At 43.8% G+C, this 288,358-nt stretch overlaps 3 protein-coding genes across 7 annotated transcripts; 1 reads left to right on the forward strand and 2 right to left on the reverse strand.

Annotated features, from left to right (window-relative positions):
• The first annotated feature begins 37,985 nt into the window (after positions 1 to 37,985).
• On the forward strand, positions 37,986 to 49,145 carry LOC142490783 (uncharacterized). The gene is made up of 6 exons (XM_075593203.1): positions 37,986 to 38,175; positions 40,871 to 41,116; positions 41,203 to 41,351; positions 42,189 to 42,339; positions 42,609 to 42,831; positions 49,101 to 49,145. Exons 2-6 carry the CDS (start codon positions 40,965 to 40,967, stop codon positions 49,143 to 49,145), a joined length of 720 nt encoding a protein of 239 aa, XP_075449318.1. The 5' UTR covers positions 37,986 to 38,175; positions 40,871 to 40,964.
• Positions 49,146 to 60,370: 11,225 nt separating this feature from the next.
• On the reverse strand, positions 60,371 to 168,897 carry LOC142490304 (matrix metalloproteinase-18-like). 3 transcript variants are annotated; one of them, XR_012800026.1, is made up of 11 exons: positions 168,686 to 168,897; positions 166,924 to 167,168; positions 135,959 to 136,107; positions 128,585 to 128,710; positions 124,722 to 124,886; positions 77,957 to 78,074; positions 76,713 to 76,846; positions 65,418 to 65,577; positions 64,959 to 65,062; positions 63,385 to 63,641; positions 60,371 to 60,746 (listed from the first exon to the last, which is right to left on the reverse strand). XR_012800026.1 is itself a non-coding variant. In XM_075592413.1 (10 exons), the coding sequence occupies exons 1-10, from the start codon at positions 168,788 to 168,790 to the stop codon at positions 60,646 to 60,648; spliced, it is 1,407 nt and encodes a 468-aa protein (XP_075448528.1). In that variant the 5' UTR covers positions 168,791 to 168,897; the 3' UTR covers positions 60,371 to 60,645. The 3 variants fall into 3 exon arrangements, 2 of the variants coding, with proteins under 2 accessions (XP_075448528.1, XP_075448529.1); XM_075592413.1 differs by lacking the exon at positions 63,385 to 63,641; XM_075592414.1 differs by lacking the exons at positions 63,385 to 63,641; positions 124,722 to 124,886.
• A 12,285-nt stretch (positions 168,898 to 181,182) lies between these two features.
• LOC142490303 (matrix metalloproteinase-18-like) lies at positions 181,183 to 255,365 on the reverse strand. Of its 3 annotated transcripts, none has more exons than XM_075592411.1 (12): positions 255,133 to 255,359; positions 253,338 to 253,582; positions 237,810 to 237,958; positions 230,712 to 230,837; positions 225,832 to 225,996; positions 219,297 to 219,343; positions 218,000 to 218,027; positions 193,369 to 193,486; positions 192,046 to 192,179; positions 186,282 to 186,441; positions 185,822 to 185,925; positions 181,183 to 181,560 (listed from the first exon to the last, which is right to left on the reverse strand). In XM_075592411.1, exons 1-12 carry the CDS (start codon positions 255,235 to 255,237, stop codon positions 181,460 to 181,462), a joined length of 1,482 nt encoding a protein of 493 aa, XP_075448526.1. In that variant the 5' UTR covers positions 255,238 to 255,359; the 3' UTR covers positions 181,183 to 181,459. The 3 variants fall into 3 exon arrangements, 2 of the variants coding, with proteins under 2 accessions (XP_075448526.1, XP_075448527.1); XR_012800025.1 differs by lacking the exon at positions 181,183 to 181,560 and adding an exon at positions 191,569 to 191,807 and having other exon boundaries at positions 255,133 to 255,365; XM_075592412.1 differs by lacking the exons at positions 218,000 to 218,027; positions 219,297 to 219,343 and having other exon boundaries at positions 255,133 to 255,356.
• Positions 255,366 to 288,358: the final 32,993 nt, after the last annotated feature.

Here is a 288,358-nt window from a genome sequence, read left to right on the forward strand (position 1 = left end):
AATGAGATTGATGGTTGACATTATGTAACCGATCAACTGGTTTATTCAGAAGTATTCTGTCGCTTGTAATGAATGCAGTTTTCTGTGGGAGAATCCATTTATTATGTGCAGGGTTTTATAGCATCGTGACCGTCAGCCCTGAGTACCTGTCTGATCAAAAACAGGTCTTTTAACTAATTATTAGTGCTGGACTTGGGGGTTTTCTGATTACACCTCTGTGAGATTACTCACTACTATTAAGTGTTCATTTGTGGACTCTTCCTTTTTTCCCCCTAGTTCCAGTTTTTGTTTCAATACTTGTTGGTTTGTTTTATATGTTAAGTTTGTGCTGTTCATTATTGATATTTGTGTATCACCATTTATTTTAATTAACGTAATTAAATAATAAGTATTAACTTTTATTCATCATATCATTTCAGACAATGAGTGCATGTTAAAGGGTGTTTCTTTCCTCTTACATCATAAAAGTACTATTAGTTGCAGTGCTGGGACCGTGTTACTACATTGTATACTTTATTTCATAAAGTTTCCCAGGATCAGATTGTGAACACCTTGGATGTCATTAAATTTACACCTGAATTATATCAAATGGACATTTTTAGAGGTAATATTACTGTGGGATCCATTTAATAAAGAAATTAGTAAGAATGTAGCTGCTCGGTGGATGTCAAGTCATACCTACCCAATTTACTTTTATACAAATTGCCAGGCTTTCTTTTCTTTATCATACATATACATTTTAATATTATATCTTCCATCAGTTTTCTATTACTCCATAAAACAGTGTCTATCATTGTGACACAAAGAAAAGTGGTTCATAACTGAGCTTACTGTGGGTCACAACTTTACAATGGCTGAAGAATTTCTCAGCGGAGCCCTATGCAGCCGTGAACAAAAACAGTATAGGTTGTACATCATGTATTTCATGACTGCGGTGCTTTCAATACAACATGTTAGAAACATATACACATAGAATTCAAGAGCAGATTAGAACCGCTTTACCCACTTAGTCCTGAGACTATTTGAGCCTTGACTTTCATTAGCATTTATGTTTTTCCCAATCATTTTTAAATTCCCTTGATTTATTAGCACATACCACTACATCTGCTTGTAGGTTATTCCATAAATCTACTACCCTTTTCTCACATTGCCTCCTAGCCGGCCACCCTCCAGCTTCATAGCATGACTTCTTCTAGCTCTTCTCGTTCTGTGAAATATGCTTCCCACTTGTTCATAGTGAAACCCTTTATGTATTCGAAAGTTTCAATAATTTCCCTCTTCTCCCTTCTATTTTCTAAACTGTACATATTATTAATCCCTCAACCAAATTGTTTATAAGTGTAACGGGTATTCCCCCACCCAATCGCAGATTATAGTGTGGGTGCGGAGAACATACAGGGGCTTATGCAGAGAGGATAGAGAAGGGAAATAGCGCCATCTTTTGGCGAAAATACGCACCAGAGAAGCTTGTCCTGCAGAGAACATGGAGAGATTTCTTTACGTTAAAAATTGCCAAACACGTGGCGAGATTGGTAAATTCGCCATGTTAAAATAGGGTGGTATGCAGGTAGCATAGATGCACTGCAACTCGCCATTCTGCCCTATATTATAGCGAGTTCAATGTAGCCAGAAAAACTTGGCAATTTTGAATCTCATCAGAAAAAAGAGGTAACGCAGCTTTCAGCATACGCCCATAACTTACTCCAATTCTGTGGCTATTTTCCTGCCGTTTTCACATTAAATAACATTCCTCTCTGCATAAGCCCCACAGTGTTACCTGCGTGTGGTGCTTTACCTGTTGGCTCACAGGAGGGCTGAGCTTCCGCCAAGGGAAACATGGGGCAATTATGATACTATGAGTAACCACTTACTCGGTGCAGCGCCTCCACCTGCGATGGTTCCTAGCAGAGCAGGAATTGTTCCTCGCAGGACATCATACAATAACCATATACACGTATGTGAGATAACGAAATACCTTTTACTTTGGAGCATAAGAAACACATATATCATCACACTGAATATAACAGGTGTCCCTCTCTAGAGGAGACACTAACCACTGCGTCTCACACAACGCTAACGCTATCTTGCGCCACGGCGGACCCTAACACTTTATGCGCCATGGCGGACGCCAACACTTTATGTGCCACGGCGGACGCTAACACATCCACAGAATGATCCCACCCCGTGTCCAGTAAACCCAACCCAATGTCTCGCACTCCCAAGTCATATACAAGTGTGTGTGTGTGACTGCGCAGCCACTATGTCTGGTGATAGGCCTTGTTGGTGCACGTGAGGTTATGGGTTACCTGCCGAGCACTCCAGTGCTCGAACCTGCAGCGGACTTCACAAAGGATCAAGGCGAACTCCTGCACGATATCCGTGATCCACCGCAGGATGATCCATCAGAGGCGATCTCTCTCTGATAATAGTCCAGCTCTCTCCCAACCAGACACACAATGTTCGTTGCACTCTCTAACAAATAGCTAATGGGGCAGAGTCCCTAACCTAGGGCCTGTCCCTACAACACTCAACTAGGGTGACTCAGGGCTATCTGGGGCCTAGGGGAATTGCTGGCCTAGTGCAGGGAGTCACTGACCCCTGCACCCTACCTCCTTCTCCTAGCTGCTCCGGTCACCAACTGCCAACGTGCAGACAACCCACGAAAAGTATCTATTTTCTCCTGCAGAGAGTCACTTTGCAGTATTGGCTCCCTGGCATCACGTGGGCACGCAGAGGCTCATGGGACTCGTAATCCCTGCCTAGAGCCTTCCCTGGTAGGCAAGGGTTTCGCGGGCTCCTATCTGCGCATGCGCGAGCTGTCTGGAGTTCTCCCGGCGCCTGCTCAAACTGCGCATGCGCGAGCTATCCCTCAATGGTGGCGCCCTGCTCCGCTAGCCGCCGGGACCCTAACGACGTGACCGCGGCCTTAGCGACGGCCCAATCGTGTCCCCGGCAACCGGCCGCGTGCACAAGAGCCCCCGCAGCTCCCCACGAGCGGCTCTAACCTCCCTGCCGCCGCGGTGAGTGTCTTGAGGGGGGGGTCCAGTAACGGCTCGGGGGACATGGCTACATCCTCCCCCTTGTAAAATCCCCAACGTCCTCGCTTGGGACACAACCTACTACAACTATGTACAGAAGTTATATAATAAAAAATTGCAACAACCACATACGATCTTAAATATCTCTAGATCAGATTGCACATTTCAGTGAACATCACAATGACAGACTGCACTCTGCTGCGAGCCCACTGCTGAGCCTCATAATGGGGTGCCCCAATTTGATCATAGGTTACCCAGTTTGGAGGGTACCTTACTCTTTGACTCCGGCGAAGCTGTTCTTCTGCAACTCCCTCGGGGGAGTAATAAACACAGTCCTGAGGCTCAGCCTCTTCCCTTGAGGGGAGAAATGTCTCTGAACAGTCTCTGTTAGGCACAAAGCATGGGCTCTGTACATTCAAAGGCTGGCCTGTTGGTGCCACCTTAGTAGGCATTGGCCTACGGGGCCCTTTACCCGTAGCTCCTCCGGGAGATGCCCCATCCACAGGGTAGTCCCTTTGAGAGGGTCCTTCCATAGGGTTTTCAGGCGTTTCAGAGTGGGTCTCGTTATTGACAGTCTCTTGACCCATCTCTGGTACGTCGGACTCACCGTTGAGCGGTGTGGCCATTATCTCTGCGTCTTCATCTCCCACTTGTGGGATGGGAAGAAGATGATTTCGGTGCCATACCTTTACCCGGCCTTCAGTGTCTTTGATGCGATAGACCGGGAGGCCAGGCATCTAAGACTCTATTTCATACACCCATCCCTCCATCGGTCAGCTAACTTGTGTTTTCCCGGGACTCACAGATTTCTAAGCAACACAGCGTCCCCAGGACGAAGTTCCCGATATTTGACCTTATGATCATATCGTCTTTTATTGCCAGCGTTCAACTTAGCTGTAGCCTTCTCAGCTTGTTGATAGGCCTGCTGTAAACTGTCTTTAAGTCTTTGCACGTATTTAAAATGGGTAGCATTATGTATCCCATCCGTCGAAACTCTAAGCCGTACGTCCACTGGCAGTCTCGCCTCTCGCCCAAACATGAGGAAGTATGGGGAGAATCCCGTTGACTCGTGCCTGGTGCAATTGTACGCATGCACCAGGGCCTCCACGTGTCGACTCCTTTCAGTTTTCTGAGCACTCTGTAGTGTTCCGAGCATGTCCAGTAAGATTCGATTAAAACGCTCGGGCAGTGCATCTCCTTCGGGGTGATATGGGGTCGTTCGCAACTTGGTGATGTTCAGCAGTTTGAGTAGTTCTCTGATCAAGGTGCTTTCAAAGTCCTGCCCTTGGTCGGAGTGAAGGCGGTTGGGGAGACCATAGTGCACGAAGTACTTCTCCCATAATATTTTTGCAACTGTGATGGCTTTCTGATCTTTCGTGGGGAAGGCCTGGGCATATCGGGTGTAGTGGTCCGTGATGACAAGCACGTTGCATATTCCCCGGCTATCAGGCTCAATGCACAGAAAGTCCATACACACAAGATCCATGGGGCCAGAACTTTTTAGATGGCCCATGGGGGCTGCTCGGGTAGGCAGGGTCTTGCGCTGTATACACCTAGTACCACGGCGACAGTGACGCTCAACGGGCTCTCGTAATTCTGAAAAGGCCACTTGGTTGTTGACGATGGCGGCCATGCTACACATAGCTCGCACTGCGGGTCCTGGGAGTTCCTCCCATTCCTCATCATCCGGAAGAGCACTTAACCCGGGTCGTCTGGATAGAGCATCAGCCCCTATATTCAAAGGTCCCGGCTTATACTTCATGGAGAATCTGTAATTGCTTAGGGCGGCCAGCCAGCGGTGTCCGGCGGCGTCCAATTTGGCCGAGGTATTGACGTATGTGAGGGTATTGTTATCCGTCCTTACCTCGAAGGTAACACCGTACAGGTAATCGTGGAGCTTCTCGGTGATAGCCCACTTGAGAGCCAGGAACTCCAACTTGTGGACGGGGTATCTCTGTTCACTTGGCGTCAAGCTGCGGATGATGTAGGCTACAGGCCGAAGACCCTCGGGGTGCTTCTGGTGCAGGATGGCACCCAGTCCATTGAGACTGGCATCCACATGCAGAACGTATGGCTGTTGGGGATCAGCATACGCAAGCACCGGCGCTTCGGTCAGACACTTCTTCAATTTCAGGAAGGCCTGCTCACACTCAGACGTCCATTTATCACCAAACGGTTGGCGTGCCGATACAGCCTTCCTTCCGGTCTCTGAGGGGTATATCTTCAACAGATTGTTCAGGGGTTTAGCTCTACTAGAGTACCCTTCCACGAACCGACAGTAATACCCACAGAATCCCAGGAAGGATCGCAGCTCCGTGACATTCTCGGGACGAGGCCAGTTCACTACTGCTTCTACCTTGGCGGGGTCGGTGGTGATCCCTTGGGCGGACACGATGTGTCCCACGTAGGTCACTGAGGTATGGCAAAACCGGCACTTGTCTAGGGACAATTTCAACCCTTCGTTCCCCAGACGGTCTATCACTTTAAGTAACCGCTCTTCGTGCTCTTCTAGAGTTCTTCCGAAGACGATGATGTCATCCAGGTATACAAGACACTCCCGCGGGCTCATGTCCCCGATAGTCTTCTCCATCAGCCGTTGCAAGGTAGCAGGCGCCCCACATATACCTTGGGGCATACGTGTAGATTGGTAGAATCCCAATCTGCAGACGAAAGCTGTTTTCTCCTGATCTTCCGTATTCATAGGCCTGATAGTACCCGGATCGGAGGTCGAGCACGCTGAACCATTGACTTCCATTCAGCGCATTCAGTATCTCTTCAATGCGCGGAAGGTTGTACTGATCCGGTATCTTATGATTGTTCAGAGTTCGATAGTCGAAACACAGTCGTACGGATCCGTTCTTTTTACGCACCACCACTATGGGTGACGCGTAGGGGCCTCGAGACTCCGTCAAAATCCCGGCATTTTCCATATTGTGAATGACGTTCCTCACATCGTCCACATCCCGCGGGGCGATGCGACGAGAGCGTTCTCGGAACGGGGTGGCATCACTCAGTCGAATGGTATGTCGGGCGCTGCGACTGCACCCCACATCCATCTCACTCATTGAGAACACCTGTCGTCGTTGATTCAACTGGGTTGCCAGTCGCTCCTTCCACTGGGTGGACAGCGTCGACTCACCGAAGTTGAAGTCCAGCTCGACTAACCGCTCATCCACGGCCGCCGCCTTCACTTGAGGCGTGGTTTCTACAGGGCTGACCGGATATATGCAACATAACTTCTGGTTGGCATCAAATTCCATCGGAAAGGGGGAGAGATTCTGTACATACACATGGGTTCGTAGAGGGATCTTAGTCGCCAACTCCCTCACTTCGGGTAGTACCCTATACCCTCTCCGAACTTCTTCTTCTTCCGGTGTACTCTCCAGAGAGAACAGCTGATCGCTCTCATCTCGCTCGGGATAATGACACCAGACGGCCATTCTTTGCACTCCCCCTGGTAATATGGTCGTCAGTCCGCGTTGACGGTTGTAGAGATCCCCGTGACGCTCCAGGGCATATACCCGTTTGCACTCCTCTCGTAGGACCGGATCTAGAAGGGAGGTGGCTAGCGGCAATTCGTTAGTCTCTTTCAGATACGCTCGGACCACCGCTTGCACTATGTCGGTGTTGGTACCCAGGATGATTGGATACTTGTACTGATCCTGGGGCTCCGAACATACCAGCGCTGCTACAAGCATGGAGTGGGTCTTGCCGGTGTTCAGTTGGGGTATTTCCATTTGAACCCTTACAATCCCATCGATGGGATAGTCTTCATTACTTAACCCCCGTACTTTCACATGATCGGCCGCTCCCAGGGGGCAGTGTCTGAGGTTCTGGTCATAGAACGGGCGGTATATGATGGTCACTTGTGACCCCGTGTCTAGTAGAGCCGACGCATAGATCCTTTCTATTAACACCCACATGATAGCTGTGGGGCCTACTTGGCTGTAAGCTTCCCGGTTGGAGGCGTCATCCCCGGCGTCGACCTCCGCAGGGGCATCGGTGTTTCCCGGAGGGGTCTCCACATCAGACCCGGCGGTTTGTACTCGGCATACCATCGACCGGGCTGGGTTTCTTCGGCCGGGAGTTTTGTCCTCGGTGAGGTCCTCCCTTTCTGGGCAATCACGGAAGAAATGGCCCTTCTTACCGCAGGTATAGCAAAGGAGGTCTCTTTGTTCAGAGCGGCCCCTGTACGGAGATGATTTACGGGCGGGTCTAGCTTTGGAGGCCGAGCCCTTAGTTGCGACCTCCTCTTCCTGGGTCGGGGTGTTCTTGGCCTTGGCCCCAGCGACCTTAGCAGGGTCACTGGTGGAAGGCTCCTTAACCTTGGCGGGAGTATGCAACCGGGTGTAGGCTTCATGTTTCTTTATCTCATCCATTAGCTCCTCCCAGGAAGGGGGGTCACTTTGCATCCGGGAACACTTAATCATGAGGACGATAGAATGGTTGGGTAGTGCTCCTCTCAGAATTTGGTTCCAGCAATACACATTCACCTCGGTGGCCTTAATCTGGTCCCTTTTCCGCATCTCTCATATGACCGCTCTAATTCGCTGAAGGTAATCAGATAGCTCCTCTCCGAGTTTCTGGCGAAGATTGAAATACCGCGTCATCAATTGTCCTTCGTCCTCAGTTCGCCCGTAAGCCCGTTCCAAAGTCTCTAACATTTGCTGTGCGGTGACATCCGCATGCTGATCCTTAACCAGCCGTATCGTGGTGGAAGCGGGCGGCCTCAGGCACTCCATTATGCGTTGTCGTTTTGCCAACTCAGGGCACGTCCACTCTTCTACAACCTGGGAAGTGTACTCCTTCCACACGTCAAACGGTTCTTCGCCAGCTGGGGTCGGCTTAGTTCCTGAAAAGATTTTTAGTTTGCGATACTGCTGTTGGATCGACGCCTCGGCTTTGGTCGCTCCCAGCTCGGCGATAGTCTGAACTAGCATTCGGAATTCATTTCCCAAGATAGCAGATGGCTGGGCAATACTTAGCGGGGGACTGCCATCGGTGGGTGCACCCAAATTAGGCTCGCAATAACTCTCAGGGGGGGAAGGCGATGTATGCATAGTACTCTCCTCCAAGTTCGTGCGAGGGCTGAGGGGTTCGGGTTTTATGGGCCGTTCCGGGTACACCACCGCACAACCTGTACCGGCCGAGCCCTCGAACCACAAGCTGGACGGACCCTGGCCTTCATTTATATCTTGCCCTATACTCACTAACACGGAGCAATACTCCTTGTCCTCCAAACGTTGATCTAACAAGGCTATGGTGGCAGCACCCCGGAGAGTAGGGTTTTGCCGCAAGGCCGCTCATATAGCCGATGACGGAGTATCTACCGGGACGCGGCACACCGCAAGCGTGTGGGGCGGCGGCACTTCCAGCTCCATGGCCCATTCATACACTTCTGAGCGTGACGGGTACGGTAATGGTGGTGACATTTTAGGAGAGAACAAAAAAAATGGACAGGGCACCCTGCAGCGCCTCCAAAATGTAACTGGTATTCCCCCACCCAATCGCAGATTATAGTGTGGGTGCGGAGAACATACAGTGTTACCTGCGTGTGGTGCTTTACCTGTTGGCTCACAGGAGGGCTGAGCTTCCGCCAAGGGAAACCTGGGGCAATTATGATACTATGAGTAACCACTTACTCGGTGCAGCGCCTCCACCTGTGATGGTTCCTAGCAGAGCAGGAATTGTTCCTCGTAGGACATCATACAATAACCATATACACGTATGTGAGATAACCAAATACCTTTTACTTTGGAGAATAAGAAACACATATATCATCACACTGAATATAACAGGTGTCCCTCTCTAGAGGAGACACTAACCACTGCGCCTCACACAACACAAACGCTATCTTGCGCCACGGCAGACGCCAACACTTTATGCGCCACGGTGGACGCTAACACTTCCACAGAATGATCCCACCCCGTGTCCAGTAAACCCAACCCAATGTCTCGCACTCCCAAGTCATATACAAGTGTGTGTGTGACTGCGCAGCCACTATGTCTGGTGATAGGCCTTTTTGGTGCACGTGAGGTTATGGGTTACTTGCCGAGCACTCCAGTGCTCGGACCTGCAGCGGACTTCACAAAGGATCAAGGCGAACTCCCACATGATATCCGTGATCCACTGCAGGATGATCCATCAGATGTGATCTCTCTCTGATAATAGTCCAGCTCTCTCCCAACCAGACACACAATGTTCGTTGCACTCTCTAACAAATAGCTAATGGGGCAGAGTCCCTAACCTAGGGCCTGTCCCTACAACACTCCACTAGGGTGACTCAGGGCTATCTGGGGCCTAGGGGAATTGCTGGCCTAGTGCAGGGAGTCACTGACCCCTGCACCCTACCTCCTTCCCCTAGCTGCTCCGGTCACCAACTGCCAACGTGCAGACAACCCGTGAAAAGTATCTATTTTCTCCTGCAGAGAGTCACTGTGCCCTATTGGCTTCCTGGCATCACGTGGGTGTGCAGAGGCTCATGGGACTCGTAGTCCCTGCCTAGAGCCTTCCCTGGTAGGCTAGGGTTTCGCGGGTTCCTATCTGCGCATGCGCGAGCTGTCTGGAGTTCTCCCGGCTCCTGCTCTAACTGCGCATGCGCGAGCTATCCCTCAATGGCGGCGCCCTGCTCCGCTAGCCGCCGGGACCCTAACGATGCGACCGCGGCCTTAGCGACGGCCCGCACAAGAGCCCCCGTACCTCCCCACGTGCACCTGTAACCTCCCGCCCCCCCCATGAGTGTCTCGAGGGGGGTTGTCCAGTAACGGCTCGGGGGACTACATAAGACTTATCTCTAATGATATCCATCCTGCTGTCAAATCACAGTATAGCAGCAAAGAGATTGGTGGGACAGCAAGCCCTTAGAACACCGGGATTGTTGACAAAAAAATAAAAAAGATTTATTGCTACGTACTAAAAAACAGGTAACAAAATACAAAAAAGACAAAAAACTCCTCCCGGGCGTTACACGCCCGTAAGGTGCTTTTCTCAAGGAGTATAAAGTGGTAAGTAGTAAACATAGTATTGGGTGTTGCAATGGCCCAGTCCTCAACCCGATTGAAATGCTGTGGCTGGACCTTAAGAGAGTTGTGCATAAGCAAATGCCCACAAACCTCAATGAAGCGACGTTGTAAAGAAGAGTGGGCCAAAATTCCTCTACAACGATGTGAGAGACTGATAAAGTCATACAGAAAACAATTACTTCAAGTTATTGCTGCTAAAAGTGGTCCTACAAGCTATTGAATCATAATGTATACTTAGTTTTTCACACATGGCTTCTCCATTTTGGCTTTATTTTTGTTAAATAAATCATGACACGGTATAATATGTCATGTGTTGTTGTTAATCTGAGGTTGTATTTTCCTAATTTTAAGACCTACTAAGGAACAGATGATTGTTATTATGTCCTGATATATAAAACCATAGAATTCAAAGAGGGTGTACTTTCTTTTTCACACAACTGTAGATGAATATACACTGTAAAACGTAACGATTTTAATCTAACCTGGGCTCGGGACTGCAACTGTTACAATAAGCATTGCGGGCTGAAAATACTATTTTCTAAGGGGAAGATATAAGGGGGACAATAGGCAGACGCGTACCTGCAGACTAGACGCGGTTTGCGTGTAATATGGGTGGACAACCAGTAACTTTGCCTGACCTTGTACATATGTTTAATCACATTTCCACCCAAATATCCACCCTTAAACTCCCACTCACGAAATCCTAGATTTATTACCTTACAGGAAAGGTTATATCACAAAAGGGCAGTTTTATTACACATACACAGTGTCCCCGGCTTATGGTGCTTCTAAGCTACCGGGGAACCAGGGTATACAGGGGAAATAAGTCGGGCTTCACCTTTATTATGAAGACTGGCTACCCCTATGTCACAACACCATATAGATAAAGGGGGTGGCTTAGCAGTTCAGAACTATTCTGAATACAGGAGGGAGATTTTGATGCGGCTTTCTTGCACTACGGCTTATAGGGTACTGAGCCATGATCCTACTATTGAATTTAAAAAGCAGACTAATGCACATAATGGGGAATATATATAAGTGTAAAAATCTATAAGATAAAGGAGACTTTTGGTTTACATCCTTTGATTAAATAATGCCAAGCCTGCTAACCACATCAAGGTAAGTCTCTTTAGCAGGTCCCTGCACTAAATGAATACTAATGTTATGTGAAATAAACCCAGAAAGGGTTAATATATCAAAGCATATGCTTATATAACCTAGTGCAGATAAAAACTGGTATATACCAGTGAAGATACTCGCATGCAAAAAAGAGAAAACACAGCGCACGACTCTGATAGTGTAGTTAAGTAATTATATTGTGACAATATTAAAATGTAAATGATTGCACGTACAAGATAAATTAATCATAAACACAGGACATGTTTAGGGTACATGTTACCACTCTGGAGATTGATGACTTGCTTCGTGAGGATCCCTCAGCATACACTCCTTCTGGTCTGGGCAGGAAACTTAACCCCAGTTGCAGCAAGAGTATCCAATCATGTTAGTGTAGCAAAGTCCGTTACATAGTACCCACAGTGTTACAATGATGACAACAATGAAGCAAACCTCTCCTACACCAGTAGACCCACTTCAGCTTTGACCCGTCAGTCAGCCACAGGCCTCCACCCGGTTGCAATCGTGGATCAGGGTCATGACTTCACCTCAGTGCGTCGCAAGTCCGCAGCAGCCAATTCAATATTCAGCAAAACAAACAGGGTCCCATAAGCAGAGTTGAAAAAATTGGTGGAACAGCAGGAACCCAGAGAAAGCACCGATCAACTCACCAGAAGTAGCAAAAAATAAAAAAGGTTTATTGAATTACATTGTTAAAAACAAAAAACAAACTAACATAAAAAACAAAATCTTCTACATGTTTCAGGCTCTCCAGCCCTTTCTCAAGGAAAATACTCTTTGAGAAAGGGCTGGAGAGCCTGAAACATGTAGGAGATTTTGTTTTTTATGTTAGTTTGTTTTTTGTTTTTAACAATGTAATTCAATAAACCTTTTTTATTTTTTGCTACCTCTGGTGAGTTGATCGGTGCTTTCTCTGGGTTCCTGCTGTTCCACCAATTTTTTCAACTCTACTGCCCCACGATTGGAGTGACGCACTTCCGCAGCGCAGGTTCTGGCAATTCGCTACGCCTCATGGGAGAACGCCGAAAGGAGACGGGCACCTCTATGTGAACAGCCTGAAGTTTTTCCCGGACGGTCTGAGGCTTCGGTATTACCATAGCTTAAGCACGCGGGATCCTACAAGGCTTTATTATAAGGACACAGGTATTTACCTCAATATCTTTTTACATTAAGGGAAGCAGAAGCTAGGACCGAGATATTTATGCTAATGAGTTACTAAGGGTTCGGTTCAAGGCTGGCTCTAGTTTCTCTAGCTACTCTCTTATTGGGTCCATCTTTCCCTGATAGTTCAGTCCTTCATTGTACACAATTGGCGATGTTATTTGCCCAAGAACTTTTAACCTGATTTGCTGCGGATTTAGAACCATCTTTTGGACTTCATATATGTCATATACTTTTCATTTTTGGGTCTCTCAGATCATTTCTCAGAGTCTCTGCACTGTATCGCTATTTTTAGAGCTGGGAGTAGTTATCTATACAAGGGTCCCATAAGCAGCATGTGCAAGGTCAAAATTGCAGCAGAGTGTCCAGTATACAGCAAAACAATCCTATGCACGTTTCGTAGCGAACTACTTCTTCAGGAATATTAGGAATGACTAGGCTAACAAAATATATACCCATTACTGACACAGCAATTGGTGGAAAAAAAGAAACCAATAAACCTATCATTGCTTAGGGCATGTGGCTGGCACAGGTGCAGTCCTAACTAGCAAACATTTGCACAATGTGCAAACCTAATTAAAACATACATAGACATTCTTTATTACACAGAATAAGTTTAAAAAGAAATAAAAATGTTTAATAAGCATTATGGCCTTTGTAAAGTGGACACTGCAATGAGAAAAACAATATTAGCCCATGTTTGTAATAACATAATAACAGAAATGAAATAAAACCTAAATAAGATATGGGGTAAGGATATCAAATTAATTATAAAATATTAATATATAAAAAGAAGGTCATTACTAATGGAGACAAAAACATCAAAATCTTAAAATAAATAAAAATGCCTTAGGAATTGCGGTGAAGACTTTTAACTAAGTCCTATTCAAGTTAATAAAGTGACCATACATCAAGCTCTTCATTCAAACCCCTAGGGGCCAATGTTTTAAGTTGGTAAATCCAAAAAGTTTCTTGTTTAGAAAGAGCCTTTAATCTGTCACCCCCACGTCTGATGGGGTGCAATACCTGAAGTACCTTTGTACTTCATTAGATTAGAGTCTCTCTGATGATGCAATTTAAAATGGCAGGGAGCACTATGCTTATCAATACCCAATCTTATATTTCTTGCATGTTCCAAAATTCTAGTTGTCAAAAACCGCTTCGTGCGGCCCACATATTGGAGTCCACAGGGACATTCCAACCTGTAAACAACGTACCAAGTTTTGCAATATGTTTATCTTTAGCGACACTTGATGTTACAAATTTCCTGTCACTATGTTAAAGACTGCACGCTCTACAATTGCCACAGCTTAAATTGCCCACAAGATTGGAGGTTAGCCAGAAGAAGTTTATTTCACATAACATTAGTAAGCATTTAGTGTAGGGACCTGCTTTAGAGGAGACTTACCTTAACGTGGTTAGCAGGCTTGACATTATTTAATCAAAGTATGTAAACCAAAAGTCTCCTTTACCTTATAGATGTTCACACACTATATACAGTATATATATATATTCCCCATTTATTGCTACTGTATCCCAAAGGGATTCACTTTCTGTTTTTCACATTTGTATGGCCAATCCCTTCACCAGCTGCATGCTCCTTACATGGAGAAGCGCGGCGATTATATATTTGTAATGGACATAATGAAAGTAATAGATACATTTGCTTCTATATCTGCTATATAGATAACCTGTTCCTTTTATGGACTAATACAGTGAATGAACTCAATGTCTTTGCAGCCAGACTCGATTCCCTTGAAAGTTCTGTTTAAGTTTACAATGAAGTATTCATTTATTGCATGACCTGGTAATTAAGACTGACAATACATTTAAAACTAGAATCTACTCTAAGCAAATGGATCATCATACATTGTTGCATGATTCAAGTTTCCACCCATCACCACTTAAGAAGGGTCTTCCCTATTCTAAATTTTTGCAAGGCATTAGCGATGATGATAATGAACGTCAGTTCACGACAGTGGGTAAGATGGCAGACAGATTTAGAGAGGCAGGTTAATCAATAAGGAATATTGACCAGTCCTTAAGTAGAGCCCTAGGGATTGACAGACAAACACTACTGCAACAGAATTACAGTTATTACTAAGTTCTCGACATTGACTAAAAATGTCAGAAGATACATCCTTAATATGAATGATAAGTTGTACAGTAAATTAACCTGTTTTTAACCTTCTGTAAGATGTACAGTAAATTAACCTGTTTTTAACCTTCAGAGGACCAAGGAAAATTATGAGACTATCTTTCCAACAAATGTTTTCCACCATTAAGAAATGGTTGCTATAAATGCCACGGGTGTGCTACATGCAGGAATGGCCAGATTCATGGTTTGACATCTAAACATCCACATTCAGAAGAAAGGATCCCTATTAAGTAATATCTGCATGCACTTCTACATCAGTGATTTACATTATCATACTGTATGTCAATGAAGTCTATATTATATATTCAAGACCAATTGAACTTTTAGGGAATGCATTAATGAGTATTGTTCAAGTGTTAGGGTTGCTTTGTTGAGTGGCGAGTTAACTAAATCAGTTGCAAGACATTTTGTTGAAAAGGGGCATCAGTTACAGTATCAATATATACATGCTGGTTGACCAAGTCAAAAACCCAGAAAGAGGAATAGACTTTGAAAAATTGCTCCTTAGTAGAGGAGCAAAGTGAATGCACCAGTTTGACACAGTTTCCCCAAAAGGTCGAAATGAAGAACTTATATACAGTTGTTTTATCTGCCGGTATTCCTCGTTATATAATTATTGATACAACATACCATATGACAGTGTCATATCCCTCTCTGTATGTTGATGACAAAGTATCGTGGAGAGTTGATGACCAGGGCATAATGAATTCTTATATAAAGATAAGAAAATGAGGGATGTATGCTTCTATACTATCTATGTGACACCTATTGATGGTGAGTTTTACTCATCTTGAGCCAATACAACCTGACACCTGTGCTCCTTCCACCAACTCATTGGTACAAGTTGATTGCTGTCCAGACTGCTATGTATCCTACATCGGCAGTTTCTGTGACTAAAGGTTATGTTCCCTAATTTCTATTTACAATCATGACTCCCCTTCACCTGCTTAATAGATTATATCTGCACTGAATCCTGCTAGGTCCATCTGAGAATTTAAGGGGAGATGCCTAGCTCCACTCTACCAAAATAACTGAATTTGGTTGGATAATACAGTATATACAATATCTATTAAGATCCTAGAGAATATTTTATGTTCCCAACAGCCTGATGAGCTACATTTTCCTTTAGACATTTCTGCATCCCATATATGCCATTCACCAAACAGTGGGTATGTCCGACTGGGACTCTATACTGAGCATTAAAATACGTTTGTGGTTAACAATATATGAAGCGAGAACGATTTTCTACATGAGCAATAGCAAGATATATCTCGTAATGGTAGGTTTTACTATTTAGTCATATAGACTGTATTCAGTACACCATGTCCTTTGTTGTGACATTATGTGGTTTGGTCTATACAGTATGATAACATGTTGCGCTACTTGCGGCTTACTCTTAAGGCAGTCATTGCGAAACAAGTGTAGCAAGAGTTAGTTGTGGATTGTCACTACTTATGTTACAGAGCTGTATACCTCTCTTTAGTTGGTCTATATGAATTTATTATCTGTACTATACATCAATAAATTGCTATGATAAAATCACATATTATCTCATATGGTTTCTGTTTATGCATAGTACTGTACGCTTATATTGTTTTCTCAGTACACAACCTCAATCTAACTAGCTTGCACTGTTGCTGTTGGAATGTATATGCAATGATCTGCAGAGCGAGTAGGTTGCTTTGCTCTCGCTGGACACACTATCTTGGAGAATACAGATATTGATCAAATTGTATTTCCTATATTTTAGAACTAGTCAGGCCGTCAATGTATCCAGCTTTATGATGATAGACACTCGTTAAGTTATGTAGCTACAACTTCTTTTTAACTTGTTATGAAAAACCATTTTTTGTATATGGTTTATGTTTGTTCTTTTTTTTTAATATATACAATATTCGTCTTATTTCTCACTTATGGTTTAGGTGTAATGACATTATTTGTTAAGAAACATTTTTGAAATTGATATACACAAGATTTTTTAATGTTTTACACGGTTGGTAATCCCCCACCAGCCCCTTTGTTGTCCAGAACGACTCCTTGTTATGCTGGCAATTGGTGAGGGTACAGTATTTACAGGGCCACAGACAGCCATCCAGGGGCAAAAGACTAGAGTTTCCACAGCTCCCCCGCCCCCCAGTGTCTCTGCCTTGTGAGACCCCCTATATCTCTCACTCCACCACCTTTGCCCCTCCATCTTTCATGCCCTCAAACCTCCCCCCTCTCTCACACCACCACTTCTCCCCCTCACTCTCATACTCTCCTTCACCTCTCATACACCCTCACCTCTCTCCCTTTTTCCCTTTCCTTTCCCCAACCTATCACTCTCCCACCCCAATCTCTCTACTTCCCCCATCTCCCCATATCCCCTTCTCTCTCTCTGCCCTACACCCCCATCTATCTCACTAACTCCTGCAGACCCCAGCCTCTCTCCCAAATCCCTCTCCCCACCCCTCTCTCTCTCTCACCCATCTCTTTCTTTCTCCCTCTCACCTCAGTCTCTCTCTCATCCCACCTTTTTCTCTATCCCACCTCTCTCACTCCACCTCTATCTCTCTTCCCCACATCTCCCTCTCTTCCCCACCTCTCCCTCTCTTCCCCACCTCTCCCTCTCTTCCCCACCTCTCCCTCTCTTCCCCACCTCTCCCTCTCTTCCCCACCTCTCTCCCTCCCCACCTCTCTCTCTCACCACCTCTTCCCCACCTTTCTCTCCTGCCACCTCTCTCTCTCTCTATTCTCTCTCTCTCTATTCTCTCTCTCTCTATTCTCTCTCTCTCTCTCTCTCTCTCTCTCTCTCTCTCTCTCTCTCTCTCTCTCTCTCTCTCTCTCTCTCTCTCTCTCTCTCTCTCTCTCTCTCTCAAATCTATCTCTCCCCACACATCTCTCTCCACATCTCTCTCATTCACGCTTTTGTCACCCCCACCTTTAGCTTTTCCACTACTTACCAAAACACTCAATAATCCCCCAATACACTCAATAACCCCCTCCCCCAATAGACATAGCCTCTTCTCCCCCTCTCCTCCAATACACATAAAAACCAAACTCCCCTATACAAATAATGACCCCCTCCCACAATACACATAATTACCCCCCTGCCCAATACACATACTGTATTCAGTACACAGTATCCTTTGTTATGACATTTTGTGGTTTGGTCTATACTGTAGGATAACATGTTGCGCTACTTACGGCTTAATCCTAAAGCAGTCATTGTGAAACAACTGTTGCAAGTGTTAGTTGTGTATTGTAACTACAGTACTTATATTACAGAGCTGTACACCTCTCTTTGGTTGGTCTATTTGAATTTATTATCTGTACTATGCATCACATAAATTGGTAATAAATTCACACATTATCTCATATGGTTTCTGTTTATGCATAGTAATGCTAGTGTATGATATTGATTCGCTTCTTTGTAGGTTGTGCTTATATTTTATTCTCAGTACACAACCTCAATCTAACTAGCTTGCGCTGTTGCTGTCGGAATGATCTGCAGAACGAGTAGGTCGCTCTGGTCTCGGCGGACATTATCTTTCAGAATTAATATATTGATTATGTTTTATTTCTATTTCCTGTTTAATCTAGTCAGGCTCTCAATCTATCCAGATTTATGTTGATACACGCTTGCTAAGTAATGTAGCTGCAACTTATTTTTAACTGGTTATGAAAAAACACTATGTTTATATGGTTTATATTTGGTTATATATATATATATATATATATATATATATATATATATATATATTATATATGTGTGTAAATATATATATACACACACTACAGATATAGCGGTCCGTTCTCTCCCACTTGCCGAGATGAATTCTGCACAAAAACCCGTCCCGCATCACGTGATAGTCTGCAGGAGACTTAATGGCACATCGGATTAACTCCCGCTGTGTGAATCCTACCGGTTTCCAGCTTTCTGTAAGAGACACGCCGTAAAAGAGAGACTGAATCAGTCACTCTACCTGCGCTCATCTAACAGGCTATTGTGGGGCTTTTATTTCATTTTACTAATACAGTATTGTAGCAGGGGGTCTCGGGACCTGAACCACATTCATTTCAGATCCGGGGACCCCCTGCTTCCCGAGTTACAGGCCCTGTTATGGAGTAATATAGATGAACTGGGGCACTCCCTGAATGTAGGTGTACATGTGAAACCAACCAAAACAGTACAGTAATTAATTAAAATGTACATGAGTATTGGACCAGAAGATACACAATGTAATAAAAGATTAATACTGGCCTGTTAAGTAATATTGCATCTTGACCAGAAGAAGATCATTCCATAATCTTCATAAAGCAGCTTGGGTGTATGGTTATGGTCAGCGCAAGGATGTCCCGGATAGATCTCAATATAAGAGACAATGACATATGCAAACAAATATAATATTTGACTGGAAACAGGGGATTATCCCCTGAACATGAACGTAATCCACACCAATTGGGGGTGACGCTAAAATATATATATAAAACAGGTACTCACACAGCCATGTGTGAGCCACTACACATAGATGGGGTTTTTAGGGTCATATATGTAGACCCTCTCCTCTAATGATCAACATGGACGCTGAAGCAGACTTGTGAGTTTTTGCTTGCCACATGGTCATTATGTTCTATTAAGGGATTGGGGTATTCATTTGGGGTGAAAATTAGCATTTGAGTTCCTGGATATATTGAGTGCCGCTCACGCTGGTTTACCAATTAGGATACCACACCCTCCCCTCCCCGCATCAAGATTACATTCCAGACTTCATACAGGAATTATCATCTTTATACCATTATTACTACAGCTGCATACAGTTCTTAGCACCACGCATTAACAATGTTATTTGGAACCAAGACTACATTTTTAAAGCTTCCAGTGACTGAACTCCAGATCAGAACCAACGCTAACACCACCCTAACTCCCGTTACTAGTTTTAAATACCTGGGCATATGGTTTGACTCCCACTTAACATTCGGAATGCACATTGATGCCCTGACATCCAAAACTTATGCCAAACTAGGTGTACTTCACAGGAACAAATCCTCCCTAAGCCTGCTGGTCAGAAAACGTATTGAAGATGCTAATGCCAATTACCGACTATGGAGACATAGTATATGGCTCGGCATGCCAAACCCACCTTGGCAAACTTGACACCCTCCACAAGTCAATTTGTCATTTCGTTCTCCAATGCAACTACAACACACATCACTGCGAAATGCTCAAAGAACTAGATTGGTCATCACTCGAGTCTAGGCGCAAAGTTCACCTTTCCTGTTTTGCCTTCAAATACTTTCTGGGCAAGCTACCCACGCTATCTGAACAAGCTCCTCACCCCTACCACATGCAGCACTTATCATCTGAGATCTGACTCCAAAAGACTGTTCATGGTCCCAAGGCTCAACAAAGTAGCCGGCCGCTCCTCCTTCGCTTACCGTGCACCCCAAAACTGGAACAACCTACCGGAGACTCTCACATCCACCACCAGTTTAAGTTCTTTCAAAACTAAGGCTGTCTCACATTTTAATCTGGTCTATAACTGTTACATAAGCCTATAATATACATCTTCTCGAACTGTGCATGCAATGTATTGTATATAATGTATACCCTGTTCATTTATGTAACTGTAATTGTAACCATGTATTTTTTGTCATATTAACTATGTCTAGGACATACTTGAAAACGAGAGGTAACTCTCAATGTATTACTTCCTGGTAAAACATTTTATAAATAAATAAATAAAATACATTTGCTCTCCTCCAATGATCACCCAGTTGGACCAAGTAGGGGTATTTGTGAGTGGATGGCGTCACTCCCGTAGTCCCAAGTGAGGAAAATGGGCAAAGTCACAGTGAATTATCAATGTAGTTTAATGATAGCAGATAAACATAATAACACTCACACTTTAAAAATCACAGAACAGCTCCAGATCTCTAGGCAAGTCGTGTGCTCCACGGTGAACTCCCGCAAGCGCGTCCGACTGCGGGACCGGTCGCCGAGGTCTCGTCTGAGGTACAGTAGCTGCTCGTGTCCAAACTTACAAGCACCGGCAGGGAACTACGCATTTCGCAAAACTAATTGATTCGTCAGGTTCCCGCCGGGTGTTTGTACTCCCAATAGAATATGTAGGCTGTCTCTAATTGGCAAATTGGTGTAATTAAAAATTGATAATAAGGTAAATCGTCACCTTGCCACATCGATGGAGGTTTGCTCATGTAATGCTGTCACATAGTATTAGATTCATATAATAAATGAAGCTCACATGCTCGTTATAACATACTGTAAAAATAATAATGATAAAGCTCATATGCTCGTAGTAACACATAAACAAGTTCTTAGTCGTGTTAGATTTAATACAGCTGCCTTGAATGGCTATCATTTGTAATTAGTACTTAATTTCATTAGTCATACATACTGCGCATATGGAATCTGGAAATATATAAATATATAGTGATTTTGCCGGTACTCAGCTATATCACCTCTTAGCTATTAATACAGATGCTTGACTTTTTGTATCCATGTAATTCTCCATTATCGCAAAAAACGGAGTTGAAAACTCCATTTGCTCGGTGTTCAACATAATAGAACACATACTTCATCATATTCAGACATGGTGCTCCCTCTAGTGGTGAGCTTATATTATTACCATGCAAAAAGATCTGTTTATTAGTACAAGTTAGAAACCCTTTCTAGAGAACTACTCATTTTAAAAAACACTTATTCAAAGGTTACTTGCTAGAAAGATCTTTTTAGAGACCATTCATGACATAACAATGACCCTAAAAACACATATTAGTACATCAGTGTATCTGTAGTAGCAACATCAATAAAAAGCGTCTCAATAATATATAGAGACATCAATAGTATATAAAAACTGTCAATAATAAAATATGTCAATACTACATAAAAACTGCAGAAACCCATTAGATTTATACAACATAATATAAAATGCAACATAGTATAAAACAAGACACAGTAGAATTGTAGGTGGATCCAAGCTGAAAAAGGGGAAACATATATGATGTGTCCAATAAATGGGGAATATACTATGGAACGTTTAAATTCTAAAATGCTAAAACAGTAAAAGCAGTGTAAACCATAAAAAACAATAAATGGCAGCCCTCGTCACTCATATAAAAGCACCTATATCAATGTCTATATTTAGAGCCCGGGGTGCCAGAGTTTTAAGTTAACAAATCCAGAAAGTTTCTTTTTTGGCCAATTGTGTGAGTCTATCTCCCCCTCGCCAGTTGGCGGAGCTCAATGGCTCTATACAAAAGACAAGAGGGGTCACCATTATGCTCTACTGAAAAATGTTTGGATACACTATGTGTCACAAGTTTTTTCCTAATTTTTCCCATGTGCTCCAGTGTGCGGACCCTCAGTGGCCTACTGGTACAGTACATCCCACATACTGGAGACCACATGGACAACACAACAGGTACACAACGTAATCCGAACGCCAATTCATAAAATTATTGGTTTTAAAAGATTCGCCTGTCGTGTTTGATTTAAACTCGGTTTTGTCTTTGGAACCTTGTTTACAGGCCTTACAGGTGAAACATTTATGAAAGCCTTTAGGTTTTGTCAGCCAATTAGGGTCTTTCTGCTGGCCTTTTGATATGAACAGGCTTGGTGCCAATTTGCTCTTAACATTATCTGCCTGTTTAAAAATTACTCTTATTGGTCTGGGAGATATTCTTTTAAAACCTGGTCACTTAGAAGGAGATGTCAATGCTTTCTAAGAATAGCCTGTATTTTGCATTGGTCTTGATTATACTGTGTTATAAATGGGATATCATAGTCTCCCATTGGTTGTTTTACATTAGTTGTCTTCCCCCTTTAGTGTACTGTTTTTTTTAATTGCCACATCTAATGCTCCCTTCTCATATTTCTTTCTCACAAACCTATCTTTTAAAATCTCCGACTGTTTTTTAAAAATATGGTCATCGGTACAATTACGTTGCACTCTCCTAAATTGTCCTGGGGGTATGTTCTGTAACCATCGTCTGTGATGTCAACTATTCCTAAGCAGGTAGTTATTGAAGTCTACCTGTTTAAAAATGTTTTCGTTTTAATTTGATTTTCCTCGATGTAGATCGTAAGATCAAGGAAGTCTATGGATTCATAACTTTACTGAGAGGTAAAAACAAGATTAAAATTGTTGATGTATTCTGAAAAGAGGGCAAGGTGATCCTCGCTCCCCCTCCAAATGAAAAACACATCATCAATATATCCCGCCATAGGACCAGGTCTGGGCCAAAGTCATGAGTGGACCAAATATGGTCCTGCTCCCAAACATCCATGAACAAATTTGTGTAACTTGGCGCAAACCTGGTCCCATTGCGGTACAACACTTTTGAAGGAATTAGGTGCCATCGAAGTTAAAAACGTTGTGCTTTAAAATGAACGAAATTCTGTCCAATATAAAAGATCTCTGTTCATAATGAACTTCTACATCTGAACTTAAAATCCTGTCAATAGCCTCAATTCCATCACTGTGATTAATAGCCGTGTATAGTGATGTGACATCGCATGTACACATTATATACACAGTTTGCCATTGAACTTCCTGCAACATGTTTACAACTTGTGTCGTATCTCTGAGATAGGACCTCATCCCGTGACATAAGGCTGTAAAAAGATTTCTATATATTCAGACAGACACAAGGTGAGAGATCCTATCCCAGAGATAATGGGTCTACCTGGAGTCATCGTGAGACTTTTATGTATTTTGGGTAGGAAATAAATATGGACATGATGGGATGTTGAGTATTCAAATATTCGTATTCCTTATTGTTAAGTATCCCAACATCTTTACCTCTATTCAACAAACCGAGGAATTCAATTCTGATTTTTTTAGTAGGATCAGTAGACAAACGTTCGTAAGTGACAGTATCTGATAGTATACTATCAGCCTCTCTTTTATAGTTATCTACAGCCATCAGTACGATGCCACTGTCTTTGTCAGCCTGTTTAAAAACAATTGACTTGTCCTCCATACAGTAAGTGTCATAAGGGCAGTCTTTCTTCAAAGTCAAATTGTTTTTCACCTTACTTTTATTTGTTGTTGTTGTTAATTTATCGAAATCCTCCTGTATTTTTTGATGAAAAGTTTCAATATTGTTTCCTTTACACCAGCTAGGAAAGAATACCTGGGTTTTAATGTTGAATGTTTAAAATTCTGTTTGCAAGTTTGACGGAATGCTGCTTCTTATTACCTCCCTACTGGGTGCATCTTTATTTTAAAATAATTTTTTCAGCTTAAGCTAACGAACAAATTTGTTTGAGTCTATATACAAGATAAAACCATTGGCTAACGTAGCCGGGGCAAAATTGAGGCCTTTCTTAATTAAGCTACATTCACTTGGACTTAGTGTTTTCCCTGCTCAGATTAAAAATATTGTTTATGTCATGTGTCTTTTCTTTGCTTGTACTCGCCTTCCTCGAGGGGTCTTTTTCTGGCCCTTGTGTCTGGAGACTCCTGTTCTGCTCTCTTCCCCAAGGGAGCAAACCTGTTTTGAGTTCAAAAAACCCTGGATGTTTTTTGTGGGTTTGTCATTCTCGAGGTGGACCTAGTTCTTTGTCTATGTTCATGGCGTTCCCTATGTGGGGGATGTGTGTGCCCTATTTCTCCATTGATCATCGTGATCACGATATGATCTAGGATAGATCCTTTCCTCATCTCTCCTGTACCCCATTTTATCTTCTGGATAAATTATCCTTACCATAGTTATCTTCTATCCTAGAGTATGTCTCTCGTGGAGGGTCATAATGTTTAGAGACCCACCTTCTCGGTGACACATGCCTTTCATCAGTAATACATTTCACACTTCTATTCTCTTTGTGTGAAAAAGGTCTTACAGTGTCTTGGTGTGGTATATCTTTGGGGGAATGTCTTTCCTATCCTTATTTTCATACACCCAAGCACGTTATGGAGAGCCTGTAACCCAGCCATGTTTAAATTCTCTCGCATTACGGCCCATGTCATCGGGGGATTTAAACAAACCAGAGGGATAATGGCACCCCATAATAGGGCCTGTAACTCAGGAAGCAGGGGGTCCCCGGACCTGAAATCAATGTGAATCAGCTCCAGAGACGCCTTGCTACAATACTATGTTATCAAAATAAAAGCAGCTTCATTACCTTAGCGGCTAACTGCTAAGGCAATGAAGGGGTTAAGGCAGATTACCAGGTTTATTGGGGGCAGGTTTATTGGGGGCAGAGGGGGTGAGTGAAGGTGTAGTTGGCCCAGGATGAGTGGTTAGGTCCACTGCAAAGGTTGCGGGAGGAGTTAACCCCTTGGTAACCTCGGTGGTAACTGCTATGATAATGAAGGGGTTACCCCCCCCCGCACTACCCACCTGGTAGGTCTAACCCCCACCTTGGGCCAAGTGCCCCCTTCACCCAATCCCTCTACCCCTCAAAAAAACATTGAAATACCTACTACCTACCGATATACAACCCCCCCCACCCCCTGTACCCCAACCTCCCCACTTCACATACAGTACTGTAATGGGCAAAATTACTATTATCTGGATAATAGCTAATTTGCCCATTCAAAATAAAACATTAGCCAGCCAGCATAAAGTAAATAAAACTCCTTAATCACCATAGCGGTTATTAACCACTATAGTAATTAAGAGGTTAAACCCCCTCCCCAACTACCCACCTGGGCAGCCTAACCACTCTCCCAAGGGCAATTACACCCGCCCTCTACCCATTGATTGGCATAATGGTACACAATGTCCATATAATACGGGCATGATTAGCCACTATGTCAGTCAATGGGCAATATAACAAAAAAAAACTAATCACCAAAAATAAACAACAATTCAAAAACCATTCACCAATAATAAACCAGAATTTAAAAAAAGCAAACACGAAAAAAAACACAAGAATTAAAAAGGCAAACACATTAAAAAAAGCCAATAAACAAATTGATTTGCACAAAGCAACACCAATGCCCTCACTATGTAAGTCAATGGGTCACCTGCAAAACAAAATAACCTGTAGCTAATAAAAACCACATTGTATTGCCATAAAAAATGCCAATAAACCAATTGATTGGCACAGTGCCGCACCAATGCCCTATAGCACGCGGGAGAATTTAAACATGGCTGGGATACCGGCATCCCATAACGACGCCTGTAGCTTTGGAAGCTTCGCCTCGGGCCTTCAACTCTTCCAGCTAGGGCATTATTGTCCAGTAATGCCCTGTTCTTCAGGGATTATTACTTAAATATCCAAAAAGCCCCTTGGGAACACCGTATCTAAGGTGAAAATCCAGAAAGCTTATTTCTGTAATAAAGCCTTCTCTTTTTCAGAACCTGAAAATGTTTTGTTCACTTGGTCGATTCCCATTAATTTTAATGAGGCTACAGTATGCTTGAATTCAGTACAGTGTGATGTAATAGCAGTTTCTTCTTTTTTACCCTTAATATTTCTCCCATGTTCAATGAACCTGGTTTTCAGCATCCTATTAGTTTTTCCCACGTACACTAGCCCACATGGGCATTTAATAGTGTATACAGTGTTAACTGAGGTACACGTAATCCTATGTTTGATCTTATATTTATGACCACTCCTAGGGTGATGAAATTCATCGCCTGTGTTTAAACTGTTACAGACCGAACATCCAAAACATTTATAACAACCAGGCTTGGGGCTACTTAAAAAATGTGTTGTTGTGTAATTTTCTCTGCCATCAGCTGCAATGTCCCCGTTTACATGCAAATCTAGGCAGATCTCTACATACTGTATTCAGAGATGCTTCCATTTGAAGTACCTCCCAATGTCTCTTAATACTATTCTGAATTAATTTACTTGCAGTTGTGTACCTATTCACAAAGTTAATTCTCTCTGAAGTCTCGTTAGGTTGTACTTGTCTTGCTTTATTTTTGAAAGCTTGTTCAACAATATAATTATTGTGCCCTCGTGTTATGAATCATTGCTTTATATCACTTAATGTTTCTTGTATTGTATTGTATTGTATGTCTTTATTTATATAGCGCCATTAATGTACATAGCGCTTCACAGCAGTAATACATGTGGTTCTTCCAATTTATCAGGCCTGTCAACAATTCTAGTTGCCCTAATCCTACAGCCGACTGAGCCTCTACACGGACACAGACACCAGGAACATCAGTCTTTTTTAGGGAAAGGCTCATTGACGAGCACAAAGAGCAAAGATAAAAAGACCAGGAGGGGGAGACATCGCTCCTAGAACACCACCTGTCACAAGATCGCATGACTAAAGAATACACAGAATATAGTAATTAACCTCTCTGATTAGCCCATTTCAGATATGGAACTGAAGGTTCTCTCCATGGGTCCTTCCTTTGTACCTACCACGGTCCCCAGGAGATTTGATGTAGAAGTTGAGTTATTCAAATTCGAAAGGAAATTGAACCTAAAATCTTTTTTTTCAAACAGGGAGCATGGTTCGCAGGTTCAGCAACAGCAGCAGCAACAACAACACTCACAGGTATCTGCATCAGACAACAAGTTATGTAAGTTAAAATCCAAATTTATACCACCTATTAAAAATCCATCAGTACATGTTTTCATGAACTTGGTAAAAACAGACATCAATCATTTTTTCAGAAAACGGAACAAAACATACTTCAATCTTAATATAGAAGAAAAAAATTGCCTGAAAAAATTGGCAGAAAATCCTGACATTATAGTCAAAAGGGCCTATAAGGGGGCGCTTTAGTGCCACAGAATTATGCACATTATAAAGCAGAAGCACTGAGACAACTGGGAGATACAGTATGAGTTGTTACACTCTACTTAATCGGGATCCTACTTTTCTTATCAACAGGAGATCACTAGGATCCTTGCATTGGGGGTAGGTAACGCATGGATTACAGAGACTGAGTTAGCATTTCTAACTATGACTAATCCCAGATGCCCGTTTTTTGACTTATTACCAAAGATCCATAAAAGTCTGCATAATCCCCCCGGTAGGCCAATTATATCTGCTACCAATTCTATTAATCAGCCCTTAGTAATTTCCATTGACCAGTTCTTACAGCCTACTGCAGGCCTGCACAATACGCGACCCGCCTGCACTCACTGTGCGGCCCGTGGCAGCTTTCCACTCTCCTCCTCCCTCCCGAGTTCACTCTCCGGTTCCCCCACGAGACCCCTCTTCCGTTCCCCCACGAGACCCCTCTCCCGTTCCCCCACGAGACCCCTCTCCCGTTCCCCCATGAGACCCTTCTCCCCGATGAGCCCGCTCTCCCCCCTCCCCGATGAGCCCACTCTCCCCCCTCCCCAATGAGCCCGCTCAGAGAACTGCAGGGCAGCAGTGCGCTCTAGCATTGAGGCACTTCCGTGCCTGCTGCCTGCTAGAGCGCGCGTGTGCCTGCAGTCCTGCCTTCTCTGCCGCCTCCTCCGCAGCAAACCGAGATAGAGGGGGGGGGTGGGTCATTGAAGGTGCAGGGGGTGGGTCATTGGAGGTGCAGAGGGGGGGTCATTGGAGGTGCAGGGGGGAGGGTCATTGGAGGTGCAGGGGGTGATTGGAGGTGCAGGGGGTGATTGGAGGTGCAGGGGGGGTGATTGGAGGTGCAGGAGAGCGTGATTGGAGGTGCAGAGGGGGTGATTGGAGGTGCAGGGGGGCAATTGGAGGTGCATGCGAGGGTGATTGGAGGTGCGGGGGAAGGTAATGTGAGGTGCAGAGAAGGTGATTGGAGGTGCAGGGGGGTGATTGGAGGTGCAGGGGGGTGATTGGAGGTGCAGGGGATGGTCATTGGAGGTACAGGGGGGTGATTGGAGGTGCAGGGGAGAGAGATCTGAGGTGCAGGGGGGGAGAATGATGTGAGGTGCAGGGGGAGAATGATGTGAGGTGCAGGGGGGAGAGTGATGTGAGGTGCAGGGGGAGAGGGATTGGTGGTGCAGGGGGAGAGGGATGGGAGGTGCAGGGGGGAGACGGATGGGAGGTGCAGGGGGGAGAGGGATGTGAGGTGCAGGGGGAGAGGGATGTGAGGTGCAGGGGGAGAGAGTGATGTGAGGTGCAGGGGGGGGGGAGAGTTATGTGAGGTGCAGGGGGGAGAGTTATGTGAGGTTCAGGGGGGAGAGTGATTGGAGGTGCAGGGGGAGAGTTATGTGAGGTGCAGGGGGGGAGAATGATGGGAGGTGCAGGGGCAGAGACAGATGGGAGATGCAGGGGGGGAGAGGGATGTGAGGTGCTGTGGGGGAGAGTGATGGGAGGTGCAGGGGGGGAGAATGATGTGAGGTGCATGGGGGAGAATGATGTGAGGTGCAGGGGGGGTTGGATGTGTGTGTTTGATGTGGAGGTATTATGTGTTTGGGTGAGGGGGAGAGATGGGGGTATGAGAGATAGATGGGGAGTATCGCAAAGGTTGATAGAGAGGGGTTCTGGGGGAGATACAGTATGAGGATGAGATGATAATGATGATGATTATGATGATGATTAAGGGTGCTGCGGGAGATATGAGGATGATGATGACGAGTGCTGGGGGAGATATATGAGGATGATGATGAGATGTGCTGGAGGAGAGATGATGATGATGATGATGATGATGATGATGATGATGATGATGATGATGATGATGATGATGATGATGATGATGATGATGATGATTTTACCCGTGCGGCCCAAATCTTTTTTCCTTGGATCAGTTTGGCCCTTCTCACTTTACGAGTTGTGCAGGCCTGGCCTACTGTATAGTGACCGAAGTACGATCCTATATCAGGGACGCATTAAGTGATATAAAGCAATGATTCATAACATGAGGGCACAAGAATTATATTGTTGAACAAGCTTTCAAAAAAGAAGCAAGACAAGTACAATCTAACAAGACTTCAGAGAGAATTATTTATTTATTTATAAAATGTTTTACCAGGAAGTAATACGTTGAGAGTTACCTCTCGTTTTCAAGTATGTCCCGGGCATAGAGTTAAAATGACAAATAGTACATGGTTTAAAATACAGTTACAGTACATACATACAACAGGGTATACATTCTAAACAAGACATTAGGTGCATAGTTAAAAATAATATCTATTGTATTAGGGGCGTACTTAACAGTTACAGACAGATTAAAATGTGAGACAGCTTTGGTTTTGAAAGAACCTCTGCCTAACTCAGCCACTCCAAATACGTTCTATCATGGTATAACCGTTGTCGGAACAACACCTCTGTCTCTTCTGTCTCCTCCTCCCTCCCCTCCTCTTCCTCCCCCTCCCTCTTCTCTCTCTCTCCCCTCTCTCTCCCCTCTCTCTCTCTCTTCTCTATGCCCTCTCTCTCCCCTCTCTCTCCCCTCTCTCTCCCCTCTCTCTCCTCTCTCTCTCCTCTCTCTCTCCCTCCTCTCTCTCCTCTCTCTCCTCTCTCTCTCTCCCTCCTCTCTCTCCTCTAAAGCGAGTGTTTTTTCTAACCATAATGAACCAAAATCGCTCTCAACCTGCCCTCTCTCCCACGAAGTAAGTGTGACATTAGCTTGGTTTAAGTAGGGATCTCATTAAGTCACATGACTAGAAATAATGACAGGTGTTAATGAAACTAATTAATTAACACAAATATCCTACATGTTTCTTATTTATAAATAATCATTTAGGTACAATGACAAAGTACTTGTAGCATTAAAGTTAATTATTTTGATTGGTTTAGACATTTTGTATTATTATAGTGAATGATTTTGTGCTCACTATCAAATGCATTTAACAAGTTCCAACCCCTTCCCCTTCTGATGGGCTGTGTCTCTTGAGCCCTGCCCTCTCTCTAGCAGTGTTAAACCAGGCAGTTCATACAGTAGATATAATGTAATTGGTGCACTGCTAGAGAGGACACGCCTCAATAACCAGAACCTATGAGAATGGGAAGGGGGTGTGAGTTCACATAAACAATACACAAAAAATAATGTATGAAACAATTGTATAAAAACATAATGTTCTTTAATATGTTGGTCAAACAATGTTTTTAATGTTAAAAACATAAATATTTATTCATAGCACAGAAGTGAATTTTTATAAACAACACACAGTGATAGCCGTGTCTCCATGAGCATATGTTCGCAGCAATCGCAAGATATAAATGTACATTTTGATACTAGTGTAGATGAGATGGGGTTCTCCGGAAATGAAGCGCGTTCAATTCATGTGCTGTGCCCCCCTTGTTCCCCAGATATAGGCCCTGTTATGTTGTGCCGGTATCTCGTATGCATTTAAAAGTCCCGGATCACGTGACATTGTTAAAAAAATGCATTGGAGATACCGGCACCCCATAATGGGGCCTGTATCTAGGGAACCAGGGTGGCACTGCCCATGAAATAAACGCGCTTCATCTCCGGAGAACCCCTGCTCATCTACACCAGTATCAAAATGTATATTAAAAATGCGTCATGACTTTACCGGAAAGGTTATGAAGGGGTTAACTACACCCGCTACCCCCCCCCAAGTTGTAAACACTCACCAAGGCACAAATACTAGCTTCACATACACCCACTAGTCACAACAAAGGTTCAACTGGTACTTTACACCTTCATTTCCTTAGCGATTAGCCGCTAAGGTTGTGAACTTTCCAGTAAATGCATGTTTATTCTGTGATATTCATGACAGGGGCCTCTGGTGCTGATAATAATGGGTATGAGATCCGGACACTGCAGCCATGAATAGGATGCTGACAAAAAGCATGACATTTTCTAAGTCCTGTATCACCGCCTCACAGCAGCTTCTCACCACCTTCACGCCAACTTTTCCTGGCGTTTGGATTTGCGGAGAAAATCCCCATTCTAGAGCCGTGATAGGCATCGATAACTTATTCGTGGCTACTAGAATTGCACGAGTTTCTGAACATCCCAAAAAGCGGCGATAAGTGGCTTATCGCTGCTCACTCGCCGATTTTTTTTATTTTTAACACACTTATTTTCAGCGATTCAGTAATTTATCGCCCACTTATCGATGCTTACTGAATAGCAGTAGGCATTTTGGGCAATAAGTGCACGATAAGTGGCTTATGAACGCATTCTGCATAGGCCCCCTAGTGGGGCTTGACCCAGCGGGTGGCATTGAGATAGCCAGGGATGGAGGTGGCAAACTGTGCATGTCCCTTGGCAATTTCATATTTCCCTCTGACCAGGCTTTTCATACCAGCTGGTCTCTGATTGGCTGCTGAGAAAGTTCCCACACGATGATTGGCTGCTGAGTTCATGAATGAAACTCAGAATACTATAAGAATTGTGTGAGCCAATCAGATTTGAGATCCCCAGTAGTAAGAGCACAGGCGTGTGACAGTGAATGTGAAACAAGGCCATCAATTAATGTATTATGCCTGGCTGGTTACCTCTGAGCCCTATTTCAGGCTGTAGAGTGTCAGCGCTTCATCCTGAGTCTTGTACCTGCAATGAATGTAATTGTATGGCAATAAAGAATTTATTATAAATGTTTTACCTTTCATGGAGTGCTACCCAGTGGAGATTCTCAGGCTCTGAGTTTCAGGGGGGCGGGGGGGTTGCGGTAAAAGTGTGTCGGATTGTGCCTAGGTAGCCAGGGCCAGAGTTACTGGCCACGCCAAAAATTTAGCCGCAAATCAGGACAGATTCCTGAGGACATATAGGCACATCACCCCGGTCAAGATCCTCCCTTGAAAACAGTTACGCGACTCACCACCAGGTTCCCCTGCTTCAACACAGACCAGAAAGGTAAATGGAGCATAAGGATTTGTGTATCCCAGGTACAATCAGGGGGCCCTAAATCGGTGAGGGTTCCCCAGTATATGCCCATGTACCCCAGAATCAGTATAGAGGTTCTGGGGGGTTACTTCAACTGTATACTAAGTTGCGAGGGTTTTATGAAACCAAAGTCCTAGTTTCAGTAAAGGAATGAGCTACAGCTTTGAGATTGACGCTAAGCATCTTTTCATTTCACTGTGGTTTAGAAGAAAAAATTAGAATTTTTTTTGTGTTTCATAAAATGTTTAATAGCCAATGTGGCTGTAAGGTTATTACCATCTAAGTAAGGTTTCCAGTGTGTGAGGGATATGGCTAGTGGGCAGAGCAATATATAATCCCATTCTACCACTCATAACCAAAAGACAGAGTAAAAAGTATAAAAGTATATTTTTATTAAACTGAGTTGTTTGTAAATGTAGTATACTTATAAGCTGGGACTGTCAAAGACTGTACTCAGAGGGGGGCTAGTGGGCTGCCCTAGGTCTGAACTTCAAAGTCACAGATGCCTCCAGGGGTGTTAAGCCGTTTGGGCAGGATGGTTAGGTGGAGGTCCCTCATCCGGGAAACAATGCCAGCCATTGAGGTCAGTATTTGCCTTCCCAGACTTGAAGGCACCAAACCCAGCGTTTGGCTTCTGAATAACAAATGGCTAGGGTGACAAACTCACGCATGCCCTCGTTGTATTAAGGTCATGTTTGCATAATGGGTGATTTTAATTATCCAGACACGGGGGCCTATTCTAGTAGTTTCGATAAACAACTCATCGAGGATTTTGAGCAGCTATCACAAAAATGTGCTTGGTAGCTATTCAGAAAGCCTCGATGAGTTGTTTAAATCATGTGGGTGTAGCCAGGTGTCCCTTCCGCATCTTCCCCCCCGCAGGGAGCCACCATTGTTAGTTGCACACGCATCTGTTCCGGTTCGTGCGTGTTCAAAGCACACGCGGCGGTCATTAGGAATCGCGCATGCACAGCACACCATGCGCACGCGGCCCCAATGCACTTTAAACCCCGTGGGGACTACAAGCCCCATAGCGCTTAGCGGCTGAGTACCACCTGATGCCAGGGAGCCAATAATATGGCTGTTTCCACAGGACAGGGGAGGGAGATATACTGCATGCTGGGACAGGAAGAGGCAGTCAAGATCTGGACAGAGAGGGAGCAGGTAGGGTCCAAGGAGCTGTGCTCCATTGGGCTGGGCCAGAATTGCCCCCAAGGTCCTAGATAGTCCCCTGAGCCACAGTAGAGAAACTGATATGTGTATGCTGTAGGGAAAGGCCATATACAGGGATCTTTCCACGTTAGTATTAGTGAGAGATATGCTGCAGGACATCGCCTGAGAGAAGTGCAGCCTGTTGCCGAGGAGCCTACCCAGACTCCTTGATAGAGACTCTTAATAGGGGTACACTCCAGTTGGGAGACCCCTCCAGAGGCATCCGCCTAAGGATCCACCTGGGAGAGAAGCAGCAGATTACAGAGCGAACCACGCCATTGATCTGCGGAGTCCCATTGTTGGTCCTGGTCTGGACTGAGACTAGAGAGGTATTAACAAGTGCACCAATGGGCCACAACACACAGGGAAGCATGCTATCCCACACACACACTCGTCGGGGAGGAACTTGCTGGTGGACAATCAGGTGTTAGATGCACAGGCACTCCATTACTTTGGGGTTTCCAATCGGGAGGTGTTATTATGGGGTGATAATCTGCTAGCTATGTTATGATTATGATGCATGAATAAGGTGTGTTCAGTAAATACCGTTTATATAAAGGTGTGTATTATTCTGTATATGGGTTCCGGTGAGGGGCTCCTCCCACTACGCTGGAATCCCTTGCCGGTGGAGGCGCTGCATAAGATAATAAGTATACCCCAGGCTCCCAGTAGCAAAGGCTCAAGCCTCTTGTGAGCCGAACATGTAATAGCAGCACAGGTAGTTTCAGTACCCAGGGGTGTACAAGGGCTACACGGGGAAGGCATTTTCTCGCGATTTTTGGCTCATGGCCAAATACATTGTGCAGGAGCTGGCGAAAAGCACAAACTCGCATTTTTTATAAAAAGTAGCTACAGTATTCTAGTAGCTACAGTATTCTAGTAGCCTCGATTATCTCATCGGAGCTCTGGAATTACGATTATATCAAAGATTCTTCTCACCAGCCCTAAGGTGGCAAGAAGGGATCAGCAAGCAGGACATAGGGAAAAAAATGCTTCTTTCTGAATAGGATTGAAGTCGGGAGTCTCTGGAGCTGACCCATTAATATCATCATCGGAGACCGCCGCATCAATCCGATGCAATAAAAATACATTTACAGGCAGCTTCATTACCTTAGCGGCTAACCACTCAGACAAATTGGGTTAACTACCAATGCCAGGTTTATTGTGGGTAGCGGGGGTGGATGAAGGTGATATTTGGCCCATGCTGGGTGTTTAGGCCTTGCGGGGGGGGGGAAGGGGGAAGTTGTGGGGTTGCAGGAGGAGTTAACCCTTCATAACCTTAGCGGTTAGTACCACTAAGGTAATAAATGGGTTAATTCCTCCTGCTACCACCCGGTAGGCATAAACACCCACCACAGGCTAAATACCACCTTCACCCACCCCCGCTACCCACAATAACATTACAACAAAATACAAAAACAATACTAAACAATACACCCATTCATTGCCATTGTGGTTACCTATGCCTTAAATGGGAGCAAATATAACCCCAATGTCAAGGAATGGAAAATCACCTCTACCCTCGACACATACAGTACAGTAATGGGCAAAATTACTGTTATCCAGATCTGGATAATAGTGCATTTCCCCATTCAAAACAATACATTATCCAGCCAGCACAAAGTAAATAAAACTTCTACTTACCCCTGTCAGGATGAATGATGTCCTCATCACCGTTCTCCATGTCCATGTCCTCCAAAGGCATACCAGTACAATAAAAACACAATCTAATGGCCCTGAACACCATAAATCACCTTAGCGATATTATATGTGCACGATGTGCCAATCAATGGGTAGAAGGTGGTGATAGTTTCCCCGGGGTGGGTGGTTAGGCCGCCCAGGTGGGTAGTGGGGGACGGGGGGTTAACTCCTTAATTACTTTAGCGGTTTCTAACCGCTAAGGTGATTAAGGGGTTAGGGGCCATTAGATGGTGATGAGGACGACCTTCATCCTGGCAGGGGCAAGTGCAAGTTTTATTTACTTTATGCTGGCTGGATAATGTTTTATTTTGAATGGCAAATGAGCTATTATCCAGATCTGGATAATAGTAATTTTGCCCATTACTGTACTGTATGTGTTTGTGGGAGGTTGTTGGGGGTAGAGGAGGTGAGTATTAGGGTTGTTGTGTTTTTTTATGTTTATTGGTGGTAGAGGGATTGGTTGAAGGGGGTAATTGACTATTTTGGAAAGACTTGTCCCTCCTGTCCCTTAGGCTGACAGTTTTCCATTCGAGGATTGATTCACACACTCCTCCCAGTGGAAACTCTTTTACCATTCCGTCATAGGATTAAGTCACATTAGACACAGAGACCATCCATTGTGGGTTCCACTATAGTGTCTCACATGACAACATTTCACTAGATACTGTTGTTAGATTGGAATCACGAGTTAGGTCACAGATAGATTTTCATTAATCACACATATTAGTACACTAGGTACTCAGACCTCACAGGCAATTTATTAGGTGAAACTTTTTTGTATGGTTTATTAGTTTGTTGTTCTCATTCGGTTAATTTATGTTTGCAGGTTTTGGGTTTGGCAAAGGTAACACTGTGTTCGTGCAGGAAAGCCAGCCATCAAAACTACCAGGTAATATACTGTCCTATAAGTATTTGCTTCTCTAAAAAAAAAATCTCTTAATTGCAGTATGTACCGTGTGAACATATACGGTAACAGATACAGCAAAAAGATGTTAGCTGGCGATTGAAGATTTAGTAATAGTATTTTTCGACTGTAGTACCGTACTATATTTAAAAAAAATGCAAAAATGCATAATATTGCTATTGTATAATGCTTTTGTTAATTTAAGTTTTGCAAGTTTAGCATTGGGATGAAGCCAACACTGTGTTCATGCAGAAAAACCACGTACCTGGCTCTTGGACGTCTTGGCCTGTAAAGAGAGCATTATTCACTATTAATAATCACACACAGTAGTGTGCTACGCATGGAATGTCGCTATGGAACCCGGTTGAATTTCATACGCTTTAAGTAAATAAAAGGGTTAATTCCGCTTAAAAGCCTGCAATTCTAAACCCAGAGGATCGTGCATTTGGTATTTTTCTTTACTTTTATTCTTGTATACAAGGTCATAACCCAAAAGCATTCCAATAGAAATAAAAGGTTTGACATTACCATGTCATGGGTAAGCTTGCCAAACTGGCAATACTAGCAAGAAAAGATTTTTTTTTTCAGAACCAATTCAGTTTAGATAACTACAGCTACTTATAACTATATGAATTGGGGATCTGAAATGAAATGGGGTTGTGCCAAGAGATAGATAGATGACATAGATGACTAGTTTTAAGAGTGAGTTAGATAAGAAGGAACTAAAACTGCAATTTTTAAGGAAGCCTCGGGTCCCCACAGGTAAAAATAGTATGGTTCAGCTTCAAAAGACCACCAATTCAGATTCTGAAAAACACTCGATATTGAAAATGGCCGAGGGACCAAAGAAATTAAAAATCAGCTTCTCTGACACAATGACGGGTGCAGCACAGCTATCTTCTCTTCTGCATCTGAAAATATGGCAAACATTTACCAATGCATCAAAAGCTATTAATAGTAACATTATCAACATTAATCTATATCCTGTTGTACACATTTTACCTGTACGTGCATTGATAAATATCATCTTGTGGACCTCAATCTCAGTCCTAATTTCTGTGATGTGCATGTGTGCATTTTTATTTATACTGTAGCATCCATTCCTGTTACTATCATTGAATGATAGAAATATTACATAGCAATATGACTTTGTTTTATTTAATGTTAATTTTTATTCCAGATCTAGCTATGTGATCATTATTTAATTACCCCCCCAAAATTGTAAAGAAGTAGCAAACTGCATTCCCCCCTTTTTTAATTTTCTTTTTCCTTATTTGTATATGTAAAGCATGTGACAATGTATCACTCTTTACTCTTACCTAAGATGGCAACCGTTTGGTGCTCCTGTTATACTGTAAATCTGTAAAAAAATCCTTATGGTGTTACTAACATAATGGCTGCTTCAGTCAGTGTAACTCAACAGCTACAATGTATCCTTTTTATATTACGAAGGTAACATTATCTATTGTACTAGTTTACAGCTCAAACTGCAGGAAAAATTGGCAGCAAATGATCACAAATAGGAAAGTGCTGCAAAGACCTTGCACTGCTTGGGAGGTGGGTAAAAACCTGCTATAGAAATCAAAGGATACTTTAAATCTCATTAAAACATTAAGAGCCGAATAATAATAATAATAATAATAATAATAATAATAATAATTAATAATAAAATGCAATGTGTATTATATAATACTACAGAACTGATTTATTTAAAAAAAAAATGTAAAATGTTTTGCTGCTTTAATGGGAAATAGAAATATGTTTTCTTCCAGAAGCTCTTCTTGATCATTAATGATGTGAACGGATTGAAAATCATGAGGTTTACTGTACCTTCTGTATATTGTGTCCTGGACTGTTGGCAGTGACAATTCGCTTATTTTCCTTGGAGCTGTAAGTGGAGGAAGCTGTAAAGAATGAGTCACTCTACAGTAGACTGGTTGGAGAATCCAGGTATCATATAAATAGGCATGGTCAAGACACAGAAAAGTCAGAGATAAGGAGAAAGTACCAACGAAACTTGGTTTACTGTAGGATACAGTGAAAAACAACAGTATAGCAATGAAGAGATTACTTCTGCTGCTGTCACTATCTGTTACATGCTATTATTCTTTTCCTACAGTTTCAGAGACAGACAGTGAAGAAAGCGATGGCAAGTTGGCTGAGGTGAGTATGTTTATTTCATAGATAGAGATGTATGTGCTTACTATGTGATTTGCTTAGAGCTGTTCTGGTTCATTAAAGATTGTAGATTGAAAGTATTATGCAGTGAATATGCTGTGAAAGTATTGTGAAGTGATTTTACCTTTAAATAAGCTTTATATTCTGATAAAAACCGTAATGACATTGCAAAATTGAAATAATGTCATTAGTGTTGTTATCAGGGCCATCATAATACAAAGAAATCAATATTACACAAGACATAATACTTACTATACTGGATGACACGTATTACTAGGAAGACAGATATTTTATACAAAAAATTGGGACAATTTTTTCCTTAAAAAAACCTTAAAATACCTCTGTAGCAATACATATAGTGACTGCATGTACATTATGTTGTTAGGTCATAAAAACTGTATCTGTAAAATTGCATTTATATTATATTATTTATTTATAACGTTTTACCAGGAAGTAATCAAGTTTCAAGTATGTCCTGGGCACAGAGTTATGATGACAGATACATGGTTACAAATATACGGTTATATTAGGTGAACAGGGTTATACATTATGTATAAGGACATTGTATGAACAGTTAAAGATAAAATACGTTATAGGCGTATGTAACAGTTACAGACCAGATTAAAATGTGAGACAGCTTTAGTTTTGAAAGAATTTAACTGGTAGCAGCTTTGAGAGTCTGGGGTTAATTGTTCCAGGTGTTGGTTGCACGGTAAGGGAAGGCGGAGCGGCCGGATACTTTGTTGAGCCTTGGGACAGTGAACAGTCCCTTGGAGTCAGATATCATGTAATAAGTGCTGCATGTGGTAGGGGTGAGGAGCTTGTACAGATACGGGGGTAGCTTGCCCGAGAAGTATTTGAAGGCAAGACAGGATAGATGAACTTAGCACCCAGACTCAAGTGATGGCCAAACTAGTTATTTGAATATTTCACAGTAATGTGTGTTGTAGTTACACTGGAGGACAAAGTGGCATATTGAATTGTAGAGGATGTCTAGTTTGCTAAGGTCAGTTTGGAGTGCTGTGCCATATACTATGTCCCCATAGTCTATAGTTGGTATTAGCATCTGCACTACTATGCGCTTTCTAAGGGTTAAAGGGGACGATAGACAGCACTCTGATAGTGTTAAATTTATGCAATTGCAGGGTGCACGGAACAAAAGGGGAACCTTATTCCCCTGTATAGAACTAACAAATCTACGTAAGTACCAGCACTCACTGTCTAATAGCTAAATGATGAAAACAGTTGTAATGCAGAAAATAAATTTAATAATAAAACAAACCAGAAATAAATCAAACGTGTTTGCAGAAACCAGTATCACAAATGGGCATGTCACAAAGTGAGGGGTGGGGGGGGGGGGGGGAGGAAAAGGGGAAAAAACATGAAACACAAGGAATATACACAAAAAAACGGAGAACGGAAAGTATGCTAGGGGGGTGACGTTTCGAGGGACTACCTCTTCATCTGGCCCATTTCCCCTGGTCCAAAATGTCCCAGAGGTACTTCCCTAAGCCTCCCTTCCCCTATAACAGGTCAAATAAGACACCCCTGAAAATAGATAGCAAACATACAGTGTAGGCTAAATACAGCTAATAGCAGGGCAGCAAGAATCCACTAAAGTCAATGCCAGTAGTTCAAGTACCACAAGACACTGTTGGCAATAGTACAGTAAAGGCTGAACACAGCTTGCAAAAAAGCACCAGGAGTCCACAACAGTCAATAAAAGGTTAATGGGAATAGCAAAAGAAAACAGTAATCAAACCCTGTGGCTCTGCTCCTTGTGCTCGTGTGTATGCGCTTTCGGACCAGCGGCTTATGGAGGATTTGTTCCTATAAAGTACACCTAGTTTAGCTTAGGTTTGGATGTCAGGGTATCATTGTGCAACCCAAATGTTAAATGGGAGTCAAACCATATGCCCAGATATTTGAAACTGGTGACAGGGGCTAGGATGATATTAGAGTTGGTACTAATCTGATGTTCTGTAAATTGTAGCTTTAGAAGTTTAGCCTTGGTCCCAAATACCATAGTTACAGTCTTGTCAGTGTTTAAAAATAGTTTGGGAAATCCAGTTTTTTAATTCTCAAAAAATAAGATTGAAGTACATGCTCAAGGTCAGAGAGGCTAGGGCTGTGTGCATATAAGATTGTGTCATCCACATACATGTTTATTGAAGCTCCCTTACAAGCTGTAGGAAGATCATTGATGGAGACTGAAAAGAGTAGGGGCCCCAGACAGAGCCTTACAGGACACCGCAGGTGATGTCTAAGGGGATGGAGCTAAAACCCGAGATACTGTAGACACATGTTGGGATCTATCTGATAAATATGAGTAAAACCAGTTTATAGCATGTTTCCCTATTCCAGAGCACTGGAGTTTGTTAAGCAGGATAGCATGATCAACAGTATCAAAAGCCTTTGCAAAATCTAGGAATATTGCACCAGTGAGTTGTCCCAGTTCAATTCCACTGGATCTCATTGCAAACTTTTAGGAGGGTAGTTACTGTGGAGTGATTAAAGCAAAAGCCAGATTGGAATTGGCTAGGGAAATATGTCTTGGCATAGTAATCACTTAATTGCAAGTGAACACATTTTTCTATATATTAATTTTGTATATAATAAAATACTAAATATTGAAATTGAAAAGGAAATACCAACTTACTGTTTGTTGACATTTTTACAGGACTATCTAAAGAAATACTACAATCTTCAAACAGTTGGAAAACCTCAGTCAAAAAAGAAGAACAGTCACCCTTTTTCTGAAAAATATCCGTCAGATGCAAGATTTTTTTGGCTTGGAGGTGACTGGAAAACTGGATGCAGATACCATGAAAATCATGCAACAACCCAGATGTGGTGTTACTGATGTCGGCCAGTACAGAAGCTTCCCTGGAAACCCTGTGTGGAGGAAAAAAGACATAAAATACAGGTAATTCATATATTAGTTTCTGAAACATTCTTTTTGTCTTGGCTTCATGAGAATGATTAAATTAACTTTTATTATTTCTTTACCAGAATTTTAAACTACACACCAGACATGGCAAGAGCTGATGTGGATATAGCCATTCAGAAAGCCTTCAAGGTTTGGAGTGATGTGACACCCCTGAAATTTACCAGAATCTATAATAGAGTTTCCGATATTGAGATTTCATTTGGAACAAGAGGTATTTGACATATAAAAAATATTTGCTAGAAATCATGTTGCATGCTTAAGTTCTAAACTATCTAATTATGTGTGTGTGTGTATATATATATATATATATATATATATATATATATATATATATATATATATATATATATATGACACACAAAAGATGCCGCAGTCAAATCACCCCTGTCTGACTAAATACTCAGTAACCAAAGGTCATGGTAAAGAGTGACCCTCTGGTGGTGCTACCGACCCAAAGGGAATATATAACACAGAAAAGGGAAAAGTAGGGTCAAAAAGGTGCACTCAAACACTGTATAATGAAAAATAGAAAAAAATTGACTTTATTGGCAAAGAATATAAAAAACACATAAAACAGACCCACATAGATCATATAACAAATCGCTGTGTGACACAACGTTGAAACACCAGAGAGGTACAATAGGTCTGGTAAGAACCAAAACAAAGTAAAAATATGTTATTGCAAATATACCATAACAGAACCAGGGGAAAAAAATAGCCCTATGTAACTATCTGGATTATAAAATGATCCCAAGAGGGCTCAGAATACAGACCTTTCCATCCTTTGCCTTTAATGATCCTGGTCTCAAAGAACGCTGGGAATGTGCCCTTAACACCTGTTCTGTTGAACTTATCAATACACTCATTGTTAATGATGAGGCAACTTTAACAGAAACCACATCTGCAATTGATTCTCTACGTAAGGATATGGACTATATGGATAAAAGTGTTTTTGATAAAATTGAAGTTGAACTTGACAAATATGAAGGTAAAATTGAATTGATGAAAAAGGGTAAATTTGATCGGGATTTATCAGATTATAAATTAGGTAAAGTCTATAAATGGAGCCACTCAAAACCCGGTTACAGCAAGAAAAAGAGGAATCCCAAAGCAGGAACCTCTGTATCAGCAGGATCTACTACTTCAGAAATGGAATCCTCTGACTGTGATACAGTGTACCCAGCCTTAAAGGCAACAAGGTCAGTCCCTTTTTTATATCAGGGACCAACGGGCTCAGGAGGAGGAGGACGAGATGGGGGAGCAAGAAGCCTAAGGGACAGGGGCTTGTTCGGATACAAGTATCAGAGGGGCAAGCAGCAACGGAAGTAAAACCTCTTGCTGTTGTGAACTTATTTGAAACAATGCTTAGCCCAATTCAGATCCAAGTGTTAGAACGTGGCTTATCTTTTGCCCCCACACACCACTGTGATACTTTTGAATGGATCAAGGATGTCCAACTCTTTTGCAGGAAACTCCTGCTCCACAAGCATTTTCTCAAAACATCTATTGAGGAGGAATTATTAGATTCTGGGAATGTTACTCCCTCCCCAAGCCTTATGTCTCCCCTGCAAGACCAAGATGTGGTGATCCCTGATACCAATGAACTTGGACCTGGGATTGACTTCAAGGCAAAATCCGTCTTCTGCCCCCCTATTCAGGCAGTATCGCAGGTGGAGGTATTTTCCAACATGGTAATTCGTGATATGGAGGGTGGAAATGGCAACAAAAAATCTCCAGCGTTAGCATACAGTAGAGGCAACGTTTATTCTAACATTTGCCGTAAACTAGCCGAGTTACATTCTGGGTATGTGCTGGGTATGTGCTGGGTATGTTCTGGGCTAGTTTGAGGCACGTTTAAGGCATTTCTGCATTGACTAACGACCCATAGGATTAACACAGCAGGGATCCCTGGCAGTCCAATTCAGTTTGAATGGGACTGCCAGGGACACCCGCTGTTAATCTGATAGGCCATTAATCAATGCAGAAATGCTGGGGCTAGTTTAAGGAAAGTTTAAGGCATGTATTCAGAATGTACCTGGGTGTTTCCTGGGTTTTTTGGGGAATTGCCACTGGTTTTTGTTCGAATAAGAGTTGCCTCTACTGTACAGCCAATAAAGAACATCACTCTCTCAATTCTCCCTTTCTCCACCTTCATCTACCCCTCATCTCTGCAGAGACCTGCGCTCCATTAACCTACCAGCTTTTGAGTCCACTTTACGCTCCTCCCTCTCCTCTCTTAACTCTACTCCAAACCCGGACAACCTGGTCAGGAACTACAACTTGTGCCCAATCCTCCTCTCTTGATCTATATCCCGCTTTCTTTCTGCCATTCTCGCTCTTTAAATCCCAGACCCTGGCTAAATTCACAAATGTGCATGCTGCATTCCAGCACTCGTTCCTCTGAACGCCTATGGAGGAAATCTCACACTCTCGCAGACTTCCTTCACTACAAATTTAAGCTATCCTGTTTCAACTTTGCTCTCTCTCTCAAGCTAAACAAACCTTTCTTCACTAATCAACATGTACAAGTCAAATCCACGCAGACCCTTCTCTGTTTTTGACTCCCTACTCCGAGTACCCTCTGCTGCCCCGTCTTCTTCCTCCATCTCACCTCAGGACTTTGCTGACTATTTCAAGGAAAAGGTGGAATCTATACGTCAGGCTATCCTCTCTATATTCTCCTCCCATCCTACTGTTGCGGCCGAGTTTATTCTAATTTTTGCCCGGTCTCGGCCGCGACAGATACCGGGCGTGCGCCGAGGTATGCCATGTGCGCACCGGAGCCTCCGGAGGATCGGTCCTCCGATCGAGGTGCCCCCCTCCCCTCTCCGGGTCCCCCGGGTCCCCCCACTGCCATCCCCCACATTAGAGGAACCCAGGGCTCCCTCGGGGATCCCTGGGCACGTGCGCCATGCGCCCACGCTCCCGATGAAGCATGACCGCGCGGCACGCCTAGGGAAAAAAACGAGAAAGCCGGGAAACCTCCCGGCTTGCGGCTCTAGCCGCATGAGAATAAACAGTGTCACCACTGTATACCTCTTCCAAACTCTTCTCCTGGATTCCTTGACTCATTATCCGCTGTCACTGAGGAGGATGTGTTGTTGCTGATCTCCTCTTCTCCCTCTACCACCTGCCCTCTTGACCCCATTCCCTCCCATCTCCTAAAACCTCTTGATACTACTATAATCCCTACTCTCACACACATTTTTAACTCCTCCCTCTACTCTGTACCTTTACCTCCTCCTTCAAATATGCAACAGTTATACAGTACCATTACTCAAAAAAAGACCCCTGCTACATTAATGTAATGTTAGAATTTTAATAAAAACCCTGCGATCGCCTGTGAGAGACACAGTTAACACGGTTATGTGGCACTTATTATTTAATGTTTAATTATCTCACTGTGGGAGTTGTGGTTTAATTTTTTATACATTTTTTATCACTAAATTGATGGTATAGTCACTGTACTGTATATATTTATACATTTAAACTTTATAGGTAGTTAGGTAGTAGCGCACAGTTTTGTTTTTTGTGTACACAGTTAGAGTGACTGATTCAGCCTTTTACTGCGCGTCTATTACAGAGAGGAAGACCCCAGTAGGACTCACACAGAAGAGACTCCTGCTGTGTTACTTTGGCGGGCCATTATTCTGCAACTGACCATTTTGGGTCCACCATGCAATGCAACACGGGATGTACCCAGGTATTTGTTAAAATGATTGCCGCTGAATCTCTATACAATTACTCAAAAACAGCAAGCTTGACCCTACCTGTCTTTCTAACTATCGATCTGTCTCCCTTCTGCCTTTTGCCTCTAAACTCCTTGAACGTCTTGTATTCTCTCGCTTCATCCATTTCTCAACACCTATTCTTTCCTGGACCCTCTACAATCTGGCTTCCGCACTGCTCACTCTACTGAAACAGCCCCCACTAAAATAACTAATGACCTCCATGCTGCAAAAGACAGAGGTCATTACACTCTGCTCATATTACTCAACCTTTCTGCAGCATTTGATACTGTGGACCACCCTCTTCTCCTTCACTTTCTCCATACTCTTGGCATTGGTAACAAAGCTCTATCCTGGATCTCCTGTTACCTCTCCCATCATACTTTCAGTGTCTGTTTTGCTAACACCTCCTCCTCCTCTATCGATCTCTCTGTGGTGGTACCCCAGGGCTCTGTCCTTGGACCCCTTCTCTTTTCTCTTTACACACTCTATATAGGTGACCTAATAACATCACTTGGGTTCAAATATCACTCCATGCTGATGACACACAAATTTACCTTTCTACCCCATACTTTACACCTGCTGTACAGACTAAAGTTTCTGAATGTCTCTCGGCTATATCATCCTGGATGGCCCGCCGCCGACTTAAATTTAACATGGCAAAAACAGAGCTCCTCATACTTCCTCCCAGACCTGGCCCTATTTCCTCCTTCCACATTACTGTTGGAAATAGTATCATTCATCCAGTAGCCCAAACACGCTGACTAGGGTTCATACCCGACTCCTTTCTCACATTCTCTTCTCACATTCAAAAGGTAGAAAAAACTGTCATTTTTTCCTCCGCAATATTACCAAGATAAGCCCTTTCCTCTGTAGCTCGACTGCAAAACTCTGACATAGGCCCTAATTCTCTCCTGCCTCGACTACTGTAACATCCTGCTGTCTGGCCTTCCTACCTCTCACCTGTCTCCCCTACAATCTATAAAACAAATTGCTCCCAGAATCAGTCTACTATTTCCGAAATCTGTCTCAGCGTCTCCCCTGCTGAAATCCCTCTCCTGGCTTCCTATTAAATCCTGTATCACACACTCAATTCTCCTCCTCACTTTTAAAGCTTTACACTTTTCTGCTCCTCCTTACATCTCAGCCCTAATTTCTCACTATGCACCACCCCGACTCTTGCATTCTGCTCAAATATGTCTTTGCTCTACCCATTTTGTATCAAAAGCCATCTCCCACCTTAACCCCTTCTCACTGACTGCCCCACACCTCTGGAATGCCCTTCCCTTCAATATGCATCTAACACCATCTCTATCCACATTTAAGAGACACCTAAAAAAAACTTCAAGAAGCATATGAGTAGCTCCATGGCTGATAATTAACACCTCATACATAAACCTTGGCCCCTTGCAGACGCACTTAGCAGAACTCCCTCCTACTGTCTCTGTACGCTCTTCCTACCAACAAATTAGATTGTAAGCTCTTTGGTGCAGGGACTCCTTTTCCTAAATGTTACTTTATGTCTGAAGCACTTCTCCTCTTTATGTGTTATTGAAATTATTTGTTATTTATATGATTGTCACATATATTACTGCTGTGAAGCGCTATGTACATTAATGGCGCTACATAAATAAAGACATACATATGTACTTGCGAGATATGTCTTAGACAGGTCTGTAACCCTGCCTATCATCATTATCACCTACTGTAGCAAACAGTGCTTTCACTGCAGCATGGGATTCTGGGAGACGACATGCAAATAGGCACACAATATGTCACCTTTTGCCCTAAATCCATTTTTACATGGAACCGTTATAAGCACATGCTCTGAATATATATATATATATATATATATATATATATATATATATATTGTATATATAAAAAACAAAGAGAAGCGCAGGCTCCATAGTGTTTAATTGTATAAAAATAAAGTCCATTTAATATGACACGCAGTCCCTAGGAATCACACTTACAAGATTTAAAAAACACTGAACATTTGAGAGAAATCTCTATTGCGTAAGCTGGGTTGGAGGGGTCCAATGTTATACTCTGCCTTAGTATGGTACAGCTGTTGGAAACTCCTGTCGCACTTCTGCAATGCTACTCTCGATCAGCCAGTCTCTCAGCACATTAATGCAAGTCCTCCGGTCAGCTGAATGTTCTGGACACAGACCACGTGTGCAACGTTTGCAACTAGGTAACTGACGGATGTCAGGTACAGGGACCTCCTCTCTACCGCCGTGCGTACTGACGTCACCACCTTGTCACAACTAGTTTAGTCACTATCACCTGACTTCCTCAGGGGTAATGAATAACCACAGAGTACTACCTTATATAGTGGTGCCTATTTAAATCTAACTCCACTCTTGAGATTCAGCTGTGCTGATTCACCACTATCAGGGACAGACCTATACTAATGCCACATTACAGTGTTCTGTGAAGATAGAAGGCATAAATAACCTACATATAACCAATATTATTCATAAACATATATACATTGTAGGAACAAAATGTTATAACTCATACAATAATCATAATCAGTCAATAATATTATTAATAACTCCAAGATTATCCATTAGCTCAAAATATATGGATATTAATCATTTGAACTGGTGGTCTGCTCCCTTTCCTCCGAACAGAGTAAATACTCATGATATTCAGTCACAGGGAAATGACCTCCAGTTCAAAGAAAACATAAACTGAATTATAATAATGAGAACTATCTAATTGTACCAAATATACACAATAAAACACTCTAACATTAAAAATAATATAATATAGTGCGCCTATAGGGATATACTTGAATGTAAATATATTAAAATTGAATGATAACTCCTGAAACAGCTCAACCTCCAAATTCAGACAAAGTTACACTACATAGTTAACTAAAGAAGGTATGGGCGAGAATATGAGTGTAAGGATAATAACCACCTAAATACAACCAGAGTGAGATAGCCAACAAGTCCTGACCTTGGCTGATATAGGAACTTGAGAAGAAATAGGGAAAAGGAGGGGGAACGGAATGGCAGGGGGTGGAGGGGGGGAGGAGGGAAGGGTAGGGGGAAATGGGATTGCGAGGGGGAAGGAAGGTGGAGGAATAGGATAGTTAGGACAGGATTTATTAATATATACATATATATATATATATATATATATATATATATATATGACAGAAATCCAAAGAAGATCCGCAGCACTAACCAAATTTTAGTTGCAAAAAAGTTTAATAGAACAAAGCAAGCATCAGGGGTAGAAACAGAAAAAATGGAGTGACGTTTCGGATCTCACGGTCTTTTCTCAAGCGAAACGTCGCTCCATTTTTTCTGTTACTACCCCTGATGCTTGCTTTGTTCTATTAAACTTTTTTGCAACTAAAATGTGGTGAGTGCTGCGGATCTTCTTTGGATTTCTGTCATGTGTATATTTGTTGCTGGATGGGGATCCTGGCTGCACTGCAAGCACCACAACTGGAAAGATAAATTTGTTGCCCTTTTTTTCTTCTCCCATTTTGAGTGCCCTGAACTATTTTGTGTGTTTATACATATATATAAATACACACACACATACACACATTTAAATGCCGTTGCATTATATATATATAATATTATAAATATATATATATATACTGTATAACTGTATAAATTTAGAATTTTTTTTCCCAGGGCATGGTGATTTTTATCCTTTTGATGGCCCTCTTGGTGTACTGGCACATGCATATGCACCTGGAAAATTCATTGGGGGAGATGCACACTTTAACCAACCAGCACTTCAATCAACCACACAGATCAATCAGTACACGCAGTACTGTCATTTTGTTTACTAGAAAAAAGACTGAGGGGGACTGAATTAGCAATGGTTCTGGCCTTCTTAAACACAAATTGGGTACCTTCCGCGTGTACATGTTTCAAAAGAGAATCTCCTGAAAGTATGTCCCAGTGTTTTTTAATAATATGTTTGATTTGGCCTATTTGAGTATTGTATTGAGTAATAAATAAGGGTTGATTAATAGCCCTCATATCATGACTTGGAGGCTTATTCCTTTGTTTTAATAATAGCTCTTCCCTGGCAATTTTATTTACTTCTTCTAAAGATTTTATTAGATCTGTGGGTGAGTAACCTCTATCCTGAAACCTTAAAAGGAGTTCATTTGATTGTTTAACAAAGTCTTCATTGTTGGAGAAGATTCTTTTTAACCTTATTAATTGTCTCTTTGGAATATTTCTCAAAAGGGATTTGGGATGGCAGCTGTCAGCTCTAAGAAAAGTGTTGCATGAGTTTGGTTTTCTATAAACATCTGAACTAATAAACATATTAATATCAATAAATAATAATACGTTCAGATAATGTATGTGATGAAAATTGTATGTGTGAGTGAAGTTTAAGTTGAAATTATTATTATTAAGATAATCTATAAATAATAAAAGTGAATCTACAACCCCGTGCCAAATAAAAATAAGGTCATCTATGTAGCGCTTATAAAAGGTAAAGGGGAAGGGCAGTGGGAACAGCGCTAATGCAATAAGTATAAAAATTAGTGACCAATAGACAACTAACATATATAAATAAACCCTCAAATATAAGAGTGGAGGCAGCCAGGAAAAATAGGTAACACAAACCAATATACACAATAAAAACACATAAACCGGCGCCTCAAAGAAATAAATGTCTGACCGAATATAGTCCAAGTCAAAAAAGCTGGGGGGAGTTCCATGGAAGTGTCTTCAATGTAGTCTCAGACAAACAAACATATAGGACGACAATATAAAAGAAAAAAAGAAAAAAAGATCATAGTGCAACTAAAAACAAAAAATCACTGATAAGGTATGCAAAATAAGACAGCAGTTTAATACAATGATTAAAATATATATAAAAAACAACAAACACTTGATTGTTGGGCAAGAAACACTTAGAAAGTTATGGCATCCAGTGGGGCTAAAATTAAAACCCTACATACAGCAAGGCTGATATAGATAAGCCTGTAGCACACTGTCACTTGGCACTCTGAAGCCTGGGACAGGGGAAGCACACACGCGAGTGCTGGGAGCTCTCAGAGCCAAGGCCGATAAGCTCTCCAGAACGACTGAATAGTTACGGCAGCCTCCACTTCCGACAGCAGTAGGGATAGAGGCATGCGCGGTCTTGGACATTTAAAACCTCCTCTATTGTCTTCACCGGATGAACTAGATCAAGGGTGCTCAACTCCGGTCCTCAAGCCTCCTCCCCAACAGGTCAGGTTTTCAGGATAGCCTCCTTTGCTGAAGCAGAGTGTGTGCTTCCCCTGTCCCTGCCTCCAGCGGTGACGTCACTGACTATCGCGAGACCTCTGGTCTGCGTGGTCGTTCTCAGTGAGTCCCCCGGCAGCACTGAGCTCAGACGGCTTCCTGCTCAAGTGCTGTCTCGTGGGTGTGTGAACAGTTGTGGTGTTAGGCGGTGTGGAGCCCTAGGAGCGGCGCTTCCCAGCGATGTGGAGCTTCCTGTGGTTGAGTTGTGCCATCTCCCTCCCAGGCTTCAGAGTGCCAAGTGACAGTGTACTACAGGCTTATAAAAGGTGATACATTTTCGAAAGGGGTTTCTATCGCCAAACACGTGATCCCACTCCCACAAACCTAAAAACAGGTTTGCGTAAGAGGGGGCAAAACTTGTGCCCATAGCGGTACCACGTGTTTGGAGATAGAAAACCCCATCAAACATAAAATAATTATGTGTGAGAAGAAAGTGAATACAATCTAAAATAAAAGTGCTCTGAACAAGTGATAAAGTGCAGTGCTCAAGAAAATGTCTGACAGCTGCCATCCCCTGCTGATGGTCTATAACCGTATACAGGGATGTAATGTCCAACGTGACTCATATAAAACCTTTTTGCCAACTGATGGAATCCAACTGTTCCAAAAGGTCACTGCTATCTCTAATGTAAGAGGGAAGTTCTCTTACAAAGCTCTGTAAGTAATGATCCACATATCTGGAAACACCATCTCCCAAAGATCCAATACTAGAGACTATTGGCCTCCCAGGCGGGGAGACCAATGTCTTATGGATCTTTGGGAGATGGTGAAAGATAGGGACTATAGGGTATGGTTGGAATAAAAATTCTAATTCCTTGTGATCAAGAACTCCTAGATGAGAACCATCATCCAAGAGTGATCTAAGTTGTTTAAGAAATTGTTGTGTGGGATTGCTTTTGAGTACAGAATAAGAAACCTTATCATTCAATTGGCGTAAGGCCTCATCTCTATATTGGGTCTTACTCTGGACTACCACAGCCCCCCCCCCCCTTTGTCAGCCCCTTTAATAACCAGGGAGTCATTTGACTTAAGGGATAACAAAGCCTCCCTCTCTGATGGAGAGAGATTCCGGAATCTACTCCGCAGGGGCGACACCTCAAAGGTGTATCCCCGGGAGAGCAGAGCCAAATCCCTCTCCACCAGTTTCTCAAACGTGGTCAAAAAATGTCCCTTCATATGTAAGGGAAAAAATGAAGATTTCTTTTTAAAGCCAGAACCAATACTTCCTAGGATGTTATTAGGATCTACCTCATCCCTCATCTCATTTTCTTACAACAATGAATTTAAATCATGTGCACAACAATATTCACTAAATGTGAGTTTGGTGTTAGAAATGTCCCCCATAACATCTGTTGGATCATCCGGAATAAAATCAATATTGTTACTTTCATTAACGGGGACAGATACTTCAGAATTCTTACTCTCAAAAAAACATTTGAGGGTAAGTTTCCGCACATATTTGTGTAAATCTATTGTAGTGTCAAAAAGTTTAAACTTTGAGTCCGGTGCAAATTGAAGTCCCTTATTGAGAACTGATATTTCTGTTTGAGAAAGCGGGGTGCCCGATAGGTTAATCACCCCAGTGTCCTCTAATGAGAGTTCTTTTTCCTCTTTTGTGGGTTTTTGGGATCTTTTCTTTCTGCTTCGTCTTGTCTGTTTGAACCCCTCTGGTTTTTTGACGCTCGAAAGAAGGTCTTATTTTCATATACTCGATCTTTGTTGGAATCTGAGTGGAATTGACCGGTACCTCTGGATCCACCTCTGCTGTCATACCGATGATCTCGTTCGCCACCTTCCTCATATTTGGATGTTGTGGCCTGGGAAAGAACCTCAAAATCTGAAAGATCAGATTCCCCACTTGCTGAATGGAAAGATATATTTTTCTTCAAAATTGATTTATGTTGTTGTTGTTGTTTATGAGAAGTTGTTTTCTGTGGAGTAGAAGCATTACATTTCCTAACAGGAATAGGTCTTTGCAAGATATATACCTGGTTGCGGATATAGTCCTGCTTGTCTCTCTCAAACTTGAGTTGTTTTTTAGCCATAACATCTTTTTCCATAGATTCTATATTGCAGGAGAGAGTTTGGTCTAAGTCATTAAAGCCATCCATGGTAGTATATTGGCGTAACTCTGTTTGTAACGTTTGTATCTCTTTATCCAAATTCATCTTCTCTTTAGTTTTTATTTCAACAATTAAGTTCATTAGTTTGAAGGAACAACAATTTAAAGCCTCTTTCCAATTCTGTTCAAAGTCCGCATTAACAAAACCAAAGGTAGAAGATTTCTTTATATGCAACCCTCTGGGTATTCTCTTTGTTTGTATGTAATTTTGTATTGCAATAAATCATGCAATACAAGTGCGTATATTATTAGTAAGTAATTTTTCCAATTTGGTGAATTGAAGTTTTAAGTCAGATACATCATCACAGTTTGGTTCCAGTGTGTTATCAAAAACTTGTTCTGCTTTACGTGCTCGTTTAGAGTTGTCTGAGCAACAAAAAGCATATTGCATAGGGTTTTCACCCTCAGTGTCACTTCCAGTATTGTTGGAATCCATTACTAGAAAAATTGTGTAATGTAAAAAATGAATAATGGGAACAAAACGCTCTCTTATAAATCCGTATAAAGTTTGAACAAGGCTCAAATGAGCAACCTCATAAAGGATGATGCACAAGAGAAAAACAAATGTGTGGTGCTCAGAAAAAAAGGCCTAAATGTGGTACTTGAAAGAAACCACAATAAAAGTTTAAATACTTGATTGAAGAGTCCTGCAGCCTACTCACCGGATGTCAGTAGTAATAAAGCGACTCCAAAACTGTGGCAATACTGTGTCTTTTAACAACAATAACTAACTAAAAAACCTAAAACATGTGCTAGACCTAAAAAATGACAAAAATTAAAGAAAGTCACTAGTGTCAAGTGCTTAAGACACATGGACTATACAACAAATAAACAAATTGTGAATGAGTACCCACTGAAAACTTAATTGAAGATTACTCTACTGGGTGGAGCTGTCAAGGGGGCCTCATATACAACTCATATATAAGTTTCTCTGGGATTTTGTCAAATGATATACCGTCCGTGCAGAAAACTCAGTCTGACTCTGCATCCTGTCGCTCAACACGTGAGCTTTGATGCGCGTTTCACATAGGCTTCTTCCAGAGAGGGTAAGTACCTCCCACCAAGCAGAAGCCTCAATTTATACGGATCCGCAAGGTGGAAGGGAAAATAGGGGTGGGGTTTAGACAGACAGAACAACTAATGCTGCGAGTGTTTCAGTCTAAGTGGCACATGCACAGTGTGGGGCTATTAGAGAGAAAGCTCAAAACCGGTTTAAAACATTTAAAACAAAAACAAAAGAGAGCATATATTGGTGGGTGATGCATTGATATATTAATGACACCAAATAATGTCAAGGGGTGGTGTACAAGAATCACTATATATATTGACTGATAGTGTGTTGCTGGTTATCTAGAGGAAAGATGTAAATAAAAACCTCGTTCAAACCATAGGGGGACAGGGTGTGGAGATCATAAATCCATCTGCTCTCCCTTTGTAATAATGACGACCCGGGGACCCCGAGACACCTGTGTGGACCATCCGTGGACCCCATTGAGGTCCACGGACACCGGCGGGGACAACCTGGAGGCCCACAGAGCCTAGTGGGGACAACCTGAAGGCCCCCAGACACACGTGGGTACCTCACAGGTGCACTGTGGGGCCTGTGTACACCCGTCAGGACCATCTAAGGACCCCACCAACCTGGAGTATTAATCGTGTGTGTAAAAAATTAAATATTGGTTTTATGTGGTGGCACAGGGGGTGGGTAGGTTGTGTATTGGTGTTTATTAGTTATTGTAATTGTTTATTGGAGGCCTAGGAGGTTGGTAGTAGGGCTATTGTGTGTGTTTGTGTTTATTGTGGGTAGTGGGGGTGGGTGAAGGGGTATTAGCCCCAAGGATAGGTGTTTAGGCCTACCGGGTGGGTAGCTGGAGGGTTTAACCACTGCACTACCTTAGCGGTGTTAACTACTAAGATAATGAAGGGGCTAAATCCACCCGCAACCCCCCCGCAAGGTCTAAACACCCATCAAGTGCCAAATAACAAACTCACCCTCCCCCACTACCCACAATAAGCCTGGCACTGGTGTTTTACCCCTTCATTGCTTTAGCTGATATCCGCTAAGGTAATAAAGCTGCTTTAATGTAATTTTTATTAATAGTGTGTGGGAGCAGTGAGTCTCCTGAGCTGAACCGCTTTTATTTCAGCCTCAGGGACCCCCTGCTTCCCAAGTTACAGTTCCAAGTATTTTAATCACCTGGTTACATCATGTGGACCCTTTAAAAATGGTGGCAGTACCGGCGCCCAATGCCCCATACCAGGGTCTGTGACTCGAGAAGCAGGGGGACCCTGTGCTCAACTGCTTTGATTCCATCCTCAGGGACCCCCTGAGTCCCGAGTTATAGGCCCTGGTATGGGGCATTGGGTGCGGTACTGCCGCCATATTTAAAGCATCCGTGTGAAATAACCAGGGGATTTAAATACCAGGGCCTGTATCTCGGGAAGCAGGGGGTCCCCGAGGCTGAAATCAAAGCGGTTCAGCTCAGGAGACCCCCTGATCCCACACAATATTAATAAAAATTACATTATAGCAGCTTCATTACAATAGCAGATAGCCGCTATAGTAACAATTTTTTATTGTTTAAATTTGTGTTTTAGTACTAGTGTAGATAAGCAGGGGTTATCCGGAGCAGAACTGCATTGATTTGAGGTCTGGCGTCATTTAAATGTCCCGCGTCACGTGAACGTGCGAATCCAAAGCATAGGAGATACCGGCACCCCAAATGGGGCCTGTATCTCAGGGAGCAGGGTGTCCCCGGAACTGAAACCAAAGCGGTTAGAGAAATGCCCCCTTAATTCGGGGTCAATAAAAAAAGATACCAGCAAGCTCATTTAGTTTTACTGCATAGATACAGTATCTATCTGTTTAGAATTGTACCATTAGCTGTAGACATATAAGTTTTGGAGCTAGCAGTAAAAAACCCTAACTTGCTGTAGAGCTTATTTGACAATGTATCACCATACATTGATACATGTATCAAGTTTTTCATAATATTAAGTCTTGTTATTGGTATAGCTCAACCCCATTATAGCGCGACCCACTATAATGCGGACCTGCTTATAACGCGGTCTGAGCGTGGCTACCATTTAAAAAAAAAAATAGGAGCAGGATGTCTGCAAAGAGATCGAGGATCAAAGAGAAGAAGAGAAGTCGAGAGGTATTGAAATAGTTTTGTGATCTGGGAAGGGCAGAGTACTACAGATGTGGCCTGTTTGTTTTTCCGGCTTGCCTCAACAAAAGTGTGGAAATCTTTAGTTTTGTTTGGAAGATATAATCAATATACATATCATGTAACTCTCAGCAATTATTTGTGTTGTTATTCCCACCTGTATTTAACAGGGAGATGTCAGACGTAATTAGGATTTGTTTATTTGTATTTCTTCACCTATCCAGCAGATGGCAAAGTGAATTTTGTTGCCTATAAGTTATCCATTGTTATTGAGCCTTGAGCATTCTAATCGTTATCAAATTTGAGTTGTAGCGTTTCTGTTGCAGTATTCTTGTCCAAAATGAAAAAAATGTACACTTTTTTCCAAACTTTGCTTTTTGGGCACACAGAGACGGATAAAGTTTACAGGGGAGAGAGAGATGAACAATTTTTGCAATATGTCAGGTGCTTAAAAAAGACCAAAAATAAAGTTTTGCGTGTCTGATCTTTTTAGCAATTAATGAAAGAACAAATAAGAAAGCCACTGTATCAGAAATATATGACTATATAATTCGCAATTATGAATACTACAAAAATTCACCTGGCCATGAATGGAAGAACATGGTTGGATGTGTTTTGTCAAGTAATTATTGCTTTGTTCGCACAACACTATGCCCAGGGATGAAACAGGGTTATTGATCATTGCTACCAGCATGTGTTGGTATGCTTGATCATGCCAAAAGGTTAAGGGTAGGAGTAAGAAGTGGGACTGGGAACGTGAATAATTGTGCTTCCCAAAAACGCAATGAGTCACCATCTGAGTTTCAAGAGTTTCAAGAGCATCAACAGGAATACCCCCCCCCCCCCAACCTGAATATACCTTTTGGGATCTAACTGACTGTGATCAGCAACAATCTCAACTTGATTTTACGTCTATGGCTAATTCTGGCTGCCTGTCCCAGTATCATCTGCAAAGTTGGCGTGGTTTTTATTGAAAGTAAATATAATATACAGTATTATTAACTTTTGTTATGACACGAAAAGCCAGTCCGTAAATGCATTTTTGTGATGAGTCATAATAAGCCTCATAAGTTCATACGAGTAGTTGCCCAGAATTTTATTTCAAGCTTCCATGTAAATATGGTTTTGTAAATCAAAAGTCGCCTGTTTTAAAAATCCACAGTAAGTCCTCTGGGAATTCAGTTTGTACTGTAAGTACTTTTCTAGGATAATCAAATTCCACCATGTTCTTTATTCTGCTGACAACACTTTTTCTAATTTTAAGAAACCTTCTGCAATAAAATCTGTACTGATCTTTAATTGTCCCATGTTCTCCAGAAAATATTTTATCAATATCAATATGTTTTGTATTTCTTTCAGAAAAAACTGATGTATATTGATCTTCTATTTTGGAAACAACCGAAGAACCCGTGAGGAAGCCAACCAATAAGCGAAACACGTTAGGAAGGGACACATGGAGGACACCATCCAACAGTAACAGCAACCATGTTGGGATCTTTATTATTACATATTTTTTATTATTATAGAAATAAGTGTGAATGTTTTCAATATATAAACAATTGTGAATGTTTTTATTTAACATTGAAATATATGTCCATATCCTATCTAGACATTGAGCAGCCAATACTGTATATTAGACACAATTCTTAATCAAATGGACTCTCATAACAGTCTAAATGATACAATGAGGTGATTGGCAATTAGAAATAGCTTTTTGCTATTAAAGCTAGGCCACAACGAAAGGACCCCTGAGGAAGACAACCAATAGGTGAAATAGGAGGTTGTGCCATTTGTCATTTTGGGAATTTTATTGATCCCTTCAGGTTACATAGAACACTAATAAAAAATATTGTATTCATTATTTGACACATGTATATGTAATTCAGGAATGATTATTTATTTACAGACTTGTTCATTTGGGTTTAAATATGAGGTACCACATATAAGCAATTTAAACCCTGATTGTAATGTCACGGGTGTCTAGGCATTTACACCTTTATACCGGGCACATAACACTGAGCAAAACGAGTTGATTAAATAAATTGTGGTTTATTCACTTAAAATAGGCAAACACACAGTGAACCACATGAGAAAGACACACTTACTGGGGGTCTGGGCTTCAAAACTAGACTTTCCTAGTTGAAATAAATGAAGAACCAACGTTTATTTGACCGGGACTCAGCCCGAAATGTCCTGGAACTCAAATCGGCATGAAGTTCCTGACTCCACCGCTCTCTTTCTTCCACAGGTGCTGAAATCCCTTGATCTGAATAAGCCAAGGGCATGCGGAAGATTGCCACCTCTGCCACTTGGTATTCAGAAGCCACCCGCTGGTTTAGGCTTCTCACAGTCTGGGAAGGCAAATGGTAGTCCCGAGGACTTCCATACATCCCAGGACCTGAGTGCTCAAGCTTCAACCTCCTGCTCAAATGGTCTTCACAACTCTGGCATCCTCTGTTGCTTTCATGTCCGATGTCTGAGTAGACACGCTGACACCGAGCTGGTAGCCCAGTGACTCACTCAGAACATCGGTCCGGAAAGACCTAGTTAAAATACCATGCACACGCATATATGTACTTGAAGCAGGTGAACAAGGGGATGACCCCTAAATTGGGTGCTCTAAAGAAAACCTTGCTGGCAAGTCTGAATTGTTTCTAAGTGTTAAACACGCGGAGTACTCTGTCACCTAAGGTAAACGGTAATAAATGATAAGCAGTATGCAGTCAGTCTATAGCAGTGAGTTAAGTGACCCACACACGGACATGAAGCCTTCTAACCTGACCGGTGAGCGTGTATCCAACCGGCGGTCCCTTCTCTGGTGGGCCTCTCTGTGTTCCGTGGTCTGCGGTATCCTGCAGCACTCCATACAACTGCTTCCTGTCCGGGGATCCTGTCCTCCACTGGCGGTCCTTTCTGGCAGCCCTCGAGGTACACAGCGACCTGTGACCCCCGGATGTACCTGCTGCTGCTGCTTCCGTATCCTGTACTCTTTGATAAAGTTCCGTTGGGAACGAAACGCGTCAGAGGACGGTGTACATGTAATTTTAATGGCGCTTTAGCCACAATAAAGCCTTTTTCTATGTTTTTGCACATGCCCTAGCCAGAGTGTCTTTTTTGCAGTGCTCGTATCCCCCCCCTCTTTTTTCCAATGTACTTGAAGCACACTGTATAATAAACCATACATTTTATACTCCCCTAAGGCTTATGGTTATGGGGAATAGAGTAAGAAGTTTTCCCTTTATTCCTACTAGACATATTCCCGCACATGTTGCTGCCACTATCCGCTGACATGGATTCAATGCTGTAAAATTAGTACACCTCTGAGAATTTAAAAAAAATGAGAATTATAACTGCAAACAAAGACCAACCATTTTTATTGTCATATTTTTATTGTCATATTGTCATTAGTTTCACAGGACACAGTAGGGTTAAGTATTATTTTTTAATGTAATATGTTCACATTAGCTGTTGCTGATTCACCCTTTCCTCTTTTCTTATGTATTGGGACCTCTGATGATAATGGGCAGATCAGATGTTGCCCCTTTTTTCCGGCACCAGATGACAATCTTCCTATGTGATACCTGCTATTATGATGACTTCCAGGGACCAGGATGACGTGAGGATGCATTTCGCATGCGCAATAACTGATGCGCGACGCATGCGTCTCAGATGGATGACCGGCAAGCTAATGGAGCCAGGAAGCGTGCATCTGCAATGGCTGAAGCGCAGAGCGCGATGAAGGCGTTCCAGATGGAAGACCGGCGGATGAATGGAGCCAAGAAGCGAGGATGCGCATGCACAATGGCTGTAACGCAGAGCGCGATACGTGCGTTCCAAAGGGAATACCCGGATGAAGCACTTCATGGGATACACTGACACGCAAGACGCGACGTATGCGTTTCACAAAAGGGACCCTCAACACGAACTGTGGCAGGAGAAAAGTATCAGGAGAGATACAGCCAATGAGACATGATGGATTAATGAGATGCAGATAAGGGACTCGGATGAGACTTTATGTATGCACATTTTAAGGATGTTACCAGTGTGCTCAGCTTGATTGAAGATAAGGGTGTTCCTAGCACATATGTACAGTATACCATCAATAATGATTGAACAGAGAGCATTATGGGGTTTTGGGTGCTATATAATGGACTTCACAGGATTGTGTTATTATGCCACTATGTCACTTGATAAAGACCAATAAGGTCGAAATGTTGTGTTTGGCTCAATAAATGAGTTAATTATTTCAAATCCGTGTGTGCCCTGTGTTCCTTCAACTACTACCCCCTCACTGTCACATATAATCTGTACGGTATCAAATCAACATTTTGGGTATTGTTAAGTTACACTGCAACATAAGAGGAGGCAATTAAATGTTGCAAATGAAGATGGATTTTTATACATTTGGAACTTTGGTTTAAATGGGGAATTCAAATTAAATTTCAATTTGTTTGTAACCATTGTACCCATTTATTTATTTTTAAGGTTGTTTTGAGATATACAATGGCTGTTGTTTATTCACATAATTATCTTTAAAGGATACGCCTTAACCTCAGGAAAAATAATACCTGTTACTGTCTCAGGGAACATCCCTTTATGAGCCCTGATTTAACGAAGCTTATAGATCTAGACCTTTTATGTCTCTGGTTTTCTTAGACATTCTTTATAATTGTGCATCCCCGGTCTGCTTTTTTAATTCGTTATGTATTAACCCCTAACCATAAAATTAGTATGTTTTTCTTTTAGTTTAAACTCAAATATATACTGTTCAAAGAGACAGTACTTTAATTCTGAAAATTGCTGTTGAAAAAATCCTTAATAAATGTTATCTAAATAAATTAAATGTTATCTAGATCTAAATAAAATACCCCCACCGTGAATCTTTTGTATCAATTTTAAACTGACCTAGTAAATAAAGCACAATGTTAAATAATCCAGTTTATTGTATTTGAATTGGTTAGAAAAGAAATATAAACAGTTTTGTAACACTTTACAAATGTTTTAGTTCTTAACATGACATTGCAATACCATTTTCAGTTAATTACCAAGCTAAAAAAGAATATGCCTGATTTAAAAAATAATATTAACCATGTAGATGTACAATAAACTATAAATATAAAATTCAAACAAAATACAGATAGATAAATAACTGAACAGTCGGAGCAGAACTTGTTACGTTGCAATGTACAGTTTTGTCTTTTCAGCACCCCAGCCAGCTGTTACTCCTTAGAATACGCATGACTCTCATAGATCTAATGCTGTATTCAAACTGCCACTTTCCACTGAAGAAATAGAGGAATCCTAAAATAAAAGAGACTTACAATTAATGTGAGCACATGATTTTGGCTGAGATCATTTACAACCACTCTATTATTGACATAATTAGATCAGAGATTATAATGTGTTACCCAAACAATACTTTGACGCTTTTTCAGTACTGAAACTTAAACAGAAAATCAAACAAATTAAGATATTTATATATGCAGTGAAGAAAATTCTATCTTGACATGTAAGGCTTCGTACATAGTGAATGGCTATGGGGCGAGCTACGTTGCCCGCCCCGAAACAAACTTTAGGACAGCAATGTAGTAGTGCATAGTGTGCGCATGCACGTGCTACAGGGAGAACGGCACTTTGCAATACAAACAGGGTTGTTTTGAAGAGTGACGCTGGTGAGGAGATGGGATGGGGATGCATAATTGCGTGGAAGCTAGTGTGTCCTACTATGGGCAAAACCTAAGGGCCCTATGCTATAATCATCGATAAGTCACTTATCGAGCACTTATCAGCCAAAATGCCTACTGCTATCAGTAAGCCTTGATAAGTGGGAGATAAAGGCATGAATCGACAAAAATTTCAGCTGTCAAAAAAAAATCACCGGGTGACCGGCGATAAGCCACTTATTGGCAGGTTCTGAAACTCGTGCAATTCTAGTACTGTAGCTGTGATTAGGTTATCAAGGCCTACCAAGGCGCTAGTATGGTGAGTTTCTCCCAAAATCCTCACGCCAGGAAAAATTCGCGTGAGGCTGGTGAGAAGCTGTCAGTAAGGTGGCGAGACAGGACTTAGAAAAAAAAATGCTTTTTTCCTGCATTGGATTGATGCCGGGAGACTACGGAGCTGATATCCATTAATATCAGCACCGGAGACCCCCGGCATGAATCCCATGATATAAAAATGCATTTACAGTCTACTTCCTCACCTTAGCGGCTAATCGCTAAGACAATAAAGGTGTTAACCCCTCCCACTACCCACCAAGGGCCAAGCACTGCAAAGAATCCGGGTTAAAAATTAGCTAATTTATTCCGGCATCAAGCTTCAGGACATATAACAAAACCAGTAGTTTCCTCTGATGCGTTTCCTGCCAAAGGGCACTTTATCAATTTACTCTTTGATAAAGTGCCTTTTGGCAAGAAACGCGTCAGAGGAATCTACTGGTTTTGTTGTATGTCCTGAGGCTTGATGCATGAATAAATTAGCTCCCTTTTAACCCGCCTCCAGCCCGGATTCTTTGCAGTGCTTGTTCCTGCATTATTCGTTTGCTGTTTTCTATCTTGGGAGCGACGCACGCCAAACAGGACGGATTCATGGTGATCCAGTGAGAATTTGACTCATAGTATTTATGGTTCTTTGCTCTTTTTAATTGGCAAGTGTGTATCTGAGATATTTTGTTAGTCACATGGAGGAGGAGGATCACATAGGAGGACGGTAAGGGATTCCAGTACATAGTTACTAGGTAAGCTTATAATTGCTACCAGGGAAGATTGCCAGCCCCCCTCATCCATCCTCCGTGTATATGCCGTGTGTGAACACTATCAACTTACATATACTACAGTATATAGTGCCACGGGACATTAACCTTTGGAAGAATGATTATTTTCCGTCTTCACCTGACAATTTGATTGATTCAGTATATTACATATTTACACCATCCATAGAAGAGTTTTTGTAGCACCCCTTTGGGAATTGTTCCCATTCTATGATAAAAATCAAACATTAGCCAGCCAGCATAAATAAAGTAAATAACACTTTCTTCTTACCCCTGCCATCATGAAGGGCATCCTCATCAGCTTACTCCAGGTCCATGTCCTCCGATGTCAGAAAGAATACAAGAAAAAATACAATATAATGGCCCATAACCCCTTAATCACCTTAGTGGTTAATAACCACTATAGTAATTAAGGGCTTAACCCACCCTCCCCGTTACCCACTCGGGAGGCCTAACCACCCACCCACCCCAGGACCACTATACCCACCCTGTACCCATTGATTGGCATAGTAGTACATTATACCAATAAAATATGGGCCACTATAGCAGTCAATGGTCACCCTATTAAATAAGCAGGAAGGCCAAAAATACACAATAATAAAATATATACACAAGCACCTAAACACTACCAACAATAAAAGAACTAAAAAGCCTAATAGTAAGTCACATTAATAACAATTATCTATCTCCAAAACAGCACAATAATTAAAAATCTGTTATTCCAAAACATAAGAATACAATTAAATAAACACCAAGCCAAGCAAACTATTCAAGAAATAAAACCACTAGCCAAACAAGCAATTCAATACATAAAAGCACTAGCCAACAAAACAATTAATTAATTTAAACCACTAGCCAACATATCAATTGAAACCAGTAGCCAACAAAATAATTAATAAAAAATGTTAATAATCGGAAAATGACATAAAAACAAGCCATCCAAATTACAAACAATTTAAGCCAAACAATAAACAGAAAAAGACAAAACAACAATCAATAGAAAAAACGCATTTGCCAAAAAATGCCTTGGCTGTCATTGTATTTATCTGTACACTAAACAGGTACAGATTAATACATTATCAGTCAATGGGCAATGAAAAACATAAAAAGAATAAAATACAATTAAAAACCTGTAAAAATAAAATTACATACATTCAATATTTTTCTTACCTTTAGAAGCGTTGACCCTCAGAATTCCGGCATTTCTGAAAGCTCTCGTACTGCGATGTCATTAAAGTCAATCCAACGCCATCCACCTTGAAGATTCGGAACAGGTAACAAAAATATTTCCTCTTTTATCTTCTATCACCTTCTTCTATCTTCTTCTGTCATTATTTCTTTCTTTTCTTGAATCTTCTATCTTCTGTCTTCATCTGTCAATCTAACCCCATGGAAGTCTTAACGGATGTTGTCTCGTCATCTTCTTCCTGTTAAATGAGGTGTCCAGGCTTCAGATAGGACCTTTGACGTCAAATTTTCAGATCAGATTGTACAGCTCCAATCTGCTTGGATGCTGTATCATTTGCCTGCCTCTTTTTTTTTATGGATGTGACATCATCTTCAAGGGAGGAACATCACATCCTTAAAACCACATGGGTGTATCACATGGTATTACAGCCAATGGGACTGAAGACAATCCCATTGGTTTCTGTACCATGTGATATGTTACATTAGTTCAAAAGGATGTGACATCATCCCTTAAAGTGATGTAATTTCAAGTATCACATGGACACCTGTGGGGACCACCTGAGGACCCCTAGACACCCATGGGGACCACCCAAGGGCTCACAGACACTTGTGGGGACCACCTGAGGGCCTCCGGACACCCGCGGGACTACACGAGGGTCCACAGACATCTGTGGGGACCACCTGAGGATCCCCATACACCCACGGGCCCACAGATACCCACAAAGACCACCTGAGGACCACAGACACCCTAGGGGACCACTCGAGGGCCAACAGACACCTGTGGGACCACCAGAGTACCCCAGGACACCCGCATGGACCATCTGAGGGCCCACAGGCACCCACGGGGACAACCTGAGGACCCTCAGACACCCGTGGCCTCTGGTATCAATCCTGTGGGGGTAGAGGAAGTGGGTATTAGTGTTGTTGTGTTTTTAATGTTTATTGTGGGTGGCAGCTGTTTTAATAGACATTTTAATATTAGTGTAGCTGAGTAGGGTCTCTCCGGAGCAGAACCACACTGATTTGAGGTTTGGGGACCCCCTGCTTCCCGAGATACAGGCCCTGTTATTGGGTGCAGGTATCTCCTATGCATGTAAATGGCCTGCATCAAGTGACTGTGGGAATAAAATGCATAGGGGATACCGGCACCCCATAACAGTGCCTGTATCTCAGAAAACAGCGGGTCCCCGGATCTGAAATGAACATGGTTCTGCCCCCGAGACCCCCTGCTCATCTACACACGTATTCAATTTTTTATTAAAAAACATTCATTTCGGGTGAGATTTGCGCAGGGAGAGGCGGCGCTCTCTGAGCGTCTCTCTCGGCAGCTGAAAAAAATCGCCGGGTAAGGCAAATAATGTTGCAGTTTTTTTGTCTTGTAGAACATGTGATATTTGTAGAGCCATTTGGTTTCTTGTGGAGGGGCAGAGGCATAAGTAACTTCACTGTTATGCATTTTATGGACCGTGGGGTCAACAGAGCTGAAAAAAACAAGCAGCCAGGATTGCTGCTTTAAGGTTTGTGTGTGAATATTGCAAAAAAATAAAGTTAGTTACCTTTGAAATAAAAAGTAGCATGAATTTTCCCAGAGATTCCTTGAAAATCTTCTTCTATTAGTCTTGGAAAACCTGTGTCCATGGTTTGTCTTTTTTCATCATAACTAAAAGGGAAAGAAAGGAACTGATAACATAACTGTCCCCACAACATGTAAGCAAAAAACATGCATGTGTATCTAACAAGGCAAGCATAACGTATTGTGTTTTATTAATAACATACTAATTTAGGGGAGTCAAAATCTCATGGTTTGCCAAAGTCATGCACAACACAGCACCAGATTTATCAAAAAAGAAAAACCAATCAATAATCAATTGGATATTTCAATGCATTTGAACTAATTAAACAAATGCCGCGTTGGCTTTTCAGCCAGACGTCTTTGGTAAAATGTAGTCCTGCTCCTTGTGACTCTACTTTTTCTTTTTTAACATGTCCTGTTTACTTCTAATAGTCACTCTTACCTCCAATACTTATCAGCTACAAAGAAATATGTCTTTTCCAGGTCTTCAATATGGACGGCTGCATCAATTGCTTCTACGGTTCTGGGAATGCCCAGCATGTAGATGCTCTTTGGGTAGCCATGTACAACATCAACTCCATTGAGAGCCCAGTATATGGATCCTGTTTATAAGATAGAAAGTTCATTTCTGACATTTATTTAAAAAAAAACCTTATATAAATTGAGCCTGCATACAGTACAAATTTGTACTTTCTAAGGCTACACATTTTCCTACAAATGTCTTCTTCATTATGTAGCACACTTTCTCCCACCCCCTGGGAGATATGGCGGCTACGGTATGTGTGGTGTGTTACCTGCGGCCCACAGGAACGATAATACTAATACAGAACCACTCGGGCCTCACAGGGCTGTACCCCCTCTTTGTGCCCCCCAACACTGTGTCCACACCCCAGTGGGGTTTACCCCAAAGTACTGAGGTGCCTCTGGGCACCCAACCACCCTGGTGTCCACAGAGTCAACCCACACCAAAGTGTGAGACAGCGCTGCCCCACTAATGTGTGTACAGTTGGTGTACTTGGAGTACCTGCCCAGGTGCTCCTGTACCCGGGTATGTTCAAAAGAGGAAACAGATCCACTGATCATAGTGATGGTGGCGTAGCCTCCGCCGCTACGTTGGGTGGTATCCCGCGAGGATGGTGCCACCATGAAGAATGTTTCTTAGCTGTTGGTGGTGATCTGGTCCCAGACCACGTGATGCCAGGATACAGTTGTGTCCTGTCTCTGTTCCTCACACTGGCACTACAGGGCAGTTTACAATCTATGGGCCTGTTCCTTCAGCAACCACAAGCTGAGGGCAGTCGGAGCCTAGCTGTGGCCTAAGGGGGTCTCTGGCTTAGTGCAGGGTTCACTGACACCCTGCACATGAACACCCTACCCCTCTCCTCTCCCAGCTCCGACTGACTAGCGTGTCCCAGTGCGTGAAATGTATCAGAGCAAGGGATTCTGGCAGTCCTATTGGCCAGGTAATCTTGCAGCCCCGGGGGCTGCTGGGTATTGTAGTTCCTTATGCAGAGATTTTCCAGTGACGGCCGCTGCTGTCTCTCTTTACTGCACGTGCGCATGTGTAATGGCTGCCGCTATCTCTTTGCTCATGCACGAACGTCTGCACATTTGCGTGCATACCTAAGAGCCATGGGAGCTGCCGGGAGCCTCTGGCGACTCGATCGACGTTACATACCACCCCGCACCACCGGGCGCTGTAGGGACCTACCCCCACCCCCTTGCCTCCGCTGCCTAGCACACCCGCGCCGGGAGGAAAGGGGCTTACGTGGGACCAGGGGGCCTTAGACTACACTATCCCCCACTGAAAATCCCAACAGCCCCGCTTGGGAACATTGTAACATATAACCAAATACACAAGTTATATAATAAAAATGCAGTAAATTATGTACAACCTATCATGTCATAACTCTCCGTGAGGTTATAAATTTCTATGAACACCACAATGACGGATTTAATTTTACTGCGAGACAACTGCTGTGCCTCATAGTAGGGCGCCCCAATTGTATCATAGGTTACCCAGTTTGGAGGGTACCTAGCACGTTGGCTTCGGCGAAGCCCTTCTTCCCCTCCCTCTGGGGAGTAATGTACTATTGTCTCTGAAAAGTCTCTCTGGGGTATGAAGCAGGGACTTCTAGGGTCCAGAGGTTGGGTCATTGGAGCCAATGGAGTAGGCGTTGTTTCTTGGGCCCTTTACCTGTAGCTCCTTCGGGAGGTGCCCCTTGGTGTCAGGTGCTCTTTGAGAGGGTCCCTCCATAGGATACTCTGCGGATTCATTGACTGTTATTTCACTGTCCATAGGATTTCTGGTGATGTTGTTTATTTTGTCCTCATAGTCTTCTGATTGTCCGGCTCACCGTCCAGTGGTGTAGCCGTTATCTCTGGTTCATCATCCCCCACTTGTGGGATAGGTAGATGATTCTGGTGCCAGACCTTTACCCGTCCGTCTTGATCTTTTTTTCGGTAGACCGGGAGGTCCAGTATCACTGATTTCACTTCGAATACACCGTCGCGCCAACGGTCGGCCAATTTGTGTTTTCCAGAGAATCCAAGGTTCTGGAGGAGAACAGCATCTCCAGGATGGATTTCGTGATGACGAACCTTGTAATCGTAGCGCCTTTTATTGTTGGCATTCAGGTGAGCGGCAATTTTATCTGCTAATTGTTATGCTTGCTGCAGGTTCTCTTGGAGCCGCTGCACATATCAGAAGTGGGTTTGAATGGGTACCCCATCTGTTGATACCTCAGACGAATGTCTTCTGGGAGCCGGGCATTTCGCCCGAACATTAGGAAGTATGGCGTAGACCCTGTGGACTCATGACGGGTGCTGTTATAAGCATGCACCAGAGGCTCCACATGCTTGCTCCACTCATTCTTCTGCGCTCTTTTCAGAGTACCGAGCATGTCCAGGAGGGTCTGGTTGAACCGCTCCGGAAGTGCATCTCCCTCCAGATGGTACGGGGTTGTTCGGGACTTAGTGATGTTTAGGAACTTGAGTAATTCCCTGATGAGTTTACTCTCAAAGTCCCAGCCTTAGTCTGAATGTAGGCAGTTGGGTAGACCACAGTGCACAAAGTATCGCTCCTACAGGATCTTTGCACCGCGAGTATCGGCGACAATGTCTTTCTACCGACTCCCGTATCAGAAGACAGAAGAACCGGTCTCGTATCAACCCCAAGGTCTTCTCCAAGCCGAGATGGCCATGTTCATCATGCAGTGCTCGCAGGACCATGTGTTGTAGGTTCCTGGGGTGACCAGTTGGATTCTATCTGGATGGTTATGGTAGGGGACCACCCGATAGACTAAACCCTTGTCCATTTCGAACTTGTCTATTTCTCTCATTAGTATCGCGACCGTGTCACTAGGAGTACGATTGATCAGGATGGGCTTGCTTCTTTTGTTGGACGGCTTGGCGGACAGCACCAGCCACTGGGTCCCTTATTTGATATTGTACCAAATCCTTCCAAGCAATGATCTTATCCGGAGTGATGTTCATTCCTTCTGGAGTAAGGTAAGCTGCAGGGATAGCTTTGGAGTGGCATCCCAAGGAATCTACTATCCGTAGTTCGGTGAAGGCCACTTTATCTTCCATGATGGCGGTGGTTGCACACATGGCTCTCATGCCGGGTCCAGGGATTTCCTACCACAGGTAAGATTCTGGAGTGGCATTTAGCCCTGGTCTTCAGGACAAGGCATCAGCTCCAATGTTCAGGGGCCCTGGTTTGTACTTCAGTGTGAACTAGTAGTTCGATAGAGCCGCCGCCAGCCATCTGTGGCCTATTGAATCCAGCCTGGCGTATGTTAATATGTACATTAATGGATTGTTGTCTGTCCGTACCTCGAAGGCTACACCATACAGGTAGTCATGGAATTTGTCCACGATTGCCCACTTGAGGGCGAGGAATTCCAACTTGTGGACAGGGTCATTCTGCTCACTGGGAGTTAGATTGCGGCTGACGAAGGCCACTGGTCAGAGTCCCTTTGGATATTTCTAGTGTAGGACTGACCCTAGACCATTGAAGCTCGCGTCCACATGAAGGATGTAGGGCTGTTACGGGTCGGCATAAGTGAGCACGGGTGCCTTCGTTAGGCTTTCCTTCAGGCTAATGAAGGCTTGCTCACAGTCGGTCGTCCATTTGTCATAAAACGGTTGTCTAGCAGAGGTGGCCTTCCGCCCTGTGTCCTCGGGGTATATTTTGAGGAGATTGTTGAGGGCCTTTGCCTTACTTGAATGCCCCTCCATAAAGCAGCAATTATAACCAGAGAAGCTGAGGAAAGAGAATAGCCCCAGGAATTTCTCGGGTCGCAGCCAATTCACCATGGCTTCCACTTTGGCAGGATCAGTGGTGATCCCATCGGCAGACACAATGTGTCCTACGTAGGTCACTCAGGTGTGGCAGAACCGGCACTGGTCAAGAGACAGTTTCACTCCTTCTAGACCCAGACGGTCCAGCCCTTTTAGCATCCGTTCTTCATGTTCCTCCAGTCTTACCAAAGACGATGATATCGTCAAGGTAGACCAAGAATTCCCAGGGGTTCATGTCAGTGATGTTTTTCTCCATGAGGCGCTGAAATGTTGCGGGGGCCCCGCAGATCCCTTAGGGCATGCGAGTAAATTGGTAGAAGCCCATGGGACATACGAAGACCGTCTTCTCCTGGTCTTCTGCACTCATCAGTACCTGGTAGTACCCAGATCTCAGGTCCAGGACACTGAGCCACTGGCTTCCCATCAGCACATTGAGTATATGTCTTCTATTCTTGGAAGAGTGTACTGGTCAGGTACGATGCGGTTGTTCAGAGTCCAATAGTCGATACACAGTCTCACCGACCCATTTTTCTTTCTCACCACCATGATGGGCAAGGCATAGGGACTCCGGGATTCTGCACAATCCCCACTGTCTCCATCTCTTGTAAGATGTCTCTCACATCGTCCACATCTCGAGGAGCGATGCAACGAGAGCGCTCTCGGAAGGGTGTGGAGTCACTTAGCCGGATGGTATGTTGGGCATTTCGGCTGCAGCCCACATCCATCTCACTTGTGGAGAATACGGGCCAGTGCTCTTTCAACTTGGCCATTAGTCAGTCTTTCCATTTGGCCGGCAGGTTTGAATCTCCGAAGTTGAAGGTCAGCCCGGCTGGCTGCTCTGACGCCGCAGCGGTATTCACCAGAGGCCTCATCTCCACAGGGGTGACTTGGTATATTCACCCCAATATTTGGCCATAATCAAAGGCCATGGGATATGGAGAGATATTTTAGATGAACACTTTAATTCTTCCAGGAATCTTGGAAGTCCATTCCTTTACTTCTGATACCAGCATGTAGCCTCGCTGGGCATCTTCTTCTGTGTACTCTCCAGGGAAAAGAGGCTCATCCCGGTTGGGGTAGCAGCACTTTGCGACCATGTGCTTCACTTCCCCTGATGGAATCTCTGTTAACCCAGCTTGCAGGTTGAAGAGATCTCCATGTCTGTCTTGTGCGGATATCTTGCAACACTCTTCCAGAAGGATGGGATGAATTGCTAGAGTATAAAGAGGCAATTTGCAGGCTTCTCGCAGGTAGGCCCTGATCACTGCCCGCACTACGTCGGTGTTGGTTCACTGTATGAGCGGGGAACTTGGAGGCTCTCGGGGCTCGGGGCATATCAGCGCCTCCACATCCATGGTGTGAGATTTGCCTGGGTTTGTCTGTGTATCTCCAGCCGAATCTTCACTACCCCATCCGTGTGGTAAACCTCATTGCTGAATCCCCTCAGGTTCATGTGTTCCACTGACTGCAAAGGTCGGTGTTGGATATGTTGGTTGTAAAATTCTCTGTAGACAATGGTCACTTGTGACCCGGTGTCCATCAATACCGACGAATAGACACCGTCCACGATGACATGTATGATGGCAGTTGGTGTCCAATAGTGGGGTTCCATCATTGAAGCTTGGTTTGGGCGGGTTTCGGCAGGTTTGGAAGTTGTTTCGGCTGTCTGAGCCCTGTATATCATTAAGTTAGGGTCTCTTTGCTCTTGGGCGCAGTCAGCGCTCCCCTGGGTTCACCCTTGGGGGGTTCTCAGGTCTTCATGTATGTGATTATGTAAATGAGTATATGACTCATGTCCTTTTACCACTCCTAGTAGGTCCTCAAAGGTAGGGGGAGGTCCTTGTAGTAAAGAGCACCTTATCATGATCACGATGTGATGAGTGGTGATGGACCCTCTAAGGAATTGTTTGCTACGGTACTCATCCACTGTGAAGGCGATTGTGTCGAGAGTCTGTAGCTTCCAGAGGACCTGATGGATCAATTGAATGAAGTTGGATAGGTCTCTTCAGTCCTTTTATCTGAGGCCGTAGTATTTGGACCACAGTTCGCTTTCATCTTCATCTTTTCTGTAGATGTGCACCAGCAGCTCCACGATCTTATGGGCTGACATGTCGGCGTCCTGATCGTGTTGCATACTGGCCATGGTGGATGCTGGAGGTCAGAAGCTCTCCATTATCATCTGTCGCCTCACCCCCTCGGAGCAGGGCTGTTTGTCAAGTACCTTGACCATTTGCTAAGTGACTATCGGTTCCAAGCCCTGGACTAGGGACCGGCATAGAATTTCTCACCTGGCATCTAGGGGGAAGTGACTGTGGTGGACTCCTGACCCAGCTGGTGGCACCTTGCATGGTAATTGAAGTGAACGTTACCCGGGGTTGGGGTACATCAGGTCTAACCGGAGTATTGGGGACCATTATTTATGGTCCTCCATTCACAGAGGTTGAGAGAGGACGTGGAGACCTTGGTCAGTGTGAGAACACTTGTGGAGGGTTCAGGAGGGGAGGCAGAGTGTGGAGATGCTATCCCGGGGTATATGAGTGGGCACCCTTGTGGTAAAGTCTCTGGCAGGTGTACACTGGCGACACACTTTATTCGAGCTCGGCTAGTCCCACGAATTCGGGTATACCCGGGTGTATTGAGGTTTGTGACTGTTTTCTGCCCGAGTGCATTGAGTTATTTTCCGGCAGGGATTGAAGCATTTTATTCCAGCTGGCTGCAATACTGCACAGTATATATATATATACTGCATTACAATTCATGAATTTATGCCATCTGGTAGACACGCGAAGCATTGCAGCCTATTAAATCCTAATCATTATCATTTAACAAATCAGCCGCCCATCAGCCAGGCATGAACCCAGGCTGGGAAGGCAAATGCAACGGGGCTTGTCAGAGGTGAGGAGTGGCGCATTCCAGGTATCTGCCAGGTACATACCGGGTATTTGCTCGAATAAAGTGTGTCGGTGCAGTATAACCTTGGGGGCATTGTCTGGGCATATCTCTTGCCCGGTAACCAGTAACACAGCACAACCTTGGCGAGTGAGGTCATACTTTCTACTGAGGATCCGGACATCACTCATACTGGGAGATCTTTTCACTTGGTCGAGGACAGTAAACATGGACAAGAGGTGGGGGGCTCCTCCCACTGCATCCACATGTCGTGGAGGTTCTCAGAACTTAAAGACCCAGTCAAGGACATATTGCTGTGATGGCATAAACATGATGTCGGATACTTTACAAATTTGCCTGCTGAGTAGGGCACCCCAGGTCTGAGATCTCAGCAGCTCCTCCAAATGTAACTCACTTTCCCCCACCCCCTGGGAGATATGGCAGCTATGGTATGTGTGGTGCATTACCTGCAGCTCACAGGAATGATAATAATAATACAGAACCACTCAGGCCTCGCAGTGCCATACCCCCTCATCGTGCCCCCCAACACTGTGTCCACACCCCAGTGGGGTTTACCCCATAGTACTGATGTGCCCCTGGGCACCTAACCACCCTTTTGTCCACAGAGTCAACCCACCCCAAAGTGTGACAGCGCTGCCCCACTAATGTGTGTACAGTTGGTGCACTTGGAGTACCTGCCCAGGTGCTCCTGTACCCGGGTATGGTCAAAGGAGGAAACGGATCCACTGATCCCAGTGATGGTGGTGTAGCCTTCGCCTCTATGTTGGGTGGTATCCCGCGTGGACGGTGCCACCATGAAGAATGTCTCTTAGCTGTTGGTGGTGATCTGTTCCCAGACCACGTGATGCCAGGATACAGCAGCATCCTGTCTGTGTCCCTCACACTGCCACTACAAGGCAGTGTCCCTATCTATGGACCTGTTCCTGCAGCAACCACATGCTGAGGGGAGTCAGAGCTTAGCTGGGGCCTCTGGCCTAGTGCAGAAGTCACTGACACCCTGCACATGCACACCCTACCCTTCTCCTGTCCCAGCTCCGACTGACTAGCATGTCCTAGCGCGCAAAATGTATCTTCTTCAGAGCAGGGATTTCTTGCAGTCCTATTGGCTAAGCGTAGCCAGGTGATCTTGCAGCCCCAGGGGCTGCTGCTGAGTGTTGTAGTTCCCTATGTAGAGCTCTTCCAGTGATGGCCGCCGCTGTCTCCCTGTAGTGCGCATCTGTTATGGCCGCCGCAATCTCTTTATGCATGCGCGAACCTCTGCACATTCGTGCGCACACCTAACATGGCGGCGCCCTGCCACGGGAGCCGCTGGGAGCCTCTGGCGACTTGATCGCCACTCTACACCTCCCCGCACCGCTGGAAGCTGTCGGGGCCTACTTTTAGATACGTTTGGGTGCCGAAAAAGGAATATAATGTAGGCTAATATCAGTTTGTAGTCTCCAGGGCAGTTTTTATACTTCCAGTTGCTTTACAGTAGCAATAATAATCACCACGACAAAAAAGAAAGTGCTGGAACCGCTACTGTTCAAAAACAATGTGTGGTGACCACTAGTGACTAAATATAATCACAAAGTGTACAGAGTACTTATACATACTGTATAAGCAAGGCTGTCTGATTAAAAAACTTATCGAACAAGATCAGGGAAACATACATATAACAAATATAAACCAGCGCCTCAAAAAAGGCCAATAAATGCAAATATAAGGTAATATGCTCTTGCACTTGAGCTCTGTACACGGAGCACACAGACAGCATCGGATCGCCTATACAGACATTCCCCTGCAGCGGAGGAGCTACTAGGAGTCCTCTGCCAATGTTTGGATGGGCCTAATTAACTCCTATCTCGTTGTGAGTAGATTTGTGGTTTTTGTAAACCGGACCAGCTGCACAACGCAACTCATGTATTTTTAGACAGATATTGTCTCTTTTATATTTTAATAAATTAGCTTAACTGATTATTTCTGCAGTGTTTTGATTGTTCATTGTTTGTTAGTGTGTTAGTCTTGTCCCTTATTAGTTGTTATGTGGTTTATGCAGTAGTACGCACTATGAGTGTCCCTTGTGTTTATTCCCACATGTCCTGAGGAAACTTCTTCGTGGATTATTCAAGTTAATCTGGATGTTCCAGATTGGACTTCTGTAACAAAATTTCATATTACCTTATATTTGCATTTTGTCACCAGAGACCAGGGATTTACACCTTTATACCGGGATCATATCTCTGAGCAAAACCAAGAAGTTAAACAAATTGTGATTTATTCCTGTGAAACAGACGTACACACAATGGATTACAATTATACAGAAGAAAACACACTTAATGGGGGGGGGGGTCTGGGCTACAAAACTAACCTTTCCTAGTTCAAATAGCACAGAAAACAAAGTCTTTAGGTTGACCGGGAGTTACCCATAAAAGTCCTGGAATTCAATTCGGCATGAGTTACCAGACGCCACCACTGTATCTGTATCTATCTCTTCTTGGCGTGTAGTTCCAGTCGCAACCGCTACAGTACGTTCCTTTCTCAGAACTTGGCCCCGAAAAGTGGGACTTAAAAAATTTCTTGACTTCAAAATCTCTGAAGCCGGTTGCTGCTATTTCTCAAAGAGCATCTTTTGGTGAGTTCAAATTTGCCGCTGCTGTTTTGGCGCTTAGAATCTTAGATGAATCTGAGGACCGTATTGGCTTCTGGGTTTCTTATAGTATTTCAATCCCATTCATGAAATGCTCCAGCCAATCCGAGCGTGGGAGAATTCCTACCAGCCAATCAGCGATCTGCCAGTCTCCTGAAGCCATGCAAGGATGGATTCAAAATCTGACAGGGGCATCCGCCAACATGGCACCTCTGCCACCTGTGAGTCAGATGCCACCTGTGGAGTTAGGTGTCTCAAGGTCTGGGAAAATGGTCACCCGATGGCTTCCATTCAGCCCTGGACGAGGGTACTTGAGTATAACTCCTCAGCCCAAATGGCTTTCACACCGTGGCAATATCTGTGGCTTTAAAGTCCGGGCCCTGGCAGACTTAGTGGCACCAATTAGGTAGCCAGCTGGTCTCTCGGAACCATGGACTTGGAAATCCCCAGCTCATATACAGTGCATAAAACATATACCATTATACACAATGTTAAAATAAAAATATTTATGGATGTATGGCCTGAGAACTAGAAAAATAGAGCCTAGAAATCTGTCTCAACCAAAGGTAAAACCTAATACCGGAACCGACACTGGGGAGATAAAGGGAACAAGCTCCTTCCCTTATCTCCTTTATTACCCTTTCCTGTCCACAGCCCACCCCTCTCTCTTCTTCTATTCTTTTTCACATCTTTCAAGTAATAAAGCACTTAAAAACCTTGAAGGTAGTCGCCTCCCGATTGGAGGCCCAGAAGTATTTAAATGTTCTAAAGATAAGATGGAGTTTCTGTTGGCTTTAATTAAATGTCTTAAGATCTTATAGTCAGAATATATGTTTAAATAACAGAAAAGATAGTTCAATGGTTCAGATGAAATCTATGTACATTGTTCTTCCTGTTTAAAAGTCTTGATGTGATACCACAAAAACAATAAAAACCGTTTGAAATAAAAAAATACAAATATTTCACAATTTCTTCTAAGTCCCCCGTTAACTAGATTTGACTGAAAAGACGCGCACGTTCAGTTTCAGCGCTTCTAGACCTTCCTATAAAAAAAATGTTTTAAAAGTTAAATGAAATAATGCTTAGGTTCAATTTCACAGTTACCCTTCTAAACACAGGGTGAAAAAAATGCACAAATGCGCACCAGGGATTAATGATTGGTAATTTATTAAAAATGTACACAAATACTGAGGGGATCACCACAGCACGAGCGCTGAATATCCTGCTTTTTCTACTTTCACCCTTCTAAACACATTGGAATTTGGACTTAAACATGAAATCAACCTTATCGATGGTTGTAGCACCTCAGAACCTCTATACTTGGTTCTGGTGATCTGGGCATCTACTGGGGGACCCTCACAAACCTAGGGAATCTCGACTGTAACCAGGATAAACATATCCCTATACCCCATTTACCTTTCTGGTTTGTGCTGAAGCAGGGAAACCTGGCGGTGAGTCGCGCAACTGCTTTCCAGGGAAGACTTTGACCGGAGTGATGTGTCTATATGTCCCCGGGAATACGAACTGATTCCCGAATACATTTTTGGGGTGACCAGCAACTCTGGCCCCTTCTACCAAGACACATTCTGACAACACTTTTAACGCAAAGTCCCCCCTGAAACTCATAGCCTGAGAATCTCCACTGGTTCGCACTCCTGGCAAGGTAAAACACACAGAAAATCATTATTGTCATACAATACATTCATTGCCGATACAATACACAGGTTGAAGAGCTGACACTCTAAAACAGGGCTCAGAGGTAACCAGCCGGGCATAATACCTTTATTGATGGCCTGGTTACCCTTTCACCGTCACACATTTATTGGACATTTTTGAGGCCCCGGTTTGTATTTGTTATATATACTAATGATCACCACTACAAATTATGTTTACCTTTAAAAACAACAACTTCATCCGTAAGAGAATTTTCATAGGCAGCTTGAATATCAACTGGCAATGATGGCCAAAATGTATGTATGGCATAGAGCTCAGCTTCAGGGACTTGAGGAAATTTACGCCAGAAAAAACTGTTTAAAAAAAAAAAAATCATACAATGAATACAATACAATTGCTGGTTCAAAAATCCTATTTCCATTTACACTTTCAGAACTGTATTTACTTTTATTGCTAACACTTTTCATCATAAAATATATTCCAAAATATTGTTTACAAAGTCAAAGACTTGATTAAAATGTGGTTTTGTAAACATATGAATACTGCATGTTTTCTCTTATACAAAGGAAAGAGAAATAGAATGAGTTTTCCTTCACTTATTTATTTAGGGTTTTGTTAACATTGGGACATACATTTTCCCCTTAATTGTCCCTTCTTTCTTTCATGCCAAAACAGGTCACATAGATCAGAAAGTAATGGGTGCAAAAAAAAAGTTAAAACCACTCTGGACAGTAAAAGGTGTGAACATTGTGGGATTCATGCATATGGATTAAGTTGCTATTACAGTAGGTCACAGAGAAGTCGGATTAGTTCTCACTGATTCCAAGACCACAGCTGCCATTCACTTAGGGGCTTATTCGATATCACCCAAAGCGGCCGGTCAATTGACTTCAATTGGGAATTTTAACAGAAAAGAGCCCAATTTGGTTCTTTGGCTAGAATAAACCCTTTTGGTTTTTTTTCATGATAGTTGGCAAAATACTGAACATCCCAAAAATCCCAAAACACTGCAAAAAGAGAGTAAACATGTTCCAGTTTTTAAATGAACTGTAGTCTGAGTTATGGTTTATTTGGATAGGAATTTGAAGTACCCAGACATTCGATAGCCATATCTTATACTGGCACAAATTTGGAAAGAAAATCCTATGAGGTTTTCAAAGCACCAGGGTATTTTTCTTTGCTACATCTGTTGTATTTCTGCCCTGGATTTTGTCTTAATACATAGGCCGCTATATTTAAAAACTCAGATTGTGATGAAAATTGGTTGCACACTTGAAAACACAAATAATTGTTTAGAAAAATGTGTGGAATCATGTGATAATTCATGTTCTTGCAGGACATAACATTTATTGGAAGGGACAGGTGTAAATTATTGGTATTGTTCATCATTTAGACTGCAGCCCATCAGAAAAAGCAAAGGTTCAATTAGTCAAAGATATAAACTTCATCTATAAAACTTTTACCTTTTTACAAAGAAAATAATTTCTCCTCTGAGGGTGGTGACAGCATCAAAGATGATGTTGGAGTCACATTTGGAAGGAGTAGTAGGCCCTGTTGGTAACACGGGGTTGGATGATTTCCCTAAGAAAAACAAAGGCATTACAGATGCAGTGGCCGTTATTCGAACAAATCACAGAGCCGTTTTCGTGTGCTGTGCTGTATTCCACGCGGCATTAACACGGCCAATCGCCCCAGGCACCCCCGCTTATCGCGATTGCTTTGTTTGAATTTCATGGATTCTGTTTCTTTGTGTGCAATGAAATGCAATGAAATTAATAAATTGTAATGTGTACAGTACTGTGCTACTGTGTCAATTTCAGGTGTTTAAAAACCAGAACACTAAAATGCCATTTTCTGCACTTGCGTCTTAAGCAGCAATTCCCCATTGTTTATTATTTATATATGTAAAGAATGCGACAATGTATAATTCTATATTCTAACCGAAGATGGCAATCGTTTGGTGCTCCTGTTATAAATCTGTCAAAATCCTGATTGTGTGGCTAACATATTGGCTGCTTCAGTCAGTGTAAATCAGCAGCTATAATGTATCCTTATATTACTAAAGTAACATTATCTAGTGTTACAGTTTATTGCTCAATCTGCTGGGAATATTGGCAACAAATTATCGCAAACAGGAAAGTGTTGCAAAGATCTTGCATTGCTTGGGAGGTGTGCTAAACCCTGCTACAGAAATCCAGGGATGCTTTAAACCGCATTAAAATTTGCAAAAAGAGTTGAATAATCAAAACTAAAAAATGCAGTGCATATTATCTAATAATATAAACTAATTTAGTTTAAAAAAGACATAAGATTTCACGTTTTGCTGCTTTAAAAAAAGAAAAAAATATATTAGAAAAATAGATATTTGAATGATATTATCTGTACTGTAGCTAATTGCTAAATTACAATTTGAAAATAAAATGTGGTCACAGCGCATGCAGTTATTTTGTCCCCCCAATGATAGAACTATCGGTATATACAGTATAAAGCTGAACTTGTTTGATAAATGAGAGAAGGGGAATAGTCTTGGTAATATACTGTACAGGTAATTTGGCCTTGCTTATTGTGATACTGTATTTCCACTTTCAGTTGGATATATATATATATATATATATATATATATATATATATATATATATATATACTGTATCCATCTTGCTTCAAACATTCAGACACTTACAATCACATCACTGAAATGCATTAAACTATTAGCAATTTATAAGTTTCATATCAAACAGTGGTAGCGGACTCAATGCTAAAATGTAGGTATTTTGAAAATGTATCTTTATAGTCATTTTATCAAGCTATGTTGTCATTTTATTTCTCTCCTTGTCAAGTCTGGCACTTGGGGACTGGATACAAAATGGAACATGAGTAATTAGGGAGGATTTGTAGGTCTCAAATATTATAAAAGATGTTTCAATTTTCCATCTAATAACACTTTTTCTCCTTTAACAAAAAACAACAACAAACCTCTGACCCAGGGGCGTAGCTATAGCCCAGGAAGCCTGGGCAAAGCCCAGGAACCTGTGCCCTTGGGGGGCCTGCTCAGGGCCGACGACAGGGAGGAGTTCCGGGACATTTGGCCCAGCTATGTAGCCATCCGATCACTGAAGTCAGGGCCCCCTTCCGCCTATGGTCCCCTTAACAGCTGCAGTGACAGCTTCAGTCATTGTTCACAGCACCAAAGCTGGATCGAGAGCTGTGAGCTGCGAGTGAGGAGGGGGGTTTGCAGAGAGAGCAGGCAGCAGAGGCTGGGGGAGGAACTGAGACAGAGCTCTGCCTGCCCCTGCTCTCCATGACATCAGGGGGAGGAGTTGCTATGTGCTGCTGTGGGAAGGTATGTGTGTATTTGTGTGTCAGTTCGCTGTATGTGTTTCAGTCTGTCAGTATGCTGTGTGTGTTTGTGTGTATATGTATCAGTTACACTATGATCTCTTTAAACCATTAATTCAAATAAGTATCAAAGGCACTTTAATTAAAGTAGAACTTGGTATCTTTGTTATACTTTGGATATCAATATACCAATTAGGATAAATCACTGTTAGGGATTAAAATCTATTTACAATGAATAATTAAATGTAATGCTAAATATGTGCTTATATACAAAGTGAAAAAAGTGATGAATAAGCTCTGTGGAGGGTCCCCTGTTTGTATTGATGACAGTGGTAGTGAACTCACTGTGTTGTTGAAATACAGCACTCAGTCCACAGAGTTAATAAACTGCTGCCGAAATATCAAAAGAAAGGTAACTTTGATATCTGCAGTGTAAGTGAAAACAAATTAACAGTGTTATCCTTATTAATAAGAGAGTAAACAGAGCTGATAATCTGTGTATAGAAACTATTCAAGTTCTACCTTTCTACTAGTGGTTGTCTCATGGGCCCACATCTTTGTTAGCTAGCTCAGTTAATAAATCACTCAAAGATTGACAAATAATTACTGTGCACCATGCGGCTACATGTATATACACATTAGTAAGTGAATATTACAGAGTGTCCCCAGATAGTACAGAAGACCATGAAAATAGACTCACTGTGTTAGTCAATTGCAACAATTGGACTGCGAATGGTTAGTAAACTGCCCCAAAGTGGAAAGCTTCGAAAACAGCAGCATGAGTGAAAAACAAATGTAGCAAAATAATCACTGCTAAAGAAAGAGTAAACAGAGCTTGTGATCCTGATGTAGAGACTAATAATGTTATATCTCTCTGCTAGTGGCTGCCTTTTGGGCCCACATCTTTATTAACTTGCTCAGCTATGTAAATCATTAAAATATTGGTAATGAAGCTGTAAAATATAAGACTGCAACCTGAGCTGCAGCCGCGCTACAAAACTGATGACCGTGACATCATCACTACCACGAAGAGCATTTTATTCTTGCACAAACTTCTTCAGGAGTGAGCGGATCTCTACTACTCTCAGATATTTGTACATCAAGGTTGTCATGGCAACCTGGCTCAGCAACCTGGCTCAGCTGGAGGAGTAAGTATGAATCAATCTATAGTCTCTATATTGTATTCACAATCCTAGTCATACCAACTAATAGAGACTGCTCAAATTAAAAGTAGGAAATATATCCTGCAGTTAAAAATGGATTCAATCAAGTCTACTGTACGTCTGCAATGATATTGCAGTTACCCCGAGTGTCAATGACTTCCTTATTAACCTCTGCAATGCCAGATGATACATCAGCTTGTAGTCTAATCGCAGACATAGTGCTAAACAGACAGATAATTGGCACTAATTCCAAATTCAGTAAACAGAGATATAGTACCCTGTATTTAACCATATATTACCAAATTATAATTTTGGTATAATGCAGGGTGAGCAAACCTTTTATGCCGAGACCCCCTTTTCATCCATGTAATTTCCCCCCCCCCCCCGCGCCTGATGTAATCAAAATCACACGACGTCAGCGCATGTGAGCTGGTTCAGCCAATGACGGCGAACCAGTTTTGCGACGCGTCTACAATCTCCTGCAGCCAAGTTCACAAATCCCTTGGGCTGCAGACGTGCGCGCGGCAGTATACTAGTATTGGATCACTGTTTGTTATTGTTTGCTGGCATCTGGTAATATGTTTTTTTTCTGGTGCACAAAGGCAATCCATTTGAGGGGGCATTCATCCACCTCTTTGCTACATCCCTTCCCTCTCCCGCCCCCTTTTTTCCCTCCCTTTTTTCCTTCTCCCATTTGCTTTCCCCAGTGTCATCCACTCCTACCTACCAGTTGTATGTATTATTTATTTATTCCCATTTTAAATATTGCCCAGGGATCAGGGACCCCCATAACCAAACTCAAGGGGGGTACTGACGAATCTCCCCTGCTAATCAATACTCCCAAGTGACCCCCTGATCTAAAGAATAACCCTCAGCCCCCCAAAACTCATCCTCCCAAGCCCCTCAATTCTGCTATCTATGCCTGACCTTCATTCCTCCATTTAGTCATTGTGTCTCTCCCTCCAGCCAGTGTCTCTCTCTCACCTTCCCCCAGTGTCTCACTCACCTTCCCCCAGTGTCTCTCTCTCTCACCTTCCCCCCAGTGTCCCTCTCTCACCTTTCCCTGTGTCTCTCTCACCTTCCCCCCAGTGTCTCTCACCTTCCCCCAGTGTCTCTCTCTCTTACCTTCCCCCAGTGTCTCTCTCTCACCTTCCGCCAGTGTCTCTCTCTCACCTTCCCCCAGTGTCTCTCTCTCACCTTCCCCCAGTGTCTCTCTCACCTTCCCCCAGTGTCTCTCTCACCTTCCCCCAGTGTCTCTCTCACCTTCCCCCAGTGTCTCTTTCACCTTCCCCCAGTGTCTCTTTCACCTTCCCCCAGTGTCTCTCTCACCTTCCCCCAGTGTCTCTCTCACCTTCCCCCAGTGTCTCTCTCACCTTCCCCCAGTGTCTCTCTCACCTTCCCCCAGTGTCTCTCTCTCTCTCCCCTTCCCCCAGTGTCTCTCTCTCACCTTCCCCCCAGTGTCTCTCTCTCACCTTCCCCCGGTGTCTCTCTCACCTTCCCCCAGTGTCTCTCTCACCTTCCCCCAGTGTCTCCCTCACCTTCCCCCAGTTTCTCTCTCACCTTCCCCCCAGTGTCTCTCTCTCACCTTCCCCCCAGTGTCTATCTCTCACCTTCCCCCCAGTGTCTATCTCTCACCTTCCCCCCAGTGTCTTTCTCTCACCTTCCCCCCAGTGTCTCTCTCTCACTTTCCCCCATTGACTCTCTCTCACCTTCCCACAGAGTCTCTCTCTCTCACCTTCCTCCAGTGTCTCTCTCTCACCTCCCCCCAGTGTCTCTCTCTTACCTTCCCCCAGTGTCTCTCTCTCACCTTCCCCCAGTTTCTCTCTCTCACCTTCCCCCAGTGTCTCTCTCACCTTCCCCCAGTGTCTCTCTCACCTTCCCTTAGTGTCTCTTTCACCTTCCCCCAGTGTCTCTCTCACCTTCCCCCAGTGTCTCTCTCACCTTCCCCCAGTGTCTCTCTCACATTCCCCCAGTGTCTCTCTCACATTCCCCCAGTGACTCTATCCCCTTCCCCCAGTGTCTCTCTCTCTCACCTTCCCCCAGTGACTCTCTCTCTCACCTTCCCCCAGAGTCTCTCTCTCTCACCTTCCCCCAGTGTCTCTCTCTCACATCCCCCCAGCGTCTCTCTCTCACCTTCCCCCAGTGTCTCTCTCTCCCCCTCCACACAATATGCATCTTACCTCTCCATGTCTCTATCTACCCCTCCCCCCAATATTTCTCCCACCTCTCCATGTTTCTCTCCTCCCCCCAATATGTCTCCCACCTCTCCATGTCCCTCTCTACCCCTCCCCCCAATATGTCTCCCACCTCTCCTACCTACCAGTTGTATGTATTATTTACTTATTCCCATTTTAAATGTTGCCCAGGGATCAGGGACCCCCATAACCAAACTCAAGGGGGGTACTGACGAATCTCCCCTGCTGATAAATACTCCCAAGTGACCCCCTAATCCAAAGAATAACCATCAGCCCCCCAAAACTCATCCTCCCAAGCCCCTCAATTCTGCTATCTATGCCTGACCTTCATTCCTTCATTTAGCCAGTGTCTCTCCCTCCAGCCAGTGTCTCTCTCTCACCTTCCCCCAGTGTCTCTCTCACCTTCACCCAGTGTCTCTCTCTCTCACCTTCCCCCCAGTGTCTCTCTCTCACCTTTCCCTGTGTCTCTCTCACCTTCCCCCAGTGTCTCTCTCACCTTCACCCAGTGTCTCTCTCTCTCACCTTCCCCCCAGTGTCTCTCTCTCACCTTTCCCTGTGTCTCTCTCACCTTCCCCCAGTGTCTCTCTCACCTTCACCCAGTGTCTCTCTCTCTCACCTTCCCCCCAGTGTCTCTCTCTCACCTTCCCTGTGTCTCTCACACCTTCCCCCAGTGTCTCTCACCTTCCCCCAGTGTCTCTCTCTCTCACCTTCCCCCAGTGTCTCTCTCTCTCACCTTCCCCCAGTGTCTCTCTCTCACCTTCCCCCCAGTGTCTCTCACCTTCCCCCAGTGTCTCTCTCACCTTCCCCCAGTGTCTCTCTCTCACCTTCCCCCAGTGTCTTTCTCACCTTCCCCCAGTGTCTCTCTCTTACCTTCCCCCAGTGTCTCTCTCACCTTCCCCCAGTGTCTCTCTCACCTTCCCCCAGTGTCTCTCTCACCTTCCCCCAGTGTCTCTCTCACCTTCCCCCAGTGTCTCTCTCACCTTCCCCCAGTGTCTCTCTCACCTTCCCCCAGTGTCTCTCTCTCTCCCCTTCCCCCAGTGTCTCTCTCACCTTTCCCCAGTGTCTCTCTCTCACCTTCCCCCCAGTGTCTCTCTCTCACCTTCCCCCAGTGTCTCTCTCACCTTCCCCCAGTGTCTCTCTCACCTTCCCCCAGTGTCTCCCTCACCTTCCCCCAGTTTCTCTCTCACCTTCCCCCCAGTGTCCACCTCTCACCTTCCCCCCAGTGTCTCTCTCTCACCTTCCCTCCAGTGTCTCTCTCTCACCTTCCCCCCAGTGTCTATCTCTCACCTTCCCCCCAGTGTCTTTCTCTCACCTTCCCCCCAGTGTCTCTCTCTCACTTTCCCCCATTGACTCTCTCTCACCTTCCCACAGAGTCTCTCTCTCACCTTCCCCCAGTGTCTCTCTCTCACCTCCCCCCAGTGTCTCTCTCTTACCTTCCCCCAGTGTCTCTCTCTCACCTTCCCCCAGTGTCTCTCTCTCACCTTCCCCCAGTGTCTCTCTCACCTTCCCCCAGTGTCTCTCTCACCTTCCCTTAGTGTCTCTTTCACCTTCCCCCAGTGTCTCTCTCACCTTCCCCCAGTGTCTCTCTCACCTTCCCCCAGTGTCTCTCTCACATTCCCCCAGTGTCTCTCTCACATTCCCCCAGTGTCTCTATCCCCTTCCCCCAGTGTCTCTCTCTCTCACCTTCCCCCAGTGACTCTCTCTCTCACCTTCCCCCAGAGTCTCTCTCTCTCACCTTCCCCCAGTGTCTCTCTCTCACATCCCCCCAGCGTCTCTCTCTCACCTTCCCCCAGTGTCTCTCTCACCTTCACCCAGTGTCTCTCTCTCTCACCTTCCCCCCAGTGTCTCTCTCTCACCTTTCCCTGTGTCTCTCTCACCTTCCCCCAGTGTCTCTCTCACCTTCACCCAGTGTCTCTCTCTCTCACCTTCCCCCCAGTGTCTCTCTCTCACCTTTCCCTGTGTCTCTCTCACCTTTCCCTGTGTCTCTCTCACCTTCCCCCAGTGTCTCTCTCACCTTCACCCAGTGTCTCTCTCTCTCACCTTCCCCCCAGTGTCTCTCTCTCACCTTCCCTGTGTCTCTCTCACCTTCCCCCAGTGTCTCTCACCTTCCCCCAGTGTCTCTCTCTCTCACCTTCCCCCAGTGTCTCTCTCTCACCTTCCCCCCAGTGTCTCTCACCTTCCCCCAGTGTCTCTCTCACCTTCCCCCAGTGTCTCTCTCTCACCTTCCCCCAGTGTCTTTCTCACCTTCCCCCAGTGTCTCTCTCTTACCTTCCCCCAGTGTCTCTCTCACCTTCCCCCAGTGTCTCTCTCACCTTCCCCCAGTGTCTCTCTCACCTTCCCCCAGTGTCTCTCTCACCTTCCCCCAGTGTCTCTTTCACCTTCCCCCAGTGTCTCTTTCACCTTCCCCCAGTGTCTCTTTCACCTTCCCCCAGTGTCTCTCTCACATTCCCCCAGTGTATCTCTCTCACCTTCCCCCCAGTGTCTCTATCTCACCTTCCACACAATATGCCTCTTACCTCTCCATGTCTCTCTCTACCCCTCCCCCCAATATGTCTCCCACCTCTCCATGTCTCTCTCCTCCCCCCAATATGTCTCCCACCTCTCCATGTCTCTCTCCTCCCCCCAATATGTTTCCCACCTCTCCATGTCTCTCTCTACCTCTCCCCCCAATATGTCTCCCACCTCGCCATGTCTCTCTTTCTCTCCCCCCCCAATGTCTCCCACCTCTCCTTGTCTCTCTTGTCTCACACACACACACGACACACAAACACACTTACTTTCACCTGGGGGGGAGGGAGTATTAAACCTGCTCCTGTCCCCCATGTGTGGCTGAAAACTGGGACAGGAGGAGGAGGAGCTGGCTGTGTACGGGGAAAGCCCAGCCCCCGCTGCAGGCAGACATCACACAGAAGCAGCAGCACAGAGCTTGAGCTTGGCTGCCCGTGCACAGCTCTGCCTGCCCCTAGGCTTCCTCGCACTCAGCCGGCACCCCCCCGAAATAATCTTGCGCGCCCCCCAGTTTGTGCACCGCTGGTATAATGCATACAGAAATACTCTCATACAGGAAAGACAATATAGGTACCTATATTGCAGATCCTAATGTCCATTTAGTTAACAATATTGATGTTGCTATTCTCCAAAGTCATGGAACATATATATTTATAACACCGGGTTAATGATGAATTAAATGCCCTTTATTTTTATTTTCACAGATGTATTCATCACCAGGCGACTGGAAAGGTAAGTATCACTCCCAACCATCATAAATGTACCATTTTATTTCACGCATTCTGGTTGTAAATTAATTTCTGTGCCTTTAATTAAATAAAGTCATATCCACCTGTGGGAAACATATGTCAGGAAGATCTCCTTCCGACTTTAGAGTTATCAATATTGCAGTAAACTGCTTTTAGGTATTTCTTTGTTATTTCAAAGGAAAGCTGAATATACAAAACCTTCATTCAGACCCTGTGGGGTCCCTAGTGTATATATCCATTTAGCCTCTGATCTTAATAGGACATTGTCAAGGCCACTTTTCTTATCCCCAGGGAAATATAATGTATTCCCTGAAACGTCAGACATGAAGCATTTCCTCTATGGGATGAGTTAATGTGTCTAGCTATGGGGGTGTCATGATTGTTTTTAATTGTACTGACATGTTCTAAAATATGCCTTCTGAACTGACGTGAAGTTTATCCAACGTATTTGGGCATTGGGCTCTTTCAGGCATCCAAGCTGGCTCTTTTAAGTTTCAATTATGGCTGTTTTCGCTTGATCAGCCCCAAGGTATAAGTACACTATCTATTGACATTAAGGGCCTCATGCAGTAAAGTCCAATAGAAATTATCGGCAGTGTTTTGAAATCGCAATGTTTTTGCCATGTTGCTCTCACGGTATGCAGAAAGGCCCGACTACCAGTGAGAGCACCATTTCCAAACAGGGCGAGTTGCCGGCAGCGATAGGACCTGCCCTCCTATAATGGCTCACCCAGCGACTTGTATCTGCTGCCGAGAGATCCGCCTCTCTCTGCGAAAAAAATCGCAGAAAAGAAAAATATTTTTACATTGACATTTTATTACTGTGTATTGAAGCAGGGGGTCTCCTGAGCTGAACAGCATTCGTTTCAGGTCCGGAAACCCCCCCTTCAGGAGATACAGGCTCTGCCATGGGGTGCCGGTATCTCCTATGCATGGAGATGTCACGATCACATGACGCGGGACATTTACATGTATAGGAGATACCGGCACCCTATAACTATGCCTGTATCTTGGGAAGCTGGTGGTCCCCAGACCTCAAACCAATGCGTTTCAGCTCCGGAGACCCCCTACTGATCTACACTAGTAATAAAATGTAAATGTAAAAATATTTAGTAAGCACCAATACACAACCCACCCCATGTGCCCTCCCATAAAACCAAGATTTATTATTTTACACACACAATTAATCCCCCAGGCCGGCAGGGGTCCCCGGTGGTCCCAATGGGTGTCCGCAGGTCCCATAGTGCACCCCGGTAGTTACTCATGGGTGTCTGGGGGCCTCGGGTGGTCCCCGCTAGGCTCTGTGGGCCTCTAAGTGTTACCCTCAGGTGTCCGTCAGCCCCAATGGGGTCCACGGGTGGTTCCCGCGTGTGTTTGGGGGTCCCCGGGTCATACCCACAGGTGTCCGGGGGTCCTCAGGTGGTTCCCACGGTTGTTCTACTTATCCCTGGCATTATGAAGGGTGTCCTCATCAGCTTTCTGCAGGTGCCTGTCCTCCGGTGCCAGCAAGAATACATAATAAATACAATCTAATGGCCCTAGCCCCTTAATCACCTTAGCGGTTAATAACCGCTATAGTAAAAAATCAGGCCCAAATAAAAAACATTACATAGCCACATAAAAAACATTAAACAGCAAAATCAAACACAGCACATAGCAAGATAAAATACAGCACATAGCAAAATCAAACAGCACATAGCAAAATACACCACATCACATAGCCAATTAAATAGATAACAAATGCCAATAAAACAATTGAATGGCACAGTGAGTAAATGATGCCCATATAATCTGTGCACCATTTAACACTATGCCAGCCAATGGTCAAAATAAAAGAAACAATCACAAACAAAATCCAATGCCATCCAAACAATCAGAAATGAAAAAGAAATAAAGAAGTAAACAGAACTAATTACCACCAATCAATTAATCCACAATAAATAAATTCCACAATTCTCAATTAAAACACAAAAACAAAACCATTATGAAATAAATGAAAGCTCAAAGTAACCACATCACACAAAATCTAACTACCAAAAAGAAGCCACTATTAAAAGCAAGCACCCCACCCCCGAAATAAACTTTTGAAAACACCACTAAAAATGGCATCTTACTAAATAAAAATTGAAATTAAATTGCCCAAACACTTATAAACAAACAAGCAAACTACATTTAAAATACATACTGTAAAAACAAGCATTTTCACAAACAACCATTGATTGTATGTATGTATGTATGTATGTATGTATGTATGTATATCCATAGAAAGCAAAAATTGAAGGTACAGGGCACTGCGGATTTTCAAAGAATTTATTATCTAAATAATAAATTCTTTGAAAATCCGCAGTGCCCTGTACCTTCAATTTTTGCTTACTTTGGAGTTTTTCACTGACAGGGACTCCCCTGGACCAGGAGCACCGGTAACAGCAAGTATCTGTCATTTAGCTTGTGGTGTGCAGCATTATAAATTGTATTTTGTATATCCATAGAGACATACAAACTTACAATGCAAAGAATGGGCATCAAAAAAAATGTAATCACAATAAAAATAAAAAACATGTAAAAGAAAAATAACATACATTCCATTTTTTTACTTACCTTTAGATGTCTGCACCCTCCGAATCCCGGGGACAGCGCATGCTCTCGAACCAATCCACGAACAGGAACCAGGTAAAAAAAATCAAAAATCTTTTTCTTCTTTCTTTTTCTGTAATCCAATTTTGTCACTTTTTTGGATCTTCAGGGGTCTTCATCTGTATTTTCTTCTTCATCTATATCTACGGCAGGCACGTCCTTGTCCTCCTATTGGTAAAGGAGGTCCTTCCTCCTCTGCTTCTTGGTATAAAATGAGGCGACATAGGATTTATAGGCCTATGACGTCACATATTCTGCAAATGGTTCCCACAGGCCTGATTGGCCAGTGAAAACCATGTGCTTTTCCTTTTTTTTTTTTTTTTTGTAACGTCATGTAAAGGAAATGAAGCCAGCCAAACAGAATGGCTGTGCTTCCATTCCATTTAACATGATGTCATTAAAAGCAAAATGGCCGGTATCACATGGTACTTGATCCAATCAGATCGTGGGAACTATATCCCCAATCTAATTGACTGTAGTAGACCATGTGACTCCCATTGGAGGACATCACATCCTCTCACAAAAACCTGGTCACATGGTCTTATTAGTATATTGGTCAATCATGCCCATATTATATGGTGAAGGGTGGGTATAGTGGGTCCTGGGTGGGTGGTTAGGCCCCCAGGGTGGGTTAACCCCTTGATTACTATAGCGGTTATTAACCGCTAAGGTGATTAAGGGGCTAAGGGACATTAGATTGCATTTATTATGTATTCTTGCTGGCAATAGAGGACAGGGGCCTTTAGTAAGCTTACGAGGACGTCCTTCATAATGCCAGGGGTAGGTAGAACTGTTTTATTTACTTTATTTATGCCGCATGGATAATGTTGTGTTTAATAATGGGCAAATAATCTATTATCCATATCTGGATAATAGTTATTTTGCCCATTACTGTACTGTATGTATTTGGTGGGAGGAGAGGGCGTTTGATTTAAATGTAGACCATGTTTTATTTTTTGATATACAGGATTGGTTCCACAGGTCTGCGGGGACCCACGGGGACTACCCGAGGAACCCCGGATGCCCATGGGGCCCACCCGAGGACCCCCGGATACCACCTGAGGATCCACGGGGGACACCTGCAGGGAAGAACCGAGGGCCCGACAGATGTGTGGGCCCGCGGACCCGCAGGAACCACCCGAGGGCCCGAAACACCCGTGGGAAGCACCCGAGGGCTCCCAGACCCCAGTGAGAACCACCTGAGGACCCCCAGATGCCAATGGGGCCCACCCCCGGATGCCTACAGGGACCACCTGAGGACCAACGGGGGACACCTGCAGGAAAGAACCAGGGGCCCCACAGCTGTGGAGGCCCCGCGGACCCTCAGGGACCACCTGAGGGCCCAAGACACCCTTGGGAACCACCCAAGAGCCCTCAGACACCCATGGGGATGACCCAGGAACCTCCAGACACCCGCAAAGCCCAACCATGGACCCCATTTGGGCCCCTCGGACACCTGTGGGTACCACTTGGGGCCCATAGAGTCTAGCAGGGACCACTCGGAGGCCCCCAGACACCCGTTGGCACCCCCCGGTGTGCACTGTGGGGCCTGCGGACATCCGTTGGGTCCACCAGGGACGCCCGCTGGACTGGGGTAATAATCCTGTGTGTAAAAAAATAAATAATGGTTTTATGGGGGGGCACAGGGGGTGGGTTGTGTATGGTGGTTTATTAAATATTGTAATGGTTTATTGGGGGCCTAGGAGGTGGGTAGGAGGGCTGCTGTGTGTATTGTTTTGTATTGTGGGTAGCGGGGGTGGGTGAAGGGAGTAGTAGACCCAAGGATGGATGTTTAGGCCTACTGGGTGGTAGCGGGAGGGGTTAACCCCTTCATTACCTTAGTGGTATTAACTGCGAAGGTAAGGAAGGGGTTAAGTCCATGGGATTGTACCCTATAGATTTGGACCCACTTCCTGCGCATATCTTGCCAGTGATTGCAGACTTTTAATACATTTTTTAATACTAGTGTATGTGAGCAGAGGGTCTCCAGAGCAGAAACGCATTGATTTCAAGTCTGGGGACCCCCTAACTTCCTGAGATACAGGCCCGTTATGGGGTGCCGGTATCTCCTATGCATTTTATTCCCACCGTCATATGATTCATTTAAATGCATAGGAGATACCAGTACCGCATAACGGGGCCTGTATCTCGGGAAGCAGGGGGTCCCCAAACCTCAAATCAATGCAGTTCGGCTCCGGAGACCCCCTGCTCACGTACACGAGTATTATTATTTTTTTTATTAAAACAGCTTAATTACCTTAGTGGCTAGCCGCTAAAGGAAATGAAGGGGTTAACCACAATTGCCCAAGTTTATAGTGGGTAGCAGGGTTGGGTGAAGGGTTACATGGCCCTTGGTGGGTGTTTAGGCCTTGTGGCGGGTTGTGAGAGGAATTGACCCCTTAATAACCATAGCGGTTAATACCGCTAAGGTAATGAAGGGGTTAACCCCTCCCGCTACCACCAGGTAGGCCTAAACATCCATCCTTGGTGCTACTACCCCTTTCACACAATCCCTGTACCCACAATAAAGAAACATAGACACACCAGCCCTACTACCCACTTCCTCTACTCCCAACAACCCCCCCTCCGACCCCCCCCTCAAACACATACAGTACAGTAATTGGCAAAATAACTATTATTTACATATGGATAATGTGAGGATCCGCGATCCATGCGAATGGAGACCGTCTGCTCACTCGAATACACCTGCCGCCACGGACACTCATGATGCGCAGGTTCATGGCCCTGTTGCACACGCATGCGTAGATCTTGTGCGGCCTGTCTGCCCACCCGTGGGCTCCACCTCCGCCCACTCTGACGCGCGGCGAGAGCGCTCATCCAGCCACCCCTCTGACCACGCTACAGTCTCCGCCCCTGTCCTGATGATGGACAGGACCGGTATGGGAGTGACTTGCTCTCTGGTCTCCGCCCCCTGACCTCAGTGACACGCGCGGGCCGGCGTGCGCTCGGTCCCGCCTCCATTCCTGATCAGGCTGCATCATAGGGCACACCTGTGTGCACCAGCAGCCTATAGGATTCGGTTTCCTTGCTCCGCCCTGGTTCTCTATTGGAGGATCTCCCTTTATATATACCGTCTTGCTCCAGAAACTCATTGCTGAGCATAGTCTTGTGTGATGCTGTGCCTTGCTACATTCAGTTCCTGTATCTCCTGCCTTGCCTTGCTTGCCTTGCCGGTTGATCCAGCCACTGCATGACCCTGCTACGTACAGTACCTTGGACTCCGCACCTCTCTACTCCTGTTCCGGACATCTACCTATCTTCCTCCAGTCTCCAACTCTGAACCTGACTATGGACCCCGACGATCCGCTACTCTCCAATCCTGAACCTGGCTACGTACCCCGACGATCTGCTACTCTCCATTCCTGAACTTGGCTACGTACCCCAACGATCCGCTACTCTCCAATCCTGATCCGGCAAGTACCCTCTACTACTCTCAAGTCTATATTCCTGAACTGGCTTGCATGACCAATCTACATTCTAGGCGCGCCCGCGTGGCTGCGGGTTGGCATTACTCAATTCCCTACCTCGGCATAGCAGTCGCACTTTGTTTGTGGTGAGCTACGCGTTACAGATAATAGCTCATTTGCCCATTCAAAATCAAACATAAGCCAGCCAGCATAAATAAAGTAAATAAAACTTTCTACTTACCCCTGCCATCATGAAAGGCACCCTCATCAGCATACGCCAGGTCCATGTCCTCCATTGCTAGCAAGAGTACATGAACAAATACAATCTAATGGCCACTAACTCCTTAATCACATTAGTGATTCATAACCGCTATAGTAATTAAGGGGTTAACCCACACTCCCCTGCTACCCACCCGGGAGGCCTAACCACCCACCCTCCCAAGGGTCACTATACCCACCCTCTACCCTTTGATTGGCATAGTGGGATATCATACCCATGTAATATGGGCATGATAAGCCACTATAGTAGTCAATGACCAACCTATTAAAACAATCAAGCACAGCAATACACAACAATTAAAGAAATAAACAAGCACCTAAACACCATAACAATAGTAGAACTAAAAAGCCTCAACTACACATCAATAAAATTATTCTAACACCAAAACAGCTAAGGAATAAAAATTATAGTATACCAAAATAATAGAATTAAATCAATTAAAGAAACACCTAACCAACAAAATAAATCAAGAAATAAAACCGTTAACCAATCCACAAATGTACTAAAAACAAGCTATCCAAATTCCAAACAATTTTATCAAAACAATAAACAGAAATAGAAAAAATACCAATCAATATAAAACAAGCATTTGCCAAAAAAAGGATTGCCTGTCACTGTATTTATCTGTTGAGCACAGATTAATACATTGACAGTCAATGGGCAAAGAAAAACATTAAAAAAAAAAAAATACAATAACAAAAACTGAAAAAAGACCTTTACATACATTCAATATTTATCTTACCGTTAGAAGTCTTCACCCACTCTCGACCCGCAACGTCATCACCCGCAATCTGTCTCCATCCTCCTTGAAGAACAGCATCAGGTACAAAAATATTTTTTCTTTAATCTTCTTTCTCCTTCTATCTTCTTCTGTCATTATTTTCTTCTTTTCTTTAATCTTCTATCTTCTTTCTTTCAATCCAAAACCCCATTTTAAATCCACAACGGATGTTGTTCCGTCGTCTTCTTGAGCTAAAATTAGTCAGAACAGGCCGTATATAGGGCCTGTGACATCCCATTTTAGGGTCGGATGGTAGAGCTCCAATCCGATTGGACGCTGTATCATGTGCCCGCCTCTTTTTTTTTTTAAGGTGTGACATCACCTCGAAGGTACAGTAGGTACGTCACATCCGTATCACATGGCTATATCACATAGTATTACAGCAAATAGGATTGAATTAGAAACCAAGCTGAAACTTAAAGTGATTTGTGAATTTATCAAAGGAAATAAAAGATAGAAAACAAAAGACATTCATGAGATGTTAATGATTTTAAAAATAGAAAGATTTATAGAATAAACACTAAATGTCAATATATGGAACCCCCTGATTCATCTACAGAATGGAAGAGTTCAGATACTGAGGGTAATAACCCTCGTGAGACCATAGATCCGAAAGATTTTCACAAGAATAGATCTTTTTTTAGGTACAGTATACCAGGGGGGAAGGGGGGAAGATCACAGAGAAAGAGGGGGAAGACAAGAAGAGGCCAGGGCCAAGCTAAGAGATCGAGAGGTGTGGGGGTACAGAGGGACAGGAAGGAGCAGGAACCAGTTTTAACTATTTCATCAGAAGAAACCAAGCTCCAAGTGGTTAACTTAACCACTATCCAACTAACACCGGACCAACTTAGTATTTTAAAAAAAAAAATGTATCCTTCCCTCCAGCCTGTAACTTCAATACGTTTGAATGGATCAAAGATAGTTACATAGTTACACAGTAGATCAGGTTGAAAAAAGACATATGTCCATCAAGTTAAACCTATGCTAAATTTAGACAACAGATACTTTATCCTATATCTATACTTACTTGTTGATCCAGAGGATCCAAATAGTGGCAGTCGGATTACTCCCTGGATCAACATCCTTCCCATGTTTATATATTTGGTACTGTATATCCCTAAATACCTTTCCCTTCTAAAAAGATGTCCAACCTTTTTTGAACAAATCCATTGTATCTGCCATCACAGTCTCCATGGATAATGAATTCCACATTTTAACTGTCCTTACTGTAAAGAACCCCTTCCTTTGTTGCTGGTGAAATTTCCTTTCCTTTGTTGCTGGTGAAATTTCCTTTCCTCCAGCATAAAGGGATGCCCCTGAGCTGGGCCGCCAACAGAAATCATGGGGCCCGGGACAAATGAAAGGAGCAGCCATCTCCCCCCCCGAACCCATAGCGCAACTACCACGAAAAAATATTTTTTAGCACACAACTTTTACTTAACTGTTTTCTTCTTGTGATACAGAAAAAAACATTACAACGCAACCTGTTTATTTTTATATTTTCAACAAAAGACCTGTTGACTGCCTGCCTGGGTGGGTGAATGATGGTGGGTGGATGACAGTGGGTGGGTGAATGAATGACGGTGGGTGGGTGGGTGAATGAATGACAGTTGAATGAATGACAGTGGGTTGGGTGAATGAATGACAGTGGGTGGATGGGTGAATGAATGACAGTGTGTGGGTGGGTGAATGAATGACAGTGGGTGGGTGGGAGGATGAATGAATTACGGTGGGTGAATGAATGACATTGTGTGGGTGGGTGAATGAATGACAGTTAAATGAATGACAGTGGGTGGGTGGGTGAATGAATGACAGTGGGTGGGTGGGTGAATGAATGACAGTGGGTGGGTGGGTGGGTGCGTGGATGAACGAATGACAGTGGGTGGGTGGGTGAATGAATGACAGTGGGTGAATGGGTGGGGGAACGAATGACAGTTGAACGAATGACGGTGGGTGAATGAATGACAGTGGGCGGGTGAATGAATGACAGTGGGTGGGTGGGTGAAGGACAGTGGGTGGGTGAATGACAGTGGGTGGGTGAATGACGGTTGGGTGAATGACGATGGGTGGGTGAATGAAGGTGGGTGGGTGTTTTAATGACGGCTGGGTGGGTGAATGACAGTGGGTGGGTGGGTGAATGATGGGTGAATGGGTGGGTGGATGACAGTGACTGGGTGGGAGAGTGTGAATGGGTGACAGTGACTGGGTGGGAGACAGTGACTGGGTGTCTGGGTGACAGTGACAGGGTGGGTGACAGTGACTGGGTGGGTGACAGTGACTGGATGGGAGACAGTTACTGGGTGGGTGGGAGACAGAGACTGGGTGGGAGGGAGACAGTGACTGGGTGGGAGACAGTGACTGTGTGTCTGGGTGACAGTGACTTTGTGGGTGACAGTGACTGGGTGGGTGACAGTGACTGGATGGGAGACAGTGACTGGGTGGGTGGGAGACAGGGACTGGGTGACAGTGACTGAGTGGGAGAGAGTGACTGGGTGACAGTGACTGGGTGGGTGACAGTGACTGGGTGAGTGACAGTGACTGGGTGAGTGACAGTGACTGGGTGAGTGACAGTGACTGAGTGAGTGACTGGGTGAGTGACAGTGACTGGGTGAGTGACAGTGACTGGGTGAGTGACAATGACAGTCAGTGACTGGGTGGGTGACAGTGACAGTAGGTGACAGTGACAGTGGGTGACAGTGACATGGTGGGTGACAGTGACTGGGTGGGTGACAGTGACTGGATGGGAGACAGTGACTGGATAGGAGACAGTGACTGGATGGGAGACAGTGACTGGGTGGGAGACAGTGACTAGATGGGAGACAGTGACTGAATGAGAGACAGTGACTGGATGGGAGACAGTGACTGGGTGGGTGGGAGACAGTGACTGGGTGGGTGGGAGACAGTGACTGGGTGGGAGACAGTGACTGGGTGACAGTAACAGGGTGGGTGACAGTGACTGGGTGACAGTGACTGGGTGGGTGACAGTGACTGGGTGGGTGACAGTCAGTGACTGGGTGGGTGACAGTGACTGGGTAACTTACCTTGACCGGGTGGGTGCAGCTTGCCGCCAGACGCTTCCCCCTCCTGCCCCCGATATCCGCGCAGCAGCTGCCTGGGACGGGAGGTGGGCTTGGGGGAGGGGGCGTGGGAGGTGGGCTGGGGGGGGGCACGGGAGGTGGGCACAGGGGGCATGCGGGAAGCTGGCCATGGGGGGGGGGGGAGAAGCAGGCCGCAGGTACTTCCCCCTCCGTCCAACATTAGCAGCAGGCAGCAGGAGGATCAGGTAATTCCCCTTCCGATCCATGTTGGGAGCGGGGGGGGGGGAGCGGGCAGCAGGAGGAGCAGGTACTTCCCCCTCCATCCCATGTTGGGAGCGGGGGGGGGGGAGCGGGCAGCAGGAGGAGCAGGTAATTCCCCTTCCGATCCACGTTGGGAGTGGGGGGGGAGCGGGCAGCAGGAGGAGCTCAGGTACTTCCCCCTTCGTCCCATGTTGGGAGCTGGGGGGGAAGCGGGCAGCAGGAGGAGCAGGTACTTCTCCCTCTGTCCCACGGTGGGAGCGGGGGTGGTGCGGGCCCTGCTTGCTCTGGGCATGCGCGTTGGGTGCGGGAAGGGGGTGAGCGGGCCCTGTGCATGCGTGCCAGAATCGCGGGGAATCGCCGCCATTTTTTAAACTTTTTTTTATTTATTTATTTATTTAAATAACTGGACCACGGGGCCCAGGACGCCAGTGCCCTTTCCCCCCCCTGTTGGCGGCCCTGCCCCTGAGTCATTTGTACTGCCTTTGGGATGATTAGTTAATTTGAAAGCTCCTGTACTGTTCCCAAATATATTTGTATATAGTTATCATATCCCCTCTTAGGCGCCTCTTTTCTAATATAAATAAATCTAATTTTGCTAGTCTCTCCTCATACATTAGATTGTCCATCCCCTTTATTAATTTGGTGGCTCTTCTCTGCACTCTCTCTAGTTCCATAATGTCTTTTCTTAGGATTGGTGCCCAAAATTGTACTCCATATTCAAGGTGTGGTCTTACTAATGCTTTGTAAAGGGACATAATTATGTTTACTTCCCTTCCATCCATTGCCCGTTTAATGCAAGATCTTGTTTGCCTTTGCAGCTACTGCATGACTTTGAGCACTATTGCTATGCCTGCTGTCTACAAGCACTCCTAAATTCTTCTCCATCAAGGATTCCCCCAATTTATGCCCATTTAATGTGTAAGTCGCCAGTTTATTCTTGCATCCCAAATGCATAACCTTACATTTATCTGTATTAAATCTCATCTGCCATTTACCTGCCCACATTTCCAGTCTCTCCAAGTCCTTCTGGAGAGAAATGACATCCTGCTCGGATTCTACTACCTTACACAATTTAGTATCATCAGCATAGATGGAGACTTTGCTCTTGATGCCAACCTCAAGGTCATTAATAAACAAGTTAAAAAGCAGGGGTCCCAGTACCGATCCCTGAGGTACTCCACTCATAACACTAGCCCAACCTTAAAAGGTTCAATTTACAACAACCCTGTGTTGTCTGGCCTTCAGCCAGTTTTCAATCCAGGTGCATATATTTTTTATTGAGTCCAATTTGCTGTATTTTGTATACCAACCTCTTGTGTGGAACCGTATCAAAGCCTTTGCAAAATCTAAGTAGACCACATCAACTGCATTACTCTGGTCAAAATTCCTACTTACCTCCTCAAACAAACAAATAAGGTTAGTTTGGCATGATCTATCCTTCATAAATCCATGCTGACTATTTCTAATAACTTTGTTTTCCATTAGGTACTGTATTCCTGAATATTATCCCGTATTAAACCTTCAAGTAGTTTCCCCACTATTGAAGTCAGGCTTACAGGTTTGTAATTCCCAGGTTGTGATCTAGCTCCCTTTTTAAATATTGGCACCACATCTGCTTTACGCCAATCTTGTGGTACTGAGCCTGTGGAAATATTGAATATTAAATGTAATGGTTTGGCTATTACTGAACTTAACTCATTGAGAACTCTTGGATGTATGCCATCAGGGCCAGGTGCCGTATTTACTTAAATTTTTTCAAGCTGTCTATGAACTTTTTCCTCAGTTAACCAATTGTTCATTAATATGGAGGCTGTGGCTTCCTCCTGAAGCACTAGAATTTAAATTGATTCTTCCCTGGTAAACACAGAGGCAAAGAATTTGTTTAATACCTCTGCTTTTCCCTTAACTCCAATTATCTGCCTGCCCATCTCACACTGAAAAGGTCCTATATTTTCTTCCCTCATTTTTTTTGTTATTAAGGTACTTAAATAACTTTTTAGGTTTGATCTTACTTTCTATTGCAATCCATTTTTCATTGTCCATTTTTGCTAATTTGATTTCCCTTTTCAATTTTTGTTACATTCCTTATAATTCTGATACGATGCCTCCATCCCTTCTGACTTAAAGACTCTAAACGCCTGCCTCTTGTTTTCCCTTTAATTCCCTGTTTATTTAGCCACATTGGTTTTTATTTATTTCTGTTATACTTATTACCCAAGGGTATACACTGATGAGTGTGCTTTTCTAACAATGTTTTAAAGACTGCCCATTTATCTTCTACATTTCCCTGCAAAAACCTCATCCCAATGTATTACTTGTAGATTACTCCTCAGTTTATTAAAATCTGACTTTCTAAAGTTTAAGGTCTTTGTTGAACCCAAGTAATCTGTTTTTTGATAATTTATTTCAAATTATATCCTGTTATGATCAGTGTTACCCAAATGTTCCAGGACTTGAATATTTTCTATTACTTCTACATTGTTTGATATTACGAAATCCAGTATTGCCCCTCTCCTGGTTGGTTCCTCAATAATTTGGGTCATATAATTGTCTTTAAACACCCCCAAAAACCTGTTTCCTTTTGCTGTAATGCTAATCTCATTTCCCCAGTCTATGTCTGGATAATTAATATCACCCATTATGCAAGCATGACCTAGTTTTGATGCCTTCTCCATTTGCAAAAGTATTTTAGCTTCCTCAATCTCACTGATATTTGGTGGTTTATAGCATATCCCTACAAACATTTTCTTTGTACTTTTACCTCCACTGCTAATTTGTATCCACAAGGTCTCTACATTTTCATCTTCCCTTATTTTAGGCTTTAGATCCGGTTTAACATACAATCATACTCCACCTGAGGGACCCAGGAAAGGATCCATACACACACCTCAAACCCCAAAGTCACTTTATGACCCCCCCCCCCCAATTCTAATGCCAACATTGAAGTATTCTGGAATCTTATGACTAAAGATCTAGAACAGCAAACCAATAGGGGAGGTCAGGACAATATGTCCTCCATTAAAAGAAAAGCCTTGAAGGAATTTACAGAACTGAAGGGAATCATAATAAAGCCATCAGATAAAGGGGGCAATATTGTCCTGCTGGATGAAGGAGATTACCTACGGGAAATTCTCAAGCTTTTGAGTGACAGAATGTATTATGAGGTTTTCACAGAGGCGACCAATATGACCTATTTTAAAGATCTTCAAATAATTCTAAAGAAAGGACACTCAAACAAATTAATCACAGAACAGGAATATAAATACATCCTGGTAAAAAATCCAAAAGCAGCTACTTTATACAGTATCCCTAAACTGCAGAAAAATTCATTACATCCACCCAGTAGACCAATAGTGTCTAGACATGGTTCTGAGACCTTTTCTCACTTGTATTCCTTCCTATACAAAGGACACTACGGATGTTCTTAAAAAACTGGACGGTATACAAATTTCACAGAATACTCTATTGTATCATTGGATGTTGAGTCACTATCTAATAGTATTCAGCATCCAATATGGTTAGCATCCGTATCCCAATTTTTGAGAGCTAGGGGCTCTGAACATTTGAACCATAATGAGTTCATTGTAGATCTACTAAAATATGTATTATCTCATAACTATTTCTTATTCTACTGTAAACATTATCACCAACTGCAAGACACTGTTATGGGCACAATTTGTGCCCCAACGTATGCGAACGTCAAGAAACCCATGTCTTCTCTCAGGAAATGTCCCTCCACACAAAGCACATACGTAGAACTATGGTCACACTTTATAGATGACGTGCTGCTGTTGTGGAAGAGAACAGAGTTGAAATTCCATACATTTGTCAAAATACTAAATAAGAGCCACTCCAATTTGAGATTGACAAGTGATATAAATTCTGAAAAGATTGTTTTCCAGGATCTAGGGATCACAAAAGACAAAGAGGGGATAATGCAGACTACAGTGCGTACAAAAAAGTCTGCAACCAACAACTTACTCATGGCATCAAGCCACCATCCTAAGCCCCTTATACAGCGGATACCAGTTGGGCAATTTCTACAAGTAAAAAGAAATTGCTCAACAATAGCCTATTTCGAGGAACAATCTATGATTATGCATCAAAAATTCTCTAACAGAGGATCTAGTCATAGCTGTATAGATAGAGCATATAATAGAGCTTAAGAAGACCTAACGCAGTACCTTACTTTATGGTAAATATAGCCAAAACAGGTCAAAAATCTAATAAGGATAATCCGTTCTTATAACAAACAATGGAAAGATCAGAAATGTACTCATGACACACAGGCACATTCTTTTGGAGGACGCAGACCTTAAAAAATCTCTTCTTACAACTCCCTCAATAACATAAAGGCACCCACAGAATTTGGCTGACCAGCTAGTACATAGCCACTATCAAGGACAACAAAGTGACACATGGCTAAAATTCAAAGACAGTGGGTACATACCGTTGTGGAACTTGCAAGGCATGCCAATACATCAATCCCTCAAAGAATTTTCAAAATAAAAATAATACTAAATCTTTCCATTTTAGAACATGTCAGCACAATTAAAATCAATCATGACACCCCAATAGCTACTGTAGACACATTAACTCAGCCCATAGAGGAAATGCTTCATTTCTGATGTTTCAGGGAATAAATCAAATTTCCCTGGGGATAAGAAAAAGAGACTTTGACAATGTCCTATTAATATCAGAGGTTAAATGGATATATACACTGTCACGGGAGACCAGGCATTTACACCTTTATCATATCACTGAGCAAAACCAAATGATAAAACGAATTGTCATTTATTCCATTGAAACAGACGTACACACAGTGGATTACAAAATACAAGAGAAAGACACACTTACTGCGTTTCTGGGGGGAAAAACTAGACATTCCTAGCTGTTACAGTCCATAAAACAATGTTTGTAGTTGACCGGGACTTAGCCCGAAAAGTCCTCGAACTCAAATCGGCTTGAAGTTCCTGATGCCACTGCTGTATCTGCTCTGGAGATGCCAAAATCCCTTGACCGGGAGATAGTACCAAACGTCCTGGTACTCTTTTCGGCTTGTAGTTCCAGCCGAGACTGCTACGTTCTCTTCTGTAATGGAGTGCTCACCACAAACAAGGCGTGGCCGCGAGGCCGAATTGGGGATTTGATATTACACCAACCCAAAGCTGCGTGGGCGCATCTGGTGTGTAGATTGGTCGAGGTAGCCGGGTCAAGGTAGGTGAGGTCTGGAAGGTCAGTAATAATTGACGAGGTTGGTGTTGGAGAGTAGTGGATCATAGGAGGTACTTAGCCGTGGTCTGGATTGGAGAGAGATGGTTCATTGTGGTACTTTTCCGAGGTCAGTTTGGAGAGGAGCGGATCGTCGAGGTTGCCGAGGTCAGGAAAGCAGAGGAGCGGAGTCCGGAGGAATAGCTAAGGTCAGGAGCAAAGATCAGGAAGTACAAGACTGTGGAGGCAAGACAGTAGTGAAAACTTTGCACGTAGGAAGGTTTATGCTCAGCCGATGAATTAGTGGAACGAGTGAGCATATAAGACATACTGGGACCAATGAGGACAAGGCGAGAGGGGGCGCATCAGGAGCACCTACTGTGATTGGCTGAAGAGGTGCAGGAGACTGGTGTGGAAAGGTTTACTAACGGGGATTGATGATGCAGTACCGGCGTTTGTAGAACACGTGTCCCACGTGTACGGGGAACGCCGATGATGCCCCCGCGCGGGCACAACCCGGAGGCGGGACCAGAGGAGTCTGCATTAATTCTTGCTCGTAGACCGGCGGCTGGTAGATGGCCCAGGTGACACGCCGCAGGAGGGGGGTGAAGCAGAGCACCCGATAGTGGGCTGAGGTAAGCAGGAAGCGTGCCGAGGGTAGCAAGACTCATGGATCCTTACATCTTTTCAGAACTTGGTCCCAAAAAGTGGGACTTTTCTCGCCTTTAAATTTCTGATGCCGGCTTGCATCTATTCTCCAAGAGCATCTTTGCTACGGGCATTCTGGTCATACCGAGACTTCTGCTTGGTCTGAGCCTCCCTGAGATTAGCCTGTGCCAACCCCATAAGCATTTCTAATCGGTCCCTGAGATCTACCACATACTGAAGGACAGAAGCATCAGTATTTGTAGTCTACCCTTTCCATCCCACATGGAATAAGTCAAGAAGTCCCCGTAAATTTCTCGCCTTCAAATTTCTGAAGCCAGTTCGCGTCTATTTCTCCAAGACCATCTTTTGGTGATTTCAAATTTGCTGCTGCTGTCTTGGAGCTCAAAAAACTCAGAAAATCTCATCACCGGATTGGCAGGTGTTTCATATAGTATTTTGGAGTTCATTCACAAAATACTACAGCCAATCCCAGCGTGGGAACTTTACAACCGGCCAATCAGATAGCTGCCATTCTTTTAAAGCCATACATGCAGATTGTAGAGGGAGAGAGGGGGTGGCCCGGTATTAAAGGGGTTGCACCCCATTTGGCCACCCCTGACCGCACCAGGGAGACAAGGGGTTAACTGGGCTGAGGTCCAGAAATGTGATGTAACCCTTGTTATGACATGTAAATGTATTTTCCCCTGTTCCATTGTAATGTCTGGTTACTCAGTGTTTGCATCACCCACCCACTAGAATCCATCCGGGAGCACAAGGGTTAATAATTCTTTAATGATTATAGCTCTTTGTGTAAGTTTCCCGCCTTTTCGGACACCATTTTGCAGGTCCCCATTGGCCGCCATTAGGGCTCAATGCATTTCAATAGGAATTTGTGCTGTTTTCGTCCTGTTTCCTGTAGTGACCAGCAGGTGGCGTCCGAGAGGGAGAGCGGCGGTTTCCCATTGAAAGTCAATGGGCTCATTGACTTCAATGGAGATGCCTCGAGGTAACCTAGTTGGCTGCCGTCCAGACCGCAAACCGCAAAGCGGATACAATGTCCTTCAAAAGAGCTAAAATCACTGGGTCAAGTTCAACGTCAATTAGCGGGGAAATAAACTGTTTTAGGGCACCTAGGGATAAAATTATTTTTGCCCCTAGTTCCTAAGCGTCCCCCCACTCGACCACCACCGGGTCCCCGAATCCTGGACCTCCGATATGGGTCGAACCAGATAGAGCGGGTCGCGCCATAGGCTTTGCCGGCGGCGGCAGAAACGGCTCAGAAAAATGACTAAGTGAGAAATGCTGAATTTTAGGAATCCATATCTCCGGTTCCGGAGGGTTCAGCGGATCAGGGTTTGGGGTATCTGTAGCCACTGCTCCGGCATCGCTGCAGAACCATCCTTGACCCGCTTGGACCAACCCGACGGAGTATGGACCCCCTTGAAGTTCGGGACTTTTCCCATAGACTTCAATGGCAGAAAACCCCCATTGACTTCAATGGCGGCGATTTACCATTGAAAGTCTATGGCGGAGCTGCCCGTTGTTTTCAATGGGGATTTAGTGAAAAGCTGAGATTTCTTTTTCAATGGAGATTTTTGTATTAAAATTATTTAATGTGCATTGGTGTAACTCCGGTTTCTTAGGTCGTAGCCAGTCGCTTTTTGGACCATATGGTGTCCCAGTTCTGGCAATGCGAACTGGGAAGTTTGGACCTGCTAAACCTAACGGAACCGGATATTTTAATACGTTTATATTTTATGCTTAATAGTGTATCTTAAGGTATGGACAAAGACCCAGAAGAAATTCTTTTGGGCCATAAGGTAGCAGATGGCCCTGGGGACGCCACTATGTCTAGGATTTAAGTGCTGTTCAAAGAGTTTTATCACCCTCACTGTTTATCCGAAGCCCAAACCAGGGCAGGTCTTAAGTGTTCCAGTTAACACCTTTCAACAAAGGTTTTCCTGCCAGAACTCCAAATGGTAGACTGTCTGGCATTCCTGACGTAAATGTGGGGCTTCAGAAATGAGACCCCCAGAGTTCTACTGCGCATGTGCCAACTAGCAGGGGGGCATGGGTCAGAATGCTTTCCCACGTTAGTGAGTGGCTGGAGGTAATTGTAAACCAATCCCCTGTGCTTAAGGTTAAGAATAGAAGGAGAATGGTTTATAAACTGCTGTCCACCCATATATCCTTTGTCTTCGTTTGCTGATATGGTTACCTGATATCACCTGAATGATTTCCTCACTGCTGAAAGAAATGCTACATCATACTTCTCATTCCCCAACCCTTAAGTAAGTGTACTTCTTGTTTGTTACTGTATTATCTGTTGTGTTCACCTTTATTCTAAGGAATAAATACAATTTATTATATCTTAAGCCTCGTTCAGTTCAAACCCAATTATTTTTGTGTAATATTAATAAGCCTGTGGAAGCTATCGTCACACAGATCTTTTGAATGAAACAAGGGCATGCACAAGTTTGCCACCTTAGCCACTTGTTATGCAGAAGCCACCCGCAGGGCTAGGTGCTTCCAGGTCTGGGAAGGCGAATGCTAGCCGGAACGGCTTGCATTTATCCCAGGACGTTGGTACATCACCTAGCCATCCTGCACAACTGTTCTTCACACCTCTGGCAGCATCTGTGGCTTTCAAGTTCGGACTTCGAGTAGACACAGTGGCACCACAGTTTGGTAGCCACCTCGCTCACTCAGAATACCGGTTTTGAAAGTCCCAGCTTATTTTACAGTGCACAAGCATAATACATTTTAAACATACTCGTTTAATAAAATATACTTTACACTTTTATTCTGTCTAAGTCTTTTGGTTATGAGGGGTAGAATGGGACTCTTTACTTTTATTCCCACTAACCATATCCCTCACACACTGCAAACCTGAGTTAGACTTTAAAATCCTCATAGCCCTATTGGCTACTAAACATTTATGAAACAAAATATTTTCCCCCATATTTCTTCTACGTTTCAAAGTAGAATCAAAAGATGCTTAGGTTATTTCCCAGGGCTGTAGCTCACTCCCTTATGAAAAGCCAAACGTACAATAGTTAGAACTAAAAAACGCTTAGGTTCATTCTCAGAGCTGTATCTCATTCCTTTACTGAAAATAGGACATAGCTTTCATAAAAACCCTCGCAATCCCATATACGGTTGGAGCAACCCCGAGAACATCTATACTGGTTCTGGGGAAGCTGAGCATATACTGGGGGAACCTCACTAACTTAGGGACCCCTGACTGTACCAGGGATACACATATCCCTATGCCCCCATTTACCTCTCTGGTCTGTACTGAAGCAGGGAAACCTGGCAGTGAGTCGCGTAATTGTTTTCAAGGGAAGATTTTGACCAGGGTGATGTGTCTGTATGTCCCCGTAAATCTGACCTGATTCCCGTATACATTTTTAGGGTAGCTAGCAACTCTGGACCCCGGCTACCTAGACACAATCTGGCAACACTTTTCCCGCAAAACCGCCCTTGAAACTCATAGCCTCTCAATCTCCACTGATTAGCACTCCTGGAAAGGTAAAACACACATACATTCTTTATTGTCATACAATCATATGCATTTCATGTAAAACAACCAGGTTCAAGAGCTGACACTCTAAAACCCCAAATGTGGATCAGAGGTAAACAGACGGGCATAATACCTGGCCTAGTTACCATTGATGGCCTAGTTACCCCCTCACCATCACATACTGTACGCTAGGTACCCTGACCTCGCAGGGTCTGAATGAAGGTTTTGCATAATCAGCATTCCTTTGAAATAACAAAGAAATACCTAAAACCTCACCAGTTTAATGCAATATTGATAACTCTCAAGTCGGAAGGAGATCTGTCTGACATATGCTTCCCACAAGTGGATATGCCTTTATTTATTTAATTAAAGGCACAGAGTTTAATTTACAATCAGAATGAGTGAAATAAAATGTTACATTTATGATGGTTGGGAGTGATACTTACCTTTCCAGTCGCCTGGTGATGAATACATCTGTGAAAATAAAAAATAAAGGGCATTTAATTCATCATTAACCTAGTGTTTTACCGACTCATATGTATAACCCATATAACCCAAATGTTCCACGACTTTGGAGAATAGCAACATCAATATTGATAATTAGATGGACATTAGGATCTGTGATATAGGTTCCTATATTGTCTTTCCTGTATGAGAATATTTTTGTGTGTATTATTACCATAATTATAATTGGGTAATATATGGTTAAATACAGCGTGCAAAAAGAATAATGTGCTTAACAGCGCTAATGCTTAAAATATTATTAAGTGCTTACAAACGGAATACTTTCAATTGTGAAAGACAGGCAGTCTGAAAAAAAGATTGATACAAATCTAACCAATGACATATAAAAAAGGGAAATTCGGCACCTAATATTACTAAGTGAACATAGAAAAACTATGTGAACTAAATGTCCAGAAAATAAATAAAAGGAACTCCAACCATAAATAGTCCAATGGCAAGATGTAGCAAACCTCCAATGGGTCTCTTGAAAGTGGTCTCACAGCACTACAGGGAAAAGTTGTACTAGCGTCCTGAACACTTGGAGGATCCAATCGCACCAACTGTGGATCAATACTGACAAGCAGCTGCCATTGCCTCGTGGACACACACCTCAGGAACCGAAAACAAGTCCAGCTGTTCCGGGGCCTCCTGGTGATGTCACAAGACTATGACTGGAGACTGCAAGTGTACTTATCGTTGATTGAAACAACTAATGAAAAGTATGACTCCATGCGTATTCACCCACTCAGTCTCTTCAACGGAACAGTTAATAAAATCAGCTTGGGCAAAATAAGTACATGCAGTGTACAAAACACTACCACACCACATGTTTTGTGAGACTGCGCTCACTTCACTTTATTTTCTGGACACTTAGTTCACATAGTTTTTCTTTGTTGACTTAGTAATATTAGGCGCCGAATTTCCTTTTTGTTAATGTTAAATACAGGGTACTATATCTCTTTTTACAGAATTTGGACTTAGTGCCAACTATCTTTCCGTTTAGCACTATGTCTGCGATTATACTACAAGTTGCTGTATCATCCAGCATTGCAGAGGTTAATAAGGAAGTCATGGACACTCGGGGTAACTGCAATATCATTGCAGACGTACAGTAGACTTTATTGAATCCATTTTTAACTGCAGGACGTATTTCCTACTTTTAATTTGAGCAGTCTCTATTAGTTGGTATGACTAGGATTGTGAATACAATATATAGACTATAGATTGATTCATACTTACTACTCCAGCTGAGTCGGGTTGCCATGACATCCTTGACGTACAAATATCTGAGAGTAGTAGAGACCCGCTCACCCCCGAAGAAGTTTGTGCAAGAACGAAATGCGAATCGAGTAGTGATGACGTCACGGTCATCAGTTCAGTAGTGCGGCTGCAGTCTTATATTTTACAGCTTCATTACCAATATTTTAATGATTTACATAGCTGAGCAAGTTAATAAAGATGTGGGCCCACATTGCAGCCACTAGCAGAGAGATATAACATTATTAGCCTCTACATCAGGATCACAAGCTCTGTTTACTTTCTTTAGCAGTGATTATATTGTTACATTTGTTTTTCACTCATGCTGCAGTTTTACGAAGCTTTCCACTTTGATACAAATGGGGCCGTTTACTAACCATTTGCAGTCCAATTGTTGCAATTGAATAACACAGTGAGTCTATTTTCATGGTCTTCTGTACTATCTGGGGACACTCTGTAATATTCACTTACTAATGTGTATATACATGTAGACGCATGGTGCACAGTAATTATTTGTCAATCTTTGAGTGATTTATTAACTGAGCTAGCTAACAAAGATGTGGGCACATGAGGCAACCACTAGTAGAAAGGTAGAACTTGAATAGTTTCTATACACAGATTATCAGCTCTGTTTACTCTCTTATTAATAAGGATAACATACTATAGAGGGAAACCTCACTCTGATACCCCTTGTTGGAGAAAGCGTGCTGCCTAGGGATAGTTCAAAAATGGCTAAATATGTGTATCAAAGGAAATACACTAAAGAGTCCCTTTAGTAGGCGCACACCGCAGACCTTTATGTTATAAACGGTCAGGGGTGAAAAAAAGATAAATAGTGTTCATTTTTATTCCATTTTAATAAATCGTGATATAATTAAAACAGTTTACATTGTAATTCAATATACTGAATAAAAGATAGACGTCTAAGGTCTATTCGTTCTCTACCATACGTCTCCTTTAGCTCTTATGTACTAATCTAATTGGTATGGTGTAAATCAAAGGTTGTCTGTTTTTCTTCAGGTCCCTGTATCCCTGCCCAGAGCTCTAGTGTCCGTGGTATGGACACATAGGCAAACACATGTCCTGTGTATATAGTTATGGGGGTTCTAAGTTCAGATAGTTATACAGGATCCCTCTTGTGAGCGGGTCAGGTTCTGGGTGCATGAGATCATTACTCCATTATGACTGTTGGAGTATGTTTTAGAATTCCCTGTGTCTCTGTCCCACGTCTAGGTTTCCGTTAAATGTGTAAAAAACAGAACCTGTACTACCTACAGATGATAGATGTGGTAGTTTATCGGGGGTTATTGTAAGGAATCCGCTCCTCGGTTTAATGTTTGCCTTACCTTGCAGACAAGTGCAGTCCCGGAACACTTCCCCTGATATTTACTGCAGCCTGGATTCACTCACCAAAGCAATACTGCCACACGCCCCTTCTGCCATTGGTTCTCTGACCTTTAAGTGTTGCCTTCCCACAATGCTCCCTGCCGAGCATTATCCTTCCTGGATGTCTCTGTGTTCTGCCATAAGCCTTGTCTTGTCTGTCTCCTTGGTTCCTGAGACCGGCTGCTAGTGTCACGCAGCGGTCTGTTCCTGTGCTGAAGCGGAGTACTCTCCTTGTTGTCTTCAGCTCCCTGGTTCCTGTGACCGGCTGCTAGTCTCATGCAGCGGTCAGTTCCTGTTTCCTGTGCTGAAGCTGAGTACTCTCCTTGTTTCTTCAGCTCCTTGTTTCCTGTGACCGGCCGCTATATTCATGTAGCGGTCTGTTCCTGGTTTCCTGCACTGAAGCGGAGGTTTCCCTGTGTATCTTCAGCTTCCTGGTTCCTGGAGCCTACTCTTTCCCTAATCTAGAGAGGCCGTGTCCTGGTTCCTGCGCTGAAATGGAGGATTCCCCAGCCCGCTCAGGACTCTTGCGCTGAAGCACTGGTTTACCAGTGCAGCTAGGCGGTGTGCTACTCTGGTCTGTCTACCACCTCCTGAGACCAGTACCATGGGCCATGGTCGCCGCACACGCAGAGGCCACTCCCGCGCTCCTAAGCTGAAGCGGGGCTCTCCTGACTACCTGTTGCCGAACTCCTGCTTGAACAACGTTTACCCTGATGTCTCCAGTCCTGACCCTGGCATGTCCACCGACGATGCTGTCTTCTCCTATCCTGATCCTGCTACGTACGACTACGAACTGCGCAATCCGGACCAGCCTGCGCGGTCTAAGGTCGGTGCTTTTACAACCCCACCTCAGCCACGCGGTCCGACCCAGGTTTGTGGCGAGCACAGTCGTGACAGTTATATATATGTAAAAAGTCCCCTTCGTGAGCTGGTCATGTTATGGGAATATATGATCTCTGCTTAATAAATATTCAGTTACGTATGTTTCTGAACGGAGCTGTGTTGCCACCAGCAGCTTTGTTTATTATGATGCTTTCAATCCAGAATAGTGATAGTTGGTACAGGGTTGCATTAGGTGTTAATGCTGGATAGCAAATACACTGACAGCGTGTAGATATATGAGGGCTGAATAGTGTCGTTGGTCCACTGTTAGATATTCAGAAAATCCCTGCTGTGTGGGAATCTGATCGTTCTGCGTGTGTATCCCCCTTGTGGGTTTACTGCGCATGTATGTGGACGAAAGCGAAGCTGTAGCGCTGCTAGTGTTTTGCTAGGTAGTTCTCGTAGCCATTAGACCACCAGGTAAGGATAGTTATAGCATGACTTTATTATATTTATTTTGTAAAAACGGCGGTACACAAGTTCCAATGTATTCGTAGTTGTTAGGATGCCAGCGTGTACACCCCCTATATGAGTTTATACTGCGCATGCGTGAGAGCGGAGCTATGCCCAGTGCACTAGTCTTGATTGTCTATTCGTTTAGAGTCGGACTGCGCATGCGTCAGGAACGGGGCTATGTTGTTGCCTCTGCTTAAGAGTTTAGTGTTACGGAATTTGTCCTCTAGTACTCATAGGTAAGTAGAAGCCAAACGGCATGGTGTATTGAGGCTAAATTAAGTTTTAATAGCACATTTATAGTTTTCGCTGCATTTATTCTGAACGGAATAGTGCCCCACGTGGTATTCTCCTTCGGGGTGCGGACCGCGCATGCGTCACAAGCGGGGCTGTAATGTAGCCTATATTTTTAATTTACAACTGTGAAGTTTTATTTCTATGCTTATAGGTAAGTAAAAGTCAGATGGCAGCGTAAATTTGAAACTATAGCACTAATGGAACACTTGCTGCGTTTACTCGGGACCTTACAGTATCCCACGTGATGTACTAGATGTCTCGTTCATGGGGAGATCAGTCTAACGTGGGTAATTAGAAGCCAAATGGCATGGTGTATTGAGGCTAGCTTAAGTTTGGTAGCACATTTATAATTTTCGCTGCATTTATTCTGAACGGGATAGTGCCCCACGTGGTATTCTCCTTCAGAGTGCGGACCGCGCATGCGTCGCAAGCGGGACTGTAATGTTGTCTGTATTTTTTAATATACAACTGTAAGGTTTTATTCCGATGCTTATAAGTAAGTAAAAGTCAAATGGCAGTGTAGATTTGGTATTGTAGCACTAATGGAACACTTGCTACGTTTACTCGGCACGTAATGTACTGGATGTCTCGTTCATGGGGAGATCAATCTGAATAAGTATATTTCCCCCTTAGGGGCTGACCGTACAGAGTGTTGTCCCAAAGATGCACTGCCCTATGGCAGTACTAACACCTCTTTAAATGGGTGTAACAAATTAGATAGTAGTGTTTGAATGAGCTATGCTCTATGTGAGCTGCAGGAGGTTTAAGGTAGAGTTACTACTTGTCGGCAAAAGACCCTAAAAACGGCGGTACACAAGTTCCAATGTATTCGTAGTTGTTACCGAACTTGTGTACCGACCCCTTTTCGGGTCTTTTGCCGACAAGTAGTAACTCTACCTTAAACCTCCTGCAGCTCACATAGAGCATAGCTCATTCAAACACTACTATCTAATTTGTTACACCCATTTAAAGAGGTGTTAGTACTGCCATAGGGCAGTGCATCTTTGGGACAACACTCTGTACGGTCAGCCCCTAAGGGGTAAATATACTTATTCAGATTGATCTCCCCACGAACGAGACATCCAGTAAATTACGTGCCGAGTAAACGTAGCAAGTGTTCCATTAGTGCTACAATACCAAATCTACACTGCCATTTGACTTTTACTTACTTATAAGCATCGGAATAAAACCTTACAGTTGTAAATTAAAAAATACAGACTACATTACAGTCCCGCTTGCGACGCATGCGCGGTCCGCACTCTGAAGGAGAATACCACGTGGGGCACTATCCCGTTCAGAATAAATGCAGCGAAAATTATAAATGTGCTACCAAACTTAAGCTAGCCTCAATACACCATGCCATTTGGCTTCTAATTACCCACGTTAGACTGATCTCCCCATGAACGAGACATCTAGTACATCACGTGGGATACTGTAAGGTCCAGAGTAAACGCAGCAAGTGTTCCATTAGTACTATAGTACCAAATTTACGCTGCCATCTGACTTTTACTTACCTATAAGCATAGAAATAAAACTTCACAGTTGTAAATTAAAAATATAGGCTACATTACAGCCCCGCTTGTGACGCATGCGCGGTCCGCACCCCGAAGGAGAATACCACGTGGGGCACTATTCCGTTCAGAATAAATGCAGCGAAAACTATAAATGTGCTATTAAAACTTAATTTAGCCTCAATACACCATGCCGTTTGGCTTCTACTTACCTATGAGTACTAGAGGACAAATTCCGTAACACTAAACTCTTAAGCAGAAACAACAACATAGCCCCGTTCCTGACGCATGCGCAGTCCGACTCTAAACGAATAGACAATCAAGACTAGTGCACTGGGCATAGCTCCGCTCTCACGCATGCGCAGTATAAACTCATATAGGGGGTGTACACGCTGGCATCCTAACAACTACGAATACATTGGAACTTGTGTACCGCCGTTTTTACAAAATAAATATAATAAAGTCATGCTATAACTATCCTTACCTGGTGGTCTAATGGCTACGAGAACTACCTAGCAAAACATTAGCAGCGCTACAGCTTCGCTTTCGTCCACATACATGCGCAGTAAACCCACAAGGGGGATACACACGCAGAACGATCAGATTCCCACACAGCAGGGATTTTTTGAATATCTAACAGTGGACCAACGACACTATCCAGCCTTCATATATCTACACGCTGTCAGTGTACTTGCTATCCAGCATTAACACCTAACGAAACCCTGCACCAACTATCACTATTCTGGTTTGAAAGCATCATAATAAACAAAGCTGCTGGTGGCAACACAGCTCCGTTCAGAAATATACGTAACTGAATATTTATTAAGCAGAGATCATATATTCCCATAACCTGACCAGCTCACGAAGGGGACTTTTTACATATATATAACCCCCGATAAACTGCACATCTATCATCTGTAGGTAGTACAGGTTCTGTTTTTTACACATTTAACGGAAACCTAGACGTGGGACAGAGACACAGGGAATTCTAAAACATACTCCAACAGTCATAATGGAGTAATGATCTCATGCACCCAGAACCTGACCCGCTCACAAGAGGGATCCTGTATAACTATCTGAACTTAGAACCCCCATAACTATATACACAGGACATGTGTTTGCCTATGTGTCCATACCACGGACACTAGGGCTCTGGGCAGGGATACAGGGACCTGAAGAAAAACAGACAACCTTTGATTTACACCATACCATTTAGATTAGTACATAAGAGCTAAAGGAGACGTATGGTAGAGAACGAATAGACCTAAGACGTCTATCTTTTATTCAGTATATTGAATTACAATGTAAACTGTTTTAATTACATCACGATTTATTAAAATGGAATAAAAATGAACACTATTTATCTTTTTTTCACCCCTGACCGTTTATAACATAAAGGTCTGCGGTGCGCCTACTAAAGGGACTCTTTAGTGTATTTCCTTTGATACACATATTTAGCGAATAAGGATAACACTGTTAATTTGTTTTCACTTACACAGCAGATTTCAAAGTTACCTTTCTTTGATATTTCGGCAGCAGTTTATTAACTCTGTGGAATGAGTGCTGTATGTCAACAACACAGTGAGTTCACTACCACTGTCACCAATACAAACAGGGGACTCTCCACAGAGCTTATTTATCACTCTTTTTTACTTTGTATATAAGCACATATTTAGCATTACTCATTGTAAATATTTTTTTAGTCACTAACAGTGATTTAGCCTAATTGGTATATTGATATCCAAAATATCGCTCAGATACCAAGTTCTACTTTAATTAAAGTGCCTTTGATACTTATTTGAATTAAGGTTTGAAGAGATCTAGGGAAGAGAAGGGAATTTTCTAGCCCCCTCAGCTGTCAGTTTTCAAGTGTTAACTTGGATTTAGGTTTTGATTTTTTTTAAAAGTTTCTATCCAAATCATGAAACATTTATGACGATACATTTAGTGGAGATGGAGTTTATCCTATAGGGCATGCCATCGCATTCCAGTTAATGATTTAATTTCCTTGATACAGTGGAGGTTGAGTGCATTGCTAAGACATCATTTTCTCTTTTTGTCATATCTAATCCCAGTTTGCACCCCTCTAGTTACATTATATTAGGCTGAGCAGGGCCCACCCACACCGTTTTGTTCAGTTGCTGTGTGTGCCTCAGTGTCTGTCAGTGTGCTGGTTTGGGTGGGATGGGGGCTTGCCCCAGGTGCAAAAACACCAAGTTAATCCCCTTTGTTTATGCATATTTACATTATCAGATGCCTAAACAGCAGCTCTGTCAGACCTCCGCTCCTCAGATGCACAGTCAGAGCCCTCCGCTGCTCCCCCCTCCCTGCTCCTCATCCTCCTAGTAAAATCCCCCCACACCTAACCCTCAAGGGTCTATTGCAGTGTGCTTGTGTGGGGGTTATTTTTAGTGTGGGGGTTTATTGTAGTGTGTGTGTGGGTGGTTATCAGAGTGAGTGTGTAGATAGTTATTGTAACTTGTGTATTGTGGGTGGGGGGGACTTTATTGTAGGGGGGGAATTGTATGCGTATGTGGCCGGGGAGGAGGGAAGAAATGATTGTGAAGAGGGGAATGAGGGAGCTGGATTGAGTGTGAAGGGGGGTATACTGTTACGCCGGTGCTGCCCGCAGACCAGACCCGTTCCTTTCACTGAGGTGAGGAACGTATAGAAGCACGCACCCGCAGCAAAGGGAGCGTGTCCGGAGTGTGGTGATTTTGGCGTTGCCAGGCCAGGTGTATTTCGCTAGCAATACTTGCCGGTACCGGTGTAGAAATGCCGTTGTCGTTGCCGTTAGCCAAGGTCTGGGATTGGAGAATACTGGAAGGTCGTTTGTCCAAGCAGGGGTCTAGAGCCAGAGAGAGACGTCCGCCAAGCCAAGTCGTAACCTGAGTGAATGAGAGAGAAAACGCCAGAGTAGTAATCCAAGTGAAAACTATGTCGAGCAATGAATGATAGGAAGGACTGGCATTATAAAGTGTGGCTGACCAATCAGAAGTGAAGGCAGACCTGGAGGACTGCGTGGAGCCATCCTGGATAGGTTCCCTTGATTGGCAGGCAGGTGAGGACTCTTGTCTTGACAGGAGATCATATTTCTGTATTGGGGGCGGGTCTTCACTGCCAGAGCAGTGAATAAATTAACTTCGCCCGGCGCGCGCTGTTCAGGCGCGCGCCCGAGCAACATGGCGGCCGCGTGAGGTACTGCTGGAAACCGAGGACGCCGAGGACGACGGGGAACCCCCAGCACCGACGGAGGTGAGTGGCGCTGGCGAGAGTTGCGCGCCACGGCAGCAGGAGGGAATATATCAGCAGAGGAACCAGGGCGCAGGCGCCGCGATCCCTGATTCCTCACAGTACCCCCCTCTTCAGGATCGACCTCAGGACGATCCCTCCATGGTTTTGATGGAAACTTCTTACGAAAGCGTTTGAGGAGTCCTGGCGCATGAATATCTTTCAGGGGTACCCATGACCTCTCTTCGGGTCCAAAACCTCTCCAGTGGACCAAGAAGTGGACTTTACCTCTTGAAAGACGGGAATCCAGTAGAGCCTGTATTTCATATTCTTCGTTACCCTGTACCATCACAGGATCTGGTTTCGAAGTGTGATCCGGAAAGAGGCTACTGGAGATAAAAGGTTTGAGAAGTGAGGTGTGAAAGACATTCGGAATTCTCATGCTTTGAGGAAGTTGGAGTCGAAAAGAAACCGGATTAACCTGCTCCAAAATGGAAAAGGGACCCAGGAACCTAGGAGCCAATTTGAGGGAAGGCGTTTTGAGACGGATGTTCTTGGAAGATAGCCAAACCTTGTCCCCGGGTTTGTATTCGGGTGCCGGACGACGGTGACGATCAGCCTGATTTTTAGATGTCAAGGATGCTTTTTGTAATGCAGATTGTATTCTGGACCAAGAGTCTTGTAAGAGAGCAATATGTTCGTCCACGGCTGGTACCCCAGAGGATTCTTTAGTAATAGGTAGGCGAGCCGGATGGAATCCGTAGTTGATAAAGAAGGGAGTCTCGTGGGTGGACTCATTCCTGGAAGAATTGAATGCGTACTCAGCCCAGATAAGTAATTCTGCCCAGTCATCCTGAGAATTAGAGACGAAGCACCTTAAGTATTTCTCGAGGGATTGATTAACCCTCTCGGTCTGTCCGTTGGATTGAGGGTGATATCCCGAAGAAAAGGAAGACGAGATACCTAGTCTCTTGGTGAAATTTCTCCAGAACTTGGAGACGAACTGGGAACCTCGATCGGACACGATGGATGTAGGAATCCCATGGATCCGGAAAATCTCTTTGGCAAAAATATCCGCAAGGGCGGGTGAGGAGGGTAATCCTTTGAGAGGGATAAAGTGTGCCATCTTGGAAAACCGATCTACTACCACAAGAATGGTATTCATGCCATTCGACCTAGGCAACTCCACAATAAAATCCATCGAAATGTGGGACCAGGGACGCTCCGGAATAGGTAAAGGTAAGAGAAGACCCTGAGGTTTCTGACGAGGAATCTTGTTACGCGCACATACCGGACAGGACCGTGTAAATTCCAGAATGGTTTTAGCCATATTGGGCCACCAAAAGGTACGACGGATGAGGTCCAAGGTTTTCTTGAATCCAGGATGCCCTGCCGAACGGACGGCGTGTCCCCAGTCCAGTATTTCAGGGATAAATTTGGGTTCCACATACAAAGAGTCTTTAGGAACCACCAGACCGGACGGGAGGTACTCTTGAGATTTGATGATCCTCTCCAGATTCTTGAATGCCACAGCTGCTAAGATTCTTTTTTTAGGGAGGATGAACTCAGTAGTTTTCTCTGATCTCTCTTCAGAAGAGTATTGCCGGGAGAGAGCATCCGCCTTGACGTTCTTAGTGCCGGGAATGTATGAGAGAACAAAATTGAATCTAGAGAAAAATAACGACCAGCGAGCTTGGCGAGGACCTAAGCGACGAGCATTCTCAATGTATAATAAGTTCTTATGGTCCGTAAGGATGGTGAATGGCTCTTTTGACCCCTCCAGAAGATGTCTCCATTCTTGAAGAGCCATTTTGACGGCCAAAAGTTCCCTATTGCCCACGTCATAATTCCTTTCTGCCGATGAAAATCTTTTGGAGAAAAACCCGCAAGGATGAAGTTTATCCTGGGAAGAAAATTTCTGCGACAGAACCGCCCCAGCCCCACAGTCCGAAGCGTCAACCTCTAAGGTGAAGGGGAAATTCGTGTTAGGGTGTCGAAGGATGGGAGCAGAGACAAAAGTTTGTTTCAGTGTCTCGAATGCCGTGACAGCTTCTGGAGACCAAGATGAAGGGTCTGCACCTTTTTTGGTCAGTGCCGTGATAGGAGCGACAATGGTGGAAAAGTTGCGGATAAACTTCCGGTAATAATTAGAAAAACCCAAAAACCGTTGAACAGATTTGAGGGAATTGGGTTGTGGCCAATCCACGACGGCCTTTAGCTTCTCTGGGTCCATGGCCAAACCTTTGTTGGAGATGATGTATCCGAGAAAAGAAGTGGTAGACTGATGAAAAATGCATTTCTCCATTTTAGCAAACAACCGGTTCTCGCGGAGGCGTGAAAGCACAAACTTCGTATGGATGATATGATCCTGTAAGTTTTGAGAAAAAATAAGGATGTCATCCAGGTATACAATGACAAATATATTAAGAACGTCTCGAAAGATGTCATTGATGAAGTCCTGAAAAACTGCCGGTGCGTTGCATAACCCGAAGGGCATCACTAGATATTCGTAGTGTCCGCTACGGGTGTTGAAGGCAGTCTTCCATTCATCGCCCTCCCGGATGCGGATGAGGTTGTATGCCCCACGGAGATCCAGTTTAGTAAAGAGATTGGCCCCCTGAAGTCTATCAAAGAGTTCGGAGATGAGTGGGAGTGGATAACGATTCTTCACCGTGATATGGTTCAGACCCCGGTAATCAATACATGGTCTGAGGGTACCATCTTTCTTTTTGACAAAGAAGAATCCAGCCCCCGCAGGAGAATTGGAATGACGTATGAAACCCCGCTTAAAATTCTCACGAATATATTCGTCCATAGCTTTGGTCTCGGGCAACGAGAGAGGATAAGATTTGGCTTTCGGCAAGGTATAACCAGGTATCAGATCAATCGGACAATCGTAGGAACGATGAGGAGGTAGAAGTTCAGACTGAGCCTTGCTGAAAACGTCCAAGAATTCGGCGTATGGAGAAGGCAACTCCCTCAGAGAACTTGATGTATTGGCTAATAGAAAGGATGGTTGCTTGATAGAGGGAAAATGTTTCTCTGACCTTGACCTCCAGTTAATAGGGTTAGGAGACACCCAATCGATGAGTGGATTATGCTTCTGTAACCAGGGCAAGCCAAACGTGATAGGTGTTCCTGGGGCATGAATAACATCAAAACCCAGAGTCTCTTTGTGAGAATGAGTAGAAAGGGTGATAGGTCCGGTCTCTAAGGAGATATAAGCCGGGGTGAGAGGTCGATTATCAATCCCGACCAAGGCAACGGGAGATTCCTTCCTGGAAAGCGGAATTTGATTTTGCTCAGAAAAGGTTTGATCTATGAAATTCCCTCCTGCGCCGGAATCGATAAATGCAGCAGTGGAGGTGCGGAAAGTCGGTCCTGAAAGGAAAACGGGAATAGTCAATCTTTTGGGAAGTTCCCTTCTTGGAGGGGAACAAGGAGATTCAGTACCCAGAGAGCGCCCCTTCGTTCTCACTGGGCTTAGTCGTTTCCCGGAGATGGAGGATGGTTACGGGTACGCTGCTCAGAAGCTCCGCAATGATGGCACGATTCCCCAGTAGAGCGAAGTTGTCGTGACGGTACCCGAGGTTGCTGAACTCCAAGTTGCATCGGCTCTGGAGCCTCCAGCGCCGGTAACGGGGATACGACGGGTCTCTGGTTAGTAGAGAACCTGGAAAAGGAAGTACGGAAAGGCGTAGCCCGGGGAAGCTGACGCTGAGCGCGGCGTACCTGAAGGCGCTGATCCATACGAGTAGCCAGGGTGATGAGATCCTCCAGTAACACTGGCCTGGTGTGGGAAGCAAGTTCATCCTTCAGAGACTCCGATAGACCTTTCCAGAAGGCGGCGACTAAAGCCTCCTGACCCCAATGAGTCTCAGCTGCTACGGTTCTGAATTCCAAGGCGTATTGACCCACAGGCCGACGTCCCTGTGTAAGCTCTAGCAGGGTATCAGAAGCAGTCTCTTGACGTGCGGGGATATCAAAAACCTGTCGAAAGTCCCGTCTGAAGGCCGCGTAATCGCGGGTAATATCAGGGCGTAGTTCCCAGATCTGAGAAGCCCATGCCAGTGCATTACCTGTGAGCAGACTATATACGTAGGCTACCTTTTTCCGGCCAGTAGCATACAGCTGGGGAGCCATCTCGAACTGGATCTCGCACTGGTTGAGAAAGCCACGACAGGTGTGTGGATCCCCTGCGTAGGGCCTTGGAGCCGGAATCTTCGGAACTGAAAATGAAGTGGAAGATAAGTCAGGCTGCGCCGGGGGTGCAGCCGCAGGCGGAGCCTGTAAAGGGCGGTCCGATACCTGTTGGGAGAGGAGAGCCACTTGATCCGTTAAGGCCTGTATTTGTTGGTACATGGCCATCATCATAGAGTCCACAGTCTGGTCTGCGTCTTGTGGGCTCGACATAATGTTACGCCGGTGCTGCCCGCAGACCAGACCCGTTCCTTTCACTGAGGTGAGGAACGTATAGAAGCACGCACCCGCAGCAAAGGGAGCGTGTCCGGAGTGTGGTGATTTTGGCGTTGCCAGGCCAGGTGTATTTCGCTAGCAATACTTGCCGGTACCGGTGTAGAAATGCCGTTGTCGTTGCCGTTAGCCAAGGTCTGGGATTGGAGAATACTGGAAGGTCGTTTGTCCAAGCAGGGGTCTAGAGCCAGAGAGAGACGTCCGCCAAGCCAAGTCGTAACCTGAGTGAATGAGAGAGAAAACGCCAGAGTAGTAATCCAAGTGAAAACTATGTCGAGCAATGAATGATAGGAAGGACTGGCATTATAAAGTGTGGCTGACCAATCAGAAGTGAAGGCAGACCTGGAGGACTGCGTGGAGCCATCCTGGATAGGTTCCCTTGATTGGCAGGCAGGTGAGGACTCTTGTCTTGACAGGAGATCATATTTCTGTATTGGGGGCGGGTCTTCACTGCCAGAGCAGTGAATAAATTAACTTCGCCCGGCGCGCGCTGTTCAGGCGCGCGCCCGAGCAACATGGCGGCCGCGTGAGGTACTGCTGGAAACCGAGGACGCCGAGGACGACGGGGAACCCCCAGCACCGACGGAGGTGAGTGGCGCTGGCGAGAGTTGCGCGCCACGGCAGCAGGAGGGAATATATCAGCAGAGGAACCAGGGCGCGGGCGCCGCGATCCCTGATTCCTCACATATACTGAGTAATAGCAGAGGGTGGGAGTGTGAGAGGCAAAGGAGGTAGTGAGGGTGGGGATGTGAGATGGGGTAGAGAAATACACGAGGAGAGTGAGAGGTGTAGACGGGAAGGCTCACAAGCCAACACGCGTGAGGAACCTGAAGGAAACTCTTGAATCCTCAGAATATGTTTACTCATAATGGGGTCCTGAAAAAAATGTTGCTCGGGGGCCTGTGCATATCTAGCTAAGCCTCTGCCCTGGCCACTCAATACTGAGGTGCAGCACACTTACATTTTCTAGATCAGGAGTTCTCACCTCCAGTTCTCAAGACCCCCCAACAGGTCAGAATTTAAGGCTATCACTGCTTCAGCACAGATGGCTCAATCAGTAGCTCAGTCTTTGACGGAGCCACTGATTGAGCCACCTGTACTGAAGTTGGGTTATCCTTAAGACCTAACTTGTTGGCCAGTTTTGAGGACTGGAGTTGAAAACCCCTGATCTAGATCACTTTACCTCCCTGCGCCTCGGGCACCAAAACATTGATTTATTGATTGTAAATTGTGCCTTTAAAAATCTATGCAGAGTGCTGCATACCACAAGCTAGATTGTAATTGTGAAACTCTTTAAATCCTTTTAGGAGAAAAGTACTATAAGAAATAAAGTTATTATTATTATTAAGCTGCATATGATTTTTACATGCCAAGCGGCTGTTGTGTGCAATCAATTTCTATGTACTGTACGACTTTTCAGAAGCCTTATCCCATTATTCGTAAAATCAGACAAGGACTTTCGATTGGAATATATGGGGCCTTTTCTAGTAGCCGTCATAACCCACTTAGAGACTTTTTAGCTGTTATAGGGCAAAAATGCCTACAGCGATTCAGAAAGCCTTGATAAGTGGGCAGCGAATGCATTTTTGGCTCTCGTGAAAAACACATTGCCAGATGAGCGTCGATAAGCCCCTTATCGGCAGTTTTGAAATTTGTGCAATTCTAGTATCCTCAATTAGCTCAAGGCTAATCGTGGCTCTAGAATGGCGATTTCCACCCAAATTCCTCACGCCAGAAAAAGTTGGTTTGAAGCTAGTGAGAAGCTTCAGAGGCGGCGGTGAGAGAGGGACTTAGTAAAAAAAAAAAAATTTGTTCTGCATCGGATTGATGCCAGGTATCTCTGGAGCTGATTCACATTAATACTAGCGCCGGAGGCCCCTGGCATGAATTAGATGCATAAAAAATGCATTTACAGGCAACTTCATTACCTTGGCTGCTAACCGCTAAGGCAATGAAAGTGTTACCTACCGGTGCCATGTTTATTGTGGGTAGTGGGGGTGAGTTAAGGTGGTATTTGGCCCTTGTGCCTGTTTAGGTCTTGCTAAGGGGTTGCGGGTGGAGATAACCCTTCCGTTACCCACCCAGTAGGTATAAACAACCACCAAGGGCCAAATACAACCTTCACCCATCCTCGTTGCCCACAATAAACATTTAAAAACACAAAAACCCTACTACCCACATCCTCGACCCCCAACACATACAGTAAAGTAAGGGGCAAAATAACTATTATCCACATATGGATAATAACTAATTTGCCTATTCAAAATCAAACATTGGCCTGCCAGCATAAATAAAGTAAATAAAATTTCTACTTACCCCTGCCATGATGAAGGGCATTCTCATCACCATACTCCAGATCAATGTCCTCCATTGGCAGTAAGAGTACAAAATACAATCTAATGGTCCCTAATCCCTTAACAACCTTAGCGGTTAATAACCGCTATAGTAATAAAGGGGTTAACCCCCCTCCCCTGCTACCCACCCAGAAAGCCCAGCCACCCAACCCAAGCCCACTATACTCACCCTCTACCCATTGATTGGCACAGTGGTACACCATGCCCATATAATATGGGCATGGTAAGCCACTACAGTATAGCTTTAATAATCAAAGATATACACAAGCACCTAAACACACCAATAAACAACTCAAAAGCCAAATAGTACACATCAATAACATTTATCTATTACTAAAACAGCAAAATAATTCAAATTATGTTATTCCAAAACATAAGAATACAATTAAATAAACACCTATCCAACCAATTCAAGAAATAAAAGCACTAGCCAACAAATCAATTAAATCAATAAAAGCACTGGCCAACAAATCAATTAAATAAATAAAACTACTAGCCAACAAAATAATTAATTAATTTAAACTGCTAACCAACCCAAAATGTACTAAAAACAAGCCATCTAAAATCCAAATAATTTAATCATAACAATAAACAGAAATAGAAAAAATAGCAATCAATTCAAAACAAGAATTTGCAAAAAATGCATTGCCTTTCACTATTCTATTTTTATGTGTTTTGGAATAACATAATTTAAATTATTTTGCTGTTTTGGTAACATTTTATTGATTCAGCTATTCATACTATTCAGCTTTTTAGTTCTTTCATTGTTGGGGTGTTTAGGTGCTTGTGTTATTCTTTTATTCTTGTGTATTTTTGGCCTTAATGATTTGTCTTAGGTTGCCCATTGACTGATGTAGTGACATCATGCCTAAATTATATGGGGATGATGTACCACAGTGCCAGTCAATGGGTAGAGGGTGGGTATAGTGGTCCCGGGGTGGGTGGTTAGGCCTCCAGGATGGGTAGCAGGGGAGAGGAGTATCCCCTTAATTACTATAGTGGTTATTAACCACTAAGGTTGTTAAGGGATTAGGGACCATTGTTAAGGGGTTAGCGGCTATTAGATTGTATTTTTTCTTGTACTCTTGCTACCAACGGAGGACATGGACCTGGAGTATGGTGACAAGGATGCCCTTCATCATGGCAGGGGTAAGTAGAAGTTTTATTTACTTTATTTATGCTGGCTGGTTGTTTGATTTTGAATGGGCAAATGAGCTATTATCCATATCTGGATAATAGTCATTTTGCCCAGTGGTGGATAGTAGGGTTGTTGTGTTTATTTTTGTTTATTGGGGGTAGATGGATTAGGTGAAGGGGGTAGTAGCCACAAGGGTGGGTGTTTAGCCCTTCCAGGGGGTAGCGGTACTGGTTAACCCATTCATTACATAGCGGTTCCCACCGCTATGGTAGTGAAGGGGTTAACTCATCCTGCAACCTTCCTGGCAGGCCTAACCACCCACCCTGGGGCTACTGCCCCCTTCATCCACCCCTCAGCCCTCACTGCCTTAGCGGCTAGACGCTAAGGTAATAAAGCTGTTTTAATAAAAAATGTATTACTAGTGTACATGAGCAAGGGTTCTCCGGAGCAGAACCGCCTTGATTTCAGGTCCGGGGACACCCTGCTTCCCAAGATATAGGCCCGTTATGGGTTGCCGGTATCTCCTATGCATTTAATGTCCTGATCACGTGACGCGGGACATTTAAATGCATAGGAGATACCGGCACCCCATTACGGGGCCTGAATCTAGGGCCTGAAATCAAAGCAGTTCTGCTCTAGAGACCCCCTGCTCACATACACTAGTAATACATTTTTTATTAAAACCCTGCGATCGCTGGTTAGATATGCACAGGAAGAGGCGGCTCTCTCTGTGCAGCTCTCTATGCAGCTGGGCCAGATCGCTGCAGATCCATGGGTGTGACCTTTTGAGAGAGGCGTATATTACATCGCCGACCCTCGTTAGCTTTGGGTTGGGGAAAGTGGCCTATTCTAGAAGCCTTCATTAAGGCTTTCTAAATACCGTGATAAATACACTGAAAAAAAATGGCGGTGTAACATGCCCAGGGGGATGATTTATGACGGCTACTAGAATAGGACCCTATGTCTTTTTTGAAGTAAGATGCTTACCATAAAGATACTGTATGGCATTTATATCATCTTGAGGAAGGTGAAATTGATTGGGGTCAGTGCTTCTTGAATAAGTTGGATACATCAAGGCGCCAGGGTCCTTGGAATGAGAAAGCCCCAGGGAATGTCCAAACTCATGAGCAGCCACAAGAAACAAATTGTAAGCTAAGAGGAAACACACAAGTATGAATAGAACAGATCATTGTTTTAAATCAATTAATCCTATAAGACCCAAAAGCTTATTGCTAGATTTTTTTCTCCTATAGCCTTATACTGTATAGTGACAGGTACTGTGATTGTATCAAGAATATTTGGGAGAAAGGTAAGGGATATATATATATATATATATATATATATATATATATATATATATAGCAGAAAATAGCCGTGATAGTGCAGAATAAATGAGTTCTTCAGTATTAGGTGATACCTTTTTTATTGGACTAACAATTTATGTCATAGGACAAGCTATCGAGAGTTCTCCTCTCTTCTTCAGGTCAAGCAATACTGATATACAAAGGATTCAATGGCTAATACAGTGTAGAGAGAGGGGGGAAAAAACCCAGATATTTACTGTAGATAAGGTAGGGTGTTAAGTGTTTGAAGCCAGGGGACAGTGTCAAAGAAAGGTGGGGAGGGGAAGGGATGCTGGGGGGGGGGGGGGGGGGGGCAGAAAGTGTGGATAAGAATTGAGGCAAGCAGGATAATTACAAACAATTTTGATAGGGTGTGAGAAAACCCATGTCCACATTAAGTCCTTTGGTTTTGGTGTCAAAGAGTCTTATCATTCTGAGTTCAAATGTTTTCCGTTCTTGGGTGCTTTTAAACATTCCATTGAGGATCTTGATTTTTAAATCATTTATGGAATGATATGGTTGTGAGAAGTGATGTCCCACAGGTGAGCAGTATCTTCCTTCTTCGTGATGGAGTATAGAGTGTCTGTGCATATTCATTCTTCCTTGTAGTTTTTGGCTGGTTTCCCCAATGTAGCAGCCTTGGTCACATTTGTTGCACTGAATCATATACACTATATTTCTGGATGTGCAGCTGTATGATCCTTTAACATTGAATGTTCTATGGTTGTGACTGGCTGTGGGATCTTGGCAAATGTGTTTGCAGAGTTTGCAGCGTTTGTTGCTGCACGGTTTTGTGCCATTATCCATGTCTTTAAAATCGTTGTGACGTTTTCTGCTGACTAATTTCTGTTTGAGGTTTGGTGGTTGCCGGAATGCAAGAATGGGAGGTTTGGGAAAGATTTCTTTTAATGTCGCATCCTCTGTCAGCATGGGTTGCAGATCTTTGAGTATTTTTCGTATACCCTCAAGGGTAGGGTTGTATGTGGTCACTAGTGGTATGCGTGTGGTAGGTTCTTTCTGTCTGTATTGTAGCAGGTGTTCTCGTGGGGCTTTTAGTGCAGATGTAATAGTTTTGGCAATGGTCTTTGGTTTGTATCCCTTCTGTCTGAACGATTCGGTCAGGGGTGTGAGATGCCTGTTTCTGTCTTCAGTGTCAGAGCATATGCGGTGGTATCTTATAGCCTGGCTGTGTATGATACCTTGTTTGGTATGAGTGGGATGGAAGCTGGAGTTGTGGAGGTAACTGCATCTGTCAGTTGGTTTCTTGTATACAGATGTGTGTAGTTTGCCATCTTTCAGTGTTACTGTAGTATCTAGAAAGTTTATTAGGTTTGCCGAATAATCAATTTTGAGTTTAATTGATGGATGGAATGAGTTCAGGGACTCGTGGAATTGTTTTAGGTTTTCTTCATCCTCTGTCCATATTATAAACAGGTCATCAATGTATCTGTAATATTTGTAGGGTTTGTGGAGGCATGTAGTTAGGAATCTTTGTTCAAGATTTTCCTTGAAAAGATTGGCATATTGCGGTGCCATCTTGGTACCCATTGCAGTCCCCATTAGTTGTAGGTACATTTCCTTGTTGAAGCTGAAGTAGTTGTGTGTGAGGATGTATTCTATCAGTTTGGTAATTACATCAGCGCTGTATTTCTGATCCAGGGGAGATGTTGTAAGGAAATGCAGGCATGCCTCAATACCATCCTTGTGGGGGATGTTGCTGTAAAGGGATTCTACATCCATGGTAACTAGCAGTGTGTTTTATGGTAGTTGGTTGATGTTGTTAAGATTATTGAGAAAATCTGTGGTATCTTGTATCTTGTATGAAGCTGTTGGTGCTTCTGACTAAAGGTTTGAGGATATTCTCCACTAAGCCTGATATTTGTTCCGTGAGTGTATCCATACCTGTTATAATAGCTTGTCCTATGACATAAATTGTTAGTCCAATAAAAAAGGTATCACCTAATACGGAAGAACTAATTTATTCTGCACTATATCTATATATACATATATATATATATGTATATATATATATATATATATATATATATATATATATATATATATATATATATATATATATATATATATATATATATATATATATATATCACTATATATATATCACTATATATATATATATAGTGAGAATAAATGAGTAAGTATATATATATACTTACTCATTTATTCTGCACTATATATATATATATATATCACCACAATTATTAAGGTTATGGTGGGTAAAAAAAGTGACAAAAACCCTCCACAGTAAAGCATAAAGCAACTGTAAATATTACTGTATGCTCATTTGCATGTCTTAGACAGGTCTGCAACCCTGTCTTTCCCCATTATCGCCCAGCATACAGTGCTTCCACTGCAGCAAGGGATTCTGGGAAATGACATGCAAATGAGCACTCAGTGCCACCTTTTGTCTCAAGCTCGTATTACACAAGCAAATCCTCAAGCCAATGCATGCTGTTTTAAACACAGCTTTTAGACAGAGGCTGGGATTAGATGCAAAGCCATTAAACCCACTCACAGACATGTTTCAACCTTGATGGGCATCATCAGTGTGAGGTTGGTTGTAATGGCTAAACTGGTTTGAGACTATAGACTAGGTAATCACCACAATTATTAAGGTAATGGGGTTTTTGTCACTTTTTTTACCCACCATAACCTTAATAATTGTGGTGATTACCTAGTCTATAGTCTCAAACCAGTTTAGCTATTACAACCAACCTCACACAGATGATACCCATCAAGGTTGAAAGAAACATGTCTGTGAGTGGGTTTAATGGCTTTGCATCTCATCCCAGCCTCTGTCTAAAAGCTGTGTTTAAAACAGAATCCGTGGAGCCCTGGATCACCTTTTCTGTTGCTATATAAATAAAGACATAGGGGATTATGCACTAAGCAGTGATAAGTGCTTTTAAGTGAGATAAATGCCATTATAGCGTGATACTGCCTTCTGTGAGATTCACAAAGCAGTGATAAGTGCTTTTAAGTAGCCATTATAGCACGATACTGCACTGTTATCACTGCTTTGTAAATCTCACAGCAGGCAGTATCACGCTATAAAGGCAGTTATCTCACTTAAAAGCACTCATCACTGCTTAGTGCATAACCCCCATACAATACAATTCTTAAATTGGATTAACAGAATTAAAAGAAACGCCATGTGTTATAAGCAGTAAAATAGGAAAATTGTGAAGAAAATGGGAATAGAAGAAAAACTAAAATATTCACATAAAAAAGTATCTATAATACAATATGAACATCTTTAGTATGTGATTATGTTAAAAATCTAGACAGAAAGTTAATTTATAACTGAGTACTATATTATAATAGATTTAATCTTGTTGTAATATGAGCAAGAAGATGCACAGCAACATATAGTGTAAAGAGGGATGCTAAAGGGATCTGTATTTGAAATTGCTTTTATAAGTTATTCATGAGACATTTGAATATACTGTAGCTACAAGTGGTAGAAGAACCAGAATTGTAACTTACTCCTTTGGCTATTTGTCCAGGTTTCATCTTCATCAAAATGGGCATCTCCTCCAATACCATTGCCAGGCTGAAAGGCATGAGCCAAAATTCCATGAGGTCCATCAAAAGGGTTATTATCTCCGTGATCTTAAAAAATACAATACACATATCTTAAAAATAATAATAATAATCACCACCCAAATCTTAGAAATAAAACAAGATGCTAATCTTGGGAGAGAAATGTAATACCTAATTATGCATGTAGATTTGTTACATAGTTACATACAGGTGCACCGACGAGTATTCTAAAACTTGCCTTGGATAATCTGGGGCTATCACCAACAAGACCCATGCACATGCTGCAACATTTCAGTGACATTTCTGCAGAAAGACTAATGGCCCATCGGGTTAACACAGTAGGGGCTCCTGGCAGTCCCATTTAGGACCCCCTCTGTGTTAATCCGGTGGGCCATTAGTCTGTCTGCAGAAATGTCACTGAAATGTTGCAGCATGTACCCAGCATGTACCTGGGTCTTGTTGGTGATTGCCGCAGATTTTTCCAAGGCAAGTTTTAGAATCCTCGTCGGCACACCTGTAGTAGATGAGGTTGAAAAAAGACATGCGTCCATCAAGTTCAACCTATGCTAAATTTAGGCAACAGATACCTTATCCTATAGCTATACTTACTTTTTGATCCAGAGGAAAGCAAACAAAAAACCCCAGTGTCATATCATCCAATGATATCTCATAAGGGGAAAAATACATTCCTTCCTGACTCCAAGAATTGGCAATCGGATTACTCCCTGGATCAACATCCTTCCCATGTTTATTTATTTGGTATATCCTTGTATACCAAACCCCTTCTAAAAAGATGTCCAACCTTTTTTTTTTTAACAAATCTATTGTATCTGCTATAACAGCCTCCATGGGTAATACATTCCACATTTTAATTGCCCTTATAGTAAAGAACCCTTTCCTTTGTTGCTGGTGAAATCTCCTTTTCTCCAACCTTAAGGGATGACTCGAGTCCTCTGTACTGCTCTTGGGATGAATAGATCTTTTGAAAGCTCCTTGTACTGTCCCCGAATATAGTTGTATATAGTTATCATATCACCTCTTAGACACCTCTTTTCTAATGTGCAACCACATGTATTTGGTAACACCAAACATCGGAGACGGCTTAAAGCAACAATACTGGCGAAACCACAACTTTCTGGAATTTCAATGTCTGGAATTACGGTAAAAATGACTGAGAATAAATTAAATCAATGAGGTTGAGTGCATGTGAATTATGACAATATAAGTTCAAACACAAATAAATGAACTACTCACAGTATATCTTATATTACAAAAAGTGAACCATTTCCACTACACTGCTCTGGATTACGGATGTACTATAATACACTTTAAGCTGCAGTTAAAGCTGTCAATAAAAAAATAAAAAAATCATTATTTGCATCACCCTTAGCTGTTGCTGAATAGCTTTCTGTGTGATCAGAGATCCTGCGTTGTGCCTACGATGTGCCTGCCCGGATTCGTGCCGAGACAGTGCTTAAGGAGATCAACCCTGGAACCTGATTGATGGAGAGGCTCCGTGACATCATCTGCCACTCGAACACGGAAGTAATACACTGTGGTGAACGCCGGTCGGTCTATTATTCAGCATGACGTTCGCCAGCACCACAGGACCCAGAGTGGTCAAATCGCCAGTTTTACTTTGGGAGCATGTGAGTTTCGTGATCTCCTTGCTATACTTTTTTTTTGTAATAAATTGTGTTGCATTATATTTTTCTTTTTCTCTCCCTTATATATTACACTGACAGTACCTGCTGCATCTTACCAGATTCCTGTTTTGATCATCACTTTATTATCCGAGGGGAGTTCTTTTGCGCTATGTTTACTTTTTATGACATTATTTGCATCAATACCAGCTACTGACAAGTGATTAGCTAAGCTACTGATCGATTCGTTCTCCTGTTATCGATTGCTGAAATTCGGCTGGGGGTTCACTAAACACATCTTGACTGTTGAGGAATATCATGTGACCAGGCAGGCACTAGATTCAATTGGTTCACTGCTAGAGAGGGCAGAGCTCAAGAAGGTGATGCTGCTTCAGGAAGGGAAGGGGGTGTGACTTTGTATATGGTTGCTATAGGAACAAAAAAATTTGGGGGGGGGGAAATGCTACAGGTACATTCTCATAGTACAGAACTGATTTATTTAAAAAAAAATACACATGTAGGATATTGCTTGAACTGTAGCTTTGAACTAAACAAAATTAGAAATACAATACATTATTGACACATTATTACATTGTTGTAATGAGTAGCAATGTATCCAGTTTGAACTTGATGAAGAATATGATAACATTATGATAAAGAGAAAAGAGACTTTGGGGTCTATGATATAAGCCTCAATAAGCCACTTATCAAGGCCTTTTCGCCAAAAAGGACTACTGCTATTCAGTGAGCCTCGATAAGTTGCCAATAAAAGGCTTTTTCTGAATATTTTATTTCCAAAAATAAAATCGCCAGACGAGCCGAGAAAAGCCACTTATCTCTAGGTTATCGGGGCTAATCAAGGCTCTAGAATGGCGATTTCCTCTAAAATTCCTCCCGCCAGGAAAAGTTGTCAATAAGGTGGTGAGAACCTGCCGCTAAGGCGGTGAAAGGGGACTCAGAAAAAGAAAATCATATTTCCTGTATTGGATTGATGCCAGGAGTCTCCGGAGCTGATACCCGGCAACTTCATTAACTTAGCTGCTACCGCTAAGGCAATAACCCCTAATAACCTAATAATATTGCTAAGGCAATAACCGCTAAGCTTAACCCCTCCCACTACCCACCCACCAAGTGCCGAATACCCCCTTCATACAATACCCCCTACCCACAATATTCCTTAAAAACACAACACTAATACCCAACTCCTCTAACCCCAGGTGATTGATACCAGAGGCCGCGGGTCTGGGGGTCCTTAGGTGGTACCCGCGGGCATCTGGGGGTCCTCAGGTGGTCCCCACAGGTGTCTAGGGGCCATTGAGTGGTCCCTGTAGGTGTCTGGGGGCCGTTGCCAGAAAGAATACAAGAAAAAATATAATCTAATAACCCCTAACCACTTAATCACCTTAGCAGTTAATAACAGCTACAGTAATTAAGGGGTTAACTTACCCTCCCTCGCTACAAACCCGGGAGGCCTAACCACCCATCCCGGGACCACTATACCCACCCTGTACCCATTGATTGGCATAGTGGTACATCATACCCATATAATATGGCCATGATAAACCACTATAGTAGTCAATGGTCACCCAAATAAAGAAGCATGAAGGCCAAAAATACACAATAATAAAAGATATACACACGTACCTAAACACCCCAATTAAAAATGGTTAATAGCTTAATTAATAATTAGTGCTTTTATTTATTTTAAATGTATTTTGGTTGTTTGCTTGTATTTATTTCTGGTATTTCTTTTGTGGTTTGATTTTGAATAATGTGATTTCTTTGGTGTTTAAATGGTTAATTCTGGTTTCATTTGGTATTTGCTTTATTGATTGCTGGTAATTTTGTTGTGTTTACTTGTTTATTGTTGTTTATTTGGTGATTGTTTTGATTAAATTTCATATTGTTGATGGTTGTTTATTTTTGAGGCTGACTATTGACTGTCAAAGTCGTAAATCATGCCTATATGAGGTACCACTGTGACAATAAATTAAATTAAATGACCCTTTTTACAAGAGATATATAGGTATTGCACTGTGTATTTTTGTCACATTGGAAGTAGCTTTGTGCATTTGTGTTTTTTTGATGTATATATTTTAGCCACGCCCACTAGCACTCCTTTTGACACTTATATGCATATATATATATTATGTGGTAATGGTTGGGGTTTCTCAGAACTTGTTGGGAATCTGTGTATTTTGTTAATTGTGTGCAGCTGGTCTCAGTTGCTTATGGGAGGGTAGTCGCCCCTCCCCCCAAGGTTTAAGCTTGCCCCACCCCACTTTCCAAGTTGGCAGGTCAGTTTCAATTTGCCAGGTTATGACAGATCCAATGTGATAATTCTTCCTGTAATTATACAGGTAAATAAGAATTTTAACCCAGGTGAGTGTTAGGACCTGCTTCGGTCATGCCTTGTAAGTGGTAGCAGGCTTAAGGCGCTTTGGCCAAAGGGTTAAACTAAATGACCCTTTTTACAAGAGATATGTAGGTATTGCACTGTGTATTTTTGTCACATTGGAAGTAGCTTTGGACATTTTTGTTTTTTGTTGTATACAAGAAACAAAGTAAGCAGGTTTTCTTTTCATGTAGCTGGTTGTGGCAGGTTCAATGCCAGGACCATCCTGCCACCCTGCCTCTAATGATCGAGGTAAATAAGGATTTTAATCAGTTAGTGTTAGGACCTGCGAACTGGTCTTGCCTTGAAAGTGGCTTGCAGGCTTTTACGCTTTGGCCAAAGGGTTAACTAAATTACCCTTTTTCAAGAGATATATAGGTATTTCACTGTGAATTTTTGTTTCATTGGATGTTGCTCTGGACTTCTTTGTTTCTTGTTTTATACAATTTGCCACGCCAAGCAGCACTCCTTTTGACATATACTGTATATATATTGTAGTAATTTTGGGGGGTTTCTGGGAGCTTGCTGGGTATCTGTGTGTTTACTAACATAGGCCCCTTTGTGTTTACTGTATCCAAATACATTAAAGTAGTAAAACAATGTATCAGGTCAGCTCAACACCTCCTTACCCAACAACAATGGTATCTGCCAACAAAAATGGTACCCCCCAAAACAATGGTTCTCCCCAACTACAATGGTACTCTCCAACAACAACAACAAAAAGTAGATGTTAAAATGTCTCCCAGAATAGCTCTTAAAACCTAAAACGTGTTTACTTGTCCCCTAGAGTGTGTCCCTGTTTATATCTGAGGAATGAGGACATATTTTATAAAGGATATTCTAATCTCATTGTATATTTCTCTGGTAACATATTTCATAGATATACTGTGTACAATAAGTAATTAAAACATACTGTGTACAGTAACAGGCCACCTCTCTAGATAAACAAAGTAGATAAGTAGATAGTCTTCCAAGGAGAAATTCATTTCTCTCTGTCTCAAGCAGCAAGATAAGTGTTTGTTGGAAATAAGTTCCACAGTTTTTCCCAGTCAATCATTTAATTTTTTTTTAAAAACTAAAAATACTTAGGGACCTATGCACTAAGCTCCGGTGGTTTTTAAATCTCTATTTTTGACAGCATTGCTATCACGGTATGTAGAAAGCCCTGAATACCAGTGATAGCAACATTTGCAAAAATGGAGAGTAGCCGACGACGTGAAGATTGCTCCTCTGAAAAGGGCTCACCCGGTGAGTTCTTTCTGCTGCAGAGAGAGCCGCCTCTCCCTGCGCAAATCTCACCCAAATTTTTTTCAATTTTTTTATTACTAGTGTAATAGCAAAGGGGTCTCCGGAGCAGGACAGTGTTGATTTCAGGTCCAGGGATCTCTTACTTCCCGATGTACAGGCCACATTATGTCACGTGACATGGGACATTAAAATGCATAGGAGGGCACCCCATAACGGTGCCTGTATCTCGGGAAGTAGGGTGTACCGGGACCTCAAATCAAAGTGGGTCTGCTCTGGAGACACCCGGCTACAATACACTAGTAATAAAACCCTAATTAAAAATGTAACACATTCGTTACCGTAGCGGCTATCTGCTACAGTAATGAAGCTCCTTTAATGTAATTTTTATTAATAGTGTGCTGGAGCAGAGGGTCTCCTGAGCTGAAGCACTTTGATTTCAGCCTTAGCGACCCCCTGCTTCCCGAGTTACAGGCCCCGTTATGGGGCATCAGGTGCCAGTATTGCCGTGTCACGTGATCGGGGGATTTAAATAATGAAGGAGATACCGGCACCTTATATCTGGGCCTGTAACTTGGGTCCCCGAGGCTGAAATTAATGCGTTTCAGCTCAGGAGATCCCCTCCTCCTGCACACTATTAATAAAAATGTAATTAAAGCAGCTTCATTACCTTTGTGGATAGCTGCTCAGCCAATGAAAGGGTTAAGGCATAATACCAGTTTTATTGAGGGCAGAGGGTGTGAGTGAAGTGGGTACTTGACCCTTCTCTCACCCCCTCTGCCCCCAATAAACATTACAATATGTACAGAACACCAATACACAACCCACCCCATGTGCCCCTACATTAAACCACAATTTATTTTTCTATACACAGGATTGATACCAGTGGCCAACGGTGGTCACCACGGGTGTCTGTGGGCCTCCAGGTGGTCCCTGTGGGTGTCCGGGGACCCAACATGGTCCCCGCGGGTGTCTGGGGGTCCTCGGGTGGTCACCATGGGTGTCTGGGGGCCCTCGGTGGTCCCTATGGGTGTCCGGGGGTCCTCGGGTGGTCCCTGTGGGTGTCTGGGGTCCTCAGGTTGTCCCCATTGGTGTACAAGGGTCCTCGGGTGGTCCCCGCTTGTCCCTGCTGGCCTGCGGTACCAATACTGTATCCCAAAAAAAATAATTGGCAGACATTGCAATAAATACACCTCCCCCCAACACATACAGTACAGTAATTGGCAAAATAACTATTATCCAGATATGGATAATAGCTCATTTGCCCATTATTAAATCAAACATTAGCCAGGCAGCAGAAATAAAGTTAAAAAAAATTCTACTTACCCCTGCCATTATGAAGGGCGTCCTCATCAGCATACTGCAGGGCATGTCCTTTGTTGCCAGAAAGAATACATACAAAAATACAATCTAATGGCCCCTAACCCCTTAATCACCTTAGCGGTTAATAACCGCTATAATAATTAAGAGATTAACCCACCATCCCCCATTACCAACCCGGTAGGCTTATCACCCACCAACAGCGAAGAGAGGTGCCTGCTGCAGTGGGGGAGGAAACCTGGGGCCCAGCAACCAGACACAGAGCGGTGCCGGGACAGCTGGGGCCTGGCCAGAGGTCAGGTCCAACTGTCAGCAACGGCCGTCCGGACGGCCAGGCCCCCACAGCCTCCAGGACAACTGCCTCCCCCCCCCCTGTCGACGGTACTGATTATAATAACTAGGTACAGAGAGGATGCATTTCCAAGATTTCACTATCCTCATTAAATCACATTCACAATGATAGCACAAGATGCATCCCATTCAAATTAATGGGACTAACATTTTCCCCAACAGGAGGCAGTGGTTTTACTGCATATTTAATTATTCAATAGGGGTTTTGTGTTCTACACATCACATCATATAGAACAGTATATCTCTACTTTGTGCAGCACTTCAACCCCCGATGTAAAGCCTCATATCCAATCTTAAGTATTTGGATTGATCCACCATGTACTGTATATTGAACATATTATCAAAAACAGTTACAATTATTACCTCCCGCTGCAAAAAACATCTCAATATCAGACGTTTCATTATAGAATCTTGTGAATTTCAGGGTTGTCACATCACTCCAAACTTGTAAAGCTCTCTTGATTGATCTTTCTACATCAGCCTGGGCCATGTCAGGTGTGAAGTTCAAAATTCTTAGAGGAAACAAAGTGATAGTTATATTATTTGAGCGGTGCATTAACAGTGAGCATCAACAATATTTTTGATATTCTTCTAGTTTATTACAAAATCTTCTGGTAATACAGAGGTGTTCAGTACAGTGTAGGATGGACCTGTGATGGATTTTTAACTGTATTGTGTGGTATGTTGCAGGTTCAAGTTGCAGCAAGAGGATTAAAGAAACATATTTATCTGTGACATAATGACATTTATAACTCCCCCCCGCCCCTAAAATATTCATGACACTTAAAAACCTAGTACACAAAACCGCCATACAGTATATGTAACACAAGTGGTTATAGGAACTACATTTAATTTCCTCAGCAAACAAGCCCCCCCCCCCCTAAAAAAAACCAGGAACTATGAAATGTCCTTTAAAAATATAACAATTCCAGTAAAGTTCTACAAATGTGTGGCTTGCTTCACTGTTTAGTAATCTGCACAATGTCCAGGACTTAAGTATCTAAATATTTGTAAAAAGTCACGGGAGACCAGTTCTTATAACACCTTTAACCTTCCGGGATCAATTGATTAGGCTGGACAAGATAGTAGAATAAAATGGGTTTACTCTGGTGAGACCAGCAGACATACCTGTACAATGAAACACAAAATACAGTAAATACACACTAAACTGGGGGCCTGGGGTAAGTTTCTAGCCTCACTAGGTACAGGGTGTCTGCTTAAGAAGGCTTACATTGTCCACTCCATATCCAGGAACACCATGGTTCTCTTTTGGGGAGAGAAACCTGGCTTTCCCCACTGACCACGACTTACTGTAGATGGAATGTAGAACTTGGCACTGATCTGAGAACTTGCACTCATCTAAGCTTTGTTTCTCTGACAACTCCGTGCCTAGTCATTTGCTGTTCAGAGCAAAGCACTTTTTAAAAGCCCTCCAGCGCCTCACTGGACCAAGTCTCAAGATAGTCTGGTTCTCTGATTGGCCAGTCCTATGTTCAACATGGAGAAAGGGCTGCCGACCAGTCAGAGAACGGATCGTAACTGCAACAGCCAATCCGAGCTGGGGGCTCATCTAGCTGCACGCATCAGAGGAGGGGGTGTATCGAGTAAGCTCAGGATGCCGGCAAGTGGGAAATTCGAACTGGCCAATGGGAACCATGCCTACCAGCAACGGTTTCCCTTGCCAGCCCTATACCTCCCGCTGGGTAGGCTCCATCAAGTCTAGGAGAACAAAGAGTCTCCCCCACGGGTAGCCTTTGTCTCCAGACCCAGTCCTTCGCCCTTCCCCGCTCACCAAACGTTCTGACAGATTTCAACTTCCCTTCTCATCTTTGATCTCGTATCTCTATGCAGACATCCTGGCTGCTCCTCAGATTACCAGGACTGTCTGTATGCATACACTTACCTGCAGACCAGATGCGGTCTGCGGGTAAAATGTGGGGGACAACTGGTATTTTTGCCCCCCCCAACTTTGTACACATGTTTTGAACACATTTCCACACAAATATCCTCCTTTAAACTACCACTCCTGAAATCCCAGGTTTATTGAAAGTCATTATGCTTATTATACATACAGTGTACCCTGCGTATGGTGCTTCTAAGGAACCGGGGACCCACAGTTTTCAGGGTAACCAGTTGTGCTTCACCTTTATTATGAACTGGCTACCCCTACCGCCACAGGCAAATCTGGAGCATTTGGACACCTGGATTATACAGAAGTAGCAGACGTTATTGCAGAATAATGCGTGTTTGAACACGTTATCACTTGATTTACCAGCTCTCCTGCACAGCACACAGTCTCCTGCACTGCATGGGTAAGTGCTGCTGTGGGGCTGTCGCTTTGATGCCAGGCTCAGGGAGAGCTGGGAGAGTTATCCCAGCTATCCCCCTCCGACGGACGCGGAGTTTCTGACCGCAACGGCCATTTTGTTTTATTTTTAAATCGCGATCCGGGTTATAACGCGGTCAGTTCGGGTGGACCCCCAAGGACTGCGTTATAATGGGGTTCAGCTGTATCTCTAGAAATTGATTTGGGGGGGGGGTCTATACAGAAAGGTAAGTGAACATGGAAATTGAACGAGTCTTTACTAAAAAACAGTAATGCAGTATTAGTGATTGAGGATGCTCTTAAAAATTATTTAGCAGAAACTAATGTAGGGAATATATCGCCGGCAATACTGTGGGAAGCTCATAAAAGTGTCATAAGGGGAGTGTTCATTCAGCAAGCCTCCCCCAGGAAAAACTAAGAGAAATTATAAAATTAAGCAAGTTAATCAGCAGATAAGGAGATAGTGCCGGAACTAATTACAGATAGAGGAAAATTCAATTTGTTAGCAACTCAAAAAATAGAAAAGTAATTTACTTGGCTTAAACTTAAATATTATGAGAAAGGTAATAAGATGGATAGACTGTTAGACAATCAGTTAAAGCAGATGCAGAGCAAAATTCGGAAGCAGGATGGGGTAGTGTCACAGGATGCAAAAGTTATTAAAGAAGAGTTTAGACTATTCTATGAGAAATTATACAATATAGAAGCCATGCAAAATAGGAACCAGGAACATATAGAGGGAGATATCGAATTATTTATGAAGCATATTCAAACCAGAAAAATTTCACCTGAGGCAAGAGATTAACTTGATGCGGTTATAACGTGGGAAGAGATAGAAAAAGTGGTGAAAGATCTACCTAATGGGAAAAGTTCCGGCCCTGACGGACTACCACATACATACTATAAAACCTTTGCTAACTCTCATATAGTAAATATTTAGGGCATGTTTAACACTTTAAGAGTCTCAGGAAACCTATCCCAATATACAGTATGTCAGAAGTCAATATAACGGTTATCCCTAAGCCAGATAAGGATAAATTAATTTGTGCAAGCTATCGCCCAATATCACTTATAAATGTAGATTTATTGCCAAAATTTTAGCGAACAGACAATGAATATTTGCCGGATCTGGTGAAGGGTGATCAAACCGGATTTATACCAAAAAGGGAAGCCAAGGATAACACTAGAGGAATTATAAATATACTGACCCAGATTAATAAAACACAGACTCCAGCTATGATATTATCTATAGATACAGAAAAAGCATTCGATAGAGTGCAATGGAATTTTGTGTTTAAAATGCTGGAACATATAGGAACGGGAGACATGTTTAGGCAGTATATAAAGGGATTATATAGTAATCCGTCAGCAAAGGTCAAGGTAAATGGGCAAGTCTCAAACTTATTTAAAATATTTAATGGTACGAGACAGGAATGCCCTTTTCCCGTTGATTTTTGCATGAATAATGGAGCCATTAGCAGAATCAATAAGGAATCATCCAGATATTGCGGGAGTTAAAATAGGTGAGAAAGAACATACAGTAGAGGCTACGTTTATTCTAACATTTGCCGTAAACTAGCCGGGTTACATTCTGGGTATGTGCTGGGTATGTGCTGGGTATGTTCTGGGCTAGTTTGAGGCACGTTTAAGGCATTTCTGCATTGACTAACGACCCATAGGATTAAAACAGCAGGGATCCCTGGCATTCCAATTCCGTTTGAATGGGACTGCCAGGGACCCCCACTGTTAATCTGATAGGCCATTAATCAATGCAGAAACGCTGGGGCTAGTTTAAGGAAAGTTTAAGGCATGTATTCAGAATGTACCTGGGTGTTTCCTGTTTTTTTTGGGGAATTGCCACTGGTTTTTGTTCGAATAAGAGTTGCCTCTACTGTAAGATCGCATTATATGTGGATGGTCTTCTGATAATAACAAACCCTCTGGTTTCGTTGCCAAGTATAATGAATGTTCTGGGAAAATATAGTTTAGCATCTAATTTTTAAATCAACTTAACAAAAACAGAGGCTCTAAACATAAGTCTTCCAGCAGAGTTGGCGGCCCAATTTAAAGAAAACTTCCCTTTCGAGTGGAAGAATTAGTGTATAAAATGTCTAGGTACAAATATAACACCAAAAGTAGATCTGTTCATGGCCAATTAGACTCCATTAGCAAAAAAATAGAAAACAAAGGTGGAATAAGAATATTATCTTGTGGGTAGGTAGAATTAATTGTATTAAAATGAATATATTGCCGAGGCTTATGTATTTATTCCAGACTATCCCTGTGAAAGTTTCCAAGCAATATATTACTTCGCTTCAAAGTAAAATTACAAAATGTATTTGGGAATTTAAAAAGCCAAGGACCAATACTAAAACGTTGCAAAGACATAAATCACAAGGTGGACTTGGGCAACCAAACATCAACAAATATTATCTCGCTACACAAGTGAATGCCCTTTTTGAATGGTTTCACTGTACTAGAAATAAACTCTGGGTGGAAATGGAAAATAATTATTTCAAGAAATAGATACAAAAAAGGCTCCATGGTTTAGGAAGACAGGCCGCACTAGAGGTCTGTACAAGTACCCCTCTTTTGACACAGCACTAAGTGCTTGGGACGAAATTTCTAAAGATGAGAGAATCTCCACGTTCCCATCCCCTCTAATTCCAATATGAGGGAAGCCTGATTTCCCCACAGGGCTCAACTCTGGAATATTTAAAAAGAGGAGTCAAGCGGGTGTAATTAGGCTTGGAGACCTGATGGATATGGGTAAGACCAGATGTTTTAAACACTTTCAGGACCAGTTAGAATTTAAAGAAGGAGAGATATGGCAATATATGCAAATTTTACATTATATGAACAAAAAAAATAAAATAAAATATAAGAAGGGTGCTGAATCCTTTTGAAACAGTGCTGTTTTTCGGGTTGCAGACAGGAACAATATATCGTATATGTAAGGAGGCAGGGGACTTGCCGCCCTCGGTGCGCCCTCTCCTTACCTCTCCAGTCTACCGCTGCTCCCTCTCTCAGTGCTCCACGGCGTCGGCTGCAGCGCGTCTATGCACCGCCCCTCGCTCCCCCGCAGCTATCTCTCATGCCGCTTTCACGCTCACTGAGCGCGCCCTTGATCAACTTACAGAGTGCGTGCCTCACAAGATAATTTATTCACCCAAATCTGCGATAGGCTCTGCCCACCAGGATCCAGGACACAGGCGCATATTTCCCACTGCCCAAGCTGCAGCAAGACAGGTTATTACCCCCTGCCCTATCACAGGAGGCTCCTTGGCTCACCTCTGCTCTGCCCCCTCCTCTGATTGGTCTCCCTCGCTTTATTACTCCTGTGATTCCTGTGCAACCTCGCTCTGCATAGTTTGTTTGCATTGTGCTGTTGGATACTGAGCCCAGCTCCCTCTTACGTTACAGATCTTGTTACCGAACCGGCTTGTCTTCCTACAATCTCTGGCTCATTGACCCCGGCTTCCACTCGACCTCGCTTACCACTCGGACCCCTCGAACTCGGTTCACGGACTCCTACGACTCGGACCTCTACTTCCCTCGACCCTTGGTTTCGGACTTCACTACGGTACCTTCTCTATGCCCGGATCTGGCAAGTACTACGACTAGCTCCTTGTTCCAATGGTCTTGGCCATGCTACCAGATCCACACTCTGGGCACGCTCTCACTACTGCGGGTGTGTGGTTACTCACTCTCCACCTCAGTACTGGGGGTTAGTCTGGTCTGCGGGCAGCATAGTATGACATTATGCAGAGCCCAACCAACGCAGACCCCCCCTCGACATGAACCAAATACTAACGGCCATGGCACAACACTGCCAGACTCTCGGAAAACAAGTAGCCACCCTCACGCAACAACTTTCTAACCTAACCTTCCAGAAAAATCCCCCCAGAGTACCACACACCCCGTGCCTTTCTCCACCCTTCCGTGATGGGGCTACTGCCTTCGTTCCTAAGATTTGTGCACCTAAATCATATTCTGGAGATCCACACGCCTGTCGAGGTTTCCTGACCCAATGTGAAATTCAATTTGAGCTGGCCCCTAGCCACTTCACCTCTGACCACTCCAAGTGGGCTATATTTTCTTTCTCCTGACAGGAAGCGCCTTGGCCTGGGCCACTCCCATCTGGGACGTACGCCCAGAGCTTACCAGGGACTACCCCTGCTTCAAAAGGGAATTTCAACAGGTGTTCGACACTCCGTCCCGCACGGATACGGCGGTCTATTCTTTGATGTACCTTACCCAAGGGCATAGGTCCGTAGCGAAATACGCCAGAATTCCGGACCATCGCGGCGGAGATTCGGTGGAACGAAGAAGACCTAGTAGCGGTATTCTGGCAGGTGCTGTCTGAGTCAGTGAAGGATGAACTCACGACTCAACCTCTATCTGAAACCTTAGAGGACCTGATTTCCCAGTGTACAGTATACGGGTGGACCAGCGCTTGCAAGAGAGACGTCCCGAACGCCAGCGTCCCAGGTTTGTCACGCCTGTATCCTTCCCGGTCCCTTCTATGCCTTTCAGGAAACCCCCGGCTATCTTACCACCCCAGATACTTTTGAACCAATGCAGATTGCAGCCAACAACTTGAGGGTGCAGAGAGATCTCGCCGAAGGAACGAGGGCCTTTGCTTTTACTGTGGATCCTCGGAACATCTGGTACGCGGTTGTCCCCTGAGGCCGGGAAACGAGCACTCCAAGTGAGTAATGTGGGGCTCTCCCTGGGTACTATCTCTTCTCGCCCCTTCTCCAAGGAAGAATTTCCCAAGAGGATTATGTTACGATTCTCCAAGAGGGTCGGAATTTCCACGTAACCACCTCCGCCTTCCTCAATTCTGGATCGGAAAGAAATTTCCTAGACCAGAATCTTGCCATCCAGAACAACATTCCGATGATCGAGAAGAGGTCTCCCATAGGCCTAGAGGCCATTGACGGACGCCCTCTGCAACCGGCCTTTGTCTCGTTAAAGAACCCTCTGCTCACCTTGTCCACGAGGGATGGTCATTGCAAGCTCCTCTCGTTCGATGTATTCCACTCCCCCACAGTCCAAGTTATTCTCGGTCTTCCCTGATTACAGAGACACAATCCGCGCATCGATTGGACGGATCAGTTACCCATTCAGTTGCAGACCTCATAGGGTCATCTCAGTCCTACTACGCTCCTTGCCGGGTTGGAAATACCTCCCACTCTTCCCTCCTCCCTTCCGGAGGCATACGCGGACTTTCTGGACGTCTTCAGTAAGACTCACTCCGACCTTTTACCTCCGCATCGCCCGTACAACTGCCCCATCGATCTGGTTCCAGGTACGATCCTTCCCAAATTCAAATCATATCCACTGTCTGTACCAGAGACCACAGCCATGGCGGAGTACATTCGGGAGAATCTCCAGAAAGAATTTATACGGCACTCCACCTCCTCAGCCGGCGCAGGGTTCTTCTTCGTGAAAAAGAAGGACAGACGCTCAGACCTTGTATCGATTACAGAGGCCTCAACTGCATAACGGTTAAGAATCGCAACCCTCTTTCACTCATCTCCGAGTTATTTGACAGACTACAAGGGGCCACCATTTTTTCTGAGCTCGATCTCAGGGGGGCTTAAAACCTCACCCGCATTCGAGAGGGGGACGAGTGGAAGACCGCCTTCAACACCCTTAGTGGCAACTACGAGTATCTGGTAATGCCCTTTGACCTATGCAACGCCCCAGCCGTTTTTCAGGACTTTATAAATGAGGTCTTCCGGGACATACTAAACGTCTTCGTAATCATCTACTTGGATGACATTCTTATCTTTTCCAAGACCCTCCAAGAGCACGTATTACACACCAGGCTCATTCTCGCCCGCCTTCGTCTCAATCACCTCTACGCCAAATTAGAGAAGTGTCTCTTCCATCAGAGGTCCACAGCCTTCTTAGGCTATATTATCTCTGACAAGGGGTTCAGTATGGATCCCAAAAAACTGAAGGCCATACTGGAATGGCCCCAGCCCAAGACGCTAAAATCCATTCAACACCTTCTCGGATTTTCCAATGACTACAGAAAATGTATTCGTAATTTTCCCACCAAAGTGGCCCCCATTACGGATCTCACCAAGAAAGGAGCCGACCCTTCCCTTTGGTCTTCCGAAGCCTCAGCTGCTTTCGAAACTTTTAAAAGAATCTTCGTTTCAGCACCTTTCCTTCGACATCCGGATACCTCCCTCCCTTTCACACTCGAGGTGAACACCTCAGACTCAGGAGCTGGTGCAGTGCTCTCCCAAAGAATAGGTCCTCAAGACAAACTACATCCGTGTAGATTTTTCTCAAAGAAATGTTCTCCGGCCGAGAAAAATTATGATGTCGGTAACAGGGAGCTTTTGGCCATCAAGGTGGCCCTTCTAGAATGGCGACATCTTCTAGAGGGTACCGGGGAACCTATCTCCATCCTCACGGACCATAAAAATCTTTTATACATCGAAGGAGCACGGCGGTTAGGGTTTCCGACAGGCTCGGTGGGTACTATTTTTCTCGAGGTTCAATTACGTCTTTTCTTATATACCTGGTACCAAGAATGTTAAAGCCGATGCCCTGTCTCTGCAATTCTCCCCAGAAGAGAGGTCGGAAGAGATCCCTGAAACCATCCTACCATCCAAATTTATCATTTCGGCAACCTCATTTGATGTCCTGGACAAAATCATCAAAGCTCAATCCCACATTCTCAGAGGTCTAGAGGTTCCGGGGGGTACTCTGTACGCATAACCGCAATTCTGGCGGAAAATCCTGGAGTTGGGCCATTCCTCCAGAACTGCTGTTCATCCTGGCTTTAAGAAAACCCTGGATCTCATCGGAAGAACCTTCTGGTGGCCCAAGATGGGGAAAGAGGTTCAGGAATTCACCAGTGCCTGCTCAGTATGTGCCCAAAGTAAGACTTCCCGACAAAAGCCTTCGGGTCTTCTGCTACCGTTACCCATCCCCGAACATCCATGGACACACATATCCATGGATTTCATAGTGGAACTCCCGTCCTCCAAGGGAATGCCTACTATCCTCGTCATTGTGGAAAGATTCCCTATACAGGCGCACTTCATCCCTCTCAAGGGTCTTCCCTCTTCTCCGGTTCTGGCGGACGTTTTCTCCAGGGAGGTCTTCAGACTTCACGGCATTTCCACGTCCATAGTGTCCGACAGGGGTTCACAATTCATCTCCAAATTCTGGTGGGCCTTCTCCAAGTCACTCGGTATTTTGCTCTCATTCTCCTCCGGCTCACACCCTCAAACCAATGGGCAGACCGAGAGGATGAACCAGAATCTGGAGCAGTACTTGAGATGTTTTGCTCAGCTGTGCAATAGACACATTGGCTGAACATAGCTTGCATTACTCTGTGTTTGCCTCTGCTGATCCTGCCTTGTCCCTGTCCTGTTGCCTTGCTTCCTAGATTAACCCCTTGTATACCGACCCAGGATATTGGGCAATTCACCAAGGAATTCAGATGTGTTTTTGACACCTCAGGTCATAAAATTACTGCTGCTCATCCCTTTTTCACATAATTCAGGGTATGCCTTGGAGTTACGGAAAATCGCTTCTGAGACAGGATAGAACAGTGAGGCTCTCTCTTCATCTTTTTGGCAGGGACTCTCACAACCTTTGAAGGATGAACTCACCCCGCAGGAGCACCCAGCTGACCTGGAGGAGCTTATTGCAGTCTGCATTCGGGTGGGCCAGCGTCTGCAGGGAAGGAAATCCGAGCGTTCACGTCATCGTCAGGTTATCGTTTGTTCATTCCTCTTTTCCAGAAAACCCTGCTGCGGATGTTCCAGAACCCATGCAATTAGGCGGCAACAAACTATCGCTCTCAGAGAAGCAGCGTCGTCGAGCGTCCGGTCTATTCCTCTGTAGCCCTGCTTCCTAATGAACGCAGGCCACTATCATATGCTGTATTACCTATAGGCTCACAGGGTCTGAGCCTCTGCCACGGAGAGCCTGGGGTACACACAATACTTATAACTTGGTGCAGCGCCTCCACCTGCGACAGCTTCCACCAGAGGGGAAGTGGGTCTTCGCAGGACTTATATACATTAAACACACACACAGCAGTGTACCGTAACCAATCAACTTTACTTGCAATATTCTCACACATATATCCACAGGTGTCCCTCCCTAGAGGAGACACTCTAATCAGCGTCCCGGAGAACGCCGACCCTCCCATCTCCCTCCACCGGGTGATCCCACCCCGTGTCCAGTTCCCTTGGGAATAGTCCTCCCACCCTCAAGTGAGTCAGATATATATATATACATGAGTGTGACTGCGCAGCCACTGTGTCCCGAATGAACGATGGTACCGTTGGTGCACTTGGAGAATTACGTGCCGGGTACTCCAGTACCCCGTGCTGCTACAAATCTTCGCAAAGGGTCAGCGAGTTGCAGATGTCGTCAGCTGTGGATGTCCAGGGCGATCCAACCCGGACACGTTGCGGCTTGCTAGCGGGGTCTGAGCCCAAACCTCCCGCCACTTAGAACTGTCCTGGTGATGATAGTGCGGCAATAAAGGGAACCAGAACCTCACTATGGCAAGTCCCTAGCTCCGCTTGTCTCTACTGGGACTCAGGGCCTAACTGGGCCTGGGGCATGTGGCCTACGTAGGGGGCGGTTGGCCTCCCCACACCGAAGCTCCATCTCCAATCAGCCAGCTCTGAACAATGTGCACGCAACCACCTCCTTTTCCTCCTTAACCTCGCAGCCCATTGGCTCAGCCCTATCACGGGGACCCACGGGGGTTGATGGAACCTGTGTCTCGCTACCTCCCTCCAATCGGAACTCTCCTCCTTCGTGGCTTTTCTTACTCTTGCCTGCGCATGCGCAACCTCTGGCTAGATTAAGTCTGCACTGGTGCCAACCATAACGTGGCGTCTTGCACGACGCGGAGCCTCATATCGGAGCGCTCCCTACCGCAGCATACCCGCCACCAACAACACAAGGGTGAGAAGGGGGAGTCCCGGCTACATCCTCCCCCCTGTGGATTCCAACGGCCCCTCTTGGACAACACTTTAACTGACACAACGTTATATATAATGGAATAATGCCTAATATACATTCCTCCCTAAATCAGCTTGTACATCTCGCTAAACATCACAATCACTGATTGCACTCAATTGCGAGCCCACTGCTGAGCCTCATAGTGGGGTGCCCCAACCTGATCGTAGGCCATCCTCATTGGAGGTTGCCCATTTCATGACTCCGCCTTAACGGCTGTTCGGTCACTCCCGTGGGAGAGTGACTGTCTGCGTCTGGTACTTTGAGTTCTTCCCTTGAGGGGATTGAGCTCTCTACTTGGTCATAAATTGGTAGGAAGCATGGGCTCAGCGGATCTAATACTGAATCTGCCGGGGCCACCTCCTGAGGTGAGCACTCCCTGAGCCCTTTACCCGAAGCTCCTCCGGGAGGTGCTCTCTGTTGAGGGCCCCTTTGAGAGGTTCCCTCTTGTGGATCTTCCGGAACATCGGAGTTCCCTGACTCTTCTTCTGATGACATTTCTCCATCCAATGGGGATGCCGGCCACTCCAAATCCCCCTCCTCTACTCGGGAAATAGGGAGCAAATGATTACGATGCCAGGTTTTCACCCGGCCCTCCGAGTCTTTGATGCGGTAGACCGGAAGACCGGGCATTTGAGAGGCTACTTCGTACACTCCCTCCCGCCATCTGTCGGCCAATTTATGTTTCCCTGGTACCCCCAGGTTACGGAGAAGTACTGCATCGCCCGGTTTAATGTCTCTGTGTTTCACCTTATGATCATACCGCCTTTTATTTCCGGCATTCAGTTTTTCAGTGGATCTTTTGGCTTGTACGTAGGCCCATTGCAGGTTCTCTTGTAATCTCTGCACATAGCGGAAATGGGTACTATTATGTACTCCATCAGTGGAAACTCTCAACTGAATGTCCACAGGCAGTCTAGCTTCCCGGCCATGAGAAAGTACGGCGAGAACCCAGTAGAATCGTGTCGTGTACAATTGTAAGCGTGGACTAGGGTTTCCATTCAGTCTTTTTTTCTCCTGTTAGCGTGCCTAACATGTCTAGTAGGGTACGGTTGAACCGTTCCGGAAGTGCATCCCCTTCAGGGTGGTAGGGCGTAGTACGGGACTTTTTGATATGTAAGAGGTTCAGCAGTTCTTTTATTAATTTGCTTTCGAAATCTCATCCTTGATCGGAGTGGAGGCGTTGAGGAAGCCCATAATGCATAAAATACTTCTCCCAGAGCACCTTGGCCACCGTAATGGCTTTTTGATCTTCGGTCGGGAAGGCCTGGGCGTAACGGGTGTAATGATCCGTAATGACCAGCACATTTCCTATGCCATGGCTATCAGGTTCGATGCATAGAAAGTCCATACAGACTAAGTCCATAGGCCCCGTACTCTTTAGGTGGCCCGTTGGGGCAGCCCTAGTGGGCAAGGTCTTGCACTGAATGCACCGCACACACCATCGACAGTGATGCTCTACTGCTTCTCTCATTTTTGTCCAGAAGAACCTCTCTCACTAGTCCAAAAGTCTTGTCTACACCCAAATGACCATGTTCGTCGTGTAGAGCTTTCAGCATTAAGTACTGCAGTCGTTTTGGTAGCACTAATTGTCATCTATTCGGGTGGTTATGATATTCTACAACTCGGTATAGCAAATTGTCTTGCATTTCAAATTTGTCCGCTTCCCACATCAGTATACCTCCTACATCCCCCGGAGCCTGTCGAAGGAGGGCCGGGCGATTGTGTCTGATAGCATAATGAATGGCCCCGGCTCCCCCGGCGACCAGGTCTTGTTCTTGATATCGTACCATATCTTTCCAGGCTATGATCTTGTCTGGTGTAACATGCATGCCACTGGGGTCGCGATAGGCTTTGGGTATAGCGTTTGAGGTACACCCCAGGGAGTCGGCCACTCGTAATTCAGAGAACGCCACTTGGTCATTAACTATGGCAGCGGTGCTACATAGGGCCCTTACTCCGGGTCCCGGGATTTCTTCCCATTGATCTTCATCGGGGGTAGTGGCCAACCCTGGTCGCCTAGACAGGGCGTCCGCTCCAATGTTCAAGGGGCCAGGCTTGTATTTCAATGTGAAATTGTAATTGAATAGAGCAGCCAGCCAACGATGGCCGGCCGCATCGAGTTTGGCGGAGGTCATGATGTAGGTGAGGGGATTATTGTCGGTCCGCACCTCGAACGACACACCGTACAGGTAGTCCCGAAGTTTGTCCACAATGGCCCACTTAAGGGCCAAGAACTCGAGTTTGTGCACGGGGTAATTCTGCTTGCTGGCAGTAAGACTGCGGCTGATATACGTGACGGATCGCAATCTCTCGGGATATTTTTGATGCAACACTGCTCCTAGGCCGCTCAGACTAGCATCCACATGTAGTATATATGGTTGTTCGGGGTTGGTGTAGGCCAGCACGGGAGCCACAGTCAGACTCTGTTTCAGGTCTCTAAAAGCTTGTTCACACTCGGGTATCCATTTGTCCCCGAAGGGCTGTCGGGCAGGGGTGGCCTTTCCGGCCCGTGTTCGCCGGATATATTTTGAGTAGGCCGTTGAGGGCTTTGGCCCGTGGGAGTACCCCTCCACAAATCTGCAATAGTAGCCGCAAAACCCCAGGAACGACCGCAACTCTCGCATTGTCAGGCCGGGGCCAGTTGACAACAGCTTCTATTTTGGCGGGGTCCGTGGCTATTCCCTCACCAGACACGATGTGTCCTACGTAAGTCACTGATGTCCGGCAGAACCGGCATTTATCCAAGGAGAGTTTCAGCCCTTCCTGTGCTAATCTATCAAGTACCATCAGGAGTCGAGCCTCATGATCTTCCAGGGTTTTCCCGAAAACTATGATGTTATCTAAATACACAAGGCATTCTCAGGGGTTCAAGTCCCCTAAAGTCTTTTCCATTAGCCGCTGGAAGGTGGCAGGCGCCCCACATATGCTTTGGGGCAAACGGGTGAATTGATAGAACCCTAGTGGGCAGACGAACACCGTCTTCTCTTGATCCTCTGGGCTCATGGGGACTTGGTAATAACCCAACCGAAGGTCCAGTACACTGAACCATTTACTCCCGTGTAGGGTATCCAGGATTTCTTCTATGCGGGGAAGATTATACTGGTCCGGTATCGTTCGATTGTTCAGCGTCCGGTAATCGACACATAATCTCACTGTCCCATTCTTCTTTCGCACGACTACTACAGTGGAGGCGTAAGGGCTTCGTGACTCTGTGACAATCCCGGGTTCTTCCATTTCATTGATAGCAGCCCGGACATCCTCTACGTCCCTAGAGGCGAGCCGATGGGAACGCTCCCGAAAGGGTTTTGCATCAGTCATCCGAATGGTGTGTTGGGCATTGCGACTACACCCCACATCCATCTCGCTGGTAGAGAACACTGATCGTCTTTTTTCTAGCTGTACTCGTAATCGTTCTTTCCAGGCCTCCGACAGTTCGGATGAGCCAAAGTCAAAGTCTAATGGCGTTCTGGGATCGTCCTCTCTGGTTGTCTGTACCTGCATGGCTTCGTCCACCGAGCTGACGGGATAAATTCTCCCTATCCGTTGGCCCACATCGATGGCCGTGGGGAAGGGCAAGATTCTGTACCATTACAAACATTCGACGGGGAATGGCGGCGGGCCAACTCCGGAATTCCGGTACTAGGCGATATCCTTGGCGGACATCTACTTCTGGGGTGCTTTCTAAAGAAACCTGCTGCTCCTCGTCTAATCGTTCAGCGTAGGCAGACCAGGCGGGGATCCTCTGCGTCTCTCCTGGCAAGAGTTTGGTCAAGGCTCCCCGCCCACAGAACAGCAGTCCGTAGTCCTCCGAGGGGGATTGAGGAGGAGCTGGGTCTGCCCGAACCAGCTGCAACTGTAGGCTGGACATGGGTAGTTCGTTAGTTTCGTGTAAGTAGGCCTGGATGACGGCTTGCACAATGTCAGCATTCGTACCGAGGATGATCGGGTACTTAGGTGTATCTTTGGGTTCGGGGCACACCAAGGCGTCCACATTCATGGGGTGAGATTTTCCCATGTTGAGCTGTTGTATCTCCAGGTCCACGGTCACCAGGCCGTCGATGGGGTAGTCATCATTACTTAGGCCTCGTACTTTGATATGTTCGGCGGGTCTCAGAGGCCGCTTCTGGAGAAGGCGATCATAGAATCCCCGATATATGATGGTGACTTGGGACCCCGTGTCTAGTAGGGCGGAGGAGTAGATACCGTCCACTAACACCCGGATCAATGCTACCGGTCCCACGCGGTTACCCTCTTCTGCAAAGTCTTCTCCATCTTGGGGGGACCCCGGAGTTTCTGTTCTGGCCGCATAAACCGCGCACACCATGGCCTGTGGCGTGAACTTCTTGGGCGACGGGCTCCGGTGACGAGATTCGCCCATCCGACAGTCGTAAGAGATGTGTCCTTTCTTTCCACGTTTGTAGCAGGACATATCCCGAGGGGTGGTACGGCGGTCATACGGAGGCGATGTCCATCCAGCGTATTTCGGCCTGTCGGGGCCGGGTTTGTCCGGTGGTTCCTCCTTCTTCTCAGCACTCCCTTTAGGTTTAGTGCTGCTGCTTGCCTTAGCCTTCTGAGGGGAGTGCAGCATCAGATGCAGTTGGATAAACGAGGGGGGGGTTCCCCTAGTGAGATGATCGCGAATCATGTTGGCTATAGGGTGAGTAGAACTGGACCCTCGTACATATTGCTTGTGGAGATATTCGTCCATCTGAGAGGCAGTCACATATTTATGATGCAGCAGAGGCCCGAGGGAGATTTGCACGTGGTGTATATATACAGACAGATCTTCCCCCTCATTTTGATTTATGGTATTGTATTTGGCCCACAAGGCGCCATCATCCTCTTTCTCACTTTAGGCTTCCACTAGGAACTCGATCATCATGCGAGAGGTTAGGTCGGGGTATTATTCTCGATGAATGCTGATCAAGGTGGACGCCGGGGGTCGCAAGCACTCCATGAGTCGTTGCCGTTTCACTACATCGGTGCAAGACCATTTTTCCATTACTCCCCTGGTGTGTTCCTTCAATGGATCTATCCCATCCTCTCCCATGGGCACAGGTAGCGTCCCCAAGAAGGCCTTTAACTTCCGGTAGCTTTGGGCATGGGTGGCTAATGTAAGTGCTTCTACTAGCGGCGGTAAGCTGGTGGGGGTTGTTAACTGGTCTATCATGTCATTGAGTTTCTATAGCATATCACTACGCACCCCTGCTTCCGCGGATGCGCTCAACCTGGGATAGCTGGATTCTGTCCGACAACTAGCCGCTTCGCTCGCGGGATAGTGAGCAAATGGGAGGGTGGGGTCGTCATGATCTAGTTCCCCCACAGGAAGGTCCCGAAGGGGGTAGACAAAAGGGCTACCACCAGGTGGGGCATTGGGCAGCGGCAGATATTGGGGAACAGCGGGTTCCAGTACTACTAGGTCTCGCTGGCAGTCCACTAGCAAGGTGTTCCATTTAGCATCTTCTATGAGTACATCTACCAGGCGGGGTTTGGCAAAACCCGGGAGCTGTCGCAAGGCCGTTTGCAAAGTCTCTAAGGGTAAGGCAATGGGTACTCGGGTCACAGATACGGCATGACGGGCAGGCGTGCGCATTTGGTGTGCCCAGTCGCGTATTTCCTGCCGGGACGGAAGGGCCATGGCGGCGGTAATTTAGTCTCGAGGGGGGGCACCCAGGACTAAGCTCTCAGCAGCGCCTCCAAATGTAGCCCTGCTTCCTATTGAACGCCGGCCACTATCATATGCTGTATTACCTATAGGCTCACAGGGTCTGAGCCTCTGCCACGGAGAGCCTGGGGTACACACAATACTTAGAACTTGGTGCAGCGCCTCCACCTGCAACAGCTTCCGCCAGAGGGGAAGTGGGTCTTCGCAGGACTTATATACCTTAAACACACACACAGCAGTGTACCATAACCAATCAACTTTACTTGCAATATTCTCACACATATATCCACAAGTGTCCCTCCCTAGAGAAGACACTCTAATCAGCGTCCCGGTGAACGCCGACCCTCCTGTCTCCCTCCACCGGGTGATCCCACCCCGTGTCCAGTTCCCTTGGGAATAGTCCTCCCACCCTCAAGTGAGTCAGATATATATATATACATGAGTGTGACTGCGCAGCCACTGTGTCCCGAATGAACGATGGTACTGTTGGTGCACTTGTAGAATTACCTGCCGGGTACTCCAGTACCCGGTGCTGCTACAAATCTTCGCAAAGGGTCAGCGAGTTGCAGATGTCGTCAGCCGTGGATGTCCATTGGCTCAGCCCTATCACGGGGACCCGCGGGGGTTGATGGGAACTGTGTCTCGCTACCTCCCTCCAATCGGAACTCTCCTCCTTCGCAGACTTTTCTTACTCTTGCCTGCGCATGCGCAACCTCTGGCTAGGTTAAGTCTGCACTGGTGCCAACCATAATATGGCGTCTTGCACGACAAGGAGCCTCCGTATCGGAGCGCTCCCTACCGCAGCGTACCCCCCCCCAACAACACAAGGGCGAGAAGGGGGGGTCCCGGCTACACCTCTATTGCGGTTATTCAGGCCATCTGGCTCTTCGTTGTCCTCTCAAGTCGGGAAACGTGAAATATAGTGATGTGGATACCAAAAAGCGCTCTTACCTATAAACAATATTGGAGTGTTGACTCCCAATATATCAAGAACTTGCTAGCTCTAATAGTGCCCAAATAATTTGTATCACAAATTGTGACTACAATCCTCCAAGACAATGATGGGTATAATTAATTAATTACTAACACTGCTCATATGGAGTGCCGCCTAATTGACAAACACGCAGTGAATCTCAAATACAAAACTACTAAAAAGTGTCCTTTGAAACCTAAATTCCTAATAACAACAACAGTGCTTGGGTAATAGGTGCTGGTGATTAAAGACTAACTAAAACCGCATGTGTTAATACCCAATGAAAAGTGCACAAAATATAACAATGTGACAAATTGCAAACACAAACAGTATTAAGCATATGTTGCTAAATCCCACCATGACACATATGAACAGATGGAATGGCAGCCAAAGGACAGTAAAAGAAGTCGTTTCAAAATTACTTGTACAGATAATATAACAATGAACACAAAGTCCTTGGTGCAGATAAGAGGTATAACTACCACTCCTGAACAGGTGTAGTATGACAGTCCATGTGAAAGAGTCTTTATAGTTGTTTCATCTCCTCCAGATGCAGCAATACTGTAAGTGAAGAAAAAGAGGAGACCATTGCGCAGTAACTTCTTAAATTCAGAATGTTTGACAATCCCTTGAGAGTGCCTACTTACAGCAAATAAAAGATCATAATGCCTCAATTGGTATTTTTGGTCTTGATCGGATTATGTCCCCACACCTGGTAGTCAGAGTGATCCTCCAAATTGATCAGTGCCCATGCAATAAACAAATGCACATTGCACAATACCAAAAGGACATTAATTTATTAAAAAGCACAAGACATATAACACTCACATTGTAGCATGCCTTAGCCCGTGACACTAGAATGCTATCCACAGCTTTGAGAGTTCGGGATCCTATACAGACTGCCAAGGTAATTTCTAAAACTCTCTCTCTTTGCGGCCGCAACCAGAGTGAACAACGTCCCTGATGATGTCGGTGCTGCTCAGGGAATCCCTCCTTTCGCTACCTCACGGACGGATACTGCTAGGCTCCACCCTACCCATTTCGTGACTGCAAATGTCACTTCGTCAGGGGTGTTCTTTCATTGTTATATCAAGTCGGGAAATGCCGACTCCCATTGAGGTCCAGAGGAGCCTCCGTGGGAACACTCTCCAATTCCTCTATCACCAAAGAACCGCTACCTAGCAGAATTTTGGTTCCTGTGTCTCTTCTGGCTCCGGGTCTGGCAGTAACAGCATCAGCGTTCATCGACTCCAGATAGGGAGGTAACTTCATTGATCGGGAGTTTGCTATAAAGAATAACATCCCGCTGATATAAAAAAAAACTCAGGTGGCATTAGAGGCCATTGATGGATGTCCTCTACAACCGGCTTTCATCATCTTGCAAACCATTGAACTTTCTCTCTTGTTCTAGCAAACCCACAGGGAGGAGATTTCTCTGGACGTTATACACTCTCCCTCTGCTGAGATCATCTTGGGCCTTCCATGGCTTCAACGTCACAACCCGCAAATTGATTGGGCTAAACAAAGGCCTATTTCATGGATCTTGTCCGGGATGGGAAGGGAGTGAAGATAGCAGGGATACACCATGAAAAATAAAAAATAAATGCATACAATAGTGTAATAAGTTCTTATCAATCTGGATAAAACATGTATGTCTTGGCTCTATAGCAATGCCTACTTACAGCAGGTCAAAAGGTAAAAAGCATTGATCTACACAGCAGGTAGAAAGGTGTCAGGATCTTCAGGAACAACAGCCCAGGTTTACAGCATAAGAAATCAGCACCTCAGCTCAGACGTCAGTAGATGTGAGTGGATCAGAGACATGCAAAAGAAAGGCAGACCATAGTGTCGATCGTGCATAAAATTTATATAAACAAACAACACATTTTAGGAATTGTACTCACATTGTGTACATAATCATAGTTCACATAAGGCTTTACTTGAGGCAAATGGAGTGCTGGTTCAGTGTGGAGCAGCTCACCGGGGATCTTCTCCTTAACCTCACAACAGACCGGGTGGGAGATGGCGTCTGACGTCACATCCGCTGTTGGGGTGACGGCATCCGGTCTTGGAGGCAAACGGTGGGGGAACTCAGCAACTCTGAAGCCTTCAGTAGAAAGAGCAGCTGCAGCAATGAAAGTGGCTTTACGCGTTTCGTCGTACTAGACAACTTCCTCAGGAGCAATGAATAATTCTCAAATGAGTTGTGGGTTTATATATACTAAACAATTGAACAAATAAGCAATTAACCAATTTAATATAACAATTATATAATTGAAAATTTAAAAGATACACTGGTTCTCCAATAAATAGGTACATAACTCAGTGTTCAAAAAACGGCGCAGTGTTAATACAAATAGGCATTTAAAACAACATCTAAGTAAATAAAATATCTAAGTAAATAAAATTCAGGATCTAATCATGATAATATTCTAGGTATTTTATAGGGAGCCATAACTAATTGGTTCTTATGTACTCACAGAGCAAAAACGAGGGAGAGAGAGGGGAGAAGAATATAAGAGTGAATTAGTAACATATTAGTAACATATTAAGATTGATTAAAATATACACTTATATGTATCAAAAGTAATAAAAATATAAATATACATAAAATATATATAAATATAAAAAAACCTTTGTTCATTTAATAAGTGACCCAATATTGATAATAAAAGGCACCTGACATATAGCTAATGTCGGTGGGAGAGGTCGCAGAAATGATATATAGAGATAAGGGGCCCGAGCAGACCGTGCATTAGATAAGAAATGGGATAATCTCAAATTCTGCATTAAGCCCATTTGGCATTAATGTTTTTAATTTGTGTATCCAATACATCTCACGTCTGCTCAGATCTACATCTCTGCTGCGACCCCTCTAGTGTTGTCGCACATGCTCAATGGCAGTGAATTTTAGTCCTTTAGTATTGGAATTGTGGTACTTAGCAAAATGTTTGGACACACTATGCGTTAGTATGCTTCTCCTAATATTGCTGAGGTGTTCTACAATACGTGTTCTGATGGCTCTTTTAGTTTTTCGCACGTATTGTAGTCCACAGGGGCATTCTAATAGGTATATGACATAGTCACTATAACAATTCATATATTGCTTTATTTTAAAGTGTTCTTTGGTTACATTACACATAAAGTTCTTTTTGTCTGTCTGTTTATGTTCACATGCCTTGCACATTGTGCAACCAAAGAAGCCCTCCAGATTCTGAAGCCATCCTTTATTTGTTGTTTCTATCTTTATTTAAAAAAGCACAAAATCTGAAGAGTATTGTCGCTCCAAGTGCCCTAAAAAAGATAGAAACAACAAATAAAGGATGGCTTCAGAATCTGGAGGGCTTCTTTGGTTGCACAATGTGCAAGGCATGTGAACATAAACAGAAAGACAAAAAGAACTTTATGTGTAATGTAACCAAAGAACACTTTAAAATAAAGCAATATATGAATTGTTATAGTGACTATGTCATATACCTATTAGAATGCCCCTGTGGACTACAATACGTGGGAAAAACTAAAAGAGCCATCAGAACACGTATTGTAGAACACCTCAGCAATATTAGGAGAAGCATACTAACGCATAGTGTGTCCAAACATTTTGCTAAGTACCACAATTCCAATACTAAAGGACTAAAATTCACTGCCATTGAGCATGTGCGACAACACTGGAGGGGTCGCAGCAGAGATGTAGATCTGAGCAGACGTGAGATGTATTGGATACACAAATTAAAAACATTAATGCCAAATGGGCTTAATGCAGAATTTGAGATTATCCCATTTCTTATCTAATGCACGGTCTGCTCGGGCCCCTTATCTCTATATATCCTTTCTGCGACCTCTCCCACCGACATTAGCTATATGTCAGGTGCCTTTTATTATCAATATTGGGTCACTTATTAAATGAACAAAGGTTTTTTTATATTTATATATATTTTATGTATATTTATATTTTTATTACTTTTGATACATATAAGTGTATATTTTAATCAATCTTAATATGTTACTAATATGTTACTAATTCACTCTTATATTCTTCTCCCCTCTCTCTCCCTCGTTTTTGCTCTGTGAGTACATAAGAACCAATTAGTTATGGCTCCCTATAAATACCTAGAATATTATCATGATTAGATCCTGAATTTTATTTACTTAGATATTTTATTTACTTAGATGTTGTTTTAAATGCCTATTTGTATTAACACTGCACCGTTTTTTGAACACTGAGTTATGTACCTATTTATTGGAGAACCAGTGTATCTTTTAAATTTTCAATTATATAATTGTTATATTAAATTGGTTAATTGCTTATTTGTTCAATTATTTAGTATATATAAACCCACAACTCATTTGAGAATTATTCATTGCTCCTGAGGAAGTTGTCTAGTACGACGAAACGCGTAGAGCCACTTTCATTGCTGCAGCTGCTCTTTCTACTGAAGGCTTCAGAGTTGCTGAGTTCCCCCACCGTTTGCCTCCAAGACCGGATGCCGTCACCCCAACAGCGGATGTGACGTCAGACGCCATCTCCCACCCGGTCTGTTGTGAGTCTAAGGAGAAGATCCCCGGTGAGCTGCTCCACACTGAACCAGCACTCCATTTGCCTCAAGTAAAGCCTTATGTGAACTATGATTATGTACACAATGTGAGTACAATTCCTAAAATGTGTTGTTTGTTTATATAAATTTTATGCACGATCGACACTGGTCTGCCTTTCTTTTGCATGTCTCTGATCCACTCACATCTACTGACGTCTGAGCTGAGGTGCTGATTTCTTATGCTGTAAACCTGGGCTGTTGTTCCTGAAGATCCTGACACCTTTCTACCTGCTGTGTAGATCAATGCTTTTTACCTTTTGACCTGCTGTAAGTAGGCATTGCTATAGAGCCAAGACATACATGTTTTATCCAGATTGATAAGAACTTATTACACTATTGTATGCATTTATTTTTTATTTTTCATGGTGTATCCCTGCTATCTTCGCTCCCTTCCCATCCCGGACAAGCTACTATTGAAAGGAATCTGTACACATTCCTGGAAGGTTGAGAATTTGATCAGTGATCACCTTGACACATTTTATTTTGAATTTTAATTTTGTGCACTATTTTATCACAGATTGGGTGTGGTTAGCGCCGGTAACAAATCACTTTAAGTTCACTATTTCATGAATCAACAGTGCTCTTTTACCTGTGCTGTACCACCTCAAAAGATCTGCAGTAAGAAGGCGCCTGAGGAAGCACAGAGAACATTACCGGACTGCTATGCTGACTTCAGGGATGTTTTTGATAAAACCAAATCTGAGGTTGTAAGGAATCCGCTCCGCAGTTTACTGGTTGCCTTACCTTGCAGATGTGCAGGCCTGGAGCACCTCTCCTGATGTTTGCTGCAGCCTGGTTTCACTCACCAAAGCAATACACACTCCCTCTGGTATCTATTGCAGCTGTGCAGCCTATCACTGCAGCCTAGACTTGCATTCACTCATTGGAGCAGTACCTTCACACCCACCTCCGGGGATTGGCCCGCTGGCCTTTAAGTACTGTCTTCCCATAATGCTCCTTGCCGAGCATAGTCCTAACTGGATGTCTACTGTTTTGCCACAAGCCCTCGCTTGTTCTCCTATGCTGATACCAGGTTCCGCCCTGCGTCCTTCAGCTTCCTTCAAGCCGCTTGTTCTCCTATGCTGATACCAGGTTCCGCCCTGCGTCCTTCAGCTCCCTTCAAGCCGCTTGTTCTCCTATGCTGATACGGAGGTTCCGCCCTGCGTCCTTCAGCTTCCTTCAAGCTCCCGCTTGTTCTCCTGCGCTGAAGCAAAGGTATCCCCTATGTCTTCAGCTTCCTGCTTTCCTGCACTGAGGCAAAGGTATCCCCCGTGCCCTTCAGTCTCCTGATTCCTGCACTGTAGCGGAGGTTTCCCTGTGGATCTTCAGCTTCCTGGTTCCTGGGGCCTACTCTTTCCCTAATCTAGAGAGGCTGTGTCCTGGTTCCTGCGCTGTTACAGAGGATTCCCCAGCCGCTCAGGACTCTTGCGCTGTTGCACTGGTGCACCCGTGCAGCAAAGCGGTGTGCTACTCTGGTCTGCCTACCATCTCCTGTGACCGGTACCATGGGCCATGGTCATCGCTCGCGCAGAGGCCAACCCCGCGCTCCTAAGCTGAAGCGGGGCTCTCCTGACTACCTGTTGCCGAACTCTTGCCTGAACAATGTTTATCCTGATGTCTCCTGTCCTGACCCTGGCTTCTACAACGACGACGCTGTCTTCTCCAATCCTGATCCTGCGATGTACGACAACGAACTGCGCAATCCGGATCAGCCTGCGCGGTCTCAGGTCGGTGCTTTTACAACCCCACCTCAGCCTCGCGGTCCGACCCTGGTTTGTGGCGAGCAGAACCCTGACAGTATGCTCGGCCGCACAAACTCGGACCGCCCTGTGGTGAGGGTTGGTAAGTTTCTGTCTGAAAGCCTGTCCCAGCCTGTAAACCAGTCCCAGTGTGAATACCAGTTTTTATGTGAGATATTACCCATGCTTGAGGATCTGATTGTGTTTGTAGGTTTAACCCCTTTGCAAAACAAATGCCTTAGTGATCTCATGATGAAGGTTTACCGCCTCCGGGACTTAAAACAATCGCTGGCCGCATGTATTTGCTTTCCTGGTTACCCCTTAACTTGGGAAAATGTGTACCCTTTAGAATTGGACGACGCCCAAAAGGAACTCTCTTCCCTGGCCTTGTCTTTAGACATTTATATAGCAAAAGTGGACCCTCTCCTCATGTTGGCTGATGCCCAAAAAACACTCCATATCCTTTCCATGACATTGGACATTTGCATAAAGGAACAGGATCCTCCCCTCGCCAGCTTCGCTGCCGCTTGGCTGTATCCCTGGTCTACCACGGATCCTTGCCCTGAGTGTATGGCCGGGTTCCCTGACACCAATGATATGTTTTCGTTAACCCCTGCCGATCAGTCCTGTGAGGTCCCCCTGGAGAATACATATGTTGCTCTACCCAGCACTAATGTTCTTGTATCAGAGAATAAGTCCCTTTGTTCCCCTATTTCTAACTCCGAATCTGTCACTCCAGCTCTTGAGGGTTTTCCAGCTTTAAACTCTGCTAGGCAGTCCTGTGCGCTTTCCCCGTCAGAGAAAGAATCCCTAAGTTCTGTTCCCAGGGTCATTTCTGTATTAACCCCTGAGGGGCAGCTCTCTGAGTCTCCTTTGATAATTCCCTGTTCTCTGCCAGCCACGGTCACGCCCCTAGCTCCAGAGGAGAGATCCCTTGTCTCTCCTAATACAGAGAAAAAATTTCCTGTGTTTTACTCTCAGGCACTGTCTGCATTAACCCCTGTAAATTCTTGCTGCCTCCAAGTTAATGCCTTCGTTTTAGCCTCAGAGAATGAGTCCACAAGTCAGACAGCAGAGGTTGCATTGAGGGATTCCCATAACCGTACGGAGTCCCTAGATATTCTTTGCTATAAATCCCCTGCTTCAGCTCAAGTTTCCGCAGTTTTGTCTCCGGAGACTTCGGCTAAAGTTCTGGTTCATGATAAATGTATTCAGGAGTCAGGTTTTCCCCTAAGCTTGCTCGCAGAGTTCCTTCTCGCGGGTATTTCACTGAACCAGCCTGTCGCCCACATAGCGGTGATCCCTGCTTCAGCGCATAGTTCCCACATTATGGAGTCTGCAGTAATTTCTGGTTTCCCAGACATTCCTTACCAAATGCCTACTTCAGAGACCAGTACAGTTATGATTCACCCCCGTGTACTGTCTGAGTTCTCCTCCTCTTTAAGCTTAGGGTTAAAAGCATACAGTAGTCTGTATGCCTCTCCTGGGGTTCATATTATGTTCCCAGGAATGTTTGCTGACGCACGGTTTTCTCCCAAAAGTGACGCTTTTCCATTTAGATTAGTAAAAAGCTTGCACACTCTTTCCCTTTTCGCTGAATTGTGTCTTTCTAGTTTTGAGACTCTGAGAGGTAATGATTCTCCTTCTGATTCTGAAGCTCTTCCTACAAGGAGTATCCTGTCTGGGGGTCCCCCTGATTTCTCTCTCCAGGCTAATTCTCCAGGGATCAGCATATCTGTGGTCACTTCCTTAGTACTGTCTGAGGTCACCATGCATATATTACAAGTCCTGGGGTTTAAATCTGAGCTATTTAGCTGTCCTGCCTTTGCTGAAATCCAGCCCCTCAGTACTGTGTCTAATTATGTCCCAGCAAACATGGGTTACTCTGGGAAGAAATTAAAGCTCCTGTCTTAAAGGGTATTTTTTCTCACATGTCCAGCAAATCTAGAACCTCAGTAATTGTTTCTAAGTCACTTATCAATACATCTGATTTTTTCTCTAATCAAACCCAGACACCCTCACTATCGGTTAGGAGTCCTGTGAGCAGAGATTTTGCACTAGAAAACACACCAATTCATGTTTTTGTCAGGTTAGGTACCCCTGTGGTTAGGGCCATTGCAGTTTCGGAGAAGACTACTTGTACTCCTAAGGTGCCTGTCATTAAGAGTTTTCATAGTTCATACTTGCTGCTTGTTGATTCTCAAGGCCCTGTCACTGAGGTACAGACTTCAGATTCTGATGTTAGCTTCCCTCCCACCACTACCCTGGCTCTGCCTTTTTCTCAAGCTACTGATTTGAAGATCCCAAGGACTATTCCTGATTCACTGACAATACTATCTCCCAATGAAGATTTCCCAGTATTGGAGAGCTCTACTGTTGTTTGCTTCTCTGCCCCTGCTAAACCATGGTTTTGTCCCTCGGAATTTTCGGTTGCCCCTGTTATTTCCTCTCAGTTGGAAATACTCTGTACGTATCCCAAGATTTCGGTCCCTATGCCGGGTTTACTGCTTGCCTTGTCACCTTCCATACCAATACCGGGAGATGCTTCCAACCAGCCTATACCCTTACTAACCATTACCTGGGAGCCTTCTAGAGGAAAAATTTCTCGCAAATTTCAACATGCAGTGGTCAGCCAAGACTTTTTCTGTTACAAAGTTCCTCCTGGTGTATTCGATCAACTATCAGGGCCGCTGATCCTAGATTCAGGTTCCTTTATTAAAGACTGGGCTTCCTGTAGCTGTTCTTCTGCCGTTTCTGCTCTGGAACCCTCTGGTTCTTCACAGCCCTGGATTTCCAAGTCATTTTGCGGGGCGAGCCATGTACCAAGGATGTTTCTTCTACTACTCTTATTTCTTAGAACTGTACTCACCAAAGAACTGCTCGTTTACGGATGCCCTTTCTACCTAAAGAATTTTAGGAACAACTCAATGTCCCCAAGGCCCATGGATGGCCCTGTCTGGCCACAGTTCTCACCGGGGGGTGGGGGTACACTAAGGACTAATCATGAGTCTCTGGAGTACGACTCTAACCCCAATCCTAGACTGTTCAGCAACAATTCCCGGTCCTCCAACTCTATGAGTGCTCATGTTCGCCCGGAGGTCTCGCGTGAAGGGGGGGGTACTGTAAGGAATCCGCTCCGCAGTTTACTGGTTGCCTTACCTTGCAGATGTGCAGTCCTGGAGCACCTCTCCTGATGTTTGCTGCAGCCTGGTTTCACTCACCAAAGCAATACACACTCCCTCTGGTATCTATTGCAGCTGTGCAGCCTATCACTGCAGCCTAGACTTGCATTCACTCATTGGAGCAGTACCTTCACACCCACCTCCGGGGATTGGCCCGCTGGCCTTTAAGTACTGTCTTCCCATAATGCTCCCTGCCGAGCATAGTCCTAACTGGATGTCTACTGTTTTGCCACAAGCCCTCGCTTGTTCTCCTATGCTGATACCAGGTTCCGCCCTGCGTCCTTCAGCTTCCTTCAAGCCGCTTGTTCTCCTATACTGATACCAGGTTCCGCCCTGCGTCCTTCAGCTCCCTTCAAGCCGCTTGTTCTCCTATGCTGATACGGAGGTTCCGCCCTGCGTCCTTCAGCTTCCTTCAAGCTCCCGCTTGTTCTCCTGCGCTGAAGCAAAGGTATCCCCTATGTCTTCAGCTTCCTGCTTTCCTGCACTGAGGCAAAGGTATCCCCCGTGCCCTTCAGTCTCCTGATTCCTGCACTGTAGCGGAGGTTTCCCTGTGGATCTTCAGCTTCCTGGTTCCTGGGGCCTACTCTTTCCCTAATCTAGAGAGGCTGTGTCCTGGTTCCTGCGCTGTTACAGAGGATTCCCCAGCCGCTCAGGACTCTTGCGCTGTTGCACTGGTGCACCCGTGCAGCAAAGCGGTGTGCTACTCTGGTCTGCCTACCATCTCCTGTGACCGGTACCATGGGCCATGGTCGTCGCTCGCGCAGAGGCCAACCCCGCGCTCCTAAGCTGAAGCGGGGCTCTCCTGACTACCTGTTGCCGAACTCTTGCCTGAACAATGTTTATCCTGATGTCTCCTGTCCTGACCCTGGCTTCTACAACGACGACGCTGTCTTCTCCAATCCTGATCCTGCGATGTACGACAACGAACTGCGCAATCCGGATCAGCCTGCGCGGTCTCAGGTCGGTGCTTTTACAACCCCACCTCAGCCTCGCGGTCCGACCCTGGTTTGTGGCGAGCAGAACCCTGACAGAGGTACTTCTTCACCATCAGTCTTTCAACTGTCCCATAGATCTTCGGCCTGGTTCCGTCCTTCCCAGGAGTCGATCTTATCCGCTGTCCCTTCCAGGGTCTAAAGCCATGTCAGATTACATTCCGGAGAACCTTAAGAAAGGATTCATCAGAAAATCTTCTTCACCGGCTGGGGCAGGATTTTTCTTTGTCAAAAAGAAGGATGGTACCCTACGTCTGTGCATTGACTATCGGGGGTTAAACAAAATTACCATAACAAAACGATATTCATTACCACTAATATCTGAGTTATTCGACCGTCTCCAAAGATCTTTCATCTTCACCAAATTGGACCTTCGGGGTGCATATAATCTGGTAAGGATCCGTCAGGGCGACGAATGGAAGATGGCCTTCAACACAATGGATGGCCATTATGAATATCTAGTTATGCCATTCGGCTTGTGCAATGCTTCTGGGTCTTTCAAGATTTCGTCAATGAAATATTCAGAGATCTCCTCAATACTTTCTTATCGTATATATTTTCTCTAAATCTCTTCCAGAACACATTGAACAAGTCAAGCAGGTCCTACTACGTCTCCGTCAGAACCACCTCTACGCTAAATTGGGAAAATGTCACTTTCATCAAACTTCTACCTCATTCCTAGGATACATAATTTCTGATTCTGGGTTCTCCATGGACCCCTCTAAACTGAAAGCCGTTGTGGATTGGCTGCTCCCCACTTCTCTCAAGGGTATTCAAAGGTTTCTGGGTTTTGCCAATTATTATAGGAGATTTATTCATCATTTTTCGTCCATTGTCGCTCCGATCACTGCCCTCAACAAGAAAGGAGCTGATGTTTTGTCTTTGCCTCATGCAGCTACTCATGCCTTCAACCTCTTGAAGAAATCGTTTGTGTCTGCACCGGATCTGATCCATCCCAATCCTAAACTCCCGTTCACATTGGAGGTGGATGCATCCGACATCTGAGCCGGCGCCGTTCTGTCTCGGCCCTCGGCCAACCTACAGCCCTGTGCGTTCTTTAAAAAAAAAATCTCCCCAGCACAACAGAACTACGATGTGAGTAACAGAGAGTTATTAGCCATTAAACTCGCATTGGAGGCATCTATTGGAGAGTACAGAGAGTCCAATCATGATTTTAATGGATCACAAGAATCTCATGTATCTGGAGAGTGCTCAACGTCTGGAGGCTCGCCAGGCCCACTGGTCTCTTTTGTTTCTCGTTTTAACTACATCATTTCTTTTATACCCGGTTCCAAGAACCTAATAGCGGACGCTCTATCCCGTCAGTTCATAGTCGAGGACAGGACCGAGGCCAGATTGGAGACCATTCTTCCCTCTAAATTTATAATTTCTGCAAATACGTTTGATGTACTAGACAAACTACTTCAAGATCAGAACCATTCCGGAGGGTCTGAAGGTTCCGGACAGCCGTCTTTTTGCTGCATCACCATTCCGTTAGAAGATCCTGAAGTGGGGTTACTCTTCCAAGATTGCCGAATATCCTGGCTCCAAGAGGACTTCCAATCTGATCGCACGGATATTCTGGTGGCCCAACATGCAGGGAGACGTTAAGGAGTTCGTCAAGGCATGCACCACATACATGGAAACAAAGTTCCCCGCAGTAAACCTCAGGGACTCTTACGTCCGCTTCCCATCCCAGATCGCCCCTGGAACAATTTATTGATGGACTTCATTGTAGAGTTGCTGGTTTCCAGGATATGAACACAGTCTTGGTGGTCATTGATCACTTCTTGAGGCAGGCACATTTCATCCCACTTAAGGGTCTACCGGATTCTTCCACTTTAGCATATGTTTTCACTAATTTAATCTTCCATCTAAACAGGATCCCCTTGACCATTGTCTCCGATAGGGGTTCTCAATTTTTATCCAAGTTCTGGCGGGCGTTTTCTAAAAAGCTTGGTATATTACTGCACTTCTCCGGGTATCTTCTCCAGACAAATGGCCAGACGGAGAGAACCAATAAATCATTAGAGCAGTTTCTGTGCTGCTTCATCGCCGACACCCAAGATGATTGGACGGATCTGCTCCCCTGGGCAGAGTTCGCCCATAATTCCTTACGGAATAAGTCTACTCAGAACTCCCCCTTCTTCATAAACTAGGGATTCCACCCCGCACGGCTACCCATCTCCTCCTCCTCCTCTATGGTTCCAGCAGCAGACAACTGGATCCAAGTCCTACAGTCTTCATGGACCAAGATTCAAGGAAACCTTAGGAAGTCTTCTTCAAGACAGAAGATTCAAGCTGACCGCCACCGTCGTGAAACTCCAGGGTTGAGACCACGATTGAGACCAGGATTAACCCATGACGACACTGAACTTACTAAGGACTTGCATCACAGATACACTGTGGGGGAAAGAGAGGTACTTATGGACATACCATTTTACTCATACTTTCTCACATTTTTGCTCAGTTTACTCGTCTATCACGTAGTATATGCCAGGGTTCTCAACTCCAGTCCTCAAGACCCCTCCCAACAGGTCAGGTTTTATGGATATCCCTGCTTTATAACAGGTGTCTCAATCAGTGCCTCAGTCATAGAGTGAGCCTCTGATTGAGCCACCTATGCTGAAGTAAGGAATGATTTAGCCACTCCTGCTAAAGTCGAAGCCAGGATATCTTGAAAACCTGACCTGTTGGGGGAGTCTTTAAGACTGGAGTTGGGGACCTCTGTCATACTCTATTGTTCTGTTTTCAGCTCTCTGTTTGCTTCCCGTGCATACAGTATCTTGATGTGCTTGTGGGAGGAGAGGGTTTATGGTAATGAATATTTAATGTTACCTGTATGTTAGATCCATTTTTTGCCATGCAGAGCTTTTCGGGTTTGTACTGTAATTGTTGATATCATTTACACCACATCGGGGTTTCTCCATCATTTCCATTGTCACCTGATTCATCTTTCCAGTCACATTCAGACTAAAAAACTCCTGCATTAGCTTGAGTTTTTCAGAGAAAGAATTGCCATTGTTTTTCCTGCCCACTGGTACACCTTCCGTCTTAAGGTCGTAAAATCTTTTCAGGTATTTCTGTCAATAAATGTTATATTAGAGACTTCTACACACCTTCAACCAAAATTGCATGTTTGACATGAATTATTTTATTTGGCACAGTTCCTTATCACTTTAAAGGGGGTTTCCCAAAAGTGTACTACCACCTAACACAGGTTACAGACTATTCATTTCAGTGTGGAGCTGAAAATGAAACACTCAGTTTTGATAAAGACCAGCATGGAGTGATCTGGTCTACTTTCTCAATGTATGTAAAAAATAATAATCCTGTGTAGCATAAGCATTCTTAAAATGAATGTAAAACAAATTCAACATAAATAAATGACTTTGCAAAGTAAGAAATGAATAAAGAAAACACAGCGCCAACTTCTAAATATAAACAGTGACTAAATATCCCACTGCTGGATTGTGGGGAGGGGGGGGGGAGGGGTGATTCAAATCCTTCCAAAAAGTAATATATAAAAGAAAAATACCAGCACGTGGGTTAAAATTACGTGCCCTAATGTATAAAACCACTATGTGTTTAAGACTTATAAAACACACAACTATCCTATGTAAGTGCAAAATATATCCAATCTCTGTGAATAGTGCACTTACATAAACAAATGTCCAAGTGATAATGTCCTGCAAGGTAAGTCCACTTTGGACTTATCACTTATATAGGATAGTTGTGTGTTTTATAGGTCTTAAATACATAGTGGTTTTATAAATTAGGGCACGTAATTTTAACCCACGCGCTGGCAAAGTAAGAAATACTGAAGCACTCAGTGTCATTTCTGTGACTGTTAATTGATCTGTTTAAAGTCTGCTGCTACAGGAACAGCATAACCATGCCTATAACATTTGGTAATACGGAAATGTGCTGTTCCCAGCGCTGGGAGACTCATAGGAAGAGTTAAATCTTAACACCTTCTGTGGATCTGGGCCTCAGGGGGTTATTTAGTGAAGTCGCACAGCTGGAGCAAAACCTGTGAACAGTATGTTCTGTATATCTTTGTTTATATACCATCATCCATGTACCTTACATCGCGCTTTACAACAGTAATACACATGAGATAATAGGAATAAACGCTTCATACATAAAAGTTGACAATAGGAAAGAAGTCCCTGCTCCAAAGCGTTTACAATCTAAAGAATTGCACCAGATTAATAGAAGGAAAAACGTAATTTCCTTTTCAATGCAATCCCTTTTTTTTATAAACGTGATGCTGCTTTCTGTACTGGGTCTGCCTCAGTTTTGTGATTTTATTAAATTACCTCTAAGTTCTATTGCATCTGATGCTTTCAAAGTCATACATTAAATAACAAAACCCCGGATATGAAACTAAGTTGTATTGTAATTTTTAAGATTTCTAACTGTGTTTGCTTGTGTATTTTAAAAATGCTGTCAGATTTATAAAAGCCTTTCTTATGTTACTTATTTTATTGTGCCCTGAAATAACATACATGTTCTACCCATGTCTAAGAATTGTACAAACAAATTCCTCTGTAAATCACACATATCATTAAAGGGGTCTCAAAAATTGTATAATTACCTCAGCAAGTTGTCTATATTTCTCTTCCAATTTGCTTTCTCGTACAGCTGGAAATGCATAAGAAATGGCTGCGCACAGTAACAGCATAAATGGGATGCAATTCATTTTTCTGTTGTGTTCTAAGATTGTGTCAAGGATTCTAACATGACTCTAACTGTCTAAGGTTTGTCTTTATATATCCCTTCTATGCCTCACAAATCCATCTGTAGTATGATTCACACCATAGGATTTCCGCATTACTCTGTGGCAATGAACATGGAACTCAGCCAAAAAAGTGACACACTTTCAGTAAAGTAATACTTAGTCATTTCTGTGTGTATTTGAGATACATGAAAGACTGTGGTTTTTTTTCTTCAAAATATTTATGCAATAAAAGCAGCAACAAAGCAGATATCCTTTTAGTAAAGATACAGTAATACAAAGATGTCCAGCAACAGGAAATGCTGTGAGTCTTCATTGAGCACATTAGGGTTATTGTATATTATCTAGTAGTAATGCTGTTTTTACCTAGGCACTTATTCAATAAGTCGGACAGCTCGCATTTTGGAAATAAGGTGAATATTCTGCATATCTGCAATGTTGCAGATTTCCAATCAGTGAATGTAATTTGTATTGAGCTTTAACTCTAAAGAAGAGCTTTAACTCTAAACTCGAGAAGCAGGGGGACCCTGTGCTAAACTGCTTTGATTCCATCCTCAGGGACCCCCTGATTCCCGAGTTATAGGCCATGGTATGGGGCATTGGGTGCGGTACTGCCGCCATTTTTAAAGCGTCCGTGTGAAATAACCAGGGGATTTAAATACCAGGGCCTGTATCTCGGGAAGCAGGGGGTCCCCGAGGCTAAAATCAAAGCGGTTGAGCTCAGGAGACCCCCTGATCCCACACACTATTAATAAAATTTACATTATAGCAGCTTCATTACAATAGCAGATAGCCGCTATAGTAACACATTTTTATTGTTTAAATGTGTGTCTTAGTACTAGTCTAGATAAGCAGGGGTTATCCGGAGCAGATCTGCATTGATTTGAGGTCCAGGGTCATTTAAATGTCCCACGTCATGTGACCGTGTGAATCCAAAGCATAGGAGATACCGGCACCCCAAATGGGGCCTGTATCTCAGGAAGAAGGGTGTCCCCGGACCTGAAACCAAAGCGGTTAGAGAAATGCCCCCTTAATTCGGGGTCAATAAAAAAAGATACCAGCAAGATCATTTAGTTTTACTGCATAGATACAGTATCTATCTGTTTAGAATTGTACCATTAGCTGTAGACATATAAGTTTTGGAGCTAGCAGTAAAAAACCCTAACTTGCTGTAGAGCTTATTTGACAATGTATCACCATACATTGATACATGTATCAATTTTTTCATAATATTAAGTCGTGTTAGTGGTACAACTCAACCCCATTATAGAGCGACCCCCTACAATGCGGATCCGCTTATAACGCGGTCTGAGCGTGGCTACCATTTAAAAAAAAAAAAAAAGGAGCAGGATGTCTGCAAAGAGATCGAGGATCAAAGAGAAGAAGGGAAGTCGAGAGGTATTGAAACAGTTTGGTGAGCTGGGAAGGGCAGAGTACTACAGATGTGGCCTGTTTGTTTTTCCGGTTTGCCTCAACAAAAGTGTGGAAATCTTTAGTTTTGTTTGAAAGATATAATCAATATACATCTCATGTAACTCTCGGCAATTCTTTGTGTTGTTATTCCCACCTGTATTTAACAGGAAGATGTCAGACGTAATTAGGATTTGTTTATTTGTATTTCTTCACCTATCCAGCAGATGGCAAAGTGAATTTTGTTGCCTATAAGTTATCCATTGTTATTGAGCCTTGAGCATTCTAATCGTTATCAAATTTGAGTTGTAGCGTTTCTGTTGCAGTATTCTTGTCCAAAATGAAAAAAATGTACACTTTTTTCCCCACTTTGCTTTTTGGGCACACAGAGACGGATAAAGTTTACAGGGGAGAGAGAGAGGAACAATTTTTGCAATATGTCAGGTGCTTAAAAAAGACCAAAAATAAAGTTTTGCGTGTCTGATCTTTTTAGCAATTAATGAAAGAGCAAATAAGAAAGCCACTGTATCAGAAATATATGACTATATAATTCGCAATTATGAATACTACAAAAATTCACCTGGCCATGAATGGAAGAACATGGTTGGATGTGTTTTGTCAAGTAATTATTGCTTTGTTCGCACAACACTATGCCCAGGGATGAAACAGGGTTATTGATCATTGCTACCAGCATGTGTTGGTATGCTTGATCATGCCAAAAGGTTAAGGGTAGGAGTAAGAAGTGGGACTGGGAACGTGAATAATTGTGCTTCCCAATCTCGCAATGAGTCACCATCTGAGTTTCAAGAGTTTCAAGAGCATCAACAGGAATGCCCCCTCCTCCTCCCCCCCCCAACCTGAATATACCTTTTGGGATCTAAACTTACTGTTATCAGAAACAATCTCAACTTGATTTTACTTCTGTGGCTAATTCTGGCTGCCTGTCCCAGTATCATCTGCAAACTTGGCGTGGTTTCTAATGAAAGTAAATATAATATTTTGTTATGACATGAATAGCCAGTTCGTAAATGCATTGATACATGCACATTACAGTGTTAGTACACGCATGCGCAGTCTGTTGAGTACATCTGTTGTGCACTTAAAGCATTGTTTTTCTGTTTTAAGAAATTATCAATGACGTTTGACAAGGTTTCTAAGGAAAGTAAATATAATGTGCAATATTGTATTAACTTCTGTTCTCTCTATTGCAAACATCCAGCACGTAAATCCATAGATACATGTGCACTAGAGCGTTAGTATGTGCATGCACACCTTTGCTATACACGATCTCTATACGGTCATTAAATCAGTGTCTTTTTTTTTTTTACAGAACTGAACGTTCCAAATACACTGCAATAAGATGATAAAGCTGACGGTCGAAAATCACTATATTGCAAGCCAGCACACCCCACCGGACCTGCACATGCATACGGAGAACCAGGCACAAAGCAAGTAAGTGTATGCATATGTGTGTATATATATATGTTTGTGTGTGTGGTTATATATAATATATGTGTGTGTGTGTATATATAATGGGTATGCGTGTGTGTATATATAATATGTGTGCGTGTGTATATATAATATACGTGTGTGTGTGTGAATATATAATATGTGTGTGTGTGTGTGTGTATATATGTTTGTGTTTATATAATGTTTATATGTGTGTGTGTGTATTTGTGGCAGGACGGCCTGTAGCCGAGGTCAGGGAACAGTCCACACGTATAGTTTCAGGATAAATAAAAACGTTCAGTGGCTTTATTTCTCCACAGTAACATAACATACGGGTACACTGTCCCTTTAACAAAATAAATCCTGCTCCACTTTGGGAGAAAAACTGACTAATAACACAGCAGACCTATCTAGCAGGCTGGCTGGCTAAACCAGAACCAAACCATAAGGGTACTTTAAGCAGTCAGTAAACAAATGAATAATCCTTACTTTAGTTGAAGTAGTCTTTGGTGAAATCCCTCTGGCTAAGGGCTCACGCAGCAGTGTGCTTCTCTCTCTCTCTCTCTCTGGCAGCTACTGCCAGTCACATGATCCTTTATCTACCTTGCTGGCTCTCAGGTGTCAGCTAAAGAGTTCTGATTTCCTAACTTCCACCTGAGTTAACCCTTATGAGTGCTGGATGAAGCACTCAGACATATGTCTCCCAGGCGTAACTGATAGGAGTTGACTTCACTCTGTCACATACCTTCCCTGTTTGTGTGTGGCTAGTGTCCCACACGGCTGAAGCCCGACCCTCCACTCCTTCCCTAGACAAAAAATCAGCATTTCCATGGTCCTTTCCAGGTCTATGCTGAATATCAAAAGAGAAGGGTTGGAGGGCAATATACCACCTGGTCAACCTTGGATTTGTGTCCTTCATGGTTTTTAACCACTTCAAGGGCGCATGGTCAGTGACCAGAGTGAAGTGTACTCCGGCGACATAATGTCTCAATGCCTCAATTGCCCATTTTACAGCGAGGCACTCCTTCTCAATAACGGAATACCTCATTTCCCTTGGGAACAGCTTCCGGCTGATGAACAGTATGGGGTGTTCAACACCATCAAATTGCTGAGACAGCACTGCTCCCAGTCCTACCTCTGAGGCATCCGTCTGGATGATGAAGGGCTCTTTAAAATCTGGCCTCCGAAGAGCGGGGCCCTCTTACAGGCATTTTTTTAGCATGTCAAAGGCGTCTTGGCACACCCAAGACCATTTAACTTGGGTCGGGGCCCTCTTTTTTGTCAGATCTGTTAGGGGTGCAGATATTTCTGAAACATTGGGGATAAACCGCCGGTAATACCCTGCTAACCCCAAAAGGGAGCGGACCTGTGTCTTTGTCTGTGGGGTGGGGACTTCCTTTATGGCGGCCACCTTGCTAGCTAGTGCCCTTACTATCCCTCCCCCAATGGCATAGCCCAAGTACATTGTAGTGGATTTACCCAGGGCACATTTTTTGGGATTTGCAGTGAGCCCTGCTTCTCTTAAGGACGTTAGGACTGCCCTTAACCTTTTTATATGAGACTGCCAGTGTCTGCTATAGATGACAATGTCATCCAAGTAGGGCGCGGCATATGCCCTATGGGGTCGTAGTACCTTGTCCATTAACCTTTGGAACGTGGCTGGAGCCCCATGTAACCCAAATGGCATAGTGACGAATTGGTATAAACCGAGAGGGGTGGTGAAGGCAGTTTAGCATTTGGATTCTTCTGCTAGAGGTATCTGCCAATATCCTTTCGTGAGATCTAGGGTGGAGATATACTCTGCTTTACCAAGCGAATCAAGCAATTCATCCACCCTAGGCATTGGATATGCATCAAATCTGGATACAGCATTTACCTTTCGCAGATCCACGCAAAACCTCACCTTCCCATCTGGTTTAGGGACCAACACGATAGGGCTACACCATTCGCTGTGGGACTCCTCGATCACGCCCAATTCCAACATGTCTATTATCTCCCTCTCTACCAGGTCTTTTCGGCCCTCTGGCAATCTATAGGGACGGGACCGTACTTTTATGCCAGGTTCTGTCTCAATCCTATGGGACACTAAATCAGTCTGCCCTGGCAGCTCAGAAAAAACATCTGGGAACTGCATAATTCTAGTAGGTCTGACCTTTGTTCCGTTGTTAACTGCTCTCCCATGGGAACCTGATGGTTAGTGTACGTACTACCCTTTGGAAGCTTTGGACCCAAATCCGTCTCTCCTTCCCGAGGGTGAATGAACAGCGATCTCATCGTTTTCCAGGGTTTCAGGAGGTTCACGTGGTAGATTTGTTTACCCTTCCTGGAGAGATTGAGAGATCTCATAGTTCACCTCCCCGGTGCGGCGGAGAACTTGGAAAGGACCCTGCCACTTCGCAAGGAGTTTACTCTCTCATGTCGGTAGTAGTAGCATCACTTGGTCCCCAGGTTGGAAGACCCTCAAGCGAGCATTTTGGTTGTACTGCCTCTCTTGACATTCTTGAGCAGATTTGAGGTTTTCCTTCGCAAATCGACCTATCATGTCTAGGCGGTTTCTAAGGTCTATGACATACTGAAGGGTATTCTTGGAGGGGGAGGGCTCCTCCTCCCAGGATTCCTTCAGTAGGTCGAGAATACCCCGAGGTTGGCGTCCATATAGGAGCTCAAACAGGGAGAAGCCTGTGGATGATTGGGGAACTTCTCGTACCGCAAACAACGGAAAGGGAGAAGTTCATCCCAAGCTCGCTTTTTGGTGTCCACAAACTTTCTAAGCATGGTTTTTAAAGTACGGTTAAACCTCTCTACCAATCCATCAGTCTGAGGATGGTAGACTGAGGTCCTGACGGATTTTACCTCCAATAACTTCAGGACATCCTGCATTAACTTTGCCATGAAATTTGTTCCCTGGTCAGTTAACATTACATGGGGCAGTCCTACCCTAGAGAACAGTTCTAGAAGCCTGTGAGCAACCTGTTTAGAAGTGACTGATCTCAGAGGGAAGGCCTCAGGATACCTGGTGGCATAATCAACAACAACGAGTATAAATTTATGTCCCTTCGCAGAGGGTTCTAAAGGTCCGACCAGATCTACCCCAATTCTCTTGAATGGGACGGCTACCAAGGGCAGAGGAACCAAAGGAGCCGGCTTCTGTCCTTTTTGGCTAGTTAACTGGCATTCAGGACATGTCTCACATAGTTTCATGATGTCACCATGTATGCCTAGCCAGTAAAACCGGGACGAGATGCGGTCCGTGGTCTTATCTCTGCCCAAATGACCACCCCATGGGAGAGTATGGGCTAGGGTAAACACTGTTTTAATCAACCCTTTAGGGACTAGCATCTGTCGAATGACCTCCCCTGTTTGTGTAACCTTATTCACACGATATAGTATGTCATTCAACAGTTCAAAATGTGGAAACACTTTTACACCTTGTTCATCTATTATCTTGTTGTTGACCTGTACCACCTTCTCATATTGTCTAGCCAGAGCTGTGTCCTCCCTCTCACTCTGACGGAAGTCAGGAAGATCCAGGTCTGGCAACACTCCCGTATCTATCTGTTCCCCACTGTGGTCATCCCCGGCCATGACCTGCAGTCCTTTGGGCTGACTAATGTTACCAAAAGTCCCAGCCTTTCTTAACCAGTCCTCTTTTTCCGCACGTCTCTGTTTACGTGTCTTTGGGACATGGTGTCTATGGGGAAAAATCTCTGGGGAAAAAGGGAACAAGTCTCCGGGCTTCTCCGGTACCAGAGAAGTAGGCTCCGTAGGAGTAGGGGCCAACAATGTTTCGAGGTAGGGCCAGTCTCGGCCAAGTAGAACAGGAGCAGGTAGCCAGGGAGCAACTCCCACTGGTAGGCTAGCCTCTTGATCCTGGATACGCAGTAGAACGTTCGCCGTCGGGTATGTCTTTGTATCCCCATGGATACACTCGATATTCCAAGGAGAGTCATGAGGATAGTCTATTGCTTGGAATTAGGCCCTCTAGGATCAGGGTTTTTCCATAGCCCGAGTCCAGCATGGCGTTTACTTTTGTCCCCTCCAGAGATGCTGGGACTAACCACGGATTGTGGTCCCCTCGGAGACAAGCTGTGGTTCTGTCATATGAACAGTCCATTTCCTCATCTCCTGAGTCCGCAAACTTGGTCGTCCGTGGAAGCTCTCGACGGGGCTCGGTGTTTGAACCTCTCCGCTGTTGGATGGGGTCCTCCCTTCTGGTTGGTGGGGTTATCCTCTCCACCGGGTGGGTGACAGGAGTCCAGGTTCTCGGGGAATACTGTGGGTGGCGGCCTCCCTTGAGTGATCCAGTGGCCTCGGACCCAGAATGGGCGTCTCTGCGGGAGTTTGTACCAGGAACCCTCCGAGATGGGAAAGGGTCTTCCGATCGGGTTGACTGGATCTCCCGAGCTGGCGGGTTGTAGACCCCTCGATTGTCTGCTCTCCTGCCTCTAGTATCACCGGAAGCAACTGGTGTTTGCACCGGCCGTTCCCAGCTATCCTGTTGGGTGTCGTCACCCAGGAGGAAGTTTTCCACCAAGCGGACCGCTGAATCCAGGGAACATGCAGCGTGTCTTTTTACCCAGGAGTGGGAGGAGGGGGGCAGTATCTGTATGAACTGCTCGAGCACAAACTGTTCAAGGATCTCTGCCTTGTCATGTTTTTCCGGTTGTATCCACCTGGCACATAAGTCTACTAAGTGGTGGGCTACGACCCGGGGTCTGTCTCGGTTTGTATATTTGACTGTCCGGAACCGCTGTCGGTAGGTCTCTGGCGTCAGGCCTAGGCGATCCCAGAATAGCAGCCTTTAGTTTCTGATAGTCCATGGCCTCGTCCGCTCCCCAGCCTACTGCCTGAGCTTCCCCTATGAGGAGTGGAGCCAGAGTCGTTACCCAGCGATCAACTGTCCAGCTGTGGGCCGTGGCTACCCTTTCAAAAGTGAGGAGAAATGCCTCTGGGTCTTCGTTTGGCTTCATTTTAGGCAGCATCACCGGTGGGTTATTTGGAATCCCTGGTCTGCCTGGGGTTGGGCCTTCGACCAGCAGTTGGAATAGCATTTCCACTCGCCGGGCCTGTTGCTCATCTTGCTGGGCTTGTCGCTCAGCTTGCTTTGCTTGTCGCTCATCTTGCTGGGCTTGTCGCTCTGCTTGCTTCTCTGCTAGCTGGAGCTGTTGCTCAAGGAACTGAGAAAAAAATTTCTCCATTTTTTCCATTTTTTTTTTTTTTTGTGTGGCCCTTCAGATACAGGGGCCGTCCGACATCCCACTTCTGACACCACCTGTGGCAGGACGGCCTGTAGCCGAGATCAGGGAACAGTCCACACATATAGTTTCAGGATAAATAAAAACGTTCAGTGGCTTTATTTCTCCACAGTAACATAACATGCGGGTACACTGTCCCTTTAACAAAATAAATCCTGCTCCACTTTGGGAGAAAAACTGACTAATAACACAGCAGACCTATCTAGCAGGCTGGCTGGCTAAACCAGAACCAAACCATAAGGGTACTTTAAGCAGTCAGTAAACAAATGAATAATCCTTACTTTAGTTGAAGTAGTCTTTGGTGAAATCCCTCTGGCTAAGGGCTCACGCAGCAGTTTGCTTCTCTCTCTCTCTCTCTGGCAGCTACTGCCAGTCACATGATCCTTTATCTACCTTGCTGGCTCTCAGGTGTCAGCTAAAGAGTTCTGATTTCCTAACTTCCACCTGAGTTAACCCTTATGAGTGCTGGATGAAGCACTCAGACATATGTCTCCCAGGCGTAACTGATAGGAGTTGACTTCACTCTGTCACAGTATTATATAAATTCACACACACACACATATTATATATACATACTATATGTGTGTATCTGTATGTATATATATATATATATATATATATATATATCTTATTCTATTTTAGTGAAAGCACTGAATGCCTGTCTGGATGTCCGGTATCCCTAGGGGAAATCTCATTGGTCCCTTGGGCCACCCGCCCCCGCACACCTCTCATTGGCCTGAGGCGGAGTGACGGGCCACACACACACACACACACACACACACACACACACACACACACACACTAGGTAGGGGGCGCACGATTATGTAGGAGGGGCGCGAGCAGCTTGCAGGGAAACCTGTGGGCGGCCAGAGCTGTGCACGGGCGCTCCGTGCTGCTGCTTCTATGTCTGTGTCTTGCAGAGGGGGCGGGGCCAGAAGCTCCGTGCTGCTGCTTCTATGTCTGTGTCTTGCAAAGGGGGCTGGGCCAGAAGATCCGTGCTGCTGCTTCTATGTCTGTGTCTTGCAGAGGGGGCGGGGCCAGAAGATCCGTGCTGCTGCTTCTATGTCTGTGTCTTGCAGAGGGGGCGGGGCCAGAAGATCCGTGCTGCTGCTTCTATGTGTCTGTGTCTTGCAGAGGGGGCGGGGCTTCTTTCTGCACACAGACAGCCCCTCCTTCTCTTCCTGTCTGCTCCCCGTTTTCAGCAGCATGGGGGGTTGGGGGATCGGAGCATGTCGCCCCCCCAGGTGAAATTGTGGACTGATTGTGTGTGTGTTGGTGGTGGTGGTGGGGGGGGGGAGTGATTGAGTGTGTGTGTGTGGGTGGTGGGGGGGATTGAGTGTGTGTGTGTGGGTGGTGGGGGGGATTGAGTGTGTGTGTGGGTGGTGGGGGGGATTGAGTGTGTGTGTATGGGGTTGGGGGGATTGAGTGTGTGTGTGTGTGTGGGGGGGGGGGGAAGTGTGTGTGGGGGGATTGTGTGTGGGGGGATTGTGTGTGTGTGTGGGGGGGGGATTGAGTGTGGGGATTGTGTGATTGTGTGTGTGTGGGGGGGGGGGATTGTGTGGGGGGGGGGATTGTGTGGGGGGGGGATTGTGTGTGTGTGTGTGTGGGTGGGGGGGATTGAGTCCCCCCCCTCCCTGCCCCCCCCTTCCTGCCCTTTGCCCCCCCCCCCTCCCTGCCCTTTGCCCCCCCCTCTTCCACTCCATGCCCCCTGCCCTTCCACGACCTGGCAACGCCGGGTATATCAGCTAGTGTATGTATATATATATATATATATATATATATATATATATATATATATGTATATGTATGTGTGTGTGTGTGTATATAATGTGTGTATGTGTGTTATGTACAAACTATTTCGAATGGAAAAAAAACTAAAAATATACAAGATAAAGGGACTTACAGTATTGTGAGATGCATTTTATTCCCCCACATACTTTAATCCGAATTAGGGAAAGGTAAAAATAAGTTTGTCATATGTTAATGCTTATACAGTATATTAGTGTGTGTACAGATTATGAATGTGTTTGTAAGGGTGTGTTGCGGCTCTCTGAATATTTTGGACAAATGCATTTTTTATAGAAGTTTCTTCTTCCTTGAAAGGTTGCAGGCCCCTGGTCTAGATCGATATATGTTTGAATATTCCTCTCTTATTGAATTTTGATTTCTAGAGGATGCCTCGTGAAGAGGTCACGTGATGAGACTGGTTCTAATTTATCCTTTAGTTCATTCACCAAAGCATCTATGTTCATCAGAGACTTTTTGTGATGAGTCATAATAAGCCTCATAAGTTCATACGAGCAGTTGCCCAGAATTTTATTTCAAGCTTCCATGTAAATATGGTTTTGTAAATCAAAAGTCGCCTGTTTTAAAAATCCACAATAAGTCCTCTGGGAATTCTTTCAGTTTGTACTGTAAGTACTTTTCTAGGGTAATCAAATTCCACCATGTTCTTTATTCTGCTGACAACACTTTTTCTAATTTTAAGAAACCTTCTGCAATAAAATCTGTACCGATCTTTAATTGTCCCATGTTCTCCAGAAAATATTTTATGAATATCAATATGTTTTGTATTTCTTTCAGAAAAAAACTGATGTATATTGATCTTCTATTTTGGAAACAACCGAAGAACCCATGAGGAAGCCAACCAATAAGCGAAACACGTTAGGAAGGGACACATGGAGGACACCGTCCAACAGTAACAGCAACCATGTTGGGATCTTTATTATTACATATTTTTTATTATTATATAAATAAGTGTGAATGTTTTCAATATATAAACAATTGTGAATGTTTTTATTTAACATTGAAATATATGTCCATATCCTATCTAGACATTGAGCAGCCAATACTGTATATTAGACACAATTCTTAATCAAATGGACTCTCATCACAGTCTAAATGATTCAATGAGGTGATTGGCAATTAGAAATTGCTTTTTGCTATTAAAGCTAGGCCACAACGAAAGGACCCCTGAGAAAGACAACCAATAGGTGAATTAGGAGGTTGTGCCATTTGTCAATTTGGGAATTACCAGCTGAAGCGCAGAGCGCGATGCATGCGTTCCAGATGGAAGACCGGCGGATGAATGGAGCCAGGAAGCGAGGATGCGCATGCGCAATGGCTGTAACGCAGAGCGCGATACGTGCGTTCCAAAGGGAAGACCCGGATGAAGCACTTCATGGGATACACTGACACGCAAGACGCGACGTATGCGTTTCACGAAAGGGACCCTCAACACAAACTATGGCAGGAGAAAAGTATCAGGAGAGATACAGCCAATGAGACATGACGGATTAATGAGATGCAGATAAGGGACTCGGATGAGACTTTATGTATGCACATTTTAAGGATGTTACCAGTGTCCTCAGCTTGATTGAAGATAAGGGTGTTCCTAGCACATATGTACAGTATACCATCAATAATGATTGAACAGAGAGCATTATGGGGTTTTGGGTGCTATATAATGGACTTCACAGGATTGTGTTATTATGCCACTATGTCACTTGATAAAGACCAATAAGGTCGAAATGTTGTGTTTGGCTCAATAAATGAGTTAATTATTTCAAATCCGTTTGTGCCCTGTGTTCCTTCAACTACTACCCCCTCACTGTCACATATAATCTGTAAGGTATCAAATCAACATTTTAGGTATTGTTAAGTTACACTGCAATATAAGAGGAGGCAATTAAATGTTGCAAAGGAAGATGGATTTTTATACATTTGGAACTTTGGTTTAAATGGGGAATTCAAATTAAATTTCAATTTTTTTGTAACCATTGTACCCATTTATTTATTTTTAAGATTGTTTTGAGATATACAATGGCTGTTGTTTATTCACTTAATTATCTTTAAAGGATACACCTTAACCTCAGGGAAAATAATACCTGTTACTGTCTCAGGGAACATCCCTTTATGAGCCCTGATTTAACGAAGCTTATAGATCTAGACCTTTTATGTCTCTGGTTTTCTTAGACATTCTTTATAATTGTGCATCCCCGGTCTGCTTTTTTAAGTCGTTAATTATTAACCCCTAACCAGAAAATTAATATGTTTTTCTTTTAGTTTAAACTCAAATATATACTGTTCAAAGAGACAGTACTTTAATTCTGAAAATTGCTGTTGAAAAAATCCATAATAAATGTTATCTAAATAAATTAAATGTTATCTAAATCTAAATAAAATACCCCCACCGTGAATCTTTTGTATCCATTTTAAACTGACCTAGTAAATAAAGCACAATTTTAAATAATCCAGTTTATTGTATTTGAATTGGTTAGAAAAGAAATATAAACAGTTTTGTAACACTTTACAAATGTTTTAGTTCTTAACATGACATTGCAATACCATTTTCAGTTAATTACCAAGCTAATAAAGAATATGCCTCATTTAAAAAATAATATTAATCATGTAGATGTACAATAAACTGTAAATATATAATTCAAACAAAATACAGATAGATAAATAACTGAACAGTCGGAGTAGAACTTGTTACGTTGCAATGTACAGTTTTGTCTTTTCAGCACCCCAGCCAGCTGTTACTCCTTAGAACACGCTTGACTCTCATAGATCTCATGCTGTATTCAATCTGCCAATTTCCACTGAAGAAATAGAGGAATCCTAAAATAAAAGAGACTTACAATTAATGTGAGCACATGATTTTGGCTGAGATCATTTACAACCACTCTATTATTTACATAATTAGATCAGAGATTATAATGTGTTACCCAAACAATACTTTGACGCTTTTATAGTACTGAAACTTAAACAGAAAATCAAACAAATTAAGATATTTATATATGCAGTGAAGAAAATTCTACCTTGACATGTAAGGCTTCGTACATAGTGAATGGCTATGGGCGAGCTATGTAGCCCGCCCCGAAACAAACTTTAGGACAGCAATGTAGTAGTGCATACAGTAGTGTGCGCATGCACGTGCTACAGGGAGAACGGCGCTTTGCAATACAAACAGGGTTGTTTTGAAGAGTGATGCTGGTGAGGAGATGGGATGGGGATGCATAATTGCATGAAAGCTAGCGTGTCCTACTATGGGCAAAACCTAAGGGCCCTATGATATAATCATCGATAAGTCACTTATCGAGCACTGCACTGCTATCAGTAAGCCTCGATAAATGAGAGATAAAGGCATGAATCGCCAAAAATTTCAGCTGTCAAAAAAAAATCACCGGGTGATCGGCGATAAGCCACTTATTGGCAGGTTCTGAAACTCGTGCAATTCTAGTACTGTAGCTGCGATTAGGTTATCAAGGCCTATCAAGGCGCTAGAATGGCGAGTTTCTCCCCAAATCCTCACGCCAGGAAAAATTAGTGTGAGGCTGGTGAGAAGCTGCCAGTAAGGCGGCGAGACATGACTTAGAAAAAAAAATGCTTTTTTCCTGCATCGGATTGATGCCGGGAGACTACGGAGCTGATATCCATTAATATCAGCACCGGAGACCCCCGGCATGAATCCCATGATATAAAAATGCATTTACAGTCTACTTCCTCACCTTAGCGGCTAATCACTAAGACAATTAAGGAGTTAACCCCTCCCACTACCCACCAAAGGCCAAGCACTGCAAAGAATCCGGGATGGAGGCGGGTTAAAAATTAGCTAAATTTATTCCGACATCAAGCTTCAGGACATATAACAAAACCAGTAGGTTCCTCTGATGCATTTCCTGCCAAAAGGCACTTTATCAAATTACTCTTCGATAAAGTGCCTTTTGGCAAGAAACGCGTCAGAGGAACCTACTGGTTTTGTTGTATGTCCTGAGGCTTGATGCCTGAATAAATTAACTCCCTTTTCACCCGCCTCCAGCCCAGATTCTTTGCAGTGCTTGTTCCTGCATCTTTCGTTTGCTGTTTTCTATCTTGGGAGCGACGCACGCCAAACAGGACGGATTCATGGTTATCCAGTGAGAATTTGACTCATAGTATTTATGGTTCTTTGTTCTTTTGAAGTGGACAGTGTGTATCTGAGATATTTTGTTAGTCACATGGAGGAGGAGGATCACATAGGAGGACGGTAAGGGATTCCAGTACAGTTACTAGGTAAGCTTATAATTGCTACCAGGGAAGATTGCCAGCCCCCCTCCTCCATCCTCCGTGTATATGCCGTGTGTGAACACTATCAACTTACATATACTACAGTATATAGTGCCACGGGACATTAACCTTTGGAAGAATGATTATTTTCCATCTTCACCTGACAATTTGATTGATTCAGTATATTACATATTTACACCATCCATAGAAGAGTTTTTGTAGCACCCCTTTGGGAATTGTTCCCATTCTATGATAAAAATCAAACATTAGCCAGCCAGCATAAATAAAGTAAATAACACTTTCTACTTACCCCTGCCATCATGAAGGGCATCCTCATCAGCATACTCCAGGTCCATGTCCTCCGATGCCAGAAAGAATACAAGAAAAAATACAATATAATGGCCCCTAACCCCTTAATCACCTTAGTGGTTAATAACCACTATAGTAATTAAGGGGTTAACCCACCCTCCCCGTTACCCACCCGGGAGGCCTAACCACAGGACCACTATAACCACCCTGTACCCATTGATTGGCATAGTAGTACATCATACCAATATAATATGGGCCACTATAGCTGTCAATGGTCACCCTAATAAAAAAGCATGAAGGCCAAAAATACACAATAATAAAATATATACACAAGAATCTAAACACTCCCAACAATAAAAGAACTAAAAAGCCTAATAATAAGTCACATTAATAACAATTATCTATCTCCAAAACAGCACAATAATTAAAAATCTATTATTCCAAAACATAAGAATACAATTAAATAAACACCAAGCCATGGAAACTATTCAAGAAATAAAACCACTAGCTAAACAAGCAATTCAATACATAAAAGCACTAGCCAACAAATCAATTAATTAATTCAAACCACTAGCCAAAATATCAATTGAAACCAGTAGCCAAACAAAATAAATAATTAATTAAAAATGTTAATAATCTGAAAATGACATAAAAACAAGCCATCCAAATTACAAACAATTTAAGCCAAACAATAAACAGAAAAAGACAAAACAACAATCAATAGAAAAAACGCATTTGCCAAAAAATGCCTTGGCTGTCATTGTATTTATCTGTACCCTAAAAAGGCACAGATTAATACATTATCAGTCAATGGGCAATGAAAAACATAAAAAGAATAAAATACAATTAAAAAACCTGTAAAAATAAAATTACATACATTCAATATTTTTCTTACCTTTAGAAGCGTTGACCCTCAGAATTCCGGCGTTTCAGAAAGCTCTCGTACCGCGATGTCATAAAAGTCAATCCAACGCCATCCACCTTGAAGATTCGGAACAGGTAACAAAAATATTCTCTCTTTTATCTTCTATCACCTTCTTCTATCTTCTTCTGTCATTATTTCTTTCTTTTCTTGAATCTTCTATCTTCTGTCTTCATCTGTCAATCTAACCCCATGGGAAGTCTTAACGGATGTTGCCTCGTCATCTTCTTCCTGTTAAATGAGGCGTCCAGGCTTCATATAGGACCTGTGACGTCAAATTTTCAGGTCAGATTGTACAGCTCCAATCTGCTTGGATGCTGTATCATGTGCCTGCCTCTTTTTTTTTATGGATGTGACATCATCTTCAAGGGAGGAACATCATATCCTTAAAGCCACACGGCTATATCACATGGTATTACAGCCAATGTGACTGAAGGAATCCCATTGGTTGCAGTACCATGTGATAGGTTACATTAGTTCAAAAGGATGTGACATCATCCCTTAAAGTGATGTCCTTTCACCTATCACATGGACACCTGTGGGGACCACCTGAGGACCCCAAGACACTCACGGGGACCACCCGAGGGCCCACAGATACCCACAGGGACCACCTGAGGACCCCAGGACACCCATGGGGACCACCCAAGGGCTCACATACACTTTTGGGGACCACCTGAGGACCCCCAGACACCCGCAGGACTATACGAGGGTCCACAGACACCTGTGGGGACCACCTGAGGATCCCCATTCCCCCCCCGGCCTACAGATATCCGCAGGGACCACCTGAAGACCACAGACACCCTAGGGGACCACCCAAGGGCCCACAGACACCCATGGGGACACCTGAGTACCCCAGGACACCTGCATGGACCATCTGAGGGCCCACAGGCACCCACAGGGACAACTTGAGGACCCCCAGACACCCGCGGCCTCTGGTGTCCATCCTGTGGGGGTAGAGCAAGTGGGTATTAGTGTTGTTGTGTTTTTAATGTTTATTGTGGGTGGCAGCTGTTTAAATATACATTTTAATACTAGTGTAGATGAGTAGGGGCTTTCTGGAGCAGATTTGATTTGAGGTTTGGGAACCCCCTGCTTTCCGAGATACAGGCCCCGTTATTGGGTGCAGGTTCTCCTATGCATTTAAATGGCCTGCATCAAGTGACTGTGGGAATAAAATGCATAGGGGATACCGGCACCACATAACAGGGCCTGTATCTCAGAAAACAGGGGGTCCCCGGATCTGAAATCAACGTGGTTCTGCTCCAGAGATCCCTGCTCATCTACACTAGTATTCAATTTTTTATTAAAAAACATTCATTTCGGGTGAGATTTGCGCAGGGAGTGGCGGCTCTCTCTGAGCGGCTCTCTCGGCAGCTGAAAGAAATCGCCGGGTAAGGCAAATAATGTTGCAGCTTTTTTGTCTTGTAGAACATGTGATATTTGTAGAGCCATATGGTTTCTTGTGGAGGGGCAGAGGCATAAGTAACTTCACTGTTATGTATTTTATGGACCATGGGGTCAACAGAGCTGAAAAAAACAAGCAGCCAGGATTGCTGCTTTAAGGTTTGTGTGTGAATATTGCAAAAAAATAAAGATAGTTACCTTTGAAATAAAAAGTAGCATGAATTTTCCCAGATATTCCTGGAAAATCTTCTTCTATTAGTCTTGGAAAACCTGAGTCCATGGTTTGTCTTTTTTCATCATAACTTAAAAGGAAAGAAAGGAATTGATAACATAACTGTCTCCACAACATGTAAGCAAAAAACATGCATGTGTATCTAACAAGGCAAGCATAACGTATTGTGTTTTTATTAATAACATACTAATTTAGGGGAGTAAAAATCTCATGGTTTGCCAAAGTCATGCACAACACAGCACCACATTTATCAAAAAAGAAAAACCAATCAATAATCAATTGGATATTTCAATGCATTTGAACTAATTAAACAAATGCCGCGCTGGCTTTTCAGCCAGATGTCTTTGGTAAAATGTAGTCCTGCTCCTTGTGACTCTACTTTTTCTTTTTTAACATGTCCTGTTTACTTCTAATAGTCACTCTTACCTCCAATACTTATCAGCTACAAAGAAATATGTCTTTTCCAGGTCTTCAATATGGACGGCTGCATCAATTGCTTCTACGGTTCTGGGAAAGCCCAGCATGTAGATGCTCTTTGGGTAGCCATGTACAACATCAACTGCATTGAGAGCCCAGTATATGGATCCTGTTTATAAGATAGAAAGTTCATTTCTGACATTTATTTAAAAAAAACCTTATGTAAATTGAGCCTGCGTACAGTACAACTTTGCACTTTCTAAGGCTACACATTTTCCTACAAATGTCTTCTTCATTATGTAGCGCACTTTCTCCCACCCCCTGGGAGATATGGCGGCTACGGTATGTGTGGTGTGTTACCTGCGGCCCACAGGAATTATAATACTAATACTAATACAGAACCACTCAGGCCTTGCAGGGCCGAACCCCCTCATCGTGTACCCCAACACTGTGTCCACACCCCAGTGGGGTTTACCCCAAAGTACTGAAGTGCCGCTGGGCACCCAATCACCCTGGTGTCCACAGAGTCAACCGACCCCAAAGTTTGAGTGTAACAGAGGACTTATCCCTGTTCAGTAATGTGCCTTTAATCTAGCAGTGTGGTGGTTAACTTCTGGTAGTTAATTACTAAACACCACCTGCCTGATTGAGATGGCTTACAAAAGCCTGTATGTTCAAACAGGAAGGGACTCATATCTGGGCTGAACTTGGGAGAGAGGGAGAGATTGTCTTTGACTCTTACAACTGTCTTGAACTCTGTCAGAAAACACAACAGACCTGCTTACAAGATACAGGGAAAACTTCTGAACCTGAATGCTGACACACCCTGAGGGAAGGGAGCTGAACTAGAGAAGATTTTCCTCCAAGAAACGGATAAGACTTTCATTATTAAGAGACTGCTTATATCTGCTTATTTTCATGTAATGTGTTTGGGCTGGGAGAAGCTTAACTAATGGAGATGTGAACTGATTGCAAGGATTTCACAAGAAATACTCCCAAGTGATTAGAAGCTTTGTTCTCCCCCCCCCCCTTGTTTGGATGATTTTCCTGATGAAAAGGAAAAGGCACAATAAAGCCTTATTATAATTTCACATTATAAACGACTCCAAGTGTGTACCTCTGTAAACGTCCGTCTACAGTGAGACAGCGCTGCCCCACTAATGTGTGTATAGTTGGTGCACTTGGAGTACCTGCCCAGGTGCTCCTGTACCCAGGTATGGTCAAAAGAGGAAACGGATCCACTGATCCCAGTGATGGTGGCGTAGCCTTCGCCTCTATGTTGGGTGGTATTCCGCGTGGATGGTGCCACCATGGAGAATGTCTCTTAGCTGTTGGTGGTGATCTGGTCCCAGACGTACGTGATGCAAGGATACAGCTGCGTCCTGTCTGTGTCCCTCACACTGCTACTACAAGGCAGTGTCCCTATCTATGGACCTGTCCATGCAGCAACCACATGCTGTGGGGAGTCAGAGCTTAGCTGGGGCCTAAGGGGGTCTCTGGCCTAGTGCAGGAGTCACTGACACCCTGCACACGCACACCCTACCCTTTTCCTGTCCCAGCTCTGACTGACTAGCATGTCCCAGCGCGCAAAATGTATCTTCAGAGCAGGGAATTCTGGCAGTCCTATTGGCTAAGCATAGCCAGGCGATCTTGCAGCCCCAGGGGCTGCTGAGTGTTGTAGTTCCCTATGTAGAGCTCTTCCAGTGATGGCCACCGCAGTCTCCCTGTAGTGCGCATGTGTTATGGCCGCCGCAATCTCTTTGTGCATGCGCGAACTTCTGCACATTCGTGCGCACACCTAACATGGCGGCGCCCTGCCACGGGAGCCGCTGGGAGCCTCTGGCGACTCGATCGCTACTCTACACCTCCCCGCACTGCCGGGAGCTGTCGGGACCTACTTTTAGATACGTTTGGGTGCCGAAAAAGGAATATAATGTAGGCTGATATCAGTTTGTAGTCTCCATGGCAGCTTTTATACTTCCAGTTGCTTTACAGTAGCAATAATAATCACCACGACAAAAAAGAAAGTGCTGGAACCGCTACTGTTCAAAAACAAAATGTGTGGTGACCACTAGTGACTAAATATAATCACAAAGTGTACAGAGTACTTATACATACTGTATAAGCAAGGCTGTCTGATTAAAAAAAACTTATCGAACAAGATCAGGGAAACATACATATAACAAATATAAACCAGCGCCTCAAAAAAGGCCAATAAATGCAAATATAAGGTAATATGCTCTTGCACTTGAGCTCTGTACACGGAGCACACAGACAGCAGGGGATCGCCTATACAGATGTTCCCCTGCAGCGGAGGAGCCACTAGGAGTCCTCTGCCAATGTTTGGATGGGCCTAATTAACTCCTATATTGTTGTGAGTAGGATTGTGGTTTTTGTAAACCGGACCAGCTGCACAACGCAACTCATGTATTTTTAGACAGATATTGTCTCTTTTATATTTTAATAAATTAGCTTAACTGATTATTTCTGCAGTGTTTTGATTGTTCATTGTTTGTTAGTGTGTTAGTCTTGTCCCTTCTTAGTTGTTATGTGGTTTATGCAGCCGTACGCACTATGAGTGTCCCCTGTGTTTAATCACACATGTCCTGAGGAAACTTCTTCATGGATTATTCAAGTGAATCTGGATGATCCAGATTGGACTTCTTTAACAAAGTTTCGTATTACCTTACATTTGCATTTTGTCACCAGAGACCAGGGATTTACACCTTTATACCGGGATCATATCTCTGAGCAAAACCAAGAAGTTAAACAAATTGTGATTTATTCCTTTGAAACAGGACGTACACACAATGGATTACAATTATACAGAAGAAAACACACTTAATGGGGGTCTGGGCTACAAAACTAACCTTTCCTAGTTGAAATAGCACAGAAAACAAAGTCTTTAGGTTGACCGGGAGTTACCCGTAAAAGTCCTGGAATTCAATTCGGCATGAGTTACCACACGCCACCACTGTATCTGTATCTATCTCTTCTTGGTGTGTTCACTATGAGCTTGTAGGTGTTCTGTATGTTTTATAATTCTTGTTCAACTAGTCTTAGCTGATTGGAGGGTGGCAACCTCCTACCTAATTGAAGCTCACTCCCTCCCACATTTAAATGGTTAAAAGCTCACTCCATGGCATCTCCCACTCTCACGGGATCTTGCTTGCTTACAGTGTGATTGTGACAAATCTATTACAGAGTGCTTTTCGTGGTAATGTACAGGTTAATAAAAGCTTCAATCAGACTTAGAACTTTTGCAACTAATTTTGACAGATTTATTATAAATCATTCTTCCTGGCAATGCACAGGTTATTAAGAATCTATATTAGTGTTAGGGACCCTTGAAACATGGTCTGCCATGCAGTTGGCTCAAGGGCTTACAACAATTTGGCCAAAATGTTAAACTAAAAGACCATTTTATTTATTAGTTATTTATACTTGTATATTTAGGCACTGTACCGTGTATAAGTTTTTCTGGATGTGCACTGAGCTTTGTCTGTGTTTTATGTTATGTCTCTGGTTTTAAATATATATATTGCCATGCTCAGTAGCACTCCTCTGTGAAACTTATATGCTCATATATATGTTGTGGTTATTTTGGGGGTTCAATATGAGCTTGTAGGTGCTCTGTATGCTAGTTGAAATAGCACAGAAAACAAAGTCTTTAGGTTGACCGGGAGTTACCCGTAAAAGTCCTGGAATTCAATTCGGCATGAGTTACTAGACACCACCACAGTATCTGTATCTATCTCTTCTTGGCGTGTAGTTCCAGTCGCAACCACTACGGTCCTTTCTCAGAACTTGGCCCCGAAAAGTGGGACTTAAAAAAATTCTTGACTTCAAAATCTCTGAAGCCGGTTGCTGCTATTCCTCAAAGAGCATCTTTTGGTGAGTTCAAATTTGCCGCTGCTGTTTTGGCGCTTAGAATCTTAGATGAATCTGAGGACCGTATTGGCTTCTGGGTTTCTTATAGTATTTCAATCCCATTCATGAAATGCTCCAGCCAATCCGAGCGTGGGAGAATTCCTACCAGCCAATCAGCGATCTGCCAGTCTCCTGAAGCCATGCAAGGATGGATTCAAAATCTGACAGGGGCATCCGCCAACATGGCACCTCTGCCACCTGTGAGTCAGATGCCATCTGTGGAGTTAGGTGTCTCAAGGTCTGGGCAAATGGTCGCCCGATGGCTTCCATTCAGCCCTGGACGAGGGTACCTGAGTATAACTCCTCAGCCCAAATGGCTTTCACACCGTGGCAATATCTGTGGCTTTAAAGTCCGGGCCCTGGCAGACTTAGTGGCACCAATTAGGTAGCCAGCTGGTCTCTCGGAACCATGGACTTGGAAATCCCCAGCTCATATACAGGGCATAAAACATATACCATTATACACAATGTTAAAATAAAAATATTTATGGATGTATGGCCTGAGAACTAGAAAAATAGAGCCTAGAAATCTGTCTCAACCAAAGGTAAAACCTAATACCGGAACCGACACTGAGGAGATAAAGGGAACAAGCTCCTTCCCTTATCTCCCTTATTACCCTTTCCTCTCCTCCCCCCCTCTCTCTTCTTCTATTCTTTTTCACATCTTTCAAGTAATAAAGCACTTAAAAACTTTGAAGGTAGTAGCCTCCCGATTGGAGGCCCAGAAGTATTTAAATGTTCTAAAGATAAGATGGAGTTTCTGTTGGCTTTAATGACATGTCTTAAGACCTTATGGTCAGAATATATGTTTAAATAACAGAAAACATAGTTCTATGGTTCAGATTAAATCTATGTACATTGTTCTTCCTGTTTCAAAGTCTTGATGTGATACCACAAAAACAATAAAAAACGTTTGAAATAAAAAAATACAAATATTTCACAATTTCTTCTAAGTCCCCCGTTAACTAGGTTTGACTGAAAAGACGCGCACGTTCAGTTTCAGTGCTTCTAGACCTTCCTATAAAAAAAATGTTTTAAAAGTTAAATGAAATAATGCTTAGGTTCAATTTCACAGTTAACCTTCTAAACACATTGGAATTTGGACTTAAACATGAAATCAACCTTATCGATGGTTGTAGCACCCCAGAACCTCTATACTTGGTTCTGGTGATCTGGGCATCTACTTGGGGACCCTCACAAACCTAGGGAATCTCGACTGTAACCAGGATAAACATATCCCTTCATGTATTATTTGTTTTTCTCTGTGTCCAGGACATACTTGAAAACGAGAGGTAACTCTCAATGTATTACTTCCTGGTAAAATATTTTATAAATAAATAAATAAATAATCCCTATACCCATTTACCTTTCTGGTTTGTGCTGAAGCAGGGAAACCTGGCGGTGAGTCGCGCAACTGCTTTCCAAGGAAGACTTTGACCGGAGTGATGTGTCTATATGTCCCCGGGAATACGAACTGATTCCCGAATACATTTTTGGGGTGACCAGCAACTCTGGCCCCTTCTACCAAGACACATTCTGACAACACTTTTAACGCAAAGTCCCCCCTGAAACTCATAGCCTGAGAATCTCCACTGGTTCGCACTCCTGGAAAGGTAAAACACACAGAAAATCATTATTGTCATACAATACATTCATTGCCGGTACAATACACAGGTTGAAGAGCTGACACTCTAAAACAGGGCTCAGAGGTAACCAGCCGGGCATAATACCTTTATTGATGGCCTGGCTACCCCTTCACCGTCACACATTTATTGGACATTTTTGAGGCCCCGGTTTGTATTTGTTATATATACTAATGATCACCACTACAAATTATGTTTACCTTTAAAAACAATAACTTTATCCGTAAGAGAATTTTCATAGGCAGCTTGAATACCAACTGGCAATGATGGCCAAGCTCTATGTATGTGATGGAGCTCAGCTTTAAGGGCTCGACGAGGTTTACGCCAGAAAAAACTGTTTAAAAAAAAAAAAAAATCATAAATGAATACAATACAATTGCTGGTTCAAAAATCCTATTTCCATTTACACTTTCAGAACTGTATTTACTTTTATTGCTAACACGTTTCATCATAAAATATATTCCAAAATATTGTTTACAAAGTCAAAGAGTTGATTAAAATGTGGTTTTGTAAACATATGAATACTGCATGTTTTCTCTTATACAAAGGAAAGAGAAATAGAATGAGTTTTCCTTCACTTATTTATTTAGGGTTTTGTTAACATTGGGATATACCTTTTCCCCTTAATTGTCCCTTCTTTCTTTCATGCCAAAACAGGTCACATAGATCAGAAAGTAATGGGTGCAAAAAAAAAAGTTAAAACCACTCTGGACAGTAAAAGGTGTGAACATTGTGGGATACATGCAGATGGATTAAGGTGCTATTAGGTCACAGAGAAGTCAGATTAGTTCTCACTGATTCCCAGACCACAGCTGCCATTCACTTAGGGGCTTATTCGATATCAGCCAAAGCGGCCGATCAATTGACTTCAATTGGGAATTTCAACAGAAAAGAGCCCGATTTGGTTCTTTGGCTAGAATAAACCCTTTTGGGTTTTTTTCATGATAGTTAGCAAAATACTGTACATCCCAAAAATCCCAAAACACTGCAAAAAGAGAGTAAACATGTTACAGTATGCCCAGACATACTTGAAAACGAGAGGTAACTCTCAATGTATTACTTCCTGGTAAAATATTTTATAAATAAATAAATAAAATAAATAAATGAACTGTAGTCGGAGTTATGTTTATTTGGATAGGAATTTGAAGTACCCAGACATTCGATAGCCATATCTTATACTGGCACAAATTTGGAAAGAAAATCCTATGAGGTTTTCAAAGCACCAGGGTATTTTTCTTTGCTACATCTGTTGTATTTCTGCCCTGGATTTTGTCTTAATACATAGACCACTATATTTAAAAACTCAGATTGTGATGAAAATTGGTTGCACACTTGAAAACACAAATAATTGTTTAGAAAAATGTGTGGAATCATGTGATAATTCATGTTCTTGCAGGACATAACATTTATTGGAAGGGACAGGTGTAAATTATTGGTATTGTTCATCATTTAGACTGCAGCCCATCAGAAAAAGCAAAGGTTCAATTAGTCAAAGATATAAACTTCATCTATAAAACTTTTACCTGTTTACAAAGAAAATAATTTCTCCTCTGAGGGTGGTGACAGCATCAAAGACGGTGTTGGAGTCACATATGGAAGGAGTAGTAGGCCCTGTTGGTAACACAGGGTTGGATGATTCCCCTAAGAAAAACAAAGGCATTACAGATGCAGTGGCCGTTATTCGAACAAATCACAGAGCCGTTTTCGTGTGCTCTGCTGTATTCCACGCGGCATTAACACGGCCAATCGCCCCAGGCACCCCCACTTATCGCGATTGCTTTGTTTGAATTTCATGGATTCTGTTTCTTTGTGTGCAATGAAATGCAATGAAATTAATGAATTGTAATGTGTACAGTACTGTGCTACTGTGTCAATTTCAGGTGTTTAAAAACCAGAACACTAAAATGCCATTTTCTGCACTCGCGTCTTAAGCAGCAATTCCCCATTGTTTATTATTTATATATATAAAGAATGCGACAATGTATAATTCTATATTCTAACCGAAGATGCAATCGTTTTGTGCTCCTGTTATAAATCTGTCAAAATCCTGATTGTTTGACTAACATAATGGCTGCTTCAGTCAGTGTAAATCAGCAGCTATAATGTATCCTTATATTACTAAAGTAACATTATCTAGTGTTACAGTTTATTGCTCAATCTGCTGGGAATATTGGCAACAAATTATCGCAAACAGGAAAGTGTTGCAAAGATCTTGCATTGCTTGGGATGTGTGCTAAACCCTGCTACAGAAATCCAGGGATGCTTTAAAACGCATTAAAAATTGCAAAAAGAGTTGAATAATAAAAAATGCAGTACATATTATCTAATAATATAAACTGATTTAGTTTAAAAAAGACATAAGATTTCACGTTTTGCTGCTTTAAAAAAAGAAACAAATATATTAGAAAAAATAGATATTTGAAGGATATTATCTGTACTGTAGCTAATTACTAAATTACAATTTGAAAATAAAATGTGGTCACAGTGCATGCAGTTATTCTGTCCCCCCAATGATAGAACTATCGGTATATACAGTATAAAGCTGAACTTGTTTGATAAATGAGAGAAGGGGAATAGTCTTGGTAATATACTGTACAGGTAATTTGGCCTTGCTTATTGTGATACTGTATTTCCACTTTCAGATAGATATATATATATATATATATATATATATATCTGATATATGTATATATATATATATATATATATATATGTATCCATCTTGCTTCAAACATTCAGACACTTACAATCACATCACTGAAATGCATTAAACTATTAGCAATTTATAAGTTTCATATCAAACAGTGGTAGCGGACTCAATGCTAAAATGTAGGTATTTTGAAAATTTATCTTTATAGTCTTTTTATCAAGCTATGATGTCATTTTATTTCTCTCCTTGTCAAGTCTGGCACTTGGGGACTGGATATAAAATGGAACATGAGTAATTAGGGACGATTTGTAGGGCTCAAATATTATAATAGATGTATCAATTTTCCATCTAATAACACTTTTTTCTCCTTTTACAAAAAAAAACAACAAACCTCGGCCTGGTCTGAATGAGCATGAACCTCTGACCCAGGGGCGTAGCTATAGCCCAGGAAGCCTGGGCAAAGCCCAGGAACCTGTGCCCTTGGGGGGCCTGCTCAGGGCCGACGCCCGGGAGGAGAGCCTGGACATTTGGCCCAGCTGTGTAGCCATCCGATCACGGGAGTCAAGGCCCCCTTCCTCCTCTGGTCCCTTTAACAGCTGCAGTGACAGCTTCAGTCATTGTTCACAGCACCAAAGCTGGATCTAGAACTGCGAGCTGCGAGCGAGGAGGGGGGTTTGCAGAGAGCAGGCAGCAAAGGCTGGGGGAGGAACTGAGGCTGAGAGCTACAGAGCTCTGCCTGCTCCTGCTCTCCATGACATTAGGGGGAGGAGTTACTATGTGCTGCTGTGGGAAGGTATGTGTGTATTTGTGTGTCAGTTCGCTGTATGTGTTTCAGTCTGTCAGTGTGTCAGTATGCTGTGTGTGTTTGTGTGTATATGTATCAGTTACACTATGATCTCTTTAAACCATTAATTCAAATAAGTATCAAAGGCACTTTAATTAAAGTAGAACTTGGTATCTTTGTTATACTTTGGATATCAATATACCAATTAGGATAAATCACTGGTAGGGATTAAAATCTATTTACAATGAATAATTAAACTTAATGCTAAATATGTGCTTATATATAAAGTGAAAAAAGTGATGAATAAGCTCTGTGGAGGGTCCCCTGTTTGTATTGATGACAGTGGTAGTGAACTCACTGTGTTGTTGAAATACAGCACTCAGTCCACAGAGTTAATAAACTGCTGCCGAAATATCAAAAGAAAGGTAACTTTGATATCTGCTGTGTAAGTGAAAACAAATTAACAGTGTTATCCTTATTACTAAGAGAGTAAACAGAGCTGATAATCTGTGTATAGAAACTATTCAAGTTCTACCTTTCTACTAGTGGTTGCCTCAAGGGCCCACATCTTTGTTAGCTAGCTCAGTTAATAAATCACTCAAAGATTGACAAATAATTACTGTGCACCATGCGGCTACATGTATATACACATTAGTAAGTGAATATTACAGAGTGTCCCCAGATAGTACAGAAGACTATGAAAATAGACTCACTGTGTTATTCAATTGCAACAATTGGACTGCAAATGGTTAGTAAACTGCCCCATTTGTATCAAAGTGGAAAGCTTCGAAAACTGCAGCATGAGTGAAAAACAAATGTAGCAATATAATCACTGCTAAAGAAAGTAAACAGAGCTTGTGATCCTGATGTAGAGGCTAATAATGTTATATTTCTCTGCTAGTGGCTGCCTTTTGGGCCCACATCTTTATTAACTTGCTCAGCTATGTAAATCATTAAAATATTGGTAATGAAGCTGTAAAATATAAGACTGCAACCTGAGCTGCAGCCGCGCTACTAAACTGATGACCGTGACATCATCACTACCACGAAGAGCGTTTTATTCTTGCACGAACTTCAGGAGTGAGCGGGTCTCTACTACTCTCAGATATTAGTACATCAAGGTTGTCAAGGCAACCCGGCTCAGCTGGAGGAGTAAGTATGAATCAATCTATAGTCTCTATATTGTATTCACAATCCTAGTCATACCAACTAATAGAGACTGCTCAAATTAAAAGTAGGAAATATATCCTGCAGTTAAAAATGGATTCAATCAAGTCTACTGTACGTCTGCAATGATATTGCAGTTACCCCGAGTGTCAATGACTTCCTTATTAACCTCTGCAATGCCAGATGATACATCAGCTTGTAGTCTAATCGCAGACATAGTGCTAAACAGACAGATAATTGGCACTAATTCCAAATTCAGTAAACAGAGATATAGTACCCTGTATTTAAACATATATTACCAAATTATATATATATATTTTTTTTTTATAACTTTCATTTTATTAGGTGAAACAATACATACATGTTAACACACTCCATTGGCTTACAATGAGTCACCTTATTTCCGTACTTCTCCAATCAACATACATAACGGGACATGGCATACCGGACGGACAAAGGAACCAGGGATAGGGAGAGAAGGGGGAGGGGTGGTGGTGAGCGACTCAGGCGGCTTTTGTTCTATGCCTGTATAGACTTCCCTGATTAGGTCCGGGACCTCAGCTCTTTGTGTGGCTGTATTCCGACTTTCCTCTACTAGATTGGGATACACTTTGGCTAAATCTACCTTTTTACGTCGCTTACCCCAGGGCCTAATGTCTAGGATCCATTTCGCTACCGGAGAACGCCTTTTCTAATTATCATTGCAATATGTTGGTAAGATCAACCCCCGGGTTGTCTGTCTGTGTCAGCCAAGGTGACCAAACTTTTAGAAAATGTGTGCCGGTGTCGTTGACCAGACTTGTCAACTGTTCCATCCGGCTGACGAACCAAATTCTATTTCTGATTTTAGGTATAATTGGAATCTGCGGTTGCTTCCACAATGCTGCGATCTCGCATCTGGTGGCAGTGGCAAAGTGCGCAATTAGTCTGTGTGTTGCGTTCGAGAACCCCTGAACCCGCCGGCCCAGCAGGAACAGCCTTGGGTCCAAGGGGACCTCGATCTCTAATAGCCGCTGTAGCCACTCCTGTACCTCTTCCCAAATCGGGGCCACTTTTGCCAATATGTCTCCCACCTCCCCATGTCTCTCTCTACCCCTCCCCCCAATATGTCTCCCACCTCGCCATGTCTCTCTTGTCTCTCACACACACACGACACACAAACACACTTACTTTCACCTGGGGGGGAGGGAGTATTAAACCTGCTCCAGTCCCCCATGTGTGGCTGAAAACTGGGACAGGAGGAGCTGGCTTTGTACATGGAAGGCCCCGCCCCCGCTGCAGACAGACATCAGACAGAAGCAGCAGCACAGAGCTTGAGCTTGGCTGCCCGTGCACAGCTCTGCCTGCCCCCAGGCTTCCTCGCACTCAGCCGGCACCCCCCCCCCCCTAAATAATCTTGCGCGCCCCCCAGTTTGTGCACCGCTGGTATAATGCATACAGAAATACTCTCATACAGGAAAGACAATATAGGTACCTATATTGCAGATCCTAATGTCCATCTAGTTAACAATATTGATGTTGCTATTCTCCAAAGTCATGGAACATATATATTTATAACACTGGGTTAATGATGAATTAAATGCCCTTTATTTTTATTTTCACAGATGTATTCATCACCAGGCGACTGGAAAGTAAGTATCACTCCCAACCATCATAATTGTACCATTTTATTTCATTCATTCTGATTGTAAATTAATTTCTGTGCCTTTAATTAAATAAAGTCATATCCACCTGTGGGAAACATATGTCAGGCAGATCTCCTTCCGACTTTAGAGTTATCAATATTGCATTAAACTGCTTTTAGGTATTTCTTTGTTATTTCAAAGGAAAGCTGAATATACAAAACCTTCATTCAGACCCTGTGGGGTCCCTAGTGTATATATCCATTTAGCCTCTGATCTTAATAGGACATTGTCAAGGCCACTTTTCTTATCCCCAGGGAAATATAATGTATTCCCTGAAACGTCAGACATGAAGCATTTCCTCTATGGGATGAGTTAATGTGTCTAGCTATGGGGGTGTCATGATTGTTTTTAATTGTACTGACATGTTCTAAAATATGCCTTCTGAACTGACGTGAAGTTTATCCAACGTATTTGGGCATTGGGCTCTTTCAGGCATCCAAGCTGGCTCTTTTAAGTTTCAATTATGGCTGTTTTCGCTTGATCAGCCCCAAGGTATAAGTATAAGTAAGCCCCAATCTATTGACATTAAGGGCCTCATGCAGTAAAGTCCGATAGAAATTATCGGCAGTGCTTTGAAATCGCAATGTTTTTGCCATGTTGCTCTCACGGTATGCAGAAAGGCTCGACTACCAGTGAGAGCAACATTTCCAAACATGGCGAGTTGCCGGCAGCGATAGGACCTGCCCTCCGATAAGGGCTCACCCAGCGACTTGTATCTGCTGCCGAGAGATCCGCCTCTCTCTGCGAAAAAATCGCCGAAAAGAAAAATATTTTTACATTGACATTTTATTAATGTGTATTGAAGCAGGGGGTCTCCTGAGCTGAACAGCATTCATTTCAGGTCCGGGGACCCCCCCCCCCCTTCAGAACAAACAGGCTCTGCCATGGGGTGCCGGTATCTCCTATGCATGGAGATGTCACGATCACATGATGCGGGACATTTACATGTATAGGAGATACCAGCACCCTATAACTATGCCTGTATCTTGGGAAGCTGGTGGTCCCCGGACCTCAAACCAATGCGTTCCAGCTCCGGAGACCCCCTACTGATCTACACTAGTAATAAAATTTAAATGTAAAAATATTTAGTAAGCACCAATACACAACCATGTGCCCTCCCATATAACCAAGATTTATTATTTTATTTATTTTTATTTATTTATTTATAAAATATTTTACCAGGAAGTAATACTGTACATTGAGAGTTACCTCTCGTTTTCAAGTATATCCTGGGCACAGAGTAAAACAAAATAATACATGGTTACAAATACAGTTACATAAATGAACAAGGTATACATTATATACAAGACATTGCATGCACAGTTAAAGAAAATATATATTATGAGCGTATGAATATATATTTTCTTTAACTGTGCATGCAATGTCTTGTATATAATGTATACCTTGTTCATTTATGTAACACAATTAATTATTTACACACACAATTAATCCCCCAGGCCGGCAGGGGTCCCTGGTGGTCCTGACAGGTGTCCGCAGGTCCCACAGTGCACCCGGGGGATACTCATGGGTGTCTGGGGGCCTCCGGGTGGTCCCCGCTAGGCTCTGTTGGCCTCCAGGTGTTACCCTCAGGTGTCCGTCAGCCCCAATGGGGTCCACGGGTGGTTCCCGCGTGTGTTTGGGGGTCCCCGGGTTGTACCTACAGGTGTCCGGGGGTCCTCAGGTGGTTCCCACGGTTGTTCTACTTACCCCTGACATTATGAAGGGTGTCCTCATCAGCTTTCTGCAGGTGCCTGTCCTCCGGTGCCAGCAAGAATACATAATAAATACAATCTAATGACCCTAGCTCCTTAATCACCTTAGCGGTTAATAACCGCTATAGTAAAAAATCAGGCCCAAATAAAAAACATTACATAGCCACATAAAAAACATTAAACAGCAAAATCAAACACAGCACATAGCAAAATAAAATACAGCACATAGCAAAAACAAACAGCACATAGCAAAATACACCACAGCCAATTAAATATATAACAAATGCCAATAAAACAATTGAATGGCACAGTGAGTAAATGATGTCCATATAATCTGTGCATCATTTAACACTATGCCAGCCAATGGTCAAAATAAAAGAAACAATCACAAACAAAATCCAATGCCATCCAAACAATCAGAAATAAAGTAGTAAACAGAACTAAATTACCACCAATCAATTAATCCACAATAAATAAATTCCACAATTCTCAATTAAAACACAAAAACAAAACCATTATGAAATAAATGAAAGCTCAAAGTAAACACATCACACAAAATCTAACTACCAAAAAGAAGCCACTATTAACAGCAGGCACCCCACCCCCGAAATAAACTATTGAAAACACCACTAAAAATTGCATCTTACTAAATAAAAATTAAAATTAAATTGCCCAAACATTTATAAACAAACAAGCAAACTACATTTAAAATACATACTGTAAAAACAAGCATTTTCACAAACAACCATTGATTGTCCCATGTATGTATGTATGTACTGTATGTATGTACAGTGGCGACAAAGTTTATTCTTACACGGCCAGCACCGTGTTTTAAAAAAAACGCACGCGCCGCGCGACTGTCTCCGGATTTCGGCCGGTTTTTCATGCGCCTCGGGCGCTTTCAATAGTAAGCGCCATAGCGCTTATCTATTGAAGCGTGAGAAAGCACGGGAAACTCCGGTTTCAAACCGGAGACTAGACCCGCTGCGGTCCCGGCCAGCTCGCGTCTTTAGTTAGAATAAGCTGTGTCGGGACAGTATGTATGTATGTATGTATGTATATCCATAGAAAGCAAAAATTGAAGGTACAGGGCACTGCGGATTTTCAAAGAATTTATTATCTGAATAATAAATTCTTTGAAAATCCGCAGTGCCCTGTACCTTCAATTTTTGCTTACTTTGGAGTTTTTCACTGACAGGGACTCCCCTGGACCAGGAGCACCGGTAACAGCAAGTATCTGTCATTTAGCTTGTGGTGTGCAGCATTATAAATTGTATTTTGTATATCCCTAGAGACATACAAACTTACAATGCAAAGAATGGGCATCAAAAAAATGTAATCACAATAAAAATAAAAAACATGTAAAAGAAAAATAACACACATTCCATTTTTTTACTTACCTTTAGATGTCTTCACCCTCCGAATCCCAGGGACAGCTCATGCTCTCGAACCAATCCATGAACAGGAACCAGGTAAAAAAAATCAAAAATCTTTTTCTTCTTTCTTTTTCTGTAATCCAATTTTGTCACTTTTTTGGATCTTCAGGGGTCTTCATCTGTATTTTCTTCTTCATCTATATCTACGGCAGGCACGTCCTTGTCCTCCTATTGGTAAAGGAGGTCCTTCCTCCTCGGCTTCTTGGTATAAAATGAGTTAGTAAGGGAAATATTCCCTAATATGGTGCTCTAAAGTGACGTTGGTGAAGACTTAAACATATAATGGTAGGAGTCTTCTGGTAAGTCCAGGGTTAATTACTTCATAAGCAACGGTGTCTGCTCCCCAAATCATCCACTAGATACATATAGTGGTAGCAGCAAGTGTAAATAAGACACCAAATCGAGGACACACCACTATAAGGGAAAACAACCTCTAACCTGACCGGTGTGTGAATCCCACCCGGCGGTCCCTTCTCTGGCGGGTCACGTATTCCCAGCGGGTCCTCTCGGCAGAGGCTGTGGCTGTCTTCTTAGTGCCGGTGCGCTGCTGTGGGGAAAGCAAAACCTGTTCCACTGCTCGCTTCGTAGCGTGCATCCGTCCCAGCAGCTGAGGTAGGTGAGAGGACTCTGAGCACTGCAAAAATATCAGGCTGGCGGACACGTGCAAAAAAGAAACTTTATTGTGGCATAAAAGCCCGAATTAAAAAGACATACAAAACAATTCTCTCACGCGTTTCGTCTTTACGACTTTATCAAAGAGTTTATCAAATTGTTTTGTATGTCTTTTATGCCACAATAAAGTTTCTTTTTTGCACGTTGCCGCCAGCCTGATATTTTTGCAGTGCTCAGAGTCCTCTCACCTACCTTGGTATAAAATGAGGCGACGTAGGTTTTTATAGGCCTATGACGTCACATATTCTGCAAATGGTTCCCACAGGCCTGATTGGCCAGTGAAAACCATGTCCTTTTCCTTTTTTTTTTTTTTTTGGTAACGTCATGTAAAGGAAATGAAACCAGCCAAACAGAATGGCTGTGCTTCCATTCCATTTAACATGATGTCATTAAAAGCAAAAGCTCCGGCGTCACATGGTACTTGATCCAATCAGATCGTGGGAACTATATCCCCAATCTGATTGGCTGTAGTAGACCATGTGACTCCCATTGGATGACATCACATCCTCTCACAAAAACCTGGTCACATGGTCTTATTAGTATATTGGTCAATCATGCCCATATTATATGGGTGAAGGGTGGGTATAGTGGGTCCTGGGTGGGTGGTTAGGCCCCCAGGGTGGGTTAACCCCTTGATTACTATAGCGGTTATTAACCGCTAAGGTGATTAAGGGGCTAGGGGACATTAGATTGCATTTATTATGTATTCTTGCTGGCAACAGAGGACAGGGGCCTTTAGTAAGCTTACGAGGATGTCCTTCATAATGCCAGGGGTAGGTAGAACTGTTTTATTTACTTTATTTATGCTGCATGGATAATGTTGTGTTTAATAATGGGCAAATAATCTATTATCCATATCTGGATAATAGTTATTTTGCCCATTACTGTACTGTATGTATTTGGTGGGGGGAGGGGGCGTTTGATTTTATTTTTTGATATACAGGATTGGTACCACAGGCCTGCGGGGACCCACGGGGACTACCTGAGGAACCCCGGACGCCCATGGGGCCCACCCGAGGACCCCTGTATGCCCACGGGTACCACCTGAGGGACACCTGCAGGGAAGAACCAAGGGCCCGACAGATGTGTGGGCCCGTGGACCCGCAGGAACCACCCGAGGGCCCGAAACACCCGTGGGAAGCACCCGAGGGCTCCCAGACCCCAGTGGGAACCACCCGAGGAACCCCAGATGCCAATGGGGCCCACCCGAGGACCCCTGGATGCCTACAGGGACCACCTGAGGACCAACGGGGGACACCTGCAGGAAAGAACTAGGGGCCCCACAGTTGTGGAGGCCCAGCGGATCCTCAGGGACCACCTGAGGGCCTCAGACACCTGTGGGAACCACCCAAGGGCCCACAGACCCCCGTGGGAACCACCCAAGAGCTCTCAGACACCCATGGGGATGACCCGGGAACCTCCAGATACCCGCAAAGCCCAACCATGGACCCCATTGGAGCCCACGGACACCTGTGAGTACCACTTGGGGGCCCACAGAGTCTAGCGGGGACCACTCGGAGGCCCCCAGACACCCGTTGGCACCCCCGGGGTGCACTGTGGGGCCTGTGGACATCCGTCGGGTCCACCAGGGACACCCGATAGACTGGGGTATTAATCCTGTGTGTAAAAAAATAAATAATGGTTTTATGAGGGGCACAGGGGGTGGGTTGTGTATGGTTGTTTATTAAATATTGTAATGGTTTATTGGGGGCCTAGGAGGTGGGTATGAGGGCTGCGGTGTGTATTGTTTTGTATTGTGGGTAGCGGGGGTGGGTGAAGGGAGTAGTAGACCCAAGTATGGATGTTTAGGCCTACTGGGTGGTAGCGGGAGGGGTTAAGTCCATGGGGTTGTACCCTATAGATTTGGACCCACTTCCTGCGCATATCTTGCCAGTGATTCCAGACTTTTAAAACATTTTTTAATACTAGTGTATGAGAGCAGAGGGTCTCCGGAGCAGAAACGCATTGATTTCAAGTCTGGGGACCCCCTAACTTCCTGAGATACAGGCCCGTTATGGGGTGCTTGTATCTCCTATGCATTTTATTCCCACAGTCATATGATTCATTTAAATGCATAGGAGATACCAGCACCGCATAACAGGGCCTGTATCTTGGGAAGCAGGGGGTCCCCAAACCTCAAATCAATGCAGTTCGGCTCCGGAGACCCCCTGCTCACATGAGTATTTTTTTTTTTTGTTAAAACAGCTTAATTACCTTAGTGGCTAGCCGCTAAAGGAAATGAAGGGATTAACCACAATTGCCCAAGTTTATTGTGGGTAGCAGGGTTGGGTGAAGGGTTACATGGCCCTTGGTGGGTGTTTAGGCCTTGTGGGGGGGGGGGTTGCGAGAAGAGTTGACCCCTTAATAACAATAGCAGTTAATACCGCTAAGGTAATGAAGGGGTTAACCCCTGCCGCTACCACCAGGTAGGCCTAAACATCCATCCTTGGTGCTACTACCCCTTTCACACAATCCCTGTACCCCCAATAAAGAAACATAGACACAACAGCCCTACTACCCACTTCCTCTACTCCCAACAACCCCCCCTATGACTCCCCCCCCTCAAACACATACAGTACAGTAATTGGCAAAATAACTATTATTTATATATGGATAATGTGAGGATCCGCGATCCATGCGAATGGAGACCGTCTCCTCACCCCAATACACCTGCCGCCACGGACACTCATGATGCGCAGGTTCATGGCCCTGTTGCACACGCACGCGTAGATCTTGTGCGGCCTGTCTGACCACCCGCGGGCTCCACCTCCGCCCCCCACTCTGACGCGCGGTGAGTGCGCTCATCCAGCCACCCCTCTGACCATGCTACAGTCTCCGCCCCTGTCCTGATGACGAACAGTACCGGCATGGGAGTGACTTGCTCTCTGGTCTCCGCCCCCTGACCTCAGTGACACGCGCGAGTCGGCGTGCGCTCGGTCCCGCCACCATTCCTGATCAGGCTGCATCATAGGGCACACCTGTGTGTACCAGCAGCCTATAGGATTCGGTTTCCTGGTTCCGCCCTGGCTCTCTTTTGGAGGATCTCCCTTTATATACCCTCTTGCTCCAGAAACTCATTGCTGAGCATAGTCTTGTGGGATGCTGTGCCTTGCTACATTCAGTTCCTGTATCTTCTGCCTTGCCTTGCTTGCCTTGCCGGTTGATCCAGCCACTGCCTGACCCTGCTACGTACAGTACCTTGGACTCCGCACATCTCTACTCCTGATCCGGACATCTACCTATCTTCCTCCAGTCTCCAATTCTGAACCTGACTATGGACCCAGATGATCCACTACTCTCCAATCCTGAACCTGGCTATGTACCCCGACGATCTGCTACTCTCCATTCCTGAACTTGGCTACGTACCCCAACGATCCAGTACTCTCCAATCCTGATCCGCAAGTACCCTCTACTACTCTCAAGTCTATATTCCTGAACTGGCTTGCACGACCAATCTACATTCTAGGTGCGCCCGCGTGGCTGTGGGTTGGCGTTACTCAATTCCCTACCTCGGCATAGCAGTAGCGCTTTGTTTGTGGTGAGCTACGCGTTACAGATAATAGCTCATTTGCCCTTTCAAAATCAAACATAAGCCAGCCAGCATAAATAAAGTAAATACAACTTTCTACTTACCCCTGCCATCATGAAAGGCACCCTCATCAGCATACGCCAGGTCCATGTCCTCCATTGCTAGCAAGAGTACATGAACAAATACAATCTAATGGCCCCTAAACCCTTAATCACATTGGTGATTAATATCCGCTATAGTAATTAAGGGGTTAACCCACACTCCCCTGCTACCCACCCGGGAGGCCTAACCACCCACCCTCCCAAGGGCCACTATACCACACTCTACCCTTTGATTGGCATAGTAGGATATCATACCCATGTAATATGGGCATGATAAGCCACTATAGTAGTCAATGACCAACCTATTAAAACAATCAAGCACAACAATACACAACAATTAAAGAAATAAACAAGCACCTAAACACCATAACAATAGTAGAACTAAAAAGCCTCAACTACACATCAATAAAATTATTCTATCACCAAAACAGCTAAGGAATAAAAATTATAGTATACCAAAATAATAGAATTAAATCAATTAAAGAAACACCTAACCAACAAAATAAATCAAGAAATAAAACCGTTAACCAATGCACAAATGTACTAAAAACAAGCATCCAAATTCCAAACAATTTTATCAAAACAATAAACAGAAATAGAAAAAATACCAATCAATACAAAACAAGCATTTGCCAAAAAAAGGATTGCCGGTCACTGTATTTATCTGTTGAGCACAGATTAATACATTGACAGTCAATGGGCAAAGAAAAACATAAAAAAAAAAATACAATAACAAAAACTGAAAAAAGACCTTTACATACATTCAATATTTATCTTACCGTTAGAAGTCTTCACCCACTCTCGACCCGCAACGTCATCACCCGCAATCGGTCTCCATCCTCCTTGAAGAACAGCATCAGGTACAAAAATATTTTTTCTTTAATCTTCTTTCTCCTTCTATCTTCTTCTGTCATTATTTTCTTCTTTTCTTTAATCTTCTATCTTCTTTCTTTCAATCCAAAACCCCATTTTAAATCCACAACGGATGTTGTTCCGTCGTCTTCTTGAGCTAAAATTAGTCGGAACAGGCCGTATATAGGGCCTGTGACATCCCATTTTAGGGTCAGATGGTACAGCTCCAATCCGATTGGACGCTGTATCATGTGCCCGCCTCTTTTTTTTTTTAAGGTGTGACATCACCTCCAAGGTACAGTAGGTACGTCACATCCTTATCACATGGCTATATCACATAGTATTACAGCAAATAGGATTGAATTAGAAACCAAGCTGAAACTTAAAGTGATTTGTGAATTTATCAAAGGAAATAAAAGATAGAAAACAAAAGACATTCATGAGATGTTAATGATTTTAAAAATTGAAAGATTTATAGAATAAACACTAAATGTCAATATATGGAACCCCATGATTCATCTACAGAATGGAAGAGTTCAGATACTGAGGGTATTAACCCACGTGAGACCATAGATCCGAAAGATTTTCACAAGAATAGATCTTTTTTAGTATACCAGGTATGGGAAGGGGGGAAGATCACAGAGAAAGAGGGGGAAGACAAGAAGAGGCCAGGGCCAAGCTAAGAGATCAAGAGGTGTGGGGGTACAGAGGGACAGGAAGGAGCGGGAATCGGTTTTAACTATTTCATCAGAAGAAACCAAGCTCCAAGTGGTTAACTTAACCACTATCCAACTAACACCTGACCAACTTAGTAGTTTTTAAAAAAAAAATTATCCTTCCCTCCAGCCTGTAACTTCAATACGTTTGAATGGATCAAAGATAGTTACATAGTTACACAGTAGATCAGGTTGAAAAAAGACATATGTCCATCAAGTTAAACCTATGCTAAATTTAGACAACAGATACTTTATCCTATATCTATACTTACTTATTGATCCAATGGATCCAAATAGTGGCAGTCGGATTACTCCCTGGATCAACATCCTTCCCATGTTTATTTATTTGGTACTGTATATCCCTAAATACCTTTCCCTTCTAAAAAAATGTCCAACCTTTTTTGAACAAATCCATTGTATCTGCCATCACAGTCTCCATGGGTAATGAATTCCACATTTTAACTGTCCTTCCTGTAAAGAACCCCTTCCTTTGTTGCTGGTGAAATTTCCTTTCCTCCAACATAAAGGGATGCCCCTGAGCAGGCCGCCAACAGAAATCATGGGGCCCGGGACAAATGAAAGGAGCAGCCATCTCCCCCCCCCCCGAACCCATAGCACCCCACCTCAAACCCATAGTGCAACTACCACGAAAAAATATTTTTTAGCACACAACTTTTACTTAACTGTTTTCTTCTTGTGATACAGAAAAAAACATTACAACGCAACCTGTTTATTTTTATATTTTCAACAAAAGACCTGTTGACTGCCTGCCTGGCTGGGTGAATGATGGTGGGTGGATGACAGTGGGTGGGTGAATGAATGATGGTGGGTGGGTGAATGAATGACGGTGGGTGGGTGAATGAATGAAAGTGTGTGGGTGGGTGAATGAATGACAGTGGGTGGATGAATGAATCACGGTGGTTGAATGAATGACATTGGGTGGGTGGGTGAATGAATGACAGTTAAATGAATGACAGTTTGAACAAATGACAGTGGGTGGGTGAACGAATGACAGTGGGTGGGTGGGTGCATGGGTTAATGAATGACAATGGGTGGGTGGGTAGGTGAACAAATGACAGTGGGTGGGTGAACGAATGACAGTGGGTGGATGGGTGGGGGAACGAATGACAGTTGAATGAATGACGGTGGGTGAATGAATGACAGTGGGTGGGTGAATGAATGACAGTGGGTGGGTGGGTGAATGACAGTGGGTGGGTGGGTGAATGACAGTGGGTGGGTGAATGATGGTGGGTGGGTGAATGACGGTGGGTGGGTGAATGACGATGGGTGGGTGAATGATGGTGGGTGGGTGTTTTAATGACAATTGGGTGGGTGAATGACAGTGGGTGGGTGGGTGAATGATAGGTGAATGTGTGGTGAATGTGACTTGGTGGGATACAGTGACTGGGTGGGTGGGAGGCAGAGACTGGGTGGGAGACAGTGACTGGGTGGGTGGGAGACAGTGACTGGGTGGGAGAGTGTGACTGGGTGACAGTGACTGGGTGGGTGGGAGACAGTGACTGGGTGTCTGGGTGACAGTGACTGGGTGGGTGACAGTGACTGGGTGGGTGGGAGACAGTGACTGGGTGGGAGACAGTGACTGGGTGGGAGACAGTGACTGGGTGCCTGGGTGACAGTGACTGGGTGGGTGACAGTGACTGGGTGGGTGGGAGACAGTGACTGGGTGGGAGACAGTGACTGGGTGTCTGGGAGACAGTGACTTTGTGGGTGACAGTGACTGGGTGGGTGACAGTGACTGGGTGAGTGACAGTGACTGGGTGAGTGACAGTGACTGGGTGAGTGACAGTGACTGGGTGAGTGACAGTGTGAGTGACAGTGACTGGGTGAGTGATAGTGACTGGGTGACAGTGACAGTCAGTGACTGTGTGGGTGACAGTCAGTGACTGGGTGGGTGACAGTGGCAGTAGGTGACAGTGACAGTGGGTGACAGTGACTGGGTGGGTGACAGTGACTGGGTGGGTGGCAGTGACTGGGTGGGAGACAGTGACTGGATGGGAGACAGTGACTGGATGGGAGACAGTGACTGGGTGGGAGACAGTGACTGAATGGGAGACAGTGACTTGGTGAGAGACAGTGACTGGGTGGGAGACAGTGACTGGGTGGGAGACAGTGACTGGGTGGGTGGGAGACAGTGACTGGGTGACAGTAACTGGGTGGGTGACAGTGACTGGGTGACAGTGACTGGGTGGGTGACAGTGACAGGGTGACAGTGACTGGGTGGGTGACAGTGACTGGGTGGGTCACAGTCAGTGACTGGGTGGGTGACAGTGACTGGGTGACTTACCTTGACCTGGTGGGTGCAGCTTGCCGCCAGACGCTTCCCCCTCCTGCCCCCGATATCCCCGCAGCAGCTGCCCGGGACTGGAGGTGGGCTTAGGGGTGGGGGCACGGGAGGTGGGCTTGGGGGGGCATGGGAGGTGGGCACGGGGGGCATGCAGGAAGCTGGCTATGGGGGGGGGAGAAGCAGGCCGCAGGTACTTTCCCCTCAATCCCACATTGGCAGAGGGCAGCAGGAGGAGCAGGTAATTCCCCTTCCGATCCATGTTGGGAGCGGGCGGGGGGAGCGTGCAGCAGGAGGAGCTCAGGTACTTCCCCCTCCGTCCCATGTTGGAAGCGGGGGGGGGGAGCGGGCAGCAGGAGGAGCAGGTACTTCCCCCTCTGTCCCACATTGGGAGCGGGGTGGAGTGGGCCCTGCATGCTCTGGGCATGCGCGTTGGGTGCGGGAGGGGGGTGAGCGGGCCCTGTGCATGCGTGCCAGAATCGCGGGGAATCGCCGCCATATTTTTAACTTTTTTTTAAATTTATTTAAATAACTTGCCCACGGGGCCCAGGACGCCAGTGCCCTTTTCCCCCCCTGTTGGCGGCCCTGCCCCTGAGTCATTTGTACTGCCTTTGGGATGATTAGTTAATTTGAAAGCTCCTGTACTGTTCCCAAATATATTTGTATATAGTTATCATACCACCTCTTAGGCGCCTCTTTTCTAATATAAATAAATCTAATTTTGCTAGTCTCTCCTCATAAGTTAGATTGTCCACCCCCTTTATTAATTTGGTGGCTCTTCTGTGCACTCTCTCTAGTTCCATAATGTATTTTCTTAGGATTGCTGCTTAAAATTGTACTCCATATTCAAGGTGTGGTCTTACTAATGCTTTGTAAAGGGACATAATTATGTTTACTTCCCTTCCATCCATTGCCCGTTTAATGCAAGATCTTGTTTGGCTTTGCAGCTACTGCATGACTTTGGGCACTATTGCTATGCCTGTTGTCTACAAGCACTCCTAAATTCTTCTCCATCAAGGATTCCCCCAATTTATCCCCATTTAATGTGTAAGTCGCCAGTTTATTCTTGCATCCCAAATGCATAACCTTACATTTACACTGGCGACACACTTTATTCGAGCTTGGCTAGTCCCACGAATTCGGGTATACCCGGGTGTATTGAGGTTTGTGACTGTTTTCTGCCCGAGTGCATTGAGTTATTTTCCAAGCAGGGATTGAAGCATTTTATTCCCGCTGGCTGCAATACTGCACAGTATATATATATATACTGCATTACAATTCATGAATTTATGCCATCTGGTAGACACGCGAAGCATTGCAGCCTATTAAATCCTAATCATTATCATTTAACAGATCAGCCGCCCATCAGCCAGGCATGAACCCAGGCTGGGAAGGCAAATGCAACGGGGCTTGTTAGAGGTGAGGAGTGGCGCATTCCAGGTATCTGCCAGGTACATACCGGGTATTTGCTCGAATAAAGTGTGTCGGTGCAGTATCTGTATTAAACCTCATCTGCCATTTACCTGCCCACATTTCCAGTTTCTCCAAGTCCTTCTGGAGAGAAATGACATCCTGCTCGGATTCTACTACCTTACACAATTTAGTATCATCAGCAAAGATGGAGACTTTGCTCTCGATGCCAACCTCAAGGTCATTAATAAACAAGTTAAAAAGCAGGGGTCCCAGTATCGATCCCTGAGGTACTCCACTCATGACACTAGCCCAACCTTAAAAGGTTCAATTTACAACAACCCTGTGTTGTCCGTCCTTCAGCCAGTTTTCTATCCAGGTGCATATATTTTTTACTGAGTCCAATTTGCTTTATTTTGTATACCAACCTCTTGTGTGGAACCGTATCAAAGCCTTTGCAAAATCTAAGTAGACCACATCAACTGCATTACTCTGGTCAAAATACCTACTTACCTCCTCAAAGAAACAAATAGGGTTAGTTTGGCATGATCTATCCTTCATAAATCCATGCTGACTATTTCTAATAACTTTGTTTTCCATTAGGTACTGTATTCCAGAATATTATCCCGTATTAAACCTTCAAGTAGTTTCCCCACTATTGAAGTCAGGCTTACAGGTCTGTAATTCCCAGGTTGTGATCTAGCTCCCCTTTTAAATATTGGCACCACATCTGCTTTACGCCAATCTTGTGGTACTGAGCCTTTGGAAATATTGAATATTAAATGTAATGGTTTGGCTATTACTGAACTTAACTCCTTGAGAACTCTTGGATGTATGCCATCGGGGCCAGGTGCCATATTTACTTTAATTTTTTCAAGCTGTCTATGAACTTTTTCCTCAGTTAACCAATTGTTCATTAATATGGAGGTTTTGGCTTCCTCCTGAAGCACTAGAATTTAAATTGATTCTTCCCTGGTAAACACAGAGGCAAAGAATTTGTTTAATACCTCTGCTTTTCCCTTAACTCCAATTATCTGCCTGCCCATCTCACACTGAAAAGGCCCTATATTTTCTTCCCTCATTTTTTTATTATTAAGGTACTTAAAGAACTTTTTAGGTTTGATCTTACTTTCTATTGCAATCCATTTTTCATTGTCCATTTTTGCTAATTTGATTTCCCTTTTTCAATTTTTGTTACATTCCTTATAATTCTGATACGATGCCTCCGTCCCTTCTGACTTAAAGACTCTAAACGCCTGCCTCTTCTTTTCCATTTAATTCTCTGTTTATTTAGCCACATTGGTTTTTATTTATTTCTTTTATACTTATTACCCAAGGGTATACACTAATGAGTGTGCTTTTCAAACAATGTTTTAAAGACTGCCCATTTATGTTCTACATTTCCCTGCAAAAACCTCATCCCAATGTATTACTTGTAGATTACTCCTCAGTTTATTAAAATCTGCCTTTCTAAAGTTTAAGGTCTTTGTTGAACCCAAGTAATCTGTTTTTTGATAATTTATTTCACATAAGATCCTGTTATGATCACTGTTACCCAAATGTTCCAGGACTTGAATATTTTCTATTACTTCTACATTGTTTGATATTACGAAATCCAGTATTGCCCCTCTCCTGGTTGGTTCCTCAATAATTTGGGTCATATAATTGTCTTTAAACACCCCCAAAAACCTGTTTCCTTTTGCTGTAATGCTAATCTCATTTCCCCAGTCTATGTCTGGATAATTAATATCACCCATTATGCAAGCATGACCTAGTTTTGATGCCTTCTCCATTTGCAAAAGTATTTTAGCTTCCTCAATCTCACTGATATGTGGTGGTTTATAGCATATCCCTACAAACATTTTCTTTATACTTTTACCTCCACTGCTAATTTGTATCCACAAGGTCTCTACATTTTTATCTTCCCTTATTTTAGGCTTTAGATCCGGTTTAACATACAATCATACTCCACCTGAAGGACCCAGGAAAGGATCCATACACACCCCTCAAACCCCAAAGTCACTTTATGACCCCCCCACCCCCAATTCTAATGCCAACATTGATGTATTCTGGAATCTTATGACTAAAGATCTAGAACAGCAAACCAATAGGGGAAGTCAGGACAATATGTCCTCTATTGAAAGAAAAGCCTTGAAAGAATTTACAGAACTGAAGGGAATCATAATAAAGCCATCAGATAAAGGGGGCAAATATTGTCCTGCTGGATGAAGGAGATTACCTACGGGAAATTCTCAAGCTTTTGAGTGACAGAATGTATTATGAGGTTTTCACAGAGGCGACCAATATGACCTATGTTAAATATCTTCAAATAATTCTAAAGAAAGGACACTCAAACAAATTAATCACAGAACAGGAATACAAATACATCCTGGTAAAAAATCCAAAAGCAGCTAATTTATACAGTATCCCAAAGCTGCACAAAAATTCATTACATCCACTCAGTAGACCAATAGTGTCTAGACATGGTTCTGAAACCTTTTCTCACTTGTATTCCTTCCTATACAAAAGACACTACGGATGTTCTTAAAAAACTTGACGGTATAAAAATTTCACAGAATACTCTATTGTATCATTGGATGTTGAGTCACTATCTAATAGTATTCAGCATCCAATAGAGTTAGCATCCGTATCCCAATTTTTTAGAGCTAGGGGCTCTGAACATTTGAACCATAATGAGTTAATTGTAGATCTACTAAAATATGTATTATCTCATAACTATTTCTTATTCAACTGTAAACATTATCACCAACTGCAAGACACAGTTATGGGCACAATTTGTGCCCCAAAGTATGCGAACGTCAATCTAGGATGGTAGGAAGAAACCCATGTCTTCTCTCAGGAAATGTGCCTCCACACAAAGCACATACGTAGAACAATGGTCACACTTTATAGATGACGTGCTGCTGTTGTGGAAGGGAACAGAGTTGAAATTCCATACATTTGTCAAAATACTAAATAAGAACCACTCCAATTTGAGATTGACAAGTGAGATAAACTCTGAAAAGATTGTTTTCCAGGATCTAGGGATCACAAAAGACAAAGAGGGGATAATGCAGACTACAGTGCGTACAAAAAAGTCTGCAACCAACAACCTACTCATGGAATCAAGCCACCATCCTAAACCCCTTATACAGGGGATACCAGTTGGGCAATTTCTATAAGTAAAAAGAAATTGCTCAACAATAGCCTATTTCGAGGAACAATCTATGATTATGCATCACAAATTCTCTAACAGAGTATCTAGTCAAATCTGTATAGATAGAGCATATAATAGAGCTTAAGAAGACCTAACGCAGTACCTTACTTTATGGTAAATATAGCCAAAACAGGTCAAAAATCTAATAAGGAAAATCCGTTCTTATAACAGACAATGGAAAGATCAGAAATGTACTCATGGCACACACGCACATTCTTTTGGAGGACGCAGACCTTAAAAAATCTCTTCTTACAACTCCCTCAATAACATAAAGGCACCCACAGAATTTGGCTGACCAGCTAGTACATAGCCACTATCAAGGACAACAAAGTGACACATGGCTAAAATTCAAAGACAGTGGGTACATACCGTTGTGGAACTTGCAAGGCATGCCAATACATCAATACCTCAAAGAATTTTCATAATGAAAATAATTCTAAATCTTTCCATTTTAGAACATGTCAGCACAATTAAAATCAATCATGACACCCCAATAGCTACTGTAGACACATTAACTAAGCCCATAGAGGAAATGCTTCATTTCTGATGTTTCAGGGAATAAATCAAATTTCCCTGGGGATAAGAAAAAGGGACCTTGACAATGTCCTATTAAGATCAGAGGTTAAATGGATATATACACTGTCACGGGAGACCAGGCATTTACACCTTTATACCGGGATCATATCACTGAGCAAAACCAAATGATAAAACAAATTGTCATTTATTCCATTGAAACAGATGTACACACAGTGGATTACAAAATATAAGAGAAAAACACACTTACTGCGTTTCTGGGGGGGGGGGGAAACTAGACATTCCTAGCTGTTACAGTCCATAAAACAATGTTTGTAGTTGACCGGGACTTAGCCCGAAAAGTCCTCAAACTCAAATCGGCTTGAAGTTCCTGATGCCACCGCTATATCTGCTCTGGAGATGCCAAAATCCCTTGACCGGGAGATAGTACCAAACGTCCTGGTACTCTTTTCGGCTTGTAGTTCCAGCCGAGACTGCTACGTTCTCTTCTGTAATGGAGTGCTCACCACAAACAAGGCGTGACCGCGAGGCCGAATTGGGGATTTGATATTACACCAACCCATAGCTGCGTGGGCGCGTCTGGTGTGTAGATTGGTCGAGGTAGCCGGGTCGAGGTTTGGTGAGGTCTGGAAGGTCAGTAATACTTGACGAGTTTGGTGTTGGAGAGTTGTGGATCATAGGAGGTACTTAGCCGTGGTCTGGATTGGAGAGAGGTGGTTCATTGTGGTACTTTTCCGAGGTCAGTTTGGAGAGGAGGGGATCGTCGAGGTACTTTGCCGAGGTCGGGATGGAGAGGTGCGGATCGTCATAGGTAGCCGAGGTCAGGAAAGCAGAGGAGCGGAGTCCGGAGGAATAGCTAAGGTCAAGAGCAAAGATCAGGAAGTACGACAAGACTGTGAAGGCAAGACAGCAGTGAACACTTTGCACGTAGGAAGGTTTATGCTCAGCCGATGAACCAGTGGAACGGCTGAGCATATAATACATACTGGGACCAATGAGGATAAGGCGAGAGGGGGCGCATCAGGAGCACCTACTGTGATTGGCTGAAGAGGTGCAGGAGACTGGTGTGGAAAGGTTTACTAATGGGGATTGATGATGCAGTACCGGCATTTGTAGAACGCGTGTCCCACGTGTACGGGGCACACCGATGATGCCCCCGCGCGGGCAAAACCCGGAGGCGGGACCAGAGGAGTCTGCATTAATTCTTGCTCGTAGACCGGCGGCTGGTAGATGGCCCAGGTGACACGCCGCAGGAGGGGGGTGAAGCAGAGCAGAGCACCCGATAGTGGGCTGAGGTAAGCAGGAAGCGTGCCGAGGGTAGCAAGACTCATGGATCCTTACATCATTTCAGAACTTGGTCCCGAAAAGTGGGACTTTTCTCGCCTTTAAATTTCTGATGCCGGCTTGCGTCTATTCTCCAAGAGCATCTTTGCTACGGGCATTCTGGTCAAACCTAGACTTCTGCTTGGTCTGAGCCTCCCTGAGATTAGCCTGTGCCAACCCCATAAGCATTTCTAATCGGTCCCTGAGATCTACCACATACTGAAGCACAGAAGCATCAGTATTTGTAGTCTACCCTTTCCATCCCACATGGAATAAGTCAAGAAGTCCCTGTAAATTTTTCACCTTCAAATTTCTGAAGCCAGTTCGCGTCTATTTCTCCAAGACCATCTTTTGGTGATTTCAAATTTGCTGCTGCTGTCTTGGAGCTTAAAAAAACTCAGAAAATCTCAACACCGGATTGGCAGGTGTTTCATATACAGTAGTATTTTGGAGTTGATTCACAAAATACTACATCCAATCCCAGCGTGGGAACTTTACAACCGGCCAATCAGATAGCTGCCATTCTTTTAAAGCCATACATGCAGATCTTTTGAATGAAACAAGGGCATGCACAAGTTTGCCACCTTAGCCACTTGTTATGCAGAAGCCACCCGCAGGGCTAGGTGCCTCCAGGTCTGGGAAGGCGAATGCGAGCCGGAACGGCTTGCATTGATCCCAGGACGTTGGTACATCACCTAGCCATCCTGCACAACTGTTCTTCACACCTCTGGCAGCATCTGTGGCTTTCAAGTTCGGACTTCGAGTAGACACAGTGGCACCACAGTTTGGTAGCCACCTCGCTCACTCAGAATACCAGTTTTGAAAGTCCCAGCTTATTTTACAGTGCACAAGCATAATACATTTTAAACATACCCGTTTAATAAAATATACTTTACACTTTTATTCTGTCTAAGTCTTTTGGTTATGAGGGGTAGAATGATACTCTTTACTTTTATTCCCACTAGCCATATCCCTCACAAACTGCAAACCTGAGTTAGACTTTAAAATCCTCATAGCCCTATTGGCTACTAAACATTTATGAAACAAAATATTTTCCCCCATATTTCTTCTACAGTAAGTCTCAAAGTAGAATCAAAAGATGCTTAGGTTATTTCCCAGGGCTGTAGCTCACTCCCTTATGAAAAGCCAAACGTACAATAGTTAGAACTAAAAAACGCTTAGGTTCATTCTCAGAGCTGTATCTCATTCCTTTACTGAAAATAGGACATAGCTTTCATAAAAACCCTCGCAATCCCATATACGGTTGGAGCAACCCCGAGAACATCTATACTGGTTCTGGGGAAGCTGAGCATATACTGGGGGAACCTCACTAACTTAGGGACCCCTGACTGTACCCGGGATACACATATCCCTATGCCCCCATTTACCTCTCTGGCCTGTACTGAAGCAGGGAAACCTGGCAGTGAGTCGCGTAATTGTTTTCAAGGGAGGATTTTGACCAGGGTGATGTGTCACTATGTCACCGGGAATCTGACCTGATTCCTGTATACATTTTTAGGGTAGCTAGCAACTCTGGACCCCGGCTACCTAGACACAATCTGGCAACACTTTTCCCACAAAACCGCCCTTGAAACTCATAGCCTCTCAATCTCCACTGATTAGCACTCCTGGAAAGGTAAAACACACATACATTCTTTATTATCATACAATCATATGCATTTCATGTAAAACAACCAGGTTCAAGAGCTGACACTCTAAAACCCCAAATGTGGATCAGAGGTAAACAGCCGGGCATAATACCTTTATTGATGGCCTAGTTACCCCCTCACCATCACATACTGTACGCTAGGTACCCCGACCTCGCAGGGTCTGAATGAAGGTTTTGCATAATCAGCATTCCTTTGAAATAACAAAGAAATACCTAAAACCTCACCAGTTTAATGCAATATTGATAACTCTCAAGTCGGAAGGAGATCTGTCTGACATATGCTTCCCACAAGTGGATATGCCTTTATTTATTTAATTAAAGGCACAGAGTTTAATTTACAATCAGAATGAGTGAAATAAAATGTTACATTTATGATGGTTGGGAGTGATACTTACCTTTCCAGTCGCCTGGTGATGAATACATCTGTGAAAATAAAAAATAAAGGGCATTTTATTCATCATTAACCTAGTGTTTTACCGACTCATATGTATAACCCATATAACCCAAATGTTCCACGACTTTGGAGAATAGCAACATCAATATTGATAATTAGATGGACATTAGGATCTGTGATATAGGTTCCTATATTGTCTTTCCTGTATGAGAGTATTTTTGTGTGTATTATTACCATAATTATAATTGGGTAATATATGGTTAAATACAGCGTGCAAAAAGAATAATGTGCTTAACAGCGCTAATGCTTAAAATATTATTAAGTGCTTACAAACGGAATACTTTCAATTGTGAAAGATAGGCAGTCTGAAAAAAAGATTGATACAAATCTAACCAATGACATATAAAAAAGGGAAATTCGGCACCTAATATTACTAAGTGAACATAGAAAAACTATGTGAACTAAATGTCCAGAAAATAAATAAAAGGAACTCCAACCATAAATAGTCCAATGGCAAGATGTAGCAAACCTCCAATGGGTCTCTTGAAAGTGGTCTCACAGCACCACAGGGAAAAGTTGTACAAGCGTCCTGAACACTTGGAGGATCCAATAGCACCAACTGTGGATCAATACTGACAAGCAGCTGCCTTTGCCTCGTGGACACACACCTCAGGAACCGAAAACAAGTCCAGCTGTTCCGGCGCCTCCTGGTGATGTCACAAGACTGCGACTGGAGACTGCAAGTGTACTTATCGTTGATTGAAACAACTAATGAAAAGTATGACTCCATGCGTATTCACCCACTCAGTCTCTTCAACGGAACAGTTAATAAAATCAGCTTGGGCAAAATAAGTACATGCAGTGTACAAAACATTACCACACAACATGTTTTGTGAGACTGCGCTCACTTCACTTTATTTTCTGGACACTTAGTTCACATAGTTTTTCTCTGTTGACTTAGTAATATTAGGCGCCGAATTTCCTTTTTGTTAATGTTAAATGCAGGGTACTATATCTCTTTTTACAGAATTTGGACTTAGTGCCAACTATCTTTCCGTTTAGCACTATGTCTGCGATTATACTACAAGTTGCTGTATCATCCAGCATTGCAGAGGTTAATAAGGAAGTCATTGACACTCGGGGTAACTGCAATATCATTGCAGACGTACAGTAGACTTGATTGAATCCATTTTTAACTGCAGGATATATTTCCTACTTTTAATTTGAGCAGTCTCTTTTAGTTGGTATGACTAGGATTGTGAATACAATATATAGACTATAGATTGATTCATACTTACTCCTCCAGCTGAGTCGGGTTGCCATGACATCCTTGATGTACAAATATCTGAGAGTAGTAGAGACCCGCTCACCCCCGAAGAAGTTTGTGCAAGAACGAAATGCGAATCGAGTAGTGATGACGTCACGTCATCAGTTCAGTAGTGCGGCTGCAGTCTTATATTTTACAGCTTCATTACCAATATTTTAATGATTTACATAGCTGAGCAAGTTAATAAAGATGTGGGCCCACAAGGCAGCCACTGGCAGAGAGATATAACATTATTAGTCTCTACACCAGGATCACAAGCTCTGTTTACTTTCTTTAGCAGTGATTATATTGCTACATTTGTTTTTCACTCATGCTGCAGTTTTACGAAGCTTTCCACTTTGATACAAATGGGGCCGTTTACTAACCATTTGCAGTCCAATTGTTGCAATTGAATAACACAGTGAGACTATTTTCATGGTCTTCTGTACTATCTGGAGACCCTCTGTAATATTCACTTACTAATTTGTATATACATGTAGCCGCATGGTGCACAGTAATTATTTGTCAATCTTTGAGTGATTTATTAACTGAGCTAGCTAACAAAGATGTGGGCACATGAGGCAACCACTAGTAGAAAGGTAGAACTTGAATAGTTTCTATACACAGACTATCAGCTCTGTCTACTCTCTTATTAATAAGGATAACACTGTTAATTAGTTTTCACTTACACTGCAGATTTCAAAGTTACCTTTCTTTGATATTTCGGCCGCAGTTATTAACTCTGTGGAATGTGTGCTGTATTTCAACAACACAGTGAGTTCACTACCACTGTCACCAATACAAACAGGGGACTCTCCACAAAGCTTTTTTATCACTTTTTATACTTTGTAGATAAGCACATATTTAGCATTGCTCATTGTAAATATTTTTTTAGTCACTAACAGTGATTTAGCCTAATTGGTATATTGATATCCAAAATATCACTCAGATACCAAGTTCTACTTTAATTAAAGTGCCTTTGATACTTATTTGAATTAAGGTTTGAAGATCTAGGGAAGAGAATGGAATTTTCTAGCCCCCTCAGCTGTCAGTTTTCAAGTGTTAACTTGGATTTAGGTTTTGATTTTTTTTTTAAAGTTTCTATCCAAATCATGAAACATTTATGACTATACATTTAGTGGAGATGGAGTTTATCCTATAGGGCATGCCATCGCTTTCCAGTTAATGATTTAATTTCCTTGATACAGTTGAGGTTGAGTGCATTGCTAAGACATAATTTTCTCTTTTTGTCATATCTAATCCCAGTTTCCACCCCTCTAGTTACATTATATTAGGCTGATCAGGGCCCATCCACACCGTTTTGTTCAGTTGCTGTGTGTGCCTCAGTGTCTGTCAGTGTGCTGGTTTGGGGTGGGATGGGGGCTTGCCCCAGGTGCAAAAACACCAAGTTAATCCCCTTTGTTTATGCATATTTACATTATCAGATGCCTAAACAGCAGCTCTGTCAGACCTCCGCTCCTCAGATGCACAGTCAGAGCCCTCCGCTGCTCCCCCCTCCCTGCTCCTCATCCTCCTAGTAAAATCCCCCCACACCTATCCCTGAAGGGTCTATTGCAGTGTGCGTGTGTGGGGGTTATTTTTAGTGTGGGGGTTTATTGTAGTGTGTGTGGGTGGTTATCAGAGTGAGTGTGTAGATAGTTATTGTAACTTGTGTATTGTGGGGGGGGGACTGTATTGTAGGGGGGAATTGTATGCGTATGTGGCCGGGGAGGAGGGAAGAAATGATTGTGAAGAGGGGAATGAGGGAGCTGGATTGAGTGTGAAGGGGGGTATACTGAGTAATAGCAGAGGGTGGGAGTGTGAGAGGCAAAGGAGGTAGTGAGGGCGGGATGTGAGATGGGGAAGAGAAATATACGAGGAGAGTGAGAGGTGTAGAGGGGAAGGCTCGCATTCCAACACGCGTGAGGAACCCGACGAAAACTCTTGAATCCTCAGAATATGTTTACTCATAATGGGGTCCTGAAAAAAATGTTGCTCGGGGGCCTGTGCATATCTAGCTAAGCCTCTGCCCTGGCCACTCAATACTGAGGTGCAGCACAGTTACATTTTCTAGATCAGGAGTTCTCACCTCCAGTTCTCAAGACCCCCCAACAGGTTAGAATTTAAGGCTATCACTGCTTCAGCACACATGGCTCAATCAGTAGCTCAGTCTTTGACGGAGCCACTGATTGAGCCACCTGTACTGAAATTGGGTTATCCTTAAGACCTAACTTGTTGGCCGGTTTTGAGGACTGAGGTTGAAAACCCCTGATCTAGATCACTTTACCTCCCTGCGCATCGGGCATCAAAACATTGATTTATTGATTGTAAATTCGTCCGCAGCAGGGATTGTGCCTTTAAAAATCTATGCAGAGTGCTGCATACCACAAGCTAGATTGTAATTGTGAAACTCTTTAAATCCTTTTAGGAGAAAAGTACTATAAGAAATAAAGTTATTATTATTATTAAGCTGCATATGATTTTTACATGCCAAGCGGCTGTTGTGTGCAATCAATTTCTATGTACTGTACGACTTTTCAGAAGCCTTAACCCATTATTCGTAAAATCAGACAAGGACTTTTGATTGGAATATATGGGGCCTTTTCTAGTAGCCGTCATAACCCACTTAGAGACTTTTTAGCTGTTATAGGGCAAAAATGCCTACAGCGATTCAGAAAGCCTTGATAACTGGGCGGCGAATGCATTTTTGGCTCTCGTGAAAAACACATTGCCAGATGAGCGTCGATAAGCCCCTTATCGGCAGTTTTTAAATTTGTGCAATTCTAGTATCCTCAATTAGCTCAAGGCTAATCGTGGCTCTAGAATGGCGATTTCCTCCCAAATTCCTCACGCCAGAAAAAGTTGGTTTGAAGCTGGTGAGAAGTTTCAGAGGCGGCGGTGAGAGAGGGACTTAGTAAAAAAAATAATAATTTGTTCTGCATCGGATTCATGCCTGGTGTCTCTGGAGCTGATTCACATTAATACTTGCGCCGGAGGCCCCTGGCATGAATTAGATGCATAAAAAATGCATTTACAGGCAACTTCATTACCTTGGCTGCTCACCGCTAAGGCAATGAAAGGGTTACCTACCGGTGCCATGTTTATTGTGGGTAGTGGGGGTGAGTTAAGGTGGTATTTGGCCCTTGTGCATGTTTAGGTCTTGCTAGGGGGTTGCGGGTGGAGATAACCCTTCCGTTACCCACCCGGTAGGTATAAACAACCACCAACGGCCAAATACAACCTTCACCCATCCTCGTTGCCCACAATAAACATTTAAAAACACAAAAACCCTACTACCCACCTCCTCGACCCCCAACACATACAGTAAAGTAAGGGGCAAAATAACTATTATCCACATATGGATAATAACTAATTTGCCTATTCAAAATCAAACAATGGCTTGCCAGCATAAATAAAGTAAATAAAACTTCTACTTACCCCTGCCATGATGAAGGGCATTCTCATCACCATACTCCAGGTCAATGTACTCCATTGGCAGTAAGAGTACAAAATACAATCTAATGGTCCCTTATCCCTTAACAACCTTAGCGGTTAATAACCGCTATAGTAATTAAGGGGTTAACCCCCCTCCCCTGCTACCCACCCAGAAGGCCCAGCCACCCATCCCGAGCCCATTATACCCACCCTCTACCCATTGATTGGCACAGTGGTACACCATGCCCATATAATTTGGGCATGATAAGCCACTACAGTATAGCTTTAATAATCAAAGATATACACAAGCACCTAAACACACCAATAAAACAACTCAAAAGCCAAATAGTACACATCAATAACATTTATCTATTACTAAAACAGCAAAATAATTCAAATTATGTTATTCCAAAACATAAGAATACAATTAAATAAACACCTATCCAACCAATTCAAGAAATAAAAGCACTAGCCAACTAAAAACAAGCCATCTAAAATCCAAACAATTTAATCATAACAATAAACAGAAATAGAAAAAATAGCAATCAATTCAAAACAAGAATTTGCAAAAAAAATGCATTGCCTGTCACTATTCTATTCTTATTTGTTTTGGAATAACATAATTTTAATTATTTTGCTGTTTTGGTAACATTTTATTGATGTGTACTATTCAGCTTTTTAGTTCTTTCATTGTTGGGGTGTTTAGGTGCTTGTGTTATTCTTTTATTCTTGTGTATTTTTGGCCTTAATGATTTGTCTTAGGTTGCCCATTGATTGCTGTAGTGACATCATGCCTAAATTATATGGGGATGATGTACCACTGTGCCAGTCAATGGGTAGAGGGTGGGTATAGTGTCCGGGGTGGGTGGTTAGGCCTCCAGGGTGGGTAGCAGGGGAGAGGAGTATCCCCTTAATTACTATAGTGGTTATTAACCACTAAGGTTGTTAAGGGATTAGGGACCATTGTTAAGGGGTTAGCGGCTATTAGATTGTATTTTTTTTGTACTCTTGCTACCAACGGAGGACATGGACCTAGAGTATGGTGACGAGGATGCCCTTCATCATGGGAGGGGTAAGTAGAAGTTTTGTTTACTTTATTTATGCTGGCTGGTTGTTTGATTTTGAATGGGCAAATGAGCTATTATCCATATCTGGATAATAGTCATTTTGCCCAGTGGTGGATAGTAGGGTTGTTGTGTTTATTTTTGTTTATTGGGGGTAGATGGATTAGGTGAAGGGGGTAGTAGCCACAAGGGTGGGTGTTTAGCCCTTCCAGGGGGTAGCGGTACTGGTTAACCCATTCATTACATAGCGGTTCCCACCGCTATGGTAGTGAAGGGGTTAACTCATCCTGCAACCTTCCTGGCAGGCCTAACCACCCACCCTGGGGCTACTGCCCCCTTTATCCATCCCCTCAGCCCTCACTGCCTTAGCGGCTAGACGCTAAGGTAATAAAGCTGTTTTAATAAAAAATTTATTAATAGTGTACATGAGCAGGGGTTCTCCAGAGCAGAACCGCCTTGATTTCAGGTCCGGGGACACCCTGCTTCCCAAGATATAGGCCCGTTATGGGGTGCCGGTATCTCTTATGCATTTAATGTCCTGGTCACGTGACGCGGGACATTTAAATGCATAGGAGATACCGGCACCCCATTACAAGGCCTGAATCTCGGGCCTGAAATTAAAGCAGTTCTGCTCTAGAGACCCCCTGCTCACGTACACTAGTAATAAATTTTTTATTAAAACCCTGCGATCGCTGGTTAGATATGCACAGGAAGAGGCTGTTCTCTCTGTGCAGCTCTCTATGCAGCTGGGCCAGATCGCTGCAGATCCATGGGTGTGACCTTTTGGCGTATATTACATTGACGACCCTCGTTAGCTTTGGGTTGGGGAAAGTGGCCTATTCTAGAAGCCTTCATGAAGGCTTTCTAAATACCGTGATAAATACACTGAAAAAAAATGGCGGTGTAACATGCCCAGGGAGATGATTTATGACGGCTACTAGAATGTATGCAGATGACACAATCCTATATGCACACAGCCATAGCCTCTCTGACCTTCAACACATACTTCAGTCTGACTTTTTGAGACTCGAAAACTGGATTTCCCAAAACAAACTGTTTTTAAACACTGACAAAACTGTAACAATGGTATTTGGGACCAAGACTAAATTTGTAAAGCTTCCAGTGACTGAGCTCCTGATTAGAACCAACGCTAACACCACCCTAACACCTGTCACTAGTTTTAAATACCTGGGCTTATGGATTGACTCCCACTTAACATTTGGGATGCACATTGATACCCTGACAACCAAGACCTATGCCAAACTAGGGGTACTTTACAGGAACAAATCCTCCCTAAGTCTCCTGGTCAGAAAGCGTATTGCACAGCAGATGCTAATACCAATTATTGACTTTGGAGACATAGTATATGGCTCGGCTCCTCAAACCCACCTTAGCAAACTTGACACCCTCTACAATTCAATTTGTCGTTTTGTTCTCCAATGCAACTACAACACACATCACTGCGAAATGCTCAAAGAACTAGATTGGTCATCACTAGAGTCTAGGTGCAAAGTTCACCTTTCCTGTCTCACCCTCAAATACTTTCTGGGCAAGCTACCCAGCTACCTGAACAAGCTCCTCACCCCTACCACATGCAGCACCTATCACCTGAGATCAGACTCCAAAAGACTATTCATGGTCCCAAGACTTAACAAAGTATCCGGACGTTCCTCCTTCTCCATCCGTGCACCCCAAAACTGGAACAACCTACCAGAGACTCTCATATCCACCACCAGCTTAAGTTCTTTCAAATCTAAGGCTGTCTCACACTTTAATCTGGTCTGTAACTGTTTCATACGCTCATAATATATATTTTCTTTAACTGTGCACGCAATGTCTTGTAAATAATGTATACCTTGTTCATTTATGTAACTGTACTTGTAACCATGTATTATTTGTTTTACTCTGTGCCCAGGACATACTTGAAAACGAGAGGTAACTCTCAATGTATTACTTCCTGGTAAAATATTTTATAAATAAATAAATAAAGAATAGGACCCTATGTCTTTTTTGAAGTAAGATGCTTACCATAAAGATACTGTATGGCATTTATATCATCTTGAGGAAGGTGAAATTGATTGGGGTCAGTGCTTGTTGAATAAGTTGGATACATCAAGGCGCCAGGGTCCATGGAATGAGAAAGCCCCAGGGAATGTCCAAACTCATGAGCAGCCACAAGAAACAAATTGTAAGCTAAGAGGGAACACACAAGTATGAATAGAACAGATCATTATTTTAAATCAATTAATCCTATAAGACCCAAAAGCTTATTGCTAGATTTTTTTTCTCCTATAGCCTTATACTGTAAAGTGACAGGTACTGTGATTGTATCAAGAATATTTGGGAGAAAGGTAAGGGATATATATATATATATAAAGCAGAAAATAGCCGTGTTAGTCCAGTTGCGATAGTGCAGAATAAATGAGTTCTTCAGTATTAGGTGATACCTTTTTTATTGGACTAACAATTTATATCACAGGACAAGCTATCGAGAGTTCTCCTCTCTTCTTCAGGTCAAGCAATACTGATATACAAAGGATTCAATGGCTAATACAGTGTAGAGAGAGGGGGAAAAAAAACAACAGATATTTACTGTAGATAAGGTAGGGTGTTAAGTGTTTGAAGCCAGGGGACAGTGTCAAAGAAAGGTGGGGAGGGGAAGGGATGCTGGGGGGGGGAGAGAGAAAGTGTGGATAAGAATTGAGGCAAGCAGGATAATTACAAACAATTTTGATAGGGTGTGAGAAAACCCATGTCCACATTAAGTCCTTTGGTTTTGGTGTCAAAGAGTCTTATCATTCTGAGTTCAAATGTTTTCCATTCTTGGGTGCTTTTAAACATTCCATTGGGGATTTTGATTTTTCTGGTTGTGAGAAGTGATGTCCCACAGGTGAGCAGTATCTTCCTTCTTCGTGATGGAGTATAGAGTGTCTGTGCATATTCATTCTTCCTTGTAGTTTTTGGCTGGTTTCCCCAATGTAGCAGCCTTGGTCACATTTGTTGCACTGAATCATATACACTATATTTCTGGATGTGCAGCTGTATGATCCTTTAACATTGAATGTTCTATGGTTGTGACTGGCTGTGGGATCTTGGCAAATGTGTTTGCAGAGTTTGCAGCGTTTGTTGCTGCATGGTTTTGTGCCATTATCCATGTCTTTAAAATCGTTGTGAAGTTTTCTGCTGACTAATTTCTGTTTGAGGTTTGGTGGTTGCCGGAATGCAAGAATGGGAGGTTTGGGAAAGATTTCTTTTAATGTCGCATCCTCTGTCAGCATGGGTTGCAGATCTTTGATTATTTTTTGTATACCCTCAAGGGTAGGGTTGTATGTGGTCACTAGTGGTATGCGTGTGGTAGGTTCTTTCTGTCTGTATTGTAGCAGGTGTTCTCGTGGGGCTTTTAGTGCAGATGTAATAGTTTTGGCAATGGTCTTTGGTTTGTATCCCTTCTGTCTGAAAGATTCGGTCAGGGTTGTGAGATGCCTGTTTCTGTCTTCAGTGTCAGAGCATACTGTATGCGGTGGTATCTTATAGCCTGGCTGTGTATGATACCTTGTTTGGTATGAGTGGGATGGAAGCTGGAGTTGTGGAGGTAACTGCATCTGTCAGTTGGTTTCTTGTATACAGATGTGTGTAGTTTGCCATCTTTCAGTGTTACTGTAGTATCTAGAAAGTTTATTAGGTTTGCCGAATAATCAATTTTGAGTTTAATTGATGGATGGAATGAGTTCAGGGACTCGTGGAATTGTTTTAGGTTTTCTTCATCCTCTGTCCATATTATAAACAGGTCATCAATGTATCTGTAACATTTGTAGGGTTTGTGGAGGCATGTAGTTAGGAATCTTGGTTCAAGATTTACCTTGAAAAGATTGGCATATTGCGGTGCCATCTTGGTACCCATTGCAGTCCCCATTAGTTGTAGGTACATTTCCTTGTTGAAGCTGAAGTAGTTGTGTGTGAGGATGTATTCTATCAGTTTGGTAATTACATCAGCGCTGTATTTCTGATCCAGGGGAGATGTTGTAAGGAAATGCAGGCATGCCTCAATACCATCCTTGTGGGGGATGTTGCTGTAAAGCGATTCTACATCCATGGTAACTAGCAGTGTGTTGTATGGTAGTTGGTTGAGTTGTTAAGATTATTGAGAAAATCTGTGGTATCTTGTATGAAGCTGTTGGTGCTTCTGACTAAAGGTTTGAGGATATTCTCCACTAAGCCTGATATTTGTTCCGTGAGTGTATCCATACCTGTTATAATAGCTTGTCCTATGACATAAATTGTTAGTCCAATAAAAAAGGTATCACCTAATACGGAAGAACTCATTTATTCTGCACTATATATATATATATAGTGCAGAATAAATGAGTTCTTCCGTATTAGGTGATACCTTTTTTATTGGACTAACAATTTATGTCATAGGACAATATATATATATAGTGCAGAATAAATGAGTAAGTATGTATATATATATCTATATCTATATCTATATCTATATCACCACAATTATTAAGGTTATGGTGGGTAAAAAAGTGACAAAAACCCTCCACAGTAAAGCATAAAGCAACTGTAAATATTACTGTATGCTCATTTGCATGTCTTAGACAGCTCTGCAACCCTGTCTTTCCCCATTATCGGCCAGCATACAGCGCTTCATCTGCAGCAAGGGATTCGGGGAAATGACATGCAAATGAGCACTCAGTGCCACCTTTTGTCTCAAGCTCGTATTACACAAGCAAATCCTCAAGCCAATGCATTCTGTTTTAAACACAGCTTTTAGACAGAGGCTGGGATGAGATGCAAAGCCATTAAACCCACTCACAGACATGTTTCAACCTTGATGGGCATCATCAGTGTGAGGTTGGTTGTAATAGCTAAGCTGGTTTGAGACTATAGACTAGGTAATCATCACAATTATTAAGGTAATGGGGTTTTTGTCACTTTTTTTACCCACCTAAGACATGCAAATGAGCATACAGTAATATTTACAGTTGCTATATATATATATATATATATATATATATATATATATATATATATATATATATATATATATATATATATCAGGTAATAAAGAACCATAGGCACTCCGTCTGAATAGAAAAATTGGGTGCAAATCCTGTACAAATAAATAGGCAATACGATACCGCACGTGGACGAATATCAGAGGCAGCACTCCAAATGAATATCAAAAATCCTGTATTATTCAACAAAACATCATATCCAACGTTTCGGTCTTCAAACGGGACCTTTGTCAAGGTGATGATCTTTGTCAGAGTGCTGCCTCTGATATTCGTCCACGTGCGGTATCGTATTGCCTATATATATATATATATATTTATTTATATATTTATATATATAATCCACAGAAGCAGCCGGAACTCCACTTGCAAGTAGAAAAAAATGGGTGCTTGTCCCATAAAGCAATAATAAACAATACAATACCATTTGAAGCACGAGATCAGGAGACAGCACTCTGTTAAGTTTGATCACAAGTTTTTGTATTGTGATCAGGATGTGTCTTTTTTTCAATACAAAAACTTGTGATCAAACTTACCAGAGTGCTGTCTCCTGATCTCGTGCTTCAAACGGTATCGTATGGTTTATATATATAAAAACTCTCTACCCCCTTTGTATCTAAAGCCCTCCCCCACCTTAAACCTTTCTCACTGACTGCCCTGCACCTCTGGAAAACCTTCCCCTCAATACCCGACTAGCACCCTCTCTATCCACCTTTAAGACCCACCTTAAGACATATTTGCTTAAAGAAGCATATGAATAGCACTGTGGATAATCCTGGATACATGATACATAAAGCTTGGCCCCCTGCAGACACACTTACTAGAATTCCCTCCTACTGTCTCTATACGTTCCCCTACCTACCAATTAGACTGTAAGCTCCTCGGAGCAGGGACTCATCTTCCTTAATGTTACTTTTATGTCTGAAGCACCTATTCCCAGGACCTGTTATTTATATTATTTGTTATTTATATGATTACAACATGTATCACTACTGTGAAGCGCTATGTACAATGATGGCGCTATATAAATAAACAAAGGTATGTGGGTATGTAGCACACCAAAACAGTGCAAATAAATGCAAAAAATGCGATACTTGCGCACAATACCGGAGCTCCTGGTTCAAGGATGGCCTATCTGCAGCAATCCAAGTATACAGGAACAGGAAAGACGATCCAGGGCTCCACGGAATCCATGGAGCCCTGGATCATCTTTTCTGTTGCTATATAAATAAAGACATAGGGGGTTATGCACTAAGCAGTGATAAGTGCTTTTAAGTGAGATAAATGCCATTATAGCGTGATACTGCCTTCTGTGAGATTCACAAAGCAGTGATAAGTGCTTTTAAGTAGCCATTATAGCACGATACTGCACTGTTATCACTGCTTTGTAAATCTCACAGCAGGCAGTATCACGCTATAAAGGCAGTTATCTCACTTAAAGCACTTATCACTGCTTTGTGCATAGCACCCAGAAACCCCACTCATCACTGCTTAGTGCATAACCCCCATACAGTACAATACTTAAATTGGATTAACAGAATTAAAAGAAACGCCATGTGTTATAAGCAGTAAAATAGGAAAATTGTGAAGAAAATGGGTATGGAAGAAAAACTAAAATATTCACATAAAAAAAGTATCTATAATACAATATGAACATCTTTAGTATGTGATTATGTTAAAAAATCTAGACAGAAAGTTAATTTATAACTGAGTACTATATTATAATAGATTTAATCTTGTTGTAATATGAGCAAGAAGATGCACAGCAACATATAGTGTAAAGAGGGATGCTAAAGGGATCTGTATTTGAAATTGCTTTTATAAGTTATTCACGAGACATTTGAATATACTGTAGCTACAAGTGGTAGAAGAACCAGAATTGTAACTTACTCCTTTGGCTATTTGTCCAGGTTTCATCTTCATTAAAATGGGCATCTCCTCCAGTACCATTGCCAGGCTGAAAGGCATGAGCCAAAATTCCACGAGTTCCATCAAAAGGGTAAATATCTCCGTGATCTTAAAAAATACAATACACATATCTTAAAAATTATAATAATAATAATCACCACCAAAATCTTAGAAATAAAACAAGATGCTAATCTTGGGAGAGAAATGTAATACCTAATTATGCATGTAGATTTGTTACATAGTTACATACAGGTGCACCGACAAGTATTCTAAAACTTGCCTTGGATAATCTGGGGCTATCACCAACAAGACCCATGTACATGCTGCAACATTTCAGTGAAATTTCTGCAGAAAGACTAATGGCCCATCGGATTAACACAGTAGGGGCCCCTGGCTGTTCCATTTAGGACCCCCTCTGTGTTAATCCGGTGGGCCATTAGTCTGTCTGCAGAAATGTCACTGAAATGTTGCAGCATGTACCCAGCATGTACCTGGGTCGTGTTGGTGATTGCCCCAGATTTTTCCAAGGCAAGTTTTAGAATCCTCGTCGGCACACCTGTAGTAGAAGAGGTTGAAAAAAGACATGCGTCCATCAAGTTCAACCTATGCTAAATTTAGGCAACAGATACCTTATCCTATAGCTTTACTTACTCATTGATCCAGAGGAAAGCAAACAAAAAACCCCAGTGTCATATCATCCAATGATATCTCATAAGGGGAAAAATACATTCGTTCCTGACTCCAAGAATTGGCAATCGGATTACTCCCTGGATCAACATCCTTCCCATGTTTATTTATTTGGTATATCCTTGTATACCAAACCCCTTCTAAAAAGATGTCCAACCTTTTTTTTTTTAACAAATCTATTGTATCTGCCATAACAGCCTCCATGGGTAATACATTCCACATTTTAATTGCCCTTACAGTAAAGAACCCTTTCCTTTGTTGCTGGTGAAATCTCCTTTTCTCCAACCTTAAGGGATGACTCGAGTCCTCTGTACTGCTCTAGGGATGAATAGATCTTTTGAAAGCTCTTTGTACTGTCCCCGAATATAGTTGTATATAGTTATCATATCACCTCTTAGACACCTCTTTTCTAATGTGCAACCACATGTATTTGGTAACACCAAACATCGGTGACGGCTTAAAGCAACAATACTGGCGAAACCACAACTTTCTGGAATTTCAATGTCTGGAATTACTGTAAAAATGACTGAGAATAAATTAAATCAATGAGGTTGAGTGCATGTGAATTATGACAATATAAGTTCAAACACAAATAAATGAACTACTCACAGTATATCTTATATTACAAAAAGTGAACCATTTCCACTACACTGCTCTGGATTACGGATGTACTATAATACTCTTTAAGCTGCAGTTCAAGCTGTCAATAAAAAAATAAAAAAATCATTATTTGCATCACCCTTAGCTGTTGCTGAATAGCTTTCTGTGTGATCAGAGATCCTGCGTTGTGCCTACGATGTGCCTGCCCGGATTCGTGCCGAGACAGTGCTTAAGGAGATCAACCCTGGAACCTGATTGGTGGAGAGGCTCCATGACATCATCTGCCACTCGAACACGGAAGTAATACACTGTGGTGAACGCCGGTTGGTCTATTATTCAGCATGACGTTCGCCAGCACCACAGGACCCAGAGTGGTCAAATCGCCAGTTTTACTTTGGGAGCATGTGAGTTTCATGATCTCCTTGCTATACTTTTTTTTTTGTAATAAATTGTGTTGCATTATATTTTTCTTTTTCTCTCTCTTATATATTACACTGACAGTACCTGCTGCATCTTACCAGATTCCTGTTTTGATCATCACTTTATTATCCGAGGGGAGTTCTTTTGCGCTATGTTTACTTTTTATGACATTATTTGCATCAATACCAGCTACTGACAAGTGATTAGCTAAGCTACTGATCGATTCGTTCTCCTGTTATCGATTGCTGAAATTCGGCTGGGGGTTCACTAAATACATCTTGACTGTTGAGGAATATCCATGTGACCAGGCAGGCACTAGATTCAATTGGTTCACTGCTAGAGAGGGCAGAGCTCAAGAAGGTGATGCTGCTTCAGAAGGGGAAGGGGGTGTGACTTTGTAAATGGTTGCTATAGGAACAAAAAATTTTTGGGGAGGAAATGCTACATGTACTTTCTCATAGTACAGAACTGATTTATTTTAAAAAAAAAATACACATGTAGGATATTGCTTGAACTGCAGCTTTGAACTAAACAAAATTAGAAATACAATACATTATTGACACATTATTACATTGTGGTAATGAGTAGCAATGTATCCAGTTTGAACTTGATGAAGAATATGATAACAATATGATAAAGAGAAAAGAGACTTTGGGGTCTATGATATAAGCCTCAATAAGCCACTTATCAAGGCCTTTTCGCCAAACAGGACTACTGCTATTCAGTGAGCCTTGATAAGTTGCTAATAAATGGCTTTTTCTGGATATTTTATTTCCAAAAATAAAATCGCCAGACGAGCCGAGAAAAGCCACTTATCTCTAGGTTATCGGGGCTAATCAAGGCTCTAGAATGGCGATTTCCTCTAAAATTCCTCCCGCCAGGAAAAGTTGTCAATAAGGTGGTGAGAACCTGCCGCTAAGGCGGTGAAAGGGGACTCAGAAAAAAATAATTCATATTTCCTGTATTGGATTGATGCCAGGAGTCTCCGGAGCTGATACCCGGCAACTTCATTAACTTAGCTGCTACCGCTAAGGCAATAACCCCTAATAACCTAATAATATTGCTAAGGCAATAACCGCTAAGCTTAACCCCTCCCACTACCCACCCACCAAGTGCCGAATACCCCTTCATACAATACCCCCTACCCACAATATTCCTTAAAAACACAACACTAATACCCAACTCCTCTAACCCCAGGTGATTGATACCAGAGGCCGCGGGTCTGGGGGCCCTCAGGTGGTACCCGCAGGCATCTGGGGGTCCTCAGGTGGTCCCCAAAGGTGTCTGGGGGCCATTGAGTGGTCCCTGTAGGTGTCTGTGGGCCGTTGCCAGAAAGAATACAAGAAAAAATACAATCTAATGACTCCTAACCACTTAATCACCTTAGCAGTTAATAACAGCTATAGTAATTAAGGGGTTAACTTACCCTCCCTCGCTACAAACCCGGGAGGCTTAACCACCCATCCCGAGACCACTATAACCACCCTGTACCCATTGATTGGCATAGTGGTACATCATACCCATATAATATGGCCATGATAAGCCATTATAGTAGTCAATGGTCACCCTAATAAAGAAGCATGAAGGCCAAAAATACACAATAATAAAAGATATACACACGTACCTAAACACCCCAATTAAAAATGGTTAATAGCTTAATTAATAATTAGTGCTTTTATTTCTTTTAAATGTAGTTTGGTTGTTTGCTTGTATTTATTTCTGGTATTTCTTTTGTGGTTTGATTTTGAATAATGTGATTTCTTTGGTGTTTAAATGGTTAATTCTGGTTTAATTTGGTATTTGCTTTATTGATTGCTGGTAATTTAGTTTTGTTTACTTGTTTATTATTGTTTATTTGGTGATTGTTTTGATTAAATTTCATATTGTTGGTGGTTGTTTATTTTTGAGGCTGACCATTGACTATCATAGTGGTAAATCATGCCTATATGAGGTACCACTGTGACAATAAATTAAACTAAATGACCCTTTTTACAAGAGATATATAGGTATTGCACTGTGTATTTTTGTCACATTGGAAGTAGCTTTGGGCATTTGTGTTTTTTTGATGTATACATTTTAGCCACGCCCACTAGCACTCCTTTTGACACTTATATGCATATATATATTATGTGGTAATGGTTGGGGTTTCTCAGCGCTTGTTGGGAATCTGTGTATTTTGGTAATTGTGTGCAGCTGGTCTCAGTTGCTTATGGGAGGGTAGTGGCCCCTCCCCCCAAGGTTTAAGCTTGCCCCACCCCACTTTCCAAGTTGGCAGGTCAGTTTCAATTTGCCAGGTTACGACAGATCCAATGTGATAATTCTTCCTGTAATTATACAGGTAAATAAGAATTTTAAACCAGGTGAGTGTTAGGACCTGCTTCGGTCATGCCTTGTAAGTGGCAGCAGGCTTAAGACGCTTTGGCCAAAGGGTTAACTAAATTACCCTTTTTCAAGAGATATATAGGTATTTCACTGTGAATTTTTGTCTCATTGGAAGTTGCTCTTGACTTCTTTGTTTCTTGTTTTATACAATTAGCCACGCCCAGCAGCACTCCTTTTGACATATACTGTATATATATTGTAGTAATTTTTGGGGGTTTCTGGGAGCTTGCTGGGTATCTGTGTGTTTACTAACATAGGCCCCTTTGTGTTTACTGTATCCAAATACATTAAAGTAGTAAAACAATGCATCAGGTCAGCTCAACAATGACACCTCCTTACCCAACAACAATGGTATCTGCCAACAAAAATGGTACCCCCCAAAACAATGGTTCTCCCCAACTACAATGGTACTCTCCAACAACAACAACAAAAAGTAGATGTTAAAAGGTCTCCCAGAATAGCTCTTAAAACCTAAAACTTGTTTACTTGTCTCCTAGAGTGTGTCCCTGTTTATATCTGAGGAATGAGGACATATTTTATAAAGGATATTCTAATCTCATTGTATATTTCTCTGGTAACATATTTCATAGATATACTGTGTACAATAAGTAATTAAAACATACTGTGTACAGTAACAGGCCACCTCTCTAGATAAACAAAGTAGATAAGTAGATAGTCTTCCAAAGGGGAAATTCATTTCTCTCTGTCTCAAGCAGAAAGATAAGTGTTTGTTGGAAATAAATTCCACAGTTTTTTCCAGTCAATCATTTAATTTTTTAAAAAAAACTAAAAATACTTAGGGATCTATGCACTAAGCTCCGGTGGTTTTTAAATCTCCATTTTTGACAGCGTTGCTATCACGGTATGTAGAAAGCCCTGAATACCAGTGATAGCAACATTTACAAAAATGGAGAGTAGCCGACGACGTGAAGATTGCTCCTCTGAAAAGGGCTCACCCGGTGAGTTCTTTCTGCTGCAGAGAGAGCCGCCTCTCCCTGCACAAATCTCGCCCAAATTTTTTTCAATTTTTTTATTACTAGTGTAATAGCAAAGGGGTCTCCTGAGCAGGACAGCTTTGATTTCAGGTCCAGGGATCTCTTACTTCCCGATGTACAGGCCACATTATGTCACGTGACATGGGACATTAAAATGCATAGGAGGGCACCGCATAACGGGGCCTGTATCTCGGGAAGTAGGGTGTCCCCGGACCTCAAATCAATGTGAGTCTGCTCTGGAGACACCCGGCTACAATACACTAGTGATAAAACCCTAATTAAAAATGTAACACATTCGTTACCATAGCGGCTATCTGCTACAGTAATGAAGCTCCTTTAATGTAATTTTTATTAATAGTGTGCTGGAGCAGAGGGTCTCCTGAGCTGAAGCACTTTGATTTCAGCCTTAGCGACCCCCTGCTTCCCGAGATACAGGCCCCGGTATGGGGCATCAGGTTCCAGTATTGCCGTGTCACATGATCGGGGGATTTAAATAATGAAGGAGATACCGGCACCTTATATCTGGGCCTGTAACTTGGGTCCCCGAGGCTGAAATTAATGCGTTTCAGCTCAGGAGATCCCCTGCTCCTGCACACTATTAATAAAAATGTCATTAAAGTAGCTTCATTACCTTTGTGGATAGCTGCTCAGCCAATGAAAGGGTTAAGGCATAATACCAGTTTTATTGAGGGCAGAGGGTGCGAGTGAAGTGGGTACTTGACCCTTCTCTCACCCCTCTGCCCCCAATAAACATTACAATATGTACAGAACACCAATACACAACCCACCCCATGTGCCCCTACATTAAACCACAATTTATTTTTCTATACACAGGATTGATACCAGTGGCCAACGGTGGTCGCCACGGGTGTCTGTGGGCCTCCAGGTGGTCCCTGTGGGTGTCCAGGGACCCAACATGGTCCCCGCGGGTGTCTGGGGGTCCTCGGGTGGTCACCATGGGTGTCTGGGGGCCCTTGGTGGTCCCTATGGGTGTCCGGGGGTCCTCGGGTGGTCCCTGTGGGTGTCTGGGGTCCTCAGGTTGTCCCCGTTGGTGTACAAGGGTCCTCGGGTGGTCCCCGCTGGTCCCTGCTGGCCTGCGGTATCAATACTGTATCCCCCCCAAAAAAATTGGCAGACATTGCAATAAATACACCTTCCCCCCAACACATACAGTACAGTAATGGGAAAAATAACTATTATCCAGATATGGATAATAGCTCATTTGCCCATTATTAAATTAAACATTAGCCAGGCAGCAGAAATAAAGTAAAAAAAACATTCTACTTACCCCTGCCATTATGAAGGGCGTCCTCATCAGCCTACTGCAGGGCCATGTCCTTTGTTGCCAGAAAGAATACATACAATAATACAATCTAATGGCCCCTAACCCCTTAATCACCTTAGCGGTTAATAACCGCTATAATAATTAAGAGATTAACCCACCATCCCCCGTTACCAACCCGGTAAGCTTATCACCCACCAACAGCGAAGAGAGGTGCCTGCTGCAGTGGGGAAGGAAACCTGGTGCCCAGCAACCAGACACAGAGCGGTGCCGGGACAGCTGGGGCCTGGCCAGAGGTCAGGTCCAACTGTCAGCAACGGCTGTCCGGACGGCCAGGCCCCCACAGCCTCCAGGACAACAGCCCCACCCCCCCTGTCGACGGTACTGATTATAATAACTAGGTACAGAGAGGATGCATTTCCAAGATTTCACTATCCTCATTAAATCACATTCACAATGATAGCACAAGATGCATCCCATTCAAATTAATGGGACTAACATTTTCCCCAACAGGAGGCAGTGGTTTTACTGCATATTTAATTATTCAATATGGGTTTTGTGTTCTACACATCACATCATATAGAACAGTATATCTCTACTTTGTGCAGCACTTCAACCCCCAATGTAAAGCCTCATATCCAATCTTAAGTATTTGGATTGATCCACAATGTACTGTATATTGAACATATTTTCAAAAATAGTTACAATTATTACCTCCCACTGCAAAAGAGATCTCAATATCAGACATTTCATTATAGATTCTTGTGAATTTCAGGGTTGTCACATCACTCCAAACTTGTAAAGCTCTCTTGATTGATCTTTCTACATCAGCCTGGGCCATGTCAGGTGTGAAGTTCAAAATTCTTAGAGGAAACAAAGTGATAGTTATATTATTTGAGGGTGCATTAACAGTGAGCATCAACAATATTTTTGATATTCTTCTAGTTCATTACAAAATCTTCTGGTAATACAGAGGTGTTCAGTACAGTGTAGGATGGACCTGTGATGGATTTTTAACTGTATTGTGTGGTATGTTGCAGGTTCAAGTTGCAGCAAGAGGATTAAAGAAACATATTTATCTGTGACATAAGGACATTTATAACTCCCCCCCCCCCTAAAATTTTCATGACACTTAAAAACCTAGTACACAAAACCGCCATACAGTATATGTAACACAAGTGGTTATAGGAACTACATTTAATTTCCTCAGCAAACCAGCCCCCCCCCTAAAAAAACCCAGGAACTATGAAATGTCCTTTAAAAATATAACAATTCCAGTAAAGTTCTACAAATGTGTGGTTTGCTTCACTGTTTAGTAATCTGCACAATGTCCAGGACTTAAGCATCTAAATATGTAAAAAGTCACGGGAGACCAGTACTTTTAACACCTTTAACCTTCCGGGATCAATTGATTAGGCTGGACAAGATAGTAGAATAAAATGGGTTTACTCTGGTGAGACCAGCAGACATACCTGTACAATGAAACACAAAATACAGTAAATACACACTTAACTGGGGACCTGGGGTAAGTTTCTAGCCTCACTAGGTACAGGGTGCCTACTTAAGAAGGCTTACATTGTCCACTCCATATCCAGGAACACCATGGTTCTCTTTTGGGGAGAGAAACCTGGCTTTCCCCACTGACCACGACTTACTGTAGATGGAATGTAGAACTTGGCCCTGATCTGAGAACTTGCCCTCATCTAAGCTTTGTTTCTCTGACAACTCCGTGCCTAGTCATTTGCTGTTCAGAGCAAAGCACTTTTTAAAAGCCCTCCAGCGCCTCACTGGACCAAGTCTCAAGATAGTCTGGTTCTCTGATTGGCCAGTCCCCTTACCTCTGTGTCCTATATTCAACATGGAGAAAGGGCTGGCGACCAATCAGAGAACGGATCATAACTGCAACAGCCAATCCGAGCTGGGGGCTCATCTAGCTGCACGCATCAGAGGAGGGGGTGTGTCGAGTAAGCTCAGGATGCCGGGAATTGGGAAATTCGAACTGGCCAATGGGAACCATGCCTACCAGCAACGGTTTCCCTTGCCAGCCCTATACCTCCCGCTGGGTAGGCTCCATCAAGTCTAGGAGAACAAAGAGTCTCCCCCACGGGTAGCTTTTGTCTCCAGACCCAGTCCTTCGCCCTTCCCCGCTCACCAAACGTTCTGACAGATTTCAACTTCCCTTCTCATCTTTGATCTCATATCTCTATGCAGACATCCTGGCTGCTCCTCAGATTACCAGGACTGTCTGTATGAATACACTTACCTGCAGACCAGAAGTGGTCTGCGGGTATAATGTGGGGGACAACTGGTATTTTTGCCCCCCCATTGTACACATGTTTTGAACACATTTCCACACAAATATCATCCTTTAAACTCCCACTCCTGAAATCCCAGGTTTATTGAAAGTCATTATGCTTATTATACATACAGTGTACCCTGCGTATTGTGCTTCTAAGGAACCGGGGACCCACAGTTTTCAAGGGTAACCAGTTGGGCTTCACCTTTATTATGAACTGGCTATCCCTACCGCCACAGGCAAATCTGGAGCATTTGGACACCTGGATTATACAGAAGTAGCAGACGTTATTGCAGAATAATGCGTGTTTGAACACGTTATCACAGAGAGCAAAGTCCTTGGCGCACTATCAAGTGCGTGAATCTGATATGTTAGTCCTGGTTCTTGAAGAAACAGTTCATAAATTTCCACAGTCTGTCCTCTTGTTTTCCTTCCGATAATCAGATATCTGTAATCAGAGAGAACAGGAGACCATTGCGCAGTTACAGGAGGTTGCTGTGGGCGGTGACATCATCTGAGGTGGACCTGGCGCTCTGAATTGCGGCCGCGAGTAAGAGACACACGCGGGATCCAGCCTCTACACACACCACGGTTCAGCCCCTCAAGCCTGCGGACGGCACGTTGTAATCCGTGTAGTAAGATCATCTAGCATATGAGTGCATCGATTGTTGATCTTTTTATTGTTTTTATTAAATTGTACTGTACCACACCATTTGGCCTTTTATCTCTTGTATACCACTGGGCGAATTGGCTGTCTGTGGAGCGGGAGCATTGCATTTGGAGAATCCAAGACAACCCTGCGAGAGACACAGACCTCTGATGTAAAGATACCTTTCAAGGCCTGCCTTCATCTATCTAGATGTAAGTACCTAGCAGCTGTGTGGATGAGGTTTCGATATACATGGGATACTGCGCAATGGTCTCCTGTTCTCTCTGATTACAGATATCTGATTATCGGAAGGAAAACAAGAGGACAGACTGTGGAAATTTATGAACTGTTTCTTCAAGAACCAGGACTAACATATCAGATTCACGCACTTGATAGTGCGCCAAGGACTTTGCTCTCTGTACTAACACTTGTTTATAGCTATATGGAATAGCTTGTTTATAGTCCCAGGCAGCCCATTCCCTTACCCTCCCTATATTTGGTGGTTGCTGGACTATTGGGTCTAGTGGTTATCCTTACACAGTTTGGATATATTATTTGTCACAACTTTAATTATTTGTTATTCACTACATTATTTTATTCAATAATGCACACACTATATTCACAATAGGTTGAGCGCTTGGCTTGTAGTTTAGTTTTCTCTCTTTTCACTTGAACACGTTATCACTTGATTTACCAGCTCTCCTGCACAGCACACAGTCTCCTGCACTGCATGGGTAAGTGCTGCTGTGGGGCTGTCGCTGTGATGCCAGGCTCAGGGAGAGCTGGGAGAGTTATCCCAGCTCTCCCCCTCCAGCGGACGTAGAGTTTCTGACCGCAACGGCCATTTTGTTTTATTTTTAAACCGCGATCCGGGTTACAACGCGGTTGGTTTGGGTGGACCCCCAAGGACTGCGTTATAATGGGGTTCAGCTGTATCTCTAGAAATTGATTTGGGTGGGGGGGGGGGGGGGGTTCTATACAGAAAGGTAAGTGGACATGGAAATTGAACGAGTCTTTACTAAAAAACAGTAATGTAGTATTAGTGATTGAGGATGCTCTTAAAAATTATTTAGCAGAAACTAATGTAGGGAATATATCGCCGGCAATACTGTGCAAGCTCATAAAAGTGTCATAAGGGGAGTGTTCATTCAGCAAGCCTCCCCCAGGAAAAAACTAAGAGAAATTATAAAATTAAGCAAGTTAATCAGCAGATAAGGAGATACTGCCGGAACTAATTACAGATAGAGGAAAATTCAATTTGTTAGCAACTCAAAAAATAGAAAAGTAATTTACTTGGCTTAAACATAAATATTATGAGAAAGGTAATAAGATGGATAGACTGTTAGACAATCAGCTAAAGCAGATGCAGAGCAAAATTCGGAAGCAGGATGGGGTAGTGTCACAGGATGCAAAAGTTATTAAAGAAGAGTTTAGACTATTCTATGAGAAATTATACAAAATAGAAGCCATGCAAAATAGGAACCAGGAACATATAGAGGGAGATATAGAATTATTTATGAAGCATATTCAAACCAGAAAAATTTCACCTGAGGCAAGAGATTAACTTGATGCGGTTATAACGTGGGAAGAGATAGAAAAAGTGGTGAAAGATCTACCTAATGGGAAAAGTTCCGGTCCTGACGGACTACCACATACATACTATAAAACCTTTGCTAACTCTCATATAGTAAATATTTAGGGCATGTTTAACACTTTAAGAGTCTCAGGAAACCTATCCCAATATACAGTATGTCAGAAGTCAATATAACGGTTATCCCTAAGCCAGATAAGGATAAATTAATTTGTGCAAGCTATCGCCCAATATCACTTATAAATGTAGATTTATTGCCAAAATTTTAGCGAACAGACAATGAATATTTGCCGGATCTGGTGAAGGGTGATCAAACCGGATTTATACCAAAAAGGGAAGCCAAGGATAACACTAGAGGAATTATAAATATACTGATCCAGATTAATAAAACACAGACTCCAGCTATGATATTATCTATAGATACAGAAAAAGCATTCGATAGAGTGCAATGGAATTTTGTGTTTAAAATGCTGGAACATATAGGAACGGGAGACATGTTTAGTCAGTATATAAAGGGATTATATCGTAATCCGTCAGCAAAGGTCAAGGTAAATGGCAAGTCTCAAACTTATTTAAAATATTTAATGGTACGAGACAGGAATGCCCTTTTCCCGTTGATTTTTGCACTAATAATGGAGCCATTAGCAGAATCAATAAGGAATCATCCAGATATTGAGGGAGTTAAAATAGGTGAGAAAGAACATAAGATCGCATTATATGTGGATGGTCTTCTGATAATAACAAACCCTCTGGTTTCGTTGCCAAGTATAATGAATGTTCTGGGAAAATATAGTTTAGCATCTAATTTTTAAATCAACTTAACAAAAACAGAGGCTCTAAACATAAGTCTTCCAGCAGAGTTGGCGGCCAAAGTTAAAGAAAACTTCCCTTTCCAGTGGAAGAATTAGTGTATAAAATGTCTAGGTACAAATATAACACCAAAAGTAGATCTGTTCATGGCCAATTAGACTCAATTAGCAAAAAAATAGAAAACAAAGGTAGAATAAGAATATTATCTTGTGGATAGGTAGAATTAATTGTATTAAAATGAATATATTGCCGAGGCTTATGTATTTATTCCAGACTATCCCTGTGAAAGTTTTCAAGCAATATATTACTTCGCTTCAAAGTAAAATTACAAAATGTATTTGGGAATTTAAAAAGCCAAGGACCAATACTAAAACGTTGCAAAGACATAAATCACACGGTGGACTTGGGCAACCAAACATCAACAAATATTATCTCGCTACACAAGTGAATGCCCTTTTTGAATGGTTTCACTGTACTAGAAATAAACTCTGGATGGAAATGGAAAATAATTATTTGAAGAAATAGATACAAACAAGGCTCCATGGTTTAGGAAGACAGGCCGCACTAGAGGTCTGTACAAGTACCCCTCTTTTGGCACAGCACTAAGTGCTTGGGACGAAATTTCTAAAGATGAGAGAATCTCCACGTTCCCATCCCCTCTAATTCCAATATGAGGGAAGCCTAATTTCCCCACAGGGCTCAACTCTGGAATATTTAAAAAGAGGAGTCAAGCGGGTGTAATTAGGCTTGGAGACCTGATGGATATGTGTAAGACCAGATGTTTTAAACACTTTCAGGACCAGTTAGAATTTAAAGAAGGGGAGATATGGCAATATATGCAAATTTTACATTATATGAACAAAAAAATAAAAATAAAATATATTAAGGGTGCTGAATCCTTTTGAAACAGTGCTGTTTTTCGGGTTGCAGGCAGGAACAATATATCATATATGTAAGGAGGCAGGGGACTCGCCGCCCTCGGCACGCCCTCTCCTTACCTCTCCAGTCTACCGCTGCTCCCTCTCTCAGTGCTCCACGGCGTCGGCTGCAGCGCGTCTACGCACCGCCCCTCGCTCCCCCGCAGCTATCTCTCACGCCGCTTTCACGCTCACTGAGCGCGCCCTTGATTAACTTACAAAGTGCGTGCCTCACAAGATAATTTATTCACCCCACTCTGCGATAGGCTCTACCCACCAGGATCCAGGACCCAGGCGCATTTTTCCCACTGCCCAAGCTGCAGCAAGACAGGTTATTACCCCCTTCCCTATCACAGGAGGCTCCTTGGCTCACCTCTTCTCTGCCCCCTCCTCTGATTGGTCTCCCTCACTTTATTACTCCTGTGATTCCTGTGCAACCTCGCTCTGCATAGTTTGTTTGCATTGTGCTGTTGGATACTGAGCCCAGCTCCCTCTTACGTTACAGATCTTGTTACCGAACCGGCTTGTCTTCCTACAATCTCTGGCTCATTGACCCCGGCTTCCACTCGACCTCGCTTACCACCCAGACCCCTCGAACTCGGTTCACGGACTCCTACGACTCGGACCTCTACTTCCCTCAACCCTTGGGTTCAGACTTCACTACAGTACCTTCTCTATGCCTGGATCTGGCAAGTACTACGACTAGCTCCTTGTTCCAATGGTCTTGGCCACGCTACCAGATCCACACTCTGGGCACGCTCTCACTACTGCGGGTGCGTGGTTACTCACTCTCCACCTCAGTACTGGGGGTTAGTCTGGTCTGCGGGCAGCACAGTGTGACATTATGCAGAGCCCATCCAACGCAGACCCCCCCTCGAAATGAACCAAATACTAACGGCCCTGGCACAACACTGCCAGACTCTCGGAAAAAAAGTAGCCACCCTCACGCAACAACTTTCTATCCTAACCCTCTAGGAAAATCCCCCCAGAGTACCACGCACCCCGCGCCTTTCTCTGCCCATCCGTGATGGGGCTACTGCCTTCGTTCCTAAGATTCGTGCACCTAAACCATATTCCGGAGATCCACACGCCTGTCGAGGTTTCCTGACCCAATGTGAAATTCAATTTGAGCTGGCCCCTAGCCACTTCACCTCTGACCGGTCCAAGTGGGCTATATTTTCTTTCTCCTGACAGGAAGTGCCTTGGCCTGGGCCTCTCCCATCTGGGACGTACGGCCGGAGCTTACCAGGGACTACCCCTGCATCAAAAGGGAATTTCAACAGGTGTTCGACACTCCGTCCCACACGGATATGGCGGTCTCTTCTTTGATGTACCTTACGCAAGGGCATAGGTCCGTAGTAAAATTCGCCAGTATTTCGGACCATCGCGGCGGAGATTCGGTGGAACGAAGAAGACCTAGTAGCTGTATTCTGTCAGGTGCTGTCTGAGTCAGTGAAGGATGAACTCGCGACTCAACCTCGATCTGAAACCTTTGGAGGACCTGATTTCCCAGTGTATATGGGTGGACCAGCGCTTGCAAGAGAGACGTCATGAACGCCAGCGTCCCAGGTTTGTCGTGCCTGTATCCTTCCCGGTCCCTTCTATGCCTTTCAGGAAACCCCTGGCTATCTTACCACCCCCAGATACTTCTGAACCGATGCAGATTGCAGCCAACAACTTAGGGGTGCAGAGAGATCTCGCCGAAGGAACGAGGGCCTTTGCTTTTACTGCGGATCCTCGGAACATCTGGTACGCGGTTGTCCCCTGAGGCCAAGAAACGAGCACTCCAAGTGAGTAATGTGGGGCTCTCCCTGGGTACTATCTCTTCTCGCCCCTTCTCCAAGGAAGAATTTCCCAAGAGGATTATGTTACGATTCTCCACGAGGGTCGGAATTTCCACGTAACCACCTCCGCCTTCCTCGATTCTGGATCGGGAAGAAATTTCCAAGACCAGAATCTTGCCATCCAGAACAACATTCCGATGATCGAGAAGAGGTCTCCGATAGGCCTAGAGGCCATTGACGGACGCCCTCTGCAACCGGCCTTTATCTCGTTAAATAACCCTCTGCTCACCTTGTCCACGAGGGTGGTCATTGCAAGCTCCTCTCGTTCGATGTATTCCACTCCCCCACTGTCCAAGTTATTCTCGGTCTTCCCTGATTACAGAGACACAATCCGCGCATCGATTGGACGGATCAATTACCCATTCAGTTGCAGACCTCATCGGGACATCACAGTCCTACTACGCTCCTTGCCGGGTTGGAAATACCTCCCACTCTTCCCTCCTCCCTTCCGGAGGCATACGCGGACATTCTGGACGTCTTCAGTAAGACTCACTCCGACCTTTTACCTCCGCATCGCCCGTACAACTGCCCCATCGATCTGGTTCCAGGTACGATCCTTCCCAAATCCAAATCATATCCACTGTCTTTACCAGAGACCACAGCCATGGCGGAGTACATTCGGGGGAATCTCCAGAAAGGATTTATACAGCACTCCACCTCCTCAGCCGGCGCAGGGTTCTTCTTCGTGAAAAAGAAGGACAGACGCTCAGACCTTGTATCGATTACAGAGGCCTCAACTGCATAACGGTTTAGAATCGCAACCCTCTTCCACTCATCTCCGAGTTATTTGACAGACTACAAGGGGCCACCATTTTTTCTAAGCTCGATATCAAGGGGGCTTAAAACCTCATCCGCATTCGAGAGGGGGACGAGTGGAAGACCGCCTTCAACACCCGTAGTGGCCACTACGAGTACCTGGTAATGCCTTTTGACCTATGCAACGCCCCAGCCGTTTTTCAGGACTTTATAAACGAGGTCTTCTGGGACATACTAAACGTCTTCGTAATCATCTACTTGGATGACATTCTTATCTTTTCCAAGACCCTCCAAGAGCACGTATTACACACCAGGCTCGTTCTCGCCCGTCTTCGTCTCAATCACCTCTACGCCAAATTAGAGAAGTGTCTCTTCCATCAGAGGTCCACAGCCTTCTTAGGCTATATTATCTCTGACAAGGGGTTCAGTATGGATCCCAAAAAACTGAAGGCAATACTGGAATGGCCCCAGCCCAAGACGCTAAAATTCATTCAACACCTTCTCGGATTTTCCAATGACTACAGAAAATGTATTCGTAATTTTTCCACCAAAGTGGCCCCCATTACGGATCTCACCAAGAAAGGAGCCGACCCTTCCCTTTGGTCTTCTGAAGCCTCAGCTGCTTTCGAAACTTTTAAAAGTATCTTCGTTTCAGCACCTTTAATTCGACATCCGGATACCTCCCTCCCTTTCACACTCGAGGTGAACACCTCAGACTCAGGAGCTGGTGCAGTGCTTTCCCAAAGAATGGGTCCTCAAGACAAACTACATCCGTGTAGATTTTTCTCAAAGAAATGTTCTCCGGCCGAGAGAAATTATGATGTCGGTAACAGGGAGCTTTTGGCCATCAAGATGGCCCTTCTAGAATGGCGACATCTTCTAGAGGGTACCGGGGAACCTATCCCCATCCTCACGGACCATAAAAATCTTTTATACATCGAAGGAGCACAGCGGTTAGGGTTCCGACAGGCTCGGTGAAAACAATTTTTCTCGAGGTTCAATTACGTCTTATCTTTTATACCTGGTACCAAGAATGTTAAAGCCGATGCCCTGTCTCTGCAATTCTCCCCAGAAGAGAGGTCGGAAGAGATCCCTGAAACCATCCTACCGTCCAAATTTATCATTTCGGCAACCTCATTTGATGTCCTGGACAAAATCATCAAAGCTCAATCCCACATTCCCAGAGGTCTAGAGGTTCCGGGGGGTACTCTGTACGCATCACCGCAATTCTGGCGGAAAATCCTGGAGTTGGGCCATTCCTCCAGAACTGCTGTGCATCTTGGCTTTAAGAAAACCCTGGATCTCATCGGAAGAACCTTCTGGTGGCCCAAGATGGGGAAAGAGGTTCAGGAATTCACCAGTGCCTGCTCAGTATGCGCCCAAAGTAAGACTGCCCGACAAAAGCCTTCGGGTTTTTCCAGGGAGGTCTTCAGACTTCACGGCATTGCCACGTCCATAGTGTCTGACAGGGGTTCACAATTCATCTCCAAATTCTGGTGGGCCTTCTCCAAGTCACTCGGTATCTCGCTCTCATTCTCCTCCGGCTCACACCCTCACACCCTCTGCCCATTGGCAGACCGAGAGGATGAACCAGAATCTGGAGCAGTACTTGAGATGTTTTGCTCAGCTGTGCAATAGACACATTGGCTGAACATACAGTAGTTTGCGTTACTCTGTGTTTGCCTCTGCTGATCCTGCCTTGTCCCTGTCCTGTTGCCTTGCTTCCTAGATTAACCCCTTGTATACCGACCCAGGATATTGGGCAATTCACCAAGGAATTCAGATGTGTTTTTGATACCTCAGGTCATAAAATTACTGCTGTTTCATCCCTTTTTCACATAATTCAGGGTATGCGCCTCCACCTGCGGCAGCTTCCGCCTGAGGGGAAGTGGGTCTTCGCAGGACTTATATATCTTAAACACACACACAGCAGTGTACCGTAACCAATCAACTTTACTTGCAATATTCTCACACATATATCCAAAGGTGTCCCTCCGTAGAGGAGACACTCTAATCAGCGTCCCGGCGAACGCGGACCCTCCCGTCTCCCTCCACCGGGTGATCCCACCCCGTGTCCAGTTCCCTTGGGAATAGTCCTCCCACCCTCATGTGAGTCAGATATATATATACATGAGTGTGACTGCACAGCCACTGTGTCCCGAATGAACGATGGTACCGTTGGTGAACTTGGAGAATTACCTGCCGGGTACTCCAGTACCCGGTGCTCCTACAAATCTTCGCAAAGGGTCAGTGAGTTGCAGATGTCGTAAGCCGTGGATGTCCAGGGCGATCCCACCCGGACACACTGCGGCTTGCTAGTGGGGTCTGAGCCCAGACCTCCCGCCACTTAGAACTGTCCTGGTGATGATAGTGCGGCAATAAAGGGAACCGGAACCTCACTAGCTCCGCTTGTCTCTACTGGGACTCAGGGCCTAACCTGGCCTGGGGCATATGGCCTACGTAGGGGGCGGTTGGCCTCCCCACAACGAAGCTCCGTCTCCTCTCCAGCCAGCTCTGAACAACGCGCGCACAACCACCTCCTTTTCCTCCTTAACCTCGCAGCCCATTGGCTCAGCCCTATCACGGGGACCCGCGGGGGTTGATGGGACCTGTGTCTCGCTACCTCCCTCCAATTGGAACTCTCCTCCTTCGCGGGTTTTTCTTACTCTTGCCTGCGCATGCACAACCTCTGGCTAGGTTAAGTTTGCACTGGTGCCAACCATAACATGGCGTCTTGCAAGACGCGGAGCCTCCGTATCGGAGCGCTCCCTACCGCAGCGTACCCGCCCCCAACAACACAAGGGCGAGAAGGGGGGGTCCCGGCTACACCTCTATTGCGGTAATTCAGGCCATCTGGCTCTGCGTTGTCCTCTCAAGTCGGGAAACGTGACAATATAGTGATGTGGATACCAAAAAGCGCTCTTACCTATAAACAATATTGGAGTGTTGACTCCCAATATATCAAGAACTTGCTAGCTCTAATAGTGCCCAAATAATTTGTATCAAAAATTGTGACGACAATCCTCCAAGACAATGATGGGTATAATTAATTAATTACTAACACAGCTCATATGGAGTGCCGCCTAATTGACAAACACGCAGTGAATCTCAAATACAAAACTACTAAAAAGTGTCCTTTGACACCTAAATTCATAATAACAACAACAGTGCTTGGGCAATAGGTGCTGGTGATTAATGACTAACTAAAACCGCATGTGTTAATACCCAATAAAATGTGCACAAAAAATAACAATGTGACAAATTGCAAACACAAACAGTATTAAGCATATGTTGCTAAATCCCACCATGACACATAAGAACAGATGGAATGGCAGCCAAAGGACAGTAAAAGAAGTCGTTTCAAAATTACTTGTACAGATAATATAACAATGAACACAAAGTCCTTGGTGCAGATAAGAGGTATAACTGCCACTCCTGAACAGGTGTAGTATGACAGTCCAGGTGAAAGAGTCTTTATAGTTGTTTCATCTCCTCCAGATGCAGCAATACTGTAAGTGAAGAAAAAGAGGAGACCATTGCGCAGTAACTTCTTAAATTCAGAATGTTTGACAATCCCTTGAGAGTGCCTACTTACAGCAAATAAAAGATCATAATGCCTCAATTGGTATTTTTGGTCTTGATCGGATTATGTCCCCACACCTGGTAGTCAGAGTGATCCTCCAAATTGATCAGTGCCCATGCAATAAACAAATGCACATTGCACAATACCAAAAGGACATTAATTTATTAAAAAGCACAAGACATATAACACTCACATTTTAGCATGCCTTGGCCCATGACACTAGAATGCCGTCCACAGCTTTGAGAGTTCGGGATCCTATACAGACTGCCAAGGTAATTTCTAACACTCTCTCTTTGCGGCCGCAACCAGAGTGAACAACGTCCTCGATGATGTCGGTGCTGCTCAGGGAATTCCTCCTCTCGCTACCTCACGGATGGATACTGCTAGGCTCCACCCTACCCATTTCGTGACTTCGTCAGGGGTGTTCTTTCATTGTTATATCAAGTCGGGAAATGCCGACTCCCATTGAGGTCCAGAGGAGCCTCCGTGGGAACACTCTCCAATTCCTCTATCACCAAAGAACCGCTATCTAGCAGAATTTTGGTTCCTGTATCTATTCTGGCTCCGGGTCTGGCAGTAACAGCATCTGCGTTCATCGACTCCAGATAGGGAGGTAACTTCATTGATCAGGAGTTTGCTATTAAGAATAACATCCCGCTGATATATAAAAAAATCTCTGGTGGCACTAGAGGTCATTGATGGATGTCCTCTACAACTGGCTTTCATCATCTTGCAAACCATTGAACTTTCTCTCTTGTTCGAGCAAACCCACAGGGAGGAGATTTCTCTGGAGGTTATACACTCTCCCTCTGCTGAGATCATCTTGGGCCTTCCATTGCTTCAACGGCACAACCCGCAAATTGATTGGGCTAAACAAAGGCCTATTTCATGGATCAACAGTGCTCTTTGACCTGTGCTGTACCACCTCAAAAGATCTGCAGTAAGAAGGCGCCTGAGGAAGCACAGAGCACATTACCGGACTGCTATGCTGACTTCAGGGGTGTTTTTAATAAAACCAAATCTGAGGTACTTCTTCACCATCGGTCTTTCAACTGTCCCATAGATCTGCCTGGTTCCGTCATTCCCAGGAGTCGATCTTATCCGCTGTCCCTTCCAGAGTCTAAAGCCATGTCAGATTACATTCAGGAGAACCTTAAGAAAGGATTCATCAGAAAATCTTCTTCACCGGCTGGGGCAGGATTTTTCTTTGTCAAAAAGAAGGATGGTACCCTACGTCTGTGCATTGACTATCGGGGGTTAAACAAAATTACCATAACAAAACGATATTCATTACCACTAATATCTGAGTTATTCGACCGTCTCCAAAGATCTTTCATCTTCACCAAATTGGACCTTCGGGGTGCATATAATCTGGTAAGGATCCGTCAGGGCGACGAATGGAAGATGGCCTTCAACACAATGGATGGCCATTATGAATATCTAGTTATGCCATTCGGCTTGTGCAATGCTTCTGGGTCTTTCAAGATTTCGTCAATGAAATATTCAGAGATCTCCTCAATATTTTCTCTAAATCTCTTCCAGAACACATTGAACAAGTCAAGCAGGTCCTACTACGTCTCCGTCAGAACCACCTCTACACTAAATTGGAAAAATGTCACTTTCATCAAACTTCTACCTCATTCCTAGGATACATAATTTCTGTTTCTGGGTTCTCCATGGACCCCTCCAAACTGAAAGCTGTTGTGGATTGGCTGCTCCCCACTTCTCTCAAGGGTATTCAAAGGTTTCTGGGTTTCGCCAATTATTATAGGAGATTTATTCATCATTTTTTGTCCATTGTCGCTCCGATCCCTGCCCTCAACAAGAAAGGAGCTGATGTTTTGTCTTGGCCTCTTGCAGCTACTCATGCCTTCAACCTCTTGAAGAAATCCTTTGTGTCTGCACCGGTTCTGATCCATCCCAATCCTAAACTCCCGTTCACATTGGAGGTGGATGCATCCGACATCTGAGCCGGCGCCGTTCTGTCTCGGCCCTCGGCCAACCTACAGCCCGTGCGTTCTTTAAAAAAAAATCTCCACAGCACAACAGAATCACGATGTGAGTAACAGAGAGTTATTAGCCATTAAACTCGCATTAGAGGCATCTATTGGAGAGTACAGAGAGTCCAATCATGATTTTAATGGATCACAAGAATCTCATGTTTCTGGAGAGTGCTCAACGTCTGGAGGCTCGCCAGGCCCACTGGTCTCTTTTGTTTCTCGTTTTAACTACATCATTTCTTTTATACCCGTTCCAAGAACCTAAAAGCGGACGCTCTATCCCATCAGTTCATAGTCGAGGACAGGACCAAGGCCAGATTGGAGACCATTCTTCCCTCTAAATTTATCATTTCTGCAAATACGTTTGATGTACTGGACAAACTACTTCAAGATCAGAAAACCATTCCGGGGGGTCTGAAGGTTCCGGACAGCCGTCTTTTTGCTCCACCACCATTCCGTCAGAAGATCCTGAAGTGGGGTCACTCTTTCAAGACTGCCGAATATCCTGGCTCCAAGAGGCCTTCCAATCTGATCACATGGATATTCTGGTGGCCCAACATGCAGGGAGACGTTAAGGAGTTCGTCAAGGCATGCACCACATACATGGAAACAAAGTTCCCTGCAGTAAACCTCAGGGACTCTTACGTCCGCTTCCCATCCCATATCGCCCCTGGAACAATTTATCGATGGACTTCATTGTAGAGTTGCTGGTTTCCAGGATATGAACACAGTCTTGGTGGTCATTGATCACTTCTTGAGGCAGGCACATTTCGTCCCACTTAAGGGTCTACTGGATTCTTCCACTTTAGCAGATTTTTTCACTAAGGAAATCTTCCATCTAAACGGGATCCCCTTGACCATCGTCTCCGATAGGGGTTCTCAATTTGTATCCAAGTTCTGGCGGGCGTTTTCTTAAAAGCTAGGTATATTACTGCACTTCTCCGGGTATCTTCTCCAGACAAATGGCCAGACGGAGAGGACCAATAAATCATTAGAGCAGTTTCTGCGCTGCTTCATCGCCGACACCCAAGATGATTGGACGGATCTGCCCCCTTGGGCAGAGTTCGCCCATAATTCCTTATGGAATGAGTCTACTCAGAACTCCCCCTTCTTCATAAACTATGGATTCCACCCCGCACGGCTATCCATCTCCTCCTCTATGGTTCCAGCAGCAGACAACTGGATCCAAGTCCTACAGTCTTCATGGACCAAGATGCAAGGAAACCTTAGGAAGGCTTCTTCAAGACAGAAGATTCAAGCGGACCGCCACCGTCGTGAAACTCCAGAGTTGAGACCAGGATTGAGACCAGGATTAACCCATGAAGACCCTGAACTTACTAAGGACTTGCATCACAGATACACTGTGGGGGAAAGAGAGGTACTTATGGACATACCATGTTACTCATACTTTCTCACATTTTTGCTCAGTTTACTCGTCTATCACGTAGCATATGCCAGGGTTCTCAACTCCAGTCCTCAAGACCCCTCCCAACAGGTCAGGTTTTAAGGATATCCCTGCTTTACAACAGGTGTCTCAATCAGTGCCTCAGTCATAGAGTGAGCCTCTGATTGAGCCACCTATGCTGAAGTAGGGAATGATTTAGCCACTCCTGCTGAAGTCGAAGCCAGGATATCTTGAAAACCTGACCTGTTGGGGGAGTCTTGATGACTGGAGTTGGGGACCTCTGTCATACTCTATTGTTCTGTTTTCAGCTCTCTGTTTGCTTCCCGTGCATACAGTATCTTGATGTGCTTGTGGGTGGAGAGGGTTTATGGTAATGAATATTTAATGTTACCTGTATGTTATATCCATTTTTTGCCATGCAGAGCTTTTCGGGCTTGTACTGTAATGGTTGATATCATATACACCACATCGGGGTTTCTCCATCATTTCCATTGTCGCCTGATTCATCTTTCCAGTCACATTCAGACTAAAAAACTCCTGCATTTGCTTGAGTTTTTCAGAGAAAGAATTGCCATTGTTTTTCCTGCCCACTGGTACACCTTCCGTCTTAAGGTCGTAAAATCTTTTCAGGTATTTCTGTCAATAAATGTTATATTAGAGACTTCTACACACCTTCAACCAAAATTGCATGTTTGACATGAATTATTTTATTTGGCACAGTTCCTTATCACTTTAAAGGGGGTTTCCCAAAAGTGTACAACCAGGTTACAGACTATTCAATTCAGTGTGGAGCTGAAAATGAAACACTTAGTTTTGATAAAGACCAGCATGGAGTGATCTGGTCTACTTTCTCAATGTATGTAAAAAATAATAATCCTGTGTAGCATAAGCATTCTTAAAATGAATGTAAAACAAATTCAACATAAATAAATGACTTTGCAAAGTAAGAAATTAATAAAGAAAACACAGCGCCAACTTCTAAATATAAACAGTGACTAAATATCCCACTGCTGGATTATGGCGGGGGGGGGGGGGGTGATTCAAATCCTTCCAAAAAGTGATATATAAAAGAAAAATACCAGCGCGTGGGTTAAAATTTCGTGCCCTAATGTATAAAACCACTATGTGTTTAAGACTTATAAAACACACAACTATCCTATATAAGTGCAAAATATATCCAATCTCTGTGAATAGTGCACTTACATAAACAAATGTCCAAGTGATAATGTCCTGCAAGGTAAGTCCACTTTGGACTTATCACTTATATAGGATAGTTGTGTGTTTTATAGGTCTTAAATACATAGTGGTTTTATACATTAGGGCATGTAATTTTAACCCACGCGCTGGCAAAGTAAGAAATACTGAAGCACTCAGTGTCATTTCTGTGACTGTTAATTGATCTGTTTAAAGTCTGCTGCTACAGGAACAGCATAACCATGCCTATAACATTTGGTAATACGGAAATGTGCTGTTCCCAGCGCTGGGAGACTCATAGGAAGAATTAAATCTTAGCACCTTCTGTGGATCTGGACCTCAGGGGGTTATTTAGTGAAGTCACACAGCTGGAGCAAAACCTGTGAACAGTATGTTCTTTATATCTTTATTTATATACCATCATCCATGTACCTTACATCGCGCTTTACAACAGTAATACACATGAGATAATAGGAATAAATGCTTCATACATAAAAGTAGACAATAGGAAAGAAGTCACTGCTCCAAAGCGTTTACAATCTAAAGAATTGCACCAGATTAATAGAAGGAAAAACGTAATTTCCTTTTCAATTCAATCCCTTTTTTTATAAACGTGATGCTGCTTTCTGTGCTGGGTCTGCCTCAGTTTTGTGATTTTATTAAATTACCTCTAAGTTCTATTGCATCTGATGCTTTCAAAGTCATACATTAAATAACAAAGCCCCGGATATGAAACTAAGTTGTATTGTAATTTTTAAGATTTCCAACTGTGTTTGCTTGTGTATTTTAAAAATGCTGCCAGATTTATAAAAGCCTTTCTTATGTTACTTATTTTATTGTGCCCTGAAATAACATACAGACTACAGTACATGCTACAGATTACAAACTAGAAAAATAACATACATGTTCTACCCATGTCTAAGAATTGTACAAAAAATTTCCTCTGTAAATCACACATATCATTAAAGGGGTCTCAAAAATTGTATAATTACCTCAGCAAGTTGTCCATATTTCTCTTCCAATTTGCTTTCTCGTACAGCTGGAAATGCATAAGAAATGGCTGCGCACAGTAACAGCATAAATCGGATGCAATTCATTTTTCTGTTGTGTTCTAGGATTGTGTCAAGGATTCTAACATGACTCTAACTGTCTAAGGTTCGTCTTTATATATCCCTTCTATGCCTCACAAATCCATCTGTAGTATGATTCACACCATAGGATTTCCGCATTACTCTGTGGCAATGAACATGGAACTCAGCCAAAAAAGTGACACACTTTCAGTAAAGTAATACTTAGTAATTTCTGTGTGTATTTGAGATACATGAAAGACTGTGGGTTTTTTTCTTCAAAATATTTATGCAATAAAAGCAGCAACAAAGCAGATATCCTTTTAGTAAAGATACAGTAATACAAAGATGTCCAGCAACAGGAAATGCTGTGAGTCTTCATTGAGCACATTAGGGTTATTGTATATTATCTAGTTATCAGCTGAAATGTCGCCCTAAAATTATTTATTTAAATATACATTTCTTTCATAGTGTAGATGTGCAGGGGGTCTCCGGAGCTGAACCACGTTGGTTTTATGTCCGGGGACCCCCTGCTTCCCGAGATACAGGCCTCTTTATGGGGTGCCGGTATCTCCTATGCAAGGAAATGTCCTGGTCACGTGACGCGGGTCATTTCAATGCAGAGGGATACCGGCACCCCATAAAGGTGCCTGTATCTTGGGAAGCAGGGTGTCCCCGGACCTGAAACCAACGTGAAAGAAATGTATATTTAATAAATATTTTAATAAACATTAATAAACATTAATACACGCTTCCTGTTACCCCGGGAGTCGGAGGGCCACCGCTTCTAATGGTAAGTAATATATTCAATGTTTGTAAATGTCTCTTTTTACAGGTTTATTCTTTGGATGTGTTTTTTGATTTTTTTTTGGGAAGGCACATTGACTGATAATATATTAATCTGTACCTCTTTAGGGTACAGATTAATACATTATTATGCCAATATTTGGGGGGCATTTCTCGCTTGTTGTTGCTGTTGCTTTTTTTCCTTTCAGTTTATTATGTGGATGTCATTGTTTGTTCATGCTTAATGTAATAAAAGATTTGCGATTGGTGTTCGTTTGTACTTAATGTTATATTATGTTAGCTAATGTGTTTTATGGTTAGTTCAGATATTGTTAGAATTTCTTTCTTTCTATTTTACTGTTTAAATTAATTAATGTTGGAGTAATTCATTGTTTGAATTGGTTAGCGTTACTGTTCATTTTGAGTAGGTTTAGGAATTAATTGGTTTGATTGGGTAATGGTTTAATTAATTCATTGTTGATGTTGTTACTGCTTGTATTCATTGGATTAGCTGTCTACTGTTTATATTTAGTGAAGTGTGTTTTTTTGGGAGTTTACTTATGTTTTATTATTGTGTGTCTTGTGTATTAATGTATTGTCATTAGGGTGCCCATTGAGTGCTATAGAGGCTTATCATGCCCATATTATTATATGGGTATGATGTACCACTATACTACTCAATGGGTACAGGGTGGGTATAGTCAGTCCGGGGTCGGTGCTTAGGCCTCACGGATGGGTGAAGCGGGTATTAGCCCTAAGGATGGGTGTTTAGACCTTGCGAGGGGGTAGCGGTTGGGTTAACCCCTTTATTACCTTAGCGGTATTAACCGCTAAGGTAATGAAGGGGTTAAGTCCCCCCGCAACACCCCCGCAAGGCCTAAACAGCCACTAAGCGCCAAATTCCCCCTTCACTCACCCTCGCTAGCCACAGTATTGTATTGTATGTCTTTACAGTAAGCCTGGCACGGGTGTTTAACCCCTTCATTGCCTTAGCGGTTAGCAGCTAAGGAAATGAAGTTGCTGTACATGCATTTTTACCTGCATCGAATGCATGCCGGGGTGGTCCGGAGCTGCTATTAATGGCTATCAGCTCCGGAGACCCCTGGCATCAATCCATGGTAGGAAAAGGGCCTGATTTTTTCTAAGTCCCGACACATCGCAGCTCATTGAGGCCATCTCCCCACCAATTTACCAAAAGTTTGAGGTGAATTGGATTTGTGGAGAACGCCTTTTAGGGCTGCGATGGGCTGCGATAGGCCGCGACAGCCAACTCGCGGGTATCTGAATCGCGCAAGTTTATGATCCTTCAGAAAATGGTCGATAAGTGGCTGATCGCCGCTCAATTGGCGAATTTCTGTTGGTGATAACATTTTGCATCGATACAGGCCGTTATCGAGGCTTTCTGAATACGAGTAGCCATTTTGGTCTTTAATTGCTCGATAAGGGCCTTATCGAGGCTTTCTGAATAAGGCCCAAAGAAGTTTCACTTACTATGCGCGTGCACAGCACACACAACTTTTTTTTCTAAGTCCCATCTCGCCGCTTCCCTGCAGGTTTCCAACACCTTTATACCAACATTTTCTGGCGTGAGGATTTTGTGATAAAATCACCATTCTAGAGCGGTGATAAGCATTCATAGCTTAATCACTGCTACTAGAATTGCACGAGTTTATGAACATGCCGAAAAGTGGTAATAAGTGGCTTATCACTGTTGCCTCTGTGATTTTTTTTATGAGCCATTTTTTTTGAGCGATTCAGTCTTTTATCACCCACTTATCACCACTTACTGAATAGGAGTAGGCATTTTGGGTGATAAGTGCTTGATAAGTGGCTTATAAACGCTTCCTGCATAGGCCCCTATATCTACATAGTAGATGAGGTTGAAAAAAGGCATACGTCCATCAAGTTCAACCTATGCTAAATTTAGACAACAGATACTTTATCCTATATCTATACTTACTTATTGATCCAGAGGAAGGCAAACAAAAAAAACCCATTAAGGGGAAAAATAAATTCCTTCCAGACTCCAAGAATTGGCAATCGGATTAATCCCTGGATCAACATTCTTCCCATGTTTACTTATTTGGTATATCCCTGCATACCTTTCCTATCTAAAAATATGTATTTTTTTGAAGAAATTTATTGTATCTGCCATCACAGTCTCCATGGGTAATGAATTACACATTTAACTGCCCTTACTGTAAAGAACCCTTTCCTTTGTTGCTAGTGAAATCTCCTTTCCTTTAACCTAAAGGGATGCCCCGAGTCATTTGTACTGCCCTTGGGATGAATAGTTTATTTGAAAGCTTCCTGTACTGTCCCCGAATATATTTGTATATAGTTATCATATCCCCTCTTTTCTAATGTAAATAAATCTAATTTAACTTGCCTCTCCTCATAAGTGTAAGGAATCCGCTCCTGGGTTTTGCTGAAACCTTTTCCTTACACAGCTACAGGTATGCAGCTTCTAGACAACTCCCCCCTTGTTTCTGTAATCAACATCCCCTGCTCCTGCAATCACTGCAGCCTGGATGCCTCCTGTGCAGCTCTGTCTCTGTGCACCGTCATTGGAGGTATTCCCTCACATCCCTGTCCTTTGAGTGGCTCCCCGCCCATCTTATACTGGGCACTCCCTTTCCCTGATGCAGAACATAGACTTTCTAAAGTAACCGTACTTGCCACAGCACCTCTGTTTGGCCTGCCTTGGCCTTCTTGCCATAGCTCCTAGTTTCTGGCAGACTCCGTCGCACTGAAGAGGGTACACCGTTGCCCTCAGTGTTTCTTGTCCTGTCTGCAGTTCCAGTTCCCAGTGACCTTCACCACTCTCAGTTGCACCCAGCTACACTACCGACACACTTTATTAAAGTGTGGCCGGTACCGCAAGCCGGGAGATTTCCCGGCTTGCTAGTGGCCGCCCCTCGGCCCCTGCGCCCCCTGCACGCGCGTCCAGGGCTCCCCGAGGGAGCCCTGGTGTCCCGCGATCTGCGGGACGGCGGCAGGGGGTTCCGGGGGACCCGGCGGACCTGGTAGCGGTAGGGAGAGCGCCCCGATCGGAGGGCGCTCTTCCGCTGCTTCGGCGCGCGCCCGTCACACTCGGGCGCGCGCCAGGCTACTGCTGCGGCCAAGAACGGGCAAATGCTCGAATAAACTTGGCCGCAGCAGTACGGAGAGATGTTCCGTGCTGAAGCACTGTATCCTCTGTGCTTTCCCTTCTGCAATCTTACTGCTTCCAGTGGCCTCCACCACTCTCAGCTGTACCTGGCTAGGGGGTGCTGTTCTGTGCTGAAGCACTGGATCCCCAATTCCTGTTTCCTGCTCTCCGCGCTGAAGCGGCGCAGTTCCAGTGTCCGTCTCTCTATGCTGAAACGGTAGTTCCAGTTCCTGCTTTCTACGCTGAAGCGATAGTTCTAGTTTCTCACTCTCTACGCTCCAGTTCCTGCACTCCACGCTGAAGCGGTTTCTACCTTGTTTTCCTAGTGATGACCTCAGCTTTTGACCGCGACCTTTGCTCCTACCGATTTAATCTACCTTCTCCAGTCCTGACCTGGCTACGTCTGACAACGGAATTCGTAACCATGATCCGGCTTCGTGGTCTAAGGTCAGTGTATACCTATTCCCACATCAGCCCCGCGGTCCGGTCCAGGTTTGTGGTGAGCATAACAGTTACAATAAGATAGATTGTCCATCCCCTTTATTAATTTGGTGGCTCTTCTCTGCAGTCTCTCTAGTTCCAGAATGTCTTTTCTAAGGAGTGGTGCCCAAAATTGTACTCCATACTCAAGGTGTGGTCTTACTAATGCTTTGTAAAGGGGCATCATTATGTTTACTTCCCTTAAAGTTGAATAAAAACAAAAAACAAATGACAAAAAAAAATTGTCACTATTATCTTATACTACAAAATAGTTTTTTTTTCTAAAACATATAAGATTTCACATTTATATGTTTTGCTGCTTTAATATTTAGCCAGTGCTGGCAGGAATAGTTAAGGAGCTACATTTAATGGAATGTACCCTGAAATATCGATGTTGCCCCCCTTATTTGATTGAATATATAATTTTTGATCCATAGATCTTGGCTTTTGTCACTATTTCCCCCTTTTTTATATACATTGCTATATATTACACTGATTTTCCCCTTGTGTTGGGGTGAGGAGTGTCTTCCTTGTATCATTTATTTATTAGGGAGTTTGGAGAAAATCCGTAGCAGTGAGTCAGGGGGAATTGTCATGTGATGCCAGGGGCGTAGTTATAGCCCGGTCAGCCGAGGAAAAGCCCGGGGGCCCGCACCCTTGGGGGTTACACACAGGGCCGCAGACAAAGAGGAGAGATGGAACATTTTGCCCAGCTGTGTAGCCGTCCGATAACTCAAGTCAGGAACCCCTTCCTCCTCCGGTTCCCTTAACAGCCATGGTAACAGCTTCAGTGAGTGCTCACAGCACCAAAGCTGGATCGGGAGCTGTGAGCTGCGAGGGAGGAGAGGGCTGCAGAGAGAGCAGGCAGCAGAGGCTGGGGGTGGAACTGAGGCTGAGAGCTGCAGAGCTCTGCCTGCCCCTGCTATCTGTGACATCAGGGGGAGGAGTTACTATGTGCTGCTGTGGGAAGGTATGTTTGTATTTGTGTGTGTATCAATTAGCTGTGTGTTTCAGTCTGTCAGTGTGTCAGTATGCTGTGTGTGTTTGTGTGTAAATTTGTCAGTTACACTTTGCTATGTCAGTGTTCTATTTGTTATTCAGTATCGGTCAGTGTGCAGTGTCTGCGTTAGTGTCTGTCAGTGTGCTGTGTGTGCACTCAACCTCCACTGTATCAAGGAAATAAAATCATTAACTGGAAAGAGATGGAGTGCCCTATAGAATAAACTCCATCTTGCGCAGGGATCACGTATGCCCAGAGTGTCAGCCGGCGGCCATTAAAAGTTGACCATGCGCAGCACGCGGCGGCAGTAGAGAAGAGGATCCGTGGGGACTACAGCCCCCAGCATGCATGGGGGCATGCAGTCACATGGGCGCAACCGGCCGATAGGGCTGCCAGGATTTTGGCAGCCAGGAACAGGTTTTGGCGCGCTCAGAGCGGAAGGTCAGTCGGAGCTGGGACACAGACAAGGGAGGGTGTAGGTGTGCAGGGGTCTGTGACTCCTGCACTAGGCCAGACATCACCCCAGGCCCCAGCTAGGCCCCGACACCTATGGTAAGAGTGTGGCAGCAACAGGGACAAGCCGTTAGGTATGAACACTGCCCCATTAGCTGTTTATGCCAGGGACACAGTTGCAACATTGCGCAGCACTGACTGGAGAGTGGTGGTCTGGGACCAGATCCCTAGAACAGGGGTAAGAAACTATCTTTGTGCGGGACATCCCGCGGGATACAACCCCACACGGAGGCGGACTCGTCGTAGAAGACCATCGCTGGATCAGCGGATTCCATTGTTCCTCAGTCAGCGTGTCCGGGTGATGGAGCACCCGGCAGGTACCTATATCATAAGTGCACCAACAGAGTACACACACCATAGTGGCAGCATTGATCACATACAAGGGTGGGGCTGTTATTCTTGTGGACACCAGAGTGGTTGGGTTCCCGTGGGCCCCTCAGGTACAGTGGACACGGTGTGGGCTAAACAGTGGTGGAATAAGGCCCTGCGAGGCGAAGGGGTAGCTGTAACAGTAGAGTTATTATCCGTTTAACACTATTTACATGTTCTTTAGTAAAAGGTTATTCTTGTCATATACTGTGTGTGAATATCAGTATTGTAGTTCCCATAAGGGGCTCATCCCATTACATTGGGATCCCTCCCAGGTGGAGGCACTGTATCGAGTTGTATTCTTGTATCACCCCGGGCTCCCCATGGTGGAGGTTTGGGATCTTCTTGAGCCAACAGATAAAGCCAGCACCCATAGACTCTTTACCCTACGGGGAAAGAGGGCTACGTACTGTAGAAAGTGAAACAAGAGATGAATAAGCTCTGTGGAGTGTCAACTGTTTATATTGAGAACAGCGGTAGTGAACTCACTGTGTTGTTGAAATACAGCACTCAGTCCACAGAGTTAATAAACTGCTGCCGAAATAACAAAGCAATATCAAACAGTAACATTGAAATCTGCAGTGTAAGTGAAAACAAATTAATAGTGTTATCCTTATTAATAAGAGAGTAAACAGAGCTGATAATCTGTGTATAGAAACTATTCAAGTTCTACCTTTCTACTAGTGGTTGTCTCATGGGCCCACATAATTTGTTAGCTAGCTCAGTTAATAAATCACTCAAAGATTGGCAAATAATTACTGTGCACCATGCGGCTACATGTATAAACACATTAGTAAGTGAATATTACAGAGTGTCCCCAGATAGTACAGAAGACCATGAAAATAGACTCACGGTGTGATTCAATTGCAACAATTGGACTGCAAATGGTTAGTAAACTGCCACATTTGTATTAAAGTGGAAAGCTTCCAAAAACTGCAGCATGAGTGAAAAACAAATGTAGCAATATAATCACTGCTAAAGAAAGAGTAAACAGAGCTTGTGATCCTAATGTAGAGGCTAAGGCTAAGGCCCCGCTCCCTCCGTCAGCGCTCCCGCACTGCAGAAAGGCAGGCGCTGACATACATAGACCGCGATATGCGGTCGGTAGGGAGCGGGAGCCGGAGCGGGAGGTGGGCGGGAGTGAGAGGCTTGAGCGGGAGGGGGGGCCTGGCTTGAGCGGAGGGACCCGCAACTCTCCCCACCCCCTCCCTCCCTCCATGGGCTCGGGCTGGAGCTGCTGATCACAAGCAACACACACACTCATACACACACGCAGGCACTCTCTCACACACACACGCATGCAGGCAGGCACTCATACACACACACACACACACACACACAAAGACAGAGGCAGCACTCATGCACTCAGGCACACACATACACACACACACACACAGACACACAGACAGACAGAGGCAGGCACTCACGCACTCAGGCACACACATACACAAACACAGATAGGCACTCAGACACACAATTACACACACAGACAGGCACTCACGCTGCTTTCCCTCCACACTCCTCCCTGCTCCCCGAAGCCTCTCCTCCTCCCGAAGCCTCCCCTCCTCATTGGCTCACAGCCACACCACGTGACGTGTCAACGCTAGGGATCACAATTCTCTTGTATCCCATAGCGGCTGATGCGTCACAGCGTGTAGTGAGCTGTGCAGCCAGGGGGGACCGGGACCAGCTCGGGAGGATTCCCCTGCTGGTGGGGAAAGGCCGTGCAGCCGCCCGCGGCGTCGGGTGCAGCGGGTCCCAGCCCTAACGCTGAGTCCATGCGGCCGCGGGCTGCACGGAGGTGTCCGCATGTGGCACAATCACATTGCCTTAAGGCATTTATTGCTCCAATAGACTGCATAGACAGCAAGAGGGCGCGATCGTTGCACGAGGAATCGGTTTAGACTGATTTCTCTGCGTGACTGGCTGGTCACGTGAGCGGTTCGCCTAATGAGGGTGAACCAGCTCCTGTGACATCACTGACACGCTCCCCGATGGCGCATCTAACATGTCCGAAAAATGCACCCGCTTCACGCGGGTGACGTCACGGACGCTCACGTCTCCGTGCAGGCAAACGCAGCTGGAATTTGTCTATTAATGTTATATCTCTCTGCTAGTTGCTGCCTCGTAGGGCAACATCTTTATTAACTTGCTCAGCTATGTAATACATTCAAATATTGGTAATGAAGCTGTAAAATATAAGACTGCAACCTGAGCTGCAGCCGCGCTACTGAACTGATGACCGTGACGTCATCACTACCCGAAGTGCATTTCATTCTTGCACAAACTTCTTCGGGGGTGAGCGGATCTCTACTACTCTCAGATGTTTGTACGCCAAAGTTGTCATGGAAACCCGGCTCAGCTGGGGGAGTAAGTATGAATGAATCTATAGTCTCTATATTGTATTCACAATCCTAGTCATACCAACTAATAGAGGCTGCTCAAATTAAAAGTAGGAAATACGTCCTGCAGTTAAAAACGGATTAAATTAGGTCCACAATGATATTGCAGTTACCCCGAGAGTCAATGACTTCCTTATTAACCTCTGCAATGCCAGATGATGCATCTACTTGTAGTATAATCGCAGACATAGTGCTAAATGGAAAGATAATTGTCACTAAGTCCAAATTCTGTAAACAGAGAGATAGTACCCTGCATTTAACCATATATTTCCAAATTATAATTATGGTAATAATACACACAGAAATACCCTCATACAGGAAAGACAATATAGGAACCTATATCGCAGATCCTAATGTCCATCTAGTTATCAATATTGATGTTGCTATTCTACAGTCATGGAATATATTACATAGTTACATAGTAGATGAGGTTGGAAAAGACATAGGTCCATCAAGTTCAACCTATGCTAAATTTAGACAACAGATACTTTATCCTACAGTATATCGATACTTACTTATTGATCCAGAGGAAAGCAAACAGAAAACCCCAGAGTGATATCATCCAATGATATCTCATAAGGGGAAAAATAAATTCCTTCCTGACTCCAAGAATTGGCAATCAGATTATTCCCTGGATCAATATCCTTTCCATGTTTACTTATTTGGTATATCCCTGAATACCTTTCCTGTATGTATATCCATTTAGCCTCTGATCTTAATAAGACATTGTCAAGGATCCTTTTCTTTTCCCCAGGAAAATATGATTTATTCCCTGAAACGTCAGACAAGTAGCATTTATTCTATGGGCTGAGTTAATGTGTCTAGCTATGGGGGTATCATGATTGTTTTTAATTGTACTGGCATGTTCTAAAATACGCCTTCTGAACTGATGTGACGTGTTTCCAACGTATTTGGGCTTTGGGCTCTTTCAGGCATCCTAGCTTGCTCCTTTAAGTTTCAATTATGGCTGGTTCCTTGACTAGCAAAGTAGACTCTAAACAGAGACAACAGGAGGCAGAACTCCTGTTTTCGTTTGAATAGCCACAAGGTATAAGTACACCATCTATTGACATTAAGGGGGTCTATGCAGTAAGCGACGAAAAAGCACTTTCGGCAGGGGTTTGAACTCTGCATTTTTTTGGTGATTTGCTCTCACGGTATGCAGGAAGGTCCGAATACAGTACCTGTGAGAACAACCTTTTTCTAAATGGCGAGTAGCCGGTGGTGAGACAGTCTGCCTGCCGAAAAGGGCTCCCTGGTGAGATCTGCCTGCAGCAGAGAGATCCGCCACTCTCTCTGCGCAAATCTCGCCAGAAAAAAAAAATTTGTTATTAAATTTTTACTCATAGTGCAGATGTGCAGGGGGTCTCCGGAGCAGAACCACGTTGGTTTTAGGTCCTGCTTCCTGAGATACAGGCCCCGTTATGGAGAGCTGGTATCCCTCTGCTTTTAAATGTACCGATCACAAGACCCTGGTATGTAAACAAAGCAGAGGGATACCGGCACCCCATAACGGGACCTGTATCTCGGGAAGCAGGGGGTCCCCGGACCTAACACCAATGCAGTTCTGCTCCGGAGACCCCTGCACATCTACACTAGAGTCAAAACACACATATCTATAAACAATCATTAATTACCGTAGCGGATAGCCGCTATGGTAATGAAACTGTATTAATGTCATTTTTATTAATAGTGTGCGGGTGGGTGTGTTGTGTATTGTAATGTTTATTGGGGGCAATTGTCCCCAATAAACATGCTATTGTGCCTTAACCCCTTCATTGCCTTAGCATATAGGCGCTATGGTAATGAAGCTGCTTTAATGTATTTTCATTAATAGTGTGTGGGAGCAGGGGGTCTCCTGAGCTGAACCACATTGATTTCTGGCTCAGGGAGCCCCTGCTTCCTGAGTTACAGGCTCCGGTATGAGGCATCGGGTGCCAGTGTCGCCACCATTTTTATTTCGTCCACGCCGCGTGACGTGTGACATGTAAACAATGGGATACCAGCACCCGATGCCCCATACCGGGGCCTGTAACTCGGGAAGCAGGGGGCCCCCGAGCCAGAAATCAATGCTGTTCAACTCAGGAGATCCCCTGCTCCCGCACACTATTAATAAAAATACATTAAAGCAGCTTCATTACCTTAGCTGCTATCCACTAAGGCAATGAAGGGATAAGGCACAATAGCATGTTTACACACACACCCCTGTGCCCCCAACAACCCCTAACATACATAACATATCTTAATTGTTTGGGGATGCACATTAATTATACTACAGGCCGGTGGTGACCCTCTGGTGGTCCCCGCAGGTGCCTGGGAGTCCTCGCTTGCCTGCAGTACCAATTCTGTGCCCCCCAAAAATTATTAAAAGATACATAAATACTTTAAAATAAATATACACAACCTCCTCCCTCCCCCCACCCCCTAACACATAAGTACAGTAATGGGCATAATTACTATTATCCACATATGGATAATAATGCATTTGTCCAATTCAAATACATTAATCACAATAAATAAAATATATACATCTTGCACTCACCCCTGCCAGGCAACCACGATGAAGGCCGTCCTCATGCTCATCCCATCCTTGCCCTCCGTTGCTGCAAAAAATACACTAGAATAAAAAGCGACAATATAGTGTCCCTTAACCCCTTAATCACTTTAGCGGTTAGTAACCACTAGAGTAATTAAGGGGTTAACCCACCCTCACCCACTACCCACCCGGGAGGCCTAACCACCCTCATCCAGTACCCATCAGGGAGGCCTAACCACCCACCCTTGGTGACAATACCCCTTCACCCAACCACCCCACTACCAACAATAAAAACACAATACAGAACAGCCCCACTACCCACCTCCTAGGCCCCACAATAAATATTGCCATATTTAATAAACATTAATTCATAATCCACCCACCCCCTGTGCCCTCCCCCCCCATAAAAAATGATTTACTATTTTACATACAGGGTTAATACCCCAGGCCTACTGTAGTCCCGGTGGTCTGATGGGTGTATGCAGGCCCCACAGTGCACCAGAGGGGGGTGCCCACAGGGTCTTGGGGTCTCCGGGTGGTCCACGCTATGCACTATGGGCCTCCATGTTGTCGCCGCAGGTCACTGTGGGCCACAATGGGGTCCATGGGTGGGCCTGTGTGTGTCTAGGGGTCCCTGGGTCAACCCCACAGGTGTCTGAGGCCCTCTGGTAGTTCCCACAGGGGTCTGGGGACCCTCAGGTGGTCCCTGCATGTCTGCGGGCCCCCACAGCTGTGGGGCCCCCAGTTTGTCCACGCAGGTGTCCCCCGTGGGTCTGCAGGTGGGACCCGTGGGCGTCCGGGGGTGCTCAGGTGGTCTCCATTGGTCACCGCAGAGCTAAGGTACCAACCCTGTATGTAAAAAAAAAAAACATGTCCTACATTTAAATAAATCAATACTCGCCCCCACCTCCCCCTCACCACCAAACCCATACAGTACAATAATGTGCAAAAGAACTATTATCCAGTTATGGATAATAGATTATTTGCCCAATATTAAAAGCCTAAACCACCATAAATAAAGTAAATAAATACAGTTGTACTTACTACAGCTATATGATGGATGTCAGGAAATAGAGCAGGTGTCCTCCGTTGCCACAAAAAAAATCATTGCAAATATATTGTAGTGTCCCCTAACACCTTAATTACCTTATTGGTTAATAACCGTGAAATTAATTAAGGGGTTAACCCACCCTGCCCCGATACCCACACACTAGGCCTAACCACCCTCCCCAGGCATCTATCCCCACCCTTCATCCATTCATTTGAACAGTGGCTTCATCATGCCTATATATATATATATATATATATATCATCTGTTTATTTTTTGATTATTGAAGCTCGGCTAACACGGTACTGATACCTCTACACATACATATACATATACATATATATATTTATAATCAAAAAATAAATAGATGATACCGTTCTGTGGCTAACAAAATGCTTTTATTTGTGCGAGCTTTCGAGATACACTGATCTCTTCTTCCGGCGATGTTACAATGAATGAAGCAAGCAAAAGGTATACTTAAAAACAGTGTCTCTTGGAATGTTATCTGTGCTTGTCCTTCCCCCTTTTATCTCTGCACAGGATTGATACCGTAGGCCAGGGGGGAGCCGCGGAGACCACCTGGAGGCCCCTGGACACCTGCGGGGACAACCCGGGTACCTCCGGACATGCGTGGGCACCTGCCAAGGACCCCCAGACACCAACGGGGACAACTCAGAGACTCCTGCCGACCTCTGGTATCAATCCTGTGCAGAAGAAAATGCTTTTATGTGTGTTAAGGGGATGGTAGGGGGGTTGTGGGGAGTACAGGGGGTGGGTTGTGTATTGTGGGTAGTAGATATTGTAATGTTTAATGAGGACAGAGGGGTGAGTGAAGGGCCAAGTACCCCCTTCACTCACACCCTCTGCCCCCAATATACCTGATATTGTGCACTGGCGATGATGTCACCAAAGAGGGGGCTGGACGAGTAACGCACTCGCACCGGTACAGGAGACTGTCACGGGACACCAGGTCCTATAACACCTTTTAATATCCGGGATAATTTGTTTGAGCAAAAACAAGATGTTAAAATAAATGGTATTTATTTCTCGTAAAAGACAGCCACACAAAGTTACTCAATTCAAGGTTAACACACTTACTGGGAATGGAGCTAACGAATAAACCCTTTTTGGAATGAAATTCCTTAAGATTACCTTTTCAGAGCACTTTCCAATGACCAGTAGTTACTCACAAAAGTCCTGGAACTGATTTTGGCATGCAATGCCAGCCGCGACAGGGATGTTCTAAAAATCTGGACTTATAAACTTTTTCTGTTTTGAAAATCTTTGAAGCCGGCTCACGTCTATTCAGTTCTGCGCATCTTTTAATTTGCCGTTGTTGGTTTGGTGCATGGAATCTGCACTTCTTATTGGCTGTAAGCTCTCTTAAGGCTTTCATTCACTAACCTCGACAGCCTATCAGAGCGTGTTAATTCTCCTGCCAGCCAATCACCAATTTGCCGGGTTGTAAATCCGGGAGGGCACCTTTTCTCAGTCTGCAAAGGGGCATGCGCCAACCTGGCACCTCTGCCTCTTTGCATACTGAGCTCCCCCACTGCCCAGGCTCCACAGAGTCTGGGGTTGGCAAATGGGTGCCGGATAGCTTTGTGTTAGCCCAGGATGTGGGTACTCAGGCAGAACTGCCGTACCCCTCCTGTTCTAACATCTCGGCATCCCTGAGTCTTTCAAGTACGGACTCCACACAGACACAGAGGCACCAAGCTTGGTTGCCCTCTGGGCTGGCCAGAATCCATGACTTAGAAAATCCCTCAGTTCATATACAGGTTACCAATATATAGACGCATTAAACTATAAAAAATGTAATAAAATATATTGTGTAACCAACAAAAGAAATAACTCAACGCTCAACCTATTACAGTGAAAAAGTACATACTATTTTGCAATGGGTAATGAACATACATAGCACCACAAGTTAACTCAAGGTTAACACGAAGAAACCCATATGTCTGCATTCAAAGAAATTTAAACAGCTGTAGTAGCCTGGGATATCAATTGTCCCACTAGGTGGAGTATAATTACTCCTGCCTAATGACACACATGTGTGAGTGAAAGCTGACAAAACCAAAATAAAGAAATTTATTAATGTTACCGCGACGACTTAAAATGAATACATAACAAACAATTAAATAAAATCCCATAGGGGGTGGTTCATGAAAAACCCAGACTGGGAAATACCAAATATGAAGTCATATTAATACACCAGATAATATAGTATAATGTCACTGGTTGGTACTATCAAATAGGATGCAGATAGAATAATCAATGGCTAAACATATGTGACTCACATCAATCCCAGTCAGGAAGACGCAGAGCACAATATGTAATAAGAGCTCAAAATGCATATGACCTGTATAAGTTTAAGGTAAGTAAACACACTAGATGTGATACATAATACAATTGTCATATACCAATCATCAACTGTGTACACATGTGAGGCTGTTGATGCTGAATGTGAAGTAACTACACAGTTAATCACCCATATAGTAGCTTTGATGATGATGCTTCATACAATTGTAAGGGGGTCACCCTCGGTTCCCCTGATCTTCCTTTGCCTCCTGCCTTGCCCCTGTGGCAGTGGGGGAAGGGGACAGCAACTTCTCCCGGTTGGCGCCGCCCTCTGGGCCGGCGCCGTCGGAGTCCTGATGTTCGCGCATGCACGAAAGGTTGCGCATGCACAGGTAGCCACGGCGGCGTTGTTGTGGTTGGCGCGAGGTTGGCGAGCATAGCGGCAGCCATTACATGTGTGCAGGAGCTATTGAAAGTTGCACATGCTCAGTTAGCAGCGGCGGTGGCCATTACAGCTTCAGACATGCTCTGTAAAGATCGCGCACGTGGTCCCCATAAGAAAGAGCTGTACCAAGAACTACAATTCCTAGCAGCCTTTGGGGACTGCGCTTTCACCCTGGTCACAGGCAGCCAGACAGCCAATAGGGCTGACAGATGCTCATGCTGCAAAGTTGCAACAATGTTGTGTGAAGACAGGGATTGTCAGTTAGGAGCTGGGACACAGAGAGGGGGGTGTGTGTTTGTGCAGGGAGGAAAGTAGCCTCCTGCACTAGGCCAGAAGTCTCCCCTTAGCCCCCAGCTAGGCCCTACTCACCTCAGCTTGTGGTTACTACAGGGACTCCCCATAGACTAGGGACAGGGTCCTGTAGAACCTAGACAAGTGAGGGTCCAGCCAGGAACCGTGACTATCCTGGAAATTGCTGTGAAGGTATAACATCCTCCTGCGTTAGCAGAGATAAGAGACATTATAAAGGTGGATCACTCCATGCGGGAGCCACCCACCGTTGAGGCGGAGGCATCTTGGATCATCTCCTGGAGCAAGGGATTCCAAGCAAAGGTCATCTGCGCACCTGGTAGCAGGAGCACCGGGCAGGTATTATCCAAGTCACCAGTTGTACCACCTATACACTTCATCTTAGTGGGCAGCGCTGTTCCACACGTGGGTGGGGTTGTGGGACTCTTGGGACTTTGGGTACAAGGACTTTGGGGATACTGTGTAAGGAGGTTATAGCCCAGTTAGGGGCAAGGTTATAGCTGCCAGCTAGTGGCAGAGGGTGGCATATATATCGTTGTGCATACTGATGATGTTGCACTGTGAAAGTATGATACTCTGTGTTGTGTTGCTATACAATATGATGTGATGTGATGTTATTGTGTTATTTGCTCATTCAGTAAACCTTTTAGCCATAACCCTGGTGTATGTGGTTTCTGGATGGGTTCCTTTGCTAGGCCCATTCTACATTCCTATAGAATCCTACATAGGTGGAGGCGCTGACCGACGAGAACGTTCCAGAGATTCACCCCAGGCTCTCACTAGCGGAGGCTCAGGCCTCCTGTGAGCCTGACAGGTATAACGCACCGCACCAGGTAACATTAGGTTCCCCGCACACACACACTATATGCGATTGGGTGGGGGGAATACCCGTTACAGAATGGTGAGCATATGAGTTGAGGTTAGCATCAATGAAATAACATCACATTGCCCCATTCAATATCTGCATGAGCGTATGAACTGAGATTAGCATCTATAAAATAACATCACATTGCCCCATTCAGTATCTGCATGAACATATCTGTAGTAGATTACTACAGTCTGGGTATGGAGACCCTGTGTATGTGTTGCAGCAGGCTAAATGAAACTTTTAGTTTAAGGAGAGTAAACACACTAGATATGATACATAATACAATTGTCATATACCAATCATCAGCTGTGTACACATGATATATTAACATACAGTAGTAATGCCCAGTGAGGCTGTTGATGCTGAATGTGAAGTAACCAAACAGTTAATCACCCATATAGTAGCTTGGATGATGATGCTACATACAATGGTGAGCATATGAGCTAAAGTTAGCATCAATGAAATAACATCACATTGCCCCATTCAATATCTGCATGAGCATATGAACTGAGGTTAGCATCTATAAAGTAGTATCACATTTCCCCATTCAGTATCTGCATGAGCATATCTGTAGTAGATTGCTATAGTCTGGGTATGGAGACCCTGTGTATGTGTTTGCAGCAGGCTAAATGAAACAGACTTTGATGTCCCAGCATGGATACTACGTTACCAGCCTCCTGTACACACAGCCTGCGTCGCACAAACCAACTCCCTCAGAGACGCCACCATCATGACGTCAAAACCCTACGCACGTTTCTTATGTTTGACATACTTCATCAGGGGGAGGAGTTAAGATACGAGGCTACACTGATCTTTAAGTACGCTCCCTTGTAGGCGTGTCTTATTAGTCTGCACCAATCCCAATGTCATTGCGAGTTTGGCACCTATTCATGCATATAATCGCTTTATATAATAATTTACAAGCCTTGCATGCCTATATGAACACTGTTCAGTAATTATGTAGCATTCAAACTGCAGAATGCGAAACGGATAAAGGTCAGTCCTGAAGTAATCCCTACCCATGATGCAATTTGAGCATATCATGATTGAAATGGTTAAGTTTAAAGAGATATTAACTTATAGTAAAGGGGATAGAATGTCCTAATGTCTTAAAAGCAGCAGGAGCAGCAAGAGCATAATTCTATGGTGCCATTAAATAGGAAATAGTTCTTGGTAAGGGTAAAGTCCAATAACGATCCGGGGGGTGGTATGACACCCTTGTGAATTTTTGGAAGATAGTAAAAGTTGGCAATTTGGGGTGATTTTATTGCAATAAAGTTTGACTGATTTTTAGAAGTTAATTTCATTTCTGTCACTTCCATTAACATTAGCATCAATTATTTTTGATACAGTTGTGTTGGATCTTTTGTCAGTATCTTATGTAACGGTTTTTCTGAACCGGCCTGACCCACCCAATCTCACATTGGCCCCTGTGGTCTAACCGGTCCCCATTACAGTGTGATAGTGTCTGGTGGTGCACCTGTTGGCAACAGGACTCCTGAGTCTCCCGCATGATGGTGTGTGGGGATGACCCGTCCAGACAGGCAGCTGAGGCAGTGTGCTGAGTCCTACCTATATCCAGTGCAGCGCCTCCACCTCATCAGGATCCCAGCGTGAGCTTGTGGAGGGTCCTGGTGAGGAACTCCTCTGTGGTGCGGCCCCCTGTGCAATCACTTCACTCTTACACACGAGGGTTTCTGTTATCAGCATCATCTTTATTGCACGGTGGGCAAGCTGCAACCACAATGGGGTGTATTTAGCCCTCCATTGTTCAGCAGCTTTCCCTCTGAAAGGTATCTCTTCCCTTAATTGGTGGGTTCCCCTATCTCCCCTTCAGGGAGATAGTCCCTGTGCCAGGTCCCTGGTCACAGTCTTATAAGCTGTCTCCTCCCAAGCCTGCACTCAGACTTGCTCCTTGTCTCATAGTTCTTACATCAGCCACCAACAGCTTTTCCCTGTCTGCTTGTGCTGCCAGACTCACAGCTCTGCATCAGACTACTGCAACAATGTTGCAGACCTCCATGTGCCTCTTACTGAACAGAGCAGCACAGCAACAGGAACTCAACTAACTTTAGACAGTGCTGTGTCTTATATCACCTAGGAACAGGCACATCTCTGATGTCACTAACCGTGGACACACAGCATGTTGTCACTTCCTATGGGACATATGACACCTCACCAGGGTGTGAGGGCAAACCTCCATGATAACTGCTGGCATGCCCATAACTTACCAGGCCTTACTGTCAGCAGGAGAGATGACTGCAGCCATTTTACAGCATGGTTACACTTATAACAGTGTCGGTCAGACAAGAGACGTAGACATTCCTGAACATAATCACCTTTGTTCAATAACACTGTGTTACCGCCCTTGTCTGACGGTTTGACGACAATTGAGGCATCCAATCCCAAATCTCTTAATGCTACATTTTCTCTGTAGCTAAGATTGTAATGATCAATTGTAGGTCTAAGTTCCATAATATCTTTCGTCGCTAAATGAGTGAACACGTCCACACTCGTACAAGTTTCCACTGGAGGAGTAAACGTGGACTTGTTTTTCAAATGTGTGAACGGACCTTCTCCCTTAGGTCTTTCACTCTCTTCTGCCAAAGACTCTAGTATTGCAATATTGGCCAGATCTAATTGTCCTAAATCTTCTGTGGAAGTATTTTGATCAGACAAACGTTGTCTTCTGGCAAAAAAAATACGCAATAATAATCTCCTTGAGAGGAGATTAATATCTGTTATTGTTTCAAAAACATCCATTTTCATAGTTGGACAGAAAGACAGGCCTTTTTGTAAGACCTGCAAGTGATAAGTATCTAGAATCTTTTTAGAAAGGTTCACGACTTGTGTTGTTTCCTCATTTTATTTTTGTTCTTTTGAGTCTGCTCTTTGTAACCCATTGTCTTCTGTCTCTTAAGTGTCAGGAATCGGTGTTCTCCTCGCTTCCCACACAGAGCACTCCATCCCCGCAGGGAGCCCCTGGACACACAAAACAATCCTGCCTTACCGGCCTCCACGGCTCCTCGCCCCTGCCGCCATCGCGGGATCACTCCCCTCGGCGATTACTCTGCTCAGCGCCGGGCGCGCCCACGCCCTCCTGCACGCACACCTGCACGCACACCTGCACCATCCACTGGCTCGGTTCACACGCGTACACGAGTTACGAGCATGCTCAGTCTGCACACTCTTATTCCCATCCCCCGGACCTCAGGCTCCGCCCCCGCACACTGCACGGGCATACTCAGGTTACTAACAAGACTCACCTGGCCTGTTATGCCTGCACCAAACTGCAGTGTCTCCCTGTAGCTCTTCCTGTCCCGCCTCAGTTCCTAATTGGACCTTCCTGCTTTATCTAGCTCCTCTCTGCTCTCAGTCTTTGCTCGACATAGTCTCTGTATGGAAGTACTTCTGGATTCTCTCAGTGTTTTCACAGGTTCGGACGCGGCTTGTACGACTACCCCCTCTGGCTCTCGATCTCGGCACTCCTTGGACAACGCACACTCTGGTAACCCCTTGAACACGGCTTGGACAACGACCTATCTCCACTCTCCTCTCCCTGACTTCGGCGAGGCATCCTTCACTCTATCTCTACAACCGGTACCGGCAAGTATTGTCTATCTTACTACACCTTGACTGGCAACGCTTCATATCACAATCCGGACACGCTCCCTTTGCTGTGGGTGCGTGTATTACCACTTCCCCCTTCAGCTCAGGGGACGGGTCTGGTCTGCGGGCAGCACCGGCGTAACATTAAGTAATCTGCCTTTGCCCTTCATGTCTTTTTGTATCGAGGCCTGTTTGTCCTAAAAAAGTACATGTTGCTAAAGTTGTGTTAGCTTGTGTCATAGATCTAGTATTTGATGTCTCACCTCTTGCTTCGGAACATTCTGTGTCTGTTCTGCTATTGGACTGCTCCCAATCTGTTGATGTATCAATGGTCCTCTCTTGACTATTCAATTTACTCCTCTTCAGTTTATATCTGAAGATTCTATAACCTTCAAAATCAGATCGATCTCTTTGGAATTTACTGTATATTGCTTCCTGCTCTTTATATCTGATTTAAATTTTTCAACATTTTCCTTCAATCTTTTCTCTAGCAGAATGAACTCTGAATCTTCCTGCCATGTGGTGATGTCCGCTAGTAGTTTGTCTATCTCCACATTAACCAGGTCCAGTTTTTTCGTCTCAAAATCTACCAACAATTTCATTAAATCTGCTGAGCATCTCAGGAGAATGCTCTCCCATGATTTAGTGAAGGTCTCATCTGTAATCAGTTGTGACGGGGGGAGGTTAACCCTCTTGGTACTAATTCAGATGATAAATAATTTTCTAGGCTGGTTACCTCCCACCATAACCTTGTCTGTGAACAATACGTTCTATTTAGTTCACAGAAATACTTATGTATATCTTTAGATAGTACATGTTCAGATAACACATTTGTTTTTGAGAATACGTTTAACTCATCTTTCCACCGGCTAAAGTCAGGTTATGAGCTAAAAAAACAGTCATGGTATAGCAAAAAAGGCAAAGTGTGATAGGGAAATAGAACTCCTATAAAGATTTATCCTGAATCAGACATCGGGATATGAATCCTGAGAGCTGTTGAGTAAGAAAGAAACAAACTTGTGTTTCAACCAATATATAACCAACAAAAGAAATAACTCAACGCTCAACCTATTACAGTGAATTGATATCCCAGGCTACTTCAGCTGTTTACATTTCTTTGAGTGCAGACATATGGGTTTCTTCGTGTTAAACTTGAGATAACTTGTGGTGCTATAAAATATATTGTGCCCTGTTTCTGTGTGCTAAAAGTTATGGGTTCCCATTCTGGTGTCAGGAATGGAGTGAGTGTATATATTCCCTACAATCACAAGCCTCATTTTTGGCACACATGAGAAAATATATTTTAAAACTTTTAGACACTTTAAACCCTGCTCAGTTTTATAACCTCGCTGGAGCAGCCCCTGAACCCCTAAACTACGTTCAGTGTACGTGGGTATGTTTGGGGGTACCTTTGCTATACTGGGGAACCCCTGCTACACTAGAGACTCCGTGTATGGCCACAGATATAGTTTAACTCCTTCATACCCATTTACCTTGTCTGGAAGATGCTGCAGCAGGGATCCTGGCAGTGAGTCGCAAGAACGTTTTTAGAGTCAGAGTTTAGCGGAGTAATGCACTTGGCTGTACAGTTCTGAGAATCTCACGCAATCCCCAGATACAACTTTTGGGGTTATCCCTTAACTTTGGAACCCCGATACGTAGCCACATTCTGTAAATACTTTCTCCGACAAACCCACGCTGAAACTTACAGCCTAGAAATCTCCCGATCCCAGCACCCAAGTAAAGGCAAAAGTCCCATAAATCTTTATTGTCGCAAAATTAGTATACAGTTGCAGTAAGACATTTTTGACACTTGGGTCCCAGAACTGACACTCTAAGACCCTAACACACGGGTCAGGTTTAACCAAGTGGACTTGACCTTTATTGATGGTTAACCCCTTCACCATCACAGAGACAGAAGAGGGGAAGAATGCACCTTACAGCTGCTTGATCTCACCTTCTAAGTCCACCCTACGTATTTCACTCAAAGTTTGAGCTTTATCAGGGTATATTATCTCCCCATGAAGGGAGATGTGATTTACACAGTATAGTGTCCATGATGATGTCACAGCGCAACACACAATTAAACCATCAATTAAAAATCATCTAAACAAGGTGCAGCTATTAACCCAATGATCACTAGTCCAACAGGATTAAGTGTATGCATACACTTGTAAAAGTGACAAACAAGTGTTAGTCTCAGATACTGTGCATCATGAATAGATCCACTCTTTTGCCATAGAAGACATAAGGTTAAAATCAATATGTAAAAACTTCTATCAACTGATGTGTTCCATTTTCACTCACAGATGTTCATACTACTCAAGGGAATGTTATAAGTTGCCTAAATTAGTGTAATAAACTCTACAAAAGGAGGAACATAACAATAATTGGATAGACTACAGTATATACAAATATATTAAAATAGATTATAGAGAATACCAGAACTAATAAAAAAAATATTGTTAAAAAGGTAATAGATCACTAAAATGTTTAAAAAAAAATAAACATTATTCAATCTAATCATATCAAAATAACTGAAACAGAAAAATAACCTGTTGAAGAGGTAGGGAGAAAGGCCACAGATTGCATGCACTCTACACTCTGTAATGGAGTAAAAGGCAGTTTAGGCAGTAAGTATAATTCCACAAGGATAAAGAGGGTATATCTGTCTGGTCAATTCCAGATTCATAATGTAATGTCTGGAGACCTCTAGAGGTTGTAATGTGAATATACTGTAGTTAAGGTTAAAATGAACTTTAATTAATACATCGCTAAAATAATATGGTGGTCAGCTGATAGTGTCAATTGAAAGAACTAATAATTGGGCGCATTGACAGTCACAGTGGCTACCATTCCCAAAAGAAACAGGATACACAAATCACTAACAGATACTTTATGCAAATATATATGCCTATGCTATCATGATAAATAGCAACGCATTCACAGGTCCATTGTGTCAGCAGGTAAAAGGGGAACAATAGCAGATTATATCAGTCATGCTACCTATCCATATTTGGTTGAAATCCAAATGTAAAAACGTTGTTGGTTTAGACTGCATGGAGAGAAAATGCCTCACTTTGTGAACAGTTATCTGTCAGTGACACAATATAAACTTGCGTAATTTAAAACAGAATTCACTTGTGCACAACAGTGTTCGGGGCACAGGGGCCAACTGTCCCTACATAAATGATCCTGCACTGTAGGGTGGAGTAAGGGGTGGGGAAAAGCAGTGAGAAAACGGGAATAAAAATCTACGCTTGTGGCTAATCTTACCCTGGTCTGACACTGGGATCGTGAGCATCAGCTGGGGATCGTAGTGAAGATCTCCAGTGTCAGTCTAGCTATGTGCCGGATTGCCGGTCTCAGTGGAGGAGTATTGGTCGCATATTGTGTGACATTATGGATGACGTCTACCCTTGACGCACGTTTCGCTTTAGTATTATCAAAAGTGGTGCACCCCAGCTAGACTGACGCAGGAACTCTTCACCACGATCCCCAGCTGATGACCATGATCCCAGTGTCGGACCAGGGTAAGATTAGCCACAAGGTAAGATTTTTATTCCTGTTTTATCACTGCATTTCCCCAACCCCTTACCCCACCCTACTGAAAGGAATCCGCTCCTGGGTTTTGCTGAAACCTTGTCCTTACAGAACCTTGCAGCTTCTAGGAAACCCCCCTTGAAACTGCAATCAAGAATCACCTGCTTCTGCAATTAGACTGCAGCCTGCTTCTTGCTGCCTCCTATGCAGCTCTGTCTCATTGGCTGTCTGTTCTATTTAACTCCTGCCCCGCCCACCAGGAAGTTGCTGAACATAGACTTTCTATAGTAACTGTGTTTGCCACAACCTGTGTTTGGCCTGCCTGGCCTTCTTGTCATAGTTCTCAATTACTGGCAGACCCCACCGCATGGCCGCGGTTACACTGAAGCCTCAGTGTTTCATGTCCTGTCTGCAGTACCTGTTCCCTGCTTCCAGTCCTGCAGAGGCCTGCATCAGTCCTTCCTGTTACCTACTGCATATTCTCCTTGCAGAGGCCTACATTGTTGTTCCTGTTACCTGCTGCAATCTCCTGCTTCCAGTGGCTTCCGCTACTCACAGCTGTACCCGGCTAAGGGGTGCTGTTTTTGCTGATGTACTGGATAACCTATCTCCCCTGCAGAGGCCTGCATCGGTGCTTCCTGTTACCTGCTGCATATTCGCCTTGCATAGGCCTGCATTGTTGTTCCTGTTACCTGCTGCAATCTCCTGCTCCCAGTTGTCTCCACTACTCACAGCTGTACTCGGCTAGGGGGTACTGTTTTGTGCTGAAGCACTGGATCCCCCGTTCCTGTTCCTGTCTACGTTGGAGCACCTTCGCTCAAGCGTCCTGTTGCCAAACCCCAGCATGGATATCGTTTACCCAGCCTTCTCCTATCCTGACCCCGGCTTGTCCACAGATTATCCTGCCTTCTCCAGTCCCGACCCTGCTACGTACGATGACGAACTGCGCAATCCGGATCAGCCTGCGCGATCTAAGTTCGGTGTATATCTATCCCCACCTCAGCCCCGCGGTCCGGTCCAGGTTTGTGGTGAGCACGTACGTTACACCTACATTGCAGGGTCATGTATGTAGGGACAGTTGGCACATGTGCCTCGAACACTGGTATACACATGTAGCACTGTTTCTCTCCCCCAGTGAGAGATACACAGCTTCTGTTACCTGTTGTGTTGTACAAGTACCTGTTAGGGTCAGGAGAGCTGAGTCTTATCTGCGATGGTGGGAGATCAGGACAGGCTTAGGTTTTTCTCTGAGCTCTTTCTCAGGGTGCTTAGCACCTCCAGCAGTGTTCGGAGATCAGCCCCCACTATTGCATGCTTCTTACCTCCTGCCCAGGGACTGACACTCAGACAGGAGTATGATGATGAAGGGTCTTTATTAGGCATTCACTGATGATCTTCTTCGTACAGAGGTGCAGGGTCTCAGAGGCTTCAGACCTCTGGATGATCCTTACCCCATATATTATAGGGCATCTTGGTGGTATGATCAGATATTACTCAATCCCCAGGGGCTGAATGTGGGCACGCTCATCCCACCATGGGAGAGGCTCATAGCCCTACTGCTCTGTTCCTCATCTAGAGCAGGACTGACTCATTTGGCACCCTCTCTCATTTGGAAGCAGAAGAGGCGGGCTCATGGTCTATACCTATCCCTGATAGGCTTACACATGCCATGAGTCACCACCTTACTTCTGTCCATCAGAGAGGAGTATGGGTGGGGGTCACAAGCCCCTAGGATTGACCCTTTGCAGCCTGCAGCTAGCAGTACTTACAAAACAGGGAGGGGAAAGACAGGCAGAAAAGACATACACTGTGAATGCACAAGTGAATGCAGTTTTAAACTATGCAAATATATTGTGTCACTGACAGAGAACAGTTCATGAAGTGAGGCATTTTCTGTCCATGCAGTCAAAACTGACAATGTTTTTTCATTTGGATTTCAACCAACTATGAATAGTAGCATGACTGATATAATCTGTTACTGCTCTGCTTTTAGAATCGGTGGATTGGTCAGCGCACGGATTTTTCGCTCACAGGGTGAAAAGAGAAAATGAGGGACACGTGATTAGTGTCAAGCCATACAAAACATTTAACCAGTAATATAATGTGGTTGTTTAATAAAAATGAATAAAAAATGCTTGGATAAAAAATGCTTGGATAAAAATCTTTTAAAACACTTTGTTAAAAGACTGAATTGGGGCTTGGATGCAGATGTCTAAGTAAAAATACTTCAATGGAAAAAAGGTTTCTGTGGTTGGTGGTGGTGTGAGGGATGGGACATAGAAGATATAAAAATAAAAATATAAATATATATAGAGGGACTGTGGGGGCCGGTGATTGGCGCACTTGTGTGCAGCCTGCTGCCAAACAGGAAAAGTGATGCTGCTTATGCAGTAAGAAACAGTAAAAAAACAGTAAAAAACAGCCTGCTGTCTGGCAAAAGTGGTGATGCTTGTTTGGCAGTAATCGTTATATTTGGGTGTTTGCCAGAAGCAGTGGTTTCCTCCTCCTTCTGCTGGAGGTGGTATGCGGTGCTGGTAAATGAAGTAAAACTGAGGTTTTTTTTTTGGTGTAGGGGTGATTGCCTACTCCTCCTTATGGAGGTGGTATGTAAGTGGCTTCTCTCCCGGGTGCCCGATTCAAAGAAAAAAGGGCCGAAACCGGTGAGTGGGTTAAGGTGAGTTTATTTAAGTCATATACAGCAGAAAGAATAAAAACACTTACAATACAGCTTTGGCAATAGCCCAGCTGCAGCCTGATCGTCCGATGGCGCTCCTCCGACCGGTGTATCCCCCGTGACCGCGTCCGATGGCGGGAACCGGAAGGGTAGGGCTTACCGGATGTCAACAGGCTGGCTGGGTCCTTCAGGTAATGGGCTCCGGCAGGGAACTACGCGTTTCGCAGTGATGCTTCGTCAGGTTCCTGCCGGATGCCCTGGATCTTCCCTTTTTATAGGTCAAAGAAGCTGGTTAATTGATTGATTACAATCACTTGGTGTTCCATATAATTAGGGTATTAAAACAGCTTATACATCAATTGGTGGTCTTTTTTGTTTTGTACATTGATTGTAATGAGCGAATGGGGGAAAAGAGGTAAATGCAATGAAGATGCAAAGTTTACACAGTTTGGTAAAATGGGTCAAACAGTTAATTGTTTACATGTGGTGTCACTCCTTCAGCTCCTTGCCTGGAGCTTGATTGTTTCACATGTGGGTGTGCAATTGGGCACTCAAGAAAAATAAAAAATATAAAATATAAAATACAAGATGCTCATAAAACAGTACATACTTCTTTATACAAGTTCATAAAAATGGGTGCTGTGACATAGTTACTTTGTACTAAAGCCTTGTATTCGAATCCTCATATGGATATACATAGCTTTGTACTATGCTGGTAGGTGATTTAGTGGTTTATGGGGATATGCGGTAAAGAGATATAAAATGTAATTTAATATGGAATCAGGAAATTTGTCGGAGTGCATGTATGGTGAATAAATCACATCATACGTCTCTTCATTAAAAATCAAATGCTCAATGGCTTTATATAAAACATGAAAAAAATGTGAAGAAAATGTATGCTAAAAAATGTATAAAAATTAGGGATAAAATATATGGTATCAGAATTGCGTGTTCTCAGGGTTCAATAGGAAATATGAATTTCAGGGATGTCTTTAAAGTGTATGAGTTTGTATTCCACTCATTAAAGACTTAAGACTTAAAATACCTGGGTGTTCATGTATGTGCCGTGTCGGGGATTCGAATCCAGAGTCACAATTATTAGTCACTCAATATCTGTGTGCTTAGTGGGTTAGGCTACACAGATGCTGATATTACAGTGCATGTTTGGTGGTACATTGAGAGGTGAGTTGTCACAAGTAGATCCTCATAGTTGCGCCGGTACTAGTGCGAAAAGGGGGGAAGAGAAAAGAGGGGATGCAGGGTGAAAAATAGAAAGAGAGAAGGGAAATGGGGTATGGAAGGGGGAGGGAAGAGGGAGAAGGAAGTAGAATGGAGGATAAGGTGGAGAGAGGGGGGGGGGAGAAAAGGAGAGAAAACATGATTAGTACTGTGTATCCTGAATGAACGCAATCTTTACTCTAAAAATGCCCCAATATCTATATCAATGTTGAGTCCTAGGGGTGCTAGCGTTTTCAATTTGTAGATCCAAAGAGTTTCCTTCTTGGCTAGTTTTGTTAATCTATCGCCTCCTCGCCAGAGGGGTGGGATCTGTTCTATGGCTCTATAGGTGAGGCCGGAGGGGTCTCCTTGGTGTTTTATTGAAAAATGTTTGGACACGCTATGTGTCATTAGGTGACGTCGAATGTTCCCAATATGCTCTAGTATTCGAACTTTTAAGGGTCGGCTGGTACGGCCGACATACTGTAGTCCACAGGGGCAGTTTAATAGATAAACTACGTGATCACTCTTGCAGTTGATGAACTGTGCAGTCTTAAATTGTTCACCTGTTACTCTCGATGAGAAATTTATTTTGTCGCAGGAGCCCTGTTTACAAGCTTTGCAGGTGCTACACTTGAAAAAACCTTTTGCTGTTGATAGCCAATTGCTATCCTTTTTTGAGTTGTCTGTTCTGAACAGACTAGGTGCTAGCTTGGTTTTTATATTATCGGCTCGTTTAAAAATGACCCTTGGTCTTTCTGGGAGGTAATTTTTGAGGGTGTCATCCCCTAGTAAAAGATGCCAGTGTTTGTTTAATATTTGTTGAATTTTGCCCGAATCCTGGCTGTATTGGGTTAAGAATGGGGCATTGAAGTCTTCTCTTTTCTGTTTGTTGGATGGTTTAAGAATGTCAGTTCTTTGCAGGAGGCCTGTTTTGTTAATGGATTCTTCTAGTGTGTTTTTATTGTACCCTTTATTAACGAACCTATCCTTTAGGATCCCTGCTTGCTCTCTAAAGACGTTATTGTCACTGCAATTTCGCTTAATTCGGCGGAATTGGCCTGGGGGTATGTTGGAAAGCCACTTTCTGTGGTGGCAGCTTGTTTTCAGTAGATAGTTATTGCAATCTACTTTTTTAAAGAATGTTTTTGTTTTGAGTGTGTTATTCTCAACATAGATGGTGAGATCTAAGAAGTCTATTGAGACTTTGTCTGTGCAAGCTGTGAATTTAAGATTTAGTTCGTTGGTGTTGATATATTCCAGAAAACGTTTCAGATCTATTTCGCTTCCCTTCCAGATGAAGAGGATGTCATCAATATATCTTCGCCATAGCGCTAGATCTGCGCTGAATTCGTGTGGGGACCAAATAGTGTCTTGTTCCCAGATATCCATAAAAAGATTAGCGTAGCTGGGTGCGAATTTTGTACCCATTGCCGTTCCGCATTTTTGGAGGAAATGTTTCCCGTCGAAGTTGAAGAGGTTATGTTTTAAAATGAAGTTAATACTTTCTAAGATAAATGTTTTTTGTTCTATGTGCATGTTTGGGTCGTTACTGAGTGTCCTATCTATAGCTGAGATGCCGTCTTCGTGGTTGATTGATGTGTATAGGGATGTCACATCGCATGTGCAAAGTATAAAGTCTGGGCTCCATGTTACTTGTTCTATCAGATTAATAGTTTGTGTTGTGTCTCTAAGATATGACTTCATCTCCGCAACATAAGGTTGTAGGGAGATGTCTATGTATTCTGAGAGTCTTGAAGTGAGAGAGCCTATCCCCGAGATGATAGGTCTACCTGGGGGCGCTGTCAGGCTTTTGTGTATTTTGGGTAGGAAGTAGAAGATTGGCATCACGGGGAATTTAACATTTAGATATTGGTATTCTTTTTGATTAATAACCCCTAATGTTTTACCCTTGTCAATGTGATTTAAGTATTCTATGCAGAAGTTTTTGTGGGGGTTTGTTTTAAGATTCTCATATGTCGTAGTATCCGAAAGGATCCTGTCTGCTTCTTGTCTGTAGTTAGAGGTGTCCATGATGACTACTCCCCCCCCTTTGTCTGCCTGTTTAATCGTTATTGAATTATCTTCTTCTAGTTGTTTTAGCGCGTTCTTTTCTTTGAGTGTTAGGTTGTGTTTGATTTTACTTCGGTTATCTTTAGTCAGTTTGTCGAAGTCTTCCTGTATTTTTTGGTGGAATGTTTCTATATTATGGCTTTTAGCCCAGCTTGGGTAGAATTTGGATTTTTCTTTCAGGGATGTGTGTTTGAAATTATCCTCTTCTAATACCGAGGGTGTACTATTATTTGTGATTTCCCTACTTTGTGCATCTTTAGATAAGAAGATTTTTTTCAGTGTGAGTTGTCGTATGAATTTGTGGGCGTCTATGTAAAGGTTGAAACCATTTGCTGCAGCCGCTGGAGCAAAATTGAGGCCCTTTTTGATGAGACTACACTGTTCGGTATTTAGTGTCTTTTTACTCAGGTTGAATATATTACTATTGTCTATTGTGTTGCTGGTCTTTTTCTGCTGACTTCTTCCTCCCCGTTTTCCTCGTGTGGTCTTTTTTTGGCCCTTGTGTTTGGGGAGTCTTGCTCTCTCTGTCCTTCTAGGAGTTGGTATCTGTTCTGTGTTGTTAGGGGGGGGGCTTTCCTCCCTGGAGCATTCTCTAAAAAAGGCCCCGAATGTCTAGAGTGTGTGGGTGGTGACCTTTGTTCTCTCCTTGGGCTACGTTCCCTTTCGTATCTGTTTTCTCTATGTTCTATTGGGGATCGTGTTCTGTGGTTGTCGTGGGGGGATCTGGCCCTGTGATGATAGTCATGATAGTTGCTATGTTGGGTGGTGTGTGGTTTATGTTTCCATTGGTCGTCATATCCCTGTCTGTGTTGTTTTCTATCCTCATCCTTGCCATGTGTGTCAGATCGCCTGTTGTCTCTGTCATGGTGTGTGTGTGTCTCTCTATGGTGTTCATATTCCCTTGGTATCCATTCCCTAGAGGGGGCTTGTTTTTCATCGTGTCTGAATTTTACATACTTGGTGCTTCCGTTTTTGGCGCTTGTTTTGGAGTAATTTGTGTTGGATTTGTGGTTTGAAGTGTTAGGGACATTATTCGTGCTGTTGTCTCTGCTCTTATATTCGAATGTTCTCTTGCGCTCCCTTGGTGTGCTTGGTGTAATAGGAGTGATTTTCTGCCATCTTGGGTTTGAGCCGACTAGATAATCCTCCTCGTCTCTCCTATATTTTTTTTGTTTTTTGATTCTATTAGGTTTCTTTCTATTGTATCTATCTCATCTGCTAGTTTTTTGTCCCTATTCTGGAAGGTGGGGTTATCCATTATAGGTTCTAGTCTTTTCTGAATTTGAATTACCTCCCTGTCTATCTCTGACAGGGTTTTGCTATGGTGTTCAATGATGAGTTTCATTAGGGTGTATGAGCATGTATCCATAGTCTCTTCCCATATGACATTGAATTCTATGTCTGATAGGTCAAATGAAGCTTTCTTGGAAAAACGTAATCCTCTCGGGATACGTTTTGCATCTAAATATTTTTGTAGATACACTTTGTCCCAAACTTTTTTAGTCTCTTTTTTTAAGAGTGTCTCCAATTTGTCAAACTCATTATTGATGGTGTCAGTGTCTCCCATCTCGGACGTCTCTACTTCTTTCATTTTATTCTCTATATTATTGCTTCTAAACAATCTTTTAGTGAATATGCTTTCTTTAGTCTCAATGGTGTCTCCTATTTCTATTTGTTCTTCTTCCATTGTGTAACAGTTAGGGTGCTGCCACCAGGGTGGGTTCTAAGATATGGCAAAAAGGAATAGAGGCTGGGGCGCTCCGTTATTTATTAGGCTTGTGGTGTGGCCTATGTTGTAATGTGTAACCAAATAAGGGGTAGTGTATACTTGCCCTTGTTGTTTTCTGCAGCTGGACCTGTAGAGAAGATAAAGCCCGGAATCTTCTTGTAATGACAGTAGAATCGGTGGATTGGTCAGCGCACGGATTTTTCGCTCACAGGGTGAAAAGAGAAAATGAGGGACACGTGATTAGTGTCAAGCCATACAAAACATTTAACCAGTAATATAATGTGGTTGTTTAATAAAAATGAATAAAAAATGCTTGGATAAAAAATGCTTGGATAAAAATCTTTTAAAACACTTTGTTAAAAGACTGAATTGGGGCTTGGATGCAGATGTCTAAGTAAAAATACTTCAATGGAAAAAAGGTTTCTGTGGTTGGTGGTGGTGTGAGGGATGGGACATAGAAGATATAAAAATAAAAATATAAATATATATATAGAGGGACTGTGGGGGCCGGTGATTGGCGCGCTTGTGTGCAGCCTGCTGCCAAACAGGAAAAGTGATGCTGCTTATGCAGTAAGAAACAGTAAAAAAACAGTAAAAAACAGCCTGCTGTCTGGCAAAAGTGGTGATGCTTGTTTGGCAGTAATCGTTATATTTGGGTGTTTGCCAGAAGCAGTGGTTTCCTCCTCCTTCTGAGTGGGTTAAGGTGAGTTTATTTAAGTCATATACAGCAGAAAGAATAAAAACACTTACAATACAGCTTTGGCAATAGCCCAGCTGCAGCCTGATCGTCCGATGGCGCTCCTCCGACCGGTGTATCCCCCGTGACCGCGTCCGATGGCGGGAACCGGAAGGGTAGGGCTTACCGGATGTCAACAGGCTGGCTGGGTCCTTCAGGTAATGGGCTCCGGCAGGGAACTACGCGTTTCGCAGTGATGCTTCGTCAGGTTCCTGCCGGATGCCCTGGATCTTCCCTTTTTATAGGTCAAAGAAGCTGGTTAATTGATTGATTACAATCACTTGGTGTTCCATATAATTAGGGTATTAAAACAGCTTATACATCAATTGGTGGTCTTTTTTGTTTTGTACATTGATTGTAATGAGCGAATGGGGGAAAAGAGGTAAATGCAATGAAGATGCAAAGTTTACACAGTTTGGTAAAATGGGTCAAACAGTTAATTGTTTACATGTGGTGTCACTCCTTCAGCTCCTTGCCTGGAGCTTGATTGTTTCACATGTGGGTGTGCAATTGGGCACTCAAGAAAAATAAAAAATATAAAATATAAAATACAAGATGCTCATAAAACAGTACATACTTCTTTATACAAGTTCATAAAAATGGGTGCTGTGACATAGTTACTTTGTACTAAAGCCTTGTATTCGAATCCTCATATGGATATACATAGCTTTGTACTATGCTGGTAGGTGATTTAGTGGTTTATGGGGATATGCGGTAAAGAGATATAAAATGTAATTTAATATGGAATCAGGAAATTTGTCGGAGTGCATGTATGGTGAATAAATCACATCATACGTCTCTTCATTAAAAATCAAATGCTCAATGGCTTTATATAAAACATGAAAAAAATGTGAAGAAAATGTATGCTAAAAAATGTATAAAAATTAGGGATAAAATATATGGTATCAGAATTGCGTGTTCTCAGGGTTCAATAGGAAATATGAATTTCAGGGATGTCTTTAAAGTGTATGAGTTTGTATTCCACTCATTAAAGACTTAAGACTTAAAATACCTGGGTGTTCATGTATGTGCCGTGTCGGGGATTCGAATCCAGAGTCACAATTATTAGTCACTCAATATCTGTGTGCTTAGTGGGTTAGGCTACACAGATGCTGATATTACAGTGCATGTTTGGTGGTACATTGAGAGGTGAGTTGTCACAAGTAGATCCTCATAGTTGCGCCGGTACTAGTGCGAAAAGGGGGGAAGAGAAAAGAGGGGATGCAGGGTGAAAAATAGAAAGAGAGAAGGGAAATGGGGTATGGAAGGGGGAGGGAAGAGGGAGAAGGAAGTAGAATGGAGGATAAGGTGGAGAGAGGGGGGGGGAGAAAAGGAGAGAAAACATGATTAGTACTGTG

Source organism: Ascaphus truei, chromosome 3 (genome assembly GCF_040206685.1).
Source record: "Ascaphus truei isolate aAscTru1 chromosome 3, aAscTru1.hap1, whole genome shotgun sequence".
In the NCBI taxonomy this organism is placed as follows: Eukaryota; Metazoa; Chordata; class Amphibia; order Anura; family Ascaphidae; genus Ascaphus; species Ascaphus truei.

What these genes read in the sequence shown, in the direction of transcription:
- LOC142490783 (XM_075593203.1), top strand. Translation starts at nt 40,965, where the DNA reads ATGCAAGATTTTTTTGGCTTGGAGGTGACTGGAAAACTGGATGCAGAT. An exon ending in AAAAAAGACATAAAATACAG is followed by an intron (nt 41,117 to 41,202) that starts GTAATTCATATA and finishes TTTCTTTACCAG; the next exon opens with AATTTTAAACTACACACCAG. An exon ending in GATTTCATTTGGAACAAGAG is followed by an intron (nt 41,352 to 42,188) that starts GTATTTGACATA and finishes ATTATAAATTAG; the next exon opens with GTAAAGTCTATAAATGGAGC.
- LOC142490304 (XM_075592413.1), bottom strand. Translation starts at nt 168,790, where the DNA reads ATGAATTGCATCCCATTTATGCTGTTACTGTGCGCAGCCATTTCTTAT. An exon ending in AATATAGACAACTTGCTGAG is followed by an intron (nt 167,169 to 168,685) that starts GTAATTATACAA and finishes ATTTATTGACAG; the next exon opens with AAATACCTGAAAAGATTTTA. An exon ending in TGAAGTTGTTGTTTTTAAAG is followed by an intron (nt 65,578 to 76,712) that starts GTAAACATAATT and finishes TCTTATAAACAG; the next exon opens with GATCCATATACTGGGCTCTC.
- LOC142490303 (XM_075592411.1), bottom strand. Translation starts at nt 255,237, where the DNA reads ATGAATTGCATCCGATTTATGCTGTTACTGTGCGCAGCCATTTCTTAT. An exon ending in AATATGGACAACTTGCTGAG is followed by an intron (nt 253,583 to 255,132) that starts GTAATTATACAA and finishes ATTTATTGACAG; the next exon opens with AAATACCTGAAAAGATTTTA. An exon ending in ATTATTTTCTTTGTAAACAG is followed by an intron (nt 192,180 to 193,368) that starts GTAAAAGTTTTA and finishes TTTTTTAAACAG; the next exon opens with TTTTTTCTGGCGTAAACCTC.